At 40.7% G+C, this 287,650-nt stretch overlaps 2 protein-coding genes across 16 annotated transcripts; one reads left to right on the top strand and one right to left on the bottom strand.

Moving 5' to 3' along the window:
* The first annotated feature begins 35,809 nt into the window (after positions 1–35,809).
* On the top strand, positions 35,810–107,801 carry Glcci1 (glucocorticoid induced 1). Of its 2 annotated transcripts, none has more exons than XM_057764660.1 (8): positions 35,810–36,350; positions 59,769–59,920; positions 70,614–70,700; positions 81,622–81,735; positions 85,229–85,381; positions 89,026–89,236; positions 103,561–103,681; positions 104,947–107,801. In XM_057764660.1, exons 1-8 carry the CDS (start codon positions 35,924–35,926, stop codon positions 105,293–105,295), a joined length of 1,614 nt encoding a protein of 537 aa, XP_057620643.1. In that variant the 5' UTR covers positions 35,810–35,923; the 3' UTR covers positions 105,296–107,801. The 2 variants fall into 2 exon arrangements, with proteins under 2 accessions (XP_057620643.1, XP_057620640.1); XM_057764657.1 differs by having other exon boundaries at positions 81,619–81,735.
* Positions 107,802–135,299: 27,498 nt separating this feature from the next.
* On the bottom strand, positions 135,300–276,793 carry Ica1 (islet cell autoantigen 1). 14 transcript variants are annotated; one of them, XM_057763536.1, is made up of 16 exons: positions 276,363–276,430; positions 271,507–271,660; positions 256,768–256,852; positions 253,890–254,055; positions 247,273–247,345; positions 241,527–241,650; positions 235,801–235,999; positions 175,394–175,519; positions 174,013–174,111; positions 162,269–162,366; positions 160,357–160,409; positions 157,656–157,718; positions 157,521–157,559; positions 149,276–149,545; positions 137,676–137,765; positions 135,300–135,552 (listed from the first exon to the last, which is right to left on the bottom strand). In XM_057763536.1, the coding sequence occupies exons 3-16, from the start codon at positions 256,782–256,784 to the stop codon at positions 135,431–135,433; spliced, it is 1,539 nt and encodes a 512-aa protein (XP_057619519.1). In that variant the 5' UTR covers positions 256,785–256,852; positions 271,507–271,660; positions 276,363–276,430; the 3' UTR covers positions 135,300–135,430. The 14 variants fall into 14 exon arrangements, with proteins under 14 accessions (XP_057619519.1, XP_057619569.1, XP_057619502.1 ...); XM_057763586.1 differs by having other exon boundaries at positions 253,890–254,052; positions 256,768–256,797; XM_057763519.1 differs by lacking the exon at positions 271,507–271,660 and adding an exon at positions 270,160–270,189.
* Positions 276,794–287,650: the final 10,857 nt, after the last annotated feature.

Below are 287,650 nucleotides of genomic sequence, written 5' to 3'. Positions count from 1 at the left end.
GATTAACCTCCTAGAGTTAGTTATAAATATCATTAATAAAATATACATTTTAAGGAAAGCATTTATGGTGTGAAGACTTAGGCATTCTATATTGAGATATTAATGGTAGAAACTGAAGAAATCTAAAGGTCCAAACATCATATTTGAGAAATAGATAAGACCCAGAGGCTGGGCGGTAGTAGCGCAGACTTTTAATCCCAGGACTTGGGAGGCAGAGGCAGGCAGATTAGCCTGGTCTACAAAGTGAGTTCTAGGACAGCTAGGACTGTTAAAAAAAAAAAAAAAAAAAAAAAAAAAAAAAACCTCAGAAAGGCTACATGATGTGTCCAACACCATGGGGAGTCAAGCATTAATGAAGCCTACGATCTATGTTCAGTGTCTCTCTCATTATAACACCCTCATTTTACAGGAATTTTCATTTTACAGGATACTTCATTGATAAGGATCTGATTACTATAGCTGCATAATAAATTGTCCACTACTCAAAGATATATATGTCCACCGAGTTTGTGCCTCACCCTAGCGCCCGGCACTTAGGCCATGGCTTGTTTCTGATCTTCACTCTGGGATCAGCAGAGGGGTCACTTAAATGTCTACTGACTGACATGACCTATGGCTCAGCTGGGTCTGTGGGCCCAAACACGCACCATAAGCCTTTCTGCTTAGAGTCTCCTTACTATATGGTGACTGACTTTCAGAAGCTTAAAAAATACTCATCTACATACGTTTGGGTATAGAGAGGGAACTATGATTATAATTATAAATTTATAGAAAATAGGAATAATGAAAATACAGGGCCACAGAGAAACCCTGTCTCGAAAAACCAAAAAAAAAAAAAAAAAAAAAAAGAATAATGAAAATACTACATATCAGAAGTCACGGCATATGCCTAAAGTTACCTGGAAGGTCACAGCATATCAAGAAGTGAGCTAAGACTGCAGCAGTAGAGGCTGATTCCTAAGTGTCTGACACTGGCCTAAGGCTTTACACGTAGCAACACGTTTAGTGTCCAGCAATCCATAGGTGGGCACTGTCCAGCTCATTCTTATTTAATCAAAGAAAAAAACCTGAAGCAGAGAAGGGCTAAATGAGTGCAGCGAGGACAAGGGCATAGAGTCCACGCAGTGCTCTAGTGTTGTCATGGGAACAGAGACGCAGACACAGGCACCCTCTTTGCTAGCAACTTGTTTTGGCGGTGTAGAGTCAGAGGAACGGAGAACCTTCTCCTTCTCCAACATGGCCTCTACTGAGGTCGAGTGAGTGGCAGAGATGGCCTCATGACTCCCCCACCATACTGCTGCCTCTGATGGTACCCCAACAAGAAGGGAGGAGAAACTTTGTTACTAGCAGGTTCTGTGTGAAGGTCAGACTCCCCAGATGGTCTCCATTGGCACTGCGGGCAGAATGGCTCTTTAGTGTCTGATAGGAAATCTACACAGCATTCTCTTCTTAACTTGCGTATTTGCATGTGTTACACAGCCTAGTGGAAGGTTCAAGCCTAAGCCTCCCCATCATGATTTGCTGGTGTGAACGGGACAGGGAACACTTTTTAAAAAGAATTTCCTGTGGCTTTGGCTGAAGTAGAATCTAGATTGTCTAGGAGTTTTCTTTTTGGCTAGACTGATGTTTTCTTGTTCTTTGGCAAGACAAAACAGGTTTTTGTTATGACCGTTTGCCTTTGCCTTTTAAGTTTGCAATTTGCTAGCATGTTCTAATCAACTTCTAGGAATACAAGAAAATAAACAAAGAGCCACAGGAATTAGCTGCTGGATTTTCTCAGTACTCCTGACTGGTCGATCTTCTCTCCCCTCTCTATTTTCTTACATGTAGTTTCCAGGTTTTCCCCATTTCTCCCAGTGAACCAGCAAGGGGAAACATTACTACTTCCTCTTCTAGAAGCAAAATCATCTGCCGGGTCTTGAGGAATCCGACAGCAAGTGCACACATTTAGAGCAGAAACAGGAACATGATATTGGGTGGAGCATAATTTATAACCAGGAGGATAGGAAGGGTATGGGAGCCACACCAAGTTCACAAATCATAAAAGAGCGATCTGAGATTAGATTACACATCTGGGCCCAGAGGTGTGGTGATAGCACACGAAGGTCTTGGCGGTTAGCTTCCGTTTTCTTAATGGAATGGGAAGGGAGTCGTTCACTGAGGAGAGAAGAGGGTTGGGAAGGCTGGTGATGGGAAGGGGTTGAACCTTGCTTTGAAAGGCACTGAAGTGGGACTGTTCTCTCAGGAAGTCATGAGAATTTGGGTGGAAACCAGTCAGGAGTACAGACTGGGGAGGGAGAGTCAGGTGTTCTTGTCAGCTTGGCTAGAAAGGCACAAGGGCAGAGAAGGTATGTCCCTAGTGCCTGGGACAGCTCTGGGAGACACAATTTACTTTGTACTTGGCCACCTTGTGACCCTGTATGGATTTGAAAAGGTGGACTGTAAGCATTCAGAATAATGGGATCGGGAGTCTCAACAGGGGTGACAAATTGCTAAACAGAAACTGTTCAATTAGAGGCACTCAGGACAGGGGAAAATGGCCATGGAGTAAACATTTGGAATTGAGATCAGGAGGTATAAGAGGGGCTGGAAATGAAACCCTTTCGGCCAGGGTGGGGGACTCTATAGCTGAAGTGGGATGGATGAAAAGCCTGATTCTTTCACCAATCTTCCCACTGAAAATAATTTTAAATTATGGATAATTCATATATTTATTTGAATATTTTAGAGTGCTGTTGGAAATGTGGGTCTCATATATGCTAGGCAGAAACTTTACCTCTGAACATTATCACCAGTCCCATGAAAACACACTTTTAAATGCATCGTGAACTAGAACAAAGGTAGCACAAAATGAATCCAGAGTTCCAGGAGAGGATCAAGTCACTGAGGACTTTCAACAGACTTAGGTCTTCTTGAGTTCCAGTTTCCATAGCCTTGAGAGAGGCCTTAATCATAGTTCAGAAGCAGGCCAAAAAAGGGAGTCTGAAACAGCATCCTAGGGCAGGGGTTAGCTCAGGTAATAAAGGACCTGAGTTCACTCTCCAGAACTCATATTTAAAAAAGAAACCTGGGTGTGGTGACTCAGTTTGTAATCTAAACACGGGGTGAGGGTGGGGGGTCAAGATACATAGATATCTGGGGCTCCCTGGCTAGCTAGTCTATTCTACTAAGCTAGCTCCAGGGTAATGAAAGACCCTGCTTGAAAAGTTGGATGGTGCCTGAGGAGTAAGACTTGAGACTGTCCTATACCCTTTACATGCATGTGCACACGTGTGCTCATTTGTTCATAGGTACACACACACACACACACACAGAGAGAGAGAGAGAGAGAGAGGGAGAGGGAGAGAGAGAGAGAGAGAGAGAGAGAGAGAGAACGATCTGTATGAAGCTCAAAAGAATGTACTTAACATAAAATTGTCCCCCACAGTACACAACAAGGAAAACTCAAAATTTGGCACTGGGAAAAAAAGGAGAAAAACTTACCTAGAAGTCTTTAAGCTCAAGACAGCTCTTAAATATTTTGCTCCCTGAATCTCACTTCCTGGGTAGTCTGAGAAAAAAAAAAATCGAGCTGAGAATTCAGTTTACAGCAGCCTTTCCTCACTAGTACCCATGGGCATCTGGCAGGAACAAATCCAAATCCTCTTTAAATGAACCCTCCAGCACTGGCTTCAAAGAGTTCCCATAGAAATACAAACCCACAGTTAAATAGCAGAAGCACTGAATGTCACTCACAAATTTCAGTCAGATATGAGAAACCCAGACAGTAGGAAATGTATACATCATTTATAAAGGTTGCTGAAACCACGGGATCATCATTTGTGGATGATGAGATAGTTTACAAAGACAGTGTAGGCAAATGTACACCAAACAGAATTAAGATTCCTAGAAAGTTGTAATTTAAAAAGTCAATATTTTGGATGTGCATTTCTATGTATAAGCATGTGCTTTACCACAGGGCTACACTCCAGCCCCTGTGATCAATATTTAATAAAAATAATACCAAAGCGTTTTTTTTTCATGTTAAAAGTCAGAAATGGCGAAGATCCCAAGACTTTATAAAAGAATCCATTCAGCAATGAAATATGATACACAGACATGCATGTACTGATATGAGAAGGCAGGTCTCATACGGGAGAGGAAAGGAACTGGGTGCAGAGCAAGGCATTATCCCATCTGACACCCCTCTGCTCAGGAAGATAGGCTCCCATAGATAAGTCTGTAATTGTTCAGCAGACACACCAGAAAGTTAATAATATTGAATTCAGAGCATGGTTTGCTAAGATTATATATACATGATTTTCTTCTTGATTTTTCCTATTTTTCTACCATAGACATATGCTCCTCTCATACCAAAAAAATTAGAGAAAAAATAACAAAGAATAAGAAAAATTAGAATAAATATAACTATAAAATATGTGGAGACGACCTTCATAAAACATGCCTTGTACTTGAAAAAAACTACTGTATTCCTTGACCTGATAAAAATAAGACTAACAGTGAGTGAAGTGTGTATGTGTGTGTGTGTGTGCGCGCGCGCGCACGTGTGTGCACACGCACTCACGCACACATGTGCACGCTCGTGTGCCTGTGTTGGTGGGGCAGGGGAGGTGCATTAAGTTTCTGGCTAAAAAGACTAAGTGTAATAAAGTTAAATTCCTCTCAATTTAATAATCATAAACAAAACCCTAATTGATGCTTTCACCTTGATAAAAGGTTTCCAAAGTTCATCTGGAAAAAATAAATGACACTACTAATAATGTAATTCTGAAAATTAAGGAATTGCAAGCTAAGAGTAGCTCAGTCTATTTAGTGTTATTTGTGTGTGTGTGTTCAGGGCTGACCATTTGATACTGAATAACCAATTTTGCGCGCTTCCCTGGGGAAGACTATTTCTCCCACTCTCAACGTTCCTTAGGTATGTAGGGCTGAGGCTTGCTGGGCTTTCCCATGTACACTTTGACATACCTGTTGTTATTGTCTTTGTTCAGCTCTTGTTTTGGAAGCCGTGTTGGTGAGACTTTTAAAGTGTAGCTTCTGACGTTGCTAGGAGACACAGTCTCACAGCAAGCATCCTGGTCTTCTGGGAATTTACGTTTACACTTCTTTGAAAATCTTTTTCTGCCCCCTTTTCCATAATGTTTCCTGAGCTTTAGGTATGAGAACTGTTTTGTAGCTGTATCCATTGGGACTGGGTTCCACAACTCTGCATTTTGATTGGTTGTAAATTTCTGTGATAGTCTCTCTTTGTTGCAAAGAGATGTTTCTTTGATGAAGGGTGAGAACTACACTCATCTATGGGTATAAAGACAAATGTTTAGAATGTCATAAAGAAATTTTGCTAGTTTGATAAAGTGGTGGTTGTTGGTCCTTCTCGAAGATCCATGACTTGGGCAGTCCTGAGTAGTTGGCCATGATTTTAGTACAAAGGCATGATTTTTCTCTTGTGGAGGGGTCTTAAGTACAATTAGTGAGGAGTTGGTTACTGCCAAGATGTCTATGCCACTACTACACCCTATGGTTATCATGTCATGCTATCATGGTTCATAGGTGTCATAACTGGTAGGATCATTGTATTTTTAAAAGTGTGTGGTGAAGTGAATGCAATGAAAAATGTGATGAATCATTTGCTAAACAACATTGTAACAATAATTTTTTGAAGGTAGATATCTTCGTACCTTAAGTTGTATTCCAAAATAAATTCTAAATAAATGATTATAAAAGAAGAACACATTATAGATAGGAAGGAGTGCAAAAACTATGTTCTAGATTCAGAATGGTGTGACTTACTAACAACTCTTGACTACTAACCCTTTTCTTCTTTCTGCTTTCATAATAGACTGACTGCCCCCAGCACTTGGGCTACTCTTTTCCTAGTGCCATTATGGACCAGCCTCTTCTGAAGACCCACATGTTTGAATATCCTAGGGTTCAGTCCTTCTCTAGATTTTCTCCTGAAATAATCTCATACCTAGGCAGAGCTCAAATTCCTACCTCCATTCAGGTGACTCACTGATTTAACCAAACTTTAGCAATTTCTAAAATATCAGTGTTAGTCAGGCTCCATGGAGGAAAACAGTGGCATATTCAAAATAGTAATTAAGTACATTTTAGTTGAGATCATTTACAGAGCATCAAATGATGATAGTATACACTGTTTCAGGGAGCAATTACCGCCTTGATCCTGAAGGAGCTTGGAGGAAGAAGTTGTTGAAGGGGAAAGGACTGTGGCGATGAGGAAAAGGAGATTTGGAAAAGGCCATGTGGGATGGAAGAGTGTGAGGAAGAGGATGTAGGGAGAATGGACCAGAGAAGATGGGAGGAAAGGATGCAGTCTATTCTTTCCTCCATTCTTCTCTCTTCACCTCCTACTCCTGAACCTAAAAAGTCGAAAGACAAGGGAGCTTATTGCTGGTGAGGAGTGGGATGCTAATTTGTTCTCTGCAGGGCTGTCTCTCTGGACATAGCAGTAGAGAGAAAAATGGCTCTACATTAGCTAGCAGAAGACATCAGCCTAGCCTTTCCCTCCTCCTCTTTTCCTTCTGTAGGGCATATCAAACTCAACAGGCTCAAAATTGAACTCAGAATTCTTACTCTATAGGCTTTCCTCTTAGAACTCAAAACACTAACAAAATCCCAAAACATACTTTTTAGAGCCGAGCTGTAGTGGTGCACACCTTTAATCCCAGAACTTGGGAGGCAGAGGCAGGTGGATCTCTGTAGTTTGAGACCAGCCTGGACTATAAGAGCTAGTTCCAGGACAGGCTCCAAAGCACAGAGAAACCCTGTCTCAAAATAAAAAAACAAACAAACAAAAAAAAAACGCATACCCTTTTTTTTTTTAGCAATTATTTTCTTTTCTTAGCTACACAAATTATTGTTCTTGTTGTTGTTCTTTTTCTCTTTGTACTCTTCAGGGGCCCACTACCCAGCTCCCAAATAAATACACGAAGGCTTATTCTTTCTTATGAATGCCTGGCCTTAGCTTGACTTATTTCTAGCTGGCTTTTCTTAACTGAAATTATCCCATCTATCTTTGGCTTCTGCCCTTTACCTTTCTCTATTCTATATCCCTTTCTTTACTTCTTGTTCCATGGCTTGCTGTGTAGCGGAGCAACTAGCCCCTGGAGTCCTCTCTCCTTTTCTTTTCTCACTCCTCAATCTCTTTCCCATATTTCTCTTCCTGTTTATTTTCTCGGCATGGCAGCTCTGCCTATCTTTTCTACTGCCTACCTATTGGGCATTCAGCTCTTAATTAGATCAATTGGGTGTTTTAGACAAGCACAGTAGCATAGCTTTACAGAGTAAAACAAGTGCAACATAAAAGAATGCAGTACATCTTTGCATTATTAAACAAATATTCCACAGCATAAGTGAATGTAACATCTTCAGATAATATTCTACAACAAATTATCTTTTTGAGTTAAAAATATTATATATATTTAAGGTGTAAAGTATGTTTTGCTATGCATATTAGTGATGAGATTACTACAGTTAAGCAAATCAACCTGGTCACATACTTACTGTATGTATATGTTTCAAAAGTAGATAGAATCTACTCTTGTATCAAGAGTATCTCATGTGCAGTGCAATATCATCTAGAATACCCCTCATTCTAGGTCACTGGATGCTATCTGTTGTGTTTGCATTCTCAGAATTATGTAAGAATGAACCAGAGTAGACAAAAGTGGGTATACATGAGTCATAATAGAGGCTATGCAGGCGAGAGGAGATAGTATTTAAAAATGACCTGGAGAGCAGTGGTAAAACATGGGAGGAAGTGGAGGAAAGTAACTAAAGAGAAAAAGAAAATCTGTAACACTTGGGATTGGATTGGCTGTTGAAGGTGAAGTTGGTATAGCTGTCATTGTACCATGTTGAAAGGTTTCCTGTAGATGTTAGGAATCTTCAAGCTTCCCGTGTTTGCCTCTGAGAGGGGTCTTTGCTCTGAGGAGTCCCTCAGTCTGCAGTCGTCTTTCTGAACAACCCAAATCCTTTTTATTATTCAGAGTCTGAACACTGCTTTCTCAGGCAGCTTCCTCGGAATTTCCTAGTTGAGTCTGATCATTCTACTAAAAGTCTTATATACTATGTACCAGCCGCTCAGATCCATTTATGTGGCTTTATAGCTGGTGACTGACTCACAGTCACTTCTCTGTAGGGTGTCAGCTTATGAGGGTAGGGACTGCTCTTTGATGCTTGCTTAGTATTGTTAGTGCGAGAAAAACACACATCGAGAGAAATTTAGAAAGAGAACCAAAACACACACAGAGAGAAACACATATGCAGAGAGGAAGAGAGAATCTTTGGTAAATGAATAACAGTAAAAGCAATGATGCACATCAGAAAGAAAAAACACTGATAGAGTTTATTAGAACCGTTAGAATAGGATTATTTTCTCTATACTGATAAGAATAAAGAAAAACTACAAACAACTCCTTTGGAGACATAAAGACAAACATTGTCGGAGTTCTTAGGCTGGGTGAGGTCACTTCTACCTGTACCTATAACCCTAGCCAGCACTTGGAAGTCTGCAGCAGGAGGATTAGTACCTGAATTTCAGGCTAGTCTTTGCTGCATAGTGAGGTTCAGTTTTGGGCCACCAGGCTTTAGAAAGAGACCCTGTCACAAAACAAGAAGAAAAGAAAAAACAAGAACAAAATGTCCACATCAACAATAGAAAAACAGAAACATTGACAATTGTTGAGGACAATTGTCGATAAAAACAAAACAAGAATCCCCAGAACCAAAGTATGTGACAGCTTCTTAGAAAATTTAGAGCCACCAGTCAGGCTGACCTAGTTACTGAGGAAATTCGTTGGAGAATATTGTTTTAAGGTGTGTTGCTTTTGTTTAGGGTGCATTTGTTTAACTCTGTGAAACTGTGATTCATTGCCTGTCTAAAACACCTGATGGTCTAATAAAGAGCTGAATGGCCAATAGTGAGGCAGGAGAAAGGACGGGCGGGGGTGGCGGCAGAGAGAAGAAGAGAAAGGAGGAAGAATAGAGAAGAGAACAAGGAGAGGAGGACATCAGGGGTAGGCCACCCAACTACACAGCAAGCCCGAATAAGGAAGGAAGGTATACAGAATAGAGAAAGATAAAAGCCCAGAGGCAAAAGGTAGTCAGGATAATTTCAGAAAAGCTGGCAAGAAATTAGCCAAGTTAAAGCCAGACATTCATAACTAAGAATAAGATCAGCCTCTGTGTGTGATTTCTTTGGGAGCTGGGTGGTGGGCCCCTCAAAAAGACTAAAGAATAAAACATCAAACAACAGAAATTGATTAATATGGGATGGAGAACATGTAGAGGGTTGAAGTATTGAGCAATATTTTCCTCTTATTGCTTCCTTCCTTCCTTCCTTCCTTCCTTCCTTCCTTCCTTCCTTCCTTCCTTCCTTCCTTCCTTCCTTCCTTTCTTCCTTCCTTTCTTCCTTCCCTCCTTTCTTCCGTCTTTCTTTCTTTCTTTCTTTCTTTCTTTCTTTCTTTCTTTCTTTCTTTCTTTCTTTCTTTCTTTCTCTCTTTCGACTGGGTCTTTGACTTAGGATTTCTATTGCTGTGATGAAACACCATGACCAAAGAGCAATTTGGGGAGGACAGGGTTTATATAGCTCACATTTCAGCATTGCTGTTCACCACTGAAGGAAGTTAGGACAGGAACTCAGACAGGGCTGGAACATGGAGGCAGCACCTGATGCAGAGACCATGGAAGTGAGCTGTTTGCTGGTTGCTTCCCCTGGCTGGTTCAGCCTGCTTTCATATAGAACCCAGGACCAGTAACCCAGGGATGGCATCCCTCACCATGGGGCTGGGCCTTCCCCACTGGTCACTAATTGAGAAAACAGCTTAATTTCCTCAACTGAGGCTCCTTCCTCTGGTCACTCTAACTTGTGTCAAGTTGACACACAAAACCAGCCGGTATATTCCTTTACCAAACCTAGAACTCACTAAATGATGAGGATCACTGACCAGCAAGACCCCAGGTTCTGACTGCTTGCCTGCTGCACTCCTAGCTCTGGGTTACAGATATGTGTTGCTGTGTAGTCTCTACCTGAATACTGGATACTTGAACACAGGTCCTCATGCTTGTGTGATAAGCACTTTACGTACTGAGCCACTCCCCCTGCCCTGGGAATGTGTTAACTTATGTAATTAGAAACCCAGAAGGACTTTACTCAGGATGCCAAGAGGCAGCCAGCAGCCACTAGAGCCAGAATGCTTCCTTACCACGCCCCTCAGAGAAGTGGGTTTCCTTCCCGGCAGTGACAGGACAGTATTCCTTCTCAGCCATATCTGATGAATTTAGTACTAACGTGGGTCAAATCTCCTGCTGGGAGCGCTAGACTACGAACCAGCTATCCTGTAGGAGTGTGTGCTTTGGAGCTGGGGTCTCCAGCAACTAGTTAACCTAGTTTGGTCCATGAATGTTCTGTCTTTGGATTTTGTCTCAAAATTTCCTAATTCCCAGCCCACTTCCCCAGTTGTCTTTCTGTCTTAACCATGGCCTTTCTGAGTTATCTCAAATCAGTCACCTAATAATTCCTACTGTGACCTTTCTGGAAATAGGTCTCTGCGTAGACTCTTCTTTCTTTCAACCATATTTTGAAGCAAAGCAATAGGTGAAGTCTCCCTGGTTCTAGGGATTTGCAGTAGCATGTGAGGCAATGTGGGAGCGTTGCATCCTAAGCCTCCTTTTAAGGAGAGAACCAGCTCTTTCAGCTCGATGAGATAGTAATAGGCATGCCAGCAGCAGAATCCACTCCGCTCAGCAGAGTTTCAGGAACTCCAGCAAGCCAACAGCTCAGCTCCTACCTAAACTGGTCTTGACCAGACTACTGAAGACAACAAAGAGGCAGGAAATCGCTTCTATTGATTTCATCAGCAGCTTGACTCGCGGTGCCAGGCAGCTGTGTCTCTCATTGGTCACAGCTGTGGAGAGCAGCAGGCTGAGGGTTGACCTACATCTGTCCTCTCTAGGTCAACCCCTGAATTTGTTTGTAGAAGCTTCAGTCTTCTAAAACACCAAGTTTAGCTTAGTCCCTACCACAGTAGCACGATTTTATCAGGAAGTGAGATACCCCACACCTGTGAAGAGCTGACATCTGCGGGCTTCCCCAGCTCCGGCTCCTTTTGCTTTGCTTCTCAACTGCCACCTCCCTCCTGGTCCTCGCTTGCTATTTTTGTTCCCCACCCCTGCTTCCATCGTTCTCTGGGTGAGAGGGGCTGTGATGGTCACAGCTGTGTGATTGCCAGAAGGTTTCCCGTCCAGGTTTTATCTGACCATGCCATACCCATTCCTTTCAGTTGCAGCCACCATCCCAGGTGCACACAAGCCTGTGCCCGAGTATCCCCTCCTGGGCCACCAAAGGCTTTACTAGGACGTGTCAGTTGCTAGTTACAGCTGCAGTTGTAAACAGAACAGTAATATGCACACATTTCGAGTTCCTTAATTTCTACACAGTAATTGTTTTTTCATTGTTCTTTTTTATGGGCAAGTAATTTTTAAAAGATAGACTGTAAGTCTTTTTTCAAGATTAGAGAGTCTTAGAGAAATTTTATTTTTGTAGCTACCGTCCAAATGCCCTTTGTCTTGGGGCTGGATCAGTATGAACATGTTGCCTCAGGTCTCAGTTGGTAGACAAGTTTTCTTACGCTGACCTCGCAATGGGAAGCTAATCCTCGTCTGTGCACAGAAGCATCAGGGCCCTGTAGGCTTCTATTTGTAGCACAGGCTCTGTTTCCATTACCTGTGATGATTTCTTTAATAATAACAATAAAGAAGCTGGGATGATGGAAAAATGATTCCAGCAGCTCAGGTCCCTGTGTACCCCAGCTACATCACAGTCATTTGAGCTGGGAAAGACCTACTAAGCCAGCTCAGTGACTGTCTGAGGGCTCGTGGTGGTTTTGCCTTCCCTGGTATGCCTGGCTACATTTTAGTGCCTTTTCCAATTGCAAACAGTGCAAGAGAAAGGGTTTCTGGCTTTCCCCAGGGGACAGTGCCACACAGGCGCTAATAGACCTCTCCATTACGGCATGTGACCTGCTCTGCCACCTTAATCATCTGTATTTTGACTTTCACTTCCACCACTCCTTCTCCTGTCCCCTTGGACGACACTAAATAACTTCTCTCCATCCATGCTGTTTACACCCTTCAAGTCATCTTGGCTGTGGTCAATGAGCCAGTCCCTGATGGCTAGCCCCTGATGGCCGTGCTGAGAGACTTTCCTCTTCCACCTTCCTCTGGAAGGCAGACCCTAAAACTCATGTTTGTTGCTTTTCAGGGAATATCCAGCAGTTTCTCAATATCTGGTCTCATTTCGTTTCCACTCAAACTACTCAGGAAAATCCCTTTGCTGTCTCTGTTGTCACAAAGTAAACTGATGGTAGTAGAATCTCTGCTTCCAGAAAACGGGGCAGAGCTCTTCAGCCTGGGTAAGTGTCATAGCTCAGGCCAGCTGCCTTCTCCTCCCTTCCCTGCTGTGCTCCTGGGGATTCCGTTTGGATACAGGCAAGCCTTTGTTTGGGTGGCTTATTGTTAACTCTCATTAGTGGCTTAAATCATATTTTGCTGCCCATATAAATGTCTGGTTGAAAACACCTCCCTCAACTCCCTCAGAAGATTGCCAACCTCTTTTCTGTTAATAATTCGGTTTACTAAGACCAAATCAGCAGTGTCTGACACCTTTGCTAAAGAGGAGTTCATGTTCTGTGAGGCAGAACAAGTCCTTTACCTTGAAAGAACAGGAATGGTACCACCACAAGGCAAGGAAACACAGAGTGTTTTTAGAACACCAGTGTTAACGGTATTCAGTCTGTTTCCTTTGCAACCCTCTCTTCTACATCGAAAGCACTGAATTTAATGAGGCCTGGCTTAACATGCTCAGTGTTCATGTTTGAACAATAATGATAACACCGGCATGAGCGTACAAATGGTTCTCTAACCGCATCATCGTATGTAACAGTTGAAGCCATGATGGAAGGGAGGGATTATCTTTACTTACCAGGGAGGCTTAGAGAGGTTTTGTTATCAGTTTCACAAATAGCCAATAAATTCTCCCTTGAGTCTTTTTCATTCTACCACTAGGATGTTTCCTGAACAGTTTGTGAAGAGCAACAGACTGCATGAATATTGCTGGGGTTGGCATGTTCTTTCTGGGAAAAATAGAGCAACCTACATAGGCACAATCTAATATGAGTCCTGGTGTTTATCAATAGAATAATTCAGCTGTTGTTTGATGACAGAAAGAGTATATTAAATTTCTAAGGCATACCCTGCTATCTCATTCTAACAATAATGTAATAGTATTGACCCAGAGTAAAAGTGAGCATATCTCTTTAAATGCCAATTCAGATGCGATATAGATGTCTGTTCTTCTCTGTGAAGCTAGTGATATACACCAAGAAAACACAGAGGTGTATTTCAAATGCTAACAATATAATTTGAGGGAAATGAAGAACCCAAAGAATCTACTTTTATGTTTGAATAACATGCAAAGCAGCAATATAATTTTATACCCAATATGTGGTCAGGGCAACATAGTGTCCTAAAATTACAGTGCTGGTCAGACAAAGAAGTGCCATTTAGTGACTGTGTCAATTTGTTCACATGGTGCTTATTAGTATTTTAAATTTGGAGCAAGTGAGGGAGTCCTATGCTAATGTGGTCTTATGCTCTAAGGTATAAAAGCAACATTTAAATAAAAGACTCTTTAGCGCCAGCATTTTGAACAAAATCCAGATTTAAAAAAATTATGCTTCCAAGTCAATTGCTCCCTTTTGTCCTGGCAGGAGAAGACAAACTGCACGTGTACACATTCACTGTCAGTACAGAATCTGTGGCGGTCTCCTTCCCTGTCACTCTGTATCAGTTTGTGGTCCCCGGTGGTCTCACATATGGCTACACGTAGATTGGAATCTGTGGCTTCACTGGAGGTGTTTCATTCCTGCAACTCCTCAGGAAGGAATTATCTGAAACAACCTCATCCTTGAAGATGCATCCTTAAAGATGTCAGTTGTAGTTTATAATACTCATTATTTAGTTGTTTAAAAAGAAAACCCTATTATTCTTTTATAATTATATCATACAGTTATATGATACAGTACAGGTTGATCATGGCTAAATTTAGAAAGAGATAAAAGAAAACAAATTCCAATAATTTTCATGCAAAACCTTCTAAGTTTTATCTATGCATCTAAGTAATTTCATGCATGTGCATTAATATACGTATTTTTATATATTCATCTTTTGAAAAACAATAGATTATTGGGGTAGGGAATATAACACAATATTAGAATACTTGCCTAATGTATAAGACATTCTAAATTCATTTCTCACTACTTCAAATAAATAAAAATTAAAAATATAAAACACTGTACTGCTTGAACTCCATGATCTCTAACACACTTAATGAAGAACTCACCTATGTGTTTAAAAATTCATCTTATTTATATGAGTCTGAAAGGTTCTAGTTTTTTTTAGAGTATAAGACAGTTCTTTCCAACCAAACCTTGGATGGATTTGGACTATTTGGGGCATCTGACATTTTTGGGGAAAAGAATCTCATCTATGGGTTGCAGTATAGGACAATCTCCAGTTCAGCTTGAAGGGACCAAGACTGACTGGGCTCAGCTTTCTCAAGCTTAGTGGGTGAGGTAGAGAGACCATACTGAACTTAGCTTGGAGGTATTTCAGCTCCTTATGTCTCCCAACATATGACGGAGCTTGTCACCTGTGTCCCGAGATTATCCCATTATTTAAAGTGCAGTGCAGAAAGCCATGCTGCTAACTGAACATACTGTTCATTTTAGACTTTATCCATCTTTCAGAGATATTAAAATGTGAACCAGTGTCTTATAGTAAATGAACTGTGGCAATTTGCTTAACACCTACCAATTGCATAAAAAATATTCAGTCATATTTTGCGAACAGATTTTCAGAACTCAGTACGTATTCATCAATGTACAGTGAAGTTCAACTTAAAACAGGACTCTCTGGCATTTTATTTATTATTTCTAGAGTGAAATAAAGGCAAAATGCTAACATTTTGACATTTATGTGTCTGTAAAGTTTTTTTTTTTATGCCTTCCATTGCTTTCTTAGAGTAGACTAAAACACCATCCTGTAATTTGAACTCTTTATTTTTCTTTCCTCAGAGACAACTGATTCTGTCAGATACCCTTTTACCTCAAGAAGCATGACTGGTTCTTTTCTTTGATCTTCACATTTCCTGTTACTCACTTAATATAGTTTAAAAAAATTCATCAGGCATAGGGATTGCAGACTCATTCTAATTATGAATATTATGTCTTTTGCTGGAGCAGTTTAATTACCAGATTTTACAGATGAGCAACGAAAGCCAGGCCAGGCAGATTTTGTGATGGGCTCTTATGCTGCCTGGGAAAGTCTACCCACAGAAGTCTGATCCTCCTGAAGCCTCCTTTAATCTTACTGGTCCAAATGTGTTCTTTCTGTTTCCTGAGAAATCTGTCCCTGGCAGATCTTCTGAAATGGAAATCCATGCTCTTTTTAAGTATTCTGCCTCATGTTGGCAGTTACTGTTTGCTTTCCAAATCTAGAGTCACACAGCTTCCCCTGGGAAGAGAGAAGGAAAGGGAAGGGGAGAGGGAGGGAGGAAGAGCCCCTTATCCACAAGGGTCCCATAGTACTTGGAATACAGACAAGGAACCACCAGGCAATCATATAAATTGGCTCTAATAAATGGGAACAATCCTTCTTAGGCTCTCATCTTTTTCCATTTGAGTTTTACCTAGAATGTCTTGTTTTAAACTTATCTTTAAGTTACATGATCAAAATAGAAAGGAACATAAATGTACATATTTAAAATCTGAAATTTTAATGAAGTATTTGAAAAATTGTAGTGAGCACATAATGAGGAACTTGAAACCTGTTAGCACCAGTTTACCTAACTTCCTACTAGATGGTGCTGGGAACCACCTCCAGTCTTCTCCTCCTTCCTCCCTCAATATTGTGTTTCCTGGGGCACAAAATGAACCTGTTAGCTAATAAACAAGCTAGGTGAGGGAGAGCAAGGTTGGCATACCTCTCCCAAAATTTCTTCCTGGGAAAAGGAGAAGCCTGAATAATCACAGGGAGGTGGATCTCACCTCCCCTGAATAATCACAGGAAGGTGGAGCTCACCTCCCCTGGATAATCACAGGGAGGGAGAGCTCACCTCCAATGTCATTCATTAGCAGAGGTCCTAGAAGTCAACACAGTGTTTCTGAGGGTCAGAAGATGAGGTGAGACAGGGTAGGGATGTTGTGTGAGGTATATACCCTAATTGTATTATTCTTGAGATGGATCTTCCCTCTGTAGCCTAGACTGACCTTACTGTAGAAGGAGCTGCAGGCCTGCTTTTCATCCCGCCCGGCTCCCACACAGATACCTTGCTTATGCCCCGAAATAACAACACACAAACTGTACTCATTTAAACACTGCCTGGCCCATTGTATCTAGCCTCTTCTTGGCTAATTCTCACATCTTGCTTAACCCATATTTAGTAATCTGTGTAGCACCAGGAGGTGGTGTCTTACCAGGAAGATTCTAGTGTACGTCTATCTTGGGCTGAAGCTTCATCGCATCTGATTCCATGGCATCTGACCTCACTTCCCTTCTTCCAGCATTCTGTTCTGTCTACTCCACCCACTTAAGGGCTGGCCTATCAAATGGGCCAAGGCAGTTTCTTTATTAACCAATGAAATCAAGAGACACATGACCTTCCCACATCACCTTACCCTCATGACCCTCCTGCTTCAGTCTCCTGTGGGCTGGGACTATAGTGTGCACTGCCATGCTTGACTCCTAATTGCATTTTTGAGATGATTCCACTTGGCAGGAGACGTTCTTATTGCTCAAACAAAAATTTATTTGCCACCAAGTCATTTGGTCGTTGGTTCTTTTTTATCTCTTAAGTTATCTTCAGCTCACAACAGAGAAAGTCCATAAATAAGATTAAACTTAGATGTTTAAAACTCCCCCACGTTTATGAGGAATTCTTTTATCAACTATAATTTAAGTTTTCATAAGGTAACTGGAATTTTTATTCTTTTGTTTAAATTTATCATTTTTTGAGAATTCCTTTCAGGAATTTACTGTATTTATAGCAGTTCTACCCATCCTTCTTCCAGTCCAACTCCCTCTCACATTCATGACTTCTTCTTTAATTATTGTTGTCATATATATATATTTATACATACATATACACATATGATTTGTATTTATGCATATTGAAAAACTTACTGAGTTTATTTAGTGTTGCTTACATTTACGTGTGTGTAGGACAGATCGATTGGGCTGGGAGTACCTATTACGTGACTAGGCCCTGAAGAAAACTGGTTCTTCCTCTCTTGGAAGCCATTGATTGCCTATATCTCTTCATCTAGGAGTGGGGCCTTGTGACATTTTCACTACTCACATTGGCATGCCAACTGGTCATTATGCTGGTCTTGTTTAGGCAACCATATTGCTGTGATTTCACGGGTGCGGCTTACCTACCACATAGAAGACACTAACTATCTGGGAGCAGATACCTTTGGTCCTCTGGCTCTGGTGATCTTTCTTCTTTTTCCTCTCCCCAGTTTCCCCTGAGCCTCAGGCATAGGGGTTATGTTGATGTAGCAAATGGGTATCCCATGATCCCTTATTCTTTGCCAGTTGTGGGTCTCAGTAGTGGCCTCCATCAGCTGCCAGAGGAAACTCCTTTCATGAGTGGTGAGAGTTAAACTTACCTGTGGGCATTAAGATAAATATTTAGGATGCAGTTAGATATTTACTAGTTTAGGTAAGTGTCTGTGAGGCTTTTATTCCTAATCTTGAAATGTGATATCAGTGATATGAGAAAACACCTGGAACAGCAGCTCGAGGGCTAGATATGGTGGCACACACTCAAGCGACAGCAGGGGGTGACTGCAAATTCAATCACAACCTGGTCTACGTGCTCACAGGCCAGCCAGGGCTACACAGTAAGACTGGGTCAAAAGTAAAGGAAAGGGCACACCTGCAACTGAAGGAAGGAAGCACTTATTTATTTTGTTCCCATTGTGAGGTTATAGTCCATCCATCGTGGCAAGGAAGAAAGGGGGAAGCAGGAGCACGAGAGAGCTGGCCACCCCGCATCTCCAGTCAGGCAGTAGAGAGGGAGGGATGCTAGTTCTTGGCTGGTTTTCTCCTCTTCATTTAGCCAATGGAATGGAGACACCCACGCTTGGGACAGATTCTTACCTCAATTAACCCAGTTTACACACCCCCTCACAGACATGCCAGAGGTTTGTGTCCATGGTGATTCTAGACCCATCAAGTTGACACTGATCATATTAAGATATTTGTATATATACATATATCTTAATCCATATTCTTAAGTTAAACCATTTATAAAATGTAGGACTGAACAGTTTTTAACTAACATAGATGACTAAATCATATTAACAAGTACGTGTCCTCAAATGGACAATGATATTTTCATCAAAGAATTTTAAATATGCTTTTAAAAATAATTGTAAAGGATGTATCTAAATTCAGAACTGTTTATAAAGCACTAAGATTTTCCCTTTATCCCATTTATTTTTTGGTTGCACAAACCTAAGTCAGACAATTAAGGCAAAACCTGAATTATGCCATGACTAAATTTCTTGCTTTTGGAACTCATTAAGTAGGAGAATGAAATGAGCTATATAATTATGACGTGTCAAAGATTCCTTTTGACTCCACCTTTATTAATTGAAGGCTATTTTAAAAGAGGTATGTGTACTAGGTGGTTGGCAGGAGTTTCTTGGATCCACAACCATTCTCTTCTGTAGAATTCTTCAATAGTAAGAGCAGAACTCCCCAAACAGATAGCCCTTGTTGGATGTTAGCCGTGTTCCGGGCACTGTGCTGGGAGCATCAGAAGTCTTGCTTTACTGTTTTATTTCTAAAAACTTCATGAGTTAGGTATTATTTATTTCAATTTTCAAACAAAGTGCTGTACATTCTGCTGTGGTTTCTGTGTGTCCTCTAAATAAAGGGATTCAGGCAAGAGTTAAAGAAACTCTGGCAGTTATATGTGACCATTTTAGCACAATAAGAAAGCACATAGAGAGCCAATTTTATTTGCAATGTGGGCGAAGTTCGAGTTTGCTGCCAACCATGGGCTTTTTGCCATTTAATAAACTTTCCTATATAATTGTATTCATAATATATTATTATTCTATTTATAAATTTCAAGAAATTTGCAGGAAACACTATGAGTGCCTGTGCACTGTGTAAAGCATTCTTTTTAGCAATATATGTAAGGACATGTTCAGCTTGCAAAAGTGCAGCACAAAAGCCCCTAGATATTCTAATACCCATTAAGTAGCTACTGTTAACTTTTGGTTTACATATGCCCAGTTGTTTTAGTACATGCATATGTAAATAGATGTTTAAATCAAATTTAAAATACACTTAATAGTTTGGTTTTGTTTTTCTGGGCTTTTATTTATTTGGCAATATATCATAAACATTTCCATAAGTCATTAAAATTTCTATCACATAAATACAACCATAATATAGAAAGCCCATTGTTTGGTTATACTCTAATTGATTGGACTGATTCCTTGTTTTGGATATTTAAGTAGGTGGAGAAAATGTTGGAATGTAAATATCGAAATCTCACTCATGCTATAGGTCTCAATTTTGTTTTGTTTTGTTTTATGTTTTTCAAGACAGGGCTTCTCTGTGTAGCTCTGGTTGTCCTGAAACTCACTCTGTAGACCAGACTGGCCTCAAACTCACGGATATCAACCTGCCTCTGCCTTTCAAGTGGTGAGATTAAAGGTGTGAGCCACCACCAACCTGCTCAAAACTTTATTGATTGAAATAAGTGTGTGCCCAATAAAAAAAAAATCTTAAATCACACTTGTGTTGGTTTGAATTTTAATCTAAAATTTCAAGGCAGAATGCAATTAGCCTCATAGGAATTTAGCTCATTTTTCTGTTTCTAGACTGGCCTAGATCACTATTTAAGATATAGTCTCAAAAAACTGCTTTTGCATTTAATAAGGGAAGAAGATCTCACAGGCTTGCCTGATGTAGTTTGGCAGTGATTAGGTGTGGTGGCAAGGCTCTGAAGTCATTGCCAATACCAGGGAGAGGACTTTAACCCTGACTTTGCTTCCCTCTATCTAGTCTCAATTTCTGTGTGGCAGTTTTTTGTAGTTTTTTTTTTCATGTGGAAGAACAGCAACCTTTATTTTGCCCAGCAACCTTTTATACCTCTACTCCTTCTATGTTTTTTTTTTTCTATGATAATGAACATCATGTCCCTGGTACAGGGCAGGTTCTAAATATTCACTATTTCCTTCCATTACCCTGAAATCTGTAACATTTCTATGCATTCATTCTAAAATGAACTACTGCCAAATGCCAACATCTATGGTACTAAATATACACAGAAGTCATGAATTAAGCCTGCTCTGAACTGTTTCTCCAAGGTGAGACCTAATCCATTTGATTCTTTCTAAAGTCTGCTTTCATAATTTTTTTTTGAACATCTAGGCCCTCAAAGTTGTGGGATACCAAATTCGATGAACATATTGCAATTGATATTGCTGGTGATGGAGATGGTGGGAGGTTCCACCGAACCTCACGCGTGGTTGTGTGCGGCCATTGAACTCTAGCAAAAACTTGTTACGTTCTTTAAGAGAAGTCACGGTGCTGGCAAATCCTCAGACCTGACATGTCTACACCATGACAGTAGGACTGCTCTGCTCTGCTTTCTTTCCTTTTTAAAAATGCTTATTTATTTATTTATTTATTTATTTATTTATTTATTTATATTCTGTGTATATGTCTGTGCCACAGCACACACATGGAGTCAGAGAACAGCCTGTGGGAGTTGGTTCTCTCCTATCATATAGTTCCATCCTGGGGTTGAATTTAGGTCGTCAAGCTCGGCAGCAAGTGCCTTAATCTGTTGAGCTGGCTCCCTGGTACTGTAGTTATTTCTTGATACCGATTCATCATTTGTCAAACCAGTTCTTTCATCGTTTCAAGTTGGCTTCATGAATTAAGGTTAGTCTTCCAAGATTTCAGTTTACTCTTAAGACCTAAGAGATGCATGAACTTTGTCTTTTTTTTTTTAAAGTTCTCGATTAAATCTAGAGGCAAATGTATTTATATACACTTCCACCGATCAAGAGGATACCATTATACATCCATGTAGTAGAATATACAAGTGACCCAATGAATGGAATGGAAGCTGCAGCTCTTTGCTTGCCCAGGGTAAGTACCACTGCCCATTGCTTCATGCTTGCCCAGGGTAAGTACCATTGCCCATTGCTTCATGCTTGCCCAGGGTAAGTACCATTGCCCATTGCTTCATGCTTCATGCTTGCATGGATCTTAGAGTGGCAGCTCTGTGGCTCTGCATCTGCAGGCATTGACTCTGAGGTCTGTAATTACCACGTCTGAAAGACATCTGTGAGGGGGGCTACTGAAAAAGCGTAATAGCAGATTTATTGAGCAAAGAAACTCTCAGGTGAGTTCTCCAGTCCCAGAGATTGAGGACAGGGAAGTAGTGAGCCCAGGCCAGAGAGGGAAGGTTTTATAGATTGTAGGTAAGGATGATGACGTGTCCGCTACAAGCTGGGTTTTTGCCCAAGCATGGTCAAAACTTGGGCACTTAGGCAGGGACTAGGGCCACTGGCAAATTCAGGGGAGGAAGCTCAAATAGCCACCAAGAATTCATGACACCTTTCCTTTGTTCCGAGACTCTCTGGCCGCTGGTTCAGAAAGAGAAAGAGACAGGAATGGGTCTTTCAAGACCCTGGAGGGGAAGCCAGAGGCTCCAACCTGTGATCACCACACTCAGCTTTTCTGTCAGTGTTTTCATAGGCCTAAAGCACGAGGACCACCTTTAATCAGGGCGAGCTGCCGGGTTGCCTTGAATGTATGTAATCAATCTTCTGGCCACCAAGTGTCCTCTTATCCATCTGTTAAGTCATAGATCATCAGAGGCCAAGAGGGAAAAGCTCATGCCCCTGCCCTCCTCGAGGATCAGTGCCCTGAGTCTGGCTACAGACAGTTTAAGAGAAGGAAAACCACTGGGTTAGGTCAGGGTTTGTAGGTCTGGTTCCCCATCTGTAAAAGGAAGAGAGTGTTCATAGTCTGACTATTCCATAGACCTGTGATAAAATCACCATAGATTTGAAAGCGCTTAAAGAATGCTATGCGGTCCCTAGAAGATCCAGGAGAGCAGAGGGAGAAGTTACTTAGAGCTGTGGCACTTTGAATGTTTGAACAGTTTCAGTTTATACCTGTGTCTAAGCGTTGCACATACATGTGTAATATTTATGGAAACATGAAATGCATAGCTATACTCTGAAAAGCAATGACTGGGAAGTGTTGAGAGAAGTCACACGTTCCTTTGAAAATGAACAAAAGGACTAATCCCTTCAAGGGGATAGGCAGCTTAGCCCTGGCTCAGTGTACCTGTGCTCTGATTTTCCTCCAAGTTCCCCTTTGAGAGTTTTCTAAGAACAAGTTTAGGAGGGTTGGTCCTCGAGGAAGGGAGGTAGGTAGCTCAAACCTCTCTCCTCACTTTAAGGAACTTGTTTGTTTTCGTGTTATTAAGTGATACTTGTGCAAATACTTTGTTGAGTAATGGTGCTGTGGCAAAACTAAAGCTTCTGTAGACACGGCTCCTCCCAAGGTGAGCAATTAGAGATGGTGTGTAAATTCAGCTACCCCGTCCATAAGTAAGCAGTACCAGAAGGAAGCGGGGGAGTTGGAATATACGCCATGGTTGGGCGTGGGAAGAAGGAGGAAGGCAGGACATGAGGATGCTGGTGGGGAATCTATAATGAGTGGAATTTCGTTCTGACTACTGAGTCCAGTATATCTAGTTAATACAAATAGAAGTAACACAAGATTTATTAAGACAAAAAGAGATTATCCTCCCAAATGGTATAATACAAGCCATATTACTTTAAATGCAGCCAGGAAGGGTTGAGTTTTCTCATGGGATGAGGTTTTTTCTCTTCCTGCATCTGGGGAAATGACAGCTAATATTGATTTAGCACCACTTTAAAACTGCTGGTCAAGGCAAGCTACAAAGGAAGAAAACTTGGGAAAATCAGTGGCTCTGTTGTCCCAGAAAGGGACCAGGCTACCGTGGTTATACATTGAGCCAAGAAACTCTTTCTGAAGGGAGAAAAGGTTTTTCACAGACTCGCTCTCCCCTCAGCACCCTGGCCGCTAGAGTGTGGCTAAAGGTTTGTCTAAGGCTCTTAGGAGTGGTTGAGACAAAGTGATAGCCTTAGATTTTATTATACTTAGCTTACTAATCTGGGATGTAAGCAAACTAGAAGCAGAATGCCTTTTAAAATATTGGAGTCATTATCCTATTACAAATAATAGCTGCTGGCAAGTCCGGCCCATTTACCTGTTTCTCAGTGAAATTCTCTGTAATTAAGATATATCTGCCCTGCTGGGGCTGGAGAGGTAGATCGGCAGTTAAGAGCCCTGGCTGCTCATGCAGAGGACTCTGTTGAGTTCCAAGCGCCCGCATGGTGGCTTATAATTGTTTATAACTCCAATCCCAAGAAATCCAACTTCCTCTGACTTCACAGGGCACCATGCATACACGTGTTACAGACATACATGCAAGCAAAACACCCAAAAGTCATAAAATAAAAAGATTAAAGATACAGTTTTACTCTCATTTACATTTTGAATATCACTGTAGCTTATCTGGAGCCATATGATTGGATGCCAGTTACGGAAAATGCCAGACTGCTTAGATTATTTTCTAGGAAGTCAGGTAGAACTTTGGCAGCTTTCTTTTGGGAACTTTCATGATTTGATGGCATATATCAGTGTTTATCTGCAATTCACTGAGAAAGAGAAAATATTTGGGGCCTACAATAATGCTTGGGAAATTTATATTTAGTTCCAAACTACTGTTTCCCAGATTTGCCCGATCATAACAGTCTGCAAGGGAACTTGTTAAAACTTTTTCCATTGCTTCCTTGAAGTCGGGGCAGCCTTGATCGCCCACATGAGACCCTTAGAAGACTGAGCCATTGGCATTCCCTTGTGCAGGGGAGGGAAGGCTTACAAGGTGATAAACAATACCCATCAACAGCTCCTGGTGTGGAGTAGGCCAATGTTCTTTGGCAGGTGGCTTTTTTATAAGATGCCCACCCATCTGAGGATAAGCAACCTCAATTAAATATATTGGTTCACCATCTAAAGCTGTGTGGAATCATTTCTTTGGTTTATGGATAGCACAGTATCAGGGGAGAATAGATGTTTGCTCACATTTCCCCAGTAAAATAATAATACCTGTCCAAAATCATATGACATTGTTAACCACCCCGTCCTTCTAAAATTTCATCAAAAGTGACCATGTGATGTAAAAGCAGAAGCCTACTGATACGGTTTGAATCTGGGATGCCCCCAAGGGTTCATGTGTTGAGGGCTTGGTTACCAGCTGATAGCTTTTGGGAAGAGACTGGATCCTGAGGACTTGAAGTTAACCAATGTATTTATTTCTCGAGATCATCATAATATGATGGCAATTTTAGGAGTTAGTAAAGAGGAGTATTTGGTTGGTCTTTGAGGGTATGCTATCATGCAGAAACACACCTTGTGCCATGACATTGTATGTGTCTCTGCTTCTTGGACTGAGCAGCTCTCCTCCGTCATGCCTCACCTTCCATGATATGCTGCTGGCTTCTGGGCAAGGCAGTGGACCTCCCTGACTTTAGACTGAAATGTCCGAAACAATGAGCTCATCTTCCCTCCTTCTAATGGATCTCTACAAGTCCTTGTCACCTCAATGCGCACTTTAACCTGCTGACTCAGAGAGCGAACAAGAGTAGCTTAGCAGAAGACAGTACGATTTTCTCCCCCGGAAAGTGCAGTACGTAGATATATTAATAAGGAACTAGGAAACTATCAACAACCAGTGAAATTGCAGTCAGTAATTACCGGCACCTGCTGTATTTTAGTCTCCGTGTTCAGTGACCAGCTAATGAATAGGAAAGGCAAGGTCTCTGCACCTGGGGACTTTACAATCTCATGGGGAAGCAGAGAAATGCATGTTTATAACCTGTAATGAGTCCTATGGCAGAAACAAAGTGACTTCATGACGAATTATTAGTGACAAGTGAGAACTCAGAAACGACATTTTAAATATCTGCCTTTTGAAACCTGAAACATGTGAAGGAAGTGCTCGGGATCTGAGTAGGCCGAGGACACACCTGTGCAGGGGCTCTGCCGAGGTGTTTCGGAGGAAGTGAAAGGAAGCCATGTGGCTGGAGCCCGCAGCAGAGCAAGATGAGGTGGGGAGGAGGCAGGAGGCAGAACAGGCCAGGCTTTCTGAACTGGTAGGGAACCTGGATTTCACTGAAAAGTTACTGGAAGATGTTGTCCAGCACACTTTCTAGGGTACTTTGACTGATAACTGATACCTAAAAAAAATAGGGAAGTGCAGTTGAACAACTGTAACAAGCACTTGGTCAAGAGATATTAGTATTAAGGTATTAATATTAATATTAATGAGATTAATATTTCAGATTGATGTAGTCGCAGAAGAGATGGAAGTGGGTGCACTGGGTACCTATGCATGAGGAACAAAGAAGCTGAGCTGAGGGGCTGGAGATGGGGAGTGAGGGAGGTGACAATCCCAGATTATGGTCCAGGTTTCTAATTTTAATGAATGGAAAGATAGTAACACTATTTATAGAAATCGGGGGAAAATGAAGACAGAAGTCTTTAGGGTTGTTGAGAGGAATAGGAATACAGGAGTTAAGAACTTATTTTCATTGTGAACATATTTAATTGAGGCATTCATGAAGGTTTCACGTTCCTGGAGGTCATTAGATGCATGAATTTTGAACTTGGAGGAAATGTCTGGCCTGGGGAAATGGATTTAAGAGTTGTCAGTATTTCACAGTATTTAAAGCTGAGATTAACAGGAAGATGGGTGACAGAGAAGAAAGTAGAGATTATAGTCCAGTTTCTGTAGATACATAGAGGAAAAAGAATCTGCGAAGGCACCAAGCGGTCGCACTTAAGGAAGAGGACATACCCAGCAAGTGTCTTAGATTTCAACAGTAGAGAACATTCAATGAGTTGAGTTTGATACAAAGTGTGTGAAAAATGGTTAAACGTTGGTGTAGGATCAGGACTGGTGGGGATCCACTGGGGCCTAAGGTATGGTTTCTGTGTTTACCCAAACTATAATAGAATAATTTTGTTTCCTTTTATTAGCATATATTAATTTGCAGAGGGATTCCGCTGTAACACTTCTATATATGTATATAATGGACTTTATCATATTTATGTTATTACTCTTTCTTTAAATTCTGTCTTAGATTTATTCATTTTACACTTATGTATATTAGTGTTTTGCTTACCTGTATGTATGTGCACCACGTGTGTGCCTGGGGCCTGCAGAGGTCAGAAGTAGGGTTACGATTCTCTGAAAATGGAGTTAAGTGTGGCTGTAAGCTACCGCGTGAGTTCTGGAAACCGAACCTAGATCTTGAAGAAGAACAGGTCCCCACCCCGCCCCTGCCGCCTCTCTCTCTCTCTCTCTCTCTCTCTCTCTCTCTCTCTCTCTCTCTCTCTCTCCTTTAGTGCAGTCTTCTGAGACAAGATCACAGGATTTCTTTTTATTGGTTTCTAGGCTGTTCCCATGCTTTCTATCAAAGTCTTTGTGATGCAGGACAACCCTGTTTCCTAAAAGCTGGGGCTTACTGAGAGCTCACTGTAAGTTTCTTTTGAATCACCAACCAGCTCCCAAATAATGACTACAGAGACTTCTTATTAGTTATGAATGTTTAGCCTTATATTATGCTTGTCCCACTAGCTCTTATAACTTAACCTGTTTCTCTACATCCGTGTTTTGCCTCAGGGCTTTTTACCTGTCTTTCTGAATATCTTACTTTCGCTGCTTCTTGTGTCTGGCTACCTGGTGGCTGCCTGGCTTCTGGCCCTAGGCTTGTCCCTTTCTTTCTCCCTCATTCTCTTCCTTCCTTTTCTTCTGAACCTAGATTTATCCACCTACTTATCCTCCATGCCTTTCAGCCTGTCTATCCCCTTCCTACCTAGCATTGGCCATTCAGCTTTTTATCAGACCAATCAGGTGCCTTGGGCAAGCAAGGTAAAACAAAGGCAACACACCTTTACATAATTAGACAAATGCAGCAGAAACAAATTTAACACATCTTTGCCTAGTAAAAATTGTATTTTACCATAGCTAACCAGTGGACTTTAGCACCCAATAATACTGGTAAGTTTCAGGGGTGGGTAGCTAGCAAAAGGTTCTCTTAACAGCTAAGCCATTACTCTAGTCCCTATTCTTTCTTACCTCTCTTCCCTCCCACCTGCCCTCTCCTTTCCCCTCTCCTCCCTCCTGTCCCCCCACGCACAGATTCCACAGGAGAGAAAACATGCTCTCCTAGTCTTTGTGCGTCTGGCTTATTTCACTTAACATGATTATCTTTAGTTCCATTGATTTTCTTGGAGATGACACAATTTCTTTCTTCTATATGGCTGAATAAAACTCTATGTGTATATCATCATATTTTTCCATTCATCTACTGATAGGCACTTAGCTACAGTAACCTGGATGTCATGAATAATGCAGCAAAAATACGGGCATGACGGCATCTCTGAAGAAAAGGAACTGATTGTTTGGGGTGTATACTTTAAAGTGGTATAGCTTAATCTTTCAATTCTCAGTTCTAAATTCCCAGGAGAGAAAATATGATTGCATGAGTCTTAATTACTCATTGAACATAAGTCAAATCAGCTATAGTCAGGGGGCAAGATTATTGGGTACAAACATAACAGCCAAGCCCATGCTTTCTGGGTGCTGGGAGAGGAGTCCTAGAGAAGGACATTAACTTGCTAGCTACCGTACAAAGCATCTACTAAACTTACTTTTTGAGACACTAACTCTGTTTTGTGAAGAATACTCCTCTCTGGCTTTTATTTCTGATTTTCTCCCCCTTTTGTTTACTCTTTTCTTCCCATTCATGTATAATTTTTCAATCAATTTTTTCCTTGACATTCTTGTCCTTTATTGCTTTGTTTCTCTCTTTTGCCAAATTTCCTGGTGAATTCAAATACTGTGTGTAAAAGTATAATTCCCAAATCCATATATTAACCGTTTTCAAGTTCAGTACTAAGGAGGAAGAGAAAGTGGTGGTGATTACTGGGCCTGGAGGAGAAGGAAAATGAGGAGAATGAGCAGGAGGAGGAGGAGGGTGATAAGGAGGAAAACCTCTAGTTTAATATCTTCTGGGCTTTGAATTAATAGCTGGACTCCTTTTTTCCCCAATCCCTTCCTTGTGTTGGCTGCATGCTCCTGACGAAGGCATCACTGTCTTCTCGGGCATCCAGACTTGAAGGTTCAGAGGATCATCAGCCAAGAAAGACCACTTGAATCCTTGCACGTTTCCATGCCCTCTGCCTTTCTCCTCATTGAGCCCACTGCTCAAAACAGAGCATCCTCCAAGCCTCCTTCATTATCTTCCAGCCATCAGTCTCCATTCGTACTGAAAACCATTCATACATTCGTCTTCTCCACTCATGCTTTTGCACCTGTTCAAGAATTTCCAGCAGTTCCTCACTGCATGCTCAGTAAAGTGCATGCCTTCCTTGGCAGCTAGACGTTCCCCTGGTGCAACATTATCTTTCATTGACAATCAGCCAAGGCACACTCCAGTCTTCTCAAAGGTCCCATGCATTCCTTACTCTATGACTTTTTATGCACTTCTTAACAGTTTCCCATAAAAGGGAATTTTCCTTTCCCATGGTTTCAAGGATACTTTATTTTTGTATCTCTTTTATCTTGGAGGTATATCCTTTTGCTCCTAAATAGATCACACCTTACCAAAGTGTGAGAATGGGTATAGTCTGTGGTCTGTAGAAGACAGTTCAGACACTTCAAGGATATTTAATGAATAACTTCATGAAGAGTTATTATGGCTTGCTGTGCTGTTATTGCTACTAAGTCTTCTTGCATGCTTATTAGATATATGAGTGTAGACCTTTTAAATAGAATGCTAAGTAGGCACTGTGAAAACTGCATACTACCAAAGATCAAAATAATAAACTTCATTAATCAAGTACTGCTATATGATGTTTTGCCTGGATATGTTTGTGTATGATGTGTATGCCTGGTACACATGGAGTTGACAGGATGGAATTGGACCCCCTGGGACTGGAGTTCTAGTTAGTTGTGAGCCTGTCATGGGGGCTTGTTGTAATAATGAGCGGCAGGGCTGTGTCCCCGGCACCCGGCCGCCCGCATGGCTTATGTCCCAAAATAATTACATGGAAACTGTATTTTTTTAATCACTGTCTGGCCCATTAGTTTTAGCCTCTTATTGGCTAGCTCTTACATATTGATCTAACCCATTTCTAATATTTTATGTAATACCATAAGCTGGCTTACCAGAAAAGATCTTAACCTGCGTTTGTCTGGAATGGGAGAATCATGGCGACTCCTAACTTGGCTTCTTTCTCCCAACATTCTGTCTGTTTACTCCACCCACCTAAGGGCTGGCCTATAAATGGGCCAAGGCAGTATTTTTATTAAATAAAAGTAACTCCTCCATCAGGGGCTCTGAGAATTGAACCTGCATTCTCTGGAAGAGCAACAAGTGATCTTAACCGAGGAGCTAATTCTCTCGCCTTTGCCTGCATTTTAAGAACAATCTTCAACACACTCATTTGGGTTATAAAAAAGTCATTGATAGATGAAGAAATTAGTTTAGAGGCACATGCTAATCCTTATACAGTCATCTACAATATAATAAAGCAGATTTCTTTCCCATGATTACCACTGCTTTAATATATTACAGACCCCGCATTTGGGAATTAAACAAAAGCAGTGTCATCTATCTCGGGTTATTTCTGTCATATGGCCTCTGGGATGCGCCATTGACTTCACGCTTGGAAGCCAGAGTTGCCATCGGGGTTTAAAGCTAAAACCCTGTGGTTCCCTGTAGGGCCATTGTCCACTTGTGAATTTTGTCATACTACCAGCTAAAAATAAAATATATTCTGGTTTCTATTATTTCTTCTGAATTTCTTTTAGCAGCAAAACAAAATTTTCCTAACTTACAGGTGATGGTCTATGCTACAGAGTTAAATATTTTTCAGTTCCTTTATACAAGCTCTTGGGAATAGCTATTATAAAATAAGGCAGGGCACCTACCATTCAGCAGATGTCATGCATTAACCAATCTTCCTCAGCTGTCCTCTGGCAATTCTTTCTTTTTCTGGTAAGTTTAAACTACCTTTTGAAAAGTGCAATTTTTAGTTCATGAGACAGACAGTGACTAAATTTTGCCACTTTCTGCTCACCATTAAACAAGCATTTATTGCCATATCCTAAGCATTGTAGAGACTGGGCAGTTGTAAATCTGATAAATCTTCATGACTCTTTTATTGTAGACACAACAAAACTTATTATATAATGGGTTGGATGATGATAGGTACATCAGGGAAATATAAGGGAGAAGAGGAAGCCTAAAGGGTGCTTGCAATTTTTGAGAGGGTAACCAGGAGGGTGGCGATATTTGAGAGGGAACTGTTATAAATGAGGGAGGAAACACAGCAAGTGTAAGCAAGGGCATTTATGGGACGGCGACACCAGTCTAAAGCTTGGCTGTCGCGAGTAGTGCAGAGTTTTTCAAGCATATGCCAGGCATACAAACCAGGCATGGCTATGTTGCTGTGGTTAGGGATCCACTACAAGAGAAGGTAATCAGCTTAAGGTGAACATCAGTACGGATCTGTTCAGTGTTCACCTCGTCCCTTCCCTCCCCCCATGACCTCATTGTTAATCTCCTCTGCTTGGATTACCACTCTGACTGGGGTGGGCCCTGAATGCTGTTTAGCCTGTTTTCCATTGCTATAACAAAGTCCCCGAAGCAACTTATTTGTCAAATTGTTTCAGCTGGCTCGTTGTTCAGGAAGTATAAAATTGGGGGATGGTGTTTCTTCTGATGCTAGTCTTCTTGTTGGCAGTGTCCTTTGGTGATGAAAGGCACTGTAGACCAAGAGACATGAAGCCTGTGTGTTTGTATGTCTAGTCTCTCTTCCTCTTCTTAGACGTCCAACAGATTGAATCATGGAGGCTCCACCCTAATGTCCTTCTTGCCCCACCTCTTAAGCCAATATAGAGTGTGTGTGTGTGCCCAGTGGACATGTCACAGTGCACACAAGGAGGTCAGAAGACAGTTGTTAGGAGCTGGTTCTCTCTTTTCACCAAGTGGGTTCTTGGACTGAAGTCTGGCTCTGAGGTCTGTTGTCCAAGCTCCCTTATCTGTGGAGTTAGCTCACTGGCTCAAGTTTTCCATATACTTTAAAAACATCAAAATAGCAAAACAACAACTTCTAAAATTTTAATTTTATGAGTATAGGTGTTTTCCCTGCATGTATAGCTGTGTAGTATGTGTGTGCCTGGTGCCCTCAGAGATCAGAATAGGGTGATGGTTACAGATAATTTTGAGCCATCATGTAGGTGCTGGAAATTGAGTCTGGGTCCTCTAGAAAAGAAGCAAGTGCTCTTAACAGCTGGGCCATCTCTCCAGCTCTGAGTTTCCACCTTCTTAATATCTTACAGAGGGGATAAATTTCAGCATGACTTCTGGGGAACAAATTTATTCAAATTATGGATGATACTAAGCCTGAAAAACATGGCTTAAGAACCAGGCAGATGATTTCGGTAGCTCTATAGGCTGCACAATTTTTTAACTTGTTCTCTCACTGTGAAGGGCAGTATCGGTAATCTCATGCAGTCAGAGACTTTCTGCTTTCTCCTGCAGTAAGTGTATGCATGGTCCTGAGATTTGCAAACTGTTGTTGCACAGACACCTAAAGCATTAAGCCTAAGAAAAGAGGTGTTTTGTCTTATAATTTTTATTACATTTATTTAGTTTGGATAGAGGGTTGTATATGTGCCACAGTATATGTGGTGTGGTGGTGGCTGTAGTGGAGGTGGTGACTGTGTGTGTGTGTGTGTGTGTGTGTGTGTGTAAGTCAGAAGATAACTTGGGCATGTTGGATCTCTCCTTTTATCCTGTGGGTTCTGGGGAATCACACTCGTGTGGTCAGGTTTGACAGAAGTGCTTTTCCCACTGAGCCAAAGAGGTTTGTCTAATGTCACCAACTTGTGCTTTCACTCTCTCAAGACAGTGCAGTGTAGTAACAGATTCATAACTAACATTGAGCCTTATGCAAAAGTTTCAGAGGTTATTACACTCGCATTCAACAAACAGGGAAACTGCAGTGGGCCCTTCTATGCCACAGCTCAAATAGTAATACAACAACGGGCTTCAAATCCTGCAACCCACACTGTGGCTACAGGCTTTAAATTTCCTAAGAATCTTTTCCTTATGCTTCTGTGTTCTCTTGGCTTTCATTAGCACCTTCAATAAGAACAAAGCATCAAGCATTTAACTAACAGACCCTTGAAAGCAGGTGCTACATTTATTCTTGATCACTTGAATTCCTCGGGGTGACTGGCACTCCTTGGTTCATAAAAATAAAGCTTTAAAAGGAAACCATGGTTTCTTAAATAAAGACAAAGAGATTTTTGAGTTCTCAAGAGGTCATGGTGAGTTACCAGCAACTGAAAATAGCATTGTAAGATCAGAATTGTTGGAAGGGGGCCGCTAGTTAGTTCCCAGCCGTTTAGCCCCGAAATAATCGCACAGAAACTGTATTAATTAAATTGCTGTTTGGCCCATTAGCTCTAGCTTCTTATTAGCTAACTCTTACATATTAATTTAACCAATTTCTATTAATTTGTGTATCACCACAAGGTTGTGGCCTACCAGCAAATTTTCACCACAACTATCTCCAGTGGTGGTTCCATGATGTCTCTCTGACTCCGTCCTTCTTCCTCCCAGCATTCAGCTTAATTTTCCCTGCCTACCTAAGTTCTGCCCTCTCAACAGGCCAAGTCAGTTTTCTTTATTTATTAATGGTAATCACAGCACACAGAGGGAACTCCCACACCAGATAGTACCTGGGGATGGAGCTCAGTGGCACAGCAATTTTTGCATCAGATGCCAACAGAAGACCATTTAAAAAGTCATACAAATTCTCTCTGCAGTTCATTTAGAGTTTAGATCCAATTGAAGTTTGCTACATTAGATGGACAGGAAAGCTAAAATTAGGCCAGCTATATTGTTTTAGAACCAAATGAGTATTGATCATGGCCAACTGTGGCTTAGCATGAATTTAGAATTATAATAATGTAATGTGTTGAGGTTGTTTCAAGTTCAGATTTAGGAGTTACCAGAGGAGATATTTCTATAATGAAACTATGCTGTAATCAAATCATCAACTTAGATATTTGCCAGTATTTTTGAAAGCTATAAATTTTAATATGAACTTGGTATAATAGCTTTCTTTGCTAGTCTGAAAAAGAAAACACCAGTCATGAAAGATTATAACTTCTTATAGGGATCCATTAATTTTTAGATGGAAAAACTATATAATAGGTCAATTATGTCAAATTTCAAAGAGTCATTTTGTTTTATATATAATGAAAATATGTGTTGTTCGAGAAAGTAAAAACAGGGAGCTGGCTTTTGATTATAAAATCTCTCTTGAGCTGGGTGGTGGTAGTGCATACCTTTAATCCAAGCACTCGGGAGGGAGGCAGAGGCAGAGGTAGGCAGACCTCTGAGTTTGAAGTCACCCTGATCTACAGAGCGAGTTCCAGGACAGTCAGGGATACAGACACAGAGAAACTCTGTCTCGAAAAGCAAAACAAAACAAATATCTCTTTGTTTGGGAATTTATTTAACAGGTGACATTGTGGTCTACTGTAAGTCCTATTGATCGTGTGTGCCCACATCATACATTTTATGTTGTGGGGCACTAAAGCACAGGGCTTCCTCAGCCTGAGTCGGGGCCTCTAGGCAACTCTCGGCTTCCCACTTACTAGCTGACTAATCTCAGACAAGACATTTAGTGTCTTTGTGCCCCAGCTGGGAAAACAGTGGGGTAATAATAGTACATACCTTGTGGGTCATATGAAGAATGGATGAGTTGACACATAGTAATGTCGTTAGAACAGGGACTGGCACGTGTAAATGTTTAGTAAATGTTAGCTGGTATTTTAATGTGTCATAAAGCGTGGGACGATGACTCATCTAGTGGAATATAGTACTAGATACTATTTTTGCACTTTGATTAGACATCATCGATTTTTTTTTCTCAAAAAAGAATTTAGTGTGCTTTTTGTTTGAGCACACAGGAAGCACAGAGAGTTGGCTCCTGTGAGTGAAACTGACCCATTTAGTGCCTGGAATCAGAGGAAACGTCAGTGTGAGCAGACACTAGGAGTAGACCAATCAGACATTCCTCTTCTTAATTTTTAAAATCTTTTTTTTTCCTCACGGGAATTTATAGTAGGTATTTGATGTAGACCCTTAATTATACCTAATTAGGGTTTTATACACTTTCTTACGCCCATGTAAAATCTTTATACTTCTCACTTTCCTTGCAGAAGAATAAAACAACCCCTCCCGGCCGGGCGGTGGTGGCGCACGCCTTTAATCCCAGCACTTGGGAGGCAGACGCAGGCGGATCTCTGTGAGTTCGAGACCAGCCTGGTCTACAAGAGCTAGTTCCAGGACAGGCTCCAAAACCACAGAGAAACCCTGTCTCGAAAAACCAAAAAAAAAAAAAAAACAACAACCCCTCCCCCCAGGAAATTACCACAATGAATTGTTATATTATGCCAGGTATTTTTTTTTTCCTTCCAAGAGACCATCTGCTCCTGGATAGCCAACTGGGTGCCCTGCATTAATGAATGTGATTATGTAAAATTTCTTACTGACGTCCATGATTCAGAATCTGATGCTCTCCACACCAGTTTGTAACTACAAATGGCTGTAATGGCAGGCGCATTTTGTTCAGTCTAGCTTCGAGACATTACTCCCGAAGTTACTTTGATTCGTAAAGCTACCAAGACACTAAAGGGGTGAGGGATCCTTTATTCAGTTGAAACTAACGCATCACACCGGATGCAGGTGTGTTTGCCTTCAGCGTCCTCAGCCTCAGGTTGTGGACGGCACGGGAGGGTGGAGCTCTTACAACCTGCTTATCGCAGCGTGCGCGTGTCTGTGGGCGTCGGAGCACGCGCAGGACACCCAGGGACCCACTTTTCTAGTCTCACCTCAAAGGCTGTCAACTCTGCGGTCCCTCCTTCGGCGCACAACCCCGCCTCTCTCATCCACTCGCACGCCCCGCCCCTAGAGCGGAAACGCCGTACTGCAATTGGCCACCTCTCCTCTCACTCCGACTGCACAGCCAATGCCTGGAATCCTGGGGGAGGTTAGCGCGGCCAATCGGGGTGCTCGCAGCGGCAGGAGCCGGGTCCGGACCGCCCGGAGGCGGGGCCGGGGGCGGGGCGCCAGCCCGGGATTAGTTGCCATTCCGAGTGAGAAGCGGGTCGAGGTGGCGGCGGCGGCGGCGGCGGCAGCGGCGTTTGCGGTGGCGCGGGCTTCGCGCAGCGCGAGGCGCCTCGAGGCCCTTTTCTCTCCTCGGAGGCCAGAGTCGCGGCGCCACCCGCGGCCGCCGGGTCCTGTCGCGCGGGCGACCCCCTGCGGGGGCTGAGGAGCCGCGGGAGCCCGGCGAGTGCCCTGTCAGCGCGATGCCCGGGGCGGCGGCGGCCATGGGCTCGACGCGGGCCGGGCCGTGAGCGCCCCGCCGAGCACCGCCGGGCGGTTGGGGCCGTTGGACGTTGGCCGTCGCGGCGTCCCCTCCCCCTCGGCGGCGGGGTGCGCGTCGGAAAGGGAGCCCCGCGGCTCCGCCCCTCGCCTCCCCTCCCCCGTACACATCGCACGCACCGCGGCGCCGGTCTCACACGCTCGCGCGCTCGCCCGCCCGCGGAGCCACCATGTCCACCGCGTCCTCCAGTTCCTCTCAGACCCCTCACCCCGCGCCGCAGAGGATGCGGCGCAGCACCGCGGGCTCCCCGCCCGCCGCTGGCGGCAGCGGGACAGGACCGGCCGGGAGCTGCGCCCCCGCTGCGGGAGCGGGTCGGCTGCTGCAGCCCATCCGCGCCACCGTGCCCTACCAGCTCCTGCGGGGCAGCCAGCACAGCCCCACGCGCCCGGCCGCCGCCGCTGCCGCCGCCACGCTCGCCGGTCTCCCCGGGTCCGGCGCGGCCCGCGGCCCCAGCCCGTCTAGCCCGACTCCACCGCCGGTCGCTGCCCCGGCTGAGCAGGCGCCTCGCGCCAAGGGCCGCCCGAGACGGTCCCCCGAGAACCAGCGGAGGAGCAGCTCACCTGAGAGACGGAGTCCCGGCTCGCCCGTGTGCAGAGGTAGCGAGCCCAACCCTCCCGTCCTCCCGGGCTGCGTCTCCCCGACGGTGCCCTGCGTGGAAACTTCAGCCTCTCCGGGCTTCTGTTTGCTAGTGCATTACTGAAGGTGTGAAAGTGGCTTTGGGAATCTCACCCCCCTGAGGTCGCTGCAGGGCTTGGAGGAGCGACCTGAAAATCAACTTTAATCTGACCCTCACACCGCCCCTCCGATTTTATCTTGCATCCCTGGTCTGCAAGGAAAAGTGTTTCGGTTTAATAGCTTCTTAGCTTTCTGTGTTTGTAGGGGTAGGAGTTGCTGGGTGAAACCCTTAAACAGGCACACAAACTCTCTAGCGGCGGATAAGGTGGTACTAGGAATCTCTGCAGCCTTTGTGCTTTCCCACGAAGTTCTAGTCAGTAGTATGCGTTGCTTGTTTTGTGTTTTGGAGGATTGATGGCGTTAGTTACGGCGCAGGCTATCCTTTACATGTGTAGAGGAGACAGTTTTGAATGTGCACCTGAAGTGTATAGGGTCAACCCACCCTCTCCTCTGTGTTATATAGCCATGCATTAGATCGCTACTACACTACAAAAGGCTTACTGCCCAAAAGGTGATTTTCATAGAGAATTTCTTGAAGCCTGTTTGCGGAGTGTGTTTACTTTTTCCTTCCATCCTTAAGTATACTTAGCAGTTCAGCTGAACTGTGTAGGGCTCTCAAGTTTCTTTTTTGTTATGTGTCAAAGGTAATGGTGAGTGGGTGGATGCTGTGGACTCTCCTTAATGTTTTCTGTTTGGATTTGGTTTTGTTTATGTCGAGGGACATAGTGCATGATCTAGATGAGTCCTGGGGGAGAGAAGAAAATTAGGCATAACAGGGACGTAAGGCCATAAGGGAGAGTCAAGTATTAATATTCTGAGATACCAGCTTAGAGCTGCAGTTGCTGCCGCTACCTTGTGGAAGGAAGGAATCATACGGAGTAGGGTAAGACAACAACAACAAAACCTACTCAGAAGGAAAACATTACCAAGCTCCATACAATGTTTAGGTGGTATGTGGATTTTTTGCATAAGATGGACGTTCTAAAGTGTTTAGAGTTGGAGAAAGTGATTGCAATAGGATAGATCAATGTTTAGGTATTTTTGCTTTATTTAGACCTGTGATTAGCGTGCTGCTAAAGCACTTGCTTTAGAGCACTTGATGGAAAGCCCCTGTGTGGGATGAAGTGCCACGGAATAAGTGCAGGAGCACAAGAAGCACATCCTGTAATCTGTATGCTGGGAGGAATTTGCTCCCCCTCTACTCCCCCAGGTCAAGCCAGCTGCTGCAGAAACTGACATCCTCCAGCAAATCCTGAATGAATGAATGAAAACAACGTGATCGCCCTAATAATGACCACAACTGAACACACATCTCTGGCTGTATTTTATAGAAAAGTCCACCATTTTCTAACAGATTAATGCCATATGCAACTGCCTTGCACAGTTTCTGGGGCTGCTTTAAATGAGAGGTTACAGAAGAAAAGAAGGCAGTAGTCATAGACATTTTTCAATGATTTGGCTTTAACGGTTTGTTAATGGAGTTTGGGGATTTTCTTTCAGAGAACAACGTAAAAAAATAAGAATTGTAGATTGTGTGCAGAGAATTTTGTGGGCAGAGTTAGAGAAGTTTTGGCAATTGCTGCATCAGTATAATGGCCACCTTCCCTTTTGTTGATAAACAGTAACATCTTACCATAGATAATAGTACAACTTGTTTTTCTACATCCCTCGAAAGCCCTAATTGCTTAAGAATTACATGCCCCATCATGAAGTAGTTTTAATGAAATTTGTGATCAGGCTTAAATTCTACTCTTTGTTGTAAAACGGCACATCAGAGTTTAATGCAATTTTAATGCAATCATGATGAAAACACTTAGTTCTGAGTCCGGTTGTGCAATAAGCAGATTTGCAGGGTCAAAGCTTGTGCTGGGAATTGAAGGGCTTTTTCTGCTGTTTATAACATCAGGTGTTTCTGTCAGTTTCTCGCACTGAAGGGATTATTGAATACAGGCTCTTGTGCTCCTGGTTCCTTGATTGTATTGCCCTATGTTACTTGTTCATATTCTGCCTTGTTCCTCGCCATCCTTATTGAAACTACAACATGTAACTAATAGGTTCTGTTTAGCTGCTTAAAAATCTATCCTGTGACTTGAAATTTCAATTAGTTTCTTTTGAATTCACTAAGGTTCTGACTTCAGTGGGTTTTAGTTTCCACTGACCAAAGCGCCTGCTGCTGTTCCTGCTGCTGCAGACACTGACATCACTCTGCTGCATGAATGAAAAACAACAGCGTGCTCCTTCCTCGGCTCTTCTGTCCTTCCTTTTTCTGCACATTTTAAGGTGTGGGGATAGACATTGTACTATTGAAACTACACAAAAAATATTTAAGTAGGTGGTGACTGAAGGGGTATATATTTCATGTAGATATGTTGTTTATGGAAAGCTTTAAAAGCTACGGGCATTTGGGTTGTAGGTGATAACTAAAAATTCAGAATTTTATTCATCTCTTGTCTGATTATGAAGGAAAATAGAGAAACTTAAGTTTTCTGATTCTTTTTATCAAGAAATGTGAACAGAATTTTGAACACATAATGTCAGTATTTTTCTCATATACACTCTTAGCATGCATATTTATGGGGTTAAGGCTAGAGCAATAAAGTTGATACTTAGAAACCTGAGGAAAACTGAATTCTGTAAATAGAAACAATCAGTTTTAAAATTTATCACATTAATATATAAGATCCAGCAGAAAGATAATAATTCCCTTTAATTTTGGACCATAGCTTTAGATAACTTAAGTGGTTACTATAACAGAAGATGCGTAGACCTGCTAACATCATGCTTTATTTAAAAAATATGGATATTTACAAATTGAAAGTTGTTTTTTGTTGGTGTTCCTGGATCATCCTCATTTTGTATGTTTTTCTTTCCTGGGTATTCTAAAACTTCAAGGTTTACTATTTATATTCACTTCTGTTCTATTAGCAAAATGTCATCCTTCCCCTTGTTTGGTTCTGAAAGGTTTGAAGTGGTGAATGACAAGCTACTGAATGCATCATTTGGCTCCCTGTGATGTGTTTGTAATAGATGTAAAATCATAAAGTATTATGCAAATAATTATTTTTTGTCATGGTAATAACAAACTCTACCTTTGAGATAAGTAGAACAATTCAAATGAGACTAAAATGCAATGCTAGAGTTAAAACTAGTGATCTAAAGAAAACACAAAGCAGAAACCAGGGATTTAAACACTAAACACAAAGCTAGTAGGTAGCATGTGGAAATCTCACACACACATGTGTGTTGTGTGCGTAAATATCCACCATTAAATAATTATAGGTTATAAAAAAATTAAAATTATTGTATTAGAGTACGCTAGTTGGAAAACCCTGCTTATGTTTATTTTACCAAATCTAGTAACAGAAGTTCTGACGATCCTGTAACTTTCTAGTTCCTTCTATGAAAAATAGTGTGTTAATCTTTTATTTAACCTTCCAGATTTATTTAGGCCTCATACTCCTCTAAGAGATTGGCAACCCTACAGTGAAATTTGATCAGATGTATTTTCCTCAGGAATCTTGAAAAATCTCTTGTCTTATACATAAAGAAATTATGCCTATTATTAAAAGATAATACAAAGCCAATAAGCATAGAATGTTTAACTGTAGCACTATATTAATGTATATATGTGTGCTTAACCATTTGATTTGCTTTAAGTTTTTTAGTTTTTTGTTAATTTCCCTTTTTGAGTCTTTTTTTTTCCCCCAAGACAGGGATTCTCTGTAGCTTTGGAGCCTTTCCTGGAACTAGCTCTTGTAGATCAGGCAGGCCTCGAACTCACAGAGATCCACCTGCCTCTTCTTCCTGAGTGCTGGGATTAAAGGCGTGCCCGGCCTAGAGTCATTTTGATACTGTCCTTAGTTGTGAAATACAAACATTTTGATAAGTTTTTCTCTGTCAGAAATATTCTTCAGTATTCTTTTTGAAAGTTAATTATCTGACTAAAATTCTTAGAGATTGAGGTTCTCTGCACTCCGTTCCCCATTTAAAATTTACTTTCCCAGAGTCCTTATCGGAGGTTACTTCTAAACTTTCCTGAATAGAGTGAAAGTATACTAAGCTATAAGTTTCCAGGATTCCAAATTCTGATTTGGGGGAAGATTTTTAATCTCTTAGAATTGAACTAAATAGTGTTAATTAATGGCACTGATATTTTCTCTCCCTGTCAGTTACTTTATGGTGCATAAGATGTCAAAATCAGTTGTATGAGTAGCAGAGGTTATTTAATCAATCTACTTTATGTTCAAAGATTGTGCTTTTCCCAAACACATTACTCTGAATACCTAAGGTGTATAAAGTAGATTAATGACTTTTTATCTATATATAAAGTTTTATGTGTGGTTATTGAATTGAAAATCATCTTATTAATTGAAGTAATTTTTTCAAAAGAATAATTGATTCTGGTTTACATTTTTGGAAGACCTTTTTTACATTGGAGAAATACTGAAAGGTAATGGCATTCTTCTGATTATTTGTGCTAATGTGGGCTGCATTTGAACTAAAGAAACAAAGCTTAGCTCCATGTCACAAATTAAATAAATGTAAACAAAAAACAACATTCAAATTAAGTGTAAAATTTAAAAAGAAAATATAAAGTTCAGTTTTACCAAAACTTTCACTTGCAGCTAATACTGTGTCAAGTGTATATGACCGATGACTCTGGGTTTTAATTTTAGTTCAGTTTTCTTTCCAGAGCTTAGACTTCTCATACCCCACCCAGATAGGCTTTTCTATAGCTCCTGTCCTGGACCTGTGCCTAGTATGTTTTTGCTTGTCTTCAGTATGTATTTCTGTTCTGTTAAATGTCTAAGAAACCAAGTGTTTTACAGCCTTTCTTTGTGTCCAACATATTATTTATTTAAAAAAAAAAGTTGAGCTGATCTAATGTATGGTCTCTTAATTGGTCTGCTAAAATTAAACTGAAGAAAGAGAATACTGCTCATTTACTGATAAAAGTCTAGGGAATTGATAAATGACCAAAACTATCAAACTTTCCCTTACCCTTTATCTGGACCCCTAGAAATGACCAGAACCTAATTAATTTTTTCTGGCAATTTAGAAAATATTTGCATTTATTCTGCAGAATAAATTTTAATAGGTTAGTGTTAAGTCTGAAATATCTAAAGATATTATTTATGGACAAATTATAGAAAAATACCTACCGCAAATCTTGTTTTTATAGAAACAGATATGACTGATACCTTTATCACTGTGGTTTTCGTGAATGGTGTTGAGGCGAATAGCAGGAGGAGGCAAGTTCACGAATACTTGGTGACTTCTTTGTATTATCCTGTCTTTGGTTGCTGTAGATAGAAAGGAAGAAAACAGGGTGACTATTTGGCAAGCTACGTATACTTTGAAATTCACCAATAAAATGGGTGTAGAATTCTGTTCTTTTAATTATAGATTAAATGTTGACTCCACAGTTGATGAACTGCTGGGATTTTTCTAGCTAAAAGAATGACAAAGAAATGGATTTTCTTTTGTGTTTCCATGGCACTCTTCCTTGGTGCTGGGACATGCACTTAGAAGAGGTTTGACTGTAACTAAAATAGAATATGGAAGGATAGCCACTTTCTCTGCTTGCTTCTTACAGGGGAGGGGGCACTCACACGTGCGCATGGGGGAGTCAGAGATTGTACCTTGTTCCTGGGGCTCAGGGTTATGAAGTTATTATAGCTGGTTGCATTTACATGTAACAATCTATGCTGTCTCTTGAGTCACATTATATTGTGCAGAATGCTTTTCGCCTTTCACAGATGTTTAGATTAGTTATAAATGGTGGTGATCTGACTTGACTGCTGCCTAAGGAATTGCTAAGCAGGTACTGGTCTCAAGTAATTGTCTCAGTAGCTTGAATCAGCCTTCCTGGGAGCCAACAGCTGCGCTTGCAATGTGACTTTGAGCCCCACATATATAATTTAACGGAGTACTACCATGTTGCACCTTAATTATGACTTGTCCAAATTAAGAAGGAGTTGAAGATAGTGAAACCATAGTAGTTTGGCAAGGTTAGTGTTCAAGATTATCTGCCAAGTTATTGGAATTAAGTAATTCACCAGTCATGAAGCAGTATTTCATAACAGAAAACTAAAAAAAAGCACTGCTACTTGCTGTCTGGCTGAAGGTCAAAACCATCAACAACTAATAGTAATAAGTAATATTTTCTTATCCACTATGGTCATGGGGAAACTTTTTGAAGAGTTCATCAGCTGATTTTTATCTTTTCTACTCTTAGAAAAACCATAAGCTAATACACTTAGAGAATAATTTAATCGACAGGGTCACCCTGTATAGTTTAGAGTAGTTCAAGCTGGCCAACTTCCTGATTCAAGTTCCCAAGTTATGCTGTACCATACCCACTCTGCTCTTCCTAAGAATCTTTAGTCACTGACTATAGTTGTACATTTACAAAGCATTCTTTCAAATGTCTGAACAGTGGAGCGGCCCAGGGGGTTACTTTAAAGTTACCACTCTGTTTATATAATTTTTCTTTTATTTTTGAAACTGAGAATAGCTTCATCCAATGGCTTCTATAATATTTCTGGATCTACTGCATATCATTGCATATACATAATGTTTTTCTGTAGTTTGACTTAGGGTGATGTCAATGGCCCTTATGTGCTCCAGACACACATGCATTTTGTTGTAGAAGTCTGAATTGTTTTTGAACGTGGTTTCTTGTGTAGTGTTGTAGAATGTGCAGCAATACTTAATGATGTCTTTTGACTATTGAAATGAACATGGCTTGGCTTTGCCTAAAATACCTGCTGCTACTGAGTAAGAAAGGGAGATATAAGCCTTTTTCTATAGTACCATTTATGTGCTGTCTTAGGTGAGTGCTCAATGTTATTTTCATTTCTTATACTCAGAATTTATGTATTTTATTTTTATTCCCTTGTAGTTTTTATTTTAAAGTAATATTAGCATTAGAGCCTTCACCTTTGCTCTTTGCTTATGTTCATTTTTAAGATGATTGCTGTGTTTTCACTTTTTAAGCCATGTGACCAAAAGTTAGCATCTTTATGAAGATAACTATTATTTAAGGATTAAATTTTACACCTAATATATGAAAGAATAAACAGATGCTTAGTAAACCATATTTTGTGTGCCACTCTTTTCTAATGTTGCAGAAAGAGTATTGAAGAAAAGTGTATGGCCACTGAATATAATCATGTAAGCATCTGAAAATTTAAATAGGTATTTAGGAAATAGGAAGATTCAGAAATTCATGAAGTAAACTATTGTTTTATATTTATTAAAAATACTCCATTCGTAAAAATATATAAAGAAAGTAAATATACAGTATAGTTTGCATGTTTGATCCACATTACTAATCTACATAATTATATTATTTATATGGAATATAACTAAATAAAATAATTAATAAAATTATGTAGCTGTTTGCAACTCCTTGGCAGTTTAGCTGTGGTTATGACTTTTCTATATCTCTGTATGCAAGGTAATTCTTGTGGATATGTGTGCTTTACCTAATACACCTATTATTTTTAGCATTACAGTATGTAGCGTGGTATCTAATACTTAAAAGGCCTTACAGTAAATATTAGTTAAAATTCACATACAGGATTTACAGAGATTTCTGCTTGAACTATATAAATACACATATATGTACACTAAGAGACAAGTATGCATACCCTGGAGTTAAGTCACTGAAGAATGATCACAAGGACATGAAATCTTATAAATATGTGATAGATTAAATTTAATAGATTGTTTATGCTGCCCCTTTCATATAATTAGCTGTTTTTGGTCTTTGTTTGGGGCCTGACATTCAGTGGCTGTGGTTAAGCTTGAAAAAACATGGATTTATATCTTTGTATAATGTGGAGGATCTAATGTTGGCTGTAGAAATAGTTGGAACAAAAATGAATTTTACAGAAGTGTTTATTTTTAGAAAGACATAATACAGAGTGAGGTTGGGTTTTTTTGGTATAACATACAGTGTTTAGACATAACTATGCATGTTTTTAGTCGTAGATACATAGTGTGAAATGTACTAAAATGACTTTAAAGTAGTCGCTTACAGAGTCACTTAAAAGACTAACATGAACCATTACTTAAATGGACCTTGACCTTGAGACAATTCCGGAAGAAGCCAAGTCTGAAATGTAAAGATAAATTTTTTTTGTAATTTTTTTTGATACATATACTAATTATCTTTTTGGTCCCTTTCTTTCCACCTCCACTCCTCAAATTCATGGCTTGTTTTCCTTTTATTGTTACAAACATAACACTTGTGTATATAGAAATGCATGACAATATAAATACAACCTATCAAGTACATTTAGTGTTGCTTATATGTATATGATTTCAGGGTTGAGCACCTGTTATTGGATAGCCAATTAGGGTGCTCATTCCTGGGGAAAACTAATTTTCTTCTTCTTCAGCAATCATTTAGAATTCTGCCAAGTGGATTTTTATCTATTGAGATTTCATGGAATAAGCACCAAATTTATTATATTTCCAGTAATTTAACACCTCAAGATCAGTGTGCTCTTTCAGTTAGAAATTGAAATGTAGTATTTCTAAAAACTCATATATGGAGAATGTGAGTTATATATTAATTTGTGTATATTATGATGAAAACTTAAATTGTCAGGCAGGTTTTCAGGTGGTTATTTGCTTTACTTATGTGTAAGCAAAATAATTTAATTTACCAAAATATTTACACAAACTATTTAAGAAGTCAGTCACACAAGGTTTATCTGAGGTTGTTAAAACATATTACTGACTAGTGTAATTTCTCTTTGCTGAATAACTATTCTGACATTTAACAAAATTAGCTAATACCCAAGTATTAGCTGTTCTAAATATGAAAATATCATTTCCATTACGTCCCTACTTTGAGTTTTAAAGTTCTTAGAAATTTGGTATTCAAATAACTCCTAAAAAGGAAAGAACTGTTGTACTAATTGTTTTTCACTCTTCTTGTGAGAAGATGTGTTTATTTTATGTAAATATTCCAAGCTCTGTTCTAGAATGTTTTGTTCTTATCAAACAAACAAAATTTCCTAATGCTGTTCCTAAGCAGCCGTAGGGAGTAGTCCTCCTTCCTTGGGAAAAAACTTGTAGAAGCCCTTGTATTCTTATCACTCTCAGGAAGACAAAACAACGAGTAAACATTTGCAGGAATGCATGCTTTTATTTTTAGTCATATATTCCTAGAGGGTGATTTTTTTCTTTTACATGAAGCTTCCGAGGTTGGGCATAGAGAGGAGGGAGTAGGAGAGGAGAATGGGGTTGCACACACACGTGTCTGTGCTTTCAAGATCACACTCCTTTCTCAGCAGTCACAAGATAACGAAAAGTTCCCGGTACTCAGTCCACATAGAGGCTTATGATCATCTTTTTTTTTTTTTTTTTTTTTTTTTTGTGGTGCCTTAATTTTAGTATACAAGTAGTATGACTTAAATTTTTCCCACTCACACAACATAAAATCAGTGGAGACCCAACTAGACAGAGTTTTGAAGTTCTTCCTTGTGATTATGGGGTAATTTACTAACTTATGTCATTACAACTATGTTTCTTTCCTGGAGGGATGCTTGAAATGTTGAGCCTGTGGACTAAACTGCTTACTTAAAGTTGATAAGAAATAGGTTTGTTGATTTGGTTTGGAGAAAAATTTAGTTTCAATCTGAATCATTAAACACAATTTGAATTCAAATTGTCTATAATTTATTACTTTTTAAAAACGTATTTTTTTATGTGTATAGATATTTTGTCCTGCATGTATATATCCCTGTGCCGCACAGTGCTTGGTGCCCATGGAGGCCAGAAGAGGGTGTCAGATCCCCTGGGACTGGAGTTACAGATAGTTGTAAGCTGGCATGTGGGTGCTGGGAATCAAACTCAGATGTTCTTCACCATTGAGCGTCTTTCCAGCCTATTTATTATTCTTAACAAATGCATCATACTTTTCTGTTAGAGCCTTTATAATTAGCGAGTTCAAAATTGTGTTTTTACATTCAAAATTGAAACAAACTTTGAAAAGTGTACTTATAAGCTAGACATGGCAATGTATGCTGGTAATATTAGTGCTCAGAGACCGCGACAGGAGGGCAGAGATCTTAGAGCCAGTCAGAGCAAGAGACCCTGCGGGAATTTAAGGTAAAAATGTAGGGCTTGAGAAATGGCTCAGAAGCTGAGTGCCTGCTGCTCTTGCAGTTACAGGACTTACATTCCTAGCACCCAGGTCTTTGTGACCCCCTCATCTGGCTTCTGAAGGCAACCATAGGCAGATGGGCACACCAACCACAAGAAGTAAATCTTTAGAAAGTATGTGTGGCATTTCTGTGGACTAGAGTGGTCATTTTTAGAGGTAGAACTTGTTAATAGCAGATTAAAACTGATATCCCTATATTCTACAAACTTAAAAATCTAAATATTTTAAAGAAGATTTGTTAGTGCTTTTTTTCTTAGACCTATGTTTTCACAGAGTAGAACACACCATACTCTTTTAGCATGGAAATTAATGTTCAGTTTAGATGCTTTGAAAAAGTAGACTATTGTTTTATGATACTGGGAGAATAAATAATTTAATAAAATTTTAACTATATATAGTTAGACAATTGAATTATGCTTTAATGATTTACTTGTACAGAGATATGATTTAGAAATACAGTTATCAAGATCAGAATATTGAATGATTAAAGTTTAGATTCAGAGACTTGATGTGGGAATGATTAAATGGTTTCTTTGTTGGTACTATGGAGCATAGTCTTGGTAGACGTTCAGACTTAAGAGTATTGGATGATGATAATTATTATTATTTTACTTTGTGTAGTGAGGAGGCGAGCAGGCCTGCTTTTCGTCCTGTCCGGCTCCCACACAGCTAGCTTTACCTGAAATAATTACATGGAAACTGTATTCATTTAAATACTGCCTGGCTCATTGTATCTAGCCTCTTCTTGGCTAACTTTCATATATTGCTTTAACCCATATCTAGTAATCTGTGTATCACCACGGGGTTGTGGCTTACCAGGAAGCTTCTAACCCACATCTATCTCGGGCCGGAGCTTCATGGCGGTTTCCTGACTCTGTTTTCTTTCTCCCAGAATTCTGTTCTGTCTTCCCCACCTACCTATGTTCTGACCTATCAGGCCAAGCAGTTTTCTTTATTAATTAACCAATAAAACAACAGATAGATAGAATACCCTCCTACATCAACTTTGGGCCAGCATAAAGCTTGGCTTTTCCTTCTATCTTATTTCTCCCTCTGATTACTATATATTATTCCATCTCAGAATTCTCTTTGGTCTGTGAGTCTTTTTTCCCTTGCCTATTAGAGGTCTAGAGGTCCCCTCAATAGATCCCAACTATTTCCTGTTGAACTATAGACTGCTTAGTACTCTTAGGTCTTTCCCTGCCATTAGATTTTTATTTTGCTATTTTTCTACAATTAAGTATAGTCTATCTTTAGAAGAAAAAAAATGTGATTTTTTTTTTTTTTTTTTTTTTTTGTAAAAAGATTTCTTAGTTACGGTTAATAAGAAATAAAGTCCATTATGTTTAGCTTGGCGTAAAAGACTCACTCATCTTAATGTATCCATTTTGTACTTGTATTCCTACTAGCTTGAACTCACTGTTTTGTTTTGTTTTTTTTTAAAATATTTTTGTTTTCTTAAGGATATGTTAGTATTCTTTGTAACTCTTTGCCTTGGATTCATGGTCTCTTTCAGGAATGTCTCTTTCTCTAATATATGTGTGTTTTTGCTGAAAACTCCTGAATTCTTTGCAAAGTAGTCCTTCAGATAATCTCAACTTTTTCAGGTTGAGATAATTGTTATTCCTCTATGTTATTTAAGCACCATATACATGTCTTTATGTTATGTTGAAGCTATTTAAGGAACATGTGTTCTTACTTAAAATGTCAGGGTTTTTTAGAGTAGGAATTTAGTCACTTTTGTATGTCACTGCCCACCAAATATATTCCGCTATTTGAATGTTTTAATGTTGTATCAGCTTGTTTGAAATTTTACTAAAGATTCTTTTGAGTTGACAATTACTTTTAACTTTTTAAAATTTATTTTATTGAGCTATACATTTTTATCTGCTCTCCTCCCTTCCTCTCCCCTCCAACCCTCTCCCATGTCCCATGCTGTTGTTGGAGCTGCGGGCTGTGTTCCTGCCGCCCCAGCTCCTGGTCGCCTGGCTAGCTTATGTCCCAAAATAACGACACACAAACTGTATTCTTTTAAACACTGCTTGGCCCATTATAGCTAGCCTCTTCTCGGCTAACTCTCGCACCTGGACTAGTCCATTTCTAATAATGTGTGTAGCGCCCCAAGGTGCGCTTACTGGGAAGATTCTAGCCTACGTCCATCCTGGGTCGGAGCTTCATCACATCTGCCCTGGCGATGAGCTGCATTGTGTCTGTCTCTGAGAGGACCTGCCCTGCATCTGAGCTCACTTCCTCTTCCTCCCATCATTCTGTTCTGTTTACTCCACCCACCTATGTTCTAACCTATGAGGGCCAAGCAGTTTCTTTATTTTTTAACCAATGACCTTCCTCCATTACCATGCTCTCAATTTACTCAGGAGATCTTGTATTTTTCCATTTCCCATGTAGATTAGGTCCATGTAAGGACATTGAGACTTGTTATATGTGTATGACTTAATTCAATTATATTCTTTCCCTTGTGCTACTTAGATGAAAACAGAGTACTAAGAGATTGGATGTTTTCTTAAAAGTAGGAGGGAATGATGAATATAATCCTTTTTGAATAGAAAGTGCTGGTCTTTCAGTAAGATATTAAGCATTTGAAAATAGAACCTCTAGTCTCCAAATGGTTCCCAATCCTATAACCTAGAACAGATGATAGCACTGAATTCCTTGCTTACTAAGAGGTTTTAGTTTATCACAAACTGTTTTATAGGCCAGTGAGGTGGCTCAGTAGGCAAAAAGCCTGCCACTGAGCCTAATCTGAGTCCAGTCTTCTGGGCCCACGTGATAGAAGGGGATAGCGGACCCATGAAAGTTGTTTTGTAAACTGCATATTTGATGCAAATGTGCAGTAAGCACAATCAATTAAAAGATAGTTTAAAAGTGTTTTATAGTTAAATCTACTGTTAAACTTACTCAGAAAACTTAACTTCAATATTTTGTTTTAATGTTGCTTCGCAGAGTTTTTTTCCCTATTAGATGCTACACACATGAGTATAGTTATAATCTGTTTGAAATGGCATGCCACATTTCTCTTGTAAATTCGTAGAACTTCGAGGTAAGTCTACCATTCTCCAAACCTACTTAAAGAGATCATATTGAGGAAATACTTATGTATCCTAACATTTTTTTAAACCTTTTTGAAAGAACTTTTCTTTTACGGTATTCTCAATGATGGTGAATCTCTTTTAGGAGTGAATAAAACTTTTAAAAATAACCAAGAACGTTATTAGGAACTTAGTGTTGATTAGGTTAGATTATCTGTTTGCAATGACCAAATATGATGATAGCCCAGACAGACTGACTTTGAAATTTGTTTCAAATTGTCTCCAAATATAAATCCAGACCTTTCTGTTGTAAAGATTTTTGTTTTTGCTAAATCCTGTTATATCTTCCTGTACTTCCACTTCTAGACTATCATTCATAGCCTTGTTCCTTACTTTAAAGAAGCAAAATTACTTACTTCATCCTGCTCAATTTAAAAATGTTAGTTCAACCTTCCTTATTCTTGATCTTCCCTCTTCTGCTAGCTGAACCAAGAGATTCTTGCAGAAGACTGATGAGGCCTAGATGAATGGTGATCTGTAAGATGAAGGAAGTCTGAATCAGTGAACGATGATACTGAGGGCCATCTGTCAGCCAGGAAGACACACATTAGGCTGTTACTGTGATAAGCCACTTGGTTTTTCAAATAGCAGCACAAAGTACTAACCCACATTACTATATTTTAGAACTTAGAAGAAAGGAGATGAACCAGCATTTATCTTTGCGGTTACTTTAATAGTTCTCCTTCATAGTCCTTCTCTTTCTTTTTTTGATTTGTTAAATAGGTGGGTACAACCCATTGTATATGTCTGACACTTCATCAAATTGATCATGTGACTTCAATGGAATATATTTATTTGAGAATGATTAGCTAACACCTACCAAAGCACCTATAACTGTTTCTGATTAAAATATTGAAAAATCATCTTGAAAAAAGTTTAGAGATATCTTAGGTATGGCAACCTCAGAGAAACAAGACCAGAGTCTACTAGAGTATCTGCAAAACACAAAGATCTTAGTGTGATTGCTAAATGATCTTAACACTTTGTTTAGTTCTGATCTTACCTCAACACATCATTGAAAGGATTAAGAAAAACACATGGAAAGGAAGAGAGAAGAAGGGACAATCACTTTGTTATCTTTTTTGTATAATTAGGTTGGTGTGGTTTGGAGGCAGTGCTCAACGTTTATATTATAGTTGTCCTATTCTGATGTTTATTTTTAATGACAAGTTGTATCCCAAACTAAAATCTTGATTATTTCACTCATGTTGGGAGGCACTGGAATTGAATGATATTGTATTATTTAAGCTAATTTTTTTAAAACTCAGATGTTAATAAACCCTGAAACTTCCTTTTCTATTTACTGGGGAGTGCCATCTTGACTCAACAATTGTCAGTTACTTTCCTAGACTACTGTTGACTAAGATGAATGACCAGTTTTATGCTTAGAGGACGAAAGAATGATGCTATTCTGAAATACTTCTAGCAGTCAGTGCCTTTGCTTTATTTTCAAGTTGTTTTCAATCCTTGCCAATGCTTCCTGGAAATCTTTTATGCACAATATTGGTAGAATTGTTGGGATGGAATGTGTTCTGTGTATGCAAACACAAATTACTGTTTTATCTGTTCTTTTTTTAACTCCCCACCCAGCCTTGATGAAGGTTTCATTTCACTTTATTTTGTTTTCACTTTGTTCGTTATTTCCCAGGACTTTTTCTTCTGTTTTTGTTTATATCAGCTCTAATGAAGCATTTATTTTTGGATAAACTGTTTCATAGTTTGATTCTTTGATTCTTTGGTGTCAATATTTTTTAAATTAAATGCTAGAATAAACATTTGTGCCTCCCTGTTTCTGAAGCCTTCATTTTGATTACTCTAGACAAGTGAGATTTTGTATTTCCAGTCAATGGTCTGTTCACCTTTGCTGTGTCTAAGGATACTATTGTGAGAAAATACAACTTGTAGGGTATATTTAATTTACTAGTCTGTTCTATGTTGAGAAATTGATGGGTTTGCATATATTTTAGTGCAGATTTCTGTTTATAATCTTGGCATCAGTAGATCAACTTAAATGATGTCATATATCCCTAAGGTTTTAAGCAGTTATTCTTTTTTTTTTATTTATAAGTTAATTTATTTGTATCTTCTGTACCCAGAAGGCAAAACTAAATCATTGTTATATAAATGTAGAACATGCCTTTCATCATTTTACAGAAGTCTCAAGACTTCACATCCCTTGAGTCACAGTTAATTCTTTCAGCTCACAGATATTTTGAGCTGGTTATACCCTCTATTCTGTTTTTTTTTTTTTATTTTATTTATTTTTTATTCTTTTTTAATTAAAATTTCCACCTGCTCCCCGTTTCCCATTTCCCTCCCCTCCTCCCAAATATTGCCCCCTCCCCCCACTCCCCTCCCCCTATCCCCACTCCTCTTCTCCTCCCCCCACACCATTCCCCCTCCCTCTCGATACTGAAGAGCAGTCCAAATTCTCTGCCCTGCGGGAAGACGAAGGTCTTCTATCTACGTCCAGGAAGGTGAGCGTCTAAACAGGCTAAGCTCCCACGAAGCCAGTTCATGTATTAGGATCGAAACCTAGTGCCATTGTCCTTGGGTTCTCATCAAGCAGTTATTCTTTTCCTAAACCTTTTCTCCCTTCATCTCATGTACAGTTTACTGTGGATTTAACTGTTCAATTATTAGGCTGTTATTGGCTAATCTGTAATTGTTATTATTAGAAGCAAAGTATTCTAAGTAATCGAACCTTTTCATTTATAAGTTCTATGCTGAAATATACTTGGACTTACATTTCTACAGATTTTCAAATTTTTACTTGTTTAGCCAGACTGATGTTTTCAGGAATTTATTAAGTCATTTTGTTACTGTTCAAATAGGGAAAAAATTTTATAGTTTTTCCAGAGTGCTTTTTTATGTTGTTTTAAAAAATTACAGAAACTTTAAGAATGCAGTAGCTCACATATCTCATTTTACATTTTCATGTTATATCTATTTATGCTGTATCTTAACTTGATATAATTTGATATTCTTTTATAGAGTTTCCATAATAATAATTCAGTTCATTCTTTTCTTGCTTTAAAATTTTGAGGTGCAGATGATATATTTATGAGAGTAAAGATGCTTGCTCTCAATCCTGAAAACGTGAGTTCAGTCCCTGAAAATCTTGTGGTGGAAGGCCAGAACCAACTTCTGTAAGATTTCCTGACCTCTGTACACACTCTCTCTCTGAATAAAATGTAAACAGTATTTTAAAAAGACTCTTCGTTTTTGACTCGTCCAGTGGATTATTCTTAGTCCCTTCAGAGTCATTTTAGCCCTTCACGACAAGGCTTCATTCCGTGATGTCTGTGTCATATAGCACTAGCGTTAAGTCTGTGAGTCCTGGCCAGCCATTTCCTGTAATGGGAATCCTGGATTCCTGTTTCTGGATCCTTTCGTGGTATCTGCTGTAGGCTTCTCTAGGATGGTCTTTGGAATTTACTCTGATGAGCTACTGTGGAGGGCAAGAATAGGTCAAAACTGTGCTAGTAGAGTGCAGGTGGCTGCTCAGATTTCAGTTTCTTTCTTTTCTAGACTAAGTAGAAACTAATTTTTGTCTTTCTACTAAGAAGGAAATACATTTCTAAACTTAGCCAACTCAACAAAAGTATAATTGAATATGAGAAGTGTATACACACACACACACACGTGTACACACACACGCACACATTCAAACATATCTAAAGCTATTATCTTGATGTCTGGCTTTAGAAAGAATTTGGCATCACATAATCACATGTTCCAGAAATTCAGGCCTAAATAGTTAAGAAGAACACTGATTTTACTATGCTGTAGTCACTAGTTTTACTCTACTGTAGGTCAGTATTTATTTGATTTATTTGAACATGCTCTTGCTGTCCATTTTCAAAGATTCGAGCTGAACAGTTCCTACATCCCAGCCGTCCTTAATTGCTTTGCTTGCATATTTTAGGTTCAATTTCTTCTCAAGTAGATTCTTTCAAAAAATATTCAGGAAGAATTATTATTAAAATATATTAAAATTATTATTTTAATTCTTGCTGATTTGCACAGCAAGAACTCAGATGTAGTTTTCATTAATATAAATTTTAAATTCTTGATACTTTCAAACTTTTTAATAATGAGATATATCCACCCCCACCTCTCCACCTCCCTGTATTTCTTTCATCACATCTCCATCCCAATCTCTTCCTTTTTTCTTCTTTTTATTTTTTTTTTATAAACTACTAACTCCAGTCAGAGCTGCCCATGTGTCCATATCCTGGAACAGGAGAAGCCAACTAGTGATCACACACCTCCAAAGAAAAATGGCATCAACAGCCAATAGCGCCACAGTAAGGGATGGGGCCTGGAGAGCATCTCCTTCAACATTCTGTGCTAAAATTTTGGTCTTATGAAGATAACCATATCAGCTGTGAATTAATGAATGCAATGTGTCATGTCCTGAAGAAAGCATTTCACAGCACTCTACCCAATTATCCAGCTCATATTCATTCTGCATCCTCTTTCTGTGATGTTCCCTCAGTTGTAATTTTATCTATAGCTCAAGCAGATGCTAGCACCATGCCTTTGAATTTACTAGCTTGATGAACTATGAACCCTTATGAATCTCTTTTCTTTACAAATTATCCTGTTTCTAATATTCTGTTGTTGCAACAAAAATGGACTATGACAGTGGCTCATGTATTGATCTAATTTTTCTTTACTTTTGTGCCAAGGAAGACAGACCAGTAAAGGATGCTGGTAAAATGCCTAGAACATGCTGACTAGAAAACTAAACTAGTCAGAATTATGTTAGGTAATCAATATTATTATACATCAGATTGGATAGAGTTACGTATTCCCTTCCTACAGGTTTTTTCTTTTTTGAGACAGGGTCTCATGATGTAGCCTTAGCTGGCATGGAACTCATTATATATACTAGAATGGGAATCTGCCTGCTCTTGCTTCTCAAATGCTAGATTTAAAAGTATACACCACTATGTCTGGCCCCCATTTTTTTCTTATTCTCACTTATCCAGTTTTAATTTCTCTTAAAAATCATTCTTTGTAATTATGAGGCAAGATAAAATATAATTTGGTAGTGATAATATTTAAATATTTATGTAATACATAATAAACTATATTTAAACCTATAGTTTCTAAGATAATAGCTCTTATTAAAATATACAAAAGCTAAATCTATTTATAAGTGAAATTTTATCAATTTTGTCTTTAACTATAGTGAACCAATGGCATGCACATTCTCTACTTGCATATAATTTGTGGCTATTTTCAAATCTCAGATTAAAAAGTATATCATTTTTAAGCTGGGTGGTGGTGGCACATGCCTTTAATCCCAGCATGCAGGAGACAGAGGCAAGTGGATTTCTGTGAATTCGAGGCCAACCTGGTCTTTAAGAGCTAGTTCCAGGACAGGCTCTAAAGCTACAGAGAAACCCTGTTTTGAAAAACCAAAAAAAAAAGTATTATTTAGAATATTTTGAAATTGGAGAAAAATCACCTAAAATTTTTCAGTCTCAGTGCATTTGCTATTTTGATTTGATTTCTATGAAGATTAAAATGGGTTAAACTTTATAAAACACTATCTTTAAAGGGTAAAAGTTGTCTTCTCAGATGGATATATGGTGTCTTAATTTTAGGGTCAGGATTAAATCGTTCAATAAAACTAAACTGTCATGGCTGCAGTTTCACCCTGCTTAAACATCTCAGTTCTACTGTACTCACATATTAAAGCCGTCTTTAATTTTGCCTTTGCACTTTGTATAAAGAAAGCCTTTTGAGACTACCTTATATTTTTCAGTAAATGACTTTTATTATAGTCAGCTTTCATTGCACTACCAATGCTTTATTTAAGTGCTTGAATATTTACCCAAGCTTTTTTTTCTCTTTCCCATAGTACTTTGATTGCCTTAACCTCCCACTTTTTCTAATAACTCTTCTTAGATCCGCCCTCATCACTTTTTTTTTTTAGATAGCCCTACTGAGTCCAGTTTGTACTATTAATATTCTCATAGTTGTGAGGCCGTCCACTGGAGTATGGTTGACCTGCCAGAGACTATTTTCTTAAAGAATACATAATTACCCTTGCCAAGAAGCCATCAACATCATTAGCTCCTGCAGGGAGGCTCAGGAGCCCTCCCTCTCCTATTCTTCTCTTTTTCTTTTTGGTGTTGTAGCCCTGGCTGACCTGGAACTCACTCTGTAGCCCAGGCTGTCCTGGCACTCAGAGATCCGCCTGCCTCTGCCTTCCCAGTGCTGGAACTAAAGGTGTGCCACCTGGCTGACTTGGCTACTTGTGTGCAGGCAGTCAGAGCTAGTGTGAGTTCATGAGTGCAGGTATCTTGTCCTGTCCAGACGACAGTGTTTTCACTCTGATTCTCCCTAACCTCTGACTCTTAAAAATATTTCTGTCTTCTCTTCTACGATGGTCCCTGAAGCTTGGTAGGGGGTGATGATAAAGATGTCCTATTTGTGACTGAGCACTCCATCTCATGACCTCTTAATTCTTTGCACGTTGATGTTATGAATTTGTATTAACCACCACCACTGTGCGAAGAAACTTATGATGAAGATGGATAGCTGCACTAATCTGTAGGTACAGAGAGAAGAATTTACAGGATAGTTTGATATTGTGTCTTTTTAACAAAAAAATAGGAATAGCTTTACCCCCTGCGGCCTGTGAATACATCAGCCATGGGTTCTTAGCTGGATTAACAATACTAGAAATGCTTTTCCTTTGTGGAGTGAGTCTTAAATCTGACTTAACTGGTAAAGCAACTGTTTACTGTTGTAACATTTCACGCTACTATTGCACCCATGGGCATATCTTGTCATACTGGTCATTGTGGTTCACAAGGTTCTCAGTTGGGTAAAGCTGTTGCTGACTTCCTCCCAGCAGCCTGCATCAGATCCTTCTGATAGTATGAAAGCTGTCTGGCAAGAAGAAGCTTCTTGGTCAGTACCCACTTGATTTCTCCATGTCCTGTGAGCAAAAATGTGATGCCTTCAACAATAGTGTCTTATCAAATTCTCGTCTTCAACTGAGAACAGGGATAGTAGCCTGTAATTCTTTTTGCAGGGGTAGGGTGTCTTTGGGTTAGCCATCACAACCATGATGTATCTGGGCCTGGCATTGGGGTTTGCATTTAGCAACATAAAGCTTCTGGAGAATTAATCCCTTGTGTAGGGTAACTCAAGTTAAATTCCTTTATATGAATAAATAAATGTATGCATGTGTATAAAACAAAAGATGTTTCTGTATGCTTTTCAAAACATCTTTAGTGTTATCCAAATCTTTATTCAGCTTTTATCTTCCTAATGTTCATAAGTATTTGCCTGAGCTTTTTATTGAAAATTTGCTGTAAGGCTAGTGCTTAGTTTGGAAAGTGACCTTTTTGAAGGAGCAGGCTTGGTTATTAAAATTAGTTAGATCTAGAAGTTTAGCATATCATTGCAAATTTCGAAAAACTATTTGCCGTTTATGTAGCAGGGTGTTTTGTTGAGTCTACCTTATATATATATATTTTCTCTCTCTCTCTCTCTCTCTCTCTCTCTCTCTCTCTCTCTCTCTCTCTCTCTCTCTCTCTCTCTGTGTGTGTGTGTGTGTTTAAACACCTGGATCCTAAAGATTTAGTTCCAGTTTTCCAGCCATTGGCTTTTGAGCTTTTGTAGAATTTGGGTGGCCTGGTACCCTGAACAGTTCATTTGAAATGTTCAGCTTCCTTCTACCAAATTCTCTTAGACAGGATTTTGCTGTGTATCTCAGGGTCCTGACTTTAGGATCCTCCTTCCTCAGCCTCTTGAGTGTTATAGTATTAATAGGCATATAATGCTTGGTGAAAAACAAGAACAGATCTTGTGTCTTGTGTTTGGATATGTGTTTGTGCCAAGGCATGTCTGTGAAGGGCTGAGGAAAACTCAGGTGTTAGTTTTTTCAACTTGATTGAGAAAGGTCACTTCTTTGTTACATAAGGTATGCTAGCTGGCATGAGAAAGTCTTTGAAGATATTCCTTTCCCTGCTTCCCATTTCCATGTAAGAATATGTTACTGAGATTCTATTGGCTAGTATTATTAGTTCAGTATTTGTATTAAAATGCTATATGATTTCTGTATAGAAAATAAGTGGAAGAAATAATGTTAGTACTTATTTTCTTAAGCATGTTGCTGAATACTTTTATGTTAGGATTCTTTGCATTTGTAATAAGGTTCTTGAATTAAGGATAAAGTAGTTGATTCTTTTTTCTTTCTTTCTTTCTTTCTTTTTTTTTTTTTTTTTTTTTTTTTTTTTGCTTTTTCAAGACAGGGTTTCTCTGTGGTTTTGGAGCCTGTCCTGGAACTAGCTCTTGTAGACCAGTCTGGTCTCGAACTCCCAGAGATCCGCCTGCCTCTGCCTCCCGAGTGCTGGGATTAAAGGCGTCCGCCACCTCCGCCCGGCCAAAGTAGTTGATTCTTATTGGTGCTGTTGTGACAGCTGTTTCATAGAATTACTGTCTATACAATACTTCTGGGAATGGCAGCTCTATTTAAAGATCTAAATATAAGTGATTTAAGTTTATGCTTTGTGTCATTGTAAATGGAAAGCTTTGGCTGATCTTGATTTGATTGAGGTCTAAACCTAGAGGACTGATAGTTTTTATTTGCTCAAACAGACTGAGTCTAATAAAGATTGGGAGAACTCCGTGTATTGTATGCTTTTCGTTATGCATGATGTTGCTACTGTTCAGTATTGGGTCTGTCATTCAAGGAGTAATTGTTTTTAATCCTGTTTCTTTTTTTTTTTTTTTTTTTTTTTTTTTTTTGGATTTTCGAGACAGGGTTTCTCTGTGGTTTTGGAGCCTGTCCTGGAACTAGCTCTTGTAGACCAGGCTGGTCTTGAACTCACAGATATCCGCCTGCCTCTGCCTCCCGAGTGCTGGGATTAAAGGCATGCGCCACCACCACCCGGCTTGAAGTAACTTTTAAAAACCTTAAGAAGGGCATGCCATTAAATTGTAAGATACACATTAATGTTGTTTTTTGCAGTTTATAAAATTAATAAATATTGTTTTTATAAACTTGGAAAAGTACTGGAAACAATTGAAAGGAGGTGATAATAAAGAGGAACAAGGAAAAATAATAAAAAGCACGTAGGAAGGAAGCATTAGAAAATGGGAAAAAATACAGTACAAGCCGATAACAATTGGGATTTGTGGGATAAACAAAAAATACACATTAAATTTGATTAGATATACTGAGAATAAACATACAAGACAAAGTTTGGAGCCATAATATTTAGTTTGATGGTATTTTAAAGTAAAAAGTAGTAAATGAGGCAGATTTTAATTACAGTAAATATAAGTATTAATGACATGCATTAAATTGTAAAGAACAAAAATATAGGTATGGATTTTTTTTCCAAAAGAGAAAAATTTTAGAACTCAGTAGTAGAATTAGAGTACCTTTCTAAGTAACAGATCAAGTGGCTCTTTACTCTAGATTTTTATTTAATTCAGTTGATAAGTTGAATGCTAAATGTAGCTTCTTTATTTCTCAGGAAAATTAGTCATTTTCTTCACAAAGCAAATTACAGGTGGTTACAAACAATAGAAATAGACAGCATTAGATTTTCTACCTTTTGTGCACAGTAAACTTTCATTAAGTAATAAAAATAAAGACTGAAGCAGTATGCTTCCTGATTTAAAATAGGACTGTAAAGGCTGAGTCTTGGGAGCTTGATTGGTTCCTAATGCCCTGAACTTTATTATAGGTACATATTAATTGTAAGGTTTTTTTTGTGGTAGATACATGGTCAATCTTTTAATTTCTAGAGATGATGTGTAGCTTACAGATCTCTGGAATGATTGGGCTTTTGAGGATCTGTGAGAAGGTGTGTTTCACACACACACACACACACACACACATGAATATTGCCTTGGAAAAGGGTCCATAACTTTCATCAGCTTATACAAGAGGGTTATTAGAGTTTGTATATTACTAGAAAAAGTGACGGAATGATATTTATAAACTTTGAGGTTTATTAATTTAAAAATATGCTCTGACGTCTAATCTAATGTTTTTTTCACTTTTTTAGTGGACAGGCCAAAATCTCAACAAATTCGAACCTCTAGTACAATAAGGCGAACCTCTTCTTTGGATGCGATAACAGGACCTTACCTCACAGGACAGTGGCCACGGGACCCTCATGTTCACTACCCTTCATGCATGAAAGATAAAGCTACTCAGGTAAGATGAGCAAAGCAAAACCAGTTCTTTGATTTTTGAAACTAGAATGCAATTAAATTATCCTGGATGTGAAATAAAGCCAACCAAAGCAAAATTCCTTGTTTTAAATATGCTGCATTATAATAATTTTTCTCAGTTGGCTATAGAAGTTTTTAAGTTATTTAATATTTATTAAGTAAATTCAGTCTGTATTATATGACTTTAGAAACATGCTGTCATCTTACGGATTGTTTTAAAATAAAAAGATTGTTCTATAATAAAATGAAGATAATGACTGGGAAGCATTTTAGAAAGTGTGTTTTTTGAACAAAAGTTTGCACAGGTCTTGAAAGATAATTTCTAGATTATTAGCATCGTGAACTATTTTGAAAGGTTATTTTCCTGTTACAAAGGCAAGACTAAAGCTAGTAAAATAGGAAATTTTCCATTTTCTTATTTCCACTATTTTAAAAGACTTCCTAGCCTTTTGATTTGAAGAACATTTCCTCTCATGTTAGAAACAAGTATCTAAACATTTTGTTTATTATGTTATGATAGGAGCTTTGACTTTACTAAATGTTCCTTTTGTTTTGGTTTTTCAAGACAGGGATTCTCTGTACCTTTCGAACCTGTCCTGGAACTAGCTCTTCTAGACCAGGATGGTCTTGAACTCACAAAGATCCACCTGCCTCTGCCTCCCAAGTGCTGGGATTAAAGGCGTGCGCCACCACTGTCCAGCCTAAATGTTTTTTGAAAGTCATGAAATATATTGAAAATATTTAAGTGATTGTTATTGGGCATAAAGAACACATCATACAGGTAGGGATAGAAGATAGTAAGTAGGTATTAGATTAGGCAAATATGTAAATGTAAGGACATTCAGAATAAGTACACTTGGAGCTTAATAGTTTTAAAAATAATTACAGTTTCTTATTAGAAGAATGCAGGAGAGTGCATTTTGGACACGGTCTATGAAAACCCTACCTATCAGGTTTTTTTATCATTATGTTAGGCAAGCTTGGAAACTGAAATGAGTTGCTTTTTTATTGTCCATCCCATGAGTTCTGCCTCATAATTTTTTAATGCTGCAATCTTTTGCTTTCTATTGTTTTAGAAAGGAAAAGGATAAATTTGATATGGCAAACAGTGGGATTCTCACAAGAAAAAATTTGTATACCTTATGCCTAAGGATTTAGAAAGAAATACAGACAGAGATGACTGAGAATTGGAATCACAGTTATGATAAAGTGTAGATATAAAGAATAAAAGAAAACAAGTTGAATGACTCAACATAGTTTTGGAAAGATAAAGGTTCTATTTATTTTGAAACAGGCAGAGGGGGCAAACATTTACTAACTGTATTCCATGTACTGTTTGTTTTATTACCTGTATCTTGTTTATGTTTCACAAGAATGTTGCAGTATAATTCAGATGGGAAGCAGAAGCTCAGAGAAGCAAAATGATTTGCCCGTGATCATGCATTTAAGTCATATTAAAACTAGATTTCTTACACAGATTATGTCTGGCTTTCCTAGTGTAATAGCTGATATGGTGCTGAAAATAATTACTGTTCTTTTTAGATTATACTCCCCCCAAGGCAAGAAAATCTTATGTTTATTAACCATATGCTTTGTGCTGGCATTATCCAGAAACAATGTTATCTTTTAAAACAACTCTGAAAAACAGGAGCCTTAAGAACGAAATGCAGAGAGAAGAACTGGGTAATATAGTCTTAAAAGCCAAAAGAGAAAACATTTCTAAGAAAGATTAGTGGTTGATACCAAAGGATCTTGGATTAAGGGCACATTGTCGTAGAAAGTATAGAATTAATGTTATGTTTGGGTAGAATGCCAGGAAATCGGGAAGTGGAGAGTAGTGCAGAGGTAAGGAAAAAAGTTCTAAGTTTTTTGCACGTCTCTTTATCTGCACAATTGGTATGTGAAACCTATTCATTGTTCCACCATTAATATGATACTTAAGTGTGGCAACTGTTATAAACCCCTTAGGTATTAACACTAGCTGTAGGAAAAGCCACTTTTGATATTTTTCAGGGTCTTTAGTAAACACGAGCACCCATTTATCACATTATATAGTCTACATTATATAGTTATATAAAAAACAGCTCACCTTTGACAAATTTTCATAGGGACCAGAAAGTTGTGTTTGGACAGGAAATTATGGGATTCCTCAGAGTTATATGGCAGGATATGTTTATATGGGGCCAAACCCATCTCAAGTCTAATCTGTTCTCTTCTTACCTCTGTAATTTGAAATTTTTTTTACAATCATAGATATTTTGGATACACCCCTCACACAAACATCATCATCATCCTTAAAATTAAATTCTATTTATACTCTGAGGAAGTAAGACCCAGTAAGTAGGTCCTATCAGATTATGGAGGTCAGGCTTTCTGTAGTTTTGTTCTAAATAGACCCATGTATCTCTCCCTGCAACACGGGTAGGCTTGTGGTATGTATGTGCTTTGTCATTGAGGGTCCAAATTTCATACGTTTAGAATAGGGTCAGAGTAATTGCCAATAAATCTTGGGTTACAGAAAGGGGGCTTGCCATTCCTGGGTCTGGATAGAGGTAATTTATTTAAAATTTGACTTTGAAAGGAAAATTAAATATAAGGCTTAATTCTTAGATGATGAATTTAAGACTTAGAAGAGTTAGCTGATGGTTGGTTACATAGCTTGTTAGGTATGAAGAGATTCGAGCCCAGATTGAGCTGGCTTTTGTTTTTTCTTCACTTCTCAAACAGCCACTAATTTATATAGCATTTAATCTAGTGTTTGCCTCACTTGCCCAAGAAATGCTCTTGCTCCCAAAGCATCCCTAAGTTTAATTGAAGATGCGGAGAGGAATATATAAAATTACTTTTAGTGTTGTATCTGTTGTTTATTGATTGATTCTTGAACTCTTGTGGGAATAATCTTAACTTAGTGAATGTGAGTTAGGTAGGTAGTATATACTCATCTTGCTATCTAGATATTAAATATTTGACTCACCCTTCTAAAAGGGCATTCATAATATTTTCTTCCTTTCATATTGCTATGTTTTAATTACCTGATAATTAATGGCTAGAGAAAATTATTTAAAAAATCTGTGGGCCTTTAAATATATACATTCTCATAATTTATTTGGATGCTAATGTTTTTCTGTTAATCCATACATCATTTAACAAACAACAGAGACAGTCCAAGAAATGTGTCGTGCAATTTCATCATTGTGTGAGTGATTAGAGTGAAGGCAAACCTAAATTGTGTTAGCCAGTTGCTGGTTTCTTACCTCTTGGTGAAGAGGTGTTTGAGGCTCAGGTTGACAGAACAGCATGGTGGTTTGAGTAGATGTTTTTCTTTTGAATGTTGAAGCATATGCTCTGATGATAAAGCATAGTATTTTTAAGTATATAAGTAATTGCTTATTATCAGTTATTACACATGGAACATAGTTATATATACTGTATGTTTATACAGCTCGGGACAATGTAATATTTGTTTTCATCAGCATCACCATAAATGTGAAATATATTTGTGAACATGTTAAAAGCACTATGATTAGGCAATGAGAATGTTTTCAATCCCATTTATCATTTTATGGGATCCATGTTGTATGGGTCCTTCTAAATTTACTAAAATGTCATTATGGAATGCATGACTATATGAAATATGTTATTAGCCATAGTCATTATGGAACAACTTATTTCTTGAAGTTATTTCTCTGTATTGCAATATGATGCCTTTTGGACCAGCATTGTTCCAGCCTTTGCCCCTTTACCATTGGTATTTAGGAAGGCTACTAATTTTTTTAGTTGATCTTGTATCTTACCACATTACTAAATGTATTTATCAGCTGTAGGAGTTCCCTGGTAGAGTTTTTGGTGTCACTTATATATACTATCTTATCATCTGCAAATAAAATATCTTGGAGTAACACTAACCAGAGAAGCAAAAGGCCCATTCTACAAGAACTTTAAGCCTTTGAAGAAAGAAATTGAAGAAGATACCAGGAAATGGAAAGATCTCCCATGCTCTTGGATAGGTAGGATCAACATAATAAAAATGGCAGTCCTACCAAAAGCAATCTATAGATTCAGGCAATTCCCATCAAAATCCCAACACAATTCTTCACAAACCTTGAAAGAACAATAATCAGCTTCATATGGAAAAACAAATAACTCAGGATAGAAAAAAAAAATCTTGTACAATAAAGGAACTTCCGGAGACATCACCATTCCTGACATCAAGCTTTATTACAGAGCTACAGTAGTGAAAATAGTATTGGCATAAAAACAGATTGACCAATGAAATCGAATCAATTTGTATTAATTCACACACATGAACGAACATCTGATATTAATACACACACATGAACACCTAATTTTGACAAAGAAGCTAAAATTATACAATGGAAAAAAGAAAGCATCTACAGCTATGGTGCTAGAATAACTGTATGTCAACATGTAGAAAAATAAAAATTGATCCATGTCTATCCCTATGCACAAAACTCGTCTAAATGGATTAAAAACCTCAATATAAATCCAACTACACTGGACTTGACAGAAGAGAAAGTGTTAAGTAGCCTTTAGTGCATGGGCACAGGAGACCACTTCCTAAATGTAACCCTAGTAGCACAGACACTGAGAGCAACAATAAATAAATGGGACCTTCCTGAAACCGAGAAGCTTTTGTAAAGCAAAGGACACACAGTAAATAAATCAAAATGTCAGCCTACTGAATGGGAAAAGATCTTTCCCAACCCCATATCAGATAAAGGACTGATCTCCAAAATATATAAAGAACTCAAGAAATTGAGACATCAAAATTCCAGATAAGCCAAAACTAAAAAATGGGGTACAGAACTAAACAGAATTCTTAACAAAAGAATCTCAAATGGCCGAAAGACACTTAAGGAGAAATGTTCAACATCCTTAGCCATCGGGGAAATGCAAATCAAAACAACTGAGATATCATTTTACACCTGTCATAATGGCTAAAATCAAAAACACCAATGATAGCTTATGCTGGAGAGGATGTGGAGTAAGGGGAACATTCATCCATTGCTGGTAGGAATGCAAACTTGTGCAACCACTTTGGAAATCAGATGGCGGTTTCTCAGAAAATTGTGAATCAACCTACCCCAAGATCCAGCAATACCACTCTTGCGAATATACCCAAAAGATGCTCAATCATACTACAAGGACATTTGTTCAGCTGTGTTCATAGCAGCATTATTTGTAATAGCCAAACCTGGAAACAACCTATATGCCCCTCAACCGAAGAATGGATAAAGAAAATGTACATTGCCACATTAGAATACTACTCAGTGGTAAAAAAAAAAAAAAGGTGTCTTGAAATTTGCATGCAAATGGATGGAACCTGAGTAAGGTAACTCAGACCCAAAAAGATGAGTATGGTATGTACTTACTCATAAGTGGATACTAGCTATAAACAAATGACATTGAGCCTATAGTTCATGATCCTAGAGAAGCCAAGTAACAAACTGAACCCTAAGAACATATATAGATCTATCTGGAAAGTTGAAATAGACAAGATCATCTGACAAAATTGGGAGGATGGGAGTTGGGGGAGAAGAGAGGGTGGAAGGGGAAGAGGAGTGGAGAAGGCAAGGTGGGAGGAGAACTTAAGGTAACGGGATAGTTGAGATGGAGGAAGGACAGAGATGAGAGCAAGGATAGAGAAACTTGATATCTTGATTGAGGGATCCATTGTGGGGCTAGCAAGAAACCTGGCTCTAGAGAAATTCCCAGGAATCCACAAGGATGACCCCAGCTATGAGCCTAAGCAGTAGAGGAGAGGAGGCCCAATCTTGACTTGCCGTATAGTCAGACTGATGAATATCTTAAATATCACCATAGAACCTTCATCCAGAAACAGATGCAGAGACCTTCATTGGAACACTGGACTGAGCTCCCAAGGTCCAGTTGGTTTTTTTTTTTTTTTTTTTTTTTATTTGGTTTTTCGAGACAGGGTTTCTCTGTGGTTTTGGAGCCTGTCCTGGAACTAGCTCTTGTAGACCATGCTGGTCTCGAACTCCCAAGGTCCAGTTGAAGAGTGGAAGGCATCAGAATATGAGCAAAGAGGTCAAGACCATGATGGGTACACCCACTGAAACAGTCTACCTGAGCTAATGGGAGCTCAACAACTCCAGCCGGACAGGGAAGGAACAAGCATAGTTCCAAAGAGGTCCCTCTGAATGTGGGTGACAGTTGTGTGGCTGGGGCAGAGTGAGGGGCCTCAGCAGTGGAACCAGGATTTATACCTACTGCATGTACTGGCTTTTTGGGAACCTGTTCTCTTTGGATGGATACCTTGCTCAGCCTAGGCGTAGTAGGATGGGCCTTGGAACTTCCCCAAAGCAATATGCCTTACCCTCTCTGTGGGGTAGATGGGGGGATAAATGGAGAGAGTGGGAGGGAGGGAGAGAGGGAGTGGGAACTTGGATTGCTATAATGAAAAAAGATAGTTTGTTCTCTTTTTTAAAAAAAATAGAAAAGAAAAGAAAGTAACCCTAAGTTTTTCTTTAGTATAGCTAAAAATAAACCTAAAAGAAACAAAATATTTCTCTCTGTACTGGTATGGACTTACTTACTATTCAACTCCTTTATGGGATTATAGTTTAGAATTAGCTCATAATTTAGAAAAAATGTAAGAAATCATTATGTATTTTTAGATGCTAATGCTTATTATGTGTAAATGATTGATTTTTTTTTTTTAGATGAGAGGAACAGTGTAAACCTTCTGAAAAGGTTTCTGTGCTTCTGAGTGCTGGAGGATAACTTGATATTGCAGTGAAGATTATGCAAAATAATTCATGTTAAGGTTCAAACATAGTTATCTAGAACATACGATACTGATAAACATTAGTTACCTTTGTTTTATTTATTTATTTAATTTTTTATGTGTATGGGTGCTTTTGTCTACATGTATGTCTGGGCACCATGAGTGTGCAGTGCCTACTGAAACCCGAAGAGTTCATAGGCTCTTCTGGAACTGGACTTAAGAAAAGTTGTTAGCTTCCATGGTTGTTAGCCACCTTGTTGGTACTGGGAACTGAACTGAGATCCTCTGCAAAAGCAATACTGAGCTGTCTGTCCAGGTCCAATAACTGCTTTTGTAGTATAATATAATATTTCACTGTCATTAAGGTTAAATACAATGATATTAAAGAAAATTTTAGAAATATCGTTATTAGTATTAACAGTTGATTATGCAGTTATGCAATTATGAACAGTAAGTCTGATCTGCTCTGAAAAAGCTTAGAGATGATAGATTACCTCAGATCCTGAAAGGGCTCTAAAATTCTATAATTATTGCAAGGTCAGAATTCTTTCAGTCAACTATTACATGTCTTCTGTTAATTTTGCAAATAAAAATAGTACTTTAGACTTAGAGATTCAAGCATGGGAGACTGAGTTTCTATTATGGAAACTTCCCCTTTGGCTGTTAAGTTTGCCATTATCTGGGCATGGTTGGTTTTTATGACTTAAGTTTTGGGAATGGTGTGAAAAATATTTGGCAGTATCTAGTAGTTCTGTAAGTCTACATAAGATTTTAAAAGCATTGTATATTAAAATCTAGCAAGGAAAATAAGTGGTTAGTATCAACTTGGAAAGTACTTTTTTAAATCTGTATTCTTATAGATAGACTTTTTTAGGCTTGTTTGTTTAGATGCATATAAGGTTGTTTTTCTCCTCCTTGATAGTGGAAGCAGTTTGGATAGAAAGAGAAATATCCTATAGTATAGTAGCCAAAGAACATGGTGTTATATACAATAGTAAAATTATTGAGGACTGTTTCCAAAAAAAAATCTATGGAATAATAACATGCTTTATGTGCTAGTGAGTATACTTGTAAGTGTCCATTAATCATGCAAGTAGGGGAAAGTTAAGCAGATTTTTTTTTATTAATTAATTTATTTAATTATTAAAGATTTCTGCCTCTTCCCTGCCACCACCTCCCATTCCCTCCCCCTCCCCCAATCAAGTCTTCCTTCCTCCTCAGCCCAAAGAGCAAGCAGGTTTCTCTGCCCTGTGGGAGGTCCAAGGACCACCCACCTCCATCCAGGTCTATTAAGGTGAGCATCCAAACTACCTGGGCTCCCACAAAGCCATTACGTGCAATAGGATCAAGAACCCATTGCCATTGTTCTTCAGTTCTCAGTAGTCCTCATTGTCCATTATGTTCAGCGAGACCGGTTTTGTCCCATGCTTTTTCAGTCCCCGGCCAGCTGGCCTTGGTGAGTTCCCGATAGAACATCCCCATTGCCTCAGTGTGTGGGTGCACCCCTCGCGGTCCTGAGTTCCTTGCTCGTGCTCTCTCTCCTTCTGCTCCTCCTTTGGATCGTGAGACTTCAAACAACAACAACTTGTATTTGAGTTTTTAGAATGCTAAATTGCATTGTATGTGGAGTAGAAAGATGCAGCATGTATGACTTCCCCCAAATTTATTGGCCATTGAACCCTTTTATTAAACATTTTTACTAGTATCTAGAAGCAAAGGTACACGTAGCACTTCTTCTAAAATTCTATTCTAGTTTAGCTAATAGACAAAAATGGCAGTTGTACCTTTTGTCTTATTGATACCAAAGGAAAGAACCTCTACTTACTTTGTCCAGTTATTTTTCTATTTAATAAGTTTTAAACATTTCTGAAATACTCAACATTTAACAATTTAGGATTTATTTACAAATTAAATTTATTTACCCTTTGTTACTTCTGTAGCATATTCATGGGCAATACTGAACTTTTGCCTCACCTTTTTCCTGAGATTGAACTTTTGATTTATAGATGTTGTGATCTTTAATTGTGTGTCTGTGTATGTGCGTGTGTGTTTTTGTGTGTGTGTGTGTGTGTGTGAGAGAGAGAGAGAGAGCTACATGAAAGAAATATAAAAGTGTTAAGTCATGCTAAACCTGAAATTTTTGACTAAAGTGGTCTTACAGGAATAATTCTGTAAAAATTATTAAAAATTCTATTATTTGTTGATTAAATTATTTTCACGTTGTCCTATATAGAATTGAACATGGGCAATTTTAATAATTTTCAATATATTAAATATACCATTTCTTAATCTTGTAGTTGCTAGTTGAATAAAATGTTCTGTCAGTTGTCTAAATGACTTCTTTTAACACTGAACCCTTTAAGCAGATTTTCTTTTCTGTATCTGGTTGTATTCAGTTGTCATTAGTTTGGTTTTGGAAAATTGTCACTACTTTAACAGGTAGTAATTGTTTTAAAGTTACTCATAGTATTTTGAACTACGTAAAGTCAAGTGATAGCTTCTTTGTCACATGGAGATTCTTAAGTACAGTCTCAGCATAAACATGTTTTTAACATCCAATACAAATAGCTTTTTATTGCCCCATGTTTTTTGTGGTAATTATTACCTATTATCTGTCTCCTAGTTTTTACTTTCTCTAATTAGTATTATACTAGGCTTTCTCATATGTTACATTGGAATATTTCAATTTTTTATAACTCCTCAGGTTCTTAAAACTTTATGGAAGTATGTGACATTAAATGTTATACTTTAGTTAATATTTATTAATGATTTAAATAATTGAAAATTATATTTTAGTGAAAATGACTCTGATATGTAGCTTAGTTTTTAAAAAGACTGTATTGCTTCCATTTATAAGTCAATATATTTATTTATATTTGTTTGTAATCCTTTTCTATTAGGTTTTTAAATAATTGCATTTGTAAATGAAGATGACTAATACTTTGCTCCAAAGATATTCTTCTTTATTCTCCTTTTTCTAGTAAAATTGACCTGGTTAGACATTTGTTATGTAAACCTACAATACAAATATTTCTAAAAGTTGCTTGTCATCTGTCTGTTTTTTAAAATTTGTGTATAGTGGTATATTGTGGGTATTTTAATAAATAAATCTTGCCTGAAGACCAGAGGCAAAACCAAAGCCACAGGACTTCAGGTAATAGTGATACACACTAAAATATGATAGAGTATTTTCCTTAATTTGCCAAATGTAAATAGACTAAATATTGTAACTCTAATTCTTGATTGATACCTGTTTTATATATGTAATTTTACTATGCTTAAGTTAAAACCTTCCTTTTTAATTCAACATAAAAGGGGAGATGATGTGGAATATTCTTCTATATATGTGCTGCTTTTATTGGTTGATGAATATAAAGCTGTTTCAGCCAGTGGCTTACCAGAGTAAAGCCAGGCAGGAAATCAGAACAGACATGTAGAGAGAGAGTAGGTGGTGTCAAGGAGACACCATGTAACAGCTGAAGGAGAAAGATGGCAGAACATTACCAGTAAGTCACAGCATTGTGGCCATACATAGATAAATAGAAATAGCTTAATTTCTATTAGGAATATGCCTGAACCATTGACTTAACAGTGTTGTAATTAATATTGTCTGCGTGTGTCTTTGAGACTGAACAGCCGGGGGACCAGGCAGGACAGAAACTTTTGCTTACATTTGTTCTCTTTAAAAACTCAGTCACAGTTTTATTTGATTTTGATAACTATATTATTAATGCCAATGTGAAGGTATCAAATGATTTTTTTAAGCTAGATGACTCAGAAATCTTAGATTAATCTAGTCTAATCAACATTTAAAAGATTTTAATAGTGCTAGGAATTGTTTTTCAGTTATTTGAAATTTGGTGATAGCATTATTACTGTTTCTTACATTTTGATTTGTTTTTTAAAGACACCTAGTTGTTGGGCAGAGGAGGGAGCAGAAAAACGATCCCATCAGCGCTCTGCATCATGGGGAAGTGCTGATCAACTGAAGGAGGTATGTTATCTTTTTTATTTTATTTTATAACTTGTTTTGATCTTGATGGGTTTTTAGTATTTTCTCAATATAGTGAGACTTCTATTTGTTATAACCTACTTTTTTCATAGTCACAGAGTTGAAACATACTTTAGTAAAAAGTAAATTTTCCTTATTTTTGTAGCCTTTATATTCTCAATATATATCCCACCAGTTGTGACATTTCTAGAATCAACCCTGATTTTATATCATAATCTCTTTTTGTTTTAGTTATCTTTATTTTTCCTTAGCTTGCTTTTTTTAAAAATCATAACAACCAGAGCCATAGATCATAGCTTTCTACAATGATAAGAGAGTGCTTTTTGTTTTCTGATAGCTTTTTATGATATCCACCTTATTATGATCCGTTGGGACCTCATACTACAGTGGAAACCAAATCTTGTAGAAATGAGCTATTCTTTAATATTTTATGAATAGTCTAAAATATAGCTATATATTATTTTTCCTGATAGTTTTTTATGCAAATTATAAATTTTTACCTATTTGTTCTTTCAAAGCTATAGGAAACCCAGAGTTAAAATATCTAGGATGATTATCCTGTCTCTGCTGCCATCTTCTTAGTGGGAACAACTCATTGCTTTTAAGAGAATGAGTGTACTGGTTTTAGCTGAGGTTGGCTAATATTTTTTGTCTTAGTTTGCTTTCTAGTGCTATGATAAACACCATGACCATAATCAACTTGGGGAAGAAAGGTTTAATATTATCTTATAGTTTACAGATTACAGTCTATCATTGGGGGACCCAAGGCAGGAACCTTGTCTATATAGCCAAGACTATGTGGAAGTGCTGCTTACTTGTTTGTTACACATGGCTTGCTTAGTTTCCTTTTTTATATAACCCAGGACCACCTCACCAGAAGTGGCATTGTTCATAATGAGTTCATAATTGAACCCTCCCATACCAATCATTGATCAAGAAAATGCCCTATAAACTAGCTTATGGGCCAGTCTGATTGGAGGCATTTTCTCAGTTAAGGTTCTTCCTCCCAGGTAACTATAGCTTGTGTCAATTTGACAAAATACTAGCCTGCACAGTTCTTTTATACTTTGAATTCAGAATTGTATCACTGAATTTTTGACTCCTAACACTTGGGTCAGTATTGTCCCCTTAAAATTCTGAAAGGTTACCAGTAAACCAGTTTCGGTATAGGTTAACTGTAAACATTTCTCTCAAATTTTGTTTATGTGTGTTTGTCTGTATGGAACCACATACTCCAGAAAAATGCCTTAGATACCTTGGAACTGGAGTTACTAGGAATCATACCTGGGTCCTCTGCAATACAAGCAAGTACTCAACTGCTGAGCCATCCTTTTAGGCTCAGAATTCTCTTGAATGTTTTTCCTATGCAGAGTTCCAGACTGACCAGTATTAATTTTATATACTTTAGGTTGCCAAATTACTCATATACTGTGATGTCTAATCCAAATGGTCTGGTAGCATAATATTGCCTATGATTTTATTTTTAGCCTCCTTAGAATGTAGAAAATCCGTTATTTTGGCCTGCCTCTTATCTATATACATAATAAGTAGACGTAGATTTCCCTAGAGGAAGCAAAAGAAAAGGCTTAGTCTAATGCATCTAGACTGCAATAGGGATATAAACTCAAGTATAGAATATAAATAATGATAAACCTTCCATTTTATTCAGTATAGTTTCAGACATACTGCTGATATTTCACATCGTTCTGTTAGAACTGAGTGCTTATAGCAACATGGTATATGCTACTACAAGGGAACAGCTGAATTACAAGAATTGATTGTTCTCTTAGAAAACAACCGTAAAACCAAACAGTTTCATCTCTCTAGATAGAATCAAAGTAATCTAGCAGTTTTGCTTATGAAAACTTGGTGTTTGAATAGTATAAATTGTGGTATTCTTGTTCAAAATGAAAGAACAATTGCAAAGGAGATTGAAGATGTCAGTGGAAATAAAACTCAGTTAAGATTATAAAAGACCAGAACTTAAAAGGCAGTTCTGTATGTTCACACACATACGCACGGATCTAGTAAGTCATACAAATGTTCGTTGAAGAAAATACAAGTTCATTGATAGCTTACCATATGGTAAATTAGTCAGTTTTTTGTTCATCTTTTAGTATTATAAACTCATAATATCTTGACATCAAGGAAGTTACTTAGTGAAGTGGTTGAGATCCTGACTGGTACATATTTTGTAGTTAAAAATTAATACAGGATTGCTTGCACAGCATTGTGAAGTACTGAAAGAGGCTTACAAATTGAAGGTCAAAGGCCATCTGTCATTATTAGGTTTCTCACATGTGGAAGGAATTTTATTTTCAAGTGTTTCCCCATCTGTAAAGTGGATATCACCAAGAGCGTATGTTTTTCAAAAGATAGACAATGCTCTAGTTAACTTTTCTGTTGTGGTAAACACTATGGCCAAAAGCGCCTTACAGAAAGAAACAGTTTATTTTCATCTTACAGGTCACAGATCGTTGTTAAGGGGAGTCAGAGCAGGAGCACAAGGCATGGGCTAGCATGGCACTGCTTACTGGGCTGCCTTTTTGTTGCTCCCCGCTCGTGATATGCTAGTTGTCCTTTGTTTTTTTCAGACGGTGTCTCTGTGTTCCTTTGGTGTCCATCCTGGACTAGCTCTTGTAGACCAGGCTCTTAAACTCAGAGATCCGCCTCCCTCTGCCTCCCAAGTGCTGGGATTAAAGGCGTGCGCCACCACCACACAGCTCGATAGGCTAGCTTTTTATACAACCCTAGTTCACTTGTCTAGGGATGTTGCTGCCCGGAGTAGGCTGGGTCTTCCCACAGCAATCATCGGTCATGGCAATCTTTCCCAGCCATGGCCATAGATCAGTCTGACTTGGGCAGTTCTTCAGTTGAGGGTCCCTCATTCGAGATGACTCTAGGTTATACCAAGCTGGCAATAAAAACTAATCGGCACTCTGTTACAGTTGTTAATGCTGTATTATAGTTATAAATTTGCTTTTGTATTAAAAGTTACTGCTTATGAAAGTTTTCCCAAAGCATGCCTAGTTTGAGATGTTTGTTTGTGACTTGTCTTTGTCTATCCCTGAGTCATTTATGTGAAACTGTATATGGGCAGGCATGTGACTGTGTAGGGATCAATTTGCTTTTACTCAAACTGTAGAACTTTTCTGTGAAGATACTTGATCTTGTTATAATCTGTTTTAAATCAAAACTAGTAACAGCCTGAGATTTATAACCAAGTTCATTTTAGAAAAAAATAAATTATCTTTAATTATTTAGGGAAAGGAGTGATATAATTCAATTCATTTATTTATTTATTTATTTATTTATTTATTAAAGATATCTGCCTCCTCCCCGCCACCGCCTCCCATTTCCCTCCCCCTCCCCCAACCAAGTCCCCCTCACTCATCAGCCCAAAGAGCAGTCAGGGTTCCCTGCCCTGTGGGAAGTCCAAGGACCTCCCACCTCCTTCCAGGTCTAGTAAGGTGAACATCCAAACAGGCTAGGCTCCCACAAAGCCAGTACGTGCAGTAGGATCAAAACCCAGTGCCATTGTTCTTGACTTCTCAGCAGTCCTCATTGTCCACTATGTTCAGCGAGTCCGGTTTTATCCCATGCTTTTTCAGACCCAGTCCAGCTGGCCTTGGTGAGTTCCCGATAGATCATCCCCATTGTCTCAGAGTGTGGGTACACCCCTCGATGTCCTGAGTTCCTTGCTCGTGCTCTCTCTCCTTCTGCTCCTGATTTGAACCTTGGGATTTCAGTCCAGTGCTCCAGTGTGGGTCTCTGTCTCTGTCTCTTTTCATCGCCTGATGAAGGTTAATATCGAGGAGGATGACTATATGTTTTTCTTTGGGTTCACCTTCTTATTTAGCTTCTCTAGGATCACGAATTATAGGCTCAATGTCTTTTATTTATGGCTAGAAACCAATTATGAGTGAGTACATCCCATGTTCCTCTTTTTAGGTCTGGCTTAACTCACTCAGGATAGTGTTTTCTATTTCCGTCCATTTGCATGCAAAATTCAAGAAGTCATTGTTTTTTACTGCTGAGTAGTACTCTAATATGTATATATTCCATACTTTCTTCATCCATTCTTCCATTGAAGGGCATCTAGGTTGTTTCCAGGTTCTGGCTATTACAAACAATGCTGCTATGAACATAGTTGAGCATATACTTTTGTTGTATGATAGGGCATCTTTTGGGTATATTCCCAAGAGTGGTATTGCTGGATCCATGGGGTAGATTGATCCCGAATTTCCTGAGAAACCGCCACACTGCTTTCCAAAGTGGTTGCACAAGTTTGCATTTCCACCAGCAATGGGTGAGTGTACCCCTTTCTCCACAACCTCTCCAGCAAATGCTATCATTGGTGTTTTTGATTTTAGCCATTCTGACCGGTGTAAGATGGTATCTTAAAGTTGTCTTGATTTGCATTTCCCTGATCGCTAAGGAAGTTGAGCATGACCTTAAGTGTCTTTTGGCCATTTGAACTTCTTCTGTTGAGAATTCTCTGTTCAGCTCAGTGCCCCATTTTATAATTGGGTTGATTAGTTTTTTACAGTCTAGTTTCTTGAGTTCTTTATATATTTTGGAGATCAGGCCTTTGTCAGTTGCAGGGTTGGTGAAGATCTTCTCCCAGTCAGTGGGTTCCCTTTTTGTCTTAGTGACAGTGTCCTTTGCTTTACAGAAGCTTCTCAGTCTCAGGAGGTCCCATTTATTCAATGATGCCCTTAATGTCTGTGCTGCTGGGGTTATACGTAGGAAGTGGTCTCCTGTGCCCATGTGTTGTAGAGTACTTCCCACTTTCTCTTCTATCAGCTTCAGTGTGTTCAGGCTGATATTGAGGTCTTTAATCCATTTGGTCTTGAGTTTTGTGCATGGTGATAGATATGGATGTATTTTCATTCTTCTAGAGATTGACATCCAGTTTTGCCAGCACAATTGAAGATGCTCTCTTTTTTCCATTGTATACTTTTAGCTCCTTTATCGAAAATCAGGTGTTCATAGGTTTGTGGGTTAAAGTCCGGGTCTTCTATTCGATTCCATTGGTTGACTTCTCTGTTTTTATGCCAATACCAAGCTGTTTTCAATACTGTAGCTCTTTAATAGAGTTTGAAGTCAGGGATGGTAATGCCTCCAGACGATCCTTTATTGTATAAGATTGTTTTGGCTATCCTGGGTTTTTTGTTTTTACATATAAAGTTTATTATTGTCTTCTCCAGGTCTGTGAAGAATTTTGATGGGATTTTGATGGGGATTGCATTGAATCTATAGATTGCTTTTGGTAGAATTGCCATTTTTACTATGTTGATCCTCCCAATCCAAGAGCAAGGGAGATCCTTCCATTTTCTGGTGTCCTCTTCCATTTCTTTCTTCAAAGACTTAAAGTTCTTGTCAAATAGATCTTTCACTTCCTTGGTCAGAGTTACCCCAAGATATTTTATGCTATTTGTGGCTATCGTGAAAGGTGATGCTTCTCTGATTTCCCTCTCTGCTTCCTTATCCTTTGTGTATAGGAGGGCAACTGATTTTTGGAGTTGATCTTGTATCCTGCCACATTACTAAAGGTGTTTATCAGCTGTAGGAGTTCTTTGGATCTTAACTATAATGGATTAAGAGAGTGGCCTGCAGAATCTTGTTTTTGTTTCAAATTTGAGATTCATCACTTAATGCAAATGTGTTATGCTTTAAAACCTTTTTTACCCCATGTCCATACCTTGAAGTGGCAATAATAATAGTATCTATCTCATATTCTTTTGTTGAAAATCAAATGCAACAGTTACTATCTTAACAAGCACCACAGTAGCTTCTATGGTGCTTTGTTGCTCAGTAAGCAGTTGTTAGATTTAATGATAATTTTTATTAGTGGTTGACACAGTCATCAAACTGGCATACAAGGTACTCTAAATAATGGTTAGAGAATATGTGCTCCCAGTCAGGGTATGCACCATTAGAACATTTCAGCATAGCTAAATGTTTAAAATTTTGTCACCTACATTTGACAAAGGATAAATTCACAATATAACAATGTTTCTTTACACAAAGAAGGTTTGTTCTAGTGTGTTGCATGTTCCAAATGTCATTAACAAAAATAGAATTTTGTGGGTATATAGAGGTCTTTCTTTCCTGATAGCTGAATTCTGGGAACCATAGCTTCCAGCTCTAATGTAGTATCAAGATTCCTCTTCATTAACACTGTTTTCCATTAGCCTTGTTAGAACATAATGTTAGCTTTGAACTGCCATTTTCTTCTTCTATAAAACAATATTAACACATCTTAATATATTTGTCACTACTTCCTACTGTTGAGCTATTATCTTCACACTTGATGTTAAGGACATAAGTAGTTCTTTTTTTTGTTTTGTTTTGTTTTTGTTTTTTGAGACAGGGTTTCTCTGTGGTTTTGGAGCCTGTCCTGGAACTAGCTCTTGTAGACCAGGCTGGTCTTGAACTCACAGAGATCCGCCTGCCTCTGCCTCCCAAGTGCTGGGATTAAAGGCGTGCGCCACCACCGCCCGGCTCATAAGTAGTTCTTGCAGAAGAAAATCTCGAGTCAAGTCTGTCATGTTAAAATAAAAGACACTCCCAACCTCCATCTCAGTAGTACACGGAGAGTTACAGTCGTTTTATAACTTTGCCAGAATTTGGTGTTTACTATTTTGTTTGTTGTTAATTTATGTTTTTCTGAAGAGGATAATGTTGAACATCTCTTCTGTGCACAGTGGCCATTTGGATATCTTTGTCCATATGCTTCATTGAGTCTTTGAGTGCTTTCAATTTTTTTACACTTGCTGAATATATGTTCTGTGTCTTCCTAGGGTATAATTTGCCTTTTTACTTTCTTAAAGTATCATTGCCTTTAAATTTTAATGTATTATATATTTATTGGTGTATATGCACGCTCACACATGTGCACCTGCATCTGTGCATGCACACGCATGGATGTCTACATGTGCATACCGTCACAGTATTTTGAAGCTCAGAGGACAACTTGCAAGAGTTAGTTCTTTCCTTCAGGATACAGGTCCCATGGGCAGAAATCAAGTCACCAAGTTGGTGTCAGATATTCAAGTCCCAGTTTTACTGTGGAATATCAATTCTGATAGCATGCTAAAAGGGTGGGTTAGACTCTGACTGCTGTCGGTAAAGTCTTTTGTAGCGAATACTATGAGAAATCTTAGTATAGCAATGACATACATACTTCCCAGGTTGTTTGACTTGAGAAATAAGAAATAAGAGGAGTTCTCAGCCCTCTGATGATTGTGCTTTCATCTTGGTGCAGTGTATACCTGTGAGCAAGGAATCGCTGGCAGCAAACTTCTTGCTGATGAAAAGCTATGTAATTTTCCTGATTTTTGATTAGCTCTCTTTTTTATTCCTTCTCTTCTAAAAGTCCCAAGACCCTGAATCCCATCTCACTACTGCCTTTTGAATTAGGATTTTTTCATTGGGAGTTTTCATTTTCCAGAGCTACTATGGATTTGAATTAATTCTGAGAAATAAAAAGCTTTCTAGTCCTTGATACAAAACTGCTCACTCATTGTTTTAAAGATTTTATAGTTCTCTGTTTCATTATCTTTAATTAGTGACCCAAGATTGCGTATTCCTGATGTTTTGTTTTATTTATTTATTTATTTATTTATTTATTTATTTATTTATATTTTTTGTTGAAAAAATTCCCGCCTCCTCCCCGCCTCCCATTTCCTTCCCCCTCCTCCCACTCCTCTCCCCCTCCCCCCCCACTCCATTCCCCCTCCCTCTGGAGTTTTTGAACATCGGGCTTGGTATACTAGTATAGGAAGCCTTTCAGATTTTGAGAAAGTTTCTGTGTCTGGTTTTTCTTAAGTCCCAAAGTAGAAAATGAATTTTTAGAGGAAAAAAAAGAACCATCTAGTTTTTAAAAATTCATGCATTACACAGCTACTGTTTCTATTTCGAATAGAAGGTTGTATTGGGCATTTCATCACCATAACCCAGGTAGATAACCTGCTGAAGAGAAGACTGTCACTTTTATATGAAGCAGTGGGATATGGGTATTAAAAGGCTGTGTTAAGGAGAAGTTAAACACTACGAATGAACACTGGGAGCAGATAGAAAACTTCTTTTGCCTTTCTTCCAAGGGACACCTTCATTTGCTTTCCTTGGGTAATGGGGTTAGAGAAAAGAGGTGTCTTCAGATACACTGGAGGTTCCTTTCCCATCAAAGGGAAAGCAAAGGACATTTTGAACAAAACCTGTATGAATCTAGAGTGTTTTCTGTTTCTACATTATGTAAGTATGCAGCTCTTGTTGTTATAGGGAAAATGAATATAAGAGCCTCCTGCATTTTGAAGCAAAGGAGAACTTTATGGAACAGCAGTCTCGCTATCATTTCACCTATGTCTAAAATGGAATTTGCAATGTTTTAAGCACATATATATATTTGGGGAGATAGGTTTTCCCTTTCTTTGGATGCCTACTGACTGTAAACAAGAACAGTATTATAAGAAAATAACAGTTTGGGAGCTATAAGTCTATATTGTTAAGCTTTTTTTCTAGGGTTAAAATCCACATAGAACAAAATGTTTCTGGTTTAATGTATCAGAGGCCATAAACGATTAATTAAGATTAGTAGGCTTTAAAGATTTATTTTTGTAAACGGATATTTACAAATTACTTTAATTTGCAGGCATACCAAACTATTTTGTATAAGCACTTTCGGTTTTCAGACATCACTAAAACATCGTTAATATTCAGAAAACACTAAATTTTATACTTATATGCTAATAAAATCTCTTGTACAGTTTGAGATCTTATTTACTTTTTATTACAGCGAATAATTTGTCTTGATTTACTTACTAATTTTGATTTTTTTTCTCATGAAAATTATGCTCTCCAGAAGAAAATTAAGTCATTTCAAACTAGAGTGAGAAACAAAAACATTACCACAAGCTTACTTGTACATCTTTTGTAAGGATATTGTATGAGAGCTCCATAAGTCACAAAAGTGAAAACATAAAATCTTGATAGAAAGGACTTCAGTTATCCCCGTTTTGGTGGTTGTACTGTTTCCCTATTATTTACCATACGTAAAAATTTCCCCAATAAGTCATATATTTTTAATTTGAGCTTGTATAGGTTCTAATCGTAATTATCTTATGCTTTCTGATGCCTGTTATTTACAGTACATATTTATATAGTTTCATAGGACATTGTATTTTTACTATATATATTCTTGAGAAAAATTAGTGCATTTTCCACTTCACTTTGTACTTATATTTTATCTAGTAGACAGCATAAAACTAAACTTGTTCTAGATTTTTCAAGGAATTATTATTGATTAATGTTGCCATCTTCTCTATGACAAAAGTAATATTAGTATTAATGACATCTCCCAGTCTGTTAGTGGTTCTTTTGTTAGAGATTACCCATTAGATACTGGGTAATTTATGAAACAAAAATTTTGATTCATAAATCTTCTCATAAAGATAAGAAGGTCAAAAGTCTTAAGAATAGACAGCTCCATCTTGTTTGGCCTTTGGTGAGTCATATCATGAAACATCAAATACCAAGTAGGAGGGTGTGCAGGAAAGAGAATTTCATGAGGAAACAAGAGTCTTCATAAGAATTAGGGTCCCATAAAAAGCACATTATTTTCTAAGTGGTGCAGTCATATTCCATGCCCCCCATCTTTTAAAGAAAGGTTCCATATCAGCTCCCACTAAGCTCTGCTTTTAAACACTTTCTACTGTTTCTTTTTAAAATATACTTAAATTGTTATGTGCACACTTGTTTCGTATGCATGTTATTTATGTATGTGCACCATGTGTGTGCCTGGTACCCATGGAGTCAGAATAAAATATTGGTTCCCTGAAACTGATATTACAGATAGTTGTGAGTCACTGTTTGGTTCCTGAGACCAGAACTGTGTTGCAGGTGTTCGTTCTGGGCCACCTCTCCAGTATGCAGCGTATACTAATACTACTAACTAACAGAACTGCACTAAGGACCAATTTTACAACACCGCAGAGAGTTAGGGATACATTTGACCAGTATTCTTATCCACACATTTGAACAGTATTTGTAGCCTTTTAAAAATGCTTGGGAAGTTTTAAAGTACATTATGCATAACCTAAAGTATGTTAGCAGTTTAGTAAGTTCTAGATGATATTACTGTAAAGACTTTGTAAATAAATCTGGAATGTGATTTATTTAGGAGAATATATCCAAATGTAAATTTATGTTTAAATGAATAAAAGATAACGTAAAGTAAGATTAAATACATATAAATGTCCTTATGAAACCTTATGCACAATGAGTAAATTCAAATGAAAAATATTAAATACTAATAAGATACTAAATATTTGATTGCCTTTACCACCATTGTGATGTATAATTTAGAATATTTAGTAATAGATAAGCTTGATTTCTTTTTTATGAAAGATAGCAATATAGAAATTAATGCAGCCTCTATTTAAGATATAGTGATGTATGCCTTTAATCTCAGACTCAGAAGTCAGGCAGGCAGGTCTCTGAGTTTGAGATGTTCACAGTAAGCTTTTGTCTAAAAGGAAAAACAGAAATAAAAAGAAAGTTTCAGGTTTGACAAGTTCAACAGTAGCTATCTGAAATATATTTTTTTAACCAAAGTTTCTTTTTTAAGAGACTTCCAGCATTATGAAGGTAAAATCTGAAGCGATCTGACAAAATTTAGTCTACCTGCTTACGAGCCACCCCACCAAATAAAACTACAGAAATTAAGCATTTGTGTTGTACGTTTATTTCTCATTTTCAATCATCTTAGCCTTAACAACTTGAAGAATAAATCATTGTGCTAAAACATTATCTTCTATTAAATCTTTTGAGAAAAAACTGAAGGAAAAAACAGCACTGGTGTTCACTTTTGCTTTCTTCTCTGTTCTCTCCCCCAAAGCAGATTGCCAAACTGAGGCAGCAGCTACAACGCAGCAAGCAAAGTAGTCGTCACAGTAAAGAGAAAGATCGGCAGTCACCTCTCCATGGCAACCACATAACAATCAGTCATACTCAGGTAGGCTAATTGTTCAGATTTTATTAATTCCTCTTAATGCATTACTAAGGGGAAACCTATACTATCACCAAAGGTTTATCTTTACTGAATTACTATTTTTGTAACACATAACAGAGTATAGTGGCCTAAGAATGGTATTTCCTTGAACTGAAATGACATCATTGGTAATGTGCTTGCTGAACAATCCTTCTAGCAGCACCTTAAACTGTCTACTTTGTATTCCAGGCAATTTGCAGTTTATTTCATGTGAAGAAATTTAAAACTAGAGTTTTTTTTTTCCCCAAGAAGTTTGTGCTAACATATCTTACTGAACAGATCTGAAAAGTGCTGCCATGAAGTGATGAATCTTAATAAGTTAAATTTGGTATTGTGACCAAGTAGTACATTGATAGGGATAATTCAACATTAGGACATATGAATATAACTTACTACCTCAGAAAGTCAAAACATAGAAAATGCATCAGATTTTCTTGATATTGATAAAATTGATAACACTTGATATAGTATCCTTTTGTGGTTACTAAAGTTTTTATTAAACTAAAAATAGTAAAACTTCCTGTTATTAATTGTATGCCTCCTAAGATCAGATCCTTGATTAATATCAAGATAAAGATGATCACAAAGGTCTACATTTATTGGCATGCTACATAAGGAACTAAGAAAGGCATCACTAATTGTATATAACATTGTATATTTAGAAAATAAGAGTGAATTAGCTAGACTATTAGAACTAATTATGAGATCATTAATATGGAAAATACTAACAATATCAAGTGGAATTGAGAATGTAAAGCAGAAGAGCAGCTGTGCATTGCTGTTAGGAGAACACAGTAATATAACCACTTGGCAAGCATATACTGACCATTATCTCCAGTATTTCTCCCTTCAAGTAGCCACTAGAAATTAAAACATATCTGCATGAATGCTTGAGGAAGCACTATTCGTGATAATGAAATGAAAACAAATATTCTCTCACTGATGATTAGACAGATACTTTACATAACTGTACAGTGTAATGGTATTCAGTAATACAATGGAAAGTAGCTAATATGACAGCAGAATTGAATTTCAAAACCATTTTGCTAAGTGAAGGAAGGTATGAGTAGAAGCTGTGTAATGTATGATTTGTCGCATTAAAATCCCAAGGGATAATTGTATAAACTAAGTATTAGGAATAGGAACTGAATGCAGAGAAGCCCCAAAGAATATTTTTTTAGTAATGGAAGACTCTAAATGTGACTATACCGGTAGTTGGATTAGCCAAACTCAACTAATTGCGTGTTTAAAATGAGTGATATGTTGTACCTTGATCATTCCTGATCAGTATTACACAGCAAACTGGTATGTTCTAGACATCCAAAGTGGGAGTTGTGTGTGCTTTCCTTTTTCTTCTTAATCTTGTAAAATTAATATATTTGCTAGCTTTTTTTTTCAAGCACTGTCAGTATTATCTGATTATTTCAATTAAGTTCTTAAAAAAAAGACTAAGATGATTAAACTTGCTTTTAATTTTTTGGTGTCTGGTTATTCATAGAAATTACTTACTTTTGTAATATAAACATTTGTCAATGAAGTATGAAGTCTAGTTTAGAATGCTTTAAAGTACTCTTAATAACAAAAATATCTAAATAGAATAAATTAAAAATTGACAAATTTTGATAACTTACACTTGCTGATATACATATATACTCACAACAATATTCTAATTATGCTTATGATTAGAATTTTGCATGATAAAGAGATAACTGAAGTTTAGTGAGATAATTAAAGTATGAACATAAAAACTCAATAGTCTTATAGTGTGTTAATGTAAAAAATATAAAATCCCACTAATTTGAATTAAAAGAAATTTAATTATACATGCAAGTTATACATGTTTATTGAGGCTATAAAATGAAAAGTAGAGAAAATTGATTGTTTTAACCCATAGTTGATGAGAAGATAGTTTTAAAATAACAATTTATTCTAAATTAGTACATAAATTATGTCTGAGTTCCAGTTGATGCTTTAAATAAATTTTTTTTTATTTAATGAATTGTTTTCAAGGAATATACTGTAATATATCCATTCTCAGAAAGAAAATTTGAATACTTTTTTTATTATTTAAGGAGTTTTGTTCAAAGGTCATATAAACACACTCGTCATGCAGAAAAAATTTGAAAAGGCTTTTTCTATAAGATACCAAAATTGCGGGGCTGGCGATATGGCTCAGTGGTTAAGAGCACTGATTGCTCTTCTAGAGGACACAGGTTCAATTCCCAGCACCCATATGGCAGCTTACAACTGTCTGTAACTCCAGGATCCAGCACCCTCACACAGATATACATACAGGCTAAAACACCAATAAAATAATTTTAAAAAATGCCAAAATTGCTATAAAATTGCATTAAAACAAACTTTGTATAAGGATTACTAGATAATTTGAATCAAATAGAGAATTCATGAAGAAATGTGAGGTCAGCTGAATTAATATAGAGGCAATACTAAAACTGTCTTATACTATACATAGAAATAAATCATGATAGGTATAATATTTTATAAAACCATAAAACAACTAAACACTTGATAATATAATAATATGGAAAATTATGATAGAGCTAAAGATTCAGTGTGTCTACTCATTTGTTAATAAAATACGAGGCACATTAGTGGGCAACAGTGGAAGCATGGGAAATATTAACATGCTGACTGCCACAAATCATGTTTAAACTCTAGTTACTATTAATGAGATCATTTATTATTATTATTATTTGACACCTTGGTCCTTTTCCCTCCTTATTTCCTTCCTATTGTATTCCTTAAGCTGAAAAATGTTCATTGACAGCTTTTGACTTTCTATAATAGTTGTTAGAAGTGGCTAATTCTTGAAAACCCGTGCAGAGGACACTTGAAAACAATCTTAAAGCTGCTAAGTGAGTGCTGAATTTAACATGGTATTGTCTTTATATTGCTTATTAATCCAGTGATTGTATTAAGTAGCTGACAAAATGAAAACAAAGGTGCTAAAATGTAAATATCATGGTATCTCCACAGCACTACAGTGGAGTCCCATGATATCTTAAAGAATTTCAACACTACTTTCCAGTAAAACAAAAAGGAAAGATTAAAAAGTGCTGAAAATACTACTATCTGCCATTCCTTGACCAGTGTATACATTATATAGTAATACCTTTGCTTTGCACTTAAAAGGATTTCGAAGGAATTTCATTTTATATTATTTTACCTTCCTTTAGAAATTAAATTTCTGTATATGTATTTGAATTTTTGTTGTTTTTGAAATGTCAGAAATAACTGTTCGTTTTGTGTTTTAAGGCATTTTTGTTTGCTTCTTGTTTTTATGGTGGGGGCATGCAGAGGGCATGTCACATATGCTAAACAGAGGTCTGCCACTTAGCTACATCCCGAACTTTTCATTTTTAAAATGTATCATGTCCAATTCTTTATTTATTTGACAAAAAAATAATTTGACTCTATTCTATCTTCTGCCTCAAAGGCTATTGGATCAAGGTCAGTACCTATGCCTTTGTCAAACATATCTGTGCCAAAATCATCTGCTTCACGTGTGCCCTGCAATGTAGAAGGAATAAGTCCTGAACTGGAAAAGGTATTCATCAAAGAAAACAATGGAAAGGAAGAAGTGTCCAAGGTAAGATTACATGGGATATTTAAATACTTCTTTCTTTAATGTTACAGAATTTCTTTTTTTTTTTTTTGGTTTTTCGAGACAGGGTTTCTCTGTGGCTTTGGAGCCTGTCCTGGAACTAGCTCTTGTAGACCAGGCTGGTCTCGAACTCACAGAGATCCACCTGCCTCTGCCTCCCGAGTGCTGGGATTAAAGGCGTGCGCCACCATCGCCCGGCTGTTACAGAATTTCTTAAAAGCACTTGTGGGCTGGGTAACAGCTTTATGGAGATAAAATATAGACCATAGGGTTCTCTCCTATCCCTTTAATATATTTGGCTATAGGCCGCCATTGATCTACTTTCTGGGTCTATGGATATTTCTGTTCCAGACTTTATAAATAAATAGCATCATATAATATATGGCATTTGGTAACTGACTTTTTTACTTAGCATGTCTAAAATTATCTATGTTGCAGTGCATAACAGTACTTTCTTTTTCTTGACAGATAGTAATTACTTTCATGCATTTTGTTCAGTTAACAATGAGCTGGGCCCTCCCCATCAATCATTAATTAAGAAAATGCCTTACTGGGACTGGAGAAATGACTCAGTAGTTAAAAGCACTGGTTGTTCTTCCAGATTACCCAGGTTCAATTCCGAGTACCCACATGGAAGCTCAGTCCCAGGGGATCTGACACCCTCATACAGACATGAATGCAGGGAAAAACACTAATGCACATGAAATAAAATTAACACAAACAAAATACCATTAAATTTTTAGACATTTTGTATTTTGAATATTTTCTGCATTTATTTTATTTTATTTTTTTTATTCTTTTTTAATTAAAATTTCCACCTTCTCCCCATTTCCCATTTCCCTCCCCTCCTCCCAAATATTGCCCCCTCCCCCCAGTCCCCTCCCCCTATCCCCACCCCTCTTCTCCTACCCCCACTCCATTCCCCCTCCCTCTCGATACTGAAGAGCAGTCCAAATTCTCTGCCCTGCGGGAAGACGAAGGTCTTCTATCTATGTCCAGGAAGGTGAGCGTCTAAACAGGCTAAGCTCCCACAAAGCCAGTTCATGTATTAGGATCGAAACCTAGTGCCATTGTCCTTGGCTTCTCGGTCTCCTCCCCCAATATCTCTCATTACCCATCTGACTTCTTATCATTTATCTATCTACCACTAAGTACAATAGTGCTGCCAATAGGTTCTTCGTATGGGGCAATCTACTAATGGCCTACCCCTCAAAGAAAACTGAGTGACCCTTCCTTGTCTAAGACTGGGATATCAGTAGCCCTTTTCCTATCCATACTGGAATCTTTAACTCTAGAGTTGTGGGGATCTTATACAGTTAGCCGCAGCTGTGAGGTCATGGGTGTAGAGACCAGCCTTTCACAACACTCCTTCCTAATCCTTCAGCTCTTACATTCTCTGTCACCTTTTCTACACTGTTTGCTGATCCTTCAGGGAGAGGAGCTTATTCTCAGCATTTTGAACAGTTTTGAGTCTTTACATTAACCTCTACCCTCTGCAGTACAAAGCTTCTCTGATCAAGGTTGAAAGCATCAGAACTCTATGGACATAAGCATAAATATTTAGAAGGGAGTTGGACAATATGAGCATTTAGCAAAACAGCATCATAGGATCTGTGGCTTCCCTAAACATGAATTTTGAACATGTTTACAGTACCAGCTATGATTAACCAAAAAACTTAAGCATGTAAGAATGTATGAAGATGCCGAATGAAACCCTGTTAGTTCATAAACTAGAGTATACTTTTTTCTAAAGTAGTTGAACAGAGGTGTCCTAAATGAGTGAACAGTGTTGTTCAGAGAAAACATGGGTTGTTAAATGGAAATCTTAGTTCCAGGCACAGATCACTCCCTGTGAATTATTGGTCACGGATGCCTAGAGACACTCAAGACATAGGCTATTACTCTTGTTCTTGGTTGTTCATCATTAACTATATAGTAAGACCTTGTTACTAAAGGTACCACACACTTCAGTTGCAGAACATAGAAATAAGTTTTGAACTGGCCAGGAATTTCTCTCCCTGCTTGCTAGCTTACATAGTATTGGAAAGTGCTATGCGGCTCCTCAGGGAGCAAAGACATCATTGGCCTTACCCAGTAGTGGACCTTGAATGCTTCAGTAATGTATTGACAGGTAAGATGTACCTGCTGGTACTATAGTAGAAAGACTGCTTATAGGAGTAAAGATTTGTTCTGTTGATTGAAAATTGTACATTTACAATTAATTTTATATCAGTTTATTAAAATTAAACCAAAATGCCTATATCTAAAAGAAAAAATTGGCACATTAGCTATTATTGGTATCAGTATTATAACCCTTCCTGTTTCCCTTATTTTTTGTAAATATGTAGATTTGTAAAATTTGTTTTGCTTTTGTAATTCTACCTTCAAAAAAGGATAAATAAATATATGCTATCTAGTTGTAGATTAAAAAATAGAAATAAAGAAGAATTTTATTTACTAAGTAGCACATAAATAAAATGTAACTCACATTTTGTTCCAAAGTAGTATATCATTTTATTGTTGCCCAGCACTGCAATTTTTTTTTTAAAAATACCATTTTCTTTGTCAGAGCTTGGCCTAATGAAATCTTTCTTTTACTTCAATTCTTAATTGGAAACTTCTTTTAGTAATGAAGGAGCTGGAGACTTAGTTGGATATTTTCTTTATAATAATCATTATCAAGTTGTAAAGTTGGTGTCTGTTCCAGCAGCATCACATAAAGTTTGTTTCAATCAGCATTATAAAATCTACTGATATTTAACCTTACCTAATTTTTCTACCTCTATTTCTCCTCTAACACTGTCTCTGAATCTTTAAAATAGCAAGACTCAGAGCACACCAGTGAAAATTCATCATACTGGTTCATTTTACTAGCATTGTGATCCTTCCTGTACAATAACAACAGTTGAAATTATTTATGAAAAGCTGTAGCTTACAGAGATTTACTTGTTGACTGCAGACAAGTAAGCACAATGGGGTGAGAGCTAAGAAGACTCAACAGGCTCTGGCACTGTCACCATCAACTTTAAACTATAGGTTCTTTCTTTATGGAAGCAAAATAATTGGACTGATGAGCTTTAATGAGGTCCACAGTTCAAAGCATGTGATTGTGATTGTAGTTTCCTGTTTACCACTTTTGCCACATCTGAGCAGTATATTAGGTCTATGCAAGATTATAAATCATCATACTTTGTGTATGCTATGTTAACAGAATTGTTGAGATTTATTATTCTCCATTGAATACGAGTGCAGTTTTATTAGAAATTTAAGTGATTTCAAAGGAAATAGAAATTCTTGAGCTCTAATTAGTAAATAAATTGAAATTTTATACTCACATATGATGTTTCATTTTTACCTTATTAGCAAGTGAAAATTGTCTCTTCAAATGTTCAGTTTATTCTCAATGTGTATGTGCCATTCATGGTGCTAAGTATTTGGAGTTTTGATGTTAAACTTACACTGGTCTTAAAGAATATCATGGGAACTGCCTGAGAGGATATACAGGAACCCTGTACATGCCCAGAAATTAAGATACAAAATGGTGTATGTATTCACTGAGACTATGACATCTGAAGACATGCCCCATTCTTTCTGATATCACCCACGTGCTTACTGGTGTTCCCTTGCAGCCTTTGGATATACCAGATGGTCGAAGAGCTCCACTCCCTGCTCACTACCGGAGCAGTAGTACTCGCAGCATAGATACTCAGACTCCTTCTGTCCAAGAGCGCAGCAGTAGCTGTAGCAGCCACTCCCCTTGTGTGTCTCCATTTTGTCCTCCGGAATCCCAGGATGGAAGCCCTTGTTCAACAGAAGATTTGCTCTATGATCGTGATAAAGGTGAGAATGACGTCATCCATTTATATGGAAGGCTTGCTATTGCTCATTATAGTTTGTGTCTTAGACCATTCCACCACTTTTCCCCTTTGTTGAATGGTGAGATTGTAAATGATGAGTTATTACAGGTTTGTTCATTGGTTTCACCTTCCTCCTTTGTAACTTTCAAACATCTTCCATAAATGTGTCAGATAAGCACAAAGCCTGGTTCTAACGGCTAATAATAAAAGCTATAAAGTGGAGTGTATACAACTAAATGCCAGTACTTTCCTTCATTTTGTTCAAAGCTGATGATAGTTATGGTACAGTTTATATTCCTTATGTCTAAAGCTAGTTCTTATAATTAGTGATTTTGGAGGAATATTCTCTAACAGTGTCTTGGTAGAGTGTGTGTGGTATGAAGGTGCATTTATGCATGATGCATATGTGAAGACTATAAGACATGTTTTATAGAAGATAACAGAAGAGATGCCTTCTTCTGTTTGTTGTTTTCCTTTGCTTTAAGATATGTTTTTTGAACTAACAGCATGTCTTTTGGATGAGAATGTCTGGTCAATGAGCTCTCAGGATCTGTTTGCCTCTCTCCCCACCAATACTGGGGCTTATAGGAACTTGCAGTCCTGCTCAGTTAAAGTGTGGGTGCTGGAGATTTGAGCTTGGGTTCCCGGGCTTAAACAGCATCTGTCCAGACTCTGTATTTTTTTATGTGAAACAGGATTTCTCATGGGCCTGGAGTTACCATTAAAGTTAGATTAGATGGCCAGGGAGCCCCTACCATCTGCCGCTGTCATTGCTTTCCAGCCACAGGTTGCAGATGCACACCACCATGCCCAGTATTTACATGGTTTCTCATGCTGATGCAGCAAGCACCTTCCCCAATGAGTTCTCTCTCTAGTTAATAATAATTATATTATTATAATATATAATAATATAACATATAATAATAATTATTATCATTATTTTTTTTTTTTAAGATAGGATTGCTCACTAAACCTGGAACTCACAAAGTCAGCTGGGCTGACTGGTCATTGAGCACCAAGGATTTACCTGTCTTTACCTCTCTAGTCCTGGAGTTACAGATATGCATGCCAGCTTTTTTTTTTTCTTTTCCATATGAAGTTGAGTACTGTTCTTTCGAGGACTGTGAAGAATTTTTCTGTAATTTTGATGGGCGTTGCATTGAATCTGTAGATTGCTTTTGGTAAGATTGACATTTTTACTATGTTAATTCTAACTACCCAAGAGCATGGGAGATCTTTCCACTTTCTGGTGTCAATTTCTTTCTTAAAAGATTTAAAGGTCTTGTCATAAAAGTCTTCCACTTGTTTGGTTAGAGTTGCTCTGAGGTATTTTATGCTATTTGTGTCTATTGTGAAGAGTGATGTTTCTATGATTTCTTTCTCAGCCCATTTATCATCTGTGTACAGGAGGGCTACTGATTTTCTTTTTAGTTAATCTTGGATCCTGCTACATTACTGAAAGTGTTTATGAGTTGTAGAAGTTCCGTGGTAGAATTTTGGGGGTCGCTTATGTAAGTTATCATATCATCAGCAAATAGTGAGAGTTTGACTTCTTCTTTTCCTATTTGTATCCCGCTGATCTCCTTTTGGCGTCTTATTGTTCTAGCTAGTACCTCAAGAACTATATTGAATAGTAATGGGGAGAGTGGACAACCTTGTCTTGTTTCTGATTTCAGTGGGATCACTGGGAGTTTCTCTCCATTTAGTTTGATGTTGGCTGTTAATTTGCTGTATATTGCCTTTATGATGTTTAGGTATGTTCCTTGTATCCCTGCTCTCTCCAAGACCTTTATCCTGAAGGGATGTTGTATTTTGTTGAAAGCTTTTTCGGCATCTAATGAGATGATCATGTGGCTTTTATTTTTCAGTTTGTTTATATGGTGGATTACATTGACAGATTTTTATCTGTTGAACCATCCCTGCATCTCTGGAATGAAGCTGACTAGATCATGGTGGATGATGGTTCTGATGTGTTCTTGGATTCAATTTGCCAGTATTTTATTTAGTATTTTTGCCTCAATCCTCATGAGTGAAAGTGGTCTGTAATTCTCTTTCTTAGTCTGTGGTTTAGGTAACAGGGTAATTGCAGCCTCATAAAAAGAGTTTGGCAGTCATCTTTCTGTTTCTATTGTGTGGAACAATTTGAGAAGTATTGGTTTTAGTTTTTCTTTGAAAATCTTGTAGAATTCTGAGCTGAAAACATCTGGTTCTGGGCTTTTTTTGGTGGGAGACTTTTGATGACTGTTTCTATTGTGTCAGCAGTTATCGGTCTGTTTAATTTGCTTATCTGGTCTTGATTTAATTTTGGCAATTCGTATTTATCCAGAAAGTTGTCCATTTCCTTTAAGTTTTCCAATTTTGTAGAGTGCAGGTTTTCAAAATATAACCTGATGATTCTCTGACTTTCCTCTGTGTCTGTTGTTATGTCCCCTTTTCATTTCTGATTTTGTTAATTTGGATATTCTCTCTGCCTTTTGTTTAGTTTGAATAAAGGTTTGTCTGTTTTGTTGATTTTTTTTCAAAGAATCAACTCTTTGTCTCATTGATTCTTTGTATTGTTTTCTTTGTTTCTATTTTGTTGATTTCAGCTCTCAATTTGATTATTTCCTGCAGTCTAGTTCTCTTAGGTGAGTTTGCTTCTTTTCTAAAGATTTCAAATGTTCTGTTAATTCAGTAGTGTGGGATTTTTCTAGCTTCCTTATGAAGGGATTCAGCACTATGAACTTCCTCTTAACACTGCTTTCATTGTGTCCTATAAATTTGGGTACGTCGTGTGGTCATTTTCATTAAATTTTAGGTAGTCTTTAATTTCTTCCTTTATTTCTTTTTTCACCCATTGTTGATTCAGGTGAGCACTGTTTAATTTCCATGTGTTTGTGGGCTTTCTGTAATTAGTATTGCTATTGAATTGTAGTTTTAAGCCATGGTGATCTGATAAGATACATTGGGTTATTCCAATTTTTTTATATCTGTTGAGATTTGTTTTGTTACCGAGTATGTGATCAATTTTTGAGAAGGTTTCATAAGGTTCTGAGAAGAAGGTATATTCTTTTATGTTTGTATGGAATATAAATGTCTGTTAAGTCCATTTGAGTCATAATATCTTTAGTTTTCTTATGTCTTTGTTTATTTTTTGTCTGACTGACTGTGAGAGTGGAATGATAAAGTCTCCCACTATTAGTGTGTGAGGTTAAATGTATGTTTTAAGCTTTATAAGTGTTTATTTTACATATGAGGGTGCCCTTGTATTTGGGGCATTGATGTTCAGTATTGAGATTTCCTCTTGATGGATTTTTCCTTTGACTAATATGAAATGTTCTTCTTTGTCTCTTTTGATTGATTTTAGTTTGAAGTCTATTTTGTTAGATATTAGGATAGCTACACCAGCTTGTTTCTTAGGTCCATTTGACTGGAAATTTTTTTCTCAACCCTTCACTCTAAGGCTATGTCTGTCTGTGAGGTTGAGGCATGTTTCTTATATGCAGCAGAAGGATGGATTGTTTTCATATCCAATCTGTTAGACTGTCTCTTTTTATAGGTGAGTTGAGTCCATTTATATTAAGGGATATTAATGACCAGTAATTGCTCTGTCCTGTTAATTTAGTTTTCGTTGTTGGTGATGTTGATTTCTGTGTTTTTCCCTTCTTTTGGATTTGCTGCTGTGAGATCATCAATTGCCTGAGTTTTTTTTTGATTTAACCAACTTCCTTATGTTGGAGTTTTCTTTCTAGTGTTTTGTGTAGGGCTGGGTTTGTGACTAGGTATTGGTTAAATCTAGTTTTGTCATGGGGAATCTTGTTTAGTCCTTCTATGGTGATTGAAAGTTTTGCTGGGTATAGTAGTCTGGGCTGGCAGCCATGGTCTACTAATGACTGCATAATGCTTGACCATGACCTCCTGGCTTTCATTGTCTCCAATGAGAAGTCAGGTGTAATTCTGATAGGTCTGCCTTTATATGTTACTTGTCCTTTTTTCTCTGTAGTTCTTAATATTCTTTCTTTATTCTATATGTTTATTGTTTTGATTATTATGTGGTGAGGGGACTTTTTTTTTTTTAATCCAGTCTATTTGGTGTTCTTTAAGCTTCTTGTATCTTCATAGGCATATCTGTCTTTAGGTTGGGGAAAGTTTATTTTTTCTACGATTTTGTTAAATATATTTTCTGTGCTTTTGAGTTGAACTTCTTTTATATCTATTATTCTTAGGTTTGGTCTTTTCATGGTGTCCCATATTTCCTGGATATTTTGCATTAAACTTTTGTTAGATTTAATGTTTTCTTTGACTGATGAGTCTATTTCCTCTATTGTATCTTCAGTACTTGAGATTCTCTCTTCCATCTCTTGTATTCTCCTGTTTATGCTTGCATTTGTGGTTCCTGATGGTTTTCTCATAATTTCTGTTTCTATAATTCCCTCCACCTGAGTTTATTGTCTCTAAGTTTTCAAGTCTTGAATAGTTTCTTTTGTATGTTTGGTTGCTTTTTCTTGGTTTTCTTTAAGGGATTTGCTGATGTCGTCCAGTTTTTTTGTTTGTCTTTTCTTCCATTTCTTTGAGGGAATTTTTCATTTCCTCTTTAAGAGTCTCAAACATTATTCTGAAGTTATTTTTTAGGTCATTTTCTTCTGCTTAATCTATATTTGGTTGTTCAAGTCTTGCTGTTGTAGGGTCTCTAGATTTTACTGGGGTTGTATTGTTCTTTGTGGTGTTGCATGTGTTCTTACCTTGTCTACTCATCGTTTCCTCTAATTGGTGTAGTTGGGGCTGTCTGTGACTCTGGTGATTAATCTTCCAGGTGCCAGTGAGTCCAAGGCTCAGATGGTTGTTCCTTCTGGTATAGTCAGTACCATGGTTCTGGTTACCCCACTGGTCACTCCTTGTTCCTAGAGGCCACTCAGTGCTCCCAGGTTTGCTCAGCTCCCATAGAGTTTGCTGTCTTAGGCCTGCTCTGGTCTAGGTTGTCAGCTCAGACCTGTTTCTATAAATGTCTTTGGTCTGGATGTGCTCCTGAGTAGGTTCCTGGCTTGGGATTGGTCCTAAAGAAAGTTCTCTGGCTCTGATCTTCTCTCTCAGAGGTCCCAGACTCACAGCTGGATCCTCAGAAATTTCTGGTTTCTGCCTACTCCCTCAGAGGTCCCAGACTCATATCCAGACCTGCATATGTCCTGGCTCAGGTCTGTTCTCTTGAAAGTCCCAGATTCACGCCTGAAACCACATTGGTCTCTGGCTCTGGCCCACTCGCCCAGCAGTTGCTTCCCTGTACCTGCTCCAGAAGAGTTCTCTGTCTCAGGCCCACTTCAGCCTAGGTTGCTGGCTCAGTCCTGCTCCTGTGGAGTTCACTGCCTCTGGCCTACTCTTGCCAATATTTAGCATTTTAAACAATGTTTAGAATATTTAAAGGAAAAAAGAAAGTGGTTTATCAGTTGTGGAACTTGTACATTGAATTATTCCCACTATAGAAGAGTCTTTGACCTGTGACTTCACTGTCAAAATACAGAGTTTTGAAGTGGTTTGTATTTTTTAATATTAATTTTGCCTGATAATTAATGTTTTTATTCTGCACTGTGTATGGTTGTTTTTATTTCCAGTAAAGACAAAAGTAGAAGCTAAATAATTCTTGCTAGTTTTATCAGTTATGAAAGCAGAAAAATAAGTACTGTAATTTTCTAATCACCTAGAATCTTTTGTGTACCTACGTACTTTGTAGTTCAAAGATTTTTTTTTCTTTTTTTTTTTTTTTTTTTTTTTTTTTTTTGGTAAAATAGCTCAGATCATTCCTAGGAGACTTAAGAGAAATGATGCAGGAAGTGAAATAATCAGATGCAGTGAATATATATGTTCTACTGAAAGGTGCGCTGGTGGGCTGATTATTTTTAGCGTTCATCTGTTATGTATTTACCCATTTTCTGACTTTCCTAATGTTATCTCTCCCTCTTTATATCTGCTCCCCATGAATCATTTATCATTTTCAACTAAAGAATTTGTTACAGATAGCACATTTTTTCTTTGACTCTATCAGTTGCAATGCCAGAACAAAAACCACTCTGTTGAAAAAGCGACAGTTGTTTGAGAACTTATTTCAGGTGGAGGTTTTCATATGAGTTTGTTTGCTTCTTTTTTGTTTGTTTGTTTGTTTGGGTTGAGTTATGTTATTTTGTTAGGGATTTTTCCAGTAACCTAAAGACTGAAAGCAGCCTGGCCACATGTGTAGAGTTACAAGGCTAGCTAATCTAATAGAGAAATAATTCCTAAGCCTCAAATTCAGAGTACAAACTCTCATCTTGATCTCTTATATTAACATTATCAAAATATAGCCAAAGAATTGGCCCAAGTCCTTCTACATCATCATGTCCAAGTTGCAAGGGAAAAAAAATATAGTACAGATGGCAGCGTCAAAATATTAGCTTTTTAGCAGCTCTGCCAATGTTCCTTGATGGTAGCCAGACTAGTGCTGGGCAAACCATAAAACCTAGACTTAAGTCTGCTGTTTGTCATGAATCTTTGGCACAAGTTACTTAGGCAGTTTTTAGAAAGTTCTGCAATTTTGCAAGATATTGTAGAAACGGTGATTGTTATAATTATGAAATAAATGGAACCATTTTGTTGAGGCCAGCTACTAAGAGTTATATTCCAAGAGTCCATAAGTTGATTACTTGTGGTTGAAGCTATATTTTCTTGAAAGAAATACACTATGTGGATAGAGTTTCCTAAGCTAGGGTATATAAGCCCATTTAACTCACACTGTAATTTGACTCAAATATTAATATTACTAAACTGTGAGTTCTAAGTGTAAGCAATCCTTCTTCTCCAGAAAACAAATAAAAGATGTTAGCTTGTCTCTTTAGTGTCTAGAGCTGATACTAAGAAGTCTGTTAAAATAACCTGTTTGGACACTTTCTTATTCATATTTCTTATTTAACCATATTTGTATTTTTCTCTAGGGTTCTACTTTTTCACTTTTTGTCTTTCACGCCTTTGCCTTAGCTCTCTTCCTTCTCACATAGCCTAATCTGCTCAAATTTATGACTTTTGTGGTTGATAGTATGAATACAAATGTTGAATATGTGTTTTAACCATCTTACCTTTAAATTTATTGAACAAATATATAAAAAGTTTTTTGTTTGTTTGTTTGAACTTCTTAGTGGTAAAACTAGAGTTTAAAACACTTTCTACAAAGGACTTTATTTTACATGTTAAAACTGCCTTGTTGTTTTAGAACTTCTTAATGGTAAATACATAGATTGAAAATACTATTCCAACATAGAATTTATATAACAAGTCAAAACTGCCCTATTGTAGAATTATGTCACTAAGATCTTTGCCCCAGTCTTCTTTTTCAAGATCACATGAAACATTGCACACATTAACAATGTCTGGAAACATTTAATAAGAACCTGAAATTGCCATATTCTTATCTTTATACAGTGTTTACAATCATACCAATAGCAGATAATGTAACAGCTATAAGTAGTTATCTTGCTCATAGTTCAAAACTACTTAGTAAGTATTGCTCAATTGTATCTGTTATAGTTCAGTCTAGAATATAAGCAAATGAAAGTTTTGAACATTCCTACATAAGTATTTTATTTCGTCTTGTTACCTGTTTACTAACATGTAAGTTTAAGCACCAATGGGTAACCTAGTCTTGTTCATTGTGTTGTCCTTACCAAATTCAGTCATACCTGCCAAGTATGGTTTTAACTAATAGGGATTTTCTAAAATCTTCTTATACTAACTTTCTTTATAATATGTCCATATTAAAAACGTAGTATCTTTATTACTATATTGAAAATACTGGTGTCATTTTCTTTGAGTTATTAAGTTGTATGTTGTGCTTCTTTAAGTGTTCATAGGGTGTGATACTGTTTTATTTTTATTATTTATTTATTTATTTGGTTTTTTGAGACAGGGTTTCTCTGTAGCTTTGAAGTCTCTCCTGGAACTAGCTCTTGTAGACCAGGCTGACCTCAAACTTACAGAGATCCACCTGCCTGTGCGCCAGCACCTTTAAAAGTGTGGTACTTTTAAAGGAGAAAAAAAAAGTAGACAAACTTAGTCATAGGCACTTTGGTGAAGGGATTGGGAAGCCATAAAATCCACATTTCTTAACGAAATTAAAGGTAATAGCTTTTCTAAGACATGTGTCATCTTTCCCTTATATTAAATACTCTGTTGATATTTGGTAAATTTTAATCACGACTGAAGAAAAAAATTATAGGTTATTAATAGGGGTAGAGAAAAAAATGAATCTGTCAGGTATTTCCATATCATCTTTTGTCATCCTCTGAGAAAGATGGGCTCCTACAGGTTGCTGTTTATTCCATCTCCTAGCAGAAGGCCGACCCAACAACGGTTGCCTGAGCTGTAATCCTTTCATTAGAGAAGCAGAGTGTTAGGAAGGAACTTGATCATTTTGTCACCTCCTCATATGTCTAATGAAAACACAGACTTTGAGTAGATCAAGATTTAGTTGAAGCAGAAAGCTTAGGTAATGAACTCTAACTTTGGGGTAACCAATTGGAACCTTGCCTTGCCTTGTACTAATTATGGGCCCATGGACAAGTTACTCAACCTCTAGGTATCTCAGTTTCCTCATAAGATTGTTATGATTAAATGTGGTTAGGTGATTATACTTTTGTTATTTACTATATGCCATATTCCTATGATTACGTGGGCTTGTTATTACAGGCTACCTAATTTGAGACGAATAGAAATTGGTAACTTTCCTAACTTCTTAATGGTCTAGATGCCAATAATGATCTTTTAGAGAGATTTCACACTGTATCTTACGGTCTTTGCAGAAAGAATGGGCTTCTTGTAACATCCATCTCTGCAAGGGCCAGGTGTGTAGAGAACTGTAAGAAATTGGATATGTGTGAATGACCAAGAGGAGAAAATAAGAACTGAGAGATAGAAAACCTAGATATTACAAGAAGTCTTAATGATATTCCCAAGAGCATTTAAGGGCCAAGAAGAATCTTGTGGGCATGTCACATAGAGGACATGACCAGCTTAATTTTGAAGAACCATAGCTCAGATGGAGGTACTATAGTCTAGAAGGCCAAGCAAGTACGCGCTTTGTCTAACCCTTCACTGTTTTCAGCTGTTTTGAATCTGTATCCTAAAATGTTATTATTTATTCCAGAAATAAGTCAACAAAGTTTACTTGTTTTAATGATAGGAAGTAACTGAAAAAACTTTCCAGTACATTTCTTCTTGTATGTTCACAGATAGTTTTGGTGGCTGATTGTGTACTTTAGACAAAGGGATATAAGGAGATGAGTAAGATAGGCAAGTTTCAGTGTGGGGATGTGGGAAATGATTGCCAACGTTAGAAAAGTTCTGAATGGTGCAGAGGAAGGGTTGTAAGGTCAGCCTAATGTGAAGGTAATGTTTCCATGTGGGTTTCTGCCTAATGATGTTTGTGTCATTTCGTCTAGTGAGAATTTTTTAAAAAGAGAATTGGAGTTTTTTGTCTAAGGTTTCATCAAGATATTAACAGTATATTGCTTTATCTTCTGTTTCACACAAAGTAAATGGTGAAATGAACATTTAAAGTTGTATTGACATTTTTAGTATAAGTTCGAGCATCCTTCATATACACATACATAGTTTAAAATATGAACATTTGAGTTTTTTGCAAACTGATTCTCCTGAATTTTTTTTAAATCATTCTAAAACCTGAGGCTGTAAAAATAAAGGTTATATTGCAAAAATTTCCCAAAATTCTTAAATTAATTTTCAAGATACAAAATATTTTCTAATCTATGATTTATGCTTAGTTTCACTATTAAGATTTAAACTAATAAAAGTATGCTTTTAGCCCATAGATTGATTTGGAGACTGTATTCTACCATAGGATTTGTGTTCATCTTCAACTACTATTTTCGAGTGGCATGTCAGGAACTGAATCTTGTTAGATTATGTTGTAGTAAAGGAAGTCCACTTATTGTGAGCACACAAAACAAGAGTCCTCTGTAGTTGAATCTAGAAATGCATCTCCTTTTGGGGTATACCCAAAGAATAAGTGATTAGCGTTTTAAGTACCTACATATGACAAGCATTCACAGTGGTTCTTAGATCTTTTATTCAAAACACAATCAGACCTGAAGTAAAGTTCAAAAATATAAGTAGCAAAAGGTAGTGAAGTCATATTTTTCTCCTTTTGTGAAATAATCATACACACACACACACACATATAAATACACACATGAGTAATTTATATATTCATCCCAACTAAAGTGTATGTGCTATTGAAATTTAATGGTTATCTCAAAGGGACTGTTGTAAGCTCTCCTTCCCAGTTTAGTTTTTGAGTTACAAGAAGGTGCGGACCCTTTGATACGATTGATTATATTACCCATTTCTTAAGGCTAATTGCCAAAAATGGTACATAATTGTATGGTTTCCCTAATCTCCTTTGTCCATCATCCATACTCTAGTTGCTAACTTAATTTCCTGAGCAAAATAATAATTTTAACACCAAATTAGTAATTCTGTATAGATCCATTTTATTTTAGTCAGTCATATGTCTAACATAACTCACTAGGCTAACTTTTATGCCATTTTATTATATTCTTAATATATCATTGAATATAGTGTTCAACATACTATATTCATTTTCCCAGTGAACTACTTACTTGGGAAAGAATAAGAATTATATTCGTATTTTTGATTAGTTGCTGCTAGATACATCCTCAAAATAATTTCTTTTTCAGAGTAATCTGAAGAATCTCAATGGTTTAGGCATTAGTTTTAATTTCAAGATGTTATATTAGATCTCCCAGTCAAGTCTTTGCTATCATTAGCTGCCAAAGTTGACACTAGAGAGTTGCATTCCTGGAGAATCTGTTATTCCAAAGATTACCAGGATAGTGGAGATGACTCAGTCTATAAAGCACTTGCCATGCAAACGTGCACGCCTAAGTTTGATCCCAGAACCCATAAAGAACAGGCAAAACAAAACAAAAGGAAACCCTAGCACAGTCATGTATGTTTGTCATCTTAGCAATGGGGAGGTAGAGACAGGTTGGTAGGACCTTGAACATCACTGGCCAGCTCATCTACTCTGGCTCCACACACAACTTCAGGTTTTCCTCTGGCGTCCTTGGACACATGCGCTCAGGTGCACTTGGAAATACACACACATAAATTCATACCAAAGATAACCTTGCTTTCTTGCAAGAAATAGGGTGTTATCTTTATGTAACTAAATAGCATTAGTGTGGGTCAATCTACTTAAAACATTCACTGCATCCTTTTCTGCCTGAGAGAGAATGAAGAGTGAAATAGTTTCAAATGGTTTACTTGCGTAAAATTTGCAGGTTAGGAATTTGTTACTGCCAGTGTTCTTGAGAGCTTTCTGTGTTTTAGTTATGCCTTAGTCCTTTTACATTATATTTTAAAATAGCTGTGCTTCAATAGTTATTCCTGTTTTATGGATCAAAAGCCAGGGATGAACCAATACTATGGGGGTTATGTTAAGTAGGCACAGGTAGAAGTCAGGTATTTTGATTGCAGACTAGAATTCTTAACTCTCTTAACACTCATTTCTCAGATTTGCCTTTATTTCAGATACGCTTGGAAGCATTTTCAAAGGGGAGAATAAAAAAAAAGCCAGGCTCCTTTGAGAGATGAGATGTGAACTTTGGAATTTAAAAATGCTTCTACTGGGTCTATTGTAAACTAGGGTTAAGAATCACCACTTTGACTAGGAATATTCTCAGTGGTAGAACACTTATCTAGCATGTGTGTGATACCACATTCAACTCCTGGCACCTCACAAAACAAAGCACTATAATTTATTATTGTTTGCTTAAAACTTAATTTATTTGATTACCTAATAGTGACAAAATATATGTACAATCTTAAGGCTACAGTAGAATCCATAACAAAGAATATACATACCTGTATTTATCCCACCCTCCAAAACCAAGCAAACAAAAAACAAAAAAAAAGAATTTATGTACCTATTTACATATATGACTTAACAATCATTAATGCAAATTACATCTATTCTGGGTCATAGAGTGGTATATAAAATATTAAATGTCATTTCTGAAAGATAATAATAATTAGTTATAAACACATGGTTTAATGAATATTTTTTCTATATATAATTCTAAATTATAATAATTTGAAACTTTTCCAAGTCTTAATTTACTTGAAAATATTTGGGAAGTTACTTGAATTTGATATTAGTATAGTGTGTGCATAAATAGGATCTATCACAATAAGATAAGCAATCAAATTCTATGATAACTTGATAGAAATTGCCCAGGTTTCCCAAATATTTGTTTGTAGTACTTTTACACTGTCTTTTCAGATTACTAAATATCTCTTATAGCCAGATGGTTTTTATTGAAAAAGCAAAAGGATTTAAATCATTGAACACATTTGTGTTTGTTTTTAGCATTAATCCTCCCTCCAAAAAAGAATAAGGATGTTTAAGTGGATAAGTTAAAACAAAAGCCCACTTACTACCTCTGAAATTAAAGGAAAAATAAAACCTTAAAGACAAATAATTATTTTAAATTGCAACAGAAAGAAAATGTATCCATTTTCAAGTTATCTAGTTCATGACTAGTTTCAACTTTTTTTTTGAAATTATAGTAAGTGCTTACAAAGAGAAATTGTGTAATAGGCTGGAGTGTGTAATTGTGGCCAACATGGCATTTCTTCCATGATAATAGGCTGGACCATTGATTGCTATGTAGTCACACCCCAACTAATGGCATGATATCAAAGTCATTGCTTTAGTAGATGCCACTTACTGGTGGGCTGTGCTATGCCGATGAGTAAACCTCCATGGGGCATTTCATGCCATCCATGTTCACCCACTTGTATTCTTGACCTCATGTGTTATTTGAATAGTGAAGTGAGATTGAAGTTGAGAGGGTAGTCTACAGGCTTATTCACACCAGCTTAGTAGTTGACCAGTATTAATAGATGAACTTTACTCCCAGACAGCACTAAGACTCAGGCTTCTGAGTCCATTACATCAACCTAGCAGGAGGTCATTTTTACCCTCTCTTCTTCTGTGTCTAAGTAAGAAACAGGTAAATGTTGAGTCTAAGAAAATCATTAAGTCTGAATAGTTAACAAAAAAAACTAAATGTCATTCTATGATTTGATTCCTTCTAAGAAGTTATTCTATGCATATTCTGTAAGAATATGTTTAATAGTAATAAACTATGTGCTTTTGTAGTTTTTTTAGAAATGTGTAATCTTGTTGTTTCAAAGTAATTGCCAACCAGGGAGACAGCCACTTTCAAATGTAAATATAGATCTACATTCCTAAGACTGACTTTTGAAACATTCACAAAATAAAATGTTAGTGTGCATATTTCTAAGCATGTGCTATGTACCTTGTTACTCTGTTTCTGAGTGCTGGACAGTTTTCTATATCATAAACTAAAGCAAGTCATGTAATTTATTGTTAATTCCATTTTTCAAAATATGTGGAAATGATACATACCACTTGATTGTGTACTTAGTATTTAACAGTGAACATTGGCTTTCATTAAGTCAGAAATTAGGTAAATAGAATCATTATATTAAACAGGTTTGTGACTGAATTTACAACTTGGCATCTTACAAAGATAATGACACATCTTAGTGGACTTGGATTTCCAAACACTTTTGCCAGATAGGAAAAGGAGAAGTTGTACATAGGTTTTATAGCTTTTCATGAATAGACCATTTTGTTTTGGGTTAAAAAAATGAGGAAAACATGTTTGGTAGAAATATTTTTGGATTTTTCATGTCGTTAGTGGCTAAAATGCAAGCTTTACTGAAACAGAGCTTTTAAAGACTTTAAAGGCAAAATTATGGGCAAATCATCTTTTTAAACATAGATGGAAGACAGGTTACAAACTTGTTTTGCCCTACAAGCTTATTATTCCTGGTGTTTTAAATGTATCATTTGTTACAAACTTTTGTGATAAAAATATTTATTCACATATAAAAAAATTTAATTGGTTGGACAATGAGATATCATATAGAGAATCACCTCCATTGTTATAAATCCTATAATTTTTCTTATGACTAATGCATATTACTGCATTCATGTACAATACTTTTTTCAGATTACAGCTATGATTTTCTCGAAGTTTTCAGGGCTAAAATGTCATCCTTTTATATTCTGTGGTATGGCAGGTTACCGTTACATTTAAGTTTGTTTTTTTTTTTTAATGCACTACACAAAGCTGTTAGAAATACCCTTGCAGTGACATAAGGGCTGTTGAGAAATCAAGTTTAATTTAAAAGCTCTTTCAACTCCTAGTTAATATAACTGCTTTAAATTTACAGACAGTGGGAGTAGCTCACCGTTACCCAAGTATGCTTCATCTCCCAAACCAAACAACAGCTACATGTTCAAACGGGAGCCCCCAGAGGGATGTGAGCGAGTGAAGGTCTTTGAGGAAATGGCGTAAGTAATGTCTTTTCTGTCAGCTGGGATCTGAAGCTTTTTATTGAGATGTTGATTACAGATGAATCAACTACTGTGTCCAGCTGATGTTTGTTTCAAAAGCAAATTAAGAAAAGAGAATTGAATAGACAGAAGATCCTACGATGAGGATTGGAGGATTGCTAGGCGCGTATAAGCTAGTAAGAAAAGCTTAGGAATTCACCCTTGCTGCCGAAATGCCTTCCTTCTCTCTTCTCTCTCTGCTGCTCTTTCGCTCCCCTTTCTTCCTTCCTCCCAACTCCATTTCTCTTTCCTTCTCCTCTCTTTCTCTTTCCATTCTCACTATACTGTTTTTCTCTCTTCTTTCATTTTCTTTTTTGAAAAGTAATTTTTAATCTTTAAAATTAAAGAAATTTTCTGTAAAAAACTGTTGGTTTAGCTGGATGACAGAAACACATTTAGGAGAAAAGTTATTGTCCATGCACCAGCATCTTACAGATGGTCTCCGATTCTTCAAATCGAAGGGACAGTGGTTTTCTTTATAGATTTATCTAGCCTGTTTACTCTTGAATTATGTTTTCTGTCCCTTTTTATTTTAAATTTTCAATATGAAGAAGTCAGAAATTAGAAAAAGAAAGAGGTTCATGTTGAAAATTTGGGGCTTCTAGAAATACTCAGAAGATGACTGTGTAGCTCTTGGTGTATGTCCCAGTAGGTACCAATGCAGTCTGCTCTTCTTGCAGCCTAGAAGGGAACAGAGGCTACACAGGAGTTAGTTGTTGGCTTAGTTTAGAGAATGGTGGGGGGATGGGGCTGGGGACATGGACTTTCTTCTTTTGGTTGAGAGACAACAGAAAACTTTTTTTTCCATGTGTATATCTGAAGATATATCTGAAGATCCAGAAAAAGTTGAATAAGTTTTTATTACCAAATAAATGATAAATAGTATCCTTTTTATACTTCTTAACAGGAAAGTTTATCATAAATATGAATAATATTCAGGAACCGTGTATAATTTCTTTCATCCTCCACAGTGATTGGAAACAACTAAAGATCTCTAAAAATTTGCTTGGCCCTTTTGAAAGTTGTTTTTTTCTTTAAATGTCATTTCAATGCCCTATACGTGGCTAGTCTCCCAGCTGACCTGTGCTATGGAAGATGTTTCCCTTCTGTGTGCATATAACCCATCCCTGTCATTCACATTCTAGCTGTTAGAGAACTTCAATTTATCCACAAAGTAATTAACTTTATAGTGATCCCAAACTAATTTTGTTTTATGGTTTTAGGTCTCGTCAGCCTATCTCGGCCCCTCTATTTTCATGTCCTGACAAAAACAAGGTTAATTTCATCCCAACCGGATCAGCTTTCTGTCCTGTAAAACTTCTAGGCCCTCTTCTACCTGCCTCAGACCTGATGCTCAAGAACTCTCCTAACTCTGGCCAGAGCTCAGCTTTGGCGACACTAACCGTAGAGCAGCTCTCTTCCCGGGTTTCCTTCGCGTCTCTTTCTGATGACACCAGCACAGTAGACTCCCTGGAGCCCTCTGTTCAGCAGCCATCTCAGCAGCAGCAGCAGCTCCTACAAGATCTGCAGGCAGAAGAACACATCTCCACTCAGAACTACGTGATGATCTAAAGCAGGGGGAGCTGGCCTCCACCCGTGTTCCATGGTGTGGGAATGAGATCTCAGACATCTATCTGCATGGAGTGACAAACTTTCTGAACACCACCAACAGCAAAATACTTAGCATCATAAAATAGCTCTTAACACTGATCTTGGCAGGGACCCACTCCTCCTATTCAGCAGTTTTTGTGGAAAGCAGTAATGCTTGCAAAATGTGTGTGTCATTCAGCATTTAAGTGGAGACTATGCATTTCATAGTATGTCTGACAGATTAGTACTGTGTTCTGTGTTTTGTTCCAAAATTTCAGTATGAATAAGCTCTATTTCAAAAAGTTGCCTGTCTAAGTAGAAAATGTCTTGCTGTGTTTTGTCCTATGGAAAATACTGTACTTCAGGATTATGTTTACAATTGATCCAGGTGTTTGTTTCTAACTTCTATAATACATACAATGCAAAAAAAAATGGCCACAACAGTTGCACAGTGCCCACCCTATGGCCTAGCTTCAGGTACTTCAGTTGAAGTTTAAACTCAGGTAACTTGGAATGTATATCACATTGGGATATTAAATATTTCACAGCTGCAAAGCTAAAGAGGGAACATCACTCTTGCCTTTCCTTATTTTATGCATTTCCCTTTCTTCATTCCATTCCACATTAGAAAAAGAAGTGCATTCAGCCCTAGGTGATGGTAATCCTGGACATGGGGAACATGAGGAGAACCAGCAAATCTGTGGTGTATGACATCGTTTTTTTTTGTTGTTGTTGTTGTTGTGTAGTTACCAATAGAACAACTGTTGCATTCACTGTTTAAACGTGTAAATGTGGCCTTTTTTTAAAAAAAAAAAAGTTAAGGTGTTGCTCAGTTAATGACTGTTACAATGTTGCAAATAAAGCTTCAGTAGTAGACTGTATATAAACATTCCATATTGTGTGATGAAATTTAAATAAAAGAATGGCTGGGTTTGATTTCAAAGCAAGTGAAGTTTTGCAGGTATAAATAATGACGGATTTTTGTTTATATTGGCCATCAAGATCATAATTGCTACTATTTTTATCTAAAGACATATTTATGTTTAGCTTCACTTTAGGAAATTCTAATTTGCTGGTTAAAAAGTGAGACATTTTGGTTACTGTTTTCCTCAAGCATTTGGGAAATGAGTTTCATTCATGTAGAGAGTATGAGTGTGTTCAGAACCAATGCAGCATAAGCAAGCAGACTTCTTGTTGACTTACAAGAGCAATAGCTTAAAGCTGTCTCGTTTAATCCTCAGATAACACTATCATGAATAATTTTGTTAAGACTTAGAATGTGTGGAGTAGAACATAACCCCAAGCGAATAGCCTTGAACTTGCAGACTTAGAAGTTGTCCAGGAAGTGTGAAGAGAGCCCTAGAGATCCCTGACTGGTTAGTTGGAGAGGCTGACTTTGAGACACTGTTGGTCTGTACACAGAGCTTATACGAAAGTAAAGGAAGCGTTTGTATTTGTATTCCTTTGCTTTCAGTGAGCTAGAGCCTAGAGTTCTCTCATCTCCACCTAAAATGTATGGCACAGTTTGTTGTTGTTTGTTTTGTTTTTAGAATTTGGGAACAAGTTGCCTACTGTTAAAGGGATGTTCCAGTTTCCTTAGATCATTCCTGAGGTTTTCTTTGATTCTTCTAAGGAGTTTGGAGAAGGATGAGCTGATAAAGCGACACCATTTTAATTTTTACGAAATGCTGTGTGTGTATGCGTGTGTTGTGTGTGTTGTGTTGTCAACCCAATTCTCTCCTTTCCACCAAAGTTTGCAGTAATCTTCTCTCCTGAAGGTGCATTCTGGCTCCTTTAGTCAGTGTTATATTATAGGAGACTGTCATGGAGAAGGACTCAGTTTACCTTTGCCATTTTCACAGGGGAACCTTTTAAAACAATCTTTTCAGCAGCAGACACCTTTAACCCTAATAATCTCAGGCCTTGATGAAAATACTATATTTTGTAGATTATGGTTAAAGGGAGAAAATTACTAGTTCAGTAAGATAAATATGAGCTCCATTTAACTTCTGATATCTGGTTCAGCATTACATGATGTTTTGACCGTATACTCTGCTTTTGTCTAAAGATGCAATAGTATCATTATCAATTTCAGAAAGATGGACGGAATATGCTTTTTGGTGATGAAATCTATGTACGATATTTATAGTGATGTGCTTTTATTTTTCTCATGAGAAACTAAATATTGTGTTGTACATTTGTTTTTAGCATATATTAAAGTTTTGAACCAAATGTGTTAAAGCTTATGCTTTGCCATGTAAATTTCCCAGAAGTTGTTGAGCTCAAATGTATCCTACATCCAGCTGTAGAAACTTGTCGGAAACTGTTTAAATTTTGTATATAGTTGTTTAATTTTAGCCACTGCGCTGAACAGTATTCAAGTTATATAATATGGCTTTACACAAGAAATGTGTGGCTTCTGTTTTGTATTTTTTTCAGTATAGAAGTTCCTGTGTCTTATTTAAATAAAGTTATTAGTAAAACTGGACTAATTTACGTATTTTTTAAAAAGACTGTTGGCACATTCTTCAGTGAAGGTGAATTCTGCCCTGGATAATGGCAGCATTGGTGCTCAATGAGTTTCTGTATATCTAGAGCTGTGAGGCTTCTAACTGGATCAGATTTCTCCTGCTTGGTTTCTTCTTGACATTTAGTTTGTACATTTTCCATCCAAGGTAACAAGTTGGATGTCTTAGAGTCCTGATCCTTGTGCCGCTTCCAGCTGTGAGCATCCAATAGAGAAAACACTGTTCAGTTTATTCCTATGCCCGGCAGTTTATAGGGAATGAGTTTAAATTCAATGAAATCACCTTGAAGGAAGTCGTATAGATCCTATAAAACCATAATAGTAGTTTCTTTTTCTCTTACTAGGTTCAGAATAAAAAGGAGAAACCTCTGCAGGACAAAAAGGAAACGTGTTTACTAAGGAATATACGATTATTCAAATAGCCAAGCGCTTTGGTGCTTTGTGAAGAACAATTTTTCCAGAGGATTGTTCCTCTCTCTCTCTCTCTCTCTCTCTCTCTCTCTCTCTCTCTCTCTCTCTCTCTCTCTCTCTCTCTCTCTCTCTCTCTTTCGTTCTTTTCTTGTCCTAGAACTAGCTCTTACAGACCAGGCCTCAAACTCATAGAGACCCACCTGCCTCTCAAGTGCTGGGATTAAAGGCATGTGCAATCACCACCTGGCCGGATTGTTCATTTCTAAAACATGATAGAATTAGATAAAATGTGACATTTAAATTGTGACATTTAAATTGAGCATGGTTGCTTTATCGACATTTTTGTTTAAGAAAAGCAAAATATAAAAGTTTTTTGGAGTGAGATTTATCTATTAGCAGTCTACTAAGGATATATATTTCCATACAGGAAATTATTCTAAGAGTTTTTAAACTGAATGTGAAGGAAAGTGACATTTTCATCTTCATGCTTAACCATATAATAAGCCTAATATAAATAATCATAAAAAACCAAACTTTAGACACAAGGGAGAGAAATTGAGCGCAGGAATGTAGGTATTCCAACCATATCGACCTAAAACAGCTGTAGTTTTGAGTTCGGTGGTTAGTCCCCCTGTCACCTCCCACCCCACACTGAAAGGTGCCACCTAGTTTGAAGTTAATTTTCTATGTATTTCCCTGCTCTGTGGGTGGCTTCACCTGTCTCCTATCTCTAATACTCAGAACTCTTGTATCCATTCACCCATACACTTCACTATTGGTTCGTTGGACATGTGAGCATGCAGCCTCATTTGGAAAAAGAATTCCTTAGTTTATACCTTCATTCAAAAGGTATAATGATGGTCTGACTTCCCAACCCTGTGCCTGTTCTCAGACTTCTAGCTAATTTCAGCCTCAGTGACTAAATACAATAAAAAATACCATCTTGCCTCTGTGTCCAGTCAGCTGGTCTCCTTTCTCCTTTATGCTCTTATTTCCCTACTTCTCAAGACAAGGGAAATTTCCACTTTTGCATACCCTGATATTTTGTCTGTATAAATCTCGGATTTGACTTCTTTTTCTCAACCCCAAGTTTGAAGGTGAAGATGTAATGACAGGAGACTGACAGCCATGCCATCTAGGTGCATTTCTTTGGAGTAAGATTCCGCTAAGGACTGAGCAAAGCAGTGAGTATGCCAGACCTTCCAGTGAAGTCAGTGGATACAGGCCAGGCGGTAGCAAACTACTACTGCCCGTGGGCCAGAGCCAGTCTTCAGCCTCTTTGTACAAACAGAAATATGCTGATGCAGTTATACTCATTTGTATATTGTCTATGGTTTCCCTGCAGTCCAGGGTAAGGTGAAGTAGTTGCAGCAGGAAGAATAAGCCCTGACAGGGACTCGGATATTGATTTGGTAATTTACAAAAACAAAATTGATGACCTGTAAGCGAACAAGCAGCCTGGGAAGTGAATAGAAGTCACTTACATCATACAAGGGGGTGTTTTCAATACTAAAGAATGGGGGTGGTCTGTACAAAACCATACCCCCCTCCAGAGAGCAAAGAAGAGATAGGAACGGGGGGAGGGAGCATCTCTTACAACTAGGATGTCTGGATTCAGTTGACACTGTAGAGGGCTCAAACAGTTCTGGCTGACTTTGAGCTACTTGGTATGTGGATGACAGTTCCTAGACAACATGCTATTTGTAAAGATGCCACTTGGTTAAAAGACGGGAACTAATTAACCCGCTGGACTGAGTTATATGCTAATAAATAAGAGGTGATAAAGGCCCATATGTTCTGTTTTTTACTGATTTCTCATCACTGGTCAATGACCTGGCCAGACGGTCAGTGGAAGCCTGGATTATTGAAGACATGCCCATGGGGGCACAGCCCTATAACCTAAGGTGGGCTTTTAAGTAAGATATGATGGCCATCAAAAAAACCCATCTTTCAGAAAGTACCTAAAATTGACAAGCACATATCCCATGAGCTCTCTTAAAGAAGTCACCTGGTTTCATTAGCTAAGTGGACATGGGAAAAGGCTGCAGCAGTAAGGAGATGGATTGGATCCAGGCGCTCGCATGGATGTCCCCTCCCCCAGACATGCTTTTCTTGTACTTTTCTGAGACACAATGCCTTTAAAAACCATTCTGTCTACTAACAAGAGATGGAGATGCTGATGGCTGGCCAGCTCTACTGTGGGCCAAGTCTAACCTGCAGCCTATTTTTTTGTAAATGAAAATGGACAGGAGCAATTTACCTGATTATAGCCGGCAAGTAAGAATGACGCTGATAGCCTGGGTGTAGTGTTGGCACAAATGGACCCTAAAAGGAAGAGAGAACCAATTCTAGAGTAGACTTCTTAGCCAGCAAATTTGCTTAGATGAACAGAAGATGCTGTCTGGGTTTAGGTAGCCAAATCATTTCTCAGAACAAAAATTACACCATACAGCTCATAATATCTGACAGTGGGCAAAGAGATCTTCCTTAGAGTAGCAGCTTCATAAAGAAGTGGAAGACTGAGTATTTAAAACAGAGAGTAAAGGGCTGGAGGGATGGATCCAATCCCTTCTCAAGCGTGCTCACACTTGACATTGATGGGATCAATTAAATATCCTTACTAGATATTCCCGGTTTTCTGGTGACTCTGGGGAAAGAATGAAAAAAAAAATTGATGGTACTAAAAAAATTATAATACTTTGAAAATGTCCCCAAATTGCCTGAAAATTCATTTTTTCCTACATAGTTGTAGAGGCACTAGGATCAAGAACTACAACACCAGGGTCTTTAAGTAGGGTTGGATTTTCAGCAAAAGCTGTGTTTTTAAACCTTATATCTATCTGGGGCTGGAGAGATGGCTCTGTTGTTAAGAGCACTGACTGGATACTTGCTCTTCCAGAGAACCTAAGTTTGGTTCTCAGCAAATGACAGCACACAGCCATCCTGTAACTTTAGTTCCAGTGGATCCGATGCCCTCTCTAAGCCTGAATGAGCACCAGGCATGCACATAGTGCACAAATATATATGCAGACAAAAATCCATGCACATAAAAATGAATAATTAATTTAAAACTCCTTATGTCCATCTTAATGAATAGAGTGAAATGACAAGGAGTCATTTGCTAGACTGGGACTGCCGTCTGTGGTCTAGACCAGTGCTATGGTTGACCTGATGTGTTTTCCAAAGGTAACAACATTCATGTGTTGATGGAAAAAAGAATAAATAAATGGGTTATGAGTCCAATGCTTCTCTTTAATGACACTAACTTCTCTAACAAGTATAGTTGCTTTCACCCCACCTACCATGCCTACGTCTTTAAGCCTGTGGTCCTTATCTCACGTCTGAGTGTGTATGTGTGAGCACGCGCGTGTGTGTCTTCTTTCACTGTAGATCTAAGAGCACTAGGCACCAACCATACCACATTCCCTACTGAGTGACACACTATCTTTATATATGCTCCTCTAGACAACTTAGTTTATCATTTTTTAACTCATCCCAATTCAAAATTTCAGGATATTGGCAGAATATCGACTGATTCTTTTGCTATACATAATGTAGCATGAGTGGCCCATAGCTCAGTTCTCACTGGAATTCTTTGCCTCTAAAACCTCCTGAGCTGGCCTCCACTATCTGTCTTTCTCTTAAGTACTCTGGTCTTCCAAATTCCCACCGGAATGGTTTATTAAGCTTGCCTGTGGTATTCTTGGCCTTTCTCGCCCACAGTTTTAAACTAGTCCATGCTCCTTCTGTAAACCTGTTCCCATGACCATGCTTTTTGTATTAATGACCACACTTCTTTGGTACCAATTTTCCACTCTTTGGTTTTTCTCATCACTGTGACCAAACACCTTCAAAATTCAACTTAAGGTGGGAATTTCTTGAGCTCAGAGCGTGTGATGGCGGGGAAGATGTCCTTGGTAATGGAAACACGTGAGGTAGAACTTCCTCCTTCACAATACCCCTTTCTTATTTTTTTTTTCAGCCTAAGTCCCCAGCTTAATGATGCTGCCCATGTGGAAGCACCCTTACAGCCATGCCCAGGGATGTATGTGTCCCCTAGACGATTCTAAACCCAGACAAGTTAAGGACGAATATTAACCCTGACAAAACATTCTCATAGAAAGTTTTATTACTTGAAAATCACATGAAGGTAAGTCTCTACTGTGTGTGTCTAAAGTTAACCTAACAGTAAACCAGCTAAGAGACACAATGAAGCAAGCGCAAGAACCTCAGACTCCTGGAAACGGTCTCCTGGGGAATGATACCAGAAGAGATGAGTAGTTGATCAGGTTTAAAGAGTGGTGATAAGGAAAAGGGAAAATGAAGGTCAGAAAAAGAGATTTTTTCTAACCTTAAACTCTTTTCTTCTTCTTCTTCTTCTTCTTCTTCTTCTTCTTCTTCTTCTTCTTCTTCTTCTTCTTCTTCTTCTTCTCCTTCTCCTTCTCCTTCTCCTTCTCCTTCTCCTCCTCCTCCTCCTCCTCCTCCTCCTCCTCCTCCTCCTCCCTCCTCCTCCTCCCTCCTCCTCTTCCCCCTCCTTCTCCTCCTCTCTCCTCCTCTTCCCCCCCCTCCTCCTCCTCCTCCTCCTTCTTCTTCCTCTCTCTCTCTCTCTCTCTCTCTCTCTCTCTCTCTCTCTCTCTCTGTCTATTTGTTTTGGTTTTGAGACATTTGAGACAGAATTGTGGTACTAGCCCAGGTTGACCTAGAACTCATGATTCTACAGTCTCAACCTCCCAAGAGCTGGAGCTTCAGTATGCACTACCATACCCAGTTTGAACATCTTGTGCTGTTTTGTTTTGTTCCTTGGTTACCAAGAGACTGGTAACCCACTGCCTCTGAAGTGGACTTTCCCATTCCATAGGCATTTACATCTCTCAAAGACAAAGGAGAAATATATGGTTTATTTTTTCAGAGGTTCCATATCCGTTTGGTATTTCTCTCATTCACAATAGCCAGCTTCTGAGCAAGAAGAATTTAAACATTTAGATCATTTTTCCTCTAAAAGATTTTATGATAGCAAGAATAGGTTTCCTTTCACACTATAAGCTCTGCTCAGGCCTTGGCATCTGATTGAAGCATGGCTTCAGTGGCATTCCTTTAGTGAGGACTGGTTATGGCCCTTCTGGCAATGGATGTTATTTCAAACCACTGTCTGGAAACAAGATGGATAAAAGTGGATGCAGGGCTCCGTAATGCTTGCCAAAAGGGAGAAGGGCTCACGCTGGAAAGCCAGTCCTCTTCTTAAGTTTTCTATTCCACTTTGTAAAGGAAAGAATCGCACTCAAGGGACAGAAGTTAACAAAGGCCACCACTCAGATGCCGCAATGAGCAGCCTGTCATTTTTCATATGGACAGGAGTCAAGGCAGGCAGACGGGTAATCTTAGCTGACTTCCCTTCACCTGCTCCTCTGATTACAGACAAACAACTCGTGTGGTCTCTCCTGCTTCCTTCCCAGCCAGCACCCTGGAGCAAGACCGGACCGGGAAGCTTTGTAGGAAGCAGCCAGTCCGACCCAGATCCCTAACCTTCTCGCCTGATTGCTCCCTGGAATGTGTAGCCCGAATAGCAGGTCCTGTGGGAGGATAAAGGGAGGAAGGCTGAGCCGGCCTTGAGTGGCTGCTGCGGAGACTTACCCTGCAGGTGGTAGGATGGTAGGTGGACTTTCAGTGCTCATGCGCTCCTTGGAAGTAGTTCACTTATTCCTTTTGTAATGATCAGTAAAAGATAAAGAAGCCATGAGAGCTTCTGCGGGATGATTGGCAGTCCTCCTCCCTCTGCCTACCCCACTGCTTACCACCCCTCTCTCCGGCTTTTGGCAGAGGGTAGGGGACATAAGGGTGAGGTGAAAATGAGGGAAGTGAGTAACGAGAAAATAAATGTTAGCCTCGCTGGTAATCAGAGGAACGTCAAGTAAAGCGATCTGTTGCCGTGCAGTTGGCAGAGAATAAAAGGAGAAAGTTCAGTGTGGTCTGTACTTTGTGTGTTAAAGGATCAGTCTCTGGCTGGTGGCACTCCTGGGAAGTAGTAGAACCTTTCAGAGAATGGGCTGTCATAGGAGGGAGTTAACCAGTGGAGCCCTGTCCTTGAAGGGGACATCAAATTCCTTACCCGTCTCTGTTTCTGTTTTGGCTTCCAGGCTACCACAAAATGAACAGGTTTTCTATGTCCAACCAGCAAGATGTAGTGTGTTGCCACAGGCCCAAAGTGGTGAGTCAAGAAACCTCATGCTCAGACTTCTGAAAGCACAGTCTTCCTTCCTTGTGTTTATCTGGGGCGTTTTGTCGCCCTGTCAGGTGTCTACCTTCCGCAAGAACAGACTGGTGCACTCATCTTGAACAGCAGTGTGTGTTGCAGCAATTCCTGACTCTTCACTAAGGGCACAGACCCGTGTAGCCAGTTTTCCCTATAAAAATGTGCACGTGAGCAAAAAGACATAAAGACATTGCCAAAAACCAATGGTGGGTATGTGTGAGTGGATAATTCTTTAGTGTTAGCTTTGCTATTGTTGAAATTTTTGACTATCATTACCTATTAATCTTGTCCTTTAGAAAACAAAACTTGATAATTTCCAACTATGAGAGGAGGGAGAGGAAGACACAGTAGCAGTGATGGAATATTTTTAACAAGAATGAGCAGCAGGTGTCCAGATCAGAGTGGCTGGAGAGTGGGCACCTGCCTATGTGTCCAGTGTTTTCAACGTTAAAACAATAGGATCACCATGAGTTTGAGGCCAGCTTGGGATACATCCCGAGCTAAAGGCTAGAGTAGAGCGTTTCCTGGTGTGAGGCTTCAGCTAACGTATCTTCTGTGGTGAGATGGGTTTATTAGGTGGGCAGTCAGAGGGCCCTGAAATCTTCCCTCTCTTTTATGCTTCTTCAACTACCTCATCTAGAAAACTGTCCCCAAGCCAGAAAATGACGGAGTGATTTGCTTTTGAAGAAGATCGTGTTTGTAGTACACTTTCTGGAAGCTGCTTGATCGTGTTCAACAGGTGACCAGCAGCTGCCCCTAACATGGGCAGGGACACTCAGTTGTAAGGAAAAACAGTGGCCTGGCTGCAGCATGTGGGTTGGTAACAGTCAGAGATGTATAATTAGCATTTGACTCAGCAATTGCTTATACACTGAAGAAAACAAAATTTGAAAATAAGTTTTTATACAGACATGCATTATAGTTCCTAGGTCAGAACAGCCCAAACGGCCACATGCATTGCATATGTAACTGCATTCAGCTGAGTATTACTCAGCAAGAAGAAATGAGATGCTGATAAAATTGATGAGATGGTGTGGATGAGCCTGTAAAACTTTGTGCTAAGTGAAGCAGGCCAGGTACAAAACAATCCCCCTGATAACGAAATTTTCATACAGAACAATCCTTAGGCAGAAGTGAGGTTGATGGTTGCTAGGTTCTGAGGAAGAAGAGAGGATGGGTACACAGTTTCCGTTCTGGGATTAGAGACTAGCCATGATTGCATGACTCTAAAAGTATATGAAAAGCTGCCCCATGGTGGTGGCGCACGCCTTTAATCACAGCGTTCAGGAGGCAGAGACAGGAGGATCTCTGTGAGTTCGAGGCCAGCCTGGTGTACAAGAGCTAGTTCCAGAACAGGCTCCAAAGCTACAGAGAAACCTGTCTTGAAACACGTCCCCCCCCCCCCCCCGTGTGTGTGTGTGTGTGTGTATGAAAAACCAGTGACACACTTCCCATGTGGGACAACTAAGAAAACGCCTGTGTCTCAGTCAGTGTTCTATTGTTGTGAAGATACACCATGACCACATCGACTCTTGGAAAGCTTTAATTGGGGCTGGCTTACAGTTTCAGAGTGTGGTCCATTATCATCGCGGCCAGGAGCGTGCAGGGAGGCACATGCTGGAGAAGTAGCTGAAAGTTCTACATCTGGATCCACAGGAAGCAGGAAGACAGAAACTCTGGGCTTGGCTTGAGCCCTTGAAACTTCTTCCAACAACAGCACATTTAACCCCACCAGTCCACACCTCCTAGTCTAGCAGTTCTCAAATGATCCTTTCACAGGGTTCCCTTATCAGACATCCTGCATAGCAGACATTTACATTATGATTCATAACAGTAGCAAAATTACAGTTGTGAAGTAACAACGAAAGTAATTTTATGTTTGAGGGTCACCATAACAAGAGGAACTGTATTAAAGGGTCACATTAGGAAGATTGAGAACCACTGACCTAAAACAAATAGTGTAGCTATTGTTACTACTCCATGGTAACCAAGCATTCAAATCTATAAGCCTATCGGGGGAGGGCATTCTTATTCCAATGACTAGAGTATGCATATTAAAAAATCCTATACCAAAACGGAGTTAATATGAAATGAGCATAGTGTCTGGCCTTGAGTAGTTCTGTTGTGGACAACACTTGCTTTTTCCACCAGCTGTGTAAGGTCAGAAGGAGTTAATGGAGTTAGAACACACACACACACACACACACACACACACGGTTGATAGTTATACGGGCATTAACTCAACAGATGTGCAGTGAACTTCCTCCTCTGTACGTCCTTGGCCGCTTTCCTTGGTTTCCTAGGGTGGGGCAGTCAAATGCCCCTCTGTGACAGCTCTGCCCGTGACTACTCAGAAGACTCTGGCTATCATCTTACTTGTGATCCTGGGGGTCTAGCTCCCCCCAAGTCCTGCCTAGATCTGGAAAACAAAATGTCAGAAACCTAGGATGGTTGAGGCTTCAACCCAGGTCTGCCCCTTGTCTTTTGGGGGTTCCTTTTCTTTAATGCAGACCAAGGTCAGAAAACAAGCCTGTTTAGCTCTGGGCCTCTCATGGCAGGCTCACCATTGGAGAAGCTAGTGCTGTCTGCGAGGGCAGGTAACAGATGGGAGGCAAACTGCAGGTAGCCAGAGCTTAGGCTAGTGTGTGCTGAGGATTTGCTCTCTCCTTTCAACAGGAGCCAAAGTCACAGCTCAGGTAGGATGGCAGCTCCTATTGGCAGGATAAAAATATAGCTCAGTTTGACTATGGAGGCACAGTTTGACCATGGAGGCTCAGTTTGACCATGGAGGCTCAGTTTGACTATGGAGGCACAGTTTGACTACCTCAGCCTTTAAGGGCAGGGAAAGAGGAAAGATTACAGAAGACTGGGGTGTCCCTGCTGGTAAGGGGGCCATTGGGGATCTCAGCCCTATTTGCACACAGATGGTAAGGGCTCTCAATGTTCGGGGCAGGGTGGGTGGGGGGCTGGTCCAAGTACCCTGGTATCTTCTGCACTAATCTGTTGCTGACTTTCATTGCTCAACAGCTCCTTTGGGAATTTATGGAAACGCAAGTGTGGCGGAGCAAATGAATGCAGACAGATTATATAGATATATACAGCTTTAATAAGGAAATAGACTTACAGGACCACAGGTTCCCGCGGAGCACTGGAAAAGCGGAGCAAAAGAAAAGGGCTGCTGGGCTCACGCCCGGCAGCTTTATCCGTAAACATTAGCCGGAGGCGAACACGCCCCCAATGGGTGGGGCTATGTCCCTACATCTCCCCCTTTTGTCTAAATAAGATAGAACCAAACCAAATACAACTATATACAATAATAACAAATAATAAATATAACAAACAATATTGAGAACAAAACTTTTGCTAAACATTCTATCTCAAGGAGTCTAAATAACATAGAGAGTAACTACAATTATATAATCTTCAACTCCGTCAAAGATCTGAGAAGGAAATAAATATTACTTAACAATCGAGAGATATCCAAAATGTGCAACAATTGACAGAGACAACTGACTACCTGGGCAATCACCCAAAGTCTTGTTTGCAATGTTGAGTCAACCAACTTTGGCTAAGGCCTAACATAACTGGCATACCATTATTAAAGGCAAGGAACTTTCTTAGGACTATCCTACCCTGTCTTGGCAAGATAAGACAATCCTGTTTCATCCACTTAGGGATATTCTGTATCTTTGTCAGAAGTTGAGGTATGGGCTTTTCTTAACCCAAAGGCCAGTTCTGCCAAGAAGACAAGCTCCCAGTGGAGTGTCTTTGGTGCTCAACGTTCTCTCGGGAGTAGAGTGGTGTTGCCAGGAGTAATTGTGTCTCTTTGGCACAGAAATTTTAGGTTAGATTAAAGGCCATTTTCTACAGCTCTTCGAAGAGGCTGAAGATCATACTATCTATACTAAATATAATCTCTATGTAACTAAAAGACCTGATTAACTTAAAAATAAATATGACAAACACATAATTCTCAATACCTATCTAACTTTGAAGACTAAAAAAATAAACAACTGTGCAATATATGAAGACAATGATCTTCAACTGTAAACAATGTCATAGTATCAGAGGTAGAAATGTACAATGTAATATGGTAGATATATCAATACAATATAGACAAAGTTATAAGCATACTCATACAAAAATAGAGGTAGGAACACTCACATTCAATATTCAACATATCAATATACAAGAAACAGTACCAGTACAATTTTCTATAAACAGTAATTCACAAATACCAATCATCCCAAAAAACCAGTTACCCCCTTCTTCTTCCTCTTCTTCTTCTGTAGTAGGCTGCTGTGGGCCTGCTTTTCGTCCTGCCCGGCTCCTGCACGGCTAGCTTTACACCAGAAATAATAACACACAAACTGTATTCTTTTAAACACTGCTTGGCCCATTTCTATTCATGTGTGTAGCACCCCAAGGAGCGCTTACCGGGAAGATATTAGCCTACGTCCATCCTGGGTCGGAGCTTTATCGCGTCTGCCGGGGAGAGGGGAGCATGGCGTCTGCTCCAGGAGCAGAGCTGTAGAGTCTGAGCTCACTTCCTCTTCCTCCCAGCATTCTATCCTGTTTACTCCACCCACCTAAGGGGTAGCCTATCAAATGGGCCAAGGCAGTTTGTTTATTGACAAATGACCTTCCTCCATCATTCTTCTTTTTTTTTTTTTTTCAAAAAAAATAACACCCCATCCCCTCAACCCTAAACCAACCACTAAAAGATGTCCCCAACCCTGAGGGCAAACTCTGTTGGGAGAGGGGATGTCGTCCTCTAAGATTGCTTCTAGCTGACATGGGGGCGACGTTCTTCTTAGGGGGTCCTGTGAAAGCAAATGATGGTAAAATTCCCAAATTAACCTTTGACCTAAGAAAATTGTAACTAGTCTCAGAGCGTTTTGAGAAGGTCCGACCAGAGTGTTGTCAAAAATGTGCACCATTCGAAATTGTCTCTTGTAGTTGGTACCAAAAAACAGGTCTAATATTAGCGCTTTAAAAAACAATTCATGACGTCATAAAAACCAGATGGAGTTGATGTTGTGGGGCCCCATCTTCATCCTGGAAACTTCAAAGATTACTGTAGGAAAATTTGTTGCTTGTTATGGGAAATTTAAACATTAACAACAAGGACATATACTGACATATAAAGAAAGACACAGATATGAGGAAAAGCAAAGAAAGTTTAAGACATATATATATATATATATATATATATATATATATATATAAATTAATACTTACAGAACCAGTCCCTCCATCAGTAATTAAATATTAGGGGTCCCTTAAATTCTTTGAAGATGGGTATTTTCCTGTGGAGATAAGAAGAGAACCCTGCCCCCAACCTATCTGTATTACTTACCATCAGTATGATTGCCATCCATGTGATTGAATTGTTATTTATCTTTCCCAACTGGCTTCTCTTCATCAAAACGAACCTTTATCAATTTTGATGGAATCCACAATTTTTCCTCAACTGTGGAGACAAGAGCAAATCCCCTTCCCCAACGCAGCACATCTCCTGGCTTCCATTGTGAGGTCAGCACATCCTTGAAATAAACTGGTTGATTTAGTTCAGTAGACTTTTCCATTATCCAATGTCTTTCTGCAGCCGATGTTCCCTTCTCATTAGCGTTGAGGAAATTCAAGGTTAACAAAGCATTATGTAACCTATTTCTGGGGGTGTTTTCCACCCCTTTCTGTTTGTTCAACATATCCTTTATAGTTCGATTTGATCTTTCTATGACTGCTTGACCTGTAGGATTGTATGGTATACCTGTAACATGCTTGATATTGTAATAATCAAAAAACCGTTTCATTTTCCTAGAGACATAAGCAGGACCATTATCTGTCTTTATTTGTGCAGGTATACCCATGATAGCCATGACTTCTAATAAATGAGTGATAACTGAATCAGCCTTTTCTGAACTTAAAGCCGTTGCCCACTGAAAGCCTGAATACGTGTCAATGGTGTGATGAACATATTTTAATTTGCCAAATTCTGCAAAGTGGAACACATCCATCTGCCAGATTTCATTCCTTTGGGTGCCCTTTGGATTAGCCCCTGCAGGCAGTGGCATTTGGTTATAGAAAGAGCAAGTAGGGCATTTCTTTACAATTTCCCTAGCTTGTTGCCATGTAATAGAAAACTCTTTCTTCAAACCTTTGCTATTAACATGATGTTTTTTATGAAATTCAGAGGCTTGTAGCACACTACCAATTAATAATTGATCAACTTCTGCATTACCTTGTGCTAGAGGACCTGGCAGACCCATATGGGATCGGATGTGTGTTATGTACATAGGGCAAAGCCTGTTCCTAATCAAATCTTGCACCTGGATAAACAAAGAGGTTAGTTCTGTATCATCAGGTATAAATTCAGCAGTTTCAATATGTAAAATAACTCTTTCTGCATATTGTGAATCAGTAACTATATTAATAGGTTCTTTAAAATCCCTTAGCACCATAAGAATGGCATATAATTCTGCCTTCTGGACAGAATCATAAGGACTTTGTTCCACCTTACCCAAATCTTCTGATTTGTAACCTGCCTTCCCTGATTTATTGGCATCAGTATAGAACGTACGGGCTCCAGTTATTGGAGTATCACGGACGATTCGAGGAAGGATCCAAGAAGTTCTCTTTATGAAGTTAAGCCTCTTGCTTTTTGGATAGTTGTTATTAATGTCTCCCAAGAAATTAGCACAAGCTCTTTGCCATGGTTCATTATCTTCCCATAATTTCCTTAGTTCATCAGTAGTGAAAGGCACTATAATTTCTGCTGGGTCTATGCCTGCTAGTTGACGAAGTCTCAACTTGCCTTTTATAATTAACTCAGAGACTTTTTCCACATAAGTTTTCAGTTTCTTACTTGGTTTATGTGGTAAAAAGATCCATTCCAAGATAATATCATCTCTCTGCATTAAAATTCCTGTAGGGGAAATTTTTGATGGTAGTATGACGAGAATACAATCGAGCTCTGGATTTACCCTATCCACATGTGCCTGTTGTAATTTTTCCTCAATCATCGTCAGTTCCTTTTCTGCTTCAGCTGTTAATTCTCTGGGACTGTTTAAATCTTTGTCACCATCCAAGGTTTTGTTCAAATGAATTATTAGATCAGGTGTTATCCCAATAGCTGGCCGTAGACTGGAAATGTCCCCGAATAGTCTTTGAAAGTCATTAAGAGTCCGTAGGCGATCTCTCCGAATTTGTGCCTTTTGTGTCTTAATTTTTTGTAAACCTATTTTATAACCTAAATAATTAACAGAATCTCCCTTCTGAATCTTTTCAGGAGCAATTTGCAATCCCCATTTTGGTAAAAGTATTTTTATTTCTTCAAACAGTCTGTTCAAGGTATCCATGTTTGAATCGGATAACAAAATGTCATCCATGTAATGATATACTATCGATTTGGGAAATTTCTTGCGTATTATTTGCAATGGTTGATTCACAAAATATTGGCACAGGGAGGGGCTATTTAACATACCCTGGGGGAGGACGGCCCAGTGGTACCTCCTCGAAGGTTGAGAATTATTATAAGTAGGCACTGTGAAGGCAAATTTTTCTCTATCTTCTTTTTGTAAAGGTATAGTGAAAAAACAATCCTTTAAATCAATAACTATGAGAGGCCATCCTTTTGTCAATAAAGAGGGCAAAGGAATTCCAGATTGCAGAGGGCCCATAGGTTGAATAACCTTGTTGATAGCCCTGAGATCTGTCACCATTCTCCATTTACCTGATTTTTTCTTAACCACAAATACAGGAGAATTCCAAGGGCTGGTAGATTCTTCTATATGTCCAGCATCTAATTGCTCTTGTACCAACTGTTCTAAAGCCTGTAACTTTTCCTCAGCTAAAGGCCATTGCTTTGTCCATATTGGTTTCTCAGTCAACCATTTTAAAGGCAAGGCTGTTGGTATCTCTGAAGGGACATCAATTGCTTGTTCTTGTACAGCCCGAATGGCCGGTTTTCTCCGTTTGTAATATCTTTTAATATTATCCCCAGAAATATAGGCTCTAGAAGTAACAGGAATGTTAATTTGGGTATTCCATTGTTGTAATAGGTCACGACCCCATAAATTCATTGCAATATTGGCTACATATGGCCTTAATTTTCCTATTTGTCCCTCTAGTCCTATACATTCAACCCATCTTGTGCTCTGCCTTACTCGAGATAGGGTTCCAATTCCCAGGAGCTGAACATTTACATTCTGAAGAGGCCAATATGGATGCCAAGATTCTGGGGTAATGATACTTACATCCGCACCTGTGTCCAGCAGGCCAGTAATAAAAATGCCATTTACACACACTCTCAGCTTTGGTCTTTGGTCATTTATAGAAGTTTGCCAAAACACACAGAACTCATCTTTCTGATCATTATTGCTTGTAACAGTAGGCATGGGGCTTTCTAATTGTCCTGACGAGTCACGTTCTCTGTAGTAACTAGAAATGACTGAACCATGTTTGCCATGGGGGCCTGTGAGGCCCCCCCTCTCACGTTTCCCGTCTGTATCAGGTTGCCTTGTCTATCTCTTGTAGACCTGCACTCATTAGTCCAGTGTCTGCCCTTTCCACATCTTCTACATAAACCTGAAGGCTGAGTCCTCCTATTTCTGTTATTTCTAGAAGATGCATTATTATTATTTCTGAAAATCCGTTGTCTACAATTCCTTTTCATATGACCCATTTTGCCACAATTAAAACATTTGGTATTCTGATGTCTCCTTTTACCATTGGAAATTGCTTCTTCTACCCATGCTTCAGTGCCATAGTCAAATGTATCAACATCTAGTGTATGCAAGACCCATTCTTCTAATGGCGCTGATCTGAGCTTTAAAGGTCCCAAAATCCTTTTGCATTCCACATTTGCATTTTCATAAGCCAAAGTCTCGATCATTATACGTCTTGCTTCTGGGTCAGATATCCCTATTTGTACAGCTTTAGTTATTCTTTGTAAAAAGTCACTAAAGGGTTCTCTCTGACCCTGTTTAACTCTGACAAATGATTCCATCCTCTGTCCTGGGTCTTGCACCCTGTCCCAAGCCCTTAAGGCTGCTGTAGTACACACGGAGAGTGTGTTTTCATCCAAATTAGCTTGTTCCTGAGGGTCAGAAAATAGCCCCTCTCCCAAAATTTGATCTATGGAAATCTCAATTCCCTTTGCTCTTTCTTGCTGTTCTAAAAGTCTAGCCTCTTGCCTGAATAAGCATTTCCATTTCAATTGCGTTCCACTCTCAAGGACAGCAGAGCTCAGTTGAAACCAGTCAGAGGGCGTGACCTTATTCGTCGTGGCCCAAGATCTTAGCATCTCTTTAACAAAAGAGGTATTCATTCCAAAAGTCATTACAGCCTGTTTAATTTCTTTGAGATCATTCATACGGACAGGTTTCCATGTATCTTCCTTGATGACCCTAGGGTTTCTGGAACCAACTACTTTCTCGGTTGTTACAACTGGAAAGGCAGGTAGAACTGTAGGTAGAGCTTTGTGGGAGGGATTTACCCACAGATTTAGTTAAAATTTGCCTTTCTACCTCTTGCTCTTCTTCCTCAGAATTTAGAAATTCCTCAATCTTTTCAATTCTATTCACCATTGCCTTCTTTAATGTCTGAATCTCCTGTCCAGAATTATGTTCTAAAGCCTTCATTGAGGATTCTAAAGTATGAAGTTTGTCCATTAGAGATAACGTCTCATCTTTGGACATAATTTTTATAGCATATACCGTGCCTTCTTGTATAGATAATCTTTCTGTCAATCTGTCATAAGCTTTAGACAAAATCCGATTGTCACATTCAGCAGTTTTGATTCTCTCAGTTAATGTTTCAGTTCCTACTGAAAGGGACTGAAGCTTACGATCCAAATCAGCTGTTCCTTCTTCCATAGTAATGAATTTCTCCTTAATATCAGCCGTTAATATTTCAGTTCCTACTGAAAGGGACTGAAGCTTACGACTCAAATCAGCTGTTCCTTCTTCCATAGTAATGAATTTCTCCTTAACATCAGCCTGTACCTCTTCTAAATTTTTTTCAGTTTGTCGAGTTGTGTTAAACAAAGATCTGTTTTCTGCCTGGAGAACTTCAAACTGATTTTTGAGAAGATTGTTGTCATTCTCAATTGTTTTTAAGCGTTCAACCTCGTCTCGTAAAGACTTTATCATATTTCTATTATCAAACCATACAGTACCTAGGAAAACTACGAATCCCAGAAAGATCCATATCTGTGGGCTGACAGACACTTCTTGTAAAATCTCCCACATGGTACAACTGAAAAGGCTGTTAAAGTCTTGAATGGTAATGTTTTCAGACATTTTTCTTATTTATAAAAGAAAATTATGTACCTGTAATGAAGTTTTCCTGCCAGTGGTGGCTAAAGAAATACACCTGAGTCCACGTGGTCTAAGCCAGAGCCGGTCTGAAACAATTAACTCAAAACAAAAATTATTGTACTGCCTGTTAAGGGAAGGGGTTGGCGGCTTTTGCTTCAAAACTGCAGGTGCTTCCCTTAAATCAGGCAGTGAGGGTTTGGAAGAAGCAGGGAGCTATTAACTGCTCTGTGGGGGGTCGCTGCTCTGCGACTGTAGTGACCTGGAGTGGGGGAAGGGAAAGCGAGCAGGGAGCGCGCTGTAAATCGCCTTCCTGAGCTCAGGTAACTAGCCGGGAAAGGTGGAGCTTGCGCCCCCCCTGTGCCGGGTCGGGGGCAAAATAGCCCGACGTTGGGACGCCAAAATGTGGCGGAGCAAATGAATGCAGACAGATTATATAGATATATACAGCTTTAATAAGGAAATAGACTTACAGGACCACAGGTTCCCGCAGAGCACTGGAAAAGCAGAGCAAAAGAAAAGGGCTGCTGGGCTCATGCCCGGCAGCTTTATCCGTAAACATTAGCCCGAGGCGAACACGCCCCCAATGGGTGGGGCTATGTCCCTACACGCAAGTCCATTTCATCTGGTAAAAATACACGTGGGTACGTTTTTTTGCAAATCCTTACATATGACCTCAGTTGGTGAACTGTTGAAGAGATCCGTATATCTCCAGACCAGAATAGACTATAACTCAGCTGGCAGAAGGCAAGACAAATTGCAGAGGAGAATGGGAGCGAGGGTATTGATTGCTCAAGCGCTGCTATCTGGAGAACTTCTGTTTGTTCTGGGGATGGGAGAGCCGCTAGGGTGCTGTGAAGGTAGAACTTATTTTTGGAGCGCCACACCTCAGGGGCTGAGAGGCCGCTAAGGAGACCTTAGATAAAAATCAATGAAAGAATTCCCTTTACAGTAGCTGGAGCCGTTGAGTGCTAGAGAGTTGAGTCACAATCCAACCTCTCTGGGAGAGGAATTTCTAAAATGATTGGCGTCTTCCCTGGCTGGTGGAGAGTGAGCCAGCGAAGACCCCTCTGGCTTCAGAGGTCTTCTGTGTGGGGCCCCAGCTAGTGCCACAGCTGGCAGAGTAACACGCCAGTGAGGAAAGAAGGAGATCCAGTTCAACAGAGTCTGACACAGGCAGTTTCTTCTAGGTGTATTTAAGTACGGCAAGTTTCCTGGTGTCATGATCATAACGCTAAAGATTTACTACATTAAAACGCTTTTGCAAAGCACTTGTGACCTCTTCCATAAGAATGAGTTCTACAGCTTAAGGGTCTAGGGAAGGATCTGGTGTGGTCTAGGTCATCCTAGAGGTCACCAAGCTACAAGGTGTGTGTGACGCCTCCCCTCAGGGTGAGTTCTATTGACTGAGAAACAATAGTCAAGATAAAGGTTGAGGGAGGAAGGATCTAGGGTAAACAATAGTCTGTAGGATTCAGGTGTGACCAGCCATACAGATAGTCCAGGTCACCAGGCTATTAACTAAGTACTCTACCATCTTTCTGTGCAGAAAACAGGTGTATGTGTCCTCCACTGAGGAGATAACCCTGTGAGTTTAACATTCCTCATTTCCCCAGAGCCTATTTGTGAGTCCTCTGCGCTCCTGAGCACTTGTGGTCAACTTTGGAACAAGGTGAGTGGACTGGTTTACTCTCCTAACTGCTGCAACCAAATAATCCCATCGAAGGCAGTCAATGAAGGCAGGGTTTATTTCTGTACACTCCACTGTGTCAGGTAAGACGTAGTGGCAAGAGCAGGAAGCTGGCTGGTCACATTGCATCGACAGTCAGGAAGCACAGCGTGAACAGGAAGTAGAGCTAGGCTAGAGAACCTCAATGCCTTTTCTAGTGACCCACTTCCTCTAGAAAGATCCACCTCTGAATGCTCCACCACCTTCCCAAAGAGTGCCACCATTTGAGGACAAAGCATTCAAACACATGAGCCCGTGCAGGATATTTCCCAAGCAAAAGGTAAGAGTGAGTCATGAGGGAGTTGCTCGTCCTATTCCTATAGCGGAAAGGGGCATTCTGATGGGCTTGGATATTCTACCCCAAGAGTGTCAAGCACGGAGGAGCGGGTTTGATTCAGACCATGGGAGGACTCCAAAATTTGATTGATTTGAACCGTTCTCTCCAGAAGACCGAATGAAGGGTTCAGTAACTGTGGCTAAATATTTAAGAATTCTAGAGCAAGCATTTGGAATGTTGAACATATCAGGGCCGGTGGATCAGTAACGTGAGTGGTTGGAGGACAAAACCTAGGTGCTGATTTTTGAATTAAGGGCAAAGATCCTATTTTCAGAGTGGAGTGCAGAGAGGTGTAATTTTTCAAAGAAGTTTGCACGAGCATCAGGAGTTCAATGACACTCAGTCCATAAGGTGACTCAGTGGCCCACATTTTAAATTTTATTTTTATTAATTAAATTTGTTCTTTGACAGTTTCATACTTGTGCATAATACATTCTGATTACTCTTACCCCCATCCTTCCACCTGTACCCCCCTTCCTTACAAATCTCTTTCTCACACTCATTTTGTTGTTGTTGTTTTTTTGTTTTGTGACCTACTAACTGAGGCCACCTGTGTGACCCTGGGTTTGAAATTATCTGTTGAGGCCTCATGGGCTCACCATTGGGTACACCATTGGGAGACAGTGACTCCAGAATCTGTTAGTAGTCGATAGTTAAGCAGGGAGGTGTAGGTACCATACATTCTTTTTCTACCCATGTCAGAATGTTGATTTATACAACTATGCAGGTAGCCGCAGCTGCTGATGGCAGTGGCTGTGGCATGTCTGTCACCTCTTCTATGATGCTTCCTGAGCCTTGAGAGGAGAATATAAATGGCAACTTATTCTGGGCAACTTTGGCAGCCACGAGTCTCTGTATCCACCACCGTTCACTGCAAAGGGAAGAGGGAAGCTTGTCTGAGTAAGGCCCATTGTAGCATTTATCTGTGGATATAAATGCAGACGTTTAGAAGGTAGTTTGGTACTGCATCAATTTAGTTAGACAACAGTAGTAAGTTCCTTTCTGGGAGTTTATGGCATATCCAGACAAGGTTTTTGACTGGGTTTGCAGACCAGCCATAGATTCCCTCCTGGGGAGATGGCCTTCACAGCTGTAGAGTGGCTGGTTAGCCCCTAACAGCTGTGCCATCATAGCACAGAGGGTACATCATGCCCAGCAGTTTGGAGGTCACTGAAATCTTCCACTGCTAACAGTTTCACTACCACCTTCTAGCGCTATGAAAACTCTCCAATGGGGAGGAGTTCAGTTCTAGCCTGTGCTATATCTAGTTTATAATCCAGGTGTGTGGTCTCTTCAGCAATAGGCTTCATCATCTTGTTCTGGTGCCCTGTTTTTCCATAGCTTGGCTCTGCCCTGCCAGCTTATCCTCTGTGCTTGCGTGAGGTTCCTGTAGCTTTATAGTGACTCTGCATTGTTTCTGGTAACCTAGGCCATCGCTTTAATAATGAACAGAGTTATGTGATCACCAGCCCGAATGAAAGGAGGAAGAATCTGGACCGGTCTAACTCTTCAGGTGACGAACTGTTCCCCCAGGCTTCTTGAGCTCATCTGATGAGACCAGGTGGCCCTGTCGCTCAGAGTGTGTCACTAGCTGAAGATCTGTGTCCTTCCAGATACGACAGAAGCCAGGAATGCTTATAAGGGGGAACATGAATATGGAGTTATCTTGAATGTTTGGTCTATAATGGTACATCTTCAAAAATTTTGTTTCAATCTTCTGTAAGGAGACAGAGATATCCATCATTCAATATTTTTTTTTGTATTTTAAAACAGAACAAAAATCCTCTTAGTAATACTCACATATTTCCTTCTTGCCATAGATCTATGTGCTTCACGGCTGCCATGTTTTCAAAACAAACTTTGAAGACCATGGCCCTTTTCCAGATCGGTGTAGGATTCATGCACTAGTCCATCTACCAGAACCTATTTCCCAGCCCTCTGCAGCTGAGCTGGGCCACATGGCCACTTCTAGGGAATGTGCTAGTCCTTGGATGAAGCATACAACGTGTGACCCCACCTTGCCCTCCCTTGCTTCAGTGCCTGAAAAACTCAAATGTTGCATGGCCATGTTTGCTGACTGTCAACTTGCGATGTGTTTGCTGACACCCAGGTGGAGGTGGCTGGGAGTAGCATTGCTCCCTGCAGCTGGGGGCTTGTGTGCTTCTCTCCCCTACATTGCAGCCTTCTAGATTCCCAGGGACTCTCCTGCTTCATACGGACTGGTGGATCCAGAATATAGTCTCTTCCCTTTAACACACTTAAGGCATAATTTATACTCAGTACCTTTCATACTTTTCAGTGTTTACCTTTACCAAGTCTGTCAAATTCAGGCAGTCATGTAACCATCAACGGAACCCCAGCAGAGTTCTGTCCCCCTTACTTCTCTGTGCCCTCTGCAGTCCACTACCACCCTTCCTCCTGAGTCTTTAGTACACATGAGAACTGATATCTGTCCCTATAGGTCTGACTTTTCCAAGTTTTATATATATGGAAACCGTAGAGCACCAAGCCTTTAGGGTAAAAAACAAAGACACAGCATTTATTATGGAATAATTTTGGATTTATAGAAAAGTTGCAACTTAATACAAAGTTTCCATAAGCGTTGGCTGGCTTCCCTCCTGTTAACATCCCGCATAACTATATGACACTTGTTAAAATTTTTAATAACCTACATTGGCACTGTTAACTTCGTTTGGGACTCACCGGTTTGCCCAGTAATGTCATCTTTCTTCCAGGTTCCATGTTTGGCTGTGTGGCCTTCTTCCAGATGTGGATGCTCTTAAAAGGTACTGACCTGGGATTTTATGCAGAGCCCTTTTCTGACTTTGTTCAGTATTGTTCTTGTTTCTAAACTGGACTGTGGACTTGGGGGAGGAATCTACAGATGAAAGCATTCCTCACACAGCATCGTCTCAGGGGTGCATGCGTTCAGGTGAGTTAGCCTCATGAGTGTGTCGGTGGCTTGCTCATGTTGACTGGGAAATAATACTTCTCTATGCCTACATCACAGACTTTTCGCTTTACTCTTTCAGCGGCTGAAAGACAGCTGGGCTGCCTCCAGTTTGGGAGACGATGAATAAAGCTGCTATACACTTACATAGAGGCTTCTGTGTGAATATATATACATACATGTATGTTTTTCTCTTTCCCTCTCTCCAGGGTAAATTGCTAGTTGTGGAACTGGCAGGATATATAGCATGTATGTGCTCAGCTTTCTGTGAAACTGCCAAACTGTTTCCCCAAATAGCTGCCCCATTTCTCCTTCCCATCAACAACCTTGGAGGGGTCCATTTGCTCTGCATCCTCGTTATGTTAATGTGTTCTGGTTAGTGAGTGATTCATTGTAAAAAAACAAAACAAAACAAAATAAAAAAGAACCCTTTTAAATTGGCAAGTATTGTATTGTATCCCTTGAATCCAACAAAAACCCATTTATTTCCCCTAGCCTCAGCAGAGAATCTTATCCAATCTACGGGAAAAATCAGAAAACACTTTATTAGACTTTCTTTTAAAAAGTAGATATATAACATATATATATAATTATATATAGTTATAATTTTATAAGTTTATTTATAATTTTATAAATTTATATAGAATGTTATGTAAAATTATATAGGTAGATATAGATATACTGGGGTGGAGGGGGAAGCGTGTCTCCTGTAGCCAGCTGACCTGGAATTTGTGAGCTTGAGCTGGATCCTCTGTCACCACCTCCTGACTTGTCCCGCCAAGCCCACTCACTGAGGCACTCCGGGTCAAACTCCAGGCTTTGCGCAGGCTGCACTAGCCCTCCTGGTGGGGCTGTATCTCGAGCTCTTCATTAGACTTTGCAGGCGCACCCCCCTCCTTTTTTTTGATATTTAGGAATGAGCTGATAAACAGTGTGGGAAGGAAATAGAGCTTGGTGGGTCCGCTGGAAGGCAGCTGAGGAAGAACAACCCCTTTCCCTCGCTTTAGGAAATCACCTCACAAACTGGGGGAGCCCCGGCAATGCCTGTTCCCACAGTTTGGGCTGGTATGAGCTGACGTCACCTCAGAAGGGTCCTAGAGTGGAGGTCCTTACTCTGTAGTAACCCCACTGGACAGGGACTGTTGCTTTCCTCAGAGAGGGCTATGACCTACAGCTGGCAGGATGACTTCACTGAAGATTTTGTCTCTGGCTTTAAAGATAAACTCTTGTTTCTTGCCCTCAACTGCTTTCCTAAATCTTTCCTTAAAGGCTATATTTAATAACTGGCTTTGGATAAGAAAAATAAGAAATGTATATGTGGGGGTAAATATTGGTTCTTACAGGAGCTTTGGCTGTCTTTGCATTCTTTCCTATAGCTTGACATATCTAGCAAACACTTGGATATAAAAGAAGCTCTGACTTGGGATCCAACCACATGGGTTCCAGTCCCAGGATATCACTGACTTTGAGTATTTTATTGGTGGCTCCTTGGTCCTTACTTTCCTCATCTGGATAGAAGTGTGTCGGACCCATAGGGCATCTGACCCTTCCATAATGCCTAATAGGAAGGCAAGGAGCCTCAACAGTCACTCAGGATGCCGGCTTCTCTAATGGGCCTGTTGCCATTCATTCTTCTCTGAGTGTAGGAAGTTGAGGCTACCAGGCTAAAAGAAGCCAACCTGGAGTCTGCCTGGCGCTGTCAGAGGTCTAGCCAATGAGGGGTGGTCATGTGATGTCATCTATCAATTGCCATTAGAACACCTGGGTGCTGGGAGAGTATATAAGCTTCCCTCCATTGTTAGATAAACACGTCTGCTGTACGTCACCTACCTGACTCCCAGTGTCTGAGATGTCGACACTGTGCCTTCTCACCCCCGTCCCTGAGGAGGCTATGAGGGTCCAGCAGCGTCAACTGTCTCCTTGAAGTCATTTCAGTAGAGAAACCAGGACAAATCTCTAGTGCATTCTTCTACGCTTCTGCCATTTTGTCTTCTTCTAGAAATAACATTCCAGTTTCCCTGGAGGGAGCCTATCAAACAGCCTGTTTTCCACCCTTTGATCCCAGTGAATCAAAAGTGGACACAGGACCCATATATGGTATATTCCAAAATTTTGACTCCTGGAGGATTGAAGAAATGGGGATTCAGAGCTGAGAAAAAGAAAGAGTTCAAATATGAACCTTTAGATCCAACTATGTCTGAAGTTTGTAGACTTGAAACTCACCTGAGCAATATGCCTACTGGCATACATTTAAAATATTAATTTATTGGGACAGGACCTCCTTTAGTTTAGGGTAGTCAAACTGACCACATAGCCAAGGATGACCTTGAATTCATGGTCCTCCTGCCTCCGCCTTCTGTGAAGGCTGGATTTACAGGTTTGATGTTCAAGTCAGTTTGAGTTGGACTGGGTTTTGGTAATGACTAGGCTCTACACTTTATTGTTCTTATCACACACGTCCCTCCCTGAAGGTTCCAGAATACTAGTTCCTTTTGATAAAAACAAAGTTAACTTGAAAAGCTCCGTGAAAGGCAAGGTCTGAGGTGGTGCTGGTTCCCCCACACCCATCATAAACATTGCTCATTTACTAGAAGGCTTCCCGATGCAGATCTTGGCAGCCACGGTCAGTTATTTGGATTTGCCTCCAAGCTGGAATCTGTGTTGCAACAAGGCTGGAGACCTACCTACATCTCTGTGCTGAGGGTGCCTGTGAGGAACAGGAAGCTACTTACAGTCAAATCCGGAAGCAGGGGATTCATGGTAGCCTTTATGGGGAACACTAGTTGATCACAAAGCCGGGTGCAGCTCTGACATATTGGCAAAATCAAAGTGTTAGTATTTAGTCATGAGCCCTTGCCAGAAAGGGGCTCTGGGGTGGGGTCTTGGTGCAGCTTCTCCTAAAAGGGGAAATCAAGCTGTTTCAGGAAGTTGCAGGGTGGGGAGCGTTGTAGAAGGTAAGAGGGACCTGGTAGGTGTCATCTGGTACCTGGGCAGCCTCACAGAGCACCTTCAGGGCCCTCAGCCCTGGCCCCACACCCGCTTTAAGAATTGGCTAACGTACAATGGGCTTGCCTCCCCTTCATACCCAGGGGCGCTGGCTTCAAGCAGAACACACTTTCTCAGGAAAACCTTCCAGCAATGAAGAAAAAAAAGTGTCGCCCTTTCTAAATCAGTGATTTCTAATTCTGAGGCTGACGGGTGCTTTTCTCACTCATCCAGAACTCAGAATCAACTTGACATTTCTAAAATTACATTTTGAGGGGAATGAATCCGTAACGCGTATCTGGAACCAGTGCCAGTTGGGGAAGGAAGGCAGGCACAAACAGAACCATTCCTGGGCCCTCCTTCCGTGTGTGCATTCTTCGTCCACTGGGGGAAAGGGAGGGGGCACAAGGTCATGCTGAAACCTTCAGGAACAGAAGGAAAACCAAAGCATGGCTGAGGAAGAAGCTTCCGATCCTTGTCTCAGGCTCCTGTGTCACTGTGTAGCTCAGGCTAGCTGCCCACCATGAGACGGAGATGAAGCAAGGCTGTTGGCAACGATGGTAAATACACTTTGTCTTCATGTCAGAGACAGGGTTAGTGTCGCAATGCGCAGACCACGGACAAAGCAACCAAGCAGCAGCTGCTTCTCCTTGAACAGGAGAGGTGGTCGAGGGGCTTTGTGTGTGCGGGATCAAAACATGCCTCTCAAAAGGGATCAAGAGGCTGCCCAAGTAGATTGCAGAGGGGAAAGGAGTCTGAGTCTTTTTCTTTTCTTTCCTTTTCACAAAGGAAATATCAAGAAAATTCGGGGAGAAAATGCTCCCATGAGCAACCCTTTCCTTTTCCTGGTGGTGAAGCTTAGCCTACTACTTTGATCCCCTGCCCTTTGGTCACTGATGGTCTTAGATGCAGCCTTCTACTGTTTAACCTATTCACAACAGAAGAATTCCACCTCCCTCCCACTGCCTGGATGGAGTCAGACAGGCCCTCCAGAGTCACCTCCCTACTGGGACGTCTGGGGTGTCTCATGGCTGCAAACAGAGGTAACCCAGGGTGAAACCAGGACCCTTAGTCCTCATTCCACACAAGACAACTTGGTCGGCAATCATTAATCCATTGCTCCCACGGTGACTCTAGGGTGGCGTCATCTAATGGCAGAAGCATGTGCTTAGCAGACCTGACCAGGTAGGTAGGGCACCCTCCTGGCATGACTGGACAGGACTGAGCAGGGTTGTTCTAGCGTCCCAGATGGTGGCTGAGGTAGAGGGCAAGCGTGCCTATGTTTAGAGAACTGTGAACTATGGCTTCTGACTTTGCGTCTTGACAACTTGAAAGTGGATTAACTCAGCGCTGAGAAATCTGCTAGAGGAGATTCTAGTAATGATGGCCTGCACGGGCCAAGGCCCCAGCTGTCTCCCAGACCATTACCATTCCCATCCCAAGAAGGCACCTCTAAGAGTCTGTGTCTCCAGCCCTCAGAGTGCTTTGTCGAGCCCTCAAGCCCTTCCATGAAGTGCTCCTGTGTTTCTGAAGATGGTCCAGAAAGCCTTTTCTGAACTGGGCAACAGGGCCCAGGAGAGGACCTTCTGCTGGACTGCTGCTCCTTCTGCCTCTCACAGAGGATCTTAAGTGCATTGTCATGGTGTACATCAACTTCAGGGAATGTGTGGGACCTGACTTGGCAAGCAACCTGTGCCAGATCTGTGGTACTGATAGAGTAGCTGAGCTCTTCGTGTGCCCACATGTAAATCTGTTGTTACCACCGTTTTCTGATCCCACAAAGATTTCATGTAGCCCATGTAACCTGGTCACCTTATTTGGGGATGCACAGGGTCTATTCAATAGCTTCAGAACTGCCTGTGGGCCCCACCTGCCCCCGCTAGCCCACCATCCACAGTGCCTCTCTTAGCACAACTGGTCTCCACACAGAATCCACAACTTGAATTGGTGTGTCGAATGATGTTTTCTGTTTAGTGCTTACGTTTTTCTATTGAAAAATTTTACAAGAGGCTCCTGGGATACATGCTTTCGAGTTCAGCTACAAAGAAGATGGAGACATTAGGATGTGCGAATAGGCAGCACAGAAAGGTCCACACAGCAGAAAGACGCATGTGGCCACAGTCAAGTGTGCTGGGAGACTGTGTGTGTCTTTGCTTGCCCTGATCTTCACCCAGAGGTCAGTGGAAGGCGGTGTGGTGCGATGAAAGGTTCTTCTTGAAGCCCCTTCTGAGGGTGAGAGGACACAAGCAAGCGCAAACCTTTGTCAGCCTCCTGGTGGCCCCGAGGACATATTATGTTAGCCCACATTTAGGTGTGTAAGTTAGACTAGGATTTCACCACTGCGTACTGATGCAGCAATGGTTCTGATGGGGCGTCTGCAAGAGCAAGGAGTGGCCTGCTAACTGCTCCTGTGACTCCTCTATTGTGCAATACACATGGAGAACCAGCAAACCAATTAAGAGGAGATCACTATGAGGATAGAAACAGGGCCTTGACCCTCTCATTTTATTAAAATGGCACGTAAATATTAAAACAGCATACTGAGACTTCTGCAGGCCTGGAGCAGGTGCTGCGGAGCGGCCGAGGGCTCCCAGGTGAAGGCTACATGCTCATGCATTGAGCAATTCATGTTCTTTATCGGTTTTCCCAACAGCATCAGGATTTGATAAGGGGTCGAGGTCAGCAAAGAGGCTGAACCAGGCAGTCAGGTCCGAGGAAGCCTTGGTGGGCTCTGGGGAAAGAAGAAGAAACGTGAATAAAACCACCTTCTCGAAGACCACCTCTGCCATGCTGGGCTCAGGCATCCCATGACCGTTCAGAAATTCCTTGTCCCCTGACTGGCTGACTCTCTTGAGGGTTCATGAAGAAGGAGGGTGCTGTGTTCTCTCTAAATTCACTAAGCATCACCTGTAGCTATACCTCCTGTTTCAGTTCACAGAGCTACTTAAAACCCCACACATATGCCTTTCTGCCTCAACCAGGAAGCAGCATGGCTATTTCAGAAATCACACTGAATGGCTGAAAAAGCAAGGTACTTTCCGGTGTCTGCTGGAGGGATCCCTTCAAGTCCCTTGGGTCAGGAACAATCTGTTTCTCTTTTCACCCTTCAAAGGCACAGGCCCAGAGGAGGTCATACCCATGCCAAGTCACTCTGCCATTATGGCCATTGCCCTTTTCACCTTTTCCTGTCAAAGGCAAAAGGGCTCTTGAAGTGCCTTCCCTTCCCTTGGCAGGCTTGAAATTCCTTCATCTGGCCTCACTAGAGCCCCTCACTGTACTGCCATTTCACCAAAGCAGCCACCCTACCTTTCCAAATACCATGGTCAGACAGCTGAAGTGTCTTCCAGATGAGGAAAAAAATTTTCAAAAGAGCGTTTCATGCAAGCGATTTAGAAACAGGCTGCGACTCTCTCACATAAATCATCCCATGTGAGCACCTACTTCACTGGCTCCGTAGTCCATGCTTCCCCACCCCAGCCACAGGTGGAGGTGTCAGAAGCATGAATACATGTCTCTCTAATAGGGTGCCCTTCCAGCGGGGAGCAGCTGGCAATGTGCTTGCCACCTGGCTGCAGAGGGTGAAGGCATCGGATGGGGTTAGAGGCACACAAACCATCTTTGATTCTTCAAAATGACACTGAACTGTTAAAATAGTTAATGAAGTAACTTTATACCTTAGGTTCATCTCCCCATTTCTAATCAGAATGCCCAATAGGTTCACTACTTTGTTATGACAGAATTGATGTATTTCCTAATTATGTCATAAGATTTGAGATGCATAGGAATCACTAGTAATGGCAAGACTAGTAGCCAGAATTAGTTCTCTGAACAGGTGGTTACTACAGGTGACCTTAGTCACATTCTATGTGGTTAGCCCTGGCAACCCCTGGACTGGAGAGAATCTCAAGTCATCATGGTAGAGGTCAGATGAGGATACTGTATGGGGCAAGACTGATGTAGACGGATTAGTTTATCTCAATTCCTGATAGAGGATATAAAGATAGCTCTAGTGAAAATATGCTACACACTTACTTCCCCTTCCTCCTAACCTCGCAAAGGTCTGAGAAGGTCCGCAGAGAGTGATCACAGCCTTGCAGTTAGAAGCTAAGGCAGGTGATTGCACTTTAAGGCAATCCTCAGATCCCCAGGTCTCAGCTTGGAGCAAAACCAGATGCAAATTATTAGAACACCATAGGAACACTTTCTGATGATAATGGGGCGGACGTTTCTTCTATGGTCAAAGAGAAGGGGGGTGATAACCAAAGGAACAGAGATAGAACTGTGAATACACATGAGATCTGTCCAGCAGATGCTCACTTCAGTGGCCTGTCCCAAAAGAAAACAGATCTCACAAGCTTGAAAGGACCTCGTTTGACAGTCAGTAAGCCCCGCCCTCCCCGGGGCACTCTCACTCTCTGCCTTTTGTGATGAACAATGGCATTTTATTTTTTTATTTTTTATTTTTTTTGGTTTTTCGAGACAGGGTTTCTCTGTGGTTTTGGAGCCTGTCCTGGAACTAGCTCTTGTAGACCAGGCTGGTCTCGAACTCACAGAGATCCGCCTGCCTCTGCCTCCCAAGTGCTGGGATTAAAGTCAGCTAACCACACTGGTCTTGAGCTTCTCATTGCAAGGATCACACGGAGATAAACAGATTGGATGCACGCTCATTGGAATGAGGACAGTGAGCCAGGAAAAAGTCAGAATGTCATTTCTAGCATCATGCATAACTCCGCATCCCACAGCCCAGCAGTTGAGGTCTAGATGCACAAATGCAAGCTAGTAAAGAAATACAGGAAGAGCATTAGGGCTGCTGGGAAGAAGACAGCTGTCATGGCAGAGGGGTAAGACTGTTACCTTTCAGTGCAGAGCTGTTGTCATTTGAATTGCTTGTCTTTGGTGCTGGCCATGACCATGCGTGAGGACTGTCTCTGCTCTCTGACCAGCCTAATATTTAAAACCAAAGGACATTAGATCTGGCAGGAACAGTCACAACACCTCAGCAGCTGCTGGGCACATGCATGGTTCTAACCCATGCCTCCAGCAAGAAGGCAGAGGATGGGGAAAAATCTGAGGGAACCAGAGAATCATGGGGTCATACCCAATTGAAATACATGGGAAAGTAAGAAAGACAGAGACTTTGAAAGGCAGCCAAGAAGCTGCTAGTATCAGAGTGCTGTTTTGCCTTTTGTGTTTTATACCCATTTTCTTGCCGAGAATGGTGATTTCATAACCACACCAAAAACCGTTAGAAAATCAAGAGCCATGGTTTCCTGTCACAAGTGGAGAAGGCTTAACATTGAATAAACATAGCAATAGAACTAGTAACCACACATCTCTACCCAGAGGGTCATGTGCAACTATTTCCTGTACATTGGGAAGTTGAATTAACACAGTTAAATAAACAGATGAGCAGGGAGAGCTTATGTGAGCACTAACTTTAGGTCATACCCGACAATGGCATCTGACTTGCGTCACTCAGCATTCTGTCTTAACCTTGTGCCCTGCCTGCAGAGCATGGGTGGGGCCTTCAGCACTCTGGCTTTAGGGAAATGAGTCCCATTCCCCACAACGTTGACTGTCCTGGCGATCCTAGCAGGATTCACCCTTAATTTAGAAATCTACCGTATACATCTTTGAACCTCGGCTTTAGTTCTTTGTGTTCAAGGTCTTATCTCTTGAAAGAGGCATGAAAGCTTTCCTCCTGAACACTTCAAAATATGTAACACAGACCAGGTACCTGTTTCCTGGTTAAGCCCGTGTTGAAATGTTGATTGTCAAACAGGGCCTCACTATCACTATGCCTAAAACTCTGTCCTTTTACAGAGATGGTCTTGCGTACAGTGTTTCAGATATCTTTGTAAGGAATAATAGTCTCCACCAAAGTCCTCAAGAGAGACTGTTTGGATTGGAGAGTTCAGATGGGTCAGGGAATACAGTTTCCAGTGCAAGAATGTCACTCCTTATATGCTACAGAAATTACAGAATTGAACAACATTTATTTTTCCTGCTATTCTAATGTCCACTCTTTCCAGTGGACTCAATTATAGAATTATACTATTTTATTAGCTTGCATTTTTGCCACATTTAGGAATCATGAACCCTTGAAGCCTTGGATCATTTATTATTCATTTCTGTATCATTTCGGACACTGCCTGTCACACAGTGGGGATTTGGCTATATAACTCTTGAATTAAGACAAAGTCAGTCCCCCTTTAAATGCAAGAAGTACACTTTTGGTGTGTTATATCTTAAGAGATGGCAACCTTGTACTTGGCAGCCCATATGGTCTCTGATACTCACTAGCTGAAAGTACTTCATTTTAGATGGGCAATATACAGACTTAATAATGAAGACTGACAAGTCATGAAACAGATGGTCTATGGCCTATTTCTTTGGTATAAAACAATGGAAAACAGAAAGGATTTTTAAACAGCATTGCTATTCATTGAAACAGTACTTAAGCATACAGTCAGCATGATTCATATGCAACCACCAGCAGCCTCTGGTGTCTTAGGAGCCTTCTGGGATGCTGGGATTCCAACTTCACTATATGAATTTACGAGAAATCCTTGACCTGTTCCCTTACAGCTAGTGAATTTTATGGCATGTAAATTATACTCCAATAAAGCAATTTTAAATGACCAGCATTTGGTGTGATCCAGGAATAACAAAACCTGCCCAGTTCCTAGAAAATTGGCCCTTAACCATTTTCCTTCTAGACCCAAAGCACATAGAAGCAGTCAATGCAGAAAGGGAGAGTTGTGGGGGCAAATGTGTGCCCGGTAGCATCCATTACAGGAAAGGCTGAGAGGTCAACGCTAACTTGGTAACAGTCCCCCCATCTTGTCAGCACCCAAAATTGTGTTTTTGAGCATACCACGTAAGGGGATGATGATGATGCAAGATTTCTTTATAAAGTAAAAAAAAAATGTATTTTTTTGGTAAGGTGCTGGGGAGCACATTCAGGGCACTGTATATGCTAGGCAAATGCTCTACCCCTGAACTACCCCAGCCTACAAATGCCTACAAAGAGCTGTTCCTCTTTGACGAGGTGCTATTGGGTATTTATTGCTCAGCTACGGTTATAAGCTACACAAGCAATGTTGAGAATCCATAAGGAGAGGCTTCCTTACCGAGAAGACATACATGTGGGAGAGAGAACTTGAAGTGATCTCCTCTTTGGGGGCCTAGATAGTGGGGTAGTGTTCCTCAGCAATTTTAAAGACATATAGATATCATGGCTTCTCCGTATGGTATGCACAATTAACAGCCAGTATATAGAGTCACATACATGCCCATCTAGCATGCATATCCATGTAGCAGCTTGAATATGCATATGGGGAGGGTCAGATAAAATGGCACTGATGTGATAGCAGCTATTGAACTAAATCCCTAAGGCAATTCCAGCCTCCTTTGTATGGCCCTGGAAATTATTTAGGGAAAGGATGCTATGAGGATGATTAGGCTGGAACAACAACCAGATTTCAAATGTCTTGGCTTCTGTCAGGAAAACTGCTGTGGCGAGAGAACTTAGTGTTGCTAATATTCCAGGAATTGCCATCAACTGTTCCCTAGTCAGTGATAGTTGGCAGAGGCATTAGCATATAGGTGTGGCTGGAAAGATGTCTCCCTACATCAAGAGAAATTCTTTTAATAGAGGGGTTGCAAGGGGTGGAGACAGGAGGGAGCCCCAAGCTCAGGAACAAACACTCTTCCAGCTCTGGGCTCCTTTGATATGTCCATGTGCTACCCATTTGCAGAAACACACATGAAAACTCGCTAGAGCTGCCCTGCTCCCTTTGCTTACACATGGGAAAAGACCACTGAGCCAGAACTAACACTGCCCAGCAAGGGCAGCCAGCAGAGCCAGAACACATGGACCAGAGAACACTCCGCTGTGAATGTGCCTTACCACTTACGGTGAAAGGCCCTGGCAGGGCTGCTATCTCAGCCTGGGGGTAGGGGGGTGGCTATGAAGGACAAAGTAGGGGCAGCACAACAAGGGTAGCCATGACCCCTTCAGGTACATGGTACACCTGCAGTCTCACTGGGCTTCAGTACAAGTGGGCTGGGGTCCTGTGGGTGAAGCTAAGTAATGGCAAAGCTAGAGAGCAGTAAGCGGTGCTACATTCGGATTTTTGTATAGCTCAGCACATACAAGTAATTACTAAAGTGTCATCTGAAGGAGTTCACATCGTAGCTTTGTCACCTTTTAACCTAGCATCATATCTTTTGCCAGTTGTTCTCACTTTTACTGCTCGCCATCCATTTATCCGTCCGTCCATCCATCCATCCATCCACCCACACATGCGCCCATCCATCCAGCCATCTGTCCGTCGGTCCATCCATCCACTCACCCACACATGCGCCCATCCATCCATCCATCCGTCCATCAATCCATCTATCCTTCCATTCATCTGTCCGTCTGTCCATCCATCCATCCATCCACCCACACATGCGCCCATCCGTCCATCCATCCATCCATCCATCTGTCTGTCCGTCCATCCATCCACCCACACATGCTCCCATCCATCCATCCATCCATCCATCCATCCATCCATCCACCCACACATGCTTCCATCCGTCCGTCCATCCATCCACCCACACATGCGCCCATCCGTCCGTCCATCCATTCATCCATCCACCCATACATGGGCCCATCCGTCCTTTCAAGTATCATTTTTGTTTGTTTGTTTTTCAAGACAGGGTTTCTCTGTAGCTTTGGAGCCTGATCTTGAAACTAGCTCTTGTAGACCAAGCTGGCCTCAAACTCACAGAGATCCGCCTACTTCTGCCTCCCAGTGCTGGCATTAAAGGCGTGCACCACCAATGCCTAGCTCCTAGTATCTTTTAAACATCCACTGAATTCTAGGCACTGAGCTATGACCTGAAAATATGGTAAGTAGCACAACTGTGAATCCTGTTTCTATGACAACCTGAGGAAGAGACACATGAAATCAGTTTTCCCAGAAGGTGAGGTAAGAGGGTGATTTAAGTACAGGGTGTAATGGGAGTGAGGAGTAGAAACAGCTAGTGCAGACTGCTGGGGTGGGGATGAACTGACACAGACAGGCTTTGGGGAGGTTAGCCAAGTATAGCACTGTGCGTATGTAGGTGTGGATAGCATGCTCCAGGAGAGCGTGTATCAAGCCTGTTGGTGGAAAGATCTGGGTCCACTATAGCTCAGTATGACTGGAGTTCCAAGGATGGATAGAAAATACGGTTCATAGTATGGGGGTGCATGTCTGTAATCCCAGCACTTGAGAGGCTGAGGTAGGAGGATTACTAAAAGTCCTAGGCTAGCCGTGGCTACCTAGTGAGTTCCAGGACAGTTTGGTCTATATCTCAACACCACCGTCTGAAAAAGAAACCTGGTTCTTTGGCACAGTTATGTCATTGAGCCATGCTAAGTGAAGGTGTGGGAGTTGTGGGCAGTCATGAAACTGGGGCTAGATACTAAAGGACCTTGTAAACCAAGCCGAGAATTTAGCCCTCACTACAGTGGCGGAAAGTGCAAGAACTTGGCAAGGCACATGACCTTTTGAGGCTCCTGGATTTCCTCATCTACAGAGTGGGTGGAGGAGTCAGTCTCGAAGGTTCCTTCTATAGAGTACCAGAGGCATTTGAATCCTGTAGCTCTCCAAGCCCTGCCTTGTAGCTGCTGCTCAGCAGGCCTACAAAGTTCTGCTGCCCTGACGGAATTAACAATCCCATGGGCCCAAGCACAGTGCCCACTGTGTCCCTGCCATAAATACACCTGGCTCTCTTTCCCTTGACATTTTCCCATCGAGTCGTGGAAATGTTAGTTACCTGGCACCAGGCTAATTCAGGAGGGGACAGAGATGAGCTCATTCTGAGGTTTATTTTCGATAACCCAAGCCTAAAGTGTACCCAGATGGCGGCAGCATCTGAAAACTGGGCACCATGAGGACTACCCGGCAGACGCCGAGGCTCCGCGATTGCGACTGGAAGGAGAAGCTCTACCTCTGGTTTGCACAACCCAGAGCTAGAAGATCTGCCGGAGCATTGATGCTGAGTGGCCAGGACTCTCTTCTGAACTGGGGTCTACTTCTGCAATAAGAAGCCTTCCGGAGCTTCCTGAGTGTCTGCTTGGTATGCGCTCTCTGGCCAGATTGTCTACTCATATTTAGAAGTCCCAGGAAGGCATAATTTTCTCATCACTTCATGGGTTCAGGAAGTTCTAGCCACAAGTGCTGTTTAATTTTTTTTCAACTTATTACAAACTCAAGTCACCTAGGAAGAGGGATGCTTAACTGAGGACCGGCCACCCTGTGAGTGACCTGTGGGCATACTTATGGGAATATTTTCTTGATGAATGGTTGATGTGGGAGGGACCAGCCCACTCTGGGTGGTGCCGCTCTGAGGCAGATGGTCCTGAGCATTATAACAAAACGGGCTGAGCCATTCTGGAAATCAGAAAATTGGGAATCAGTCTACTTCAATACCACTCTTAGGCATGTACCCAAAGAATGCACAATCATACCACAAGGACATTTGCACAACTATGTTCATAGCAGCATTATTTATACCAGCCAGAACGTGGAAACAACCTAGATGCCCCTCAACTGAAGAATGGATAAAGAAAATGTGGCACATTTCCACAGTGGAGTACTACTCAGAGGTAAAAAAAAAAAACAAAAAACAAAAAACAATGACATCTTGAAATTTGCAGACAAATAGATGGAACTAGAAAAAAACATCCTGAGTGAGGAAACCCAGACCCCAAAAGACAAATTACTCATAAGTGGATATTAGACATAAAGCAAAGGATAACCAGCCTACAGTCCACAACCCTAGAGAAGCCGGGAAATTCGGAGAACCCTAAGAGTTCTCCTATATGGATCTCCCTGGGAGATCACCTGAGTAAATAGGGAGTAGGGGGAAGAGGTGGAGGGTGGAAGGGGAGTGGGGAAGAGGAGGGGAGCGAGGTGAGAGCATAAGGTATCAGGAAGGTCGAGTTGGGGGATGGACAGAGAGGGAGAGCAAGGAAAAAATATCTTGATAGAGGGAGTCATTATGGGGTTAGTGAGAAACCTGGCTCCAGAGAAGTTCCCAGGAATCCACAAGGACGACTCTAGCCAAGATTCTAAGCAAGAGTGGAGAGTGTGCCTGAACTTCCCTTCCCATGTGAGTAGACTGATGACGACCTTAATTGTCACATAGACCCTTCATCCAGTAACGGATGGAAGCAGATGTAGAGATCCACAGCGAGGCACTGGGCCAAACTCCTGGAGTCCAGTGGTAGAGGGGGAGGGGCAGTAATATGAGCAAAAAGGAACTGGGATTGATATGTAAAATAAAAAAGATTGTTTTTAAAAACTTTTCTTTACAAAAAGAAAGAAGGCAGGCTGTGCTGTCCACTTGCGGGACTCCTAACAGCGAGAGCAGGGGCTGTCCCTAAGGCTTTGGCTGGCCCTTGGGAGCCTATTCCTCATACCGAGGTGCCTTGTCCAGTCTTAGTACAAACAGGGGGAGGTGCTTAGTCTTACTGCAACTTGATACGCCATACTTTGTTGATACCCATGGGAGGCCTGCCCCTTTCTGGACAGAAACAGCAGAGAAGTGGGTTGAGGAGGAGGAGGCAGAATGGGAGGAGAGGAGGGAGTGGAAAGTGGGGAATGGGGTCAGAATATAAAATAAATTAAATAAGAAAGAAAGAAAGGCAGAGAGAGAGAGAGACAGAGACAGAGAGAGACAGAGAGAGAGATAAGAAAGAAAGAAAGAAAGAAAGAAAGAAAGGAAGAAAGAAAGAAAGAAAGACAAAGAAAAGAAAGCTGAATGAGCCACAGAGAAGAAGCCAGTAAGCAGTCTTTCCTCCTGGTTCTGCCTCTAGGTTCCTGTTTGAGTTTCTGCCATGACTTTCCCCAATAATGAAACTATGAAGCGGAACTATAAAATGAAATAAACCCTTTCAACTACAAGTTGCTTTTCATTGTGGCTGTTACCAGAGCAACAGAGAACAGGTGAGGCTACCCCCTCTCAGGCCGCACTTCCAGAAGCACGGGAATCTCAGCTAAGGTCGATTCTTCAACATTCTAGAATGACCTGATCAGAATGTAACTTTTGCTGTGAACTCCTACAACGTGGGCAAGGCAGGAGGGAGGCACACTTATTTTCTTCCTTTCTAGTCCCCTGGAGGGCTGCAGGACAGAATGAGGAGAGGCCAGAAGGAAGGCAGGCAGAAACCATTCTAGGAGGTGGAAGACTGAAGAGGGAAAGGATGAGAGGAAGGGAAAGAGGAGGAAGAAAAGGAGGAGTGATGTGGGATTCCCCTCTGTATGCTGTGAATAACACTGGTTAATAAAGAATCTGACTTGGGCCTGGCAGGGCAGAATAGAGGTGGGGGGAGGGGGAAGGACTAAACTGAATGCTGCGAGAAAGGAGGTGGAGTCAGGAGATGCCATGGAGCCACCAGAAGGGAAAGACACAAGCTGTCAACTGGAACCTTACTGGTAGGCCACAAGCCTTGTGATAAAATATAAAATAAAGAAAATAGGTTGATCCTAGATTTAAGAGCTATCTAGCAATACGCTTAAGCTATTGGCTAAACAGTGTTGTAAATAATACAGTTTCTGTGTGATTATTTTGGGAGTCTGGGCTGCCAGGAACGAACAAATGGCTCCTACACCAGAGGAAGATAAAGAATGAAAGCATGGGAATCCCTAATGACTGAGGCATGCAGAGCCCTCTATTCTGTCCTCTGACCTGACCCTGAAGGTGTCTCGGTCCTTTCAGAGAGCCAGGACAAGGGTGAAACAAAGCACAGACGTGGCCAAACATTTTCCATAAAGACGTCTATGAGTGCTCAATTTCAATTATTCTACTCTGTACGGTCATTCAATTTTTGTTGGATAACGACCCTGTCTCTCTATAACTCCATTTATCCTGGTGTTTGCCCTGGTGTCCTGGTGTTGTGATTCCTTCCTGAAGCCAGGAAACCCACAGGCAGGCTGATCACTATAAGCCCTGCTCATGAGACAGCAAGCAGATGCCTGAAGGGTCTGGAGAAAACTTCCTATGGTGTCAGACATCACACCGAGAGGTCCAAGAAGTCCTTGTGGCCGGTATGGGCTCATCTCCTTAGTCAGAGTGCTCAGGTTCAATGTTTGTCTGCCTTTACCCTAAGAGTGACCTTGGGCCAACAAACTGCTTCTTTCCTTGGTTTTCTGATCTCTGTAGTGTATATGGTGATACTGTTTACCTAGGAAGCAGCAGGTTAAATGGATAAGTTGGCACAGGTAACAAGAGAGCACAGTGCTTGGCACCCAGCATATGCTGTCTTGAGCACAGGCTGATGTTATCTTACTCTCTATGGTTGGTAGATTCACAGAATTACTCGATTTTACACCTTAGCCTCTCAGAGATGGGGGCTAACCCACAGACAAGGTGATGCTGGGATAAGAAGCCTAGACCGACACCTCACCTACTTAAATCTGAAGTAATAACCCAGAGAGCTGCAGAGAGAAGTGCCACTCCTACAGTGTGAGGAGGAAAAGGGCAACCACAAAACAAAGCTGGACTCAATTCCCTCCCACACCGTGTCACTGAGCCAACATGACAACATGCCTCACCTCCCTATGCTTAATTTAGTTTCTTAATTATTTCAGTTGTTACTGAATTTAGGTTTTGAAATGATCTGGTTAACTGGAGGAATCCATTTTAACAGAATGTGGCCAGGGTTTAATAGTCATCATTAAACTCACATTTACAAACAACTATTCATACACATTAGGTGGACTCTCCATTCACCCATGAATGCAGTGGAAAAAAATACCAGGCTAACATTCATCCTTTCTTATTTGGGGGATGAGATTCTGGAATCCTGACAGAAGCCTTCCAAGTGCTCGGCCACTACAAGCAGCCTTCCTGTGTCTATACCAGATGCACCTGGAAAGTTCCCTGAATCAGGGCAGCAGTGGGTTACCATGAAAGCTGCTCCCATTGAGATTATGGAGCTGTGGGGGACAATGAATGGGCTATATTCTTCTTTTAAACCATGTAGACATTTACATTTGATGTATTGAATCCTCGAGGCATTCTGCTGGTACCCATTTATAAAGCAAAGGCAACCCTGTAGCCACCAGATAACTTTAACATTAGGCTGGCTAGAAGTCCACAGGAGGAGAGGAGACTCTTACAACCAAAATGATGCTGTTAAATAGCAAAGATCATATTGTCTGGTGGCTAAAGAAGCCGTGCTAGTCTTCAACATGGCTGCTGAAAGGCGGCCAGAGATGTACCCAGTGTGCGCATGCCCCATGGAGCCTAGCTTCTCTTGCCATATATGGCCCATCCTATAATGCTGTCTGTCCTTCACAGTGTTGGAGCCCCTCTTCCCTCCTTAGTACCTCTCATTGTCACCCAGTCATCTCTAAGAAAGGTTCTTCCTGTAGACCGTGGCATGCTGTGTATATTCTTACCTTATGGGGTCAACAACGGTTATCTGCCCAGGACCGTCCAGTCTTGTTTGGCTCTTACCTTCCCAGCAAGACTCTGTTTAGCTACCCTGCCATCCCACAACACTGGCTCTCCCGAGCTTCATTTTCCTCTGTCTACCACTGAGTCCTCTCTAACCTGCTGTGTTGGGTTTCTCATTGTTTATCATTCCCTCCTTTCTCCACATTAGAAAGTGAATTCCAGGAAGGCAGAGAGTTTTGCCTGCCGTTCATAGATGCTTGCTAAGGCCTTAGGATGCAACCTCAAATAAGACTGCCTGGGAAATGAACGGCTTCCCCGAATGGAGCCTCTTCCCTGAGTGGAGCCCCTTTCTCTTCCCAGCTCACACCTTGCATCTCTCACTTGCTGTTGGACACCTCCCTCCTTTGCCCCACAAATGGTTTGGGTGCCTTCTCTCGGGCTGAAATAAGTGCAAAGCCCACGGTCACCCCCCTGTCACAGCTCTCGGGTTGTGTCTGACCAGAGCTTTTCACACATTGTCCAGGAAGAGGCTTTGGAGCTCTGCTTTCTCACTCTTGCAGTGACTGTTAGCCACCTGCTCCTGTGGCAGCTGGGCACTGGAGTCTCCGCACGGGGGGCCTTGTAAGGATCACTGGGCAACAGGGCCAGAGGGAGGACAGAACCTCACAGAGGTGGCCTGAGAATCTGGCCTCTAGAGTCTCTCAGGCCTTTCAGGAGGGTTAGAGTAAACGTTAAAAGAGCTGCCAGACTTGCTCGCTGGCTTCATCCAGTGAAGGAGAGGTGAAACCAGAGATGAAACTCAGAGAGCAGACTACACTTCCTGCATCTGCTCTCCCCGCCGCCTCCAACTCCATGGCGTTACCCTCTGAAACAGCTATGGAACAGGATTCCCAGGGAAGACAAAAGGGGAGAGGTAGCTCAGAGAAAAGGAAGACTTTTCTGTCTTGCCCACCAGCTCCTGTATGAATGATCTCATTTCCCAAGACCAGCGCTTGTAATAGCCCATAATTACTTAATCATCCCCACTCCACCATTTGTTCTCCACTGTAAGTGCCAGATAAACATGTTTATTAGGGAGATAGCTTAAGTTCATAAAAAGAATTTGAACATTTCTTAATAGGAGTAGTTTCTATTTTCGTGGCTGAGGTAACATGAGGGGAAGAAAAAATTCGCGAGAGAAGAAAATGGTTTCCTTCTTGAGATCAGTTTTTGAAATTCAAACTTCACCAATGAGCTTTGTTATTGCACTCTGAATCGCTGTGGGGGACACACCAGTGATGCTCAACCAGTACGTGGCCTGATGCTGAGCCCCAATGCGCCCTGAACCCTTCTGAGGAGAGAGCATGTTTGCTCAGGGTGGAAACTCTGCTCTGAGGTGGCGATGGGCTTTACTTGCTGTGCTAGAGTCAGAACAGGAACTGCTGAGTTGGCGCATACACGAGGTAGGGACAGGTCAAGGTGTAGAGAGAACAAGAGGGAACATGATAATGAAGAGAAGACAAAGTTAAAAGGTCCAGTGAAGTGCACCTAAAGAGAGGGCATGTTTACAGGGATCTAGGCAGCACATCTCATGGGTATGTGGGAGATGCAGGCGTGGGCAGTCAGGGATGACTAGGCCACAGGGTTTTAACTGCAAAGGCAAGATCCTCTTGTGCACATCACAAACTTCCTTAAATCCAAGAGAGAAAATAAGGGTGAGGACCTCCCGTAACTTTCTTAAGGAAGTACTGACAGAGGGAAAAATTATGAGAAACAATTGATCTTGAGCCTGACACTACACCTTAAAGTTGAGGTATGATTTGGAGATTTCAACCAAAAAGTCACTTGATATAAAAAAAATAAAAAAATACTACCACTAATAATAAAATTAAAAAATACTGGTAATAAAATTAAAAAATACTGGTTATAAAGTAAAAATACAGAAAGCATACTCAGAACGAATAAACTTCTGTATTAAGGGTGGGTGGGAAAAGATGAAGAAGCAAAATCAAGTTTCTAGTCACTGTGGAACCTACCTTGGAGAGAGGCTTGTAGATCTTTCATGTTTTGGTCTAAAAGCTGCGAAGGAAGGAATCCAGAACTGATCTGGGGCTTGGGGTCTGGCTCTCCCTGGGCCCCCACGGGGGCTGGCTCCTTTAGCCCATCATCTCCAAACACGGCAGCCCACTCTCTGCTGAACTCTCCTTCATCCAGGCTGGAAGCACTGAAGATCTCATTCAACAGCAGGAGGTCATCCTTATCCCCACCTTCGGGTTCTGGGGTCCCTGCCACGGGACCCAGGCAAGCTGGTGGAGGCAAAAGAGCACAAAGCACATGACCTCCGAGAGCTAGAGCATCAGGAAGAGCTGTCATGGGGCCCAACTGGGACAAACTGAATGATGGCTGGATCTAAGGAAAGTAATCACAACAGAGATGTATGTATCCCATGACACGCTTGGTTAAATGGAGGTCAAAACAAATTTTGAATTCTATGTTTCCTTGTCCCCCTTTATCTAAAGCAAATCCTGTTTTTGAGCATTACACTAAAACATTTTCTATTACTACTACACACACAAACACACACACACAAACACACACACACATACACACACACACACCTAGGGTTTGGGTTTTCCCTTAACATAAAAGCAGATTTGACAAAACATTCCACAGGTCTGAAACGAATCCAGGGCTGAAAGCTGTTGATGATCTTAGTTCCTTGTTTGTAAGGTTTCCCAGCTCTTCCCACACAAGCCCTCAATCCACGCTGCCTAGGCTGGAGCAGCCAACAAACCGTGCGGCAGCCTGTCTTGCCACCCAAGCTGGGGAGAAACCTCACCACGCCCTGGCCCAGGGGAACATGTCAGGGGATGCATCAACAACCAAGACAGATGTCTCTGCAACAACAGCTGCAAGAAGCAGAGGAAAGGTGGAGCTGGTGTGCCTGAGAGTAGCAAGCAGAGAGTGACAGGCTCGCTTAGTGGGCCGCAGACAGAAGCACTGACAGCTGGCAGGGAGCCCTGGTCCTGAGGGGAATTAGCCACCCCATCAGCAGACCTTTGCCAGGCCCGAGAGCCAGCGTGCAATGTCAGGAAGCTGGAATACTACACTGAAGTCATCAGCCCGGATGACTGCAGAGACACCCATTCTCACATCTGAACACTGACCAGACGCCGCCCAGTATTTACAAGGAGAGTGGACATGACTCTCAGAAGTCCCATGGCAAGCTCTGTCATTGAGGTTTTCTACTTATTTTAAGACTGGGGGCTGAGGGGTGTATCAAGTGTTGCTTTGTTTGTGGAATCTAATTGCTACTTGCAAACTGAAACCATTTTTTATTATATCATGGTTCCTATGTTTTTCTGAGCAACATTGAAATTCTGATGATCAGGATAAATAAAATTATCAGGTTTTCCTCAAATATATTCATAGCTATGATGATTCTAAGGTTATTGTTTTAAATGAAGCTTCTCTCTGTTCTTCTGTTGGATCTGTTTTCACCCACATGTAACATAAAGATATAGAGATTTAGGGGATTTTTTTTTTATGAACTCAGCAAACTGGCTATAAATCAAGAAGGGGGAAAAATCTAGTAACTCCTATCACCGTGGTTTAAAATAGTGGCAAAACATCACTTTAATCAGACAAGTGCCTAATTTAAGCATTTTTATTGTTTATGTTATCAAAGACATTTGCAGTCAGACATAGCCTGTAGGCGAACTATGAGAAAAGCAGCAATTTGGTTCTCTGAAGAGGCTTCCCTGCACAGCAGGGGCCAGCAGGTTGGGCAGGGAGGTAAGGCAGGCTGCTCACCTACACGCCACCATACAGGAAGACGCTGGGGAACAGCACCCACAATGTATCAGGTGTGTCCCTCAACATAAGCCTTTACTAATGAATTCTCTTTCAGTCTCTCCCAGACTCGTTCTCTTAACCTGTAGTTACTTTTCAAATCTCTGTACCTCCTATTTTCTGCTGACATTGGAGTACCCAAACCATTTCTACTGGTTTCCTTCTGACCTGGTTGAAGTCATATGATTACTGAGTCAAGCCCACATAAATGAGACCTGTTTGGTTGGACCTTGAGTGAGTTAGCAATGCACTTTCCTTGGACAGTCATTTCAGTTTGAACTGGGGAGGCATCACTGTGGTGGCTGGGATGGTTAAGATCCCAGTAAACATTGAACAACAGATCATAAGCCAATTATAAAACTTCTATTTCATGTTTAGTGTTTAGGCTTTATGTCTTGGTATTTAGCACAGACATGAGTGGCTTCTGCTAACTAGCTTCTCTTCCCTTTCCTTCAGGTGTTTTTCCCTGAGAAGCACACTGTCCCCCTGTGATCCTGGTCACCCACTACAGGTGGGTGTGTGGCTGAGCAGGTTGGAGTTCTCCATCTCTCAGGCCACAGCGACTGACTCGGGATGACATGCACTAGAGGTGTCTTTGTATTTGCTATATGAAAAGTGGATGGAAAAAAACCCATCCTTCTTTGGGCTTCTCAGAATCAGAGATGTAAATCAGAGGCTCTTAGTGAAATTAAAGTCAACATACAGAGGAAAACAAAGTCAAGAGGCAGAAAGGGAATTTAGACAGCACTCAGCCAGTCCCTGAACCTCACTTGAGTCAACACACTGCAGAACACCCTCAGTTACATGGCTGAGAGCACTTTAAGCAAAATTCCAACCTAACCCATTTCAACACAGGCTTCAACCTTATAACCAAATGGATCCTGTGCCTATCAAACGCAAACACTTCAGTCTCGGAGCTGAGGAAACTGTCTCAGGAGTCAGTCATAGATTCAGGCTTCGCCCCTACTGAAGTTCACCATTGAGTATGATCTGTTATTATCATTCTGCTTGCCTATTTTAAAATTTATTAATAAAAAGTTGTGAATAAAAACGTCATCACATCCTGGCTATTTAACAGTTAAAGCAGGCCGCACAGTGAACTGCGTTCCTCTAAGAGACCTATTTATGTAGCTAAAAGCAAGGAAACTGGCACTGACTTGAACCATAAAACCCAGAAACCTCCTGATTATTACACTGATAATTAAGATGCCTGAAATTACTATGCATAACTTGTAAGAGAAACTTAATTACAAGTCCAAATGGACAGGTTTAGGTCTGCAACCAGACAAGTCGGGACTTGAGGACTGAAGTTTGTCAGCAGGCCCCGGAGAACTGAGCTGCTCTTATCTTCGTTGGAAACTACCACTCAACCAGAGACAAAGAAAGCATGGAGAGATGCCATAATGTCCTCGGGAGAAGGCTAGTCAGTGCGTCCACCCACACAGACCAACAAAGACGGCTACCGAGTTGTGGGCCACAACTTCCTTTGGCTCGGCGTCTCCAAATGTCTGCCTCCAATCCAAGTTCTCCAACTCCTGACCACAAAGTCTTATCTTATCCTTTGTGGTGTGCCTACTGCTAAGGCAGCTGCAGCTCCATGAGACGGCCTCCCACCCTGCTCCTTCGCCTATACCAACTGTGATATCATTCCTTGTCCAAACACTGCGCATGCACTTCCTGGGCTAAGGCGTAAGGTAGCTCTCCCCATGGTGGCATGCAAGATGCCTGCATGATCTGCCAGTGATGAAGTGTATTAGGGCTACCTAACAATGTTGTCTCCCTGGGGAGAACTGCTTTTCCTTCAGAACATAGGTAGGGTTTTGTTTTTGTTTTTGTTTTTTTCTGTATGCTGACAGAGAACTGACTGGGTTCTCACACACAAACTAGGAACGTTTTGTGAACATGTGACGGTTTCTATGGCCAGAGTGCTCTTCGAGGTACCATGCGACACAGAGGCAGATTGGCCAAGAAGCCAAAACCACCATATGGCTGTCTTGTTCAACACTGAGAAATATGAAGCCTGGGGCCTGGGAAACATTCCCTAGAAGAACTGGTCCTGAACCAGTGAGTTCTAGACTGAAAAAAAAAAAGCCCCAAAGTAGAGGAAACTCAAGTTTAGGCAGAGTGTGGAAAACTGGTCCAGATAGTGCTTTTGAAATCATACTTAGTTTCATGACCTCAGCATAAACTAAGGGCATAGAAGACGGAGCCAACTACACAGTCAGAAAACAAGAACACAGGACAACAAAAGATAAATGTCACTTGATTTACCTTCATCTGTGTGAAACAGGAAGGCTGACTTCTCTGGGTTTCTCCCTGTTCCCCACGCCCCACAGAATGACTAATGTTAAAGGCCACAGGGCTGCAGAGCCGCTGAAACCCCAAACACCAACACTACCCTCCTGTCATCCAAAGGATGGCGGGGGAAGACAGCAGAAAACCACCTGACACACTGTCCACACAGGGGAACAGTTCTGAGCCTCTGCGAACAGATTGTTCTTGTTTGAAATTCAAGAATGCCGCTTTCAAAAACTCCCTTCAGGTTTAAAAATAATAATAAATAAAAATCTCAACTGACAGGGGCCCGGGTTGGGTAAGTGTTCATATGTGCTTTCTGAAGAAACAAAAGAAGCACACACAAAAACACCTGACTGTTACAACCCAGCCCCTCCATTTTAGTATTAGCTTAGTAAGTCACCTCGCTCCTAACAGGGCAGGATCAAGTCTTTAAGAATCTCTATAGGAAAAATCCCATGTAGAGCACACTATTACATGATTATGAACATTTATTTTATTATTTATTTGGTTTCATCAAGCAGAGTTTCATGTGGCCTGAGCTGGCCTCAAACAAGTCATGCAGTCGAGGGTGGCTTTAATCTCCTGAACTTTAATCCTCTCCCTCCCAGGTGCTGGGATTCCAGGTGTTTGCTGACACACTCCTGCCTTCAGTAGTTGTTTTAAAAGCCTATGTCCTTGGGCTGGGGGGTGTGGCTCGTAGAGGGCTTGTCTAAGGCGTAAAGGATGAGCTCTTCCCAGCACTCTGAAGAAAGAGTGCATAATTATTTCATGAGGTGACCCAGGTTACCAGCATCTCCCAGAATGCTGAGTGGAAGGGAGGAGGGGTTTATGAGAGCAGATGGAATTTAGCACTTGGTCATTGTTTGTCCTGAGGCAAAGCAAACAGATCTCTCATGTGACAGTAAGGATGACTACAGGTGACAGATCCTCGACTCCGGAGAAGCCAGGCAACGTAGGATAGCACATGATCGCTGTGGGCTAAAGGTTATCACCTAGACCTCCGCTAGCTGCTGAATGAACTATCATCATTACACCTGGCCAGAATTTAGAGACACAAGCAGTAACAGAGCATGTAAAGAAAACAAACATGCTTTTGTAATAAAGACAATAGTTTTTTCTGCTTTTTAATTGGCCTAGACCTTCTGTTTTTGGTAAAGGCTTAGTGATAAGATTTGGGAAGTTGAACTCATTAAATTTTCATCTGCTTTGCACTACATCTTTTTGTTCAGTAGGATGTTATTTGGGAGGAGGGCCCAACTTGAGGAACAGAAAGATTTCTGCATGCTCTAATTCACGAATCCAGGCCACATGTCATGTGTGGTATATGGTGACTTCAGATCCACTTTCAAGATCTTACAATGTCACCAATATTTTATTAAAATGTTTTTATACTGTGTGGTCAAGCATTGGTTTTTCTATTACTTTATGATTTAGTTGAAGAAAAGTGGAGCTGGGACTAGAGGTCCCAAGTCTTATAAAATCAGCCATCCTTGGACTAAGTGCTTTTGATTTCTTCACATCTAAAGTTTAGCATACTACAATCCGCATTTTAATTCAGAGTTTAGGCTGGCAGTGGCTCTGAAAAGACATGCATGCTGAAGTGAACAGAGCAGCAGCGTTCTTTTTTCTTCAGTCACCACAAGTTCCCCGTGTGTCAAGAGCATCTTTAGACTTGTGCTTTAGCGCTGATACCCCCAAGTGGAGCCTGGGGAGAGCTCTGTGGGGCAGCAGCGATAACGGGACAGGGTGGCTTATGTGACATTTCATTTGATTGGGGAGTCCCGTGACTCCATCTTTATGCCTGAGAACCAATACTTGTATGAGGGAAGAGCCCATCTAGCTTCATCTTTAGAGCTAAAAGCAACGGGGCATAAAACTTGCTTTCAATAAGCAGACGTCAATCTTCATCCGATGGGCCCTGGCACATGAGGAAGCTGTGAAAGCCAGCAGTCTATTGCAAGCAGTAGCCCTTCTGAGTTAATTCCCTGAGGAGGTGCTGGCTTTGGGGCTAAGGTTGTCACAATCTATCATTACTTTAAAAAAAAATCCACATCTTTTTTTACCCCTTACAAAGGGAGAGGAAACAAGCATACAGACTCCTATTTTCTGTGTCTGAGTAAGAAAGCTCTAGAAGGCTGGGGGCATAGGAGAGGCACTTCGTTGTCAAGATGGAGTGTGAGCCAGTTTACAGAAATGGGGGTGAGTTTTTAAAATATAATAGTCTATTAAATAAACCTATTCAAAAATCAAGTCTACTAAAATAATAAAATTAAATAGAGTTAGCAACAAAGGAAAAACCATATAGACAAGACTCTGGGGTTGGGAGGAGTATCAATTCATCAAAATAAGTTGGGTCATGCATATGATTATGAACACATTTATTAAATGTTAAGAGTTGTTGAAACTGGGTGGCAGATACTTAGGGCTTGCTGTACTATCCTCATATCATTTTAGTAAGATTAAAATATTTCAGTACTTTAAAATAATTTATAAGGGATATTTTTATTCCATTAAAATATTTTATTCTTAAACTAGAGGGGAAAGGCCCTTACAAAACTGGGGGCTACAAATGGCCACCCACACTGTTTGTTCATTCATTTCATTACTGGTACGGTTTCTGGTTTGCCAATCTGCACCATTTTGATGAAATATTGCATAGCATGATGCCTTCAGTAAGACATTAACAAGGCAAGGAGCCTTCCACCTGTGAGTCTATATTCCACGTCCTGGGAAGTTCTTGGGAAACTTGTAATGACTTTGTATCTCTGAGAGATTCTCTTTTCTCTAATACTCTGTGGATTCTGTCCATACCTTGATGGTGAATCTTGAGTTTTAACTGGACTGGATTGACAACCATGTAGGAGACGATTAAGGACACCTCTAGGAGTATCTGTCTTTCAGAGAAAACTAGATCATGTGGACTTTGCCCTAATCAAGCTGACCCACTGACTGACTCAAATTTTAAGTAAATAGTTGGGAGGTGGTGGAACCATGGAAGTGCTGAGATGAAGGAAGTGGCTAGCTGGGGGCGTGTCTTTGTGCTGGTTCCTTCCTGTTGCTCCACTTTCGGGCCTTTCGGGTAAGCGGCTTTTCCATCATGCTCTTCCTCTACAATGTTTCCGCCTTGCCACTGAGTTAAAAAGCCAGCTGACCATGGACCGGAACCGTGAGCCAAGATAAACCACCCTTCCTTCCTTTTAATGTTTCTCCCAAGCATCTTTCACAAGAGCACACCTTCTAACAGGCCAAGGTCAGACTGAGCTGAATCATACCCTGGTTAACCGAGGTCCACAGGGTGGCTTGAGTCAGTGTCTATGCCGTAAAGAACCTGTATGATCAGGACAGAATGCCAATCTCCAGGCCCAGGGATTCTCTGATGTTTGGCTCAGAGTCTTGGGGGCATTTTGGACTCTTAGTAAATCATTTAAAAGAAACCTTTGAACGAAAAGCAAAGGCTAGGATTGGTTACATAGGAACTACTCAGTTTCCTTAGAGCGCCCAGTACCGTCAGTCTCATCTAAACTCAGGGTCCTGAATTCTCTTTTGGGTGACTATTTAGTAGCCAGCCTAAGATTTCTAAGTCTGATGGACCTGGTTTACTAAAGTTCAATAAACATACAGCACTGTATACCATCTAGAGAACATTCCCAATCCTCCTTTCTCAACAAGCCATCAGTCCAAGAGTATCCCTGTATCAGAAACCACAAAATAACCTTTTCATACCTGAGTTCCATTCTTGACAGTTACCTGGTGAGGCTACTATGCTTGGTCCCATTTTACAGGCAAGAACACTGAGACTTACAGAGTTTGTATATGAAGCAAATTAGTTTAGGTCATTGATGGGAAGAACAAAATTCACATTTTTCACATATCTCATTTGGAAAGTTAGTTTTTCTATTATAGCGTAGTACCTTTGTCATAATTTTCAGCTTTAAAAATTTGTCTAATTAAATGATAATAACATACATATTATATTTTGCTTGAGCATAGGTAAGGTAATTTATAATGGCTGTCACCTAAATATTTTGTTTATAACTGTAAAGCTATTAAAAAGATAACTATTGAGTTTTCTGGCACCAATAAAAGAGAACTTAATTTAATTATAAACTTCAAAGAATGTGTAAATCTTACCTTCTTCGGGTTTCATGTCTAATAGCTCATCTATTGGTCCTTAAGAGAAGAGAAAGAAAACAAATTATCAGTTAACTCCATTTCACTCGGAGTTTGAATAAATCATTAAAACTGGGAAGTCTGTCTTTAGATTACCTGAGCATGCATCGTGCGCAGGGCTTTTGTCTATAGAAGACAGAGTACTTTTCTCTTCTTCAGCTGAAACACAAGGTATGCAGTTGGTTATGAGCAGCCCACAGTGGCACATTTTTATAAGCTATGTGTGAGATAAACACACACTGTTAGAAAGCATGCAAAGTCTCAGCTAGCTCATGTAAGGCAATGGTCCTCAGTTTCCCCTTTACATGTGCTATTAGCTCTCAATGATTTCCAAATTTAAATCTGGAATTTCAATTTTATGTAATTCATTTAACTAAATTTAAATTCGACAATTCCAAAGAATCTCTGTTTTTGTTTTTGTTTTTTGTTTTTTTTTTTTGATAGATAACCCACACGATACTCTATTTATCTTTCTGTTTTCACCCATGGAAAATGAATGACAAGTCATCAGATATTACTTGGTATCACTAACAAATAGTAACCACATAGACCTGGCTAAAATGAAAAAGGGAATACTGAATTCTCAATAAAGAATCTTTAGTTTTTAAAGACTGAAAACCCTAGCTGCAGAGATGCTAGAAAGACCAGTAGACATTAAGGGCATGCCTGGTGGGTAAGGCGGCAAGTCAGTGGTGACAGAAGGCTGGAGGCAGGTAATACTTTGTATGACTCTCTAATGGAAGAAACAGATCATTTCATACTTAAAATACCCATCAAATACAGAGCACTAGAAGGGAAGATTATATCAAGTGGACTTTGAATGATGAGGGGGCTTCTATTTAGGCTCATTGATTATTATAAACACCATGCTGGGATCGGGTGATGCTAGTTGAAAGTGCATCTGCAGGGACTAAGGGACATGGGGAAACTCTGTCCCTTGAACTAACTTGGCTCACAATAAGCAATCAAGTGTGGCTGTACATGCGTGAGTAGGCACATGACAGGACAGTCTCAACTCAGTTTGCTCGTGTTCACCAGACCTTCAATAGGTCCCAGAATAAGACAGATGCCACTTAATGATAATGGATCCCAATCTCAAACAAGTATGCAATTATCACACCAATTAAATTATATAAGAAAAGAGAAACTTTGCATTTTCATATACTGTACAAATCTATATAAGTTATATAGATTTGAAGCTTTTCTATGAATATAAGAAACTGGAGTTGACATTTTCCCAAAGCACTAAGTATGTTCTACTCTATGATCTTAGTCCCAAACAACATTCATGCCACAGGTTCACAGAGGGGCACTGAGGTTGGAGGCGTGGATCAACACAAACGGTTTGTCCAGGGCCATGAAATCAGGCCTAGACCTTACTTTTCTCAGACTCTAGAATTTTTCTTTTCTTACATTTCCTGGTTCTTCCTGGCTCATTCCTTTGCTCAAACATATCTTTTCCTTTGACAAGTCTTACAATAGCAAATGGCTTTGACCATTTGGAAAAGTGGGAAGAGTCAGGGTGAAGAGGAATGGAGCAGAAGAACCGTTCTAGGACTTGCTTCACACATCTCCTTTCCTGGCTCAAGGCAGGGAAGAGGAGACTGTGTCCCCAAGAGGGACTGTCTAAACAGAAGGCCGGATGATTTCTGTTACCGATACAACATCTTTAGTTACCTATATAATGTCAGCCACCTTTCCATCTATGAAGATTTTAACTCCTGGTGAAGGGTTCAACACTGATACATATTGGTTTTACTATAATTTTCGATAGTCTGTACCTTTATGATAAGGAGTCAACAGAAAATCTGGCAGCAGAGCAGGAGTCAGTGACAGCAGAAAGCCACGTCAGAGTGCCACCTCCCAATGCGCAGAGCCTCCTCCTGAGGTAGGCTTCAGTTCACCTTGAGGTAGCTAGTGCCACTCCCTTAATGTGGCCTGAGAGTTCACTTGGGAGGGCAAAGTCAGAGCAATTCTGTCTCCAACAATGAGGAACGCCCACCCAGAAATCACCACTGATCACACCTGGATGTGATATCAAGATTGCACTAAGACCTGCAGCTAGGGCTACCTGTTAGGCTGGAACCTCTAGCTCACTCCTGCTTGATCCAGAATCCCACTCCTCTCTCTCCAAACCCCACCCTCTCAGAGAAACTCCAGGAAAGAAGGTGCCAAAAAGCCCAGTTCCCTGTTCTTGGCAATCAGGGCAGTTTCTCCCCTGAAGTTGCCAGCAGCCCAATCCCCGCCAAAAGTGCTAAGTTTTTGACCACACTTGGGTGCAAACCCAGTTTATGGCAAATAGGCCATCACCCCTCACCTACAGGCTATATAATCTCCCTGCTTTAGTTTGGATGTGTGACTTCTCCTGCCTCGATTTCTGGGACCGGAGAACTCATTGGGGAGTTGCTTTCTTAAAGAAACCTGTTCTTTTATTTATTTATTTTTTTAATTCAGCTTAAGCTGGCTTGTCATAAGAGAAACCTGTTATCATGATACAGAAATTACTCCTCAGAGCAGCCCAGAAATCCTAACTCCTGGAAAGGGGTGGCTATCTGCCATGTCCCACCACAAGAAGGACGCCCAAGTTTCTGGTTCAAACCACACAATGTCTCTTGGTACTACTAAAGGGTTGGCAGCACTAATATCGGAGACTACAGGAAGCAGATTAATATAGCCTTTTCTTAAGATGGAAAAAAAAAAACCAACCGAGAGGTAATTTACCAGAAAGAGAAACAAGTTGGCTGTTGTGCATTCCAGCAGGGTCTCTGAAGCAATGGAAATGGAAATTAAAACTTACCCTTACAAGGAAAGGATTCTTTGTGCTGGTTCTCATCCTCCAAAGAAATTAATCTTAAAATAAAAAGAAGGCCGAGTTACACAGTTCTGCAAATTTATGTTTATGGTATAGCTATATTCTTCAGTGCAGTATCTATTTCTTTATTTATCACAACCCCTGCCCTTGCACACACACCACACACCACACATGCACACGCGCGCACGCACACACACACACACACACGACAGGGGTAGAGGAAGAGAGATGGAGACACAGAAAGAGGCATCTATTTTCTGCAGAAGAAATGGCACTGCTTGCTTTTTGTAACACAGCATCTTCATACATGAGCACAGCTTCACCATAAGGCACATACTCAGTCAACATCTTGATGGGCACATAGGGATAACTGCAGTGCATACACATAGCTACTGCTATGAAAAGCTATAGAAAGAGATGGCTTGACAGTGGTTATTCTATATCCCTGGTGCTAAAGGAGATGGAAAACTACATAGAAGGCTGAGGGCATGGTCCCTTCCCTCCCAAACCCAGGTGCACTTGCCCGTTGGAACAAACTCTTCCCAGGACTTTGCAGGCAGACCCTCCAGCACCCCACACCCACTTGGTACTTCCTAGGGTTTACCTGATATTTCTGAACAAAATTCCTCATAATGTTCTACTATCACTTAAAATAGTGACTGGTGTGCTTTTGGAGCCCTCAAAGAAGAGGTGCTAAGACACTTGAGAAACCCAAATTAGTGAAAGGAAACACACTGAGAGAGTCCCATGTAGTTCTCCTCTGAGTAAAGATGAATGCTTTATGTGGATTGCATTCACTCATATGATAAAAGAGTGCTGTGTGGGACTTACTCTGGTGCGGCCTCTAATGGGGTTCACCACAGTACCTTACCATCCCCAAGCTACAGTTCATTCTCTACACAGTGTGGACTTGGTAAACTGAATACATGGTGGATCCACGGGAGAAGGGCTTCCACAGAGAGCGCGTATGCCGCGCCAGCATGCGGCAGTGCCTATTCCGCGCAGCCCCTACACTGTGCCAGCATGCAGCAGGCAGTCACTGGTTGCTCCTTGCCAGCAGGCAATTGTGCAGGTCCACATCACAGTCTATGAAAACTTGTCTGCATTGTGCACCAGAGAAACTTTCCAGGGTTTTCTTTAAAATTAAAAACGGGCTAATGTTGGGAACAGATATGTCTATGGAACTAAAAACATATCCCAAACTTTCTGAGAACTAGAGTAAAAATGTCAGCTTGTCTAACCAGAAAGCTATCATTTAAATGGTGGAGGTGTGTAGACAAGGCATAGAGTGAGGAATGATGGCTCCTGTGCTTTCCTAGGCCAGCCGGTCCAGAGCAACTACAGGCTACCCATCTCTGTAGACCAGGCAACCCATCTCCGTAGACCAGGTTACCCATCTCTATAGACCAGGCTACCCATCTCTATAGACCAGGCTGCACATTCAAAGTTCCTCTCCCTGGGTAGGTTAGGAATCAGATGCCATTTGCACTGAATAGTCACTTTCGTGTTTCTAAATGACGGCAGGTGAGAAATGGAGGCCGGGGAGCCACTTCCTCCTGCATTCTGGGCTATCCTCTGCTTCAGAGAGGAGAGCAGAAAGCCAGAGTGGTGAGGGGGGAAAGGCCACAATCCCACATGTTTCTAGACTACACGCATGGCTAAGCAATTTCAAGAAGAGGAAAGGTGGGGGGATTCCCGTCTAGGATCTCTTGTGAGTGCTGATGACAACAGTGAGGGCCAGAACCAGACAGCAGAGAGCCCATGGAGCCATCATGGGGACACCTGACTTTCTTTCCCAAGGCAGCAGGATGGTGAGGACAGGGTGACCCCTGGGTGTCGGTGGGCTCACTGGGCTTGGCTGTGAGGACTGCACTAGAGGAAGGGGCTGGGGACTTACTGCTTAGGCTCCTGTGTCGCAGCCTCCAGGCTTTCCCTCCGCGGGGTGCTCTTCTTCCCTTCTTTCTTAACTAGTTTTTTCATAGGATCTTGTAAGCTCTTGATCGTAAGTCACAGGTAGAAAGAAAGAGAGAAAATATGGGGTGGGGAGGAACATTAAAGAAAAGTCATCAGTAAAAATATTCACCTGCAGTCAGTGCTCGTACCCGCACCTGTGGTCAGAGGTGTGCGGAGGCTGTCCCGCTCAAGAGAACACAGGTAAAACTATCTATGGTGAAGCAACAATGTTCTCAGACAGTTCCAAGAATTACAGCTTACAAGGGAGGGTTGATTTGCCACAGGGTTTATGTTTTCCCCTTTGGGATAAGTTATTCAGAAAAGGCCTTTTGGTCACTGTGAACTTTGCTTTCCAGCGACAGCATGCAGCTAGGGTAAACACGGCATTGTGCCTGTAGCCCAAACTCTCACACAGCAGAGGCTCCCCGCTGACTCCCAAGCTGAGATGACTGCATTTGATGTGTAATTTTGTTTGTTATTTTGCAATTTAAAACTCATCTTTAAAAATAGTAGCTAATGAAAATCTGTTTTTTTTTGTTTTGTTTTGTTTTGTTTTTTTAAAAAAGAACAAAATAGCATCCTAACATATTCTGACAGCTTAACTCCCACGGAAGGACAGAGCAGGTGTCTCCCCAAGCCTTTGCGGATTAAAAACAGGCAATAGACTTTACTTTCTTTCTTCTTTGTTTTGGTTGGCACATCATTTGCTCGAGCTACTGTTTTAAAGGTTTGTTAAATATTTAAGGGAAGTTTTTGTTTTGAAGAAGCAAGTCCCTACAAACTGCAGTAGCAGAGACCAGTAGCAGAGACCCAGAAAGAGAAAGCAAATGTTTCTTTAACAACGAGTAATGATGTACACAAAACCTACCAAGACAAAAGGACTATCTCAAGACATTCACCCTTCTTACATTCTCAGAGCTACTAAAGTCCAGGTCGCCATCCTCTGGGCCTCCCCGCCTTTCCGCTCTCTTCTCCACCGTGACACTCAGAGGAGGTGGGCTTGGGGCCAGCGCAGACTGATCAGTGATGGCTGACTGGAGTGACCAGGCAAAGCAGAGCCCAGGCTGACTTTGGAGTCTGCTCCGGACACCAGATGGATACTGGTGTTACCCCCCCCCCCCAACTGCCAGCCTAGTTCACTCCCCACCCTGAGTAATCTTCCTAAAATATCCATGCCATCATACTACCCTTGTTCTCAAGAATTTATAATAGTTCCTGATTTTTCTCCATGCCTAATCTAAAAACCTCTCTCTGCTTGATTTTAAGTGACCTAAATGTGGTGCTACCTTCACCAGCTCCTGCTGCTTCTCGTGATCCACAAACCACGCCCTTTCATTCAGTTACAGCCAGCTCCTTGGAGTCTTCCCTGTGCTTATTGTTCCCATCCCATCTTTGTTCTCCACACTTGCTCACCCCAGAAATCCCGAGTCCTTTCAAAGCCCAAATCAATTACTGCTACTTTCCACACAACTTCCCTGAGCACTCCGGATTTGAGAACATTCTTTTGACACCAGGTTGCATCTATACTCTGATTATGGTGTGCCTTTTTATAGATACTATGTACTTTCTTAACCAATATAATTTGTGTATAAAAACAGTTTAGAGTTGAAGATATAAAATATTTTACATGTTGTGAACATTTAATATTAAAATATATGATTGCTCATTCTCTCGCCAATATTCTAATGTACAATCAAGGTTTTTATATCTATTTTAAGCATTTATTTATTTTGTATGTGGGGGTAGGGGTGTGCCACGGTGCATGTGTATAAGACAGAGGACAACACGAAGAAGGAATTCTCTCCTTCCCTTGCGTGGGTTCCAGGGGATAAACTCACCCTGTCAAGCTTGGCAGCCAGTACGAGCCTTCCAGCCATCCTGCTACCCAAGGTCCCTTCACTGAGTCTATGTCCTTGATTTCAGTTCTGAGGCATTTTAGTGCATAAAGCCTGTCTGTGCAGTTATCGTTAATGACTCCCTGCCTCTGGACATTAAATTCAATCAACTGATAGGTTTTGCGTGCCTACCATGTGTAAGATGTTGTTTGGGATTTTCAGGACAGCAGTGAAAAGAAGAAGTGTTAGCAAGTGATGTGCCCAGGCAGATCATTTAAACAGGGAGACCAAAAATGACCAGATTATTTCAGTGAATAAGATGTCCTCTCTTGGGGCTGGCCCTTCAACTGGGAGTTAGGATGATGAGAAGAAACCAGTCGTGGACAATTAGGTGAGGAGAAAAGCTTGAAGCAAAGACCCAAAGGTAGGAACAGTGTGCCCTGTGTGAAGAAGCCACAGTGGCTGTGATGTCATCGGCAAGAGTAAAAGTCTCAGGAGATCTCATCACGTGGCCAGCAGTGGCTCGCAGGGAGAACATTCTTCTCCTCAGCTCGTCCCCAGTGGCCCTTCTGCCTCCTTTGTTCCCGCACACTTTTGTGCTCTGTGTCTCTAATGCATGACAACTACACACAATACGTGGGCAGTGGCTGTGGACTGGACTATGAGGGGAAATGCTACAAAGGACAGGATTAGAACAAATGCCACAATGGATCTGGACTGTGCTCTAGAGGGCCGTGTTTGATACACTAAAACAGCCAGTTAAAGCAGTGTGAAAATGTGTGGGTGTGCAAGTATGTTAGAAATGTGTCATCGAAACTGGGAGTCCATCAGATGTCAGGCGCATATTTTTTCAATACATTTGCCAGTCATGGCAACTCTCTCTCTCCTCTCTCTCTCTCTCTCTCTCTCTCTCTCTCTCTCTCTCTCTCTCTCTCTCTCTCTCTCTCTCTCTCTCTCTCTGTAACAGAAGCTTTATTCTCCATAGAATGGTTCAACTCTGGTCAGAGTGAAGGCAGGAGTATTTTCAGCCAATCTTCTGATGGCTCCCAGGACTTACTTTTAGATCCTATGACACTTGTCCAGACCTCCTGGTTCGCTCAATTATCTTCTCATTGTGTTTCCTTTGTGTCAATCAACATTGGGCAGCCCATGGACACGTCTGCTTCAGTGGGCTGCGTCTAGCTGCCAGGGCCCTTGTCTAAAACCCCAAGATGCCCTTGACAGTTGCTTGGTTCTCAGTCCTCCTGTCTCCAGCCCACCTCCCCTCCTGACCACACTTGAGCGGCTCTCAGACAATCCCATTGTAATGTAAACCACTCATTGCCTCTTTTCAAGCCCTTCCCCTGTTGGGCCATTAGCAGGGACTCAATTGTTAGCTCCCTGTCACCACAGTCACACTTAAGACACTATTGTGCTTTCCCAACAGAATAGCTGCAGTTCCAATTGCTACTTTAATTTACTATTAATAATTCCTGTGACAATTACTCTTCTCTTCCTACATTACTATTGTCCCTATGATAATTTAGTTTCTGCCGCCAGGGAAGTGCTAGTTAGGTACTTGTTGGTTGAAATTTAATGTATATAATGTCAACTTTAAAAATTAGATCTATTTAGCTAAGAAACTTAAAGGTTAGGGCGAATACTATAAAGAGGCCTATAAAACCACCAGGAAAATTAATAGTAAGCATATCAGCTTATTTATTTGCTTTGAGAATTTTGACTGAAGGAGAATATTGTGTTCACACACATCATCTTATCTGAGATACAATCTGCCTGGCCACAGAATTCAAACATTTCTAAAGTTGTAAGTCAAAGATTTCCAATACATTCACAGAGTGCTACACTTGCCAGCGTGATCACTGTCAATGGGCAAGTCTGAAGTAAAACTTGTAGATCAAACAAAGTGAAATCAAAAAGACAAAAGGCAGAACTATGCACAAAGCTTGTTTCTCAGGGAAGATGGAGTATGCTTAAAAAAAAAAAAACTTGAAAAGCAAGTTCAAAGGCTCGCATCCGAGCCCACCCAAAAAATTAGTTTCTGGTGTGACTTTCCAGTGCACAGTATTCTGTAGGATGGAGGAATACTCTCCTGCCTCGACCAGAGGCCATGGGGAGTGAGTAAATGGTTTGGGAGAGTTTGGGGTCAGGGATGATGGAAATGAACTTTTCAGATTATTCTGAAGTTCACAATTTAGATAAAAACAAAACAAAACAAAACAAAACAAAGACCAAAACAAAACAAACAATAAACTACCTGACCCCACGGCCTCTGAAGAAGTCGGGAGTGACAGCATTTTCTGAATGTCATCGTGCTCAGGCAGAATGGACAGAAGAGGTCTGGGGCTGTGTGTGAAGAAACAGCCATCAGACAGAACTATTTCCAACTGCCGGCCGACAGAAACCACATTTGAATCCGCGGCCAGAAATGAAAACTCCGAGGCATTCTGCTTCTAAACCTCAATTCACTCAGCCCTGCGCTCAAACTGTCTGTGAAGATCACTGCATATTAACAGTGCACAGTGTCACCCCTCACTGAAGGTTCTCTGTGGTCAGACCAAGTAGCCTTTCCCTGGTCAGGCTATGACAACAGGCTAACAGTTTCCATCAGTGCACAAATGGCCCCAGGAAGCACACACACAATATATAAGATCAGCGTGGCAAAGGAAATGTGCAGACCTAGCTTGTGGACGTGTCTTAAAAAGGAAACAGCTTAATAAAATAAAGGGAATTACTACTTCCTGTATTAGGAAAATAAAAGCAACAGCAACATTCATCTGAAAGAAAGCAAAACGCTCAACAAAACAAATTCCTGAGACAAAAGGCCAGCAGCCAGTTCTAATAACCCAAATTGAAGCCCAACTTACACAACGGAATAACATTTCCTGTAGTTCTTAATTAGACGCTTTATTTTCTTATGCTACTTTCCATTAATTATACTATACGCAAATGAAGGTGCCAAATAATTGTCAGAAAAAGGAAACAAAAGCACTTAAAATAGTTTCGTATGGTCAAAAGATGCTGCATTCCGTTGGGTGTGTGTATGTTTGTGTGTGTGTAATTAGTAACACATGAGGAATAAAAAGCGGAGGACATGGTGTGCACCAGCCATGCGATTCCTGGACCTTTAGAACATATGTGCTCCTCTCCCCTACCACACGCTTCCCCCACCAGGACAAATGACACCATAAAAGGGATCCCACTAATCTAGTACTAGTGCTAATTGGGAACTGAAGTGTAGAACAACAGAGCGAAGTAAAATTAGAGGGGAAAGCTATCATCAGAAGACATATAATCTTATAAAGTAGCATGGGGAATTGGTGGGACGGCATCTCAGTGTGCTGGAAAGAGGCGGTCTTTGGAGATACATCAAGCAGCGCTTTGACATGAACACGGTTCTCAATATTCTCAGGCCTCAGTTTACCTACCAGAACATGGAGATAATTCCATGGATACACTTTTAGGGACCATTAGAAGGCTAAACTGGGAGAATGCATAGTACCAAACAGTACAAATCCTTCTGGTCAGGACTCTGAAGGGTCTGGAGGGAGCCCAGTGGGTTCAGTGGTCATCTTGTGGCGGGTTCTACACTCTGAGTTCACACTCTCAGGCTTCAAAGAGCCTCCTAAGCTTCACTGGTTTCCTGGCATGACCATGGAGACTCAGAGAAGTGAAGTAACTTGCCCCAGGCCACTCAACCACAGACAGTTAGAAGCTAGACTTGAATTCGTCTTTAAAACTGCACTGTTTAGGAAAAGTCTAGAGGAAGCGAGCACATTTACTCTGTTTGCCCTTTAATAAGAAGTGGTGAGGACGGGAAGCAGATGGCATTCCACTTTCTTAAAGAGGAGCCACACGTTCCCAGGCATTTGAGGGGCTGCCACATAAATTATAGTTTTCATCTACAAGAGAAAACTTCAAAGTATTATTTTTAATTGGAAGTTATGGCTGTTCTTCTGAAAGGTGGCATTTCTGCTATCTCCTGCTCACCTGCTTCACAGCCAGAAGTGCCTGTGGGAAGCAGGTCGTAGCATGGTGGTAAATGTCTGAACTTCTGTGTTCCCAGAGCTATTGCGCAGGCCAGAGCTGTGGGCACATGACTAGCTGTCTCTGGGCTCCAGTTTCATTTGAAACATGGGAATAGGATTGAGCATACCCATGCATTCCAAAGATAATTTGAGGGTTAACAAAACACAGGCACTTTCTATAAGCGAATGCTTGAACCTAACAGTGTTATTAATTGCAACCTCAACCTAAGTCCATTTTAAGACTCACACATATTGTATGAAAACTTTCCTAGACATTATTTCATAGCAGACCATCTGGCACAGAATAACTACCGAAACAGTTGGGGGTATTCTTTTCTTTCCTGCAAAGAGAAGTTAGGGGACAAGTAAGGTAGGGGCAGGAGAAGTCCCACCCTGTTGAGAGAAGAGCCTGAGTGACCAGCTGCCAGGGAGAAATCATGCCAATCACCAGAAGGCAGAGCGGCAAATGAGGGTTTCAGTGGCGGCCCTGGTCAGCTCATCTAGTCCCTCCTCCCCAATGACTGGGATATGTCTCCAAATTTGTTCTTTCCAATGATCTGGTCTGGAACAGCTTGGGGAAAAAAAGAAGGAAAAAGCATTGCTAGGAACCCTGTAAAGTAAGGACTCTGAGAAAAACATCTTTAAAGTATAAAAAAAAAATATTCTGGATGCTTGCCATGAGTAATTGCCTTGTTGGGACTGTTAACTAAAATAGCACTGCAGAGATATTTACCCAATTTTCATAAAAACTATTATGGCATTATTTTCAAAGCAAGTTGCTACAGAGCCATGTGGTTTGCTGGTAGATGCTCAAGTGACTGGCTGAGAAACGTGGAGGTGGGTGGAAGAAGGCAGCTCAGCATGTGCATTTGAGGAAAACAAAACTCAGAAAAGGATGTTTTTGTCTTTTGAAACCTAAGAGTACTTTGGTCTCCAGGATGATGTTCCATGCACCAGAGCTGGGACCCACACCCCAGAGAGAAGAAGGGATGGCCACAGCTGTTCCAGTGGTATTTTTGAACACGCTTGGAGTTAAGTTTTTAAGTTCAGGTTTCCTTAGAGGTAAATCTTGGCACACACCAAGTGCAAGTTGCAAATTCAGTTGGTATTGGTTAGAGCTAGCCGGGCTAATGAATGGCACACCCTCCTGCCTTTCTGGATTTCCCACTCCTGGTGAGAATTGCCTGAGAGCAGACTAAGGCCTGTGGGATTGAAGGACAGGTTTGGGAACAGACACTGCCAGATGTCCAGGAGAAACCAGGGAGGATGTGGGCCAGGTTGGTCCTCACTGAGATCTGGTAAGATCTGCCTGTGAGACCGGCTGTCAAACTAACAATCCGAGACGGAAATGGTAAGAAAACAACTGAAACTGGGCTGATAGACCTGGCAACCCCAACAACACCTCTTCCCAGATGCTCTCCGTGGCTGCTGATGGTGAAGGCCTTTGCTATGCCTGCCACCACCATCTCCTCTGCCATCACCCTCACCACCAATACCCCTGTCACCACGACCTCCTCCCCCAGTCCCACCAGTCTCAGTAACAGCAACGCCACTACCACTATAAGTCAACACCACAGCAACACCAACAGTCTTCACTTGCCAACCCCCTCAGCAGCAGCAGCTCCTTCACGACCACCTCCTCATTACTGCCTTTACCACCTCTGGCACAGCTGGGCATTGGCAGAGTTGGGCTGACTGACTGTGCTCTTATGTGCCTTATCATATTATCTGAAAACGTAAAGAGCAAAGGGGAAAAAAATCTAGGGTTTGTTCCTAAAGCACTGACAGGAAGTGTATCACAGGGCTATACCCTGCAGCTGACCGTTTCTGTTAAACACAAGCACTTTAATGGCTTCAAAAATAAAACAGCATCCAAGAACTCAGGTGTACAATGAGAGGAGTGTGGGTTTCAGGCCATCTTGGATTACATAGTGAAACACTATCTCACATTTTAAAAAATGTGCTTTAATCATGCACACCTATAATTCAGCACTTGGGAGGCTGAAGTAGGAGGAACATGAGTTTAAAGTCAGTGCAGGTTATGATTCTGTCTTAAGCAAATGAAAACGAACCTCAATAGCCTTGTAATACAAACAAAGTAGGGCATGCGGCCTTCAACTCACCTTCAGAAGTGTGTGTCCACTACAGTGTTGTAAAGTGCCCAGACCTCAACCTCTGCTGTAAAGGGCCTAGCCCTTACCCTAATATCCCTATAAAAACATCTAGCTCCACCCACTGTCAGAAGGCTGGGTAGGGAGGGAATGGCAATTGATGTAAAAGGAACTGTAGATGCCAGGGTAAGCCACTTGACTCCTCTGTGGCTGTCGCCTGCCCTGGATGCAGGGAGAAATGCATCAGTGATAGCTGCAAGGATGAAGCAAACAACCACATCTAAGGGCTGCCAACTTAAGAAGGCACTTCTCTCCTAATGAGACAGGATTCCATTTAGTTTCCAAAAAATGCTTTAAGCTCTAATCCAAATTGCTCCCCCAGAAAAGGGACAACGTTTTCCAGATCCAGCAAGTAACATTCCATGCCTAGCCCCAGGACGTGATAATTCCTGCCATGTGAAAAGTTTTCCCAGGTTTGGAATCAGTGTAAAATTAATACATTAAAGGTAATTCATGTAGGATACGCATTTAGTAACATTTTAATGAATCAACCAGTATTTGTTGTTTGAAAGCAGAAGCTTGGGAAAACTCACCTTTTATAGGCAGCCATTTGGAGTTAGAATGTTTCTGTTTTAGTTGGAACCATTACAATGATCAGATTTGCATTTTTGTGTGATTACATATGAAAGCTAAATTTTCTATAACATTGAATGCTAAAAACTTATCCTGAGATTGGAATGATCCTAACCCCTCCCCAAGGTACTGTCACTATGATCACTTCAGGCCTGGACAGAATAGTAATTGTTATTCCATAAAAGCATTTCCCGTAAGTGGTCAAAATCATCGTTTGAATATTTTGAATATATGAGGGAGAGATTCATTTTTATAGTGAATTTATTTCACAAAAGAACTATTATATATTTCTTAGGGGAAGGTCTATTTGAAGTTCCAGGAGCATGAGTTGTATCCATATATTTCTGCTGTAAGAAAATCCCCCTCTCAAACAGGACACACCAAGTGTTTAACACATTAATTATCATCCTTCATCAAGCATAAAACTAATAGTCAGGAAATACAGCTGCAGAGGCACAATTATCAACACACTCAGAATACACCCCGGAGCAAAGAAAGCAAACGGCCCGCTTTGCATCACCAGACATTGCTTGGCAAGCCTCTCCTAAGACAACGTTCTCTTTCCTGCCAGAATCCCAAAAGGCATTTAAGGGGCTATTTGCTTATGTAAACCTGGAGGACAAATTAATTGTGAAAACATTTATTTATATTTCAAAATACCCATTATCAATTTAGAATGCCATTCTAAAACTATAGGTTTTGAAAGATCAGTTGGATGAAATAAAAAGTTTACAAATACAGACTATGTTTACGGATGCAAGAATTCTAGATATTCAAACAGCATCATCATACTCGATCAGGGCACATAGGGAATTGATGTATTTCCCTTTTACATTTTATGGCATACAATTTGATACACAAGTATGTCTATCTATAAAAAATAATGACCTGTATGTAACAGGATTCTATTATGTCCAGTGGGAGTACACATAATTATCTATCAGCTTGTGTTACCACCGAAGGCCTAGATCAATGTCATTCTTTTCAGGCTAGTGAAAGAACAGCCTATTTAACGAGTTTTTGGATACTTATTATTAATTTGACTTAACACCATTATATTTTAAGAGATATATTTATCTTACAAGATTATATTATAAATAAGCTATGCACTATTATTTAACTATAATTTAAGGGAAGGTCAAGGGATATAAAAGCTGTGTGCCCAAAATATCTGTAATTATGTCCTAAATCACGACTGTTAAACTTTCACTAAATTCCTGCTCAGTGATACTCTGACATAAGCAGCATGATCCTTTCTGTAGGGTGAACAGCACGGTAAAAGATCATGGAGTCTTACTTTCCTCAGCCCAGGAAGCCAGGATACACGTGTGTTCTTTTATGCTTGGGTAACAACTTCATACTGTCACTTATATACAACAAACTCACACACTGGAAATTTTTAAATTATATTTGAGGTCGGGGCTATTTTATTTGTCTCCTGGCCAATTTCTGTTTCAAAAGACAGTGACATTTGGTACTGGATGAAAATTAAAACATGCAGGCTTAAAACACAAGTTAGCAGTGGAGTGTTTTTGCATGAGGTCCTAGGTTCAATCCCTGATAGTATAAAAAGAAAGATGAACTAGCAATAACAACAGAACAATGAGGATGGCCCAGACGTGTCCCAGGGAAGAGTGGTCTGCGGTCTGCTCAGGCCAGGCTAAGAACTGCGGGTAGCTAGAGCTGTAAATGTGGTCTGCCTTGATCAGGAGGACGATGTCCTAAGCTGCTGAGCACATCTGTAAATCACGGAGAAGAAAGGCAGCTGCGTCCAACAGTAACATTGACAGTGTGACAGAGGCTGCTTGCTGACTGTGCGTGAGACATTTGGGAGATGACACACAGACAGGATGGATAAGAAATGAAAAGCCTCTTGTGGCCAGTGTGCACAGCTGACAGAGTGAAACAGTGCATATTCAGGGGGCATTCGCCAGGAGGTATGTCTGTGAGCATCAACTGAGCAACTGAGCAAGGCAGGGACTGTGAGGAACAGCTCCATGGCCAGGTATGTCAGGGTAAGTGGACAATCTTGGGTCCCTCTTGAGACCTTCACATTCACATAAGGTCTTTGAAGGCTTCTACTTCAGTAGTTTTGTAGATTTGTAGGTGACTTGTAAACATTTAAAATCAAAGATGCATTTTAAGGCAAAAAAAAAAAAAGAAGCAATAGGTTTTTAATGTTTTCTTAGCAAAGTGGACCCTTATAAATTGCATTAAAAATTAGAAGTGAGTAATTTCAAGGTTTGCTTTTACAAGTTCTTGCCTGATAGTTTTTTTTTCAAATATACAACCCAACAACAAAGCACCCACTGTTCTCCCCCATCAATTCTTAAAATCCTTCTGGAATGAAAATCACTTTCTTATCTTGATGTGCATTCATTTCTAGCAACCATTAGGGCGAGATAATTCCAAGTCAGTTTCAACACTGAGAATAAGACACTGCACAAATCCCCTTTGAGGCAAGAATCCTCGGGTTTAATGTTGCTCTTTCAATTAGAAAATATTACTATAGTCTTATGGAAAGTTTCAATCCTATGTGGATATAACTTCAGAATAAAGGGATAGTTTTCAGAAATAATGGAGGAAATAAATATATCTTCTTAGATGAGAATATTCAGATTTAATAATTAAAAAGTAGGGATGTAATTCAGTCTTAGAGTAGTTTAGGAGGTCCTTCTGTCTATGTGTTGCTTTCATTGGTTAGTAAAGAAACTGCCCTGACCTGTTGATAGGGCAGAACTTAGGTAGGCGGGGAAGACGGAACTGAAATCTGGGAGGAAAAAAGCAGAGTCAGAGAGCCGCCATGGATGCCCTCCTCCAGCAGTCGAGTATGTACAGTCTCGCATGTACACAGCCTAAATTCCAACCTAGGTAATGAGAAAATAAAACTAACCTAAACAAAAAGTAATTAGTTACCTGTTCTTGAGCGATCTTGCTTCAACAATGTCAGATGAGTATGGATTATCATGATGTAAAATGAGAGGCCCAGTCAGAGGCATAGCTGTCCCTGCCTTGGGTTTGCCTTGTAATCCAAACAAAACTGCCCTTTCACAGATTTGCTAGCTGTCTCTCTGGGTTTCATACCTTTAATGTCGTGAATTCATATGGTTGATAACCTTTGAAGCTTTCATGAATGGCTGCCATGGTGTGAGAAGTTTTCTCCCAAAAGTGGAGCAGAGTAGTCTGTAAAGAAAGATGGTAAGATCAATAATGTCTCAAACGCCCGTTTCTGACCCTGGTCCCCAGAGAAGTAAGTCTTATCTATGACTTTCCAGGTTGTCTCATCTTATTTGCACTCATCTTTGTACCTGTTTCTCCAATAGTTCACTTAGACTTGGTATGTCATTGTCATCCAACTAAATTTCCACCGACGTTTAGGTTGCTCCTACCACCTGGACCCTCGCCTCTCCATCTTGTCTGTCCCACTCAGCTCATCCTCCAAAACCCAGGGCTAACCATTCATCTCATTTGATTTCTCCCTCTTCAAAGTCTCATTGGCATTCTTTTCTCTTTCTTTTCTCTCTTCTTTCTTTTCTTTCTTTCTTTTTTCTCCCTCCCTCCCTCCCTCCCTCCCTCCCTCCCTCCCTCCCTCCCTCCCTCCCTCCCTCCCTTCCTTTCTTTCTGTTTCTCTCTCTTTCCTTTCCTTTCCTTTCTTTCTTCTTTCTTTCTCCTCTTTCTTGTTTCTCCTCTTTCTTCTTTCTTTCTTCTTTCTTTCTTTCTTTCTTTCTTTCTTTCTTTCTTTCTTTCTCTCAAGAGGGGTGGTAATGGTGAGACAGTCTCATGGAGTGTCCCTGGATGACCTGGAATTTGCTTTGTAGACCAGAGTGGCCTTGAACTCACAGAGATCCACCTACCTCTGCCTCCCGAGTGCTAGGATTAAAGGTATGTATGACCATGGAATTCTTGAAAGTTTTTTTTTTCCTGCTTAGAACATCTTTTCTAGGGGTTTAGGAAATATAGTAAAATATTACTGCCTCCAGTTTTCTTCCTAAACTTTGAATTCTTTGAGGAAAAGAAATTGGGTTATAATAATTTTCACTTTCATACAATACTGAGCATCTGGTGTTTCACACTCGTTTGGAGTCATGAGCACTGAGGATAGACACAGGGCTGCACTGAAGGACCTTGATGTCAAGAGAGACAGACCAAGGGTGCTGAATAATCACAGCATGAAGCGTTGTGCTAAAGTGGTTCAGAGCAAGAGCTGGAAAAGGCATGGGGGAAAAAAAGGTATTCCAGGCAGAAAGGACCCACAACGTAATTGCAGGAAAATGGAAAATTCCACTGTGTATACAGCACATAGGGATTATAATGATGATTAAATTGCAAAGCCTTGAAGGGCAGAGAAGAGGATGCATTCAGAATCCATGATGCCCAGGTCATTCTTTCCATCCAAACACAGATTTCCCCATTATCTAAGTCTCTGAAAGTCCTTTGTTCATTAACACAGATATTACTTTGTTACCTGGTACGTTGCTAGCATGTGTGACAAGAGATTGCATCTGCTTGCTCCAAGAAGATCCACCTTCTGACACACATCCATCTTCAATTTGTCAAAGTTTTTTTTTGCAAGGCGTACTTGTGTCTGCACCTAGAAAAGAAAAAGTAAGTCTCTGAGACACTGGAGCCTTCATGAGGTTAAAATCTGCAGGTGAGGAAAGACCTGCGAAAGGCTTACATAAGAAAACTCCATCAAAGTTCCAGGCAAGTGAGCTGCTCTGACGTTCATTCTTCAACTTCTGAAATACCTAGATGAGAATTGTGATGACCAATTTTGTAACAGACTTACTATACAAATTATATGTTTTGCAGAATGAGATTAATAACTCTGTCTCCTCAGAGCAATTACAAGCTAGTCATAGGAGAAATTTGAAGACATCCAGATGCTAAAGACTCTTGGCCTCACTCTGTTCCAAGGCACCGGATGCTGAGTTACCGCACAGTCCTCAATGGACTTCCTAACATTAACATCTTGGGTAACATTTGCTTAAATGCAGAAACTATCATGGATACAGTCCTATTTACTGATTCTATACTTTCTTGGGTTTTATTTTTTTCTACTAACATCATTTTGCTGCTTCGGGAGCCATCTGAGGAATTATATCAAAGAATTTTGCCATAGCTGAAACCATTGCTACCAATAACTTTTCAATTTTTCTTTTTGATTGGTGAACACCAGGAAACCTCTCGCCACCCTTGAAGTACACTGTAGTTCAGGGAAGGAGTGGCGACCAGGAAAGTTGTGCAGATGCTAACTCATGCACTGTGATGGAGGAGTTAATTTCATTGGTTAAATAAAGAAACTGCCTTAGCCCTTTAATAGGACAGAAAATTAGGTAGGCAGAGTGGACAGAAAATTAGGTAGGCGGAGTAAACAAAACAAATGCTGGGAGAAAGAAGCCGAGTCAGGGAGTCGCCATGATTCTCCCACTCCAGACAGACGCAAGTTAAGATCTTTCCTGGTAAGCCAGCTCATGGTGCTACACAAAATATTAAAAATGGGTTAGGTCAAAATGTAAGAGCTAGCCAATAAGAGGCTTGAACTAATGGGCCAGGCAGTGTTTAAAAGAATACAGTTTCTGTGTAATTATTTCTGGTAAAGCCATGCAGGCAGCCGGGTGCCGGGGACGCAGCCCCGCCGCTCCTATTACAACAGCACTGTTATAAGAAAGGAGAGTTTTGACATTGAGAGGGCGGAGCGGGGAGAGAGCTGAGTCGGCGAAGGGCTGAAGTCGGGTTCATGAAGCCTCACTCCCAACCCAGCATGAACTGGGTGCAGTGGTTTGCCCCTGAAGTCAGCAAACTGGAGATGAAGAAGAGAGGGTCAGAAATTTAAGAACATCTTTGGATACTTAGAGAGTTTGAGGCCAGTCTGGGCTACATGAGACTCTGCCTAAATACATACATATATATTTCTTTAAAAACCATGAAGTCAAAATCTCCCCTCCCTCTATTCCAAAGTGTCACCATATTATATTATGGATGAGGAAAGCCAGTCACTTTAAAAAAATGACATTTTAGTGAGTTATTTTTGATGTATAAAATTGACATATGAGCATCCAAACTAGACCTGGAAGGAGGTGGGAGGTCCTTGGACTTCCCACAGGGCAGGGAACCCTGACTGCTCTTCGAGCTGCTGAGGGAGGGGGAGTTAACTGGGGGAGGGGGAGGGAAATGGGAGGCGGTGGCGGGGAGGAGGCAGAAATCTTTAATAAATAAATAAATAATAAAAAATTGACGTATATTTAATGTGTTCAACTTGATAAATTCAAATATTAAAATATTTTACAAAATTCTTGAAGCTCAGAGACTGGGAAGATGAGGATTAAAAGCAATGCTGACTTATTATTTATAGCCTTTTCACCATAAGGTCCCAGGCAGCATAGACAATGTCTTTTTCGTCCACCACTACCTCACCTGGCAGCCTAGTGCAAGGCAGGTACTGAATACATACTTGTTGACTGAATGAAGAACTTTCCCATGCCATTTTGAAATTCCACAATTAAAGCCTTTAAAATAGCTCCAGAAAGAGTGATTTGGGGGGCTGGCCAGATGGCACAGTGGATAGGGACACATGCTACCAAGCCTGATGACCTGAGCTCAATTCCTGGACTCCTTATAATAGAAGAAGGAAGCCAACTCCCACAAGTTGTCACTGTAACCTTCACACAAGGGCTGTGGCATAGGTGTGCAAGTTTCTCTTAAAAAGAAAGTGCTGCCTTAATTTTTTCATGAAAGTAAATATATTATTTGATATAAGTACAATTATTTCACTATGTATCATAACATATTCACAGTTTACAGGTTTATGTGGGATTACACAATAATAGGAATGATAAGTATAAATAGAACAATTGATTTAATTTACTCACTCCATGCTGATATTCTACTATAGCAGTTATACTGACCTTCTCTTGCTGCTGATGACTTAAGCCTTCATCAGGGCAAGGGCTGAATTAGGGTAGGGCTGGCTCTCTGACTTAGTAGCCATGCTACTATGCTCCTTCAAACACCTTACCTACTGCCTGGAACAATCAAGAAGTCCAAAATTGGATTCTACCTAGAAATACAAGTTTCCCTTTAGGCTTGTAGGCAACTGGAAAAATAATGAGGCTAAGCATTTCCCACCACATCGCCAGAATTAATACCTATAAGAATCATGGCTACATGGATAGCTGCACACAAAATTTTCTAAGAATTCCTCTCAAGTCTCTGTCTATAGATAGCGCTGGTGAGACCAGCGGGCAGTAGCTACTTGTTCTTCTCAGTTTTTCTCGCTCTGAGCACAAACATGCTGGAGATGGATTATTCTTTACTGCAGAGTGGAAACTCAAGTCTCCCCCCCTGGGAGTTCTTACTGTAAGAAGAGTATAAGAGGAGTCAACTATCACTGATGTTCTGCGTCCTCTGAGAGGAGCAAAGAGATGGAAAGAATACGGGCTTCTGGGGGCCAGGGAAGAAGAGGAAATCTAGATGGACAGAATTTCAGCAGCTGAAATTTTTACTGTAGAGCACCAAGGGTCAGCATCACTCAACCAGATCCTGAAAGACATCTGTCCACAGAAGGCTTTTCCTTTAAAGGGGAATGAACGTGTTCGGGGCATGAGATTCTGTGTATGTGTTCATTCAGTACATGTTATGGAGTACATATGAGTCAGATGTTATGCTATGCATGGCAGAGATTGTAAAGTAATAACACATGTGAGCATCCTAATATAGTCACCAGATGTTTAAGAATGCATATACATTGTTAAGAGCATTATAGTCACTAGATGTTTATGAATGAATGCACATTGTTACGAGCATCCTCAGCTTCTAAGAAGGAGAGAAGAGTCAGGAATTATAACACTACGAGAGAAGTGTAAGACTAGAACAGTCGTCAGCCCTTTTCAGCAGGACTACCAGCTCCCCAGGAACAACACAGACTTCTTATTAATTATGAAAGCTCTGCTAATAGCTTAGGCTTGTTTCTAACTAGCTGTTATAACTTAAACCAATCTATTTCTATTAATTTACTTTCTGCCTCATGACTTTATTTCCTTTGTACTGCCCACCTTGCTTCCTCTGTATCTGGGTAGCAACTCTGCCTCCTTCTTCCTAGTGTCCTCTTTGCCCCCTAAGTCATGCCTAGCTATTGGCTGTTTAGCTTCCTATTAAACCAATTCAAGGGACACTTCCTCACAGTGTGCAAAAAGACTTATTCCACAACATAGAGCTGAGACCAGAGAGAGCATAGACAAGGGAATGAGGAGTGCTGCTAGTGTAGGGGCCATTGTAAGGTGTTGGCATTATTATTGCTGGGTGGTGGCATCATTGTAGGGTGATGTATTAAAGTCCCAAGAAGTGTCCTTATTGTATCTTCCTATACTTGGCGCTGTGACTTTGAAGTCTCCTCTAACTCTGAAATCAGGGTTAGCCATGTGACTTGGTATTGGACAGAGAGGCTAACAGATGTAAGGAGATGGGAAACTTGAAAACGGGAATGCCAGCGTGTTTCCACTTTCCCTCTGCCTCCTCTGTGATAGCCATGAGAACACACTCAGAATGGCCAGCTGGATGGGTGTGAGCCACACGGCACGAAGAGACTTAAGGAGGGGGCTCAACCATTAAACCATTATTAACAATCTTTCCCTGCCCCATAGCTGGCTACCGACCAGTGTGTGAGTAGCTCCGCCCCCCTCCCACTGGAAACACCCTGTTAACCATAGACTTATGAGCAATAAAGAGATGTTTATTGTTGTAAGTACTTGAGTGTTCTGGTGGTTTTATTTCACAGTATGATTATAACCACAGATTATTGATGTAAACAGGAAACTGAGGGCTTCTTGGAAGAGCCAGTACCAGAGTTGGCTCTTAAAGCAAATCTATGCATGCAGAAGACCACCTTACTTGTATAAAAGTTCTAGATTTTTCTAATAAGATGCAAATTGGACTTTTTCCTTGGGTTCAAATTTTGATTTTTCCTTTATATGATCAGTGCTCACATTCCATGAGAGAGCTTGCTTGCTTGTGTCCCTTGCTTATAACATAAAACTCATGAAGGCATATAGTTTGAAATGTGCTTCAGAGAATTTTGTTCAGATTTTGAGGGGTAATTTTAGAAATGGAGAGGATTTCGATCTTGACCCAGTGAGTTTTGAGAGGCCATATGCTTTGTGTGTCAACAATGATTATTAAAACATTTAACGCGCTGCTGAGTTCCCAAATGTTCCGCCCTTTCCATGCCAAACAAGGAGGATGTGACAGGCTGGGCATTTGGAATCCAGGATAATTTGTTGAATAGTTTGCGTCCCACATCTTCTCTCTAAAACCCACTTTTTGCTAGCGGAGGACAAAACTCCAACAATCTAGCAAAGCACAGACCCCCACTGTGAGGGCAATTTCATAAGCCTTCAGAAGCACCAGTGAGAATGTTTTCATTGTCCTTCCTCTCCATCCCATACAAATTCAATTCAATTACATAAACATCTTGAGGAGCTACTGTGGTTTTCAAGGCTCTTTAAATTTTTTTCATTCAAATAAATGCACCTTTTGTTTATTTCTTCATTTCTGTTACTCCATCTTTCTCTTCTTATTTCCCAAACTTTCGGAAGTAATTATGTATATTAGACCCTCTTTAGTCTGGGTCTTGTCTTCCTCCGGCAACAGAAATTCAATTTACTCAAGAAAGCAGCCATGTCTCCACTGCCAAAACAACAAGGCATATCTCTGAACTCATTCCTCCTAATGTGAAATTCTACCTTTTAGCCCCTAACTTGAACTACCCAGGGTAAAAGCAAAGTGATCCATCCTCAGTTCATTCTGCTTTGGCTAGCTTGTGGGGGCAGGGCTTCATGTTACCCCACAACCAAGTAACCAGAGCATACTTTTGTTGTTTTCTAAGGGTCTTATTTCCTTTAAGAACAAAAGAAAAAATTTCCACTCTTAATTTTAGATTTTCTTTCAGGAGATAACTCTCTCTTTCTCTCTCTCTCTAACTCTCTCTCTCTCTCTTTCACACACACACACACACACACACACACACACACACACTAAACACACACACACACACACACACACACACACACACACACACACACACTAAAAAGACTGAGCATGGCTACCAGTGTGAAAAGTACTCCAGTTGCAAGGTGAGTGTTGGGGGCTGGGTAATGAAAAGGCTCCAAGAAGAGACAATAGAGCAGATCAGACTGCTAGTGGATGAGCATATCTGGGTTGCTGAGAATATGTGTCAAGGCGGCATGGGAGGAGGCAGAAGAAAGTCAGGTCATATCCTGGTAGACTTACTTGTGGGCTTAGAATTTTAGTTTTTGACCTAGACATGGTTTTTGGAGGCTTTTAAGCAAGAGAGAGCCAAGATTTTTCCATTGGTGCAGTGTGCAGACAGGCAGCAGGAGAGAGACAAAGGCGGATAAGGTTAGGCCGAAAGTCAGGGGAATGATGACAGAGCCTCAGACTGAAGTGGTGATGGTGAGTACAGAAAACACTGTGCTGACCTAAGAGAGATTCAGGACACAACAGAGGCCTTGAGGAGAGAGTACATGTGAGATGAAACTACATTCTTTTCAGTTCGAATCTGTGTCTACAGTTCTCTTCTGTATATGCCCCATGCTCCAAGCATTTCTGAGACTCAGACCCTGTCATACATTGCCTGTCCTCAGCAGCTCTACACAATCCCTGCAATCTTTCATCTTTTATGCCTTTAAAGCCAGTGCCGATGAAAGGAGACAGAGACAGAGACCCACATTGGAGCACCAGACTGAAATCTCAAGGTCCAGATCAGGAGCAGAAGGAGAGAGAACACGAGCAAGGAACTCAGGACCGCGAGGGGTGCACCCACACACTGAGACAATGGGGATGTTCTATCGGGAACTCACCAAGGCCAGCTGGACTGGGTCTGAAAAAGCATGGGATAAAACCGGACTCGCTGAACATAGCAGACAATGAGGACTACTGAGAACTCAAGAACAATGGCAATGGGTTTTTGATCCCACTGCACGTACTGGCTTTGTGGGAGCCTAGGCAGTTTGGATGTTCACCTTACTAGACTGGATGGAGGTGGGTGGTCCTTGGACTTCCCACAGGGCTGGGAACCCTGATTGCTCTTAGGGCTGATGACGGAGGGGGACTTGATTGGGGGAGGGGGGAGGGAAATGGGAGGCGGTGGCGGGGAGGAGGCAGAAATCTTAAATAAATAAATAAATTTAATAAAAAAAAAAGCCAGTGCCATATGGATAAGGGTTCTAAGTTCTGTAGTCACCCTGGGATGTACTCCTTTCCCCAGATACATCAGCTTGGGTGTGCTGACTCTCTCTCTCTCTCCTAGGCAGTTGCTTTAAAAGAGGGGAAACCCATCCCCCACTACTAGCCCATTCTCAGGTCAATCTTTCTCTTTTCACACAAATTTACATCTTTGCAAATTGGGTCCTTTGATGTAGGAGGGGTGTCTTTTTTTCAAAAGTATTTTTCTCATTGCCCAATGCAGAAGGCCAGATTTCTCTCTGGTACTGCGAATCTTTTCGGCAGTCATGGCTGCCATGTTGCCAGCACCCTTCTTCCTGAGAACCTTATCTGATCATACATCTTTCCTCCTCCGACAAATTAATCCATTGTCTTTAAATTCAACTTCACTCAACTTCTCAGACACAGGCAGAATGAACAAATCAAAATTCTCACCCAAAATATCACACAGAGGGTCTCAATTCCAATATCCAATGGAGTCTTTGCTCCTCTCCAAACCCTCATGAGGTAGCCCCCAACTGTCTGTAGTTCCCTCAAAATCCTTCTTCTAGGCTCCCACCTAGAAGAACGGCCTACTGAGCTGTCTACAAAATTCAGTGAATTTTGTAACCCAAAGTTGCGAACTCTTTTACATTCCAGCCACAAAAAACATCTCCGGGTCTGAGAATCACATGGCCAGGTTAAACACAGCAGCAGCCCTCCTACTTCTCAGCCGCAATTCTTGTCTTAGTTTCTTTTCCTGTTGCTGTTATAAATACTGACAAAAGCCGTTAAGGAAAAAAAGCATTTATTTCAGTTCACAGTTCAAGATACAGTCCTTGGCAGGGAAGTCAAGGTGCTTGAAGCCACTAGTCATATCACACCCATAATCAGGAAACAGGGATGAATGTATGCTTAGCACACAGCTTGCTTTCTCCGTTTATATAGTCGAGGATCCCCTGATCAAGAAATGGTTCAACCCACAGCTCAAAATGGGTCATCCCGTAGCAGTTAACATAGCCAAGATAACCCCACAGACAGACAGAGGCCCAGCTCCCTGGCGCTTCTAGATTCTGTCCACTGACAATTAGCACTAAATATCACAGCATTTTTTTTTTTTTTTTTTTTTTTTTTTTTTTTTTTTTTTTTTTTGGTTTTTCGAGACAGGGTTTCTCTGTGGTTTTGGAGCCTGTCCTGGAACTAGCTCTTGTAGACCAGGCTGGTCTCGAACTCACAGAGATCCGCCTGCCTCTGCCTCCCGAGTGCTGGGATTAAAGGCGTGCGCCACCACCGCCCGGCAATATCACAGCATTTTAACCCAAGTTAAATCCATCATAATGCACCATGGTGGTCTCAGCTGGAGAAACCAGATCCGTTTTTCTTAGGATTTTGAACTTGAAACAAGGAAATTTAGTCTCAATTTGGCAAAAGCTCTAAGGGCAGAAAGTCCTGACATTCGAGTGTCTGATGATGCACAGAGAATTGGTTTGCCGAGAAAAACTAAAAAGAAGCAGAGAGGCAGTGGGGAGGTGGCTCAGTAGGTGCGTGCTCTGCAGTAATGAGGATTTACCTGAGCTCAAGTCCCCATATCTATACAGAAGTCATGGCGACAGGTAACCCAGCCTTGGTGTGTTGATAGGGCAGTCAGCCTAGCCAAAAGGTGAACTTCAAATTCAGAGAGAGATCTTGCCTTCAGGCAATATGGTAGAAAGAGAGGAGAAGATGCCTGGTGTCTTTCCCTTCCTTTCCTTTCCCATGCATGGACCTAACACCCACAGCTGTACGCTGAAGCGTTACTATATATACTGCATATACAGCACATTGTGTGTGTGCTTGCACACCCATACCTGTTGGTGGATGCTTTTCCCGGCTGCCCAGACCCAAAATAATCATACAGAAGCTATATTAATTGCAATACTGCTTGGCCCATATCTTAAGTGTATTTCTAGCTAGCTCTTACATCTTAAATTAACCCATTTCTATTATTTTATATTTTACCACGAGGCTCATGGTTTACTGGTACTGCCATGCAGGCATCTTTCTCCTCAAATGGTTACACGGCATCTCTTTGACTCTGCCTACTCTCTGCTCCTCTGTTTGGAATTTCTGCCTTGCACTATTCTGTGCTGCAATAGGCCCAAAGAAGATTCTTCATTAACCAATGGTATTCACAGGAGACAGAGGGGAATCCCCCATCACCTCCCCTTTTCTGTCTAAATAAAAAGGAAGGTTTTAACTTTAACATAGCAAGGTTACAAATAACAAAACAGTTATTAAACAAGAATTAGTTACAACATTTATATCTACTTTATCTATTATCATAACTAAGGAAAACTATATCTATTCTTCAACTTCATCAAAGACTCCAGAAGGATATAGTATTACCTAAGTAAACAGGAAGTGCATTGTAAGCAACTTCTAAAACTCTAGAATTGACAGAAACATCTTTCTGCCTGGACAGTCACCCAAAGTCTTTCTGCAGCATCCATCTTCAGCCGACAGGCCCATAGTATTCAGCAGACTTTTCCATGAAGCAGGAAATTTCAAAGACAGTTCCACCTATATTGGCAGTTTGTCAATCACTTTTGTCTCTATCCTGCAGAATGTCTAGCAGACATTCTCTTTCATGAATCAGGAATCCTGAAGGACTGTCTCACCTTCTTTAGGCAACTTTAGCAGTCATTTTTATGTGGGTCCTGCAAGTTTGTTTTATAGATGACTATTAACCTATATTTCTTAATTGTAAATTACATTTTTAAATGAGTTACACAAACACAATACCTTAGTCAAGAGAAGAAATATAAATATAATAAAATTGACCTTAAATTTGTATCAATAGCCAAGATTCATACAATGCAAAGTATTCATCTCTATAGCACATACGCCCCCCACATTACCACAGATATACACATACAAAACATATCTCACCATAGATACATATATATACCTAGATATAGCATATTACAGATACATACACACCCCACATACACACACACTACCAGATACACATATACACATACCCATACACACCATAACAGATACACACACATACATGCACCCCTACACACACACCATACCAAAGATACACATACACACCCCTTATATTCACACATATCACACTACACATACACATACCCACACATGCACACCTATACATACACACCACACCACAGATAAACACACATCACAGATATGCACACATACACACCCTATCCCACCACAGATATACATCTACACCTATGCACATCCCATCACAGACACACACACACACACACACACACACACACACACACGCACAATGTTTTAAGGACCAAAAGGATACAGGGGAAGTAGGGAGAAGATAAGGAAGAGCTCTCTGATCAGCTCCCTCCTTTGCCTAAATGAGTTAAAAAATGGCTCCCTGTTATCTGGATCTAGTAGACGGTAACCCAGGCTGTTCACAAATTCTATGAGAGAATCCAAGTTTCCTTATAACCATCCCTTTCCATTTTTGATTACTACAATCTTTCTGCATTTTTTTTTGCAATTGGAGAGGTAGTCACAGTTATTGCAGCTTTAATTTGCATTTCTCTGATGACTCATGCCACTGAACTTTCCATTTTTACTTATCTTATATAATTTTAGTTACATGTCTATGCAGAGCTTTTGCCTAGTTTTAAAAGTGGGCTTGTCTTCTGATTATTGAGTAACAAGAGTCCCCATGTATTCTGAATACGAGTCATATCAGATATAACTTTGGAAATACTTTCTTCAAGTCTGAAAGTGCCTTTCATTTCTTAATAATGTCTTTTGAAAAGAAATTGTTTCACTTTTGATAAAATCCAGTTTACCAACTTTTCTTTTTTAGTGTGTGTTCTTTGAACCTTAACAAACCTTTGCCTAGCTCAAGACATTAGACATTGTTTCCTTACCCTTTGTCTTACAGAAATTTAATGTTCCTTTTAAAAACTATCTTTATATTTATAGCCATTTCAATGTTTTTTGTTGCTGTTTGTTGATATAGGGGTTCTCTGTGTAGTCTTGGCTGACCTGGAACTCACTCTGTAGACCAGGCTGCCCTCGAACTCACAGAGATCTGCCTACCGAGTGCTGGGATTAGAGATGTGTGCCATCATTGCCTGGCTTCAAGTCCATTTTTTGGAGTATGGTATGGGATAGGGTACAGATTCACTTTGTTTGTGGCTATATCACTGTTACAGCATCAGTTTTTGTAGGTTGGTTTGTTTTTTAAAGATCCAGTCATCCATTGCACTACCCTGCAATCCACAGCAACACCAGCAAGCGATGTGCATGAGGGTTCAACTCTGGGTTTTCTACTCCGTTCCTTTTATTTGATGTGAACATTCTTATGCCAACACCATACCTGGATAATTACTATCAATTCTGGTAAGTCTTACAGTCAAGAAGTCTAAGTTCTATGACTTTGCTGTTCTGGGTTGTGTGTGTGTGTGTTGGAGTGAATCTATGGCTTCGTATGCTAGCCATATGCTCTATTGTTGAGTTACATGCCCAGACCTGATTTTATTCTTTTCACAAGTATTTTGGCTATTTCTAGGCCTTCTACACAAACCTTATGGATTTCTACAATAAATCTTTTGAGGATTGTGAGATGGCTCAGTTTTGTGACTTCAGCTCAATCCCTGGAGCCCACATAAAGGTGGAGGAAAGAATGGATTCTATGAGGTTGTCCTTTGTCTACACATGTGCCCTGGCACGCGAGCCTAGACAAACACCAAGCTCATATACACAGACACTTAAAAAGAGCTACAGGATATGCCTGTAGCCACAGCATTCCACAGAGGAGGCAGAGGCAAATGAATTTCTATAAGTTTAAGGACAGCCTAGTCTACACATGAGTACCAGGCCAACCAGGGATATATGGTGAGGCCCATTGTAGGATATTTGTGCACTATCTGAAGATGTATCACTGTGATTGGTGTAATAAAGAGCTAGGCAGGAGAGGATAGGCAGGATTTCTGGGGAGAGAGGAAGAGGAGGAGGAATCTAGGTGTACAGATTACACCAAGGAGATGCCAGGGAAGACACTGAAAAGGCTGGACGTATGGTACAGAGTAGAGGCAATCGAGCCATGTGGGGGAGTGTAGATTAACAAAACCAGGTTAATTTAAATTATGAGAGCTAGTGGGGCAAGCCTATGCTAACGGGCAAGCTTTCATAATTAATAAGTCGCTTTGCCACTGTTGGTGGGCTGGTGGTCCCAATGAGAAAGTACTGCTGCAGAGGTCAGAACAGGGTATCCGATTCCCCTGAACTGGAGTTACAGATGGCTGTGAGCCATTATGTAGGTGATGGGCACTGAACCCACGTCCTCTTAACCACAGCCATCTTTCCAGCCCTTTAATTCTCTTTGTTGATGGTATTATCATTTCTAGAAACTTTCACAGACAATTACAAGGAATACAATTGATTTTTGTGATGTTACCTTATTTCTTGTGATATTGTTAAAGTAGTTTTAAATGTTCATTAAGATTCCTTAGATTTCTTCCTATATATATATCTCTGCAGTACTCTCCCCATTTGTACAATGTTCCTTGAAAATAAAGACAGATAAACCTCTCCCTTGCAAATATGTGTTATTGACTTTTTTGCCTTTCCATATTGATACGGTAATGTGGAGTGGAAGGTGACTCAGTCAATGCTTTTATGGAGGAAGCAGTCTTTGCAGTCTTTCGGCGCCAAGCATTTTGTTGTAGCGTTTTTATCTGTCCCCATTATCACCCTGAGCATATGTTTCTCTGCCCTTTGTATGTGAGGACTTCTGCCGGGAATGAACCTGGACTGTAGCAGGCAATCTTTCTGTCTCTGTTGTACCAGCTATTTGATTTGTTGCTTTTGGTCTCCTCCACAGAGCAGATTAATGGACTTTAAGCTGACCTCCACTCTTTAGTAACCGCACTCAGTCAAGCAACACTATTCTTTTATCTATTCTTGGAATTCACTCATTAATACTATTTTTTACAGCTTTACTGAGCTACAGCCCACAGGCCACATAGGTCACCATTTAAGGTGTGAACTTCATCGACTTTCACTCTATTCCCAAACTTGCATAAGCATCACTCAGTCAAATGTAGAACATTCCGTTAACTTGCCCCAGCAACACCTTGCCTCATTCTTTTTTTTTTCTCCTTTAAATGGGAGAATTTCCTAGGTAGCTCAGGTTGTCTTCTAACTTCCAATCATCTTGCCTCAGCCTTTTGAGTGTTATTTTGCTAATGTTTTAATAATATATTTATTATCCATGTCAATACTATGTATTTTTTTCTTCAAATGGCCTTTTCAGTTGTCCCCCTACCCCACCCATTGGAGGCAGGAGAATCAAATTGTAGGCCAGCCTGTGATACACGGCAAGACCCTGTCTCCAAACGACAGAATAGAAGCCGGAACAAACAAAACCAGAAATCAGTGGAAAGTTGACTCGTCTTCCTTGTCGTGCTTCCCTTAGAACGAGGCTGGAAATTTCTTTGAGGAAAAGCTATATTAGTAAACAGACACTCTATTGTTTTTGTGTATTTTGAGGAATTGGTCCATTTTGTGTGAATTATTGGCCCTGTGGGCCTGAAGCTGTCCCTGCTGTTGTCTTCCATTCAAGCATCTGTAGGATCTCGCTGTCTCCATGCTGACAGTCCATGGCTTCTCTCCTTTGTTCCCAGTCAATCTAGGCAGGGTGTCCATTTGAATAATTTTTATTCAGAGGGCCAGCTTTTGGTTTTCTACATTGCTTTTTGGTTTATAATTTGATTTGTCTATGCTCTTTTTTTTTGTTTGTTTTTGTTTTTATTTATTTATTTTTTTGTGGTGGACAGTCATTCTAATTGGAGTGAAACAGGAGGATGGTACAGTCTGATTAGCCTTTGCTTCATTGTCAAGTATGTTGGACCTTTTCTCGTGTACTGATTAGTCATGAGTACTCCATAATTTGAAAACTTTTGCTTAATTTCTTTCCTTACAGTAGAATAGGTTTATTTAGTTGTTTATTTTAGTTTTTGAGAAGTAGGTTACAGCTCAAGAGCATTCTTATTTTCTAAACATTTAACATTCAATGGTACAAGCTCCCCTTAAAGCATCATTTTATGTGCATCCCACTCAACTTGATACATTGTGATTTCCCTTCTTCATTCTCAAAATGCATTCTGATTTCCCCTGTGATGTGTTCTTTTGACCCATGAGCTATGCGGATAGATATTTTTTTTCTACTTCTAATAATTTGGGAGACGACACAGTTAAATACTTGCAAATGATTTATAGCTTAGCTCTGTTGTAGTTTCAGATAACATTCTTTGTGATTTCGATTTTTAGGAATTTACTTGGGGGCTAGGTGCAAACTCAGTGGTAGAATACTTGTCTAGCACACACGATTTAAAGTGGTCCTTATGGATATCATAAAGCCAAACCTTGCCTTTACAAGATCCTGTCTCCTGCTGATGTGACAGGGAGGACGTACCCAGGAACTCTCAATAATATGGTTACTGGAACAAGACCTGCATAATGCCACCACCAGATGACAAGCCAGTGTGGATGGAGGAAGTTCTACCAGGCTGTACTCCTACATGAAGAGCTCCAAGTGGTCAAAGGTTGTGGAGAGTGGAAGAATCGGTTGTCTTACAGGGAGGAGCTCCTACACAGGTTGCTAGATCTCAAGTGCTCTGATTGCACAAGCCTTATAAGTGTGCAGTATTTCAAGAGACAAATCCATTTCACGTGAACTGTCAAATCTGTCAGCTTCCAGCTGTCCACGTTTACTGTGCCTTGTGTCTCTGTAGTATCTCAGTATCTCCATACTGATAGTTCATGACTTTGCTCTTTTATTCCTAACCAAAGACAAGAACACTTGTATCTATCATGCACCTGTGTAATGAGACCTACAGAAAGAGAGGCCATGAATTTGGGAGGGGGACATCGGGAGGAGGACAGGAGGGAGGAGTGATGTCAATGACAGTAGCAGTCATATATAAAGGGCTCTAAAAAATTAAATACAAACTACATTTAGCCAGAAAAGATGCAGTTCCAGTACAGTTTCTGCATTTTATTGCAGTTTATGGACAGAGGGGACTGTGAAACATACCGACCATGAAACGTACCAAATACAGTGAGAAGGTACGGCTCTTCTGATGTAGACTCAGAGTAAACTCATCAGAACAGTCATATTTCCTTCCTAAGTTGTATATGATTGTTGCAATACAGTGCTTATTGTATGCAGCAATCTGTTTAGGCTTGGTTAAACACCACAGTAGGATTTACTGTATCAAACTCGAGTTTGTAAAAATAGGACAATATTTGCTTGTCATGCTATTTCTGGCATCTGTGAGCGCCCAAGGCTCACTGGCAGTGTTTCAGGCTTTGTAGACACGAGTTCTGAGGCACCGCTCACACACATCTGGTGACTAAATGTGTCTGAATGCAACTACTAAACATGAGTCCGTTTCACACCCTGAGCTTCAGGGCTCTCTCTACTCCATACCATTTAAATACTTTTTTCCTTGATGGCCATAAAAGTGAAACAGGGGTATAGTGGTTCTGCTTTCTTGGCTTTTGTGTGAAGGTGAAATCATCTGAAATGTATTTTCTGGCTCAGTATGTTCAAGGTCTAAGCAGAATGGCTAACGTGCAAGCAATGAACTGGTGTGCACCTCTTTATGCAAGTAAGCAAGGCTCCTTGACCCAATTACTGATCCCAGGGCTATGACAGCAGGGGCAGAAGGTAATCAAAAAACACACCGTACTAGAAAGCAGGGATGGCCATTACTGGACTCACATCAGAAGGATCAGGTGTCAACTGAAGAGTTTCCCAGCAGTTACTTATTAGCTGCTGTGAGCTTCAACAAAGCTAATGCAGGCAATGATGAAAACACACCTATACACTTGTCTATGAGATTACAATGAGACGAACAAATATAAACCCAACAACTTCACTGGTAATTTGTGGAGAACACCCGAATCAACGCACTGCTCTGAAGAAAGAGAGAACTGCTTATTTTGCCTTTCCTGTCAAACTATGACTCCAGGATTTGCTGGGATAGGAAGAAAGCTAGTCAATCCTGAGTCATACAAACACACATGAAGCAGAAAAACAACATGCAATTAAGTCACCTGCTCCTGGTAGTGGGCCTGACTTTTCAAGGTTCCGCTTCACATTTACTCCAGGGTGGTTACTTGAATGCGTTTGAACTTCAGCCTAGGCTAATCATTCGCATTTATTCAATTCCCCTCTTTCTTTTCTTCTTCCCAAGAAATGTTATTGAACACTTACAAGTTCCAGGTGGCTGGATGTGTAAGGGATCCACTTGATTGTGTGCTTTCTTGCCTACTTCCTACTGTGAATGAAAGAAGGGCAAGACAGCATTGAGTGTGAAGTTGGGAAAAACGGTAGCTTTTATTTTCTGTTTTAGGATAGAGCTCTACAAAAGTCTCCTGAGTAAATAATATTGGAGAAGAAATCAGGAAGAAATGAGAAAGAAACCATTCAGATGTCATGCAGGAAGAGAATTCCAAGCAGAAAGAAAGATGAGTGCAAAGGCCACAGGGGCTGAGTACACGTGCTTCGTGTAGGAACTGGTCATATCCTGTAATTCTGTGTATTACCCTCTACACGCCTATTAATAATGTAGCTTTGTCTACAAATATACAATATCATAAACTCAATGGATGAGTTTATAAAGGCTTATGAAAATGTGCACATAATGATACGAATGGCTGTAATATATATTTACAGAGAGCTTGTGTGTGCAAGAGGACCCTCCGGTCACAGAGTATGTGTGGAGGCCAGAGGACAAACTTGGGTGCTGCTCCTCGCCTCCCACCCTGTTTGAGACAGGGTCTTGCCACTGCATACTCCAGATTGGCTGGCCTGTCTGCAGCTGTGGACTGTCAGCTTCGATCTCTACTACAGGAGCACTGAGATAACAGACGTGTCACTGTGCCTTTACATGGGTTTTAGGGATTTGAACTCCGGTCCTCACATTTGTATACTATGTGCTTTTTAACCCAGAAAACCATTTTCCCAGTGCCTTTCCATGCTTTTATCATGGAACTAGTACATAGAAATTAACTACTTGAATATATTCATAAACTTTCTGTCCCTTACTTTATAGCATGAAATTTTTTTTCTAAGAAGGCAAGAAAGAAAAAAAAGAACATATTCTCTGTGGTCCAGAGAATAAATGCATCAATTCTCAATAGCAGTGGTCTAGCATTATATTTGAGAAAACTCTAACTAAATGGCAAAGAAATGTTTTGAAGAATAAGATGTGCTAGGGACTGGCAATATAGATCAACTTTTTAAAATTGATTTTTATTAAGCTATACATTTTTCTCTGCTCCCTTTCCGTCCTGTTCCTTCCCCTTCAACTCTCTCCCATGGTCCCAATTTACTCAGGAGATCTTGTCCTTTTCTACTTCCCATGTATATTAGATCCATGTATGTCTCTCTTAGGTCCTCATTGTTGTCTAGGTTCTCTGGGATTGTGATTGTGGGCTGGTTCTCATAGATCAACTTTTAAAGGGGCTTTCCATAAGCTTGATGATCTGAGTTCCATCTTCAAACCCACATAACAGAAGAACAGAGCCAGCTTCTGCAAGTTGTTTTGCTCTGACCTCTACACGCACGTATGTCCCATTTCAATAAATAAATACACATCAAAAATTAAATAATTAGATGTTTCAGAAGAAGAACAAGCAGATGGGGGGTGCAGTAGGCAACACGGGTATTGGAGATTACAAGTCCAGAGTCTACATGGTGATAAAGCCCAATGCCTGGACTTGTCATGTTCAGGACCTCAGTTAAAGAAAGAATCAGAGCTAGAAAGGCACGTGGGGATATGGAGGTGCAGTCAGTTCTCCATAAAGACCTGGGCAGATGTGTTCACTGAGCCGGCTTTTGATCTAAGTTGGGGAGCTTGGTGCGCAGGTAGATTTGAGAGAGGGGAAAAGTTGAAATCAATAAATAAGTGGAAAAAAGGAGAAAAAGAGGGACCCGTACATGGATCTTGCTGTGGTTAGGAGGTTAACAGTGCTTCTGACACAACAAGGAAGATGCCACTGTCACTTCACTTCCTCCTAGCCACACACTATGACTTTTAACAAGTTGGCAATAAAGGATATGCAATGAGAACATTAGGTTCCGGCTTTGTGCTGAATTTGTAGGACAATAAAGAGAACCTCTAACCAGAATCTCCACATCCATGGAAACTGTTCACACTAGACAAACATTTGCATCTCCATCTGGACATCAGACAGCCCCACAGACTCAGCCCGCCCATATTTGTAAAAGTATGTCATGTGACTGTCACTCGGCCATTGTCGTTTCACAAACCACCAAGCCCATCCAAGCTTTTCTTTACTCTGATTTCCAAAGCCCAGGTTCTAGAGTATTTTGATTACAAAACCGAAAGTCAAATGAAGGTCATAGGTTGAAGAGTCATTTTGGAGTACCATTTTACAGCTGTTTAATACTGCATTTTCCTCATGGTAGAAAAGAGAAGGAGAGGAGAAAATGATTTGCCTTAAATCAGCCTCTCTGCAGCAGAGAGAGGAATGACCTGCGAGGATCCTTCTCGTCTCCACACAGGACGACTATGACACCTCCATGTCCTTCCACATCACCTCAGCACCGTGTGTTTCAGGCTTTCTACATTCCTGCCTGCCAGCTACAGCGGGTTAGATCTGCCTGTTTCCCCATATGTCCTCTTCCTGGAATGCCTTCCCATGCTGTGGGACATTTGCACACTATGTGAAGATGTATTACTGTGACTGGTGTAATAAAGAGCTGAGTGGCCAAGAGCGAGGCAGGAGGTATAGGCAGGACTTCTGGACAGAGAGAACTCTAAGAAGAAGAAAGGGGAAGTCACCAGTCAGACACAGAAGAAGCAGGCCATGCAGGAGGAGAGGTAAAAGCCATAGGTCACACGGCAGCACATAGATGAATAGAAATGGGTTCATTTAAGTTGTAATAGCTAGTTAGAAACAAGCCTAAGCTTAGGCCAAGCTTTTATAATTAATAAGAAGTCTCTGTGTTGTCATTTGGGAGCTGTCTGGTAAGACAGAGAAAGACTCATCACATTTCCACTTCCTGTCCATGTGATAATTTTTACCTTTCATGCCTCCACTAAAAGCTCTGTTCCTTTGAGAACCTTTCCTGACGTGCTCCTCAGTAAGACCAACAGCTCTCCTCCTCTACAGCCAGCACACAGAACTGTCACTACCAAAATGTGACTCTTCATGTCTGCATTATGAGCTTCAGGAGGTAAAGGTTACACTCTCATTTTATAAAGGGAAAGTGATATGCCTTGCAGTTCGCAGGCTTGCAGGCATGTAAAGCACCAATGAAGAAAGGGAGGTTCCTGGAATGGGTGAAAACGGGTTCCTCCTCCAGCAAAGCTTTCCCACTGCTAATTACTGCTTATAGAAGTCCAAGCACACATGGTTTGCTGGATGACTACTCAGGTTTTCTCGGACGCTGTGAGTCTTTCCCATTGCCCCCAGTGGCACTCATCCACATATACAGGTTCCCAGTGGAATTGCAGAACGCCCCTGTAATATGGTTTTGCTGCTATTTCAGTCAGGAAGAAGGAAACTGGGGTTTAGAACATGAGGCAATGTGCCCAAGCTTACTCAACTCATAGTCAATTTCACTACATCACTAAACCCTCTTAATTTTGCTAAATCTCAGACCCCAAACGATGGTGGTAGCACTTCGGAGACTGTTTTCCCTTGCCATTTTGTTAACCACCCTAATGCATTAAAAGTTTATCAATCTATGGGTTCACCTTATTTAGTTTCTCTAGGATCACAAATTATAGGCTCAATGTCCTTTATTTATGGCTAGAAACCAAATATGAGTGAGTACATCCCATGTTCCTCTTTTTGGGTCTGGCTTACCTCACTCAGGATAGTGTTTTCTATTTCTGTCCATTTGCATGCAAAATTCAAGAAGTCATTGTTTTTTACTGCTGAGTAGTACTCTAATATGTATATATTCCATACTTTCTTCATCCATTCTTTCATTGAAGGGCATCTTGGTTACATCCTCCTAGATATTAACCTTCATCAGGCGATGAAAGGAGACAGAGACAGAGTCCCACATTGGAGCACCAGACTACAACCCCAAGGCCCAAACCAGGAGCAGAAGGAGAGAGAGCATGAGCAAGGAACTCAGGGCCATGAGGGGTGCACCCACACTCTGAGACAATGGGGATGTTCTTTCGGGAACTCACCAAGGCCAGCTGGACTGGGTCTGAAAAAGCATGGGATAATACCGGACTCACTGAACATAGCGGACAATGAGGACTGCTGAGAAGTCAAGAACAATGGCACTGGGTTTTGATCCTACGGCACATACTGGCTTTGTGGGAGCCTAGGCTGTTTGGATGTTCACCTTAATAGACCTGGAAGGAGGTGGGAGGTCCTTGGACTCCCCACAGGGCAGGGAACCCTGACTGCTCTTAGGGCTGATGAGAGAGGGGGAGTTGATTGGGGGACGGGGAGGGATATGGGAGGCGGTGGCGGGGAAGAGACAGAAATCTTTAATAAATAAATAAATTAATAAAAAAGTTTGTCAATCTAGCTTCTTGTATTAGAACTCCAGCTGTTACTCACTGTACAATGACATCCTCAGATACAGAATCAGAGGTAGAGGTACACGAAGCTGAAATACAGGCAGTTAAACTATCCCAAACTGTATAATTAATAATATGCAGATACATTTCCGACTGCAGAGGCCAGCATTCACATCTTAATGCTTTTCATGTTTACTCAGTTGGTAATTTTTTTTTCCTGTTTTCTGTTTTTAACTTAAGAAACCAATTCTGTCATCAAAAAACTTAACTGACTGGATTCACTTCCTCTTTCAGGTCATTAGTGGAAGTAGTAACTTGGGTCACAAGACTGAGGGCAGAGTACCAGTCTTATCAATTTCTCTCTAATATGAGAAGCATACACATCAGTAGATGGCAAAGAACAATGTTTCCTTTTTATCCTATCCATAGCCCTTGTGCTCTGCAGTAATTTTAAACAAATTTTAAAAAATGAGTGTGTGTGATGGGGGGGCATGTGACACATTTCCATGTAGAAGTAGAATCTATTCTCTCCTTCTACCTTTTTGTGGGTTCCAGGGATGACACTCATGTCTCCAGGCTTGCATGGAAAGCATCTTTGCCTGATGAACCATGTCACAGGCCATATACTAAAGTTTTCAAATAATGTCATTATTTCTTTTGGCTATTTCATTTATTCATATCTATGCATTATTGGAGAAGTTAATAATTGGATAATACTTCTTGACTGCAACATGCTAAACCTGCCTGCATTTTACATTTACTATGTTTAATGACGACCAGTCTCTCTCTCTCTCTCTCTCTCTCTCTCTCTCTCTCTCTCTCTCTCTCTCTCTCTCACACACACACACACACACGCACACACACACACACACACACACACACACACACACACACACACACGTCATCCCATACAGGATGGATAACTGCTCTTCAGAACATGTCTCTGCTTGGGGGAGCTTTATTCTCTGTAGAATGTCTCCTTGGAGGGATAGAGGAGAAGACTCGGTATGTAGCAACTCTTGGCCACATCTTGATAGAAATGGTTATAGTCCAGTTAGTTCCAGATCAGCAGCCTTGGAACACTTGGGTTGCATCATTTGTATGCACCCAATCCATAATGTTTTGATCAGCAATCATTCCTTTGTCAGTACAGGCTTGACAACACAAGTCTTTCTTCACTGGGATGAGAAAGTGCTCCTGTGGCTGAGGCAGTGAGCTGCTTTCTGAAATCCAATTCCTCTTTTGTATCTTTCTTGACTCTCCCCCACAGAAGTGTAGCTACAAGACAGAGTTTTTTTTTCCAGTGGAATAGGCAGAGTGGCATCATTCCCAGGTGTGCCCTATAAGATATGTGTTCTTTCTCTTTTCTGAAGATTGGGATGTCATATCAATCAATAATGGAAGGTGAGTGTCCAGGACTATAAAGTGGTTGCTTGTCTTGAATTTTTAATGGAAGACACCCTGATAACTTAGATACCTTCCTTGGACTACACCCTGATAACTTAGATACTTTGCTTGGACTACACCCTGATAACTTAGATACCTTCCTCGGACTATTTTGGGTATCTCTTTGCACCATAATCAAGCCTAGACTATCCTAACAAAGCAAGGATAGAATTAAGAGGCAATTAAATGACTTAAGATTCTAGGTATAACATTGGAAGTGGGTTAGAGAACAGTACTGTAAAAACTGAGAACTACTCAAAGATTTATTTTATTATCTCTTGCTTGATCAACAAAAATGCTATCAATAGTATCTGGTGATTAGTGAAGTATCAAAAATCACTGAGGTGTTCAAGATCTTTCCACACTCACTTTAATGCTACTGAAAATTAGAAATGTTGTGTAATTATTGGGAAGGATGTGGAAGTATGGAACTGAAAGCTGCTAGGTAATTCCTCAGTGTTTTCTTTTATCATAGTCTTACAGCTGAGAAGTCCTTGAAGTCTCCTTAGTGAACTTCTGATGTTCTTAGGGTGTTGTTTTAGCCCTGCAAACTAGCTTCTAAATGTTAAGCATATATTCCCTGGAAAGCAGGAGTCCCTTTTCTACAATGTTCAGAGACATGGTCTTTCAAAACTTGGATCTACAAGATATATTTGTAAAATAGTGGAGAAATTAAAATGTTGCATTGAGAAACACCAAAGACACAGGTTCCTTTTCTGAGGATTTCTAATTTAAACTCATTTTATTCTAATCTTTCATATCATCAGTTATTTTTAAACTGTTCTTACTGAAGTGTAACTTCTATGCAAGAATAAACTATGACGTTTACAGCTCCATGAACTTTTAAACATGCGCACACGCCCACGTCTACCACTCAGAAACACGTGTAGAATATTTTTGCCACTCCAGCAGTCTTTTGAGCTATTCTCTCTGTCAATACTGCCTGGAAACTGGCATGAAGAGTCTGCTGTATGTTAGGAGAAGAAGAATGCTTCTGTGGAATTATCTTCATATAATTTCAGATATGCCATCAATGGTTATTAAGTCCCATGGCAACGTGTTGGGGGCAGAAAGGCATCCAATTTGGGGACTAAAATATCTGGGGTCTATGTCCAGATGAGAGGCTCCTTAGCTTTGCAGTTCTCGGTAAATTATTGAACTTTTCTGAATCTCTACCATTAGAACTAGAAAGTAAGCATAAGATAAATAAGAGATGAATCTATTTGAGAAGCTTTCTTAGAATGTCATGTTTGGGGCTATTACGTAGAGTTATGTGTAGTAGCTTGTATTTATGACCATGAAAGGCAATCACACCTATCTGTACAGGTAGCTACAAAAGTAAAAAGCATGTAAGAGCTATGTATAAGACATAATCCTTACTCTCAACAAAATTTTAAACTGATGGGACAATTAGAGACATGGGTATAATAACACAAAGATGCACTTAAGAAGCACCCTCAGAAGAAAATAAATGTAAGATTGATGAATCTTTATTTTTCATTATCTACTATAGTTTCACTAACAAAGTTGCTCATGAGTTGTTGGGGGAGGCCTCTCATTCATTCCCGGCTGCTTAGACCCCAAATAACCACACAGAAACTATATTATTTGTAATACTATTTGATCAATAGCGTAAGCATATTTTTAACTAGTTCTTATATCCTAAACTAATCCATCTCCATTAATCTGTGTATTGACACGTGGCTGTGGCTTATCAGGTAAAGTTCTGTCTGGTTTCTGGTGTCTGTCTCCAGAGGGGCTATGCGGCTTCTTACTGACTCCACCTTCTTTCTCCCAGCATTCAGTTTGGTTTTCTTGTCTAGCTCTACTCTGCCCTATCATAGGCCAAAACAGTTTGGAGAGAACTACACCCAAATTATCAAATATTGTTTATAAATGTTTGTTTACTTTTAAAGGTAGATATACTAGAGAGATGAATACTTTGCATTGGTATGGATCTTGGTCTATTGATACAAATTTAAGGTCAATTTTGTTATTTGTATATTTCTGCTCTTGATTAAGGTATTGTGTTTGTGCACCTCATTTAAAAATATAATGTATAATTAAGAAAAACAGGTTAATAGTCATCTATAATAGTCAAGCTTGTAGTCATGTTAATTAGGTTTTCTAGATATATAGAGATATATTTCTGTTAGATAATCTTCAAACCTTTCAAAGACCTACAGAATATGGCATTTAAAATGTTTAAGAACTTAGGAGCTTTTATGATAATGAACACATCTGCTCCTGACAGCACCAATCTACTTCAAGTGGATGATGGGCATCGAAGAGGCTCCTTATGGAGTTTATATAGCCACTTGGGCAAGAAACTGCTCTTGCCTGGACTGCTTGACGTTATGTTGTATAAACTGGACATGTAGGACGCACAGAGAAATGACTGTTGAACTTGCCTAAAGAAGGTGAGACAGTCCTACAGGGTTCCTGCTTCATGAAAGAGTCTGCCAGACATTCTACAGGACACGGAAGAAATTGCCAATGTAGGCAGAACTGTCTTTGAAGTTTCCTGCCTCATGAAAAAGTCTGCTGGATACTATATGGATGATATAGGCTGAAGATGGATGCCCCAATGTTACAGAAGAACTGTGGGTGACTGTCCAAGCAGCGAGATGTCTTTGTCAATTCTAGAGTTTTGGAAGTTGCTTACAATGCACTTTCTGTTTACTTAGGTAATATTATAACCTTCTGGAGACTTTGATGGAGCTGAAGAATAGATAGTTAAAATTATAGTTTTCCTTAGTTATGATAAAAGATAAAGTAGATATAAATGTTTTAACTGTAATTCTTGCTTGATACCTGTTTTGTTGTATGTAATCTTTCTAGGTTAAAGTTAAAAACCTTCCTTTTTATTTATACAGAAAAAGGGAGGTGATGTATGCTATGAATATGTTTATTGCCATTGGTTAATAAAGAAGTTGCTTTCGGCCAATGGCTTAATAAACTAAAGCCAGGCTGAAAGAGATATATAGAGAGAATAGGCAGAGTCAGTGAGATGCTGTGTAGCTGCCTCCAGAGGAGACAGCTGCTGGAATCTTGCTGATAAGCCAGGAACATCGTGGTAAAATATAAAATAATGGAAATGGGTTAATTTAAGATATAGAGCTAGCTAGAAAGACGCTTAGGCTATTGACCAAACAGTATTGCAATTAATATAGCTTCTGTGTGGTTATTTCAAGTCTCAGTGGCAGGGGATGAAGGAGGAGTCTCTGACAACAATGAGTAATTATTAAGATATTTTTCTTACTAAAACAAGCTAGTTAATTTTCTAGCATTCTCTGTATTCAGAAATTCATGGGTTTTACCTTTCACAACCAAGGTCAGAATCACCATACATTCTGTTGGTACAAGTGGAACCCAAATAGGAGAGCTCACTTTGAATGCTTGCTGTTCCAGAAAAATGCATGCCCCATTCCATTTCTATAGAGTAATGTTGGGTCTTAAGTTATAGATGTATATATTTTTAGATTCCAGGAGGACTAGAGAGATGGCAAACACATTAGACCAGCTGAGCCTTATATCATAAGACACCATGCATTCAACAGGGGAGGGGCTCTACTCTTGATTAAAAAAAAAAACAGCTGAATTCATGCAACCAGTCATTTTCTTAAGAAGTAGAACAGAAAAAGGTGGAAGTGGGGTAGCTTTAACCATACTCCTTGGGGAAATGTATTACAGTTAAAAGTCATAAGATAGCTTTCTCACTTCCCAGGTCCCTTAAAATAATCCCCCCTAGAATAAATTTAGTGCTGCAAGAATAATTCACACTTGAAATAAGATTTAATGATCTATTATGGATTAAAACCTCATGTGCCTAGCAGCTCAGGGCACACTGCAAGGAGATGAAAGAGATCTGAAAGCCTACTTAGTATTGTTTTGGATTAACTATTTTTATGACACACACACACACAAAAAAAAAAACAGGAAAAAAAGATATATAAAACTTTTGTGTTTTAGTTTAAAAATTTGAATTAGCTCAGAATCAGTCTTGAACAGACAGGCTGGAGAGATGGCTCAGTGGTTAAGAGCACTATCTGCTCTTATAGAGGACCTGAGTTTGCCCAGCACCAATATCAGGTAGTTTACAATTACCAGTAACCCTGGCTCCAGGGCATCCAGCATCTTCTGGCTTCTGAGGGACTTCATTCTTGTGCACAAACTCCTACACACTACACATTTAATTAAAGCACAGAACAGACTAAAGTAGAATATTAAAAACAAAATGGTCTGATTAAATTTATCCATCTACCATTTATCCATCCATCCATCCATCCATCCATCCATCCATTTAGCCATCCATACACCCATCCATCCATCCATCCACCCACCACCCATCCATCAACCCATCCATCTATCTACCTACTTGTCTACCCATCCAAGGTATGATTTCTAGTTATAATTAGCAAACTACTTGTATTGATGGACATGTAAGTTATATAATTTTGTAACAATAATGACCCATTTTATTGGGCTATACACTTTCATTATCACTACTACAAAGCCTCTCTTAAGCATCTTCCCTCTTCTTTGGTCTTACCAAAGCACCCTTCCCCCAAGCCACTCCCCTGGGACCACTTCCTTGCTCAGGAACTTTCATAATGCCATAATTTCAAACATTAGGCTTCAAGGTACAGAGTCAGAACTCAGACTTTCTCCCCTGTGTTATATCACCTCCAATGACAGATGGACCTGTTAGAATCACAAGTAGGTGCGTTACTTTTAATAATGAGTGAGGAGTAGGTATAGGAAACCGGCGGGAACTTTTGGTAGAACAGACAGAGATTAATATGTGGAAGAGGACATGTGTATGCATCTAGAAGGAATTGAGGGAAACAGAAATGTGTTGTTATTGCTTGAGATAGGCTCTCACCCTGGAGCCCAGGCTGGCCTGAAATTGTAGCCCCAAGCTAGCCTCTAACCCACTGCAATCCTCTTGCCTCTCCTCTGAAGTGTTGGGATTACAAGTGTGGGCCAACACACCCAGGTCAGCGTGAGTACCAGGGTTGCGGGCAACCCAGACGTCAATCCTATGTTTCTGTAGGTAAACTAAGGCCCTGCGGAAGGAAAAGCCTTTAGGCTGTGCTTCCACTGAGCAGGAAGAAGATGTAATACTTGTAATTTGATAGAAAGATCTCCTGTATTTGCTTTCTTACTGATTCAGGGAGGAGGACCAGAGGCCTAAGCCAAGCTGCCATAAGGGCAGATGCAGAACCCTGGCTTCCCAGTGAATCTGTTTCCATAACTGGGGAGAGGAGACGATTAAAATAAAAACCAGAGTGAATGAGCCACAGTAGCCAGGGCGCATCTCAATCACAGCACTTGGTTCATAAGCATTTGCTTAGACATGTTTCTCTCCCTCTGAACACTGAGCCCATTGAGGGCTACGACCAGTCTTGTTTGACTGCATCCTCAACGTTAAGCCTGGGAGTCTGGCACAATGCAAGGGCTTTGAGTAAAATGCCCCTGAATGGATGGATGGATGAAGGGATGAAAGGAAGAAAAAATGAGAGTAGAGCCTGATCAACTGAAGTCATTATTCCAGACAGAGGCTTAGGGTGTATTTACACCAATGCTATTGTTTGACAGTTGATGTGAGACCGTCGGGGATAAAAGGGTTTGTTGAGGCCCAACAATGGGTTTCAAGCTAGAGCTGGGCCCAGAACCTAGGCAGCAGGATCCTTCTCCTCCTCCCCATGTGAGGAGACGGAAGACAGCTCTCAGTCACTCTGTGTTTGTCAGCTGGGGATTGGGGATGCAAAATACATTTTCCCATGGACGCAAGTTTTTTTTCCCTCTACCCACCCCCCTTTTGTAATGGTGGTTCGGTTCCCAGGCCAGGCCACAAAAGCTTATTTACCCCAGAGCTGAGCTCAACTATAAAACCAGCAGTAGCTCAGAGGCCTCCCTGAAGCCCCAGCTAGAGTTGCAGTCCAAAGGGCAGGTGGGCAGCTGGCTTTGCAGTGGGGTGGGCAGCTCTGCCTTGAGCAGACCAGGAGAGCCAGTGGGGGCGGGGCGGGGCAGGGGGCCGGGCAGGGGGCCCAGGCAGCAGCTGCAGGAGGCTTCAGCAGCTTCTGAATGCCTTGGTGGTTCCTAAGTGGATTGTTTGTAAGTTGGGAACTGTCTGTACTTAGAAAGACAGATTTCAAGAGGTACGGGATCCTATTTCACTTGAAGGCCCACAGTAATGAGGGTTCTTTATTCGTAATGAAGTAGCCACTAATTGGAGGGACAGGCTCGGGAGGCCTGCTGGAATTCTGTGCTCCTGGACCAGAACTGAGTAATATTATGCAGTAGCCTGGCAACCTCTTGCTTTTGCACAAAATTCATATAAAAATCTACCATGAACGCTGGTCTGACGTCACTGTGTGTATTATTAATAATGATAATAACAGGGTGTCTTATGTGCAGTATTAGGCTGAGGATGTGAATGGAATTCTCAGTTTCCTCAACGTTTTCTCCCCAGCAAGATTGGGAACATTTGGAAAATCCTTCCCTGAGAGTGAGCTGAGAGCCTGTGCATTTGCCCGGAGGAGACATGGCTCCAGTGTCTTAGAGCTCATCCAAGGGATGAACTTTTTCCTTCCTCCTCCTCTTCAGAGAGGCAAAAATATTCCATAGACTCACAAACACGGCAAGAGTGAACACAGGAGGAGAAATGTCAACAGAACTGGAAAAGTTACCATAGGGAACCGATTATATTAAGGCAACACAGTTAGCCTTCCTGGCTTTAATGAAATATGGCCAACTGCACTGGAATGTTCTGGTGCCCCCTGGAGGATTCTGAAATCTAACAGAACTGGTTATTTAGTACCTTTCTTTGGATGCCTCTGAAAACCCTAAAGAGGCAATGTGTTTCTTCTCCCTGGTTCAGACAGACTTAACCCGGCTCAACCACAGCAGAGGGACAAAGGAGGAACAAAACCTACCCTTTAAAAGACTTTAGCCGCCATACGTTTGTCGTTAGAAATGGGGGCTCTTGGCTCAGAAGCAGAGCCTATTTTTGGCTTGTGAAGTTTATACATCCAACAGTGCAAAGTTCACTGTTGCATGTGTGATCTCTCAATTTCTGGACTGAGTGTTTAGTGAACAAGGAAGTTTGCTTCTGCGAGTCTTGCTTTGTCTAGTGCAGGAAAGTTAAACATTCTGGAAAGTTAAACATTTAGCTTCTAAATTTTTACTGCTCTGGGAATCCTCAGGGACGTGACTGCAGTATGACGAGGACTAAATAGTCGTCAGCATTGTTTATCCCACAGTCACAGAATAGCCAGCGGATGTGAGGAACCATTGTCTGACCCCACTGTGCTCGCAGGGTTAGAGCTGCCCATCTGCCCTCCACTCCAGTCTACCCTGCGATTATTACATGGGCGCACAGTAAGACTGGCACCATCTACTCTTAGATTGCTGGGCCTGAGAGACATGACTGGGCTCACCACACCTGCAAAGAATTATGTCAATGCATCATTAAAATTATATCATGATGCTTGCACTATGAATACAATATATCTTATAATACTACCCAATGCTGTATTTATTAATATACGATCTTCTAGTTTCAATATCAATTGTTTGATATTTTTGTGTACTGAATGCTTATTTTATAAATTCAGTATTATAAGGCAATTATTTTCAAATTCATCTCATGAGTTTGTTTCACCAAACAAACCTCAGATGTGTAGAAGGGGTACAAGAATTCTTTGTGTTCCTGGATACCTCCCTCCCAGATTTCTGAAATGGGTACATATAATACATTTGCCATTTCCTTTTGTAAACACTGAGAGGGAGGGGAAGGAATTCTGAATAACTTCAAAGTTGCAAAAACTGAACTATTTTCCCCTAAAACTAGGAAGAAGACAAGTGGAAACATTTTCATTCAGTGTAATTCTTAAGGTCCTAGGGAAATAAGACAAGATAACACACAAGATATACAGACAGGAAGAAGTCCCATTAGCCCTGTCTGCAGATGCCATGAGCCTACATTTGAAAAACTCTAAAAGACTTAGAGAACCCTTGCAGCAGGATCCCAAATTAACACAAAAAGCAGTAGATTTTCTATGTAAAAGTAATGGGCACAATAAGAAAGGCAGGAGAAAAACAATGGTTCTCATGATGGCTCCAAAAATAAAGTCAACTAAAGAGGTGAAAGTTTTCTACAATGAAATGTTTAAAGTTCTCAAAGAATAAATTGAAGAAGACAGTAGAAGATAAAAAGACTTTCAACGCTCATGGATTGGTACAACTAATTTTGTAAAATTAAGCTACATTACTAAAAGGGATCTACAGATTTAATGTAAACCCTATCAAAATTTCAATGACATTCTTTAGACGTATGAAAAGTCAATTAAAAACACTGAATATAAAAAAAAATCCTGACATTCATATAGAGACACAAAACTCTATAACAGCCCAAGCCATGGCATGTAGAAAGAACAATGCCTGAATTATTGTAATACCTCATTTCCGATTACACCACAGGGCCACAGGAACAAAATTAGCACGGCACCGGCACAAGAGCAGACACATAAACTCTTAAGGTTTGTAATGTAAATGCCTCCCGTAAGCTCCTGTATTTGAACCCTTGGTCCCTAGCTATTTGGGCAACTGTAGAACCTTAGAGACTGTGGCCCATTTAACAGATGTGAGTTGTTGGGGGCAGGTTTTGAAGATGATAACCACTTCTGCTCTGGGCTAAGCTCTCTGCTTCCTTATCAGTCGAGACAGAAAAGTGGCAGTTACAGGTGCTTGTGGCTCAGACCAAGCTACCCTAGGTGCTTTGCCTTCTCTGCCATTAAGGAACTGATGTGTGCACAGAAGTAAAACTCTCTCTCTCTCTCTCTCTCTCTTTTTTTTTTTTTGGTTTTTCGAGATTTTGAGACAGGGTTTCTCTGTGGTTTTGGAGCCTGTCCTGGAACTACCTCTTGTAGACCAGGCTGGTCTCGAACTCACAGAGATCGGCCTGCCTCTGCCTTCCAAGTGCTGGGATTAAAGGCGTGCGCCACCACCGTCCGGCTCAGAAGTAAAACTCTTTAAGCTGCTTCTGTCAATTATGCTGTCACCATGATGAGAAAGGTAAGGACTACAGAACACACCAAGATCGTTACTGTTACTGTGACCAAGCAGTCCACAGGCCTTTGCAACTGGTTCAGAATGTGGAAAAGTTTGGTGGTGTAGGTTATGTAAGCTTTGGAGGACTATGAGCAGAGAAGAATGAGCACTCTGGTGGGGTTGTTTCAGAAATGCTTAGGGAAATACAGACTAAAGACTGTGTTTCAAACAAAAACAGCAAATGAGTGCACCACAAATAAACCCACCCGGTTACAGCCATCTGAATGTCAGCAAACATGCTCAGACAACAAGAGTGCTGGCAAAATGTGGCTACCACATACAGAAGAATAAAACTACACCCCTATCTCTAACTCTATACAAAAATAAATTGAAAATGGATCAAAGACCTTATGGCAAAACCTGAAACTCCGAAACTGCTGGAGAAAAACTGTCTTAGGGCTTTTGTTGCTGTGAAGAGATACAATGCCCATGACAACTCTCATAAGAAAAACATTTGAGAGGACTGGCTTACACTTTCAGAGGTTCAGTCCATCATCATCACGGTAGGGAGCATGGCGGCATGCAGGCAGACGTGGTGCTGCGGCTCTGAGAGGCCTACACCTTGCAGGCAACAGGAAGTCAACTGCAGTCTCACTGAGGGAAGCTTGAGCAAAAGAGACCTCAAAGCCCACTCCCACAGTGACACATTTCCTTCAACAAGGCCATAACCTCCTAATAGTGCCACTCCCTTTGGGAGCCACTTTCCTTCAAACCACCACAAATAGGAAACACAGGTGAGGGAAGGACTTCCTACGAGGCTCCAATAACTCAGAGAACAAAAGCAAGAACTGACAGGTGGGATTCTATGGGACTGAGACCTTCTGCACAGCAAAGAAAACAATGGTCCAGGGAAGAGGCACCTGGAGAATGGGGAGAATCTCTGCTCCCTGTACATCTGGCAGGGGCTTGATATCTAAGATACATAAAGAGCTTAAATGATTAAGAGACAATCCCACTCAAATCATCCGATCAATAAGTGGGTGAATGAATTATGGTGAGAAAAAAGACATAGCACATATTTACTTCCAAATGTAGGATCTAGACTCCATAGTAGCTACAAGGGACGTGTGGTGGTTTGATTGAGAATGGCCCCTATAGGCTCATATGTTTGAATGCCTGGTCCCCAGTTGGTAGACTATTTGGGTAGGATTGAGAGGTGTGGCCTTACTGGAAGAGGTGTGTTACTGGAGGTGGGCTTTAAGGATTCAAAGTCCATGCTATTTCCAATTGGTACTCCCTCTCCTCTTCTCCGTTTATATACTTATTTTCAAAGTGAAAATATTTTCATAACACTTTTGTTTCTTAAATCTTTAATGACTTAAAGAATTTAATGATGACTTAAAGGATAATGGGAACAAATCAATGACACAGAAACAGCTTTGGCGGGACGCCTGTTGGCTATTGCACACCTGAAACAGTATTTCTCTAGGCCTTGTGTGGCTTTGGAATCCTGTCTATTCACACACACACACACACACACACACACACACACACACACACACACTCTCTCTCTCTCTCTCTCTCTCACACACACACACACACACACATACACACACACATACACACACACACTCTCTCTCTCACACACATACACACACACACACTCTCTCTCTCTCACACACACACACTCTCTCACACACACATACACACACATACACACACTCTCTCTCTCTTTCACACACACACACACACACACACACACACACACACACACACACACACTTCTTACATGCCTACCTTATACCTAGGTTCCCTGAATCCATAACTCAGGGGTGAAGTTACTGTTAAGATATCTAGCTGACTTTAAAGTACTTAACAGGGTTAGAACAGCTTGACTTTTTTGTTTTGACTTTGTGTAGGTCAGATATCAAGATCAAAAGCATTCAGTATCAGTAAAGATGACTTACAAAACTAGACCCAAACTAACATTACCTCTTTTCTGTGAAGTTCATTTTTACCAATAAAATAACAGTGGAATGTTATTAATCTAAAAACCATTCCACTGTATGAAAATCCATGATACTGGGTCTTTGTTTCTCATTTTCATGCATGATTTGTAAATAATACTGCCTGAGATTTGTTTAAAACTTTCAGAAAACTCTGAACTGTTAAAGATAGTTTCTCTAAGAAAATGATGATGAAGAGACAGCAACAAGGAGGCTTCAGTCAGGCTCTAAAATTAAGTTACGGATGGTGGATATTTAAAAGGGACATAGCTTCTTTTCACAAATAATTCTTCAGGACAGCAAATGCTTATGACAAATGGACACCCTTACTGTTGGGATATGATTGTATTCTGTGCTAATTTCTTGATGGAGGAAGGTCATTGGTTAACTAATAAAGAAACTGCCTTGGCCCATTTGATTGGCCAACCCTTAGGTGGGTGGAGTAGACAGAAGAGAATGCTGGGAGAAAGAAGCCGAGTCAGAGAGTTGCCATGATTCTCCCACTCCAGACAGACGCAGGTTAAGATCTTTCCTGGTAAGCCAGCTCGTGGTACTACACAGAATATTAAAAATGGGTTAGATCAATATGTAAGAGCTAGCCAATAAGAGGCTAGAGCTAATGGGCCAGGCAGTGATTAAAAGAATACAGTTTCCGTGTAATTATTTCGGGGCATAAGCTAGCCATGCGGGCGGCCGGGTGCCGGAGACGCAGCCCTGCCGCTCTTACTTCAACAATTTCTCAATGTTGGACGTAGTAAATATTCTCAAAGGACAAATCTGATAAAGAACACACAGTGATCTTAAAAATCAACAATAAGAAAATGAACAATTTTATTTTAAAAGTAGGCAAACCTACACCCTTTACCAAAAGATGACCTACGATCACTGTGAGCAAGCGCACAGTAAGAGGTCAGCATCAGACATCACTGGGGATGCAAACCAAAGCGAGGTGCACTGCACACTGACTGCAGGGGATAAAACTCAAGACACTGATGATATCAAATGCCAAGCAGGACACAGAGGAATGCTCACCATTGGTGGGAAAACAAGATGGTATGATCACTCTGGAAGACAGTTTCATAGTTTCTTAGTAAACTAAAGTTTGAGGGGCTGAAGTGATGGTGTTGTGCCTAAGAGCACTGGAATAAAGTCACAGGACACAGGTTCTATTCCTACCACCCACGTGGCAGCTCACAACTGTGTCTAACTCCAATTCCTGGGGATCTGAAGTCCTCTTCTGGCCTCTGAGGGCACCGCATGCATATGGCGCACAGACACACACACACACACAAAAGAAGAATAAACTTCTTACCATATAATCTAGTAACTGTGTTCCTTGGTATTTATCCAAAAAGTTGAAAACTAAATCTACAATCAATTTTCATAGCAGTTTTACCATAATTGCCAAATGTGTAAGCTACCAAGATTCCCTTCAGTGGGTGAATAAACAATGGATCCAGGCAATGGAATTCTACTCACTGCTGTGTCAGGTTCCATTACTACACAAAAATCTCTGAGATAATCAACCTATAAGGAGAAAAGATTTACTCTGCCTTATGGTTTTAGTACACAATCTATTGGTCCGGTTGTTTGGGGCTTATGAGGAGACAGCATATAATGCCAGAGGTCATGGTCAGAAAGGACAAAAGGGAAGAGAGCTCTATGGTCCCATATCCTTTTCCTTTTGCCTTTAAAAAATATTTTACTCTGTGAATTTCATAAGTACATACTACGTAGTTCAATTATCTCTAACCCTCTGCCCTGCCTCTAATCCCCAAGACTCTTCTCTCTTCATAACCCCAACATTATGACCCCCTTTCTTATTTTTACAGCCCATTGAGTCTAATTCATGTTACCTACATATATAGCTGTGGGGCCATTCACTGGAGCAAGAGTATACCCGAAACCCTAACCCTGAAGAAAACCGAGTGGCCCTCCCCAAGCAACTGTCAACTGCCACAGTTCCTCAGCTGTGGGTGCAGCCTAGTGAGAGTGGGAGGGATTTTAGGATAGTGAAACTGTGCTGTGTGCTATCAGAATGATTATTCATCTATATCATCACACGTTAGTCAAACCCCAGAGAATACACCTTACTGTAAACCACAGGATTAGCTGGGTGAGAATGTCGTTGATGGCTCAGTGGCTGTAATGTACTGCTTTGATAGAGGATGCTGATGTAGGAAGACTGTGTATACAAGAGAGGGGGATGCCCTTGGGAGGAAGTACAGAGAGGAACCCTCTTACCTAGCTCTCAATTTTGCTATGAACTTAAAACTGCTTGAAAAAAGTACTCATATTAATATTATATGTACATATATATATATATAGTAATTGAAAGGATATAAATCTATAGAAATGATGAAAAACATGATATAGAAAAGGATACTATATATTTCAAGTTCATAAAAAGTATGTCTACCATTTTCTGACTGCATTTAAGACAAAATAAAAATAGAAAACTAAAGCAATGGTGTATTCCTACTAAAGATGAAGACTTGAAGTCATCCATTTAGTGTTAATCACTAAAAATCACAAAAATCGAGGCAAAACAAGAGCAAAAGAATGGGAAAGGAAACTATATCTACCCAAAAAAGGGAAGCTTAAAAACACATAACTTAGAAAATCAAGAAGCCAAACAGGGAAAAAATAAAAACAATAACGAAAACAAAAACAGAAACTATCTGACTAATCCAGAATTATTTTTGAGTTTAAAGAGTTAGTGGTACCTCGGGATTGGAGGCAACAGTGGCATTAATAAGAGGAAGACTAGATGAAGGTCTAGTGAATTCCTGGGTTCTTCCATTAACCCCAAGCTGCAGGGTTGCTTTTTGGGACAGTGTAGAACAAGGAGTTCTACAGTTCAAATGTATCTTCCAAAGTGCATCATGTGTTGGAAACTTAATTCCAAAATAAAAGTATCAAGGAATGGAACCCTTAAGAACCTTCCTGAATAATGTGGACTTAGCCCTGTGTGCAGATGACTGTTCTAGGTGACAAAGATGGCTCTGTGTGTTAAAGCCAAGTGACTGGCACTTAGGATTGAAAAGCTGGAAGACTGTCCACGCGGAAGATTGTAGCAAATCCACTCTAAGCAGGCTTTGTAATCATTTTTATACTCTATGGAAATCTATTATTTTCAATTGTGCAAAATGAAGGCACAATAGACCACATTACTAGCTAAATATGTTAAATATGTTAAACCATGCTCTCCATGGGGTGTTGGGAAGGAATGAACTCAAGGCAGCAAAGGCAATGCCACCACTGTCTGACTTCTTGAGTAAGCCTAGTCCCTTTCCTGACCAGAAATGAGAAGCTGGCTCTTAGCAGTGTGCTACCTCTTCAGTTTTTTTTGTTTGTCTTAGCAGAATAGACATTTCCTGAGGTTTCTGACTCACTCAGTGTAGTCTCCCAAATGGAGGCCGACCAATTTCTTCATCTGAGTATGAGAGCATCATTTTGTCTTGTTCTTCGGAAAAATCCCTCAGTTAAATCACTACATGTTCCTGGACATTTTATAGAAATGTCCTTCTGCAGAGAACAACGGCTCCTACCACAACATGGCAGTGCTTCATCTTAGACAATAGACTCACAACAGTTTTTGTCCACTCAACCAGGCTCCATCTTAGATAACATCCTAAATCAGTTCAAGTCCAAGTTGCCATACTGCCTCACTTTCTAGGGCTTTCCTTTACAAGTGCTACACTGTTTACATTAATAAAGCTACTAATTCTGAGTTAATTCACCAATATTTATACTGCTATGGTTATTTTGGTGTTTACTGAGCTGTATACTGTGTGTGTGTATGTATGTATATATACATACATACACACTGTGTATATAGAGCACAAAACAAGTACAGCAATGAAAACATAAGAGTATCAGAAGGCTGAACACACACACGTGGGCTCAGATTGGCCCCTGATCTAAAGGAGTGTCTGCTAGCACACACAGGCTATTGACTGGTGACAAGCTCCATGTCTAAGGCTCACTGTTTAAAGCAGTTTGGTATTTCTGAAAAATAAAATATATGTGTGAGATACATGTCTGGAGATGTGGACAAGGCAAAAACCACAGCAGCTTGAACTTGATCTTGTGGCTTCAGCAGGTACTTTGTAGAGACGTGCTGTGGTTGGACTTGGGTTTCATTTTGATCACGGTGGGCTGTATAGAAGGCAGACTTAAAGGAGGAAACTCATTGTAGAGACTTGAGGTCTAGGCAAGTCATAAGGCCTGCACAGACACTTACAGAAAACACTGATCTGCAAATCTGGTGGGTTCTGAGATGAAGAAAGGAAGGAACTATGGTGTTTCTTAGGGTGTAGCTTCAGCTGCTCTGGGTCTAAATGGTACTCACCCTCAGGCTGCTATTCTTGGCTGTGGTCAAGCTGTCCCTCATACTTTACAACAGTGACTCCACACAGAGAAGCTTGCTTTCAGCTTTCTGTCTTATGAGGGCCCCATTATATACTCTCAGAGTACATCATGGTGACACAAGTTACTCTATATTCTCTCATGACTCTTTTATCACATTTCGATAACCCTAATAGGTCCATGGGGGCAGAGATCATATCGATTTTGCTCAGTACTGTCTCCTGAGGTTGAGCACAGAGCAGGCTCTCAAAACATTGGCTGAATGAACGAATGCTAAGCTCTAATAGCAACAGCAAGCTGAAGCAATGCTCTCTCCCAGACATTATTATAAGCAACCCAAAATCAACCCAAAAGAGCCTTGTTGAGAATAACGTAAGTCAAAATAGAATCAGGTGATGTGATGTGAGAATCTGGAGGAATGCTTCACTTTGCATTAATCTATGATTTGGTCACTTTTATGGCTAAGTGTATTGAATAGGGTACTCCTCAACAGTAGTGACCCTACCCTTGCCTAATACCGTCACGTGCTCATTAGGAGAAAGAATTCATGAAATTGCTTCCAAAGCACTGACGGATGAACACAGAGGAATCCCAAGGATTATTTGAAACTATGGAGATGTAAGAGTTGGACCAAATGCCGAGGAACACAGAAGTAGAGATCTGTGAGAACTGCTAGATTAGAGTGTTCTGTGGAAGGACAGAGCTGGGTAGTTCCTGGCTCCCCACTGAGGGTTAATCCTATAGCCAGGTCTGGAGATTGGATGAAATCCCAACTGAATGTTTATTGCTGACATGAGCACGGTCATGTCAAAAATACCAGCGCCTCAAACTCATGGGAATGGCAAGGCTTTTCCCTAGTCAAAGCACAGATATTGAGGAATGGTTGACTTTTAGCTAAAAACAGTACATACAAGAATTTACCAAGAATGGCTCCCTTCTTTCTGGATGGCTGTGTGGTCATGCTCCCATCCAGACAGCTGTCCCACAGAGATACCTTACCCTGCACACTGAGTTGAGTAAGTCCACATCCTCCTTCACGCCATGTAGAATAAATGCACTGAGTGTCTGAGCGCACAGGCCACCAGATTCCATCTTCATTTAGTTACTTGTGTCTGTCTTTCTTAATCGCTCTTTGCTATCAGTCATGTTCCCAGAACACAGCTGTGTGGGCCTTAGTAGACAGGCAAGAAGAATGCTAGATGCAGCTAAGCTATTGGTTCTGAACAAACGTGTCTGTGTGTTTGTATGAGCATGTATAATGTTCTTCATCCCCACTCCAACCGCCCCCACCCTCTCTCACACACACACATCAACCCTTCCTCTAAGCTTGGCAACACTGCCAGCTTTCCCATTTAAGCTAATGAACATAACACTTGTTTTTCCTTGTTATCTTCTCTAAAGATAAGCAGAGCTTACAATTCAGGCTCTTTCCCTTCTATTTCCCAACCTTGCTGATAGGAGAAATGGCACAACTGCCTCTGAGTATTCATAAGTTGATGGGGACCTGGATCTGGAGTCAGCCGATGGATCTGGAGCTATCCCAAGGACCCTCAGCCTCCCCAGTGTGATCATGAACCAGCTAAACTCTGGGAGTCTCTGCCTTTTGTCTACCACATTTCTCATGGCACTCAGGACTGCAGTCCAAAGAACAGAAAATGAATGACTAGGGAATTTTTCTCTTATCTGAGAATTTTAATTTTAATGGACATATGCTTAGTTTATAATAAAGTACCAAAATTTCCCCATTTTCAATGGAACTATATATGTATTCTCATATTCACTAAACATTTTCTCTCTGTCTCTCTCTCTGTCTCTGTCTCTTTCCTTTCTTTTCTTTCTCTTCTCATCCCTTTTTCCATTCTCTTTCCCCTCCCCCCTCAGTTTTGGTTCTTATTTCGCAAATAAAACCAGATAACTGAAGAGGGCACGGTCTTAAATTCTGCCCTATTATTTTATCCCACAGCATCCAACGTAAGAGATTGACCTAAGAGATGATCATGTAAGCCACCAGAAAAAGGTCAAAGAATAGACGTAAGCCTTGAGTGGCTGATGACATAGTCAATTTATCCTTGACGTGACTATTCTCTCCAGAAATATAACTGTTTGCTCCAGAATCAAATCAAAATGGTCCAAGTCACAAAGTTTGCCAAGAGGAGGGGAACATGCATGTCCTGCCATGCTATGATGAGTCTTAAAACATCTCCTTGGGAAACCCTGGTCGTTTTTTAGGTCAACGATCTCCTCACCACTGCACCACTTCTTCAGTTACTGCTCAGCAATGGGTCGTTTTGACCCCCTGGGAACCTCTCTAGGAGACTAAGTGGAACCCAATTCTCACCACTATTTCAAAGAAAAACTTCACCTTGAGTAGAAATAGCAGAAGATGTGCAAAGAACAGATCAGGCCTTGCTGACCTGGCTCTCTAGATGATGACAATCGGGAACATGCTTTTAAAGATAAGCTTTGTCTGAAAGATAAGAATCTCTCAACTCTTGTACAAATAGGCAATGTAAAAACGCTTGACAGAATGAATGAAAAACTGACACACTTCTGACTGAAATGGACAAAGAAAACAAAAGCAATGGAGCGGAGTCACAAGGCACAGTCCATTTAGTGTAAATTCCTCCCAGAGTGTACTGGACCCTATGCTTCTGATGAGGTGGATACCTTTGGGTTAATCGATGACCTTCTAGACCTTTTAGTAGACATGAAACTACCACATAGACAGAGACATACCCCCATCAGGAGAGGACCCCTGGACACAGGACGCAGGACCAGGCATGGATGCCTACATGTAATACTTTCAAATGAAGTTCTGTCCCAGCCTACTTAAAAACCTATAGATGTCACAGAATGACAGGATTCTCCTAGCTGCCCTAGACTCTTTCCACACTGGTGGTTCACTTCAAGACTGCTATGGCTAAACAGTGCTGCAACCTGTCCGATGACAGCACCCAGCGGTTCCAGTTGTACTTGGAGAGTGTGGGCACTTTTAACAGGAGGCATCCAAAAATATCCCGCTATAGTGTTAGGATGTGTCTTACTAAAAAGAGTAAAATGGGGGCTTGAATACTATTTAGTTCACAGGATAACTAGGAAAAAATTTTATAAAATGCAAAATTTCTTCACCTAGAATCTGGTTCATGGTAAGCACCCAGGAAATGCTAGGAGTCATCGCCCTTGCACTGATCACTCTCATGCTTTGTGCTGAGCACATCCTTGGTATAGAACCACTGCTCAAAAATAAACAAACAAGTCAGGCCTGGTTATACAGGTCCATAGTTCCAGACAGTCAAGAAGCTTATATGGGACAATTACAAGTCCAAGGCCACCCTGGAAAAGGTAATCATTGGCTGTATGGGTTAACAACAAGGGAAAGGAAATGGAAAAGTCTATTAACCTTTTTCTAGGACTGTGGGCATCAGGGAATTGGGCAAGGACATGTAGTACCCAACTTTGTGCTATGTAAGAAGTGCTCCGAGGGAAAACTAGAGGCCAAAGTGAGTCTTCCAAACACCTGCTTTGGAATTCACGAGGCTGTACTGAGGTCTGCTTCTGCTCAAAAGCAATCAGCTACATTGAAGTCAAACAGTGCAGTAGGTTAGGAAAAATAAAGCACAGCTCCCTCTTATTTCCTCGAAGTTTGGAAAATAAAAAGAAGTAGTAAATTCAAAGGACCTCAGATGTCCTGAGGAGAAAAGAGAGGAGACCAAGAGTCTATCACCTGGAAGTCACCCTGGTCTGGTGGCCAAACTGAAACCCACGTGAGTTGTTGCCAAGGTGATCCATCAAGGAAGATGGCGGAAGTGTCTACAACACTGCTGGTGTGGGAGAAAGAGACTTAGCTCTGCCTTAGCCATGGGCTTCAGGGAATACCGGACTAGTGTGGAGAGGTCTTGCTGGAGCGAGGGAAGCAAGGAACCTGCAGAGGCAGAGTGGCCTCAAGGATACTTGTGTACTTCTAGGACAGGATGATGCCACAGCCCTTCCAGAAGGAGAACATAGTAGATTTCTGGAAGAACAACCCCAAAGGAATCATTTAAACAACACTAATACAAAGACAAACTTTGAGTGGATTTAACATTTAAACTGAAACAAGAGAGACTTCTTAGCCCGAGTGAATCAACAAGTCTAGAAAGATCTACCATGCTTATAAACAATCTGCTTTAGTTCCAGAAAATAAGATGTGTGTGACCATGTGATGTTAGTAAATTTAGAGCTAGTCCTCCCTGGCCCTTCCACATTTGAACAGTGTCACACCGAGAAGGTTAAACCCCATAAGCTTCAAAACCTTCTCTGTGAAGAGGAAATTGTACCCCTGCCTCGGAACATGTTAGTAAGCTGTTCATACGAAATGCTTAGAAATGTAGTTGGTTTGCAATAAGCTTTTAATGATGTGTTTGCTAATTTTGTTAACATTTCTACTATTACATTCAATGGCAAAGTTTCCTTTACCCAGTTTAAGAATGGTTGAGTAAAAATGGTTCCAGGACAGCCGGGGATACACATAGAAACCTTGTCTCAAAAAATGGTTGAATATTTTTTAAAAATTACAAGGAACTATATTCCAGACTGTCTTCATTTATGATAGTCATATAGGCATACAAATGTCATGCTGGAAATAAATGAGACTTTCTTCTTTCTTCTTCTTCTTCTTTTGTTTTTAGAGACAGGGTTTCCTTTATATAGACCTGGCTGCCCTAGAATTCATACTATAGACCAGGCTGGCCTTGAACTCACAGAGATATGCCTGTTTCTGCCTCCCAGTTGCTAGGATTAAAGTTGTGTTCCACTATTGCCAAGCATAAATGAGAATTTCTGATTTTAGGTCATCTCATACTCTTTCTTAGATTAGTAAACATTTTGTTCCTAAAATTGGTACAGAAGTCACCTCAAAGCTAGGATAACATTTCTTATAAATCATGCTGGATGCAGACACATCTGCCAGACTTGGTGGTAAAACCTGCTGTGTCTCCGTGGATCTTATCCTATGAGAACTAGCCAACCTCATTGATGGAGAAGAAAGCAGAGAAAAAGTGCATACTACAATCCGGCAGGCACTTCCAACATGCATGTCAGGACACTGCCACACCATGCTGCTCCTGGGCAAGGCCCAGTGATGACTGTGGGGTTCCTGGAGTTGTCTGCTTCTGAGGATTCTAGATGTTAACTGGCCCAAGCTTTTGCAGTTCTCTGAGCCAATGTGGCAAACACTAGTTTGGGGAAGAAATAGCTAAGAGAAGAAAGATTCATTTAACATGGTTAATACTATTGACATGTAACATTTTAGTGTGTGGGGGGCTAATGCAATGGTTAACACTAAACAGACCACTAGTGACATACTTCTATATCTAAGAAGTCAGGTCATTTAGCTGACTACCCCTCCTACTTTGGTATAATTCATGTTTATTTAACAATAAGAAGTCAGGTATTTGTCTTATTAAATGGTTGTCTTGTAAGTGGACAATTACATTTTGTTGGATCAACCATTGGCTGTTTCATAATATTTCCCTGGGAAAAGCTTTTTCAAAGTGTGGTGGATGGAGCAAAACAAGGGAATTTCTCTGGACCTTCTTAAAAATCAGATCTCTGGGTTCCATCCCAAGCCTCTCGAGTCAGAATCCTTAAGTGAGACTCCGGATTCTCCATTTCCAATCTGCTTCTCAGGGGACTGTTAAACTCAGCCAGCCAGAGATGCTTTAGCGAAGGGTCAGTTGAGTAGTGAGCACCACAGACAATTGCTCTTTATGTGGCTGTGTGCTGGGGGGCCTGTGACTTCAATAGTAAAAACTTTTCATTAGAGGTTTGACCTTGGGTCCTTCACACCCAGTGAGCATGAGATCTGAGGCTGAGTGGCTTGCCTTGGTGACATCCACTTGCCCATCTACCAGTCTCTGACCTCTTTCCAGGTTTGGGGCATCAAATGTAAAGCTACTTTTATAGGATCCTGACACCTGACTCTGAGAAATCCATGCTCTAAAACAAGGCATTTGAGCTCAAATGTGCAGTCACAAGACACAGTGGAAGAGAAACGCTAAATGTTCAATATAGACATGTTGCTAGATGTTCAGAATATTGAGTAACTGGCAAATACCTTCATGAGAAAAAAATCCCAAAGACTCCTTAAGGGTGCTGGTAACATCAGCTCTTCGGGTCACAACACTGAGTTCAGGGAACAGAGAACTCACTGGAAGAAGGCATGGATACTACTGTAATACAAAGCAGGGTGTCCTTCCCCTCAGGAGCATTGTCCTTCACAGCAACTAATACTGCACACACAGACCTCCTCCTTGAATCATGAAGAAATCGGGGGAGAAGGAGTGGGAGGAATACTGGCTTTGGAGCCGAACACCTGGTCTGGAAATCTAGTGTGGCTGTGTGTCCGTGGACAAGTCAGATCACTGTGGCCCAATGCTCTTGCCTCTGAAACAGAAAACCAGCATCCTTGCTGAATTTCTATGCATCCTTGATGAAGTAATGAATATGAAACAGTATGCTAAATTCAAGAGCATTTTACAAATATTTAGCTAGAAATATTCTGTATTATGTACATATTTAAATGGATGCTCCATCTCTCTATAAGGCAGAATGCTAAGAAAAACCCTAGGCTGGGAAAAAATTCAAATATGTTAATTATCTTACATAAACCCACCATATTATTCATTGTGGAGTTTAAATATCTGCTGTGCTTTTGTGCTACTGAAAAGATGCATCTTTAGATTAAAAAATGAACAACCTATGTTTAACTTTCTAACAAGTTATTATTTTCTAGATTGAAGGAAGGGAAAAGGCCCATCAAATCTTTATTTTCATTTTCAAAACACTTGCCTCACAATTTTCTCAATGCTTTACTTACATGATTTCCTAGTTGAAATGAAAGAACAGGGACAAAGAAGAAGGGACAAAGGAGCAGCACATCAGGAATGTAAGATATTGACCCTAAAAGCTAATAATGCATCAAGCAGGAAAAGAGGGAGTTCAGAGCCCAGGATGCCTGCCCATTGCCTGGCTTCACAACTGTTAGCCGTTACCTTTTATTTTTAAAGAGAAGACTTGTTTTTAAGAAAGAAAGAAAAAAAAAAGAGAGAGAAAAGCTGGTTCTTTCTACAGAGAATTAAAAACAGACGGGGCCTTGGATAATGAGCACCAATAAAAACTTGAGCTGACATAGCTTCAATTTAAGAATCATTCGCTTTTCCTGGCAGGACCTGGAGAAGGAGGTTCAGGATGCAGTCAGGCACAGCCTGGACGAAGTAGATATGGAAATCTTTCAAGTTAAAGATGCTCTCAGCGCCTTCCTCTCAAACATTTGATTTGCGGCAGCCATGATAAAATTCTAGTGAAACCTAAGTCTTCTGCACTGTCTGAGGAAACCCTGGAGGCCAGGAGACATGCCCTTATGCCTTCTCGTGGGTCTTATACTGACAGGTACACATGGTCAGATGGAGTCATGACTAGAACATGCATGCAGAAAGATGCCTGTTTGGAATCCACACGTATTTCAATTTTTTTTTTTAAAGCTTGAGCATGAAGAGAAATTAATGAGAATCTTAAAATTTAACCTAGTACTAAATGAACACTGCAGAGCTAAAGAGAGATGGCTGGATTTACAGCAGATGACACTACTTCTCAAAACAAATGTTAATGACAAAATTAGGGCTCACAGGTGTACAAATGCTGTGGGTTTAGGATACAAGGCCTGGAGACTCCAAGTGAGAGGGAAAAGAGAGAACTGCCAGAGTGGAGAACAGAGTAGAAGCTGAGCAGATGGTCCAGCTGGGCCAGCATGCAACCCTGAAGACTGGGGTTCAGATCTCAAGAACCCACATAAAAGCTGGGCGGTTGTGGAGGCCCACTGGGAATCCCTATCACAGGAGGAACAGACAGGGGCTCCTCAGAGCAGACTAGCCACGCTGCTGAGCTGGCATCTAGAGAAAGGCTCTGCTTTACGATGTAAGGTGGGGGGTGATGAAGAAAGATATCAACATTAATCACAAGCCTCTGCATGCATGGAGTTATGTGCACACACATACACGTGAACACACATGCACATGTGAACACACATGTCAACACACACGCACACATGAACACACACGTGAACACACACAGGTGAACACACACATGAATGCACACAAGTAAACACACACATGAACATACACGCACACGTGAACACACACATACACGTGAACACATACAGGTGAACACACACGTGAATACACACAAGTAAACACACACATGAACATACACGCACACGTGAACACACACATACACGTGAACACACATGCATATGTGAACACACGCATACACGTGAACACACACACACACACACATGAACGCACACACACACACACACATGAACATACACCCTGTAGGAAAGACTATGGAAGCTCCTGGGAGATGGCAATTCCTGCCATGCACAGCTGTCCCTCCACCCGGGGCCCTTCAGCTCGTTCCTGGGCAAGGCTGTCTCTATATCTTCACTGGTACACAAAAGAGAACATGTTCATTTCAGGAAAAAACTGGGGTGATGTGGGGAACATCCGTTTTTTACTTTCTCACCTTCCCCCTTTCAGAATAAGTATGAGTTAGTGTACTGAGGTTCCCTAGAACACAGAGGGCTTTCAGAAGCCCAGTTCCCACCATCCTTGCCAGTTTCAGAGGGCTCCCCGCAGGCGCTGCTTTTTTGATCCTTTCTTTCCCAAGTGACTTAACCTCCTCACATGGCTCTCCCCGCCGATGGCTTTCAAAAATGACCTCATCCTCCACCTCCTTCCTCCAGCTGTCCACATGACATCACCGTGCAACTCAGGTTCTCCGTCTGCCCCCACAGCCTGTCTTCTCTCTTCCCTTATTGTTATTAATAACCAAACCAAATAAACAATTTTCAATATTTGCCAACTTAAGTGAGTTTCTGTTATTCTCTCCTTTACCAAATCTTATCTGTTCTCTAATCTTATTAATCTCATTATTTTTCATATAAATTACTTTAATAGGCAACACATGGCACAGAAGTTGAAAGGCATATTGTGAACCCTCACCTCAACCTTGTTCTTATATCTGCTCCTCTTCTATCATCTCTCAAAGTGATTCCAGCCGTGGAGGCATTAGGGCTATGAGCTATTCCTGCATCTGCCTCTCTTGAATTTAACATGGAGAAAATTAAATGGGAAAGGACTTTGAATAAAAATACCCACTATTTAAATATTTGAGTAAAATATATTTTCCTCTACTAGCTTCTCTTCAATTTACCTATTTAAGAATTATCTTCATTGTTTCACACCTATTTTTTTCCTGCTTGTATATGTAACATTTTCCCCAAGACTCCTGATACGGATCTCTCTCAATGAATGAATAACTATTCATGAACTATTCTTGCTTTTAAGCATAACAGTGTTCCACCTTAAGAGCCCAAAACAAAGATTATTAAAAAGAACAAAGCATTTGGTGACTAAAGGTGTCCAGTTAGGGCTCTATCTCCCTTGTTACTTGGCAATTCCATTTAGCCCACCTTCATTTGCTAGGAAACTTCAACTGTTTAGGATGATATGATATATAAGATCATACCCCCCAAAATAGCCCTTTGTTTGAGCTATCCCTCCCCATATTCCTTTCCTTCTCATTTCCCTTGCCCTTAATCCTCCTGTTTCGGTCCTCCTTTCCCTCCCCATCCATCCATAACTATTTTATTTCCCTTTTCTAGGGAGATTCATCCAAGTGAAACCTCCAATTCTGGGCATGGGTTACATCTAATCAAGTTGTTGGCCAAAGGGCCCTCATGGGAACCTCAAAATTACCCAAGGTATTGCTAAGGCTATTGATTGCTCTCCACATACTGATGGTAAGTCCCTATTACTGAAAACAACACCTACACAACTCAACAAGCATGGAAAAGTCAAGAAGGTGCCTGCTTGGAACCTTCAACCCTGTTGAATCGTGTTGACAGTACTGGAAGGTGCTCTGCATGCTTCCAAAGGAGAAAGGTAAACACCAACCCAGCTACGATGGTGACCTGCATGCAAGATGTGCTGGTGTGCAGTAGTGGCACAAAGTCTGTGGGACCAACCAACCAATATCTGACTGGATTTAAGGGATGAAATAGATACTGCTCAGGTGGCCAAGAACCTGAGACTAGATAGGCCAGGGCCCTACAGGAAAATAAAAACAAAGTGCTACTGTTCTGCTAAAGGAACGCAGCAATAAAATGACTGCTAACAATATTCTGCTAGATTCATACATCAGTGTCTCACTCAGCCATCACCAGAGAAACATCCTCTTATGATAGATGGGAACTGATACAGATACAACTAGACAGTATTCAGAGACAGAACTTGGGAGTATCAGTCCTAAATGGGATGCCTCCCCTCAAGTCTCAGAGAATCCTGTGGAAGATGAGGCAGAAAGATTTTAAGACCCAGGGAGATAGAGAACACCGAAGAAACTCGGCCTTCTAAACACAGCAGGATCAATGTGCACAAGAACTCATGGGTACTGTGGCAGCATGCACAGGGCCTTTACAGGTCTAGGCCCAATGGGATCCCTGCATAGTGAGGGGAACTGGACAGGGGTTCACCTCCCTAACCCAGCTATCTCCAATCGATAGCCTCTCACAAATGAATTATTGGTTTTCTTCATAACGCCAACCTGGGTATACAAACCGCTATTGAAGCCATACCTCATGGCCACCAGTGGATGGCCAACACAAAACAAACTCAATGACATTTTTTGGAGGTTCTTTGTTTCATAATGCTTTGTTGGGACTTTTTCTCTCGCTCTTACAAGTCTTTTATGTATCTATTATGATTTTTGGTTTTGTGTTTTTATGGAATTTCTGTGTGTGTCTCTTGGGCTTTTATTTGGTTCTTTTTCTTCTGTTTCTTTGTTTTGTCCTATTCTGGTTTGTTTCTACCGTATCTAACTATTATTACTATTACTATTATTATTTAGTACTTGTTTATGTCCTAGTGAGAGAGAGAAAGAGTGGGTGTGGATTTAGGTAGGTGGAGAGGTGAGGGTATTTGGGAGAAGTTGAGGGAGGTTGAGGGAGGGAAGGCCGTACACTATATTAGAATATTATATTTTCAATAAAAGACAAAGCAGAAGAAACCCTTATTCTTAAACATATGTATAACTCATCTCTCTTGAGAAATATGCTTTATTTCAATATCAGCAGACACTAGCACGCAGTCAGGAGCCAGTGTCTAAATGACAATGGCTGTCTCACAATCGCAGCTGGGTGAGGATTTGAAAAGATGGATAGAGATAGAGTGGTGGTTTGAACAGACAAAACCATTCAGTTGTGAAGTGTTCCCAATTCCAAAGGTCATATTTCACATGGTGGTAACAACATAGCTCAATTAATGAACACGGTGCTTTTATTTCCAATTTATAATAAAGGGCTCTGAGGGCTTGCTTCTTTCAGGGTTGCTCCAGACCATACAGCACTGGCCCACTTGGACTTGTGGACTCCTACCAGAGACCTTCATTCATTTTGTTTATATGGTCAGGTCTGGGCTTATTGCTAAAGGTGAAGCAGAATTTTACAGTTGTGATAATTTTATTATACTGGGAACTTCTGAAAACTATGCTCAAAGGCATGATCAGGAAATAAATGGGCAGTCTGGCTTCCCACATTCTCATATCCCTGTTAGCTGCGTATTAGAACCAAGCAATTATTCAACATCTTTTTAAAAGAAACCCCAGGTTATAGAAAGAAAAATACCAGTTTTCTACTCAGTTGTTCTTTTGGTGGATTAAATCAAAGTGTCCTGATAGACTTAGGACTTCAGACACATAGGATTCCAAAAGTTACTGGCAGACAAAGAAAACTGCAAAACTGTCATAACTCCATTTCAGGGTTAGTGCTTCTTGCATAAATCTCACTGGGAAGGCTTTGCTCAGAGTTAGCAAATAATAATTCAATCATTTAAAAGAAGTGCCATTTAAAACTGTTCATCATTCCTCTATGACAATCTAAAGGAGAAAATATTTTTTTTTTTTTTTTTGCAGCAATCAGGCTATAGATCTTTCTGGAATAGTGACTCTCTGTAGTCACTTGTAAATCCAGCTGGAGTCGAGAGTGACACCCTGCATACATTGAACCATTATTTCTACTGTCTCCGGAAGTTCTGTGATAATGGGATCCGAGAAAACGCTGTTTGACTTGAACAAAAGCAGCTTGCCATTCTGTAAAGCTATTGGTATTGAGGGCATAGTAGATTTACTGTTCCTATTTGAGGTTAAATAAAAACCACATTCTATTTCATGTATCAAAATAAATCATCATTAAAAAAACAAACATAAATAATAGGTGATAGATCCCTAAAATGTAACAGTTTTAAAATAAAAATGCTAGGTTAACATATCTGGATACAACTGTCTTCGTTTGTACTGAATTCTAGAAGATGGTAAAAACTGCAAGTAATTCATCATGGAAAATGAAAGGATTAGCTGACATCTGAGCTGGTAACTAAGAAGGGGGTGATATGGCAGGGTGCATAGCAATGACGGACTTGGAGACAAAGTCGGCAAGCCAAAGACAGTAAGGAAAAAATCATACCACGGGAACACAGAGATTTTCCAGCGATCTATAATCTAAGATGACACCTCCTTCAGGAGGTTCCAAAAGAGAAGCAGGCCAAAGGAACAGACTGCGGTTGGGGGTAGTTGACATGAGCACCAGGCGGCCCTGATTCTGCAGCCAAGAGCACAGTGTGATGGAAACGCAGGCTTAGTGAATTCCTCCAAAACCTTCCAGTTGCTGAGGGGCCGAGAGGTGATCTTTCTATCAAATGAGCCCAGTAACTGACAGCATTTCTACCTAGAATCTGATGGCTCTGAGTATGGTCTGTAGGTTTGCATATGGTCACCTAAGAAAGTCTCAGCTTGCAGATGTTACCTAGGATGAAAGACCATAGGGCTTGGCAAAAGGAAAACTATCCTCACAGACAAGCACATGCTTCGTTCGCTTGTGTTCAGAGTTCACCTTGAAACTTGGGAGTTAAGCAAGCTTTTACCTCAGACAATTAGACAAACATTCTATGTGTAGATTCAATACTTCTCCCTAAGGAAACTGGCGTTTGCTCCTACCTTAAAAAATGAATTTAAATATTTGCTATATTAGCTCTTTCAGTTTTATAAAATATACCTATTTTCTAGCCCATACCAAAATGTTTTTAGAGAACTTAGATAACAGAAGTTTTATTTTTGTGAGTTGCTATGTGTAGATAATTTCCAGATTGTTCCAATCAAACGACTCCTTGGTTGAATATTAATGTTTCATTTTTACCCAATAGTAGGGATAGTCTTCCTTTGGTAAAGCAAATATCAGACATACGCTGTATTTGTTTATTATACAATTGGGGGTCCAAGATGTGCCTGCCGTCTTCTGCTTCTGTCTTCAAGGAAACAAATCAATGCATTTACCAACTCGCTCATTTGATAAATCCTCATTGGACAAGACAGGCCTTGCAGAGTACAATGGGAACACTGCAAAGTCAACAAAGGCTCCTGAGAGTGCGGTGGCTTTAAATGGTGCATTAGAATTCTATAGGCACAATAGAAGAATGAGGGGGACTCTCGGGGGTGTGGGGGAGAAAGGGCTGTATCAGGAGAGCTGTTGAAGAATATGGGGAAGCCTTCTAGCAAGGCTTCGTCTTTCATGCATACCTATCATGTGCAGGTAACAGGCAGGAAAGCTGGTGGAAAAGGGGTGTTAGTTCGCGCATGCTGTGAGTCTGGACTTGCAGACGGCTGAGTGAGAGGCAGAGGACCTTTTTACCCAGTACCATGACACAGTCAGCCTTATGCTACGGAGTCAGAACTATCATTTCTGTGGAGGGCGGGAGTCCATTGCAGACCTCCATGCTGAGGAAGACTCTGCTCCAGCAAGGGCAGTGAGGACGAGGAGGGAACCAAGTCAACAAGTACTTTCGATGTAGAATAACTAGAGACTGGAGACCTGCATGTGGCAAGTGGCTAATTGCTGCCAGCCGCGGAAAACAACCTTCCAGCCTGAGAACCAGAACAGGATGCAGAAATGTACTTAAATGGCCTTGTTATTTTGGGGATGTGTGTAAATATGTTTACTCGATTCGTCCAAAAATATCCTAAAACTTTTAAAGATGTAAACACACCAGGAACATTTGTTTGCTTAAATTTAAATTCTTCTTGCCAAGGAATCTAACTAAAAGCAGACATAATAAAAAGCTGTGAAGGTGTATCGGTGGGGGGGGAAGGCATAGACAGTGCTGTCTAATTTCTTAGCTAATCCACGGATAAATGCAGAGTTATACTCAACTGCCACTTTCCCCCAAAGACTTCATCCACTTGAAAGTAGATTGCAAGGTGGAATAAACATTCCCGAGGACACAAAGATGGGTTGCTGTTCACACTGCAGCAAAGGACAATAAAGAATACCAGCAGCTCGAGGCAGTGAGGCAACAGCCAGGAAGAAGACTTTGGGGTCAGCACTTCAAGAATCCCTTGTACCTTATGTTGGAAGAAGGCGCAGGGGTGCCACGAAACTCTTATCTGACAAGTTCATCAGACAGTCTATAATACAAAATAGCATTCTTCTAGTGCATGCTGAGGGGACAAGCCATGGCTGTGGGCCCTTCCAGCCAGACCCCTCCTTACTTGGGAGGTTTATTTAGCATGCTTCACTGGATGTCAACATTTTCTCTTGGAGAGGCAGTAATAAACACAGTTGATATCAAAATGGCCACTGTGCATGGAGCATATGCACTGCTCTGTGCTAAGTGCCTCTTCGAAATCATCCTGTGGAATCCTGTCACCCTGTGTGGGAGCCACAGGCTGCGAGGGAGGGGGGCTTAGCGTGGCTTCGTTCAGCATTCTATCCTAAGGGGATGGGCTTTCAAGTTTGCCACTAAGGAGCCTCCTGGATTTCAATTTGTTATTGTGTTCTGTAAATGAAGAGACTAAACACTGTTTGGGACCACAGTCAGGTTCTTAACCCCCCAAGCCTGGACGTTTCTATGCCTATAAAATGGGGTAACATCTGGATTACTTCCAAAGTGGAGGAAACCCCATGGAAATAGAGGCATCATGATTCTACGCACCTGGAAGAGTGCAGTCAGTGTGCCCAGGTCCTGAGGCGAGTCGGATAGCCTTAACTATGTTCCTTCCTCCATGTGCCTGTCTCCTCATTTGCAAAATGTTGATAATAACTGTATCCTCTTGATTTGTTTATTAGCAGGATTAAGTAAGTTTATATGAGCAAATAGCTTGAAATAGTGCCAGACACAAAGATTGCATTGTATGTTTGCTAAATAAAAAGCCAAGCCCAGTGTATTGTCTCTCTCATATGATAACAAAGACCGGCATTTTTCAGCCAGAGGAGTAAGTAATATGATGACCGTCATTTCCCAGTTTACATTACCACACAATCTACAGCTCTGTGCAGACCTATCCAACAAGACATGTGTTCTGTTTTCTTCCCGCCACACTGTCCGCAGCACTATCCTTGTCTCCCTCCCATGAAATCATGCTGATTAGCAGGCAATTTCATGAAGATTGGGTGAAACGAAAGAATGGGGCTTGGAGATGCACTTCCACGTCCGTCATCTGGGGTAAACGTTCCTTCCTGGAATGCTTTATATGCTGTTGCTCTGTCTGCATTTGGAGAAAAATCTCTTAGCAATGTCAGTGATTGAGACACAGCTTCTGAGCATCGTCCTAGAGGAGGTAAGCATCTAGTAAACGTGGGCATTGTCAAGGAAAACTTTAACTGCACACTTCTGTGTTTTCCTTCTTTTGTTCTTGAGTGAGGGCCAAGTATGAGCTGCTTTTGGTTCCCATACAGTTTCAGCTTTCTCTGCAAGCATCAACGTCCTTAAGGTCCCAGACACTGAAATGGACCTTTGGCATCGATTTTGGACATATGTAGAGTATAAAAAAATTAACCACGCAGCCTCAGAAAGGCAAACATGTTTCCTCTCATTTTTAGATCCTATATTTTCTATAGATACTATTGTGAATGTATAGGATAAGACACAAAAGTAGAAGTGAAATTGCACATGGTTACAAAGGGGACCAATGGGAGGGGTGTGGGGAGTATATGCTCAATGTACCTTATATATTAAAATGCCCTTATAAAACAAAGTACCATATGCAATGAATGTATGACAGCGAAAATACTCAGAAATAACAAGAAAAAATGGAGTAGGGCCAGAACTAAGGGAGCTGTGTGCTACTCAGCAGCATCTCCCAGGTCCCAGCTCTTCTCATGCTCTAGTGATTCCAACACAGATCAGCCATTTATAGAGTTAGGAATCGAGAGGTAAAGGCTGCACTGTTCTAAAACATCATACGTAAGAACCAGATACCCCTGCATTTTGTAGGAACTATTGTTTTAAGGATATTTGAATATTGCACAAGAGAAAACAGAGAGAAAGCCAACTTCCTAATGCAAAACTTCTTACCGTGAACAGCACAGGAGGCCCTCCGAGAAAACTGAAACTGGCACTACCATGTGAGCCAACAACCCCTGGGTATCTGCCCAAAAGAATAGTGCTCAAAGAGACCTGGCTAAGACACTAAAATGTATGTGTTTTGATCCCAATTAAAAAGTTAACATAATCAAGTTCTTAATCTCGGCCTGCGCCCACCACGGCTGTAACACATCTCTCAGCAGCTGCAAGGGGCAGGACGCGTTGCTGGCTTTGCAGGCCTCCTGCCTGTGTTGTGGTTACTCTAGTCTGCCATGGCATTGGAAATCCGCTGTAGACAGTGAGGACCACACGGAGCAAAGGTATGTGTCAACAACAGCCGCTCCCAGGGTTACCTCAACCGTAGGTGGCTGGGCTGTGGTCACAGGTTGCTGACCCTTGCAGAAGAAACACTATCTGTACGTGATGAGTTTTCTCAGCTTATAAACACCAAAGACTCCGATGGCCAAGAATTAGGAGAGAGATCTTGTGATTTTTTTTTCCCCCAGCATCTAAGATTAAAAGCCTCAGCAACAGAGGTGATCGGACTCAACAGCATGAGACTGTCCTTGAGGCGCAAGGCAAACACTACAGAGTGAGTGGCTGCTCCTCCCTGTGGCTATAGTCTTCACAGACGAGTGTCCACAGCCTTAGGACTTAGAGGAAAACAGTGTTACAGAGGGAGGAAGCCTGGTGATTGCACTGGGTAGATGCAAAATCAGACTTAGACCCAAGTGTCCGCACACAGTGCTGGGAACAGGAGCTTGACTCGGACAGAGGCTCCAGCCTCCATCCCCCCTCAATGTTTCGTCAGGAGAAGCAGCCGTGGTGCAGCTACCAGCTCTGCCAGAGTTATCTCTTCGGGCGTTAGTCTAAGCAGTCTTAGTGCAGCTCTCAAGCAGATTTTTGGTATTTACCAAGTTCTGCCGGAGAAAAATCAATAAAGACACGCAAAGGCCTCAAGGCCTCATCTCACGAAAGCCAGAGTTGCAAGCAAGGCTATAATTATTAGTTCCCTTCCAAGTTGTGCCATGTGAAGGTGGCAGGCTTTTCCTATGGCATTTTGGCAGCACGATGCAAAATGCTTGGGGACCACAAATAACAAGTGCTCCAGTTAAACATCCAAAGCAAAACAAACACAGGCACATACCGAAAACCAGCCAATAAACAGCAACGGCTATGAAACAGATACATTTAAAAGAGTATTAGCTTTATAAAAGGAATTTTCACCTCACCTCATAAAAGGGCTCAACCCATATACGGAATTCTAGAATGAGCAAAGCCAGAAGAGACAATGGAGCCAGTTCTCTTCCTCTTTTTATACCGGAACTAAGAAAAGCCCAGGAGGGTTAAATTCTGCTTAGATACTTAACATTGTCCTATGGTACAGATCAAACAAAATATTATCTATTCGCTTAACCCAGATTGTTGATGCCAGACCTAGTCAGGCATTGAATTGAAGCAGGAACCAGTTTAATCCAGACAGCAGTATACAAGGTGTAAACTGAAGGTCTCTAGCACAGGGCAGGGAGGGGGTGGCAATTCTGTAATACTAAGAGGCTTCAACTCCCCTGGGAACTGCCCTCAATTGCTAAAAGAGCCTGACCTCTGACAAGAACCGATGATTTCAGCAGTAATTAATAAAACTGTCAAATTAATTAACCCAAGTCTTTGTTCACAGGAGAAAAAACCCCATCTATTATCAATATCGTTCTTTATTAGTCGTTGATCAAACTCTTCGACTCAAACCTTCACCACTAGGACACAAGGTTATCGCTGACTGATAGCTCTCCCTAGTTAAATCGCCAATGTTGTTAATAAGCCGTACTGTACTGTGTTGTTTGATGATATGATTAGGATCAACGGGGCCCTACAACCTAATGGTGTTTCTAACGGAGGCAGACAGGCCTACGAATCCCAGCGTATATCACTTAGAGTTCCTAGAATGCCTTTTAGACATCCTTTTGAATTACTGTGATCAAACACTAGACAAATGCTGCAGGATTTCATTAAACTATTTAGTAAATGGCTCTGCTTATAACCTTGGTTCCCATGCCCTTGTCTTTAAAGGCAGAGTCCTACAAATGCCACGGCTACATTTCCATACTATCTCTTTAGAAGCTTCAGAGCTAGTTTCTTACACCCAACACAGCTTTTATTCCATTTAGAATAATTACCCTCCATCCCATTTCTGACTTTCAAGAAAAACAAGACACTTAATTGACCACAGGAGCTCTCAAGGGCACAAGCTTCAGAGGTTCTGCTGGGGCTCACAACTTCAGCTGATGTAATCTACTCTGAGAAGCTGACTTCTATTTTTAAATTACACCCTTTTATTCTGCCTTCAAAGGGCACATATATCACACATTAACTTTGCTCATAAAATACCTCATGGTACCAGGGTGAATCATGCTGTCAGGAGGAGCCTCCGACTGCACATAGACAACCAGCCCCGCCCATGAAATCCATCCATCAGTCGTACACTTCAGCCTGCAGCAGGGCTGCAGGGGCCTCCCTCTCCAGGTATCTCCTTCCTCCCAATCATTTTGACAAGGAGCAGATGACTAGCAGGGTTCTTCCAAAAGGCTAGGATCAAGATTTCCTCTCTTTAGCTCCCCACGCAAACACTTACTGCAGACTCCTAATGTTGATGTGTAGAGCTGTCCACAGCCTCTGCGCTGCAAGGGGCGCCAGGTCATTTGCTTTGTTTAATTTTAAATTTTCATTCATCATGTCTGTCTCCCTCACTATGACTGCGCTATTTGAAAAGTTTCCTGACATTTGGGAAATGCTGGAGAAAGAAAGAAAGTCTTGGCCGGAGGTGAAAATTCACTTCCAATTTGACATCTATTTATGTTTATTCTGCTTATTTCTAAAAATAATAAACAGCTTTGTAATTAGAGCGACGCTCTACTGAGTCTGCCAGAGGTCAGAACAGCGTGTTTCTCTCTGGCCTCCATCCCTCTGAGACCCAGTCATGCCATGTTTCATCTGGTTTGTACTCTTGTACTCCCTGTTCTATGATGAAATCTGACCGAGCTGGTGGGAACACAAATTGTGCTACGCCCATCCCCTTCTCAACACTCTTCCATCCCCTCCTTATAGATGCCCCTTCTTTTCCAGCCTGCTTCCCTCTGCCGCCCCATTGCGTAGGTACCTCTGTCTCTACAAATAACTTCACGTGGGCCCTGGATCCAGATGCTACGTTGCTTCTACCTTGGACCTTTGCCCAAGTTGACCCCTCAGTTAGAAACTCTGCTCCTTTGTCTTCCACTCCCCCCATCTAGATACCTCCTATTTGTCTTGGTTTTTAATTTAATTTAATTTATTTATTTATTTTAAAGATTTATTTATTTATTTACACAGTATCCTGCCTGTAGGCCAGAAGAGGGCACCAGATCTCATTATAGGTGGTTGTGAGCCACCATGTGGTTGCTGGGAATTGAACTCAGGACCTCCGGAAGAACAGTCGGTGCTCTTAACCACTGAGCCATCTCTCCAGCCCTGTCTTGGTTTTTTAATGTTTCTGTGAGAATATACTCTGACGAAAACAACCTAATGGGAAAGGGTTTGTTTTAGCTTATCGTTCAGGGTACAGTCTATCACGGCGGCAAGTCAAGGCAGAAGGAGCTTGAAGTAGTTGGTCGTTATCACCGTCACAGTCAGAAAAGAACAATGGATTCATACATGCACTCAACCCTCTCTCTTTCATTTACTCCAGAACTCAACCCGTGAAATGGTACTGTCTACAATTAAGACGGCTCCTCCTACATCAGTTAATGTAATGAAGCTCAGAGACCCAGCTTCCAGGTGATTTTAGATGTCAGTCTGACAACATGACCCTCAAACTATTCATTCTTCTGCTTCCTGTGGGGTGCTACTTATCTGGGATCCCCAGTCTAGATTTGTATTTCTGTAGTAGTGTTCCATCTCAGATGACCACTCGGTAAACTGCTTTGAATTTACTTCTTTTATGCTCAACTGACTGCATGAGACAGGACTTACTGCTATGCTGTATTCCTCTGTGCTAACTGCCATGTAACTGGGCTTCAATATCATTTGTTGAATAAGCCATCATAAATGAATCAATGCATTCTAAAAAATTCCAAGTAGGGGGCTATAACTATGAGGTAAGAATCACAACTTTTCCTCCTCCAGAACATATGAGTTCAGCCAAACTTCAAGTCCAGATTTTACTGGCTGAAATGTGGGGAGGGGATGGCACTGAGAGACAGGACCCTGGAGGTCACACCTTGAGCACAGCTGGGTCACTGTCCCAAAAGTCTTTGTAGCACACTCCTGAGAGATAAACAGACACTCTGTTTAAGGTGGACTCCCACTGGGACCAAGACTCTTAAGTTTACATAGAGGGAATTATAAATACATGGCGCAGAACAGAACACTTCACATGCTAGAGAGTTAGCAGCAAGCCACACCTCGGCGCTCCTCCTTCTCACCTGAACCGTCAATCAAAGCACCAGCAGTCACCTGCATGAGAGGGAATGCTGAGTGATCTGAGGAGAGGTGACTCTGGCACCTTGGCTTGCTTAGAATCCTGCCACTTGACATATAAATGCTAACCAGGGCCGGCTGATGACCCAGGGGTTAGGCTCTAGAGAGAACCAAGTGTTCCCCTGTCCTCGTGGAGGGTCCAGTCTAATTAAATACACTTTTGAAGATGGTCTTTCTCAAAAAATATTCTTTTTCCCAATCCAAGTTCACCACATCCAGCTATCAAATTGAATCCAGCACACAGAGGATTAAGGAGGCAGGCACAGCTTCAGCAACTACTGCAAGGCAAAGGATTAAAAAAAAAAAACAAAAACCCAAAACCCAAACCACCCATATTTTCCAGAATCAAGAGACTGATGGCATTAGACGATGGGAAATGTTTCAATGTTCAAACCAAATGACGAAGGATTTGGTTTGTGTTTCACCATTCCACAGCTAGCAGCCACCCCTACCAAACAAACCAAACAAACACAAATCCACATAACTGTCTCCTGCCTCCCCGAGGAACTGTTTACTTGCATTATCTGTCATGCTGGAGGCACCCCAGAACTGTTCCCTGAGTAGATGGGGTCACAGGCAAGGTGTCTGTATGAAAGCGCCTTTGCCCTTTCAGGTATATTGGTTGACTTTCTTTTCTTCGTCTCTGAGTGGGCAAACTGTATATATTTTCAAGGGTTCAGGCTTCTATTTCCGTGTCTGCACCTTAGGTGAGTTACCTACCATGGTTATCCCTCATCCTCAAAAGAAAAAGTGTGTGTCGCTAACAGCAAGCATTAAGGTGACACTAAATCAAACAGTGTCGCCAGTGTGCCCTCGAGGCAGCTTTGGTTTTCTCTCATTCTTTGTTTTCTCTACCCATTCCACCCCATTCTCCTCAATCCCCAAACAAAATACGAATGACAAAAGAAAGGACTGGTCTAATTTCAAAGTCAGCAGCAACCTTGCAGAACAGTCTGGGCTCACCGGCATCTTGTTGCCAAACCATAAGCATTTAATTATTTACTACCATAAGCCTGATTTTCCTCTTTCAGAAAATGAATGAGTTCTACATGTACAACACTGATGAAGGACTTTCAGTCCACCTGTGCCTGGGACATTGGCCTGCCTATTGACAAGGCAGATGCTGACATGCAAAAGACCAGAGAGAAAATGATGCTGGCTCCCACCACAGAAAGGGAGTCTGGATTGCAAACCGAGAGAAAGTTTAACTTTGAAAAGAATTTGTCATCTAAGATCTAGGGCAAGATGTGGGGACCACTGAATGAGCACTTGAAGCTCTTCCCAGCTCTCCATTCCCACACTTCTTAACATTCAGCATGGTAACCAGCCAGGGTTCCAGACTCCAAAGTGATGTCCCTAAATAGGAATTAAGCCTTTTAAGCAATATTTCTCATTACCAATGGATCGGTTGAAATGACTAAGGAGTTGACACAATATTATGTCAAGCGTAACATTTGGCAGATTTTTTTTTTCTTTTACACCCTAAAACATACCCAGTCGCCCAGACAAAGAACTACCAACATTGTATACAACAACAAAAATCATCCACATGCTCACTAAATACTAGTGTTCGACTGCCACCCAGTGGTAGGATGCGTTCCTGTGTGACAAAAGGCTCCAAATGGCTATGCACTAACACAATGTGGGTTTTAGAAAAAGGAACTGAAGATTATCCCTCGGTTGCTCATCAGTTATTCCAGGGGAATTTAAGAGAATATTTATCTCTTCAGCTCTTATTTTCCTCAGAGCAATTTCTGAAGAGGTCGATAGCAGGGAAGCCTAGGGCATTCTCGCAAATCACACCGAGATCTCTCGGTGTCTCTGGAGAGATCACAAAAGGATTGTTTTTATTTTTACAAACTTCAACATGAATTAGCAATTAAAAAGACTTGCCAAACAGTCTGTTCTCACCTTCTAGATCTGTTTGAGCTATCCTGGATTTTCAGTTATGCATGAGGAGGCATTTACAAGTGACAACCTTATAAAAAGTGCGCATTATACGAAAATCTGACTTCAATTAAAACCAGCTACTAAATCCCAGCAATTTCCAGCTGTCTCTTCTCTTCTCCTTAGAGAATTATATATCACATTAATTGGTATTCTGTCACATTAAAAAAATGCCAGCAATGATTAATTGCATCCTTGGTGTGTTTGAGTTATGTCTTCCTCACCAGAGGGATTCAAATCACACTTGGTTGCCTTCTAGCAGGTGCCCCTTTTGACAACCTTCAGAGAACGTCCTACCTTCCTGAACTTCTCCATTTGCTTGTAGAGGTCTGGGTCAAGTTCCTGAGACACATCCTTCATCCACAACAAGGCCCCTCTGTATTCAATCCGGCACTGCTCCATGCGGTTCACGGTCAGCCAGGTATCAGAGATGGCCCGATGTCTAAAAGTCTCCACTTCTTGGTGGAATCGACACAAAGGGTTCCGCAGAGCCAACCTGCACAAGAGGGCACAACTACAGTTATGAAATGAAACCCAGCAGTGATTCCAATCCCTGACGTGTTCTGCATTCATCACAGACCCAGGAACCTAGAACACTGCCTAGAACACAGTCGCTTCATCAAGACATAGCAGACATGAATTAAAATGTGTGTGAATTTGGGAATCATCCAGACATTGCTCACATTCTGATCCTTTCGTTCTTAGTGAGCTGGACCACTGGCAAACACTGTTTGTGTTGCTGGGTGGCTCCAGGCCTGTACAGTCTTTAAGGATGACATCAATCCTAGATTAAAGAAGGGCAATGAAGGCCTGGCCATTCCTATTTCCATTCCTGGTTCCTCTCTGCCTCTTCTGTTCCTTAAGTTTGGACCCTATGAGAAGAGATGGGGCAGGCATGACTAGGGTGTCCTTGACTTGGTCATTTTGATCAATCCTCACAGGCCAGATCACCTGCAGTTTGTTCTCATAGAAACAGAGCTGACTCATGGACCAAAGCCTTTTTAAGTGATTTGGGGAAGAAGAACATAGTTACTAAGGTCAGTTGTGTATCAGTGCTATCAGAGGCTATATGGTTCAATCCTCGTAAAAATAAAATACAAAACTAGGTATGGTAGTAGGACACAGGTTTAATCCCAGCAGAAAACAGGAGGCTCAGAAGTTCAAGATTAGTCTCAGCAGACCTGGGCTACCTGAGATCCTGGCTTCAAAGAAAGAGAGAGGGATAGAGAAAAGAAATGAAGGGAAGGAGGGGGAAGGGAGGAAAAGAGGGATGGAGCAAGGGCCAGAGCTTCAGCTCAGTGGTACACACTTGCCTAGCATTAGCAAAGGCCTGGGATCTCAAGCACTGCAGTAAACAAACAAATATCACACCAGAAATGAAGGTACACTGTACAGTGTAAATTTATTATAAGAGTAAGCCATAAAAAACTGTTATTTATTCATTAAAAAGGAAGGCATATCCTAATTTAAGGTAAAATATTTGGGGTACAAAATGCTTTCTCTTCCATATTCAAAGCCAAATAATCAATGTCAGATGAATCAAACCTTGAAAACATTTTCTTTCTTTTGTCAAAGGCTTATTTTTCTTTTTAATTCTCCACATGTGTGTCTGTATAGGCGCCCTCGGAGGCTAGAGATGTCAGACCCCTCAAGCTGGAGTTGTAGGTGGCTGTGGGCCACCTGTGTGGTGCTGAGAACAAACAAAGTTTCTGTAGGAGCAACACACAATCTTAGCCACTGAGACTCCTCTCCAGCCAGGCAAAACATTCTTTATGAAGGTTCAGGGCATAGGTGCAAAAACTTAAACATAAGATGAACATTTAAGGTTCCATTTGCATACCAAGTTACTCAGCCAAATGGAACGACGATGTTGGTGCTCTGAAAACAGTGCTTGACATCCATCAGTCTACAATGTCTCATGTATGTAGCAGTCTGAAATGATAAATCTGGAATATACCTTAAGAAGAAAATCTCTTTTGCTATTTTCTCCATGTTTCCTTTTGTCTGTAGTATATTATTTAAGTGTTGAACACATCTATGAAAGCAGTTGGTCCATGCTATCCTACCTTGATTCTGGAGAGAAGGCTCAGAGGTTAAGAACAATGGATACTCTTCCAGAGGTCCTGAGTTCAATTCCCAGCAACCACATAGTGGCTCACAACCATCTATAAGGAGATCTGGTGCCCTCTTCTGCTGTGCAGGCATGTATGTAAGCAGAATACTGTATACACAATTAATAAATAAATCTAAAGAAACACAAGTCTTCTCCAAAAGTTATGTCACTGTGCCATGAGGTAAGCTTGTGTTTTATACTGGTTTAAGTTACTACTTGCCTTTCATCCAACAGAATGTGTAGCAGAAGAAAATGCCTAACAAGTCACTGGTGTGAAGGTTTATAACACAGGGCTTCTATCTGAAGACATAAACAGTCCTCAGATGGCTGCCTGAGGACGCTGCTCACTTTCTTACTCCTTTTCTCTTCCTTTAGATTTCGTATATTTCCCCACATTTGCTGAAAATGAGTATTCTGAATAAAAGTACTCTCGATTCCTTGGAATGATGAAGATTATACAGATATCTTTAAAGTTAGAACGACATGATGTTAGAAACTAAAAAGGCATACTAAACACCCTCATCAACCCTCATCCCTGTCAGGACGCCATAAATCAGTGGTTCTCAACCTACCAATATCAGATATCCTGCATATCAGATATTTATATTACTATTCATAACAGTGGCAAGAGTACAGTTATGAAGTATCAGTGAAAATAATTTTATGGTTTGGGGTCACCAGAACATGAGGAACTGTAGTAAAGGTTGAGAACCACTACCAAAAGCTGATCCATATGAATCAGAGTGGTGAAAATCCATTCACTGGAGTATAAGAAAATGAATCTAGACCAAGAAAAAAATATCATTCTTATTAACTGAAAATATCATCCTTCACATTGGGTAAAGGGACCACTCCTCCATTGCTGGTGGAAGCACAAATTGGTACAATCACTTTGGAAATCAGTATGGTGATTTCTCAGAAAATTGGGAAACAACCTTCCTCAAGACCCCAAAGGATGCTCAATTGTACCACAAGGATGTGTGCTCAACTATAATTCATCATAGCCGGAACCTGGAAACAACCTAAGTGCACTTGACTGAAGAATGGATAGAAAACATGTGTTCCATTTACACAATGGAGTACTACACAGCAGAAAAAATAATGGCATCTTGAAATTTACAGGCAAATGGATGGAGCTAGAAAACATCATATTGAGTGAGGTAACCCAGACTCAGAATGACAAATATCATATGTACTCACTCATAAGTGGCTTTTAGACATAAAAAAAAACCAGCGTACAATTCACAATCCCAGAGAACCTAGACAACAAAGAGGACTCTAAGAGAGACATACATGGATCCAATCTACATAGTAAGTGGAAAAAGACAAGATTTTTTGAGTAAATTGGGAGCATGGGGATCATGGGAGAGGGTAGAAGGGGAGGGGAGCAGGGAAAAATATAGCTCAATAAAAACAATAAAAAAATCATTAAATTTTTTTAAAAAAATGCAAGACTGGCCAACCCTTTCATTTGTGCAAATCTACCCAGTGGAAATAATTAATAAAATAACTAAAGGGCTACTTTAAGATATTTATTCTTTAGTAGGTAATGGTAAAAAATGAAGAGAGAGCCTGGATAAAAGTAGTTAGGTAGGCAGCTTAGAACTGGAGCTTAGTAACTCCAGCTCCCAGGGTATTGGATACTCTCTCTCTCTCTCTCTCTCTCTCTCTCTAACAAAACCAATATTTTTAAAAAGAAGGATGAAACAAATAGCTCAAGTGTATCAGAACATGCCCAGAAATCCTGTGGAGTTGCTTTTTGTTTGTTTTAATTTTGCATTTTTGCTTTTGTTCTTAAAGATGCAAACATTGAAATATAAAAAGATTACCATTATTAAATAAAATATCAATTTACTAAATTATCAGCATACACTATAATATACAAAAACTATCTGTTATGGTGCTGTTTATGCTAAAAACATGTTCTGTGGGCTGAAAAGTTGGTTTAACCATTAAGATCATGTAGAGCTCTTGCAGAGGACCCAAGTTTAATTTTCAGGACCCATGTCAGATGGCTTACAACTGCCTGTAACTCTAGCTACAGGGGACCTGAACCCTGTAGTGGCTTCTACAACCATCTGCACTCATGGGCACACACAAAATAAATCTCCAGAAATATTCTTGCATACTCTAAATCGTGTTCACTCAACTAAGAATTCAAGCATAGAAGAATTTCATATAGTCGATCTGCTTCCTTTAACTTAGGAGAACTAGGTGGGGTATCATGTGACGGGTGAGCAGCTGGGGAAGTGAAGCCACTGTGTGAGAGGCCACCTTCCAAACTGCAGAGCTGGTTGCACCTCATTAAATTAGTGTAGACTGCAGTTTGCTGGTCTACCATGTATCATTTACATTGTTTCATCGATTGCTTTCACCAGTGTGTGTGTGTGTGTGTGTGTGTGTGTGTGTGTGTGTGTGAGAGAGAGAGAGAGAGAGAGAGAGAGAGAGAGAGAGAGAGAAACAGAGTGACACAGTTAAGATACATTAACTTAAGATGCTGTATTTGTACTTTGTGGGATGATTTTGGTCCATAATCATCCAGATTGCAACCAAACAGCATAGGGTAGAATAATTAACAGTGTGATTAATAACAGGAACTCTCAAGGTGGTCTGCATTTGGATATTTCTTTTCATGAATAGGTATTAACTTTTGTATATGGACATACTTTTTTTCCCCTCTGAAATCCAGTGGTACTTCATGCTTAACATAAGAGCATTTACTCTGTTTTTCTAGGAATCGATTATCCTTGTAAGACTGGTCAAGGCTATATACACAAAAGAATTACCTAGTAAGGGGTTATAATTTACCAGTTTCAGAATTTTTCTCTTTTTGATTTGTCTGTCTTAAGCATTAAATGTGCAATCTAAGATTTATAAGAAAATACTTTTAAAAAACTTAAACTGTGGTAGAGAACTGGTGGAAAGGGTTACATTCATTTCTGACCACTGACTGCAAGCCGGGGTCCAAATGCCATTAGCAAGAACCACAATGTTCAAGAGTGGGGTCACTGAAAAGCCTATAGATACTGCTGGTAACTTTTCTAGCTCCATCTTTTTTGGGTTTTCCATAGGAATGCTCACGGGACTTGTCAATCAATGACCTGCTCTTGGACCACAGGGAGGGAAAGCAGTTAGGGCAAATATGGGCAGGGAGGAAGGTTGGGCAACTTGAGTAAGAGGCTTACATAATCTTGGAAGCCACCTGCCAAACTTTCTTTAGGTATAATCCTGCATGATACCAATGGCGACATTTCCTGGGGCTTGTTAGTGAGTAGTGTGTCTCTGGCACAAAGAGCAGTCTGTGTGGTACAAAGCTCAGGGTTGTTTAACATCGCCCATAAACATTAGTCGGAAATGCAACTGTTCTGTCACAATTTCCTCTGTCCTGGAGACTGTCAAACTTTCATGCACATCAGGATCAATTGTAGATCTGGTGGTGATGTAGAGTTGGAGTTGGTAGGCAGTGGGGACTCGATTCTGCTTCTAACAGTCACCCAGGTGCTGCTGCATGGACCTGAGGAGTGTGGTCCAGGGCATCCTGATAACCCACCCCTTAGCCATTAATTAGCCCACAGAGGCAGAGAGGGAACCTTCTAAGTCAGTCTCATTAGGCTCTTGCTTTAATCAAATGCTGAGAGGGGACCAGACTGATTGTTATGAACAACTTGAAGGTCAAACACTCACAATGATCGGCATATATACTGCCTCCCACGGAGCAGAAGACAAAACAGATTAAATAGCAAGGAGGCAAGCCGATCTTACACGCTATCTAACTAAAGGGAAGTGGAAGCCAGCTAGGTGTAGAATGTTACTCCTCAGGCTTCGGCTAAAGCGTTTTTAGACGGCATGCTTTCCCCTTATGAAGAAGTGGGTCCCAGATTCAAGCACAGCCCCAAAGAAGGTCACACACCTTTGCTGGGAGGAAAAGCAGAGGGCCTTGCCTGTGGCTTGCATCATTTTTCCTGCTCTGGTTTTATCTTGGAAGCCTTGGGATCGGAGAAATTTTCCCAGTTCGTTCTCTTCTTGAGACAAGACTGATGGAGAAAACAGGGAAAGGCGCTGAGAATGACTAGCATTTTTACGACAAAGAAAGTGAGAGAGACAAATCCCAAGGCCCTCTCTCTCCAGAGGCAAAGATTAGAGGAAATTAAATCCAAGTGGCAGGCTCCAAGGTGAGTCTCTCCACCTCCCCCACCCGGGCATTTAACTTCCATGCTCGTCTTCCTTTTACAATAGGAGATCAAATTCACTTGAATACATCTGTCAGTGAGTTTGGTGCCCTGTAATCAGAACCAGAAAATGACCTCTGTACTGAAAAGCGAGCCCATAATGTGCTGCTTCAAGTCGAAATGAAGGAGTTGGGTTTGTCACAGCTGACAGTGGGGACCTTTTGTGGCTGCCTCCCATTATCCTCTCCTGCTGACTTTTTGATCTCTGCAGTCTGAGTTACATTCCGTCCTTTGTAAAAGAACTCAAATTCCTCAACCACGATGAAGCAAGGTGGAGTTGGAAGTGGGGACTGAAGGTGGGTAGGCCATTGGGTTGACCATTTGGTAAATTTTAGAAATACAGAGCTGGAACCAAAACTGGATTGGTTGTGCTTAAACTTGGCTTTATTTTTAGAGACAGGTCCAGATGGGGGCAATTTAGTAGAACAGTGATTTGGCACATGCTGTCTACAGATTGATTGGTAGAAGATATAAAAAGTCAGGGAACTGTGTGATTCCTTTGATACTGCTCTTTATCTTCAGTAGTATAAGGTACATTCTCAGGAGGTCGCAAAGCGGCCACCAAAATGATCAGCATCATTATTTATAATAGTAACACTCTCCCTATTCCAGAGAGTGATTTTTTTTTAAAAAAAAAAACAGCATCCACAAAGCAGTCCCAAAGAGACCCAAACATTCTCCATCATCTGTTCCATAAACACAGGGCTTGGAAATTTAACCCAGGTCCCTGCGCTTGCAATAAAAGCACCCTACCATTGAGCAGCATGGCTGGTAATGATGTCGCTGAATGGTATGGTATATGGGCACCAGTAATGGACTGAGGCCAGAGAGGAATGGTGGGTGTCCTGCCCTGCCACGCTGCATTTACTTCCTTGAGACAGCTCTCTTACCAAACATGGAGTTAGGCTAGAAGTTAGTGAGCCCAGAAATCCTCCTGACTCCACCTCCCAACCTACCCCAGCTCTGGGGTAACCGGAGCACATGGGGGTATACCTAGCTTTCTGAGTGCTGAGATCCAAACTGAGGTCCTCTTGTTAATTTGTTTTCTTGCTTTGCTTGCAAAGCAATTATTTTACCCAATGAACCATCTTTTCAGCCCCAATCTTGGCATTCTGAGATGGCCTCAACTTCCCAGTCCTTATAGATCCCTCTGCCTCTTGCCTCCTGAATGCTGAGATTACAGGTGCACATATATATCCCATCTGTCTCTGTAACCACATCTGAAATGTCACTAGAATTCTTGTCCATTTTCAGGAGTCATCCAGACTGGGGCAAGAAGACCATGACTGAGAGATGGGAAAGGTGCCTATGAGGGACTTCCTATGAGGCAAGTGTTTTCTAAAGTCTCCCAAAGCAGAGAACAGTGTCCACTCCATCCATGCCGCCAGTGCCCAGGGACACGAGTGCCCTCATAAGGCCCACCTACACTGACACGGGGGGAATCACATGACACTTACCCTCATCAAGAATGAAGCTCTAACAGGACCCTGCTCACAGCCCTTGTCTCCTGAAGCCAGTTCTTCACACAGGGCATATGCAAGGTGTACTCAGTAAAACTGATCGGTTTCTCTTGTTGTCTGAAGGTTGATTTATTTCACCAACCCACCAGTCTCACCACACTTCAAGCTGTATCCTACTGTTAGTACCAACCTCTCCAACAACTACAGAAGGCTGAGTGGGAACCACGTGACTATGGCCCTTGTTCAGCAGTGCCCTGGAACTGCAGAAGGAAGTCCAGAGGCAGGAGAAGGGGCTTTAGTAAGCCCCCTTTTTCATGAGATAGATAATGCCCCTCCTCACACTTTTCTCCAAAAACCCAAATTCCCAGCATTGGGAAGCTAGAGGCAGGAGGGCTGAGAGACTGGAGAGATTCGGCCTCACAGATCCAAGTCCACTTAAAGGTTCCTTCTGACAAGTGGCCAGTCGCACTCTTTTTGGACAGCAGTGACTGTTGGGCTCATGTGTCTGCACCTGCTATGGTGGGCTCAGTGTCGTAGAGTGGTCTGCATCTGACTTCATCGAGCGATTCTGCCTTCACAGACTATACCACACTTTGTATTTCTCAGGTCAAGCAGAGAGTCTTATATTCATGGCACTAAATAAATGTTTGTGAAATGAACTAGCTGTCACTTTTGTCTTGTCACACGGCACACACTGTATTCCATTTAAAATGCTTGTTTGATATCCATGCGATACTTTCATGTAGCTTAGAAAAGTCTGTATGGTGCTTTTCAATGCCTTATGTATTGTCTCTTCATTGACTAATATGGGGTTCATTCATCTCTACCAAGAACCTTTTCCTTCCTATGGAGAGAGACTTCCCATTTTCATTTTTAAAAACAGCAGATTACTGTCACCTTTTTTACCTTAAAGACTCAAGTCACATAAAAATGAACACATTTAATTTGAGTCCCAAAGAAACCAATTCAGCGCACCTGAATGTGCACTTGGTGATATGATTCTCTCCTAAATAACCTATGTAGGTTGAAGACTTCAGGAATAATTTTTGGTCCCTTCATGCACTTGGGGATTAAACTTGGTGGCAAACATGTTTGACCTTCTGTGCTGGCCTGATTAATCGGCAGAGCTTCCAAGAGAGCTTGAGCTCTGTCAGAGTCAAACACGGATTGTCCCCAGACAAGATGGTCATTCCCATGCAACATGTATATTAGAAAATTCAAAGTCTGCACTCGTTCAAAAGATTCAATTAACTAGGTCATAAAATTTCAAATAAAAACTCACTAACATTTACTTGCTGGTTATATTTTCAGATGCGTCCTTGAAAGATAAGAAGCAAATGAAGAACTATGAAAACATTTCCCATAACAGTGTTAATCAACGGTTCAGACTAACAGCTGATCATGCAGTGAGGAAGGAGACAGAGGTTATCCCCAACCCTCCAGAGCTCAGATTCAAGTGGCGGGTGACAGAAAATGAAGCACACATAATCACAGACACAAGACACAAAAGGAAACATGCCAGAGAAACTGAGCAAGGCAGTGACTGCTTTAGACTGGGTCGTGAGGAAGGTTCTAGCAACTGCTGAACTCTGAGTGACAAGAGGAGGCATTCTTGGTGTTATTAGGGCAATGACACTCCGAGCAGAGGAACACACTGAGAGCCAAAGGCCTCCTGTTGCCTGGGAGGCAAAGGAAATGGAGCCTAGGGGATAAGGTAGGACTCGATGTTTTCTAATTTTATAAACTGTGATAAGTTTGTCTGCAGAGCTTTAAAGCAATTAGCAATATGATCCAACCTATAATTTCTTAACTCTATGAAAATAATGGTACACTTAGCCGGGAGGTGGTGGTGCACGCCTTTAAACCCAGCACTAGGGAGGCAGAGGCAGGCGGATCTCTGAGTTCGAGGCCAGCCTGGTCTACAAGAGCTAGTTCCAGGACAGGAACTAAAAGCTACGGAGAAACCCTGTCTCGAAAATCCAAAATAATAATAATAATAATAGTAATAATAATACACTTAAAAATACCAACAGTATGCAGAATTGATACACCCTTCCCCAGCTTCTCCTCTCATTTTCTGTACATTATTATGGACTCGAGGTTCAGAAAATTAATATAGACACATTCTATCAACTAAAGTACAGTCCTTATTTGGACTTTTACCAGATTTTCCATGATTGTTCTTTTTCTGTTCCAGACTTTAGCCCTGGATCCCACATAGTAGTGAGGTATTGGGTCTCCGCCTTCTTCAAGTTCTGACTGCTCCTCGGCTTTCTTGCATTTTAAGACTTTGACACCTTCTAAGAGTAGCCCAGAGTTACAAGAGGAAAGCTCAGTTGAGGAGTTGCCTCCATCGGACTGGCCTAAGGGAGCATAGCTGTGACCAGTAGGTATTGTGGAAGGATCAAGCCTGCTCCAGGGTTGTAGGAGAAAGATGGCTGAGCAAAAGCCTAAGCGAGAGCAAGGCAGTACGCAGCATCTTCCCATGGTCTGTGTCTCAGTTCCTGCCTCCACGCTGTACCCTGACTCCCCTTCATGACAGACTGTCGGCTGTAAGATGAGATAAACCCTTTCTTTCCCAAGTTGCTTTTGGTCACACCAATTTTCACAGCAACAGAATCCAAACCAGAGGCAAAAGGGTTTATTTTATCTTTCAGTTTACATCAATCCATCTGTCTACCTGTCCATCTATCTCCATACAGGTATAACCTGTACTTAATATTTATTATGATTTATAGTTTATTACTGTCATTTATCTTGTTGTGTGAATTGGCAGTGGCTTTGTCTACATAAGTCTTACTTCTGTGCCCCTTAATTCTCCATCCTTTCTCAAGGACAATTTAGATTCTGGCACTACGAGGCATTCCAGACTCACCTTCAATTTCCCTGAAATCAGTCACTTCCCCAAAGGTGTGGAAAAAGTATTTCGAAAACAAGATCTGAATGTTAGGTGCACTCAGTGCTTGGTGCTTCCAGATGCTGCGAGGCATCTGGATATAAAGATATAAACACACTGCCCCTGGCACACGTGTTAATCTGTGTTCTTTTCTGTGTACATCTATCTGCACAGGTTAACAGTCATGAATTCACCTGCTCCCTGTGTTTGCTGTATAGCACCTTACTCCTTGACCTTTAACTTCATTTTATACAGGTTCTCAACTATACTACATTTAGTTGTTTAATCTCATATACATAAAGTAGTTTTAGAATTGCTGGTCCACTTAGTTAAGATCAATAAATTAATTATCTGCTCCAGTTTTTGTGTGTATTTTTTTTGTGTGTGTTGCTCCTTACTCCCCTCTTAAAGATACTGTCTTTTCAGTTGTTGAAGCTAATTTTCTTCTTTCTTATCCAGCCAGCCCAGCGATGCTATCTGCAGTTCATTAGATACTGTCTCTATTCCACTTTACCCACCCCCCGCCATGTTCTGGTTTAGGGATTTTGTGAGAGTGTAAAATGTCACTATGGTTTTAAAAGTCAGAATTACTGTGCACCTTGCTGAGGTAAAGCTATGCCCTCACCTCCCGCGCCCTGCTCTTACCCCTCCCTGCCTCCACTTTCTTTCTCATGAACTCCATTTCTGCTCAAAGGGGATCTAATTCCTTTCACTGGGATTTATCTTTCCAGGATTTCTTCAGCATAGTGTGCATGCTGATAATTAATTTATTGATCTTAATTAAATAATGCATAACGGAACTGTTAAAGTGAGGGTGTTGTCTTTGCAGCTGCCATAGAAAAGAAATACAGCAAATCTCTGTGAACTGACATGAGGCGATTTCTAAGATAACATTTAAAAAGCAAGCAAGCACAGATACATATAGCATGGTACAAGCTGTTCAAGAAAAGGGAGATTAATAAAATGTAAGTGTGTAAAAAGAAGGAAACATGCTTATGATACGATACACTAAGGCAAAATAGCCTGCTCTTTCTCACTATTTGCTCAATATCATACTTAAGTCATACTTACAACATATTCTCTTTTGGTAGAGTACAATTGCTTTAGACAAGTCCAAACAGGTTCTCTGAACTGAATGGAATAACTGCAATAAAACACAATAAAATGCTGTGAAACACGCAACAGAGCAAGTAAAATACACATTGAATAAAACCACAATACTCCATTTCCTGCTAGAAGCAAGACCCCCAAAAGTCTATTTGATGTCATATGTACTGACGCATATAGTGACCAATGGCCTGATGTCACATGTAGTGACACATGCAGTGACCAATGACCTGATGTCACATGTAGTGAAGCACACAGTGACCAATGGCCTGATGTCACATGTAGTGACACATACAGTGACCAGTGGCCTGATGTCACATGTAGTGACACATACAGTGACCAGTGGCCTGATGTCACATGTACTGACACATACAGTGACCAGTGGCCTGATGTCACATGTAGTGACACATACAGTGACCAATGGCCTGATGTCACATGTAGTGACACATACAGTGACCAATGGCCTGATGTCACACGAAGTGACATCCACAGTGACCAATGGCTTAATGTCACATGTAGTGACACATACAGTGACCAATGGCCTGATGTCACATGTAGTGACACATACAGTGACCAATGGCCTGATGTCACATGTAGTGACGCACACAGTGACCAACGGCCTGATGTCACATATAGTGACGCATACAGTGACCAATGACCTGATGTCACATGTAGTGAAGCACACAGTGACCAGTGGACTGATGTCACATGTAGTGACACATACAGTGACCAGTGGCCTGATGTCACATGTAGTAAAGCACACAGTGACCAACGGCCTGATGTCACATGTAGTGACGCACACAGTGACCAACGGCCTAAAATCTGTGATCACTGAACCTGACCATCTCTTCTATTTAAGTTATTCCCTCGAGACTCTTGGAATAACAGATGAAAAACAAAACATAAAAGTAGGGCCCAGTATAGAGCTTGGTACACCAGAGACCCAGCATTCATTCTAGCCTAGTGTGTTATCTTTAACACTTACTGTCCTTGTCAAAATGGAGCTTCTTCAGGCTAAGCATTATACTCAAAAGATGACAGTAAGTTATTTTATGATCCTAATAGATTTTACGGCATGTGTAAGCAACTGGATAAAGCAAACACAAATCAATTGGAAGAATTCTGTCTATTTAGAACACATCTGTTAAAATGTTATCACGCTAAAAGCAAACGTTAACACCTACCTGCTAGGAATATCACAAAATACAGTGAGGCAACCTCATGCCACACTAGGGCCATGCTGAAGAACCCTAGGGAGAAGGCAGGAGAGCTGTACTGAAGGATCTAACTAGATTTGAATTCATGGCCGTTGTGATGGCTAATGTTGGGTGTCTACTTGATTACATCTGGAATCAATTAAAACCAAAACGGTTGGGCACACCTGTGAGAGATTTTCTTGATTGGATCATGTGCCGTGGGAAGACCCACCCCAAACCTGGGCCACACCTTCTGGTGGCAGCCCACATAAAAGGACAGGGAAGAAGGCAATTGTTGCCTTTTCCCAGCTTGTTCTCACCTCACCGGCAGGTTCATCTACACTACACTGGAGCACGCCTTTGCCGTTGGAGAACCTACTTCTCCAGGACCCTAACATAGACTCAAGGCCAGCTGACACATCCAGCTGTGAGCCGGACAGCCACTGACAGTCTTTCCTTTGTTGGACGAGCCAGATCACAGAAAGTCACTCCAATAAATCCCCCTTTTAACATATGTTCTGTCTACTAGTTCTGTCCCTTTAGGGAACCCCAACTAACCGCCTTGGTCTTTCCTTCAGAAACAGATCACTCAAGAATAATAGATGTTTTGCTTTGGAGAGCGAATGTCTCCCCAGAGCCTGTGGGAAGTGGTAGGACCTTTAAGAAGAGCTTAGGGGACGGAAGTGAGGTCACGGAGGACATGCCCTCAAAGGGGTGTTAGGACCTCAGCCTTCTCTCTATTTCCAGGCTATTAGAAGGCAAACATGATGCTTCCGCCTGGCGTTCCTGTCATGATAAAGCTGCCTCATGACATCACTGAAAGCAAAGGGGATGAGTAATCTTGAGCCAAAAATAACCTTGTTTCTCCTTTCCACTCACAATAGCAGTGGAGTAACAGAAAGCTGACTAATATCACAGACTTCATACTTCTCAAAGCCCTGTCCGTGGACTCAGGGACCATGACAGGTATCAGTTACAAAAGGGGATAAACATCTTGTCTCCATGGAGTCACTCCTCTTCGTATATAGTTTATTGGCCATGCCAATGTAAAAATATATCTTGGTAATCATAAAGTACTTACAATATTTGAGTGAAAAACCTATGATCTCTTTATATTATATATGGCTGAATTAGCTAACAAAATTAATGAATAAATTTAAAATGATTAAAATTCATTCTTAAGAATGTTTAATAAAATAAAGTTTATTTTATTCTATTAATGAAGAAACAAATTTACTTATTTATTAAATTACATCTTCAATCTGTTTGGGGGGAGGAGTCTTTCCCCATTTAAAAACAAATCAGAAAACCATCAGAATTTGCTCCTTTGCAGACTCCTGACATCAGTGTTCTGGGCCACAAACCACCGAAGTAAGAGCAAATATGTTCAGATTCCATAGGAGAAACGATATGGTCCGTTGTTACTGCTGACCTTTTAGAGCCAAGAGATTAGTCAGGTGCAATAAAAGGCCCAGCTTGGGAATGTTCAGTTCTGTGAGTTTTGACAATTGTATTCACTTGTGAATCACACTCAAACCAAGCATTTCTATCATCAAAACAGTCCCTTCTGCCCTGGCAGCTACTAAAAGACCAATCCTGAAAATATTTATATATTAGCTTTTCAATGCATTAGAACCACTATATTTCTTTATTTATCTGGATTTTTTGAGAAGGAGTTTCTTTGTGTAGCTTTGAAGCCTGGTCTACAGAGCGAGTTCTACTCAAGAGATCCTCCTGCTTCTGCCTCCTGAGTTCTGGGATTAAGGGTGTGTGCCACCACCTTCTGGCTATATTTATTAATTTGATATTTGGATGTGTATAAGTAGGCTGGAGGTCAATGTTGCTATTTTCCTTCGTGGCAAACCACCTTATTTTTAAATTTTATTTAACTTGTAATTATCAGTGTGTGTGTGTGTGTGTGTGTGTGTGTGTGTGAGAAAGAGACAGAGAGAGAGAGCATGTGTGCTTTGTGTGCTTTGTGTGTGAATGTGTGTGAATGTATCACACTGTGCAGTAGAGATCAGAAAACTATTTCCAGCAGTCAGTTCTCTCCTTCTGCAGTGGGTTCTGGGGATCAAAATTCAGCTGTCAAGATTGTCCAGCGAAAACTCGGACTCACTGAACCATCACAATGGCCCACACAAGGACTCTTACTGACTCGCTGGCCAGCAAGCCCCCAGTATCTAACTGCTTCTGCCTGCCTTTACCACCATGTCCTTCTTCTTCTTCTTCTTCTTCTTCTTCTTCTTCTTCTTCTTCTTCTTCTTCTTCTTCTTCTTCTTCTTCTTCTTCTTCTTCTTCTTCTTTTCTTCTTCTTCTTCTTCTTCTTCTTCTTCTTCTTCTTCTTCTTCGTCTTTTTTTTTTTTTTTTTTTTTTTTGGAATTTTTGAGACAGGGTTTCTCCATAGCTTTTGGTTCCTGTCCTGGCACTAGCTCTTGTAGACCAGGCTGGCCTCGAACTCACAGAGATCCGCCTGCCTCTGCCTCCCGAGTGCTGGGATTAAAGGTGTGCGCCACCACCGCCCGGCCCATGTCCTGCTTCTACACGAGTTCCGGAGATCCAAACTCAGGCCATTGTGCTTGCTTACATATCAAACACTTCCCCAGCTCTTCATCCATCAAGAAAGCTTGGTATGGGTACAGATGTTCTGGGGCCAGCAGAGCAAACTAGCCTTCTGCAGGTAATTCAGTGTGAGAACACTCCATAATACTTTGCATGTCATTCTCATGTTCTACTTAGGGACCCATTTTCTCTATTAACATTCATAACTACATTAGTACTTTTGTGACAGAAATCCCTTTGGTGAACAAAACACTAAGTCACGAGCCAAATACTGTGGATGCATGAACTAAAACAGTGGCTGTTTAGATGAAAGTATAGTTATTTAAAAAAAATGCTACTGCAAAAACTTCCACATAAATGTAGTGTTTAAGAGAGTAGAAAATTAAATTAAATATTAAATTACAATATCTTTGAAACAGGGTCTAGCTGTGAAGCACAAATTGGCAATCCTTCTGCTTCAACCTCCAGAGTGCTGGGATTTCCAAGCTTAACTTTTTTGGAAAATGCTTATACTTACTAACTTGCTAAAAAAAAAAAAATCTATGAGACATGAAAAACATATACAACTTAGAATGGTTTAAACTGTATTTATGATACAAATACCAGAAAAGACACTTCTTCTCTCTACTCTGTTCCATGGTACAATCTCTCCTGAAACAGCACCCAATCAGCTTCAATTTCACAATTTCCAGTGACAGGAGAGAAAGGGTTAAGGGCTGATACTGTTTGTCCTAATATAGAGTGACTATTTACACAGTCATTCATTTGGAAACTGTGCCTGGGACAGGTTGGGGACACAGTGGTGATTAATGCGGACATGGAATTTGACCTCCTAATGGAGAAAAGGTACGCAAACAAACTTACACCTGAGGTTTTCCCGTGGCCCGTGCATCCGAAGGGTTTAGTTCTAGACTGCCTGTTTACCCTCCATAGGGATTTCTGCTGCAGAAATGTGTACTCTGAGCAAAATGAAGCTGGGCCATATGGTAGTGAACAGCTGTTCCGTGGGTAGATAGCCGGGGACTTTAAACAGCGCGGTGAGGTAAGGCTTTTCAAAGTGACTTTTAGGCTGTGAGAACTGAGAATGAGTCAGTCAAGGAAAGACGTAGGGGAACGAGTCCAGGCAGACCACGGAACTGCTTTGACAAGTCTGAACTAGCTGGTTGTATTCAGAGATCTGAGGAAAAGTCATAATGACTGGAGATTGGTAGAGAAAAAAAAAGATCCAGGGGAGGGAAGCAGAGGTCAGGTATGTCAGGAACATTCAGAAAGTGGATTGCCAGGATGATAAGCACTCAAAAAATTATTGCTATCACTTAAATTACACTCAATTCAACCCTCAGAATAGCTGGGACAAGGAAGCACTCTTGTTGCAGGGGCAAAAGTGTCTCATATCCCACTGTGCAGGGCATCTCAAAGACAGTCCATCTCTCATTAGCCTAAACTTAGAAAGTCTGGCCTGGGTCTGTTTCTGCCCTGTTTCATAATATGGGTTCACTCCTCTTCCATACAAAGACATTCCTCTGAACTGACAGCTACATGATGTCCCCTTAGCCCTTGGCGACAACTTAACCACCCTCTAGCAAAGGCTTTGAATCTTCAGCTTTTAACTGCAGTCTCACGAACATTCAGCTCATTAACTTTAGCCACCATATTAAATGTAAGAGATTCTATTGACTATCATCCATGGGACATATTTTTCCTCTGTGGCCTGCCACTCAGTACTGATGCTTGTTTTCAAAATATAATAAAAATGACAGGCAAAAATGTTCAGCAGGAAAACGATTCAGCAGGCCTTCAACTCAAACTCATGCAATAGACCAACCACGGCACAAGTTTTTCTCTGTCCACCAACCAACTCCCAAATAACGACATACAGACTTAATATTAATTACCAAAATTTAGCCTTAGCTTAGGCTTGTCCCACTTGCTCTGACAACTTAAATTAATCCATATTTTTATTAATCTACATTTTACCACATGACTTTTACCTTTATCCCATTCTGTGTGTCCCACTTGTTCCATGTTGTCATCTCTGCCTTTCTTTTCTTTTTTTTTTTAAGATGTATTTATTTATTATATATACAATGGTCTGCCTGCATGTGTCCCTGAAGACAGAAGTTGGCACCAGATCTTATTACTGGGGGTTGTGAGCTACCATATAGTTGCTGGAAATTGAACTCGGGACCTCTGGAAGAGCAGTCAATGCTCTTAACCACTGAATCATCTCTCCAGCCCTCATCTCTGCCTTTCTTGTTCCTAGTGTCCTCTCTGTCCCCGGAAGTTCTGCCTAACCTCTTCCTGCTAACTATTAGCCATTCAGATCTTCACTAAATAAAGAGAAGACATCTTGGCAAAGACACATCCTCACAGTGTAAACAAAAATTCCACAACACAACTGAATATTAAATTGTTTGCTACATGGTTAATGCATTCTAGAATTTTCCATGGCTTAGTAACAACCTTTCTAGACTCTATAAGTCATTTTGTTTGTCATTGACTAAACATTTGCCTGGTATTAATGTTTAATTCTAGTTCCTCAGATATAAGGAGCAGATTTTTAATTGTGTTTAATACTTCAACAAACACTTCCTTGAATTTACCACACACTGTGCATTCCAATACAGTGCTTGAAAACACATTAAAAGAGGTATGCTAGGGTCAGAATTTGTAGATTGAAAATATGCTAGGATTGAGCTGATCTGATCCTAGATTTCCCTCACTGTCTAACGTGAGCAAATTAAGACCACCTAGCAAGTTTGCTCTAAGGTTTTGACTCTTGCAAGGCCGCTTTGCTGGGCCCAAGGGCTCTGAAAAGCTTACCTCCAGCTTGGCATCCAGGTCTGCATCAGAGGCAACAACATGCTCATCTTCCTTCTTCCCTGTTGCCTTGATAAAGGCCTGCTTCGTTTCCCAATATTTCTGTTGCATCTTATTGACAACTGACTTATCTTGAGAAAACCGGTCCTGCAGTTCCCAGGAATAACTGCTAAAAACAGTAGAGAGTTATCTTACTCATGGCTTTTAAAAGTATTAAGATACTACAATATGAAGTATTTTAGCTAGATATGACAATTTTCTCATGTACATTTACATTACTGATAAACACAAAAATGACCTCTGTTCTTATGGGATTATTATACCATGGAAGTCAGTTAATTCTTTCTAACTTACTCTACAATTTTAAAAGTTAGAGTGAGAAAATTCTGAATCTTAAGAAAATCAAGAAATTGAACATCAAAAAGAATATATATGTGTATTTTGGGTTGGGCACACATTCCTTTTGGAGGTAGAAAGAGTGAGGCCAAGGAAGCCAGTAACTAGTTCAGAACAGCCCCATGAGTGAGAGATAAGGATAGACAGCAGCACATCTCTCCACGCCTCCATTATGCCACAGTGGGGTGACAGCAGAATGGTAGATAAGCAGCTGAAAAATAGCATGTCTAAAATCTGCTACAGAGGCATCTAAAACTGTCAGGCTCGGAGTCAGGGAGAAGAATGGTGGCTGAGTCTGGGGGAAGGGAAATGTGGGGAATGGCTAACCCAGTCATAAGGTTACAGTTATGCTAAAAGGAGTAAGTTCTGGAGATTTGCTACCACTGGATACAGTTAACAATCAGAATTGTGCACTTTAAACGCTATTAAGAGTGTAGATTTATTATTAATTGTTCTTACAACAATAAAGCAAAAGAATAAACTCTACAGTGTTAGGGATTTCTGGGTACTGAAACACTAAATTATTCAACATAAATGCTTAAGATATAGACAGAAAGTCATTTCTTAGGAACACTGTAATGAGAAGCCAATAAAAATATATAAAGAAGAAATTAGGAAGACAATTGAGAATGATATCGAATTCCATAAGAGTGATCAGAGGACCCCCAATACTGCGAGGAGGTTTGTTCTTGGTGCTCTATCCCTCCTCCCTGGTGTTCCATCCCTCCTCCTTGGTGTTCCATCCCTCCCCTTTGCTCTGTCTACATCCTTCTTGGTTCAGTTCCTGCTACAAAAGCTCAACAAATCCTCCTTCCTCCCATCCTAGTCCATCACCACTCTAGATGTGCCAAGCTGACATTCTAAAGCAGGATTGGCTCAGTAATATTGTAGCAAAACGTGGTATCTCAAACTTGATGATTTACACTCTTCATTTGTAAGCCCATTATGCTTGCTTACAAGGTCAATTTGCATGTTTAGTTTCAGAAAGCCAGGAAATCTGTCTGATGTTGTCCTTAATGATAACTATTTTGTTAAAGGAGGTAGGATTATGTGAGAGTGTTATTACTATCTTTATTACCTCAGAGATTTATTTTGGTTTCATATTAGAGAAAATAAGATAAAAGAGTTATATCATATATGAAAAAGATGACAATTCTATATAATGTGCACATTAAAAGATTGGAAGGATCTAGCCCAAATAGATTATTTCAGGGAAATGAGATTCTGAAAAAATGAGGTATTGGATGGACTTTGTATTGGAGGATCTTTTATTTTTTTCATCCATAATTATATTTCAACAGAAAAAAGTCCCACGGAGTAAAAAAAAAATCAGGAGTGCTTTAGAAATCTAGTAAGCACATATACCCATCATTTAACAAATGGGAACCTTGGGTTTCAAAATGCTAACGATCTTGCTCGAAGTCACAGAGAATGAAAAGCGAGACCTTTCAGTGTATCTGCAGCAAGCAGAGCTGTGAAAGGGGCTACCTACATCTTGGGGCTTTCTGCTCCCTAAAGGAGTGAGGACTGAGAATTCCAGGACATGGCAGTCACTGTAGTGGTGCCAAGGTGAGCCAGCTCAGGGACATCATGAGGCAAGATGAAATGAATATAATAACAGTCTGACAACTGTTGGATGCATGCTCAATGACAATGCTCAAGAATAACCTTAGCCATTTATTAATTTTTTTTAAATTTGTATTTTAAGATATGCAAAAATTCTTTTGAAGTTTAAAAGTTGACATTACAGAGGGCTTTGGGCCTGATAATTTTCTTGGTGAGAAGGGAAGGATTAAAAGTATACTTCATATAACTTTTAACACATGAAAATAAAACTATTATATATTTTATGACACAAATTAAAGAAGGTGGAACGTGACAACATTCTCGTTGTTTGGTGGGTGGCAGCTTCACTGTGCTAAGAAACATCAAGAAAAGAACTTCTACGAGGCATATATGTTGCTTAGATGTATTACGGGCACATGCATGACAGGGCTATCATGAGTGCCAAGTCTAACTATGCTTAGTTTCTGAATGTTCACAAACGATGAAGTCGTGTCTACAATAACCCTGATCGAGCAATAGTGCTTGATTGTATACTCCTCGGGCACCCCACATAACTTCACATTGGGCCTCCAACAGTGGAAGCTATAAACAAGACGAGCAAAAACGCATCGAGTTATTAGGGTATATGAGATGGTGGTAAGAAAAATTACCCTTAGACTCCTAAGAGCAGATGTATACCCAAGAGAATTTCTTAGCAAATACAAGTGACCTGAGTATTTGCAAGACTTCTGTTGCTTGGTTTTTATGCCACATTGATCACAGAGAGTAAACCAGGCTACACTCACATCAGAAAGTAGACAGGTGGTTATTTCTTGCTAAAATCTCCTTACCATCCCATTTTATCCTCATTTATTAAGCATTAACTGTATAATTTCCACTTATCATCCTCCAATGGAAAAACAGGCAACAGATTCCTTACCATTTGTGTCCTGACATGCTTCTTTTTCTACTGTTGATTTGAGAAGGGGCAGAGAAAAATCAAGATGTGATATGTTATATTAATCCTGAAATAAAACAAATGCATTGTTATACACTATGCAACAACTATGCACTAATTCAACACATGATGTGTTTTCAGTCTAGCCCAGATCTAGTTGCATGATAAGGGTCAAATACTGTTCTACAATAATACCAGGTATTGGTGTTAAAATGGCTTAGCTGAGTAACACTGGAGCGAATAGCCCAAATAAAGCTTTAGGAAAAGAACAGGTAGGTGCAATAGGATCAAGAACCCATTGCCATTGTTCTTCAGTTCTCAGTAGTCCTTATTGTCCATTATGTTCAGCGAGACCGGTTTTGTCCCATGCTTAGTTCCCAATAGAACATCCCCATTGCCTCAGTGTGTGGGTGCACCCCTCGCAGTCCTGAGTTCCTTGCTCGTGCTCACTCTCCTTCTGCTCCTACTTTGGATCGTGAGACTTCAGAGAAACCTGCTTGCTCTTTGGGCTGAGGAGGAAGGAAGACTTGATTGGGGGAGGGGGAGGGAATGGGAGGTGGTGGCGGGGAAGAGGCAGAAATCTTTAATAATTAAATAAATTAATTAATAAATAAAAAAAAGAACAGGTAGGATAATGATAAAAAACAAGCAGGGTTTGTAAGACTATATCAAATATGTTGACATTTATATAAAGCTTAAAATACATGAAATAATGCTATATATCATCTACACGACCAATATTGTGTAATTTATTTTAAAAGCCATTCTTCAAAGACTTTAGTGTTCATATTTTTTATAAAACATACAGCTGTTTGAAAAGAAACAATCAGCAACAAATAAATGGGTCCAACTGTGGTGAGGCCAGAGTGCAGACTATGGACCTACACCAACTGTGCATGTTAAAATGTTACCATCACAATGCTTAAAACAGCTACTTAGCATGTTCGCGTGTGTGAATGCATATGCCATGGTGCTTACATAGAGATCAGAGGACACTGAGGGTAAAGTTTGTGCTTGTACCATCTGGGTTCTGTGGATCTACCTCAGGTTCTTAGGTTGGTGATCACAGCCATAATCTGCTGAGCCATCTCACTGGTCCAGTCTTATTGCCCTCTTTTACATAATTTTAAATTAACTTTACTTTAACTGATACAAAAATTATACATTCTAATGGAGCACTATGCTCTTCTGGTATAAAGAATTTGCTAGAAATGATGACCTCTTTGTTCCAGGCAGCAGAAACCGGTAGGGAGGCTGCAGGATATGGTTTGAGAGCTGCACAGTGCTCTCAAGTATGCATGGAGCATCCTCAATGTTTAAGACACATGATGAGTATAAGTATCTTCTTAGTATTTCATACTCAAGATCTTAGGGAGATAAATCAGAACATTTCAAAAACAAAAGACAAAAAATTTAAAAACCCAAATCCTCAAAGATCCAATAGGTAGATACAGGATGCTAAGAGGGCAGTGGAGAAGGGTGTGTACATGCATCAGGCCAGCAAACTACTTTTAGTAAATATGGGAGTCACCTGTGTCTTTGCCCTCAATCTGCTTGCTCCCCTCATACAGCAGGCCAGTCCCAAGGGCAAAGCTCACCAGCTGCCCGGACAGCATTCCAACTTGCCGAGCAGTTCTGCAAAAGAAAGGGCCTCTGCCTGACATAAGACCTCTGGCTGCCAAGGGTGTGCTCAGCATGCATGCTAGCACTCTGGATGCCTGTCAATCAACTGATCAGTAAATCTCAGGCAGGTCTGCTAACTAGCGCTCTTAAAATCACAAGGGGGTTTTGCTGCTGTTGTTGTTGTTGGGTCTTTGTTTTAAAATGTTTTAAGAAAATGGCAGTGAGTATTTAAATTTTCAGCATCAATTATTGTGATGACAGGGAATAATGGGCTCTTCTTGAGTGTCTGAAATTACAGCAACCCATCACTGACACCCCTTTCCTTTCTCTTCCTCATGGAGGACATCCAGGCATCAAGAGAAATTGCCTCGGGAAGGACACTCAAGATGAGTGTGCTTTGCTGTCCACTCTGCGTTTTCTTCACGGATGGGGCTATGTTCAAGCTCTCTCACCTCCACAAATGTTCCAGCTACAGTCACTTGACACTTCCAACAAAAATTATTATAAAAATGTGTAAAAGCAATGAAATTACTATACTCTTCCACTGAGTTTGATTTGCCGTGGACTGTTAAGTGAATTAATACTTTTGATTCATTTTTTTAATTATTGGAATAAAACGGAATTTTAATCTGTTTTGGGGTGTATAAATGCAGGTGTGTGTGTCGACATCATTTGTCAAAGCTGTCCACCTTGTTTTACGAGGCAGAATTTCTCACTGAGGCCCTAGAGATTCACAAGGGATTCCTTGGTCTCTCCCTCCCCAGGATGGGTTTACAGACGTGCTTTTTATGTGGGTCCTGGGTTCAAACTCACATCTTCCTGGGCTGAGATTCCTTTCTCATTTTTTTTTACATGTACACGACAGTGTATTGTAGGGCATTTCTGCACAACAGATCTCAAAAATGGTTCATCTTGCATGACTGAAACATCATACCCATTGAACTGGCAACTCACTATCATCTCTTGTCTGGCCCTGACAATCACCATTAAACTTTCTGTTGTGAATTTCACAACTTTAGATACCTCATTATTAGTGTAACCAAGTAGTATATGTGTTTTGTGATTGGCTTCTTTCGCTTTGCACGATTTCCTTATAGAATGAAAGAATCAACTTCCTCCTTCCCCTTTAATGCTAATAGTTCATTATGTGTCCATGTGCCACCAACACTTGGGTTATTCTCACACTTAGCTACTATGGATGCAATGAACATATGTACCATATACCTCTTCAGGATTCTTCTCTTATACAAATGATTTACAATCAGAAGTGGAGTAGCTATGATAGCTGTTGCTTTGTTTGATTTTGATCTTCTACACTGAATATCCCTGCAGCAGGAGATATGGTCCTGAGTTTCCACACCTTTGCCACTAAGAGTCACTTTACTCCAGCAGGATTATTATACATCAGCTCATTTTGGTTTTAGTTTGCATTCCCCTGATTATCAGTGATGCTGAGCATCTTTTTTTTTTTTTAATTTTTTTAATGGTTTATTTAGCTTTATTTTATGTGCATTGGTGTGAAGGTGTCAGATCCCCTGGAACTGGATTTTCAGACAGTTGTGAGCTGCCATGTGGGTGCTGGGATTTGAACCCGGGTCCTCAGGAAGAGCAGTCAGTGCTCTTAACCGCTGAGCCATCTCTCCAGCCCCGATGCTGAGCATCTTTCTGTAGTTTTGTTGACAATTTGTTTTCATCAGACAAAGGTCTATTTGGTCCTTTCCTTACTTTAAAATTGAACTATGTTTTGTAATTGAGTTCTTTGAACACTACATCTACATGGTTTGTAAGTGTTTTTTTCCCCATTAAATAGATAGTCTTTGATTTTTGCTTCTGTTGATTGTTTGCTTTACTGTAACATTTTTGATTAATTTTGCTCATTAAAATATCTATCCGCTTTAGTTCTTTACACCAACAACAAATATCACTGAGCAAAGTGCCTCTCCTACACAGACTCTCCGGATGCTACTAGATTACACACCATCTGGTAGTGCACCCTCTGTGCTGTTGCCTAGCTACTGCACCGCGCTGCTCTGGGGTGTTACACTCTAGAGTTCTGGACTCCTTCCCCACTGAACTAGAATGTCGGGCATAGGGTCTGTAAACTCACAGCTACAACAAAATTTGCATATTAATGTGATTTCTAAGCATATTAAAGTCTAAGAACTGTGACTAAATGCAAGAAAACCCTTTCTGGACATGGATCTTCCTTAAAGAAACATGGCAAGATGCAACAAAAACATGGGAAATCAAATAGGTAAAACATGTGGGTATATCTGAGTATTTCATGCTAAAGCAGCTACAGTCAGAGCTTCTGTCTCTTCCTACACACATTCAAACACCACACGCCAGGACAACTAATAAATATCTTAGATTTTCTAAACCCAACCTATCCCAACTTGCTCTATCATTTCCTAAATTGACAGTGCCACCATCAGTAGTCAAAATCATTCTGAGGCTGTCGACACGGTACACTAGGTAGATGTGCTTGCCTTACCAGCCTGACAACCCAAGCTCCATCTCCAGAACTGCTAACAAGGTGGGAAAAAACTGAACTCCACATTCACAGTCTACCCATTCACGTCCTGCCCTTCTCTCTTTCTCATACCTCTATGAGATAATAATAATAATAACAAAAATAATAGATAAAATTAAAATCATCATAAGTCTTTCATTTTCATTATAACCCTTTCATTTTAGTTTGACATTTTAGTTAATCAAACACTCATTGGAGACTAATTAATAGGAAATAGGCATTGTCTTTGACTGGAACCAACTTATTATCTAAATTAGCTCCGTCCAATAAGAAAACACTCTCAGCTACAGTATAGTTAGAAATTATCTGACAGCCATTGTAAAATCAAAACAATGAAATTTAATTTTAATTTGTTATTTAACCTAAAATTTCTAAAAATTTGAAAAGGTAACCAATATGAAAATTTCTAGGCTATTTTTCTCAGTCACACTTGTGCTAAATCCAAGATGAGTTGTATATTTTACCTACACATTGAGTTTCAATTTACACTGGCCCCACTGAACAGTCCATAGTCTCCTGGGGTTAGTTGCTACAGTGTTAGTGTTGATAGTAAGGACAATTGAAATATTGTACAGGCGTATACAATAGGATCAGACATATGAAACTTTATAAATTCTCCTGTAAAAATGTTTCACTTTAAGAGAGAACAAAGTTGTCAATAGTTTCAAATTGATTGTAGACTTCAAGTGCCGTGAAGACAAGGACACTAATAGTTCAATCAGTATACCTTGTCCACAAGAATGTCTGTGTTTTTCTCAAAAAAATCACCAATGTTGATGATAAAATGATGGTGGTGGTGATGATGATGATGGTGATGATAGATCTATTCAAAGATGTTGGACTCTAAAAGTTAATAATGAAGATAAATTTTATTTCAGTAAAACAATCCTAGCAAGGCAGCAGTGATTCCCTGAGCAGTGGACTCTTTGTCCAGGACAGAAGTAAAAGGAAAGAATGCCTTTCTGCTCAGACGTTAGCTCCTGCCACTTTAATGATAGCCAAAAAAACCAACCAACTTCCTTGAGTTTTTCAAGCTGCACCTTAGCAGTGTTGCAATATTCCTCATAGCCCAGGGTCAGGCATAAAAACCCTGGTTTATTCTAGTCACCCAATGAGACTGAGAGATCATCTTGCTCTGTGGGGAGAACCTAGGAACAGGGAAGAGGAGCACTTCATATTTTGTGTTGGGTTTCTGTATAATCATTCTGTCCATTTTCCTTCTTTAGATATGCTTCCTGTACTGAGCTCTCAATTCGATTCCCCAATACAAATAAATAAAAGGTATTAACTACTTGCACATTTGTCTTTTAAACATCACTTTTAAAATAGCCATGGACATAAACAACAGTCTTGGTTTTCTCCCTACAATAATCTGAGGTTCACAGAATGCTGAAGTAGAATCTAATTTGTTGCTACATACTGACGTAGTCAGTCTAGCCTTGCTGACGTGATACTGGATTCTTCTTGACAACATGGTAAGAGGAAGGTATTTTCATTCCAAGCAGGCTGGCTTCAGCTGTAATGAACACTTGTTCTGGCCTCAAACACTTTCCCATGAGTCTTCACATCAGTGAAGTTAGCTGGTGGCACCTTTGTTTACATAAAATTTACGAAAATAATCTAAGGTTCTTGAGCCAACACTCATGAAAAAAGGGAAGATTGATCATCATTCTACCACTCTGGTGCTGTCAACCCACGAGAATGTTTTATTGGCAACTAGCTTCCTCATGAATTTTTTAAGTGTGTCGTGTTTCCTGTAGAAACCTTCATGTTTATAATTCTCCTTTCAGTTTCGGTGGTAAAATTTTCCCTCCCAGTCAATGGAAAGTTCTTCTGCTAGATGAAGAACATGAATACAGATACTGTTTCCTTGGGTATATACTAAGCTTATGGTAGAGTTGCCTTTAATTGCATATTAAGATTTTTAATTTTTCTCTATTATTTATTCAAAATTTCTCTATTTTAGAAAAAAATGTCACTATCTGAGAGTTATTCAGTTCTGCTGTGTATATCACCATTCAAGTCTCTTTGATAAGTGGGCCATCATGCAGGAATGAGGTAGCCTGCTGGAAGAACCCCTCGGAAAGACCATTCCTCCCTAACATCAGCATTGGTGGACCACAGAGCATCAAATCTAAGGTGCAAATCTGTCCACACTTCAACATCTCTGAAACAAGATATGTGTCACAATCATTACCTTGCCAAATATTTGGCAGTCATGTTTCTTTCAAGGAACATAAATAGTAGGCCTCATGGCAGTGACTTCTTGGATCTGATGAAATACAGAACCATTCTTTACAATTAAACCTTAATAAAAACTGCACATCGGTATATATCACAGGTATCTGTGACCATATGCATACAACTGCACAGGAGGGCTGTGTCAGGGAATTGCCAGTGTGATCTGTGATAGAAAACGCATGGCAAGCAAGAGCAAGGCCCAGTGCTAAAGCAACATTGAAGAGAAGTAGCAGCGTTGGTTTCCTACGTGGCTTCTGGGTCAAGTCTCTAAGAATCAGTGGTTATGGCCAGGAATATGGTGTGAGTGGATATGGGGGGAAAGAAAAGAGCAGCGGTGGGTGTGACCAGCCATACGCAGCTATGCATCATCACCACACAAATACATGCACCAGGGAGATGCAGGGCCCATCACTGAAGACACTCGGGCATTCTCATCACTTAAATTTACCCCCAGACACCGGAGGGTGAACACGCAGGTATTTCTTTCCCATTTAGTGAGTATCTTTTAAACACTACCTTTGCTGGTGAGGAAGTCATTTGAGCATCTGTCACAAAGGTTAAGCTTCTGATGTCTCTTGGCTCCAGCTTCCCGCTGACTAGTTAATAATTAATGTCATCTCCTTGCACCACTTCTATATTATTTAATAGCTTAATTCATCTAAAAATGACCAATTTTTAAAATTAGTTACTTTCATATGCCGAAACCTACATGTTAGGCAATTATTTTATAAATCTCAACTGTACCTTACTTGTCTTAAGTTAGTTGACCACTGGTTGCTTCCAAATAATCTGGAATAAGTCTTTCCATCTACTTCTCTGGCGTGTAACTTCAGGTTGAATGCCAGTCACAACAGACATATGGAATGCAGACCTATGAGCCAGAGAAACTGAAGCAGCCTGAGTGTGCAATGCTGGCTCTGGGTGTGCAATGCTGGCTCTGGGTGTGCAATGCTGGCTCTGGGTGTGCAACGCCGGCTCTGGATGTGCAACGCCGGCTCTGGGTGTGCAATGCCGGCTCTGGGTGTGCAATGCCGGCTCTGGGTGTGCAACGCCAGCTCTGGGGCTTGCCTCATGACAAGCATTAGAAAAGCATCAGGCAGCCTAGGTGTCCAGGTGACACTTAGCTGAGTGTCTGCAGTTCTTTTGGCAGAGCATGCTTTCAATTCTTTTATTCTAGATGTTTATCTCTAGTCGCTTTCCCATATGTCAATAATGAATTTTATAATTTCTTATGACTAGGAGTATGTTTTGAGTATAATTATTAAACTAGTTTCATTAAGAACACTGAAAAAAGGAACTGTTTCTCCAGGCACAGTTAATTGCATTTATTATTTTAAAATCTTGGCTCATCAGATTGTGTCGTCACGTGGTTGAGAAGGGAGAGTGTCACAGAGCGTAGGAGGCTCAATTAACCTTCCACAGGCTAAACAAATGACAGTGGTTTTGACTAGATTTTAGTGGGTGTTTTTCTCTCTACAACATCACAGGGCTTCTCTCTAGATTTTCATATATGATTACTTGAACATGCAGCAGATTCTACTTCTAGGTTTATGTCCCCTGAAAATTGTTCTGACATTTCATAAATTCACAAGTAAATGTGGGGCAGGATCATACCTTAATTTTGTGACTCAGAAAATTCTTACACGAGGAAAACAGAATTCTGACCTTATTCAAAGCAGCCAAGAGAGGGCTGAGTTTTTATTAAACTTTACAGATACAAGTCACTGCCAGGGTTTCATTTTACGTTAATGGTTTGAGGGTCTCAGTATATATTCAAATGATCATTTTATTCACGTATTAGAATAAAGCGGACATTGACATACAGGGTGTCTTAGTTAGGGTTTCTATTGATGTAATGAAACACCATTATCAAAGAGCAAACTGCAGAGGAAAGGGTTTATTTGGCTTACACTTCTCAATTATAGACCATCATTGGAAGAAGTCAGAACAGGAACTCAAGCGGAGCTGGTTCCTGGAGGCAGGAATTGATGCAGAGGCCACAGATGGGGTGCCGCCTACTGGCTTGCTTCCCTTGGCTTGCTTAGCCTGCTTTCTTATAAAACCCAGGATCACTAGTCCAGGGATGCCACCAATCATGGGCTGGGCCCTCCACCTCTGGTTCCTAATTAAGAAACTACCTCACAGCTGGATTGCATGGAGGCATTTCCTCAACTGAGGCTCCTTCCTCTCTGATGACAGTTGTGTCAAGTTGACACACAAAACCAGCCAGTGCACAGGGCATAATTAACATGAATGATTCTACAAAACCATTCAAATCAACTTCCCCAAATAAATATATTTTAATGATTTCCTAAAATGCTCCCGAATATCAGTAAAATCCGACACATCCACTACCACACCAAAAACTTGTGTCTCTCCAAGTCTCTAAGTCTCCTCACACATCAGTAAAAATTACTAGGCTAGCTGACACAAGAATGTCCTCTTTCACAAAAACTATACAGTCCATTTTAATTTCAGAAATATTGATAATAAAGAGAAAGCCTACATAAAGATAATAAATGCAAACATCTTCTGTTTTGAGACGTGGAAACTGGGTGCCAAAAACTGGAGATAACTTGTCTAAGTTGAGGTCCAAAGTCAGATTCTCATGGAGGAATTCTGGGAAAAGGGCAAAAATAAAGCAGAAAATTCAAACTGCTCATAAGGGATGCGGCGTATCTCGGTCTCGCTCCTTTTCTGTCGCTACAGCCCCACTTTCAAAGGACAATCCTAGGTAAATTTTCTACTAGAGAAAAATGTAGCAGCCATACAGGAGGCTGACAATCGAAGATAATAAGCGTGAAGGAAATCTGCAAGTGTGAATCATATAAAAATGTGTATTAGTCAACGGGGACACTAGAAACAGTAACAGAGCAAATAGTTGGCCTTTGCCGATGAAGAGAAAATGAGAGAGACAGAGGAGAGGATTTGCTGTGTAAATTATATTACCTTTGATTTTATCTGTTTATATGACTTTCAAATGCTAATTTAAGTGCAGCATACAGATTTTAATCTATATTTATGGTGGTGCTTTTCAAACCATGAACCTAAACAGGTGACCTGTGAAGGTGACAGATGAAGAACATTCTACCAAGACAGACAAATGTTGGAAGAAACACCTATAAAGAAATAACTCCCTTTCAAATATCGGCACAGGGCATTATTAAATGACTGAACTAAACGTTGTTCTTAAACTGCATTTCAATTAAGGCCCAAGAATAACACTTGGAATTGCAAATATTACTTTAAGGAATAAAAACGAGTCAAAAATTTTTCATAAAAGAACAATCTATGATAAATCAATCTTCTCACGTAAGACTATTCAGTGCCACTGGCCACACGTGAAACTAAACACTGGAAATACAGCTAATTGGAATTCAGATATACTGTTTCTGTAAAACTCATACAGTTTCAAAGATTTAAGAAGCAAAGTAAAACAAAGCAAAATATCTTATTAATAAATCTCCATCTTATTTATACAAATAATTTGTATTGCACTTCTATATCCATATATATTTAAATTCTATAAAATTTTATTTTACATTACCTTTATATAATAAAACATAAATATTAAATGAAATACACAATACACATTTAAAAAAATATATATATATTTTATATTTAATTATATTCAATGTGTATGTTATATAGCTTTGTATTTCATACTAAAATAATTTTATGTATTGAGTAATATAAAATAAAAGTTAATTTAATCACCTCTTTTTTTAGTGCTTTAAACTCAGAACACTTTAGAGCAACTAGACTGTTTCAAATCCTATCTATATGGCTATCAGTGTATTTTTGTTGGACAGCCTTGGTCTAAGGCATTAGCAAATCAGCAAAGAGCATAGGTAAACATTATTCTGCATTAAATACATGACATTTTGAATCCATTTCCTTCATAGAGGTGGTGATTTTACTTGGTCAAAAACATTTAAAAAACATATTCATATATGCTAAAGTGACTTAACCTATGAAATTGTCATCCAATACATTTCCCTAGCGTTTTCAGTTCGGTCCGGCCTACATAAGGCACTTGTTGATTCATGCAAGATTTGTCAGAGTAATAGAACACACAGGGAACCAAAAAAAAAAAAATCAAAAGGTATGCCTTCAATCACAGCCACATGGGATGCCAAGACAGGAAGATGGCAAGTTCAAGGCCTGTCTGGGTTACAGAGTGAGACCGTATTTCCAAATAAAAGCTACCAAATGGGCTACGATATATGTAGTGGTAAAGAACTTGTCCAGCAAATGAGAGGCCCTAAATTCAATCTCTGGTACTATGTTTTAAAAAATATGAGAATAATCCCTTTCTATTTTTATATCTATCTATCTATCTATCTATCTATCTATCTATCTATCTATCTATCTATCTTTTTATATACTTACAAATACAGATATAAAATAGATACAAATTTACAGATGAAATACATGCAGATACAGTCATATACATATAGAATGGTTAACATAGTGGAAAGAACAAGACTGTGACTGCAGAGTCCACAATGATATGAAATGTCACATTGGATTAATGCTAGCGATCAGGTGATGGTGACAGAGGCTAGGCTTTTCTTTAAAATTCAATTTATCACTTGAGGCCTCCTAAAGAGAATAGGATGTGTCTATGACAGTAGGCTCTAGTAGCTGAGAACTATAGAGAATGTGCAGATTATTTAGTCCAGCCTTCTGTTTGCACGGCTAAGGGAACTGAGGCTCGTGGATGAAGGAAATTTGCCAGGGCAGAGTAAGTCTCTTTCATTAGACGAAGACAGCTGAAGTAAACACACACCAGGATGCGGTTTATAAAATGTCAGTGCTGTGCAGAGGCCCGGTAAACAAGACATCACAGTTCCTTTCTCTGGAAACGGCATACATTCCAGGACTTTCCTTGGTTAAACTGTGGCAACTAAATCTTGTTTGAGTTTAGAGTTGCTTGTGAGCAAGGAATGAAGATTTTAGGAGTCAGAAGCAAAGCGAGAGAAAGTGATATTTTGGGGTATGCCTATTGACTTGGCCACCTAGCTAATGTCATCTGAGAACCTGTACGTGATACCTGCCCCAGATTCTTTCTTTTTTCTGAGCGAATATGCTTATGAGATTAAGTAGCCCCAAAGCCCAGAGCTCACATGGCAGGCTGCTTGCTTTGATGGGAATCTGGAAGGACAGGTCAGTGTGTATATACCTGATAGGGCTGGCCCAGTTACCATAACAAGGAAATGGCATGAAACCTCCAGGTCAGTAGGACAGAGAGAAGCAAGAAATAAAGGGAGGGCTAGCCTGGCACCAACACGTACGCTTCGCTGTGATGCTGCTCAGGGGCAGAGCAATGCCAGAGCCTGGGATGAGACTCCGGACATCGGGGAGCAGCAGATGGCAGAAAGCTCCCCAGGTGGCGAGGGGCAGTACATGTTGTACTCCTGAGCACTGGAAACCATGGCCTTGGACTTGCCCTGGACACTGTCAGCGTGTGTACTGCCCACTTCTTTACAACTACCCGGCACTATGACCACTGTAGTCCCCTGTCCTCCCACTAAGAGAGACAGTCAGACCCCAGGCCCCTGTGACCTTCGGCCTCCTATTAGCCCTTCTATTTCAAGTTAGCCCACTTCCCTTGCTCTCACCTTTCTGCTCGCGTTCAAGTTCTTCCCACCACAAGGTACCAACCTCTTCCTTCTCTGGAGGATTCCTGTGGAAAACATTCTACTTGCTAAACCTTCCTGATGGTTCCTCCTCCTCCGTGCCCACATCTCAAGTGTCACCCTAGCTATATGCCAAGCTCTGCCTTAGCTGTCTTAGGACATACTCAGCTTTATCTAGGTGATTTCATGTATTTCCACACTCCAGTCACCAGCTACATTCCAATGACTTCCAAAATTAAACACCTCTCCAGAGTATGAGTTCAACACCTTTCACCATTCCGTTCTCCCCTCCCCTTGCTGCCTCCCTCCACAGTGAGCTCTTTACTACTGAGCTACACCCTTCCTCTCTGAGACCTCACAGGAAGGCTCCATAGACTTCAAATTCAGTACATCTCAAACCCAATCTTCCCTCTTTCCACTTCTACATAGTCTCTACGTTTGATACCAGTCCTAACTCCACCAGGTGGCCTAATTCGAGAAGTTGCCATGTCTCTCATGTTTGCCTCCATGTTCTTTCTATTATTTCTCCTACAGCACATCTTTCTCTATCTGCGTAACATACAGGACCTGGCCTAGGCCGCCTGAGGCCTGTATCTACCCACTCCACCCTTTCACACCACTTTTTACACAATTACCGTGTGATGAAAATTTAATCAAGCTGCTTGTTCTGCAGCAACTCAAAATACTTTCATCACTATTTCTTGCCATTAGAGAAACTCTGAAATTCTTTGCAAAAACACAGGACTCTTTCCCTCAGGTTTTTTTTTTTTTTGTTGTTGTTGTTGTTGTTTTGTTTTTTGTTTTTGTGGTTTTTTTGAGACAGGGTTTTCTCTGTGTAACTTTGGCACCTGTCCTGGGACTAGCTCTTGTAGACCAGGCTGGCTGAGAACTCACAGAGACCCGCCTGCCTCTGCCTCCCGAGTGCTGGGCTCAAAGGCGAGCGCCACCACCGCCCGGCTTCCCTCTGGTCGGACTGTGTCACAAGGAACTATACTGGACATTTCAGACAGCTAGCACTTCCCAGAGTATATACTCTGCCCCCTGGAAAGTTCTCCCTTCCTTGGGTTTAGAATCTCCTCAAGAGACACATCTCCAGGGAAGCCTCCATGACCCAACACGAGCCTTCCACTGCATTTCTTCAGGGATCTCCCCATTCCTGGGCTCCCAGTGAGGGATTAGTTGTCTCAGATTGGAAATGCCACCACGCTTCATTATTCTCCTGCACGAGTTAGAGCAGGAGCCCTCAGCATCATCTTTGGCTCCCTAGCACCAAGCACAGCAACAGTAAATGCTGGAAAATCCTATGATTGTAAGCTGTCACTAACAGACACTTACATGTGAGAAGCATCCATACAATGACTTCATCTGCATGACACGAGCAAGGGGAAGCAAGCAAAGAAAACAAATTAAAAAACTTACAGAATAACTTCCCCATTGGCCAATAACTGGAAAACTCAAATCAGTTTTGGATTTCTGATCTGTTTTTAACCACTTCACACCAGTCTAGGTTGAAATGAGGTTGGCTAATGAGGCTTAAAAATATTATCAGATAACCACTGGCTCAGTTTCTGTTGACCTGTGGTCATGGTAGTGCAATGGGCCACACATTACTTTCCGATGGTGAGGGACTCACTTCTATCGATAAAGAAAAGGGGGCACCACTTATCAAAACTGGCAGTTAGCTCTCTGCCCACTCAGGAAACATCACAAAGAAGCCTGGGTTTCTTCTAAATAACAGAGTCCAGACGCTAAAACGTTTCCAGCACTGTTAAGCATGCCCTATCCTGGGAACAGAGAAGTAAAGGGAGCAACAGTGAAGATACCAAGCATGAATTCTTAACGTATATGTGACCAGCCTGCTTTAGAGACTCCTCCTAATACCCTCCCCACCAGAACTAGAGAGCCTTACTGCTCTTCAACTGAGACGCTCAGAATGGGTATTTATTTATTTATTTATTTATTTATTTATTTATTTATTTATTTTTGTTTTTCCTGGCCTCACTGCAATTTGTTTTTTGTTTTTCCTGGCCTCACTGCAATTTGTTTTTTTTTTTTTAATATTTATTTATTATGTATACAATATTCTGTCTGTGTGTATGCCTGCAGGCCAGAAGAGGGCACCAGACCCCATTACAGATGGTTGTGAGCCACCATGTGGTTGCTGGGAATTGAACTCAGGACCTTTGGAAAAGCAGGCAATGCTCTTAACCTCTGAGCCATCTCTCCAGCCCCCAGAATGGGTATTTGTATAGGCAGTAGCCCCTCACGAAATGTATGTGCTTTGCCACTCCACAGTACTCCATTGCCTTGGCTTTTACTCTTTTAAATTTCGTGTCTTTGGGGATAATTATATTCTAAAAGTGACAACTACAAGGTTCTCAATTTCTAATGCCTTTTAAATAGCAAGCTTCTATTTTGTACTGAGACTCCCAATGACTTTGCAATCAACCAGCACATAACTGAAATTAATTCTGGATTTACACTCCTTAGTATATTTATCTTTTCAACTCATAGGCTATCCTCCTTTTTTTTTTTTTTTTTAGTTTTTTGTGGCTACTTCATGTTATATACTCTCAAGTAAGGATCTGGAGCACGGACCACAAATAAGGGTGAACATGCATTTGGCTTTCTGGGTCTGAATGACCACATTCAGTATAAAATTTTCTAGTTCTATCCACTTACCTGAAATTTCATGATTTTATTTTCCCTTACAGCTCACTAAAATCCAACGTAAGTCCAGGTTTTCATAATCCTGCATCAGTTGAAGGACATTTAGGTTGTTTCCATTTCCTAGCTATTGTGACTAGAGCAGCAGTGAACACGGATGACGCAATCTCTGTGGAGTGGGATGTGCAGTTCTTTAGGCATGTGCCGAGGAGGAGTATATCTGGGCCATACAGTAGATATACTTCTGAGTTCTAAGAATTCTTCATGCTGATTTCCAGAGTGCCTGCACCAGTTTGCAATTCACCAACAGAGAATGAGGGTCTTCCTTTCCCTCATACGCTAGTTGGTATTTATTGTCAATTGTTTTCTTGATCTTAGCCATTCTGATGGTAAGAAGGAATCTCAAGTAGATTACAGTTTATGAGCCTTTCAGATTTGCGTGTACCTAAGAATGTTGTCTATTTTTTTGAGATATTTCTTAGACATTTTTCTTTCTTCTTTTTAGAAATATATGCTAATTAGATTACTTTCTTGGGGCTTTATTGAGTTCATTATATATCCTGGATATTAATCCTCTATCAGACATATAGCTAGAAAATATTCTCTCCCATTCCATGGTCTTGGAACCTAGAGGAGAACCCACTACTGCTACTTTTCTAGCCAATCGCATCCTAAATTATATCCACATATCTACAGATAGGTTCAGCTCTCGCGCCTCATCAAGGCAGCTTCTTTTTGCAGTAGACAGAGAGCATTGCAGAAAGCCATAGCTGATCAGAACTCTGAGAACAACTTACTGTGGATGCCCAGCCCCAAATAACACATTTACAACACAAGCTCCCACACCAAAGGCTCAGAAAACACCATGGAAGATGAGGAGGAAAGAGTATTTAAATTTATTCTTATTTTATGTGCATTGGTGTTTTGCCTGCGTGTACGTCTCTGCGTGAGGAACTGGGGTTACACAGTCTTGAGCTGCCATGGGGGCACTGGGAATTGAATCCTGGTTCTCTGGAAGAGCAGTCTGTGCTTTTTTAACTACTGAGTCATCTCTCCAGCCTGAGGTGGAAAGATTTTAAGAAGCAGAGGGCCAGGATGTCTGGTGCAAGATTAGGTCTTTTATATGTTTATTACAGGGAAATCATATCCATGAACTCTCAACAATATTACTGAAGTCTAAACATACTCCAGACAATGACAACATCAAAAGACAAGCCAATGTGGACAGGGAAAATCTCACAAGGCCTCACCCCTAGATGAAAAATTACGGGTAACGAATGACTAGCGAGAGAGGAAAACTTAAGTCTTCTCCACTCCCCTCATTGGTTATCCAAAATCAAGTGGCCAACCATAAAACATACACATAGAAGTAACACCCAACCGATTGTGTTTTTATATATGTATGCATGTATCAGTAATTTTAAAAACTCAGAGGGTGCCAAGGTGTGGGAGGTGGACCTGGGGAAGCTGGAGGAGAAGTCAAGCAGGGAGAAAAAGGATCAAAATACATTGTATAAATTTCTCAAGGAATACAAATTTTATATTAAAGAAAGTCAACCTAGAGGCTAAAAGGCAGGGCAGAGCAGGATTTCTCACGTCATGATATTCAGGAGGCAGAGAATGAGGGAACAGAAAAGAGGCAGGACCTGATAAGACATAATCTTGAAAGAGATGCCCCTATTGGACCACTAAGAAGTTAGATCCCACCTTCCACTGTTGACATTATTATGAATCCATTAACAAACTAATCCAGAGATTAGGTTAGAGCTCTCAGGATCCCATCTTTGAACACTATATTGGTGGCTAAGCCTTCGACACTATATTGGTGACCAAGTCTTTAGCACACGAACCTTGGGAAGATATTTTTGTATGGGCTCCAATCCTGCTCAAACTGAGACTTAAAGCTTGTATGTTTTCTGCAATCTTCTTTGGCACTAGATATGATGGTAGAATAAGACATAACTGGAAACCAAGAAAAAAGAAAAGGCTTCACTTCTATCAGTCCTGGAGTGTGAGGCTCTATGAGGCGTCTGGATGGGTGTGGGGGTAATAAGGCTCATAAACTGTAATCTACTCTACTCCCTTGACCACACATCTCTTGTAGCTGATAATAGTGAGACACTAGTGACCATTGGCCAGTCCTATCGTTGCCTCCTATCTTTAGGCCTCCAGCTGTCAGGATCACATAGTAAAGAGGAAGCATGTGTCCTGACCCAGGTGACTCATCAGTGTCCCTGTCTTCTCCTGCAGGTTCCTCTAACTCCAGAGCTCATGCTGGACTCTGGTTTACTCTGTAGGTCTTGTCCCAGTTGTCACACTCCCTGTGGTAGTTTGAATGTAATTGCCCCCCCCCCATAATTTTATAGACAGTGGCACTTTAAGGAGGTGTGACTTTGTTGGAGTGGGTGTGGCCTTATTGGAGGAAGGGTGTCACTGTGGGGGCAGGCTTTGAGGTTTCCTATGCTCAGGATACTGCCCAGTGTCACAGTCTCCTTCCTGTTGCCTGCAAGATGTAGAACTCTCAATTATTCTTCCAGGACCATGTCTGCATGCACGCCGCCATGCTCCCCACCACCATGACAATGGACAGAACCTCTGAAGCTGTCAGCAAGTCCCTCAATTAAATATTTTACTTATAAGAGTTGTCTTGGTCAGCTGGGTCATGGTGGCGCACGCCTTTAATCCCAGCCCTCAGGAGGCAGAGGCAGGCGGATCTCTGGGAGTTTGAGACCAGCCTGGTCTACCAGAGCTAGTTCCAGGACAGGCTCCAAAGCCACAGAGAAACTCTGTCTCAACCCCCCCCCCCCAAAAAAAAAACCAACAGCAAACAAAAAAGAGTTGCCTTAGTCACGGTGTCTCTTCACAGTGACATTCCCCTGCCACTGATAAAACTGTTTCTACCTGGGAAAAAAATGTACTTTGTCATTAGATGCATTGAAAATAGTCATTTTGAAGGTTTTCTATTGGGGAACAAGATTTAATGTACTTTTCATATGTTTAGATACAGAAATAAGGATGCTCAGACACAGCAGTTAGAGAGGTATTCAGGTCGACCAGATGGAGGAAAGGGTATAAAATCACAAGCAATTACCAACAGGTGTCTTTAGCTTCATTGGCTGAACAAGGGTCAGCTATCTAATCTCAGTTTTCTCTACTTATTGCAAGTAGCAGAACTCTAGCTTAACTGCTATGCTTTCTCAAGATTCGTTCTTTTAATAACATTGCAACCATTTTCCTAAGTGATAAGAAATGCTATTATAAACTATTATAAAATGCAATCAAAACTCATGTACTAGGCTAAGACCAATCATATGTCTAGAGACTAAGAATCATAAACTTACTTTGACCCATAGTATTCTCTACAAAGGTGTTATAAAAATAAAAACTGAATTCTAAAAAAAAAGCAAAAGCAGTTGGGGGTGGGCAGTGACATAGTTGGCAGGTAAAAGTACTTGTGGTACAAAGCTGGCAACCTGAATTTAAGCCCAGGAACCTATGCAAATGTGGAAGGAAGAAGACAACTACATCCACAAAATTACTCTCTGACCTTCACATGTGGGACACGGCATGCTAAGCGTGCTCATACATCATGTACAGGCAAATATACAAAACAATAAACTGTGCCTGTGTGTGTGTGTGCATGTGCGTTGAAGCACAGATTCGATAATCATGTCCTATTTTACTCCCTAACTTCAGAGCTGTAGAGGTGTCAGATTTACACCAGAGGACCATGGGAGTCAATTCGAGAGACAATGCTGAAATATGGTGATGTTTTCAGAAAGTTATCGTTTATAGGACCACAATGGTCAACAAATATTCTGAGTGACTTCCTTCATTCACCACCATTTTCAAACAAGCTGGTGAGATGTCTTCTCCAGGTTCACATAAATTTTAGTTACTAGATCTTAGACATCAAAGGTTGCCCCCCCAGGTTGATGGACAATCCCTTTCTTAGGTGATTTTCAATGCTCCCTAAAAAGGGGAAAATATCATCTTCTTTCTAAACATTAATTTCTCCCCCACAAAGGGGCAGGTAATACCACTGGCCAACATTTGGGCATGGGGCATTAAAGGCCCCTAAAGAGGAATTGAGAGGCTTTGGGACTCTCCAAGTCAAAAGGTAGTGGGGAGGTTAACGCGAGCTGCTGGGAGAAAGAATGGCATAACAGGATATACTTTCAGAGGAAACAGGAGCTGCGTTAACCTCGGCGCAGGAAAGGCGGAGTCAGCAGCGCAACACCCAAAGAAACCCGCGCGCCAGGGATTACAAGAACGTGGCATGCTCAGTGACTCTTCTAGCCCGCAGGTGCCAACCACAGGCCTCCTGGTACCAGTCATTATTTAAAAAAAAAAAAAAAACAAAAAAAAAAATCGGCTCTTGGCCACCCCTGCCCAAGATCAGCAATGGAGGAGCAGCAAAAACAAACGTCAGATACCGCTGCAGGTGAACTAGGCAACAAGTCAACCCTAGACACAAGTCCCTGTCCAGAGGGGACTTGGACGGGGCGGGGGTAGGCCCTCACGCCTGGGAAAGGGAGGCCCGGGACTTGTGGGTATGCGGCTTGGGTGTGGGAGCAGGTGCTCTCGGGGCTTCCCTCCTGCTTCCCGGGGACTGACGCACGCTCCGAGAGCGCGCGCATCTTCCACGGATCCAGGCCCGAGGGAGGACCCGCGGGAGGGAAGGGGGATGATGCTCCTCCCGCACCCGAATCCGGGGCGGACGAGGTGACCCGCCTGTTACCCGCCGCCCGCAAAGGGCAGCGGAGGCAGCCTTGGATTGGCATTCCCAATCGCCCTGGCTGCCGGGCGTCTCCCGCTGCAGCATGCAGCCCGCCCGGCTCGCCCCCGCCCCGGTCCCGGAGGGCAGGTACCTCGGAGCCCCGGCCCCTAGGAGCCTCCCGGCGGAGATCCGACCGTCCCTCCAGCTCCCTGCGCCGACGTCAGCTCTGGCGAGGGAAGGGGCGGGGAGCGCAGGAAGCGGTCCTTCCTGCAGCGGCCGCCGCCAGCCGGAATAGCAGCGCCGAGCCCGTGCACGCCGCAGCGCAGCACCGCGGCCCGAGCGGGCACCCCCACCCCGCTATCGCACCGCACCAGCACCCGCAGCCTCCCTTCCACGGGGACAGCGATGGGCGACCGCTCTTGCCACGACCCCCGGGATCCGGGTGGGGAGAGGGTGGTGGTCTCACCTTGTTTGGGGGCGAATCAGGGATGAGAGGAGCCAGTGTCCCTATCTCTACTCCTTAGGGTCTTGCGTGACCCTCATCTCTAGGGTTTCCCGTTTGAACTTGCTGTCGGAGATAACCCCGCCCCTGCTGTCTGGCAGGTGTTCCACGTGTCTGTAGCATTCGCGTCACAATGACCTGTCTACAGGTGGCCAAGGCAGAGACCGCCCCACAGTTCCCTCCTTGTACTGTTAGAAGTACATGCTACTTCCTTTAGAGTTTGGCGTCTTGAACAGACGGGATTTCATGAGGTCAATGCCAGAACTGTAGAGGTTTGCTTCTGGAACCCAAATTTGTGCTTAAAGGCAAAGGACTGTGGTAAGGAAAAACAGCTGGCTATGAGTATTCACACCTGTTTTTCATGTCCATATGCTACACCTGTGTCATTTACTCGTTTTTGACACAGCATTTCATCTCTTCTTATCCTTTGTCAACAAGAACCAAATCGCAGTTTCTGGAGTACCTTGTCTATCACAGGAAAGGGGTGTGAAATAGTGCTTCCTAACACTTATAGATACAGTTGCTTGTGTTCATCCCTCCTTTTACGTCTATACGTAAGTTTGTTGAATGGTCATTGCTAGAAACAGTTTAGCGGGTGGAAAGAGAAATTACCAGAAAATGATATAAACAAGTTAGAAATTCACAGCTAACATAAAGCTGGATGTCACGCCAATATAACCTTTTACATTGCGTCTTTCTCGATGGCCCAGCGTTGTAGGTAAAATTATTATCCCTGTTTTGAGGGCGAAGCTACTGCTCGAGCGCCATAAGGAAGACTGGTGGAAGCGAGGGCGTGGTTCAGTGGTAAAGAGCCAGGGTTGAACCTACGGTTGTCTGAACCAAGAGACCTTACCTAATCTCAGGAGGGAGTGGGTTTTAAAAGGCATGATTAGGGCTGGGTATGAAGCTCACTGGTACAGCATTTACCTAGCATGCAATGCCCTGGGTTTGATCCCTAGGAAATCAAAGTAAATAAAAATGTAAGATTACAGTTTTTGAATGGAATGCAATGCTATGTTCTTCAACACCAGAGGTACCCAATAAATGACTGACTGAAGCACCAAGAAGGAACACAGCACCCCAAAGTTCCCCTTGACTCGATTCTTTCTACCTACAGTAGTAATTTGTTAGTCACATGAAAACAGAAGAATATCATTGACCAAATGTGGTACATTTACACAATGGAGCACTACTCAGTGGTAAAAAACAATGGCATCTTGAAATTTGCATACAAATGGATGGAACTAGAAAAAAACATCCTGAGTGAGGTAACCCAGATCCAAAAAGATGAGCATGGTATGGACTCATTTATATGTGGATACTAACTGTAAAGTAAAGCTAACGAGCCTATAGTCCATGACCCCAGAGAAGCTAAGTAACAAGGAGAACCCTAAGAGAAACACATATAGATCACCTTGTGATGTGGGATTCCCCTCTGTATACTGTGAATATGTTTTACAATCATTGATTAATAAAACAATTTGCTTTGACCTATAGCAGGGCAGAATATAGTCAGGCTGGAAGAGATATAGCAAGACTGTAGGTGGAGTCAGGGAGATGCCATGTAGCTACTGAAGGAGACAGACATGCCAGAACTTTGCCAGTAAATCACGAGCCTCGTGGTAAAATATAAAAAAAATAGAAATGGGTTAATTTAAGATGTAGGAGTTAGTTAATAAGATGCCTAAGCTAATAGGACAAATAGTGTTTTAATGAATAGTTTCTGTGTAATTTTGGGGTCTGGGTGACCAGGAACACACAAGCAGTCTCCACCTACATCCTTGGGAAGGGGAAATAGAAAAGATCTCCTGAGAAAATTGGGAGCATGGGGGTGGGGAGAGAAAGAAGGGTAAAAGGGGAAGAGAAGTGGGGAGGAGGAGAATTTGAGGGAACAGGATAGTCAAGATGGGGGAAGGACAGAGGCAAAGAGCAAGGAAAGAGATACTGATTGAGGGAGCCATTACGGGTTAGCAAGAAACCTGGCTCTAGAGAAATTCCCAAGAATCCACAAGGATGACCCCCCAGCTAAGACCCTAAGCAAGAGTGGAGAGGGTGCCTGTTTGGGCCTTGCCCTATAGTCAGATTGATGACTATTTTAAATGTCACCATAGAAACTGCATCTGATGGAACTGATGGAAGCAGAGCCACAGCGAAGCGCTGGATTGCGCTCCCAAAGTCCAGTTGATGAGTGGGAGGAGTGAGAATATGAGCAAAGAGGTCAAGACCATGGTGGGGACACCCACTGAAACAGTCTGCCTGAGCTAATGGGAGCTCACCAACTCTGACCTGACAGGGAAGGAACCAGCATAGGACCAAACTAGTCCCTCAGAATGTGGGTGACAGTTGTATGGCTGAAACACTGGCAGTGGGACCAGAATTTATCCCTATTGCTTGTATTGGCTTTTGGAACCCTTCTTCTTGGAGGGATCCTTGCTCAGCCTAAATATAGTAGGGAGGGCTTTGGTCTTTCCTCAAAGCCATGTGTTTCACCCTCTCTGAGGGGTGTGGTGGGAAGGGGAGGTGGAGGGAATGGGAGGAGGGGAGGGAGTGGGAACAGGGATTGGTATGTAAAATGGAAAAGATAGTTTTAAAAGTTAAAATAAAAAGGGAAAAAGTATACAAAATCTTAACAGTCCCAACATTGACTGGGGGAAATCTTTTAACTTCTGAAACATTAAAGACAAAACAAAACAGGCCGTCTACTTCCAATACACAAAGGCACAGAATAACATCCATATTCTGAAAGGAAAGAATGGGGACATAGTCAAGAAAGCTTGTACCAAAGCAACATCAACACACTCAACAGGTCATGTTTAGCATCTGGGCTTTGTGGCGGCATCATCTGGTATTCACACGCTTAGGAAGCCCTGCCTCTTCTGGTGGGCTACCTGAAGCACAGGTAGCTTCTCCCTTGACCCAGCTCAACTCTTCACTTTCCTCAGTGGATGCTCCTCTTCCCCCAAGTCCTGGCATCTCAGCCAGCCTGCGGTTTCCATCGCAACTTAGATTTTCTTTCACAGAGTCATACAATGGTCTCTCAAGGGCCCCTTGCAAGAATCCAATGACCCATCTACTGAATAATCTCAATGACCTTCTGGAACCTTGCTATAAGTTTCCATGACCTCATAACTCTTGTATTATTCATACTTGTAAAAGCAGGACCATGCGGATGATGTTGCTAAGGTTTACTGTCAGCTCAGGATACAGCTTGTTCTTAGCCCTTTATCACAGATGTTAGAAGTCTCTGTGTGCTCTATGGCTGAACCTGGGGCTACTTCTGTAGGTTTTGGAATAGGAAACCTGCCCAGTGCTACTCTTAATTCTTCTCTCTTCTTCCAAATGAATTTGCAGTTTAGAGGTTGGAACTTCCTGTGGGTTGGGTCCTGCTCCCAGGGTATCCTCCTTCCTATTTCTCCAGTGAATGCACTAATCTCTTTAAGTGAGCTGTGCCTACTTTGGATGTGTCTTTAAACTCTGTTACACTTCTTTCCTGGCCAAACAGCCATAATTCTTATTTCCCCGCTTTCTTACTGTATAGCTAGCTGAGAGTGCTCAACACGGACCACATCACATCACAGTCTGGTGTAGAAAGAACGGCAGGCTGCGTCCTGCCACCCGGCTGGCTTTACACCTGAAATAATTACATGGAAACTGTATTCTTTTAAATACTGTTTGGCCCATTAGCTCTAGTCTCTTATTAGCTAATTCTCTCACGTCTTGATCAACCCATTTCTAATAATCTGGGTAGTATCACGAGGTGGTATCTTACCAGGAAAGATCTTAACCTGCGTTTGTCTCGGGTGGGAGAATCATGGCAACTGACTTCACTGCCTTCTTCCTCCCAGCATTCTGTTCTGTCTTCTCCACCCACCTAAGGGCTGGCCTATCAAAGGCCAAGGCAGTTTCTTCATTAACCAATGGAAGTAACACATAGACAGATGACCCACCTACATCAGTCTGGGTATTATGTTATCTTGAAGTTTCCTCTGTCAAACAACTTAGTCCAGGACTTTTGATTTCAGCCTCACTCGTTGGTTCAGGACACAGAAGGCAGTCATCTTTGCGACATTATAGCATGAGTGGCCTCTACCACCGTTCCCGATACAGTCCTTTTCCATTTTGAAAGCTCTCACACTGGGCTTCCAGTGTCCACCTTTCCTGCAGCATACTTGTCTCCTAAACTCGGCTAGAATGACCCATTAGCCTCTATTCACAGGTCTCAGGCTTCTCTAGTCTTCACCTCCAAACCCTTCCACATCCATCTGCAAACTGAATCTGAAGGCTGGTAACTACTGAGGCCAGGTCTGTGACAGTAGTGACCTTACTGCTCAGATCCATGACAGCAATGGTCCTACTTCTTAGCACCAATTTTCGGTGTTAGTTACTTTTCTTATTATATGATGAGACACAGTAGCAGCAATTATGAATTGACTGATCATATTGGGTCCATATTCAGTTTTCAAATGGAACAGGTCTCTATTGGAAACTGAAATAGAGGTCACTCATACTATAATTTGGCAAACTTTATGATTACCTTCTGTGTCTTTAAATTCTTTCACAGAGAGGGATGAAAGCTTGTTCCTAGCTTCATGTATTCCTTTTGCCCTAGCTGGCACTTCAGCCAATCGCATGGATAATAGAACCCACATTCAGGGTGGATCTTCCTTCCTCAGTTAAATATCTTTGGAAATACCCTCACAGGTACACGCCTTGGCACATCTCTTGGAGATTCCGGATGCAGTTAAATTGACAATGAGGACTAATCCTCACAAGAGCCTAGCCTTCATATGCTTGCTGTGGCAACAGTGTTACCCTCCACTAGCTTGCCACCCTTAGCAAAATGATACTATGTAAAGGTAATCCTTCTGGAGATGTGAAGAAGTCAGAAACCTCCCGCACTGCTAATGGGAAGTAAAATGCTACAACCTATAGATAAAATAATCAGGCAATTCTCAAGATCTGTCACATGACCCAGCAGTTCCACACCTAAATATGTCCTATAGAAATATAGACATACTTACACATGAATGTCTGTAACTTCAAAATAGTAGACCCAAATAATCCACCTGTCTGTAAACAAAAGAATAAACAATGTGTACTTTATATACACAGTAAAAATTTGTTAGGCCACAAAGTACCAATGGGTTGATACATACTGCAACTTAGAAGAAATCTGGAAGCGTTCTGAGTGGAAGAAGTCAGTCAGAATTGGCCACAAATGATACTATTCTGTCCATTTTACAGTCCAGAATAGGGAACTCTTCTACAGAGACAAAAGTTTATCGGTGATCATTTAGGGTGGATAAGAAGGGAAAGTCAAAGCACATGGGTTTTTATTTCTCTTGTTTTGATTGATAACAAATGTCTAACAGTAAGTGATATTATTTCACATATTTATAATTTTGTAAATATACCAAACATTGGTATTTGTAAATTATATGTCAATAAAGCTGTATAAAATTATTTAAAAGATGGTGTTTGTAGTTTTTGTTTGCTTTTTTTGTTGTTGTTTTGGTTTTAGAGACAGAGTTTCTCTGTGTAGCTTTAGAACCTGTCCTGTAACTTGCTCTGTAGATCAGGCTGGCCTCCAACTCACAGAGATCCTCCTGAATGCTGGGATTAAAGGCATGTGCCACCACTGCCTAACTGTGTTTGTAGTTCTACACACACACACACACACACACACACAGAGTTGTACCTACACACACAGCACAACCAACACCTTTCCCAGAAAGAAGTATAAGCTAAGAACAGCCATACCATCTCACTGCATTATCAGCCCCATCTGCTGAAGGAATGAACAAACAGTCCTGTGATGTTTGACTGAGAATACCCCTCACAGACGTATATGTTTGCACACATAGTCTCCAGTTGATGAACTGTTTGGGGAGAATCAGGAGGTGTGCCCTTGTTGGAGGAGGTGTGTCACTAGGGGCTGGCTTTAGGGTTTACACTTGAAATTGTAGGCAAACCCCTAATTAAATGCACTAAATGCTTCCCATTATAAGAGTAGCTTTGATCATGGAGTCTTCACATCAATAAAACAGTAAGACAAGTCCTTTTAAATATGTACATATTCAAGTAATGACACATTTATGGTAACAGGCTTAGTAGCAAGAGATGCCTTTGTGTGTGGAGGAACCAGGTAGCTCCCTCCCTGATCCTCACAAAGGAAGACAAACAAAGGATTCCTGTACCAAGGCTCCAAAGTTCTACTTTAATTCTTCTAAAGATGCTAACATAGGAGACGTTTTGAGTAAGTGGTTTGCTCATAAGAATAGTTTGTATACTGGATGGAGATAGGCTAGTTGGTAAAGTAGTTTCCATTATGCGTGAGTGGTGTGGGAAGTCCTTCTGTATATGTGTTGCTTTTATTGGTTAATGAATAAGGAAGCTGCCTTGGCCTGCAGCAGGACGAAAGAGAGCTGGGGGGGTGGGGACGACTATACTGAATGCTGGGAGAAAGAAGGTAAAGTCAAGGAGAAGCCAAATAGCCACCAAAAGAGACAGACACTGAACATCAGACAGAACCTTGCTGGTAGACCACAACCATGTGCTGATACACAGATAAATAGAAATGGGTTAATTTAAGATGTAAGAGCTAGTTAGAAATATGCTTAAGCTATTGGCCAAATAATATTGCAAATAATATAGTTTCTGAGTGATTATTTGGGGTATGGGCAGTCGGGAAGCTAGCCTAATTAGTGACTTCCAGAGCAACGAGACATCATTTCTCAAAGAAAACCAGGTGGACAGTGATCAATGACACCAGAAGTTGTCCTCTGGCCTCGACATGCATCGGCATTCACAAGTACATGCCCTTCCCTCCCCAGTACACAACTAAATTTATAAAGAAACTCAGCTTTTTAGTAGGGAAGTTTCATGATATCTGTTTTTCCTTTTAGTCAAATTTTTGACAATTTCATACATATACATATATATTTATATATATAACATTCTAATTACTACTTCCCTCACCTCTTATTTCCCTCACATCTCCACCACCTCCCTGATAAGTCCCTATCTCACATTCATGTCTCAACTTCAGCATAGTTGGACCTTAATAGAGTCACCTCTCTTACATATCAAACACAGATAGCATCTGTATTACTAATCCATATATAATACAATCAGTTTTAAGAAATTATTGCTATATATTTTTAATATTTTAAATTTTTCTTACTCTTAGCCATTTTGAAAAATTCATTTTCTTGTGGAAAATGAACAGCAAATGCCCCAGCAGATAGATATTTGTAGTCCATATGTTCAAGACCCAAAACTAATAACTAAAATCACTAGATTGACTAAAATTAAGCAAGCTATAAGAATGAAGGTTGGAAAATGATGTTTAAAAAAATATCATTAAAACCTTTTCCTGATTCTTACTGGCATGACAAATCGAAATAAAGGTTAAGTTAACATTTATTAGAAAAATCATTCAGGCCCTTCTCCAACTATATTATACTTTTAACGGAACTGTATACACTCAAGAGTGTAAGTGCATATTAATCAATTTTGGTTTAATTTCTGTAGTAGTTTGAGCTGTGCATGCAGAAGAACAATGCATTTGTTAGGCTCTCCACAGTGCTGCTGAGATTGCTAAGCAAATTGGTGTGTGCATATAAAAATAGAACACATGTTTAATTAACATTAACTTTCATTAATTAAAATTAACTTCCTTTCATTTCAAAATCAAGACTACAATGGAGAGAAGAGGCTTATTTACATGGAGAGAAAGGTAATTATTTTCATTGTTGCACCCGCTTAGATTTCTGCAAAAGTAATGTGGCTCTGCCTTTCCACCCTGTTTATCATTTGTTCAAATTTCTGCAAGGAATTTGCTGGAGGTGTCATCAAAATAGGACCTTGTAAGGAGCTGCTAGCCCCGAAATAATCACACAGAGACTGTATTATTTAAATCACTGCTTGGCCCATTAGCTCTAGCTTCTTATTGTCTAACTTTTCCATATTAATTTAACCCATCTCCATTAATTTGTGTATCGCCACATGGCAGTGGCTTGCCAGCAAAGTTTACGCATGTCTGTCTCTGGTGGTGGCTACATGGCTTCTCCTTGCCTCTGCCTCCTTTCTCCCAGCATTCAGTTTAGTTTTCCTCACCTACCAAAGTTCTGCCCTATCAACAGGCCAAGGCAGTTTCTTTATTCGCCAATAGTATTCACGGCATACAGAAGGGAATCCCACATCAGGACCTCGTCTCCACTGCAGGTGGAGACTTTTGTCTGTCTTGCGTGATGGGGCAGTGATGGGAGTTATACCAAGACCAGCAGAGTGAGTCCAGAGTTCACAGTCATATCTTGGCTTGGTATACAAGAGGCTAATAAACCCTCAAGGTGTCACATTTTTCTATTGAAAGCAAATCAAAATTAAAACATCACTTATTAGAAAGACTAGGATACAACTCCCAAGGTTTTTGGGATCTCCTTTACTTTATGCAAGATGGGTTTACAAGAACCACTTAGAACTCTGGCACTGATTACACTTGGAGGCCAGCTAAAGTATGGTTTGAATATTTGATTTAATCAGGAACTTGAAGCTGCTCTGGAACTGTGGTCCCTATTTCCTAGTTCTCAATCTAATATGCTTTCTCATCTACTTTTAACTAAGTTACAAACTTGCTTTGGGAGAGATTTTTATTTCCCCAGTATTCATTCTCTCCTTTATCTACATTAGTAAGGGTTCAGCTAAACACACCATTTCTCAGTTAAAAACTATCAGTTTAAGATTTCCTTCAACAAGGTCTGTCCGTGCAATCTCATCTAGCTTGAAGAATATGATTAGAAAAAACACATGCATACATGCATGTGTGTAAACACACACACACACACACACACACACACACACACACACACTAAACAAAACCCAAACAGGCCTTGGCCCTGCCCCCACCTGGAGAGGTGAGCATCTGGGTCCCCAACTGGAGGGCTCTACTCTCTAGGCCTTAGTCCCCAGAGACACATCCTGTGTCCTACCCCCACCCAGCAAAGCCCCAGAGACCTGGGAGCAGCTTCCCCACACCCCCAACTATCACCCATGGCATCTGTGACTACCGGAACTTTGGCCCCACTTACACCTGGAGGAGCCTCAGAGTCATATCAGCATCCACCAGAGGGACAGACCTGGAGGAAGAGTGACCTCCTAAGCTACAGGCCTCACCTGTGCCAACTGGAGGAAGAGATGGGCTGACGGCAGGGTAAGAACACATTCAACAACATAAAGAGCAATATGGCACCACCAGAAACTAGTGGTTCTACATCAGCAAGACCTGAACACCCCAATTCAGATGAAACAGAAGAAAATGACGTTAAAATAACTTTATGGAACTGATAGAGGCCCTTAAAGATGAAATGAAAAATTCCCTTAATGAAGTGGAGGAAAAGACAAACAAAAAATTGGAAGAAATCAACAAATCCCTTAAAGAAACCAAAGAAAGTCAAGAAAAAACAAACTGGAAAGTTCAAGAAAAAATAATTGAACAGTAAAGTTCAAGACTTGAAAACTGAAATACAGGCAATAAAGAAAACACAAACCAAGGGAATTCTGGAAATGGAAAATCTGGGCAAATGATAAGGAACTACAAATATAAGCATAACCAACAGAATATAAGAGATGGAAGAGAGAATCTCAGGTATTGAAAATATGATAGAGGAAATAGATTCATTGGTTAAAGAAATGTTAAAACCAATAAACTCTTAACACAAAATACATGGGAAATCAAGGCACCATAAAAAGACCAAACTTAAGAATAATAAGGGTAAAAGAAAAAGAAAAACTCCAGGTCAAAGGCACAGAAAATTGATTAAACAGAGTCACAGAAGAAACCTTTCCCAATCTAAAGAAGGACATGCCTATGAAAGTATGAGAAGCTTGAAATAAAAAGTCCCCTTTCTACATAATAATCAAAACACTAAACATACAGAATAAGAAAAATTATTAAGAGTTTCAAAAGAAAAAGCTAAATAACATATGAAGGAAGACCTATTGGAATTACACCTGACTTCTCAGTGAAAACTCTGAAAGCCATAAGGTCCTGGACAGATGTGCTGCAGACACTAAGAGACTACAGATGCCATCCCAGTCTACTAAACCCAGTAAAGTTTTCAATCACCATAGATGGAGAAAGCAAGGTATTCATGACAAAACCAGTTTTAAACAATACCTTTCCACAAATGCAGCCCTACAGAAAGTATTAGAAGCTAGTTATAGCCACAAAAACACAGGCAATAGGTAATCCCACACCAGTAAAACTGAAAGAAGTAAAACACACACACACACACACACACACAATACCACTGCCACAAATATTTATTTATTTATTTATTTATTTATTTATTTATTTATTTATTATTTATGCAAAACCAAAAATGACAGATACTAACAATCACTGGTTATTGATATCTCTTAATATTAAAGATCTCAATTAACCTATAAAAAGACACAGGTTAACAGAATGGGTATGAAAACAGGATCCATCCTTCTGCTGCATACAAGAAACATTCCTCAACTTCAAAGATAGACATTACCTCAGAGTAAAAGGTGGGGAAAGATTTTCCAATCAAATGGACCAAAGAAACAAGCTGCTGTAGCTATCTTATTTAGTAAAATAGACTTTAAACTAAAATTAATTAAAAGAGATGAAGAAAGACATTTCATATCTGTCAAAGGAAAATACATTAAGATGAAGTCTCAATTCTGAATATTTATGCTCTCCAAACAAGGGCACCCACATTTGTAAAAGAAACATTACTAAAGTTTAAATCACACATCAAACCTCCTATGCTAATAGCGGGAGACTTCAACACCCCAATCTCACCAATGGACAGGTCTGCCTAACAGAAACTTAACAGAAAAGTAAAGGACCTAACAAAAGTTATGACTCAAATGGGTTTAACAGACATCTGTAGAACATTCCACCCCCA

Source organism: Chionomys nivalis, chromosome 1 (genome assembly GCF_950005125.1).
Source record: "Chionomys nivalis chromosome 1, mChiNiv1.1, whole genome shotgun sequence".
NCBI lineage: Eukaryota > Metazoa > Chordata > Mammalia > Rodentia > Cricetidae > Chionomys > Chionomys nivalis.
The sequence above is the reverse complement of the archived record's forward strand: the minus strand, read 5'-3'. Positions and strand labels throughout refer to the sequence as shown.

Bases quoted from the DNA above. Each gene is read 5' to 3' on its own strand.
- Glcci1 (XM_057764657.1), top strand. From the start codon at position 35,924: ATGTCCACCGCGTCCTCCAGTTCCTCTCAGACCCCTCACCCCGCGCCG. The intron at 85,382-89,025 runs GTAAGATTACAT...GTTCCCTTGCAG, and splicing joins GAAAGGAAGAAGTGTCCAAG to CCTTTGGATATACCAGATGG. The intron at 89,237-103,560 runs GTGAGAATGACG...TTAAATTTACAG, and splicing joins GCTCTATGATCGTGATAAAG to ACAGTGGGAGTAGCTCACCG.
- Ica1 (XM_057763495.1), bottom strand. The intron at 241,651-247,272 runs GTAAGTATGACT...TTTCTCCATCAG, and splicing joins CTACCAAAAGAGAATATGTT to TCTTGTCTCAAGAAGAGAAC. The intron at 149,546-157,520 runs GTAAGATTTACA...TGCCTCCACCAG, and splicing joins AGACATGAAACCCGAAGAAG to CTTGCCTGGGTCCCGTGGCA.